Source organism: Pipra filicauda, unplaced genomic scaffold (genome assembly GCF_003945595.2).
Source record: "Pipra filicauda isolate LSUMZ 115617 unplaced genomic scaffold, ASM394559v2 scaffold30_size5312502_pilon, whole genome shotgun sequence".
In the NCBI taxonomy this organism is placed as follows: Eukaryota; Metazoa; Chordata; class Aves; order Passeriformes; family Pipridae; genus Pipra; species Pipra filicauda.
Window position 1 is genome coordinate 576,285 of NW_024104432.1, and position 288,358 is coordinate 864,642.

General features: G+C 39.9%; 3 protein-coding genes and 3 long non-coding RNA genes across 16 annotated transcripts; 1 reads left to right on the plus strand and 5 right to left on the minus strand.

Moving 5' to 3' along the window:
• Positions 1-33,877: 33,877 nt before the first annotated feature.
• Positions 33,878-35,875, minus strand: LOC120323664. The gene is made up of 2 exons (XR_005564340.1): positions 35,672-35,875; positions 33,878-35,339 (listed from the first exon to the last, which is right to left on the minus strand). It is a non-coding gene; the product is annotated as an uncharacterized LOC120323664 (long non-coding RNA).
• An 11,382-nt stretch (positions 35,876-47,257) lies between these two features.
• Positions 47,258-51,640, minus strand: LOC120323666. Its single transcript, XR_005564341.1, has 3 exons — positions 51,510-51,640; positions 48,552-48,624; positions 47,258-47,544 (listed from the first exon to the last, which is right to left on the minus strand). It is a non-coding gene; the product is annotated as an uncharacterized LOC120323666 (long non-coding RNA).
• An 11,934-nt stretch (positions 51,641-63,574) lies between these two features.
• Positions 63,575-141,444, plus strand: SCLT1 (sodium channel and clathrin linker 1). 4 transcript variants are annotated; one of them, XM_039383460.1, is made up of 20 exons: positions 63,575-63,737; positions 108,020-108,081; positions 108,987-109,056; positions 110,131-110,186; positions 110,554-110,686; positions 111,457-111,579; positions 114,301-114,366; positions 116,449-116,519; positions 120,316-120,406; positions 120,578-120,669; positions 121,305-121,482; positions 125,300-125,398; positions 125,905-125,976; positions 126,639-126,713; positions 127,241-127,386; positions 127,776-127,968; positions 129,860-130,056; positions 137,969-138,047; positions 139,136-139,231; positions 141,193-141,444. In XM_039383460.1, exons 2-20 carry the CDS (start codon positions 108,062-108,064, stop codon positions 141,253-141,255), a joined length of 1,920 nt encoding a protein of 639 aa, XP_039239394.1. In that variant the 5' UTR covers positions 63,575-63,737; positions 108,020-108,061; the 3' UTR covers positions 141,256-141,444. The 4 variants fall into 4 exon arrangements, with proteins under 4 accessions (XP_039239394.1, XP_027571814.1, XP_027571816.1 ...); XM_027716012.2 differs by lacking the exon at positions 63,575-63,737 and adding an exon at positions 104,717-104,994; XM_027716013.2 differs by lacking the exons at positions 63,575-63,737; positions 139,136-139,231 and adding an exon at positions 104,715-104,994.
• On the minus strand, positions 93,555-103,088 carry CUNH4orf33 (chromosome unknown C4orf33 homolog). Its single transcript, XM_027716017.2, is given in 6 exon segments — positions 93,555-98,555; positions 100,178-100,380; positions 100,488-100,539; positions 100,730-100,772; positions 100,775-100,789; positions 102,833-103,088. Coding segments are annotated over 6 exon segments (564 nt in total). The 5' UTR covers positions 103,014-103,088; the 3' UTR covers positions 93,555-98,485.
• A 2,752-nt stretch (positions 141,445-144,196) lies between the features above and the next one.
• Positions 144,197-223,489, minus strand: JADE1 (jade family PHD finger 1). 6 transcript variants are annotated; one of them, XM_039383458.1, is made up of 12 exons: positions 193,201-193,255; positions 190,037-190,143; positions 184,705-184,782; positions 168,773-168,855; positions 165,199-165,356; positions 161,951-162,138; positions 155,260-155,471; positions 154,058-154,225; positions 153,373-153,489; positions 150,313-150,837; positions 148,620-148,737; positions 144,197-147,734 (listed from the first exon to the last, which is right to left on the minus strand). In XM_039383458.1, the coding sequence occupies exons 2-12, from the start codon at positions 190,110-190,112 to the stop codon at positions 146,845-146,847; spliced, it is 2,613 nt and encodes an 870-aa protein (XP_039239392.1). In that variant the 5' UTR covers positions 190,113-190,143; positions 193,201-193,255; the 3' UTR covers positions 144,197-146,844. The 6 variants fall into 6 exon arrangements, with proteins under 6 accessions (XP_039239392.1, XP_027571804.1, XP_027571811.1 ...); XM_027716003.2 differs by lacking the exon at positions 193,201-193,255 and adding an exon at positions 191,515-191,571; XM_027716010.2 differs by lacking the exons at positions 190,037-190,143; positions 193,201-193,255 and adding an exon at positions 223,475-223,489.
• Positions 223,490-261,468: 37,979 nt separating this feature from the next.
• On the minus strand, positions 261,469-284,707 carry LOC113985322. 3 transcript variants are annotated; one of them, XR_005564339.1, is made up of 4 exons: positions 283,983-284,707; positions 276,733-276,853; positions 271,608-274,211; positions 261,469-261,583 (listed from the first exon to the last, which is right to left on the minus strand). It is a non-coding gene; the product is annotated as an uncharacterized LOC113985322 (long non-coding RNA). The 3 variants fall into 3 exon arrangements; XR_005564337.1 differs by having other exon boundaries at positions 276,733-284,707; XR_005564338.1 differs by lacking the exon at positions 261,469-261,583 and adding an exon at positions 266,292-266,786 and having other exon boundaries at positions 276,733-284,707.
• Between the last annotated feature and the right edge of the window lie 3,651 nt (positions 284,708-288,358).

Below are 288,358 nucleotides of genomic sequence, written 5' to 3' on the forward strand. Positions count from 1 at the left end.
ATGTCTCACATCACTCACAGGCTTATCAAGGCATGACTGACTAAGCTCACCCCTCCTACCGACACCATTAGAGATCTACACAAGACAAGTTCAGGTTCATCTGACCAAAAAAAGATAACAGAAATCGATTTCAGAACCACAAACAATTAAAGGCCCTGCACTATGAGAATGGGGTGCTCCAGGATGCCATCTGTGAGCAGCACGGAGCCCAGAGCATCATTCAGAAGGCAGTGGATCCAGCTGAAAATCAACTCTGTTTCCAAGCAATTTAAGTACAGGTCATCCTCAAGCAACCAACTTGAAAGTCATGGTAGGCACCTAATCAAGACAGAAAGTGCTTCCCTGGTGTCAGCTCAGATGGAAAAGGGAACTTGCATATCATCACCCCAAATATATTTCTGCACAATAGCAACCCTAAAGTAATACACAAATAGAACAACATGGATTTGTGGAGGTCAATAAAGCTAAGACGATCCCAGCTTGGGGGCAAGAAACTAGAATGCTTTATTGGACTTACAAGTTCATATTTAAAGGGTTTAGGGTCTACCTATTCAACAGGGAGTTGTAACTCTTACAATTATTACAATTAGGGGGTTTCAGGGGATGATGTAAGGGGAAAACCCAGGTTAACAAATTTGGGGTCTTAACACATACATCATAGGAGAAAACCCACTTTCTCTTGCGGGAATTACAGGGGGAAAAACATTCACATTTCTTGAGACAGGATTATGTAGGGAGGAGCAGATACAATTGGACGTGATAACATTACGGAAAAAACCTCTTCTGATCCCGCTGGAGAAGGCAGGAAAATTCCACAGAGATGAGATCAATGAAGAGGGTTTTTCTCAGCTTCTGTAGCCCACGGCTTCTGTTTAAACCCAGCAGGTTCTTTTTTCTGATATCCAAATTTTGGAATCCATCATGGATCCAAAAATTTTGCCCTGTAGGATTTCTGAGAGGACTTTGACTAGACTAGGAGAAAACCCCACCCATAAAATTATGTTTACTGTATGAAATAAAACTAGTTCGAGATACTTCATTCATCTTCCAGATACTGAAAAGGATATTGAAAACAACTTTGTGGAAGAAATAAAAGAAAACCAATTGCAGTGAAGGAGCATTTACACATGAATCATTAACACATTAAAGACGCACTGAGGTCCGGAAATGTCTGAATCACAAATTAAACACTTCTGAAACTGTGGTAATACTATTCAATGTACTGTAACAGTCAAAAAAGTAATACATTGTTGTTTTACATAAGAAAGGGAGTAGGATAAGCTGAAAAATTGCATAAAGTCATTATAGAAATCAAATTTATACTCAAGTGGTATGTTGTATTCACTTCAAGATTCTTCATTCCAAAAGGAACAGATGATAGCTGATTAATTCAGAGACAGGCATTAGATGTGATTAGAAGTGCTCAGTCTCCATACCAGAGCACTGGGCAAGGAATATATTCTGAAAGAAATATAATAAACTAACTGATAATATAATTCATTAATAATTCCTACTGATCTTTTCTTGAAAAAAGAGGCCTACTCAGGCAAGTTTAAAAAAAAAATTCAAAACTTCTATTTATCTTCCCTTGTGCTGGTTTAAAGGTAAACCAGCAGGGGAAATGAACTCAACTCAAAAGAGAGATTATAAGTCAGAATAACAATTTAATAAAATAATACAATAAGTACGATTATACAGACAAACAATTGGTTTTAACCCACAAAACCGAAATGTATAACCCAGCACCCTGGAACATGAACAGAGTGGTGTTCTTTGGGCCCCCTGAGTCCAGGGAAAAACCTGTTGGTGAGAGTGCTGTTGCAGTGTGGTCAAGAGTGGTGACTGCAATACGGTCGAGAGTGGTGGTCTGCAGTCTGGTTGAGTGGTGGTCTCAGTCCTTCTCTGGATCTCACGAGTGGTTAAAAAACTCCCAAGACTCCAAGATTATACATATCCTCCGGTTCAGGCAGGAATACCCAGTACCTCCCTCAGGGCAGGGAGTTCCACATAGAGTGTGAGGACAGGAGCATCCTCCTATCTCGCAGGCCTCTTAGCACCCAGTTTATAGCCTGAGGAGTCAGGCATGTTCTGGGCAGATGGTGTAAACGGTCTATTGATAACAGTTTCTGGGAAGTGGCATGGAAGGCTATAGAATACAGTTTTGGGTTACACCCATACAGTGATGAACTGGTCCCAGCTGTTCTAACTAGGATTAAGTGATTATAGATTTACCATCAGTATTAACTTTACTAGGGTGGAAGTAGGATATTTTCTTACAAGAGAGCATTTTGTTTACCACACAATTTTAGTTTTACAATGGGCACTGAATGTAAAACAGATTATTTTATTTAGCATTCATACCATAAACATACTAAGCATATATTTCTTTTCCCCCATCTTCATTTCCCTTCAGTTTGATTTTCTTTTTTTTTTCTTTTCCTGGATGGTTCATTTTTCCCCTAGTTTGCATACGAACTCAATCTTCCTTTTCAACTGGGAGTTATCTCTACTTCCCCGAGAGGACAGAGTGCTCAATCTGTAACGAACTTTATATGAACTACATAGAATAAAACCATACAATATGGAGCCACAGGCTTTAAAACAGAAATATACCTCTGTAAATTATTTGAGGTCAAAAGTAACAAAGGTATCTCAAGTCTTAACAGCTGTGAAATGAGACTGAATAATCTTTTGCTAAGAAAACAAATAATTTGACAGCAGAAACAGGTTCAGAGTGTGCTGATCTCAGTGAGAATCCTTCTGGAAGTTACATGGGTTGGCTATTTGCTCCTGCCTGCCTGTTTTTCCACCAAGCTACTCTGGTACCTGGTAACAAGCACAGCAAAACAAAAGCCATGGAACTAGGCTCAGAGCAGTGTTTTCATGCCCAGTGTTATAACCTGACCCTCCTAGTCTAAATTGACCTCCCCAGCCTAAAAGTGGAACCAGTAAACATGAAGCATGTACTGCCAGAATTGCATACCAGACATTGGCTGCACAAAACAACAGTGTACCTGGACACCTTGTTTCCCAATTTGACTTTTAAATACCCTGGATACCTCACATTATGTCTTTGACACACTGAAAAACAGCAAGATCTAACCAATTTGTATGGAATATTGATTAAAACCTAAGGACATGCCTAAAGGGTTACAGTCATGATTACTAAATAAACACCAAACCCAAAGACAACATACAAGCCAACCTAGAACAAACTAACTCAGACGTATTTTCTGAGCTTTCCACTTGCGAGGCTCAAGTCTATAGCTATCACCTTGATCATTTGTGTTTACAGATTTTTTTTCTATAATGCATTCATTTTTCTTCCACTTCATTAGCATGATTCCTGATAAGAAAGTTTTAATGACTATCAATTACTGTTTTCCATCTATTTAATATGCACAAGCTGACTGTATGTATGCTTATTTTCATAACTGAAATGCCAGATGGTAGTAAGCATAAATAACACTACAGTTACAAATCAAATGTTTTATCTCATCATAAGAGGTAACGTGAGTTTAAGAAAACCTAATGTCTATAAATGCATGCCAATTGGCATTCATTATCTTACAAATTCTTTAATTTTGTATTAATCGAGTCTTGTATCAGGATCTTCATTATCATGCTGGAAGTAATACAGGTCTGACAAGCCTATAATTATCCTGACCATTGAATTTACCCTGTTAAATACAGCACAGTATTATCTTATTTGCAATCCTCTACAACCTATCTAATATCCACCTAAAAATCAAAATTCTATTAATTTTTTCATATTTTATATTTATTTAACTGGTAAGTAGTACAATTCAAGTTTTAAGTAATTTTATTTATTTTAATACATAGCGATAGTAAGTTTAAAACCCTATATATATCTTAATTCTTTCTTTAGTGAAATATTGTCCCCCCCATTTTGATATTTGCTAGTTGAATTTTCTCTTTATTATTTTCAGTATACTCACATAATGTATAAGTAACTTCTTTGTTCACTTATTTTCAAATAAACACCACAAAATATTTTCCTTTCAAATTTTCACAGAATTTTTTTTTGCATTTCTTTTCAGCAAGAGGTAAAGGTCTTTCATTAGCCAGATCAGACCAAGAACTGTTTAAAATTTTTGTTGAAATTCTAATGAAAACCTGTGAATGTGTATTCTAATTGCTTTGAATGTTAGTGTTAACAAATAATTGTACTTCATTCTTAAGCAGAAAAACAGAAAAAAGTTTAAGAAATACTCAGGCATTATCCTAGGTACAGTCGTAAAGCACAATTTTTGTCTAGTTTCATTTTGACTGATTCCTAACTGAGCTTATCAGGATAGTAATCTAAAACATCAGCAGGAATTTTTTAAGAGATCTTTCTACCTTTGCAATCAGTTACAAATAACAAAGAACTAGATGATCTTTAAGATCCCTTCCAACTCAGGCCATTCTATGAATCTTTATGAGAAAAGAGTAAGGCAGTAAAAAACTTAAATCTAAAATTAAAAAAAAATTAATTTTAATGTCAAATGCATCAAATTGACGAACCTGAAACTGAAGGCTAGTATATATTTGAACACACAGCTTCCTATGTACCTAGTATAGACAATTCCATGCATTGCAGGCTAAGCCCAAGATCTCTGTTTTGTGGCATTTGGTCTCACTTTCACTACTTTTTATTTAATATGACAGAAAGGCAGTTCACATTTCCTCCGATTTTGCTATATCCTCTTTATGAATCAACTTAGAGACAGACTATTGTCTAGCAATAACTCTCCATTGCAAAACACTGTTTATAAAATATTTTTGGCAGAATCTCATTTCTAAATTTTATGACATAGAAACCAGAAGCAACATTAAAATTTCTAGGTCTAGAAGGGACATCCTAATGCCATCATCACAGAGAACAAAAAGTGCCATACACAAAGATAAGTCAATCGGAGATCCAAATTTTTAACCAACCAGGATAATTTTGATATGAAGTACACAACAGCTAGAATTTAGAGTTGTCTCTATGTCTTGGTTCAGGTAAGCATTTAAGCAAGTGCTTACACCAGCCTTGTTTCTGAAAAGTTGTATTTCAGCATCTTTATAAGTTGTACAGACTTTGAAGCAGAACACCCTACCACACACACATCATTGCCCAGTCACCTACCAAAACAAATTTTAATTTCAGCACACAGGCTAATACTTTCAATAAGACTAGACACATGCACATACCCAAGCAATCAGCAGGTACTTGTGTCTTGACCTACCAGCTGTGCAGGTTTTGACAGGGGCATTTTCCTTTCATGTAATAGTTGGATGAGCAGAAGTGACAGTTGAGAAGAGCAGTTCATGAGTCAGGTCAAGGACCAGCTCTTCAGTGCTTAAGCCACTAAGGGATTTCCTCCCCTTGCAAAGTGTTTTTCACTGCCATTCAGCTACTGTCACCATTGTGCAAGCACTCACTTTCTATTTTACTGCTGCATTTAACTGAAATGAGATCAACCTTTACCTTCAATTTTACTTTTTTTTACCCTCAACTCATCTAGACCACCGGGAAAAGTTTTGTTCTGCAACATCAAAGCTGATATTAACCATTGTATTTTCCTTCAGTATCCCGAACTCACTTCTTCCTGGATTTTAACTTAACATTTGCATTAAAAACTTCTGACAACTTGCTATTAGTTAATATTAAAATTCTCATAGTATTTCTCCAAGTTACACCCCTGATTTATATGAGTGTAGCTCCACAAAACAACAGAGCACTGAAAGTGACAAAAGCTGGACACCAAGTCCTAAATCTGCAGCCTTCCTGTCCAGTTCACTGCAACCTGCAGCCTTTTATTTCTGTAAGCAGCAATGACTACTGGAGGCATTCAGTCCCATGTCATTTCAAGACTATTTATATTCCAGGTCTTCTGGCCTGCTGCATTTGCTGAAGCAAAACTGAAATGATGTAAAAAAACCCCAGCATCACAGGTGTCACAATTGTGTGAAAGAAAACTCAAACATATTGGGTGTGACATATGTATAGATATAGATACTTTTTTTCTTTTTTAAAAGTACCAAGAAAAGGAGAGTTTAAAGCTCTGACATAAGGATTAAGGTCCAGATTGAAGCGGTCAAAGTGTTTGTTGTGGAAGGATTTCTTACAAAACTATAGTCTGAGTATGAAGACATGGATATTACTGGCCTTAACTATTCACTTCTGTAAGTTGGTTTTTTGCAGTATACAGAAAACACAGTCAGTTTGTACATGCAAGAGTGAAGTGACAACCTTCAACACCATTCCATGCAGAGTTACTGTCAAGTTCAGCAGCACAGAAGGACAATACATAGTTTCAGTCTTTGTACATTTGATTGTCCTTTACCAATTTCTTTACATGAATCGTAAATATCGTCCACCTTCCCTATTATATGTCTTTCATTTTTCCCCTTTTTTTGAAACAAAAGAGCAAGCACACTTCTTACACTGAATTAGAATGAAAATGGCATTGAAAATATCCATCTTGCTCACAAGATCCTGGTACTACAAATATTTTTCATATGATTACAGTGGCTTTATTAAGAGTTTTCAGTAAACATTCATACCAATAGGACCAGAGAAATGCAAATCACAAAGTTTCTTGAAACCATACATTTTTGTCTTTGAATTAGTTAGCAAAAGATTTACAGGAATAAACCTTTTATGGATTATTCTCCACAGAAACTGCTTTGAACATACGGTATTTGATCTGACCAACAAATCAGTGGTGTGACTTAAAACCTCAGCTTGCAAGAAGCGTGAGTGAATTTTCAACTGAAACAGCTGTTTACTGGCTGTATCTGAAACTCAAAAAAGTGCAATTATTTTTGTATAAAAATATTCTATTAGATACAGTTTTTTAAGAATGAGCCTCTGGCAGGACAGGGAGATAAATATTCTGTTATTGCCTACAATAGGAACTCAGACAAAGAAAGGAAACAATAACGCATTTGGAAACTTTCTTCCTCCACCTTCAATGCAGATCAGGTTAGGGAGGTGTCAGAGACTGAAATTGTTAATGATTTATGCATTCTAGGAGACTTTTGCAGGCTTTTGACTTGCATGATACCTCTGATAAGCAGTCGGGCCCCTCCCTCCCTCCAGTGCTGAAGGTGTGAAGTCCTGAAAAGGCAAGAGCTGAGCTTGCAGGCTTTTGACTATTGATGCATCTGATGGGCAATCAAGACCCTCCCTCCCTCCAGTGCTGGAGGTGTGAAGTCCTGAAAAGACAAGAACTGACCTTGCAGGCTTTTGACTATTGATACATCTGATGAGCAATCAGGACCCGCCCTCCCTCTGCTAAACTTGAAAGGCGGGAGCCAGGCCAGACACAGCAGCTCTCTTGCGCAGGGCCCAGGGAGAGGTTGGAGGCTCGAGGCATGGCCCGTGACACTGACCATGGATATGATAATTCATAACTTCTTGGAGTGTGGGGGCTTCCCTCCTTCACCCCCAGCAGATCAAGACCACCACTTCAAGTGACAGACATGGAAGCTGCAGCTATCAAGTTTCATCGCTGGACCCCGTGGGCGGTGACTACGGACATCTGTCCACTCTCAGCTTTTCTTTCCCTTACTCTCCCTTGCTCTTATCCTGCCTTTCTCTCCCCTATGCATTTTTCTCCTCCCCAGAAAGGTTATGACAGCACCCAAAAATGTTAGCTTACCTATTGATTATGACAGCACCCAAAAATGTTAGCTTACCTATTGATTATGACAGCACCCAAAAATGTTAGCTTACCTATTGATTATGACAGCACCCAAAAATGTTAACTTACCTATTGATTCAAAATTGTTAAAATAAATCTTATCAATACATGTTTTCATACACCGATTATTTAGTGTCGTTTCGCTTTAATCCACCCCAAAGGAATTTTTGATAAAACCTGGGTTACCCCCCCCCTCTTTTCCTGGGGCGGGTCGTAACATTTTTTTTGGCGTCACGGACAGGATCCTTTGGATATAGTGGAGTAATCGGTGTAGTCTAAAACTGGTACCGAGGGCGAGTCAAATGGTGACTGTCCCCTCGCAGTAAAATTATAGTAAGAATTTTTCTCCTCTCGGTGTGACCCGGGCACATCAGACCTGTTGAAAGGTTTCCTGGTGTGGCCTGGACCTGTTGAAAGGTTCTCTGGTACCTGGACCTGTTGAAAGGTTTTCCAGGAGAGAGTCAAACCAGCCCTCAGAGGGTTAAGGGGGAGAAAGATATTAACCTAAGCTGGGTTAATGACTGAGGCAAAGGGGATGATGACAGCCCGGGTTGAGTTATATGGGGATTATTCCCTCCTAATAGCTATCCTTGGTTTAGAACTGGTTTTTTTGGGTGCTGTCTTAGGCATATTCCTTAGAGCAGTGCAAAGGCAAAAATCAGCTATTCAAAAATCTGTAAGTGAAGTGATAAAATCTTTCCAAGAGTCAATGAGAACTTTGCAGGACCAGCTAGGAAAAGAGGCTATTCAAAAATCTACCGGTGAGGTGATAAGGTCTCTTCAAGAGACAATGAAGGCATTACAGGAGCAATTAGAAAAAGAACGCCTGCAGTTAACTGCTGAACGTCAGGCACTGGAGAAAGAGAGAGAGATTAACTCATTGCTTAGGTCAGCCCTTGAAGATGAGGAGGAACAAAATGAAAGGCTTAAAAAAATACTGGAAATGAAAAATTGTGAATTGCGAGGCATTAATTCAAAATACCCTAAACCGGTAGATGCTAAGAAATCCCTGTACCCCTCTGGGGAATTAGAAGAGTTGAAGCAAAGTTACCCGGAGGAGGGGGTAATACATATGCGTCCCCTCATTAAAACTGAAACCACTGGCCAGGGGGCAGATCAGCAAACTACCACACGAACTACCCCGTACACGGGGGAAGCACTGGCCAAAATTCAGGAAAAATACAGCCGTAAGGCCAGTGAATCAGAGACTGAATATGTGTGGAGGGTTTCCCTTACTGGGGGAGATCGGATTTTGTTGAGTGAAGATGAGGCCAGAGGATTTTGGGGCCCAGGGGTCTTCCTGACCACAAATGATAACCGAGCTCCGTGGTCCCTGACCCAAAGAGCTGCCTACTGGGCAGGCGGGTTAGACCCTATCGAAAGGGGAGATCCTTACACGATTAAAACACCCACAATTGGCCACATTGTTAAAAGTGTACAAAAAACCGCATGTCTCCAGTTAATGCATACAAAATTATTAGACCCACAACGAAATTCCCCAATGGAACTCGAGGCAGATCCACAGAGATTTCCAGTTTTAATTCGAGGCCTGCCTGATGCACTAAAAGTTTATGCTAAACAATTACAGGAGCACATAAAGGCAACCCCCAGACCTAGAAGAAGGGGTGCTCCATCAGGATTAACCTGGTTGGAAATAGCCCAAGAATTAATAGCTACTGGTCAGCAGCTGGGGCTCTCTGGTACGAGTGGCCAGAGAACACACTGCAGGAGGGCAGAGAAAGTCCAAAAACCTGCCTCGCCAGGTATTTGTCAACAAAATGTGTCATCTAACGGGAGAAAGAGATACAGTCTGTGGAGAGAAGGTGTTGCAAAAGGAATTCCTCGAGAAGTGATGGATAAATTACCCACTGCTAATTTAGAATACTTGATAAAGCAGTGGGATAAGATCAAAGACCACAAGGCACCCCCTAAGGGCAGCCCCTCTAAGGAGTCCAACACTGTGATCCCCTCAGCCTCTCCAGAAACTGGACTAACCAGTTTGACCAGTTCTGAGTCAAGGAACTGGACTTACTGCTCTCCAGTAAATAAGCCAAAAAATAGCCAGTGGGTTTATGAGAGAAAGCTTACAGAAAACAACCAGGGAGATTTGGTAATCACTTTTCCTCTCGGCCCTTTTAAATCTTTGGTTACATTCGTGGTAGACACGGGTGCACAAGTCTCAACACTCCAAACTGAAGCTGCTATTCAGTGTGGCATTAAACCAGACAAAAAAAAGATATGGGTAACTGATGCTTTTGGCAAATCCCAACCCCAGTACACTGCTCGAGTGAAATGCTGGTTACCCGGAGATGAGAGAGCCACAGAAACTATCATGATTGTGGGGCCATTACCAGCTAACATCCTGGGGTTAGATCTCCTAAAGGGGAAGGCCTGGACAGACGCCAGAGGGAGAGAATGGATGTTTGGTCTCCCATCCCCCTCTGTCCGTCTGTTGCAAATTGCTCCAAGTCTGCCTCCTTCTAAAATAACGAATGTAAACCCCCACCCACTCCCTTTAGGAACACGTGAAAACATTACCCAAGAAACTGCAGAACTGCAGGAGCAAGGAGTAGCTGTCCCTATACACTCACCATGGACAGTATGGTCTGTCCATAAACCGAATGGGCAGTGGCAGCTGCCAGTGAGTTACCTCGATGCTGACACTGGCTCACAAATAGCTGCTGTACATAACAAAGCTGAACTGATTGCCCAGATTGCTGATGTCACCACAGGGGACCAGACTCAGACAAGTACTATCACCTACTTAGAAAGTCTGAGACTTCAGATTCCCACAGAAAAGGTAACAGTGTGTTTTCCCCCTGACACCTTGGCCACCCCAGAGCAAATAAAGATGCTGAGAAGTAAAAAAGAACTCCAGCATGCTCTGAGTTTATTTGTTTTTTGGAGAAAACATGTTCCAAACTTCTCTATTATTACTGCCCCCACAACTGCTTCTATTATCAGCTTACAAGTATCCCATGAGAAAACGAAATAGCAACAGGACTGAAGACTGTTCTTTGACATGTATTTATGTTTTTATCTTAATAACTTTGTAATATGCATGCCTGTATGTATTTTTGTCTCAGTAAGTCTGCAATATGTAAAACTTTGCCACAAACATTGTGTTTGTGTCCCCTCTACTCCCAGAATTGCTTGTGTTATCAGTTTATTAATAATTGTTGTCTTATTTGGGTTTTGTTTTTTTTTATCACGAACAATTCACTGATAAGATTGTGTAAGACGAGCCATTTTATGTACTGCTAGTTTAGTTTTGCCAAGTTTGTTTTGTTATTTTGTTGGGGGGCAGGTTAGCTTGGGAGAAGCTTTTTGAATGTGTTCTTTTATATGAGCAACTTACTGGTAAAATAGTATAAGATGTACTGTTAATTTGATTTTTGTCAAGTTCATTTTGTCCTTTTAAATATCCCTCTCGATTGGGAAACTCAACCAAATATAACCTGGGAGTTAGTACAAGTATTTATGCATATTTAGAGTCATATAAATATGCATTATATACATTAGCCTTCTGCCTTGAAAGGCATTGAATTTCATATTTGGTTAAATTTAACAAAACGGAACTAAATTTAGGCCTAAAAGAAAACATAAGAAAGCCTTTTACCAGCTCCCAAGTAACTCAGTGTTTTTGTTTTTTTTTTTTTTTTGATGTATAATTTCAAATATTTGTATGTATGTTTGTAACCTCATTAATGTTAAGAAATTTGATTGTAACCATTGAGATCCTATTACATCCCCTATGACTACTCACGGGGTGGAGAGAGTAACTAATGCAAATTAGCTTACTATGTTATTATAAAATTAGTTTGTTTTTTTTGAAGGGGGGGAGAATTGCAGTGCATTGGGGCAATCTCTTCCTTTCCTTCACTCTTCTGTCTCCCTGTCCACTATACGAAAAGCACCGCCCACAAAGAAGATTCACAGAGAAGGACAAAAGAAGAGAAATTATTGAATGCATAAATCACGGGGTGGTGTCAGAGACTGAAATTGTTAATGATTTATGCATTCTAGGAGACTTTTGCAGGCTTTTGACTTGCATGATACCTCTGATAAGCAGTCGGGCCCCTCCCTCCCTCCAGTGCTGAAGGTGTGAAGTCCTGAAAAGGCAAGAGCTGAGCTTGCAGGCTTTTGACTATTGATGCATCTGATGGGCAATCAAGACCCTCCCTCCCTCCAGTGCTGGAGGTGTGAAGTCCTGAAAAGACAGGAACTGACCTTGCAGGCTTTTGACTATTGATACATCTGATGAGCAATCAGGACCCGCCCTCCCTCTGCTAAACTTGAAAGGCGGGAGCCAGGCCAGACACAGCAGCTCTCTTGCGCAGGGCCCAGGGAGAGGTTGGAGGCTCGAGGCATGGCCCGTGACACTGACCATGGATATGATAATTCATAACTTCTTGGAGTGTGGGGGCTTCCCTCCTTCACCCCCAGCAGATCTAGACCACCACTTCAAGTGACAGACATGGAAGCTGCAACTATCAAGTTTCATCGCTGGACCCCGTGGGCGGTGACTATGGACATCTGTCCACTCTCAGCTTTTCTTTCCCTTACTCTCCCTTGCTCTTATCCTGCCTTTCTCTCCCCTATGCATTTTTCTCCTCCCCAGAAAGGTTATGACAGCACCCAAAAATGTTAGCTTACCTATTGATTATGACAGCACCCAAAAATGTTAGCTTACCTATTGATTATGACAGTACCCAAAAATGTTAGCTTACCTATTGATTATGACAGCACCCAAAAATGTTAGCTTACCTATTGATTATGACAGCACCCAAAAATGTTAACTTACCTATTGATTCAAAATTGTTAAAATAAATCTTATCAATACATGTTTTCATACACCGATTATTTAGTGTTGTTTCGCTTTAATCCACCCCAAAGGAATTTTTGATAAAACCTGGGTTACCCCCCCCCCCTCTTTTCCTGGGGCGGGTCGTAACAGGAGGTTGATGATTTTACTCCAAGTAGAAAAAGGTGCTCCATAATTAGGCTGATTTCAAGGTCAACAACCTTTTCTCTGCAGATTGCACTTGGAGGGTTGCCACAGATCTAGTGATTTGCCAAGGTCTCAAAAGGAAAAAAGAATCCTCGTCTGAACCATGTAACTGCACCAGATCTCTCCAGGGTTACTTCAGTGGCCAGGTTGCCAGGCCAGCTTTTTCTACCAAATCAATAAAGCCAGTCACATAATCCATAGAGGGAAAACGTTTACTGAAAGAGAGTGCTGAAGAGGCAGACGTGCAGCTCCTTTATTCAAGGTGGTAAGGATCAGGGCCTCAGCACAGACCAGTTCCAGGAGCAATCTGGTAGGGCTCTGACAGATTGGCTCAAGTACAACTCTAACAAATATTTTACACTCATGCAGACTGTACTTGCTATAATGTCTCCACTGAAATTCAGATCTTTCCTCAGCTGAATGCTGTTGGAATACCTTGTCCAAGGAGCAACTCCAAAGAGTTGCTCAAATTCAGACCTCTAAAAAACATTTATAATAAACTAAAAATTGAAATGTGGAAATCAGAAAAGACTCATGTTCAGTCCTACTGAAGAATTAACCACTTCTGAAATTTGCTACTAAGTCATTCAGGCACAGAATTAAAAAATTCCCACACTTAATATTGATCCGCATGGTTCACAAGTGACCTGTCATTTACAGCCACTATGAATCAATAACTTTTATCCTTTCACTCCTTGTCCTTAAGGGTGTTACAGTTTTTGCTCATATAAAATATCAAAACAAATAGTGATTTAGTTCAAATACTTTTTCAAACTTTATAGGCTCTCTTTTCTCTTTCTTTGTGTCCCTTCTGTCCTTTTTGTTCTTCATACATATAAAATCAACATCAATAATTTCTCTATGATACAGATAAATCATCTCTTGTTTCCTTCCTTAATATACCCCTTCTCTATATATAAAAACGCTCATTTTTATTTACATATATAACATGTGTACATATATATGGATGGACTTTAAAACATTATTTTAAAGTTATATATAATAGTTAACATTAATGTATATTCTTAGGTCCATTTAAAAAATTCTATACCTATATTATAGTCCATCCATACATTTAGAATCTAGTTTAAGGTATTAAAATTGCTGTTCAGTACCTGGTGCTCTGAAATTTCAAAAGTTCCATAACTGTTGCCATCCCCCAAAAGCATATTTGTTTCATTCAGTACTTCACTTTATTTAAGGATTATGTGCAACTTTAAACATGTCGGTTTTCTGCATTAGCAATTAGTGTATGTATTAAAGCATTTTAATTTAAAAAAACACACACACACGCACACAAAAAAAACCCACAACATTATGTGCCTGCATCAGCTGATTTTGTTCTCAGAATGACAAATTACATAGTTCAAAATCCACACTGAGTCAGAGAATATATTTTGATGTACTCCAGTAGTCTCTTTTTGTATCCTTGTATGCTGAACTTCTTCAGCATTACTCTGTCGGGCACATGGTTACGTGTGTTTAAAGTGTAGGTGAACCTGCAAATTAATAACATCCTAGTTCATTATGATTCAATAGACACAAGTGGGGTGCAATATGCTGATGGAGAGTAGTGGCTCCCAGAAAGCATGATCACGATTTACATGCAGGCACAGGCTCAGCAAACACCGAAGGGCCTAAGAACTACCTTTCACAACACAGTGCAAAAACAAATTGGAAGTACCAAAACAAAACAGAAAGTAGAGTTCCACCTGGATCAAGAGTGTCAAAAGCACCAGCCTTAGTCACCAAATTCTCCTCCCAAAAGAAACAACCTGGAACAGACATGAATATCTCTAATTACTCAGACTGTTTAATGTTATAGTACGTAAGACAGCTGAAAACCACCTTTGCTTTCAAATTTATCCCCCATCCACATTTCCACACACAAACTGTGAAACAAAACTAATGTTTCTAAGACAAAGTTTAACAGGCACAGTACATTAATTACAACTTAGATTAGACTTAAAAAAGTCCAACTCTTACAAACAGCCCAAGATCTAATTGCAAAGTGAAGGTCTAAAACCAAAACTGGGTCCTTCATCTAAAGTACCAAGGGGAAAAAATAATTAAAAAAATCAATTCACACAAAGTAATTACGGAAGCATAGGTACAAGTGTTTCACACCACATGAAAACCTTTTTAAATGAGAATAAAAATATAAGGTGTGAAAATATAAGGTGTGAAAATGATTTAAAAATATTTCCAGAAAATCTAATTGACTTTAGTATTTACTCTTTCTTTACTAAAAATATTGGTTTTGTTAGTTCAAGTGATTATTTTGAAGCAAATGGCAAAAAGATATCAGCTTTTAGAGTAAGAAGGAACCTCTCCTACTCTTTCTTACCCTTCAAGATAAGAAAAAGAGGAAATCTTTCAGCTGTTTGTAGATCTTCAAGGATTTTACATGCTTAAACCTTTACCAAGCATATCCATAAGAAAGGTGATGCCATAATACAAAATAAGAATGCTGTAGTGGCATTTTTGTAGCATTGGTTTTATATCATATCAGTTATCAAAAAATACAATATGGACAGAAACTTGTCCTCAAGCAAAGCATCCTTTTCTCCAATTAAAACTATACTAATAGGGTACATCCAGTCTCCTAGCCCTTGAAGGACTCTGGTATCACACAGCTGGTGTAAGCTGGGCTTACAGCAGGTGCAGATATAACACACCACAACCCAAGAACCTTGTGCATCTAACAAAACAATTGAAATTTTATCAAATCTTGCATCTATTTAGTATACAATGCTAAAGTGACTAGTTTGCTAATGATAAATCCAAGTGTCAAAGCATAGTAGGTTCTGGAATTTATTAAGATCCCTGTATACCATTATTTGTAAGTCATTTTGTTCTCTACTGTTCAGGTTAAGATTCACTGAATCCTATTTGCAGAATAAAGTTTTCATGTAAGAGATTTATATTTAAATTTATCAGCTATTGGGATTTACCACTTAAAAATAAAGAAATTTGGCAAAGCTTACCCGTTTTGACTATAAAAATGATCATCATCATCATCATCATGGCCAGTCTTCACGAACGAAGATTTGGGAAAGGTCATTACCCTTCGAACCTGTGCAGTGGATTTTTTAGGTGAGACAAAGTGTGCGCTGAACTGAGCCCACCCTTTAATCCTGAGGTTCATCTGCCGAGGTCGAGTGAGCTTGGACGGTGGTAGCCAGGTCCTCAGGACGTAGGTTTGTTTAGAGTGACCTTCTCTTAGATGGATGGTCTTACAGGGCTGACGAGCTCCATCTGCCCAGGGAAGTCCCCTGACCGGGAATCGAACCCGGGCCACGGTGGTGAGAGTGCCGCATCCTAACCACTAGACCACCAGGTGGGGCCCATAAAAATGATATGTACTAGCTATTACCATAATATAAACTATACTTGGGATCATACTTTTGAAGTAGTTAAAAAAAAACAAATCATTTTGTTCTTCCTGTCAGAAATCCAAGCTATCCACTGAAGGCCAAGAATCCATACAAATCAAACTAATTCACAAAGGATTGACCTTAGGCAACAAAGTGTAATTAATTAATGCATTGCTGAGTTAGTACTCATTGGTGACAATTATTCATTCCTAAAGTAATTAACACTATCTCTTCTATGAGTTAAATATCAGGAAAAAAACACACTTTGGGATTATAAAATGATAGCCCTCATCTTTCTAGGGTTCTTCCGGGTTTGCGAATTTTCTGTTTATTTAATCTTAATTGATGCCCATCCTTTCTTCAGACTCTGTGGAGACCCTGCAAGGGATAGGTAGTACCTGCTTTCCAAAGCTATGCAATTTTCTGGTTATTCAAATATACCCAGTCTGTAAGAAACACAATTTTAATTTTTTACACAGGAAGTGACATTAACATCACAGTCTGTAAAGAGAACCAGTGGGAGGTCTGCTGCTACTAAAAATAAATCAGTAACAACAGTAACCAGTATTTCTACAGTTCTCAAGGACAAAAAAAAGATAGAGAAACTAAGCTTTTCAAAATTATTTACATTAAACTTGACCAATCAGTGCTCCAGGCAGCTTTGCAAAATGAAGCCTAAAAATTCTTCTTATATTAATCTTTCTTTAAAATTCTAGCCAGAGGAAAAAATTCAAGGATACCTTTTCTGTGGAACAATGCCATCATTTTTCATCCAGGCAGATATGCAGAGTGACATAGGATACTGAAAATCTCTTTAAAAGATATGGGATAAAATCCTGGACTCCTTGACATTTCTAACTGTCTCAGTTTAATGAGACTGAAGTATTTGCTAAGGTGGATGAGTTATGAGGAAGACCAAGCTCCTCCCTCTAAGCAATTGTAAATCTGAAATTAAGAGGCGTTAGTTGAGGAAATATGGAGAAAGAAAAGATAACAGCCCTTTATTAAAGGATATAGGCATATAGGCAGAACAACAAAAGAACACAAGAAACCCTAAACAACAATCCTGTACCCAAGGTTCCCTCCAAAAACAGTTCAGTACTTTTTTGCCTTGTGGTGCAATTTTAGCCATGACCAGCAGGGGGCACTGTTGGATCACAGGAGGAGCAGAGCCTGCAGTTGCTGGGTGTCAACCAGCAGGGGGGGCTTTAGGATCTCTGGCAGTCACCGCGTGGGGGCCCCAGTGCACAGGAGAAGCCGAAATGGAGATTCCCCCCCCCCAACGAGAAGGGGAAGGGAAAAAGGGGAAAAAGGACTTCCTATGGACTCATGCTGTCAGCGGCTGGTTCTGGCTGGGATTCGCCCCCCCTTTGTCGATGGGTACAAGCTGCTGCCAACACGGGAACGGAGGAGGGAAGGAGTGGCCTCTTCCCTCAAAGGTTCCTCTGCAAATGGCCCTGGCTTTCTGTGATGAAATCTGAGCAGATCTGGGCCGTGGGCAGAACAGGGCGCCGGAGAATGGAGGCACACCAGGGCCAAAGATAGCCAGATGACCCAGGTGAAAACAAAATGAATTTTGGAGCCCCTCCACACACACAGACCTTCCCAAGGAGAAAGAAAAAAAAAAACCTCATCACTCCCCCATCCCAGTCTTCTGAGGGCCATTAGCTTGGAATGTGGGTCTGCTGGCTAGTTCTTTTATGTGTGTGAATCCCCCTCCCTCCTTCAACACCTTTTCTTTCACTGTGGTGCAGGGGAAAAAAAAAAATTCAAGCTGGGTTTTTTAGAACAAGTAAACCTATGACACTAACAAAATTTGCATGACCATTCACTGGACCAAGTTGCATCAGTGGTCCTTATTTCCAAACACTGTGATTACAAACTCTCAGTTTGCAAGGAAGTCTCTTAAAATATCAGTATGTCATTTTTGCAGCTATTTTTACAGGTATTCTTTTTAAGACTCATTTTCTACAGCACAGATTATTACTATTATTATTTTTCCCTACAAATGAAATATTCAAGACTAATGTTTTTTTACTGCGCACACATCTAATGTTAAAGGCTGACATACCTGGTAATTATAAAGTTTGATCAGGTGAATACAAAATCAGTGGTATATAGTACTGTAAAAATTATAGTGGTGATTATAATGATAAAAATGTACTGAGCAGAACTTCAGTCAAAGTCCTAAAGCAAATGAGGAGTGCACTCAGTGCAGGCAAGACACAAGGTAGATGTGCATAGGGAACAATTCTCAAAAAAAAAAAAAAGATAAGTGGTTTGTCAAAAGAGGATGAAAAAGAGAAACTGAGAGCTTAATTATTGCCTCATAGAAACAGGCTACTCATGCAAGATAAGTAGATGTAAGATGGATGATAAGAAAGATTTAAGTCTTAAATGTTAGATACACAGCTGAGCCTCAGAGACTATTAGTTATAAGTGGATGTGCCAAGCTGGCCAGAGATGAGTCTGAAGTACAGTGTGATAAAGTTGGCAGACCTGTGCACTGCTTGCTTTGTAAAGAATGATCTATAGGCAATACTACAATCTGCCAGGCAACGTTGGAGAACATAAGAAAATTTCATAACATTTTTACACTTATTATTCTTCAGAATCAGACACTATAAAACTGGATAGAATTATAACAGAATATTTCACTGCAAAAAAAAGACAGGATTCTGTTAGGTGGGAATTGAGAAAATCTGGGTCACAGTGTACATAGCACTGGATGGCCAGAAAGTTAAGAAATGTGAATTTGGGCAAGTTATAAGGCTTCGGAAAGTGTTATTTTGTACATGGTACAGCATGATCTGAGTTAATGTCCTTTTTTGAGTTAAATGCCCTGAAGAATGCAGCCACTCTTGGCACACTCCAGCAGCTGCAGGATCGCATAAGGGTTTCCATGTATTTGGTATCCTCTGGACCACAAGGTCTCTTTGGGATGTCTTTTCTTATGAAGAAAACAGCAGAACAGAGGAATCGGTGAGATTTAGGAGACAGATGCCTGGTAACCACCAAGCCGCTCTATCACTCCCATTCCCAGACAGACAGGGGAGAGAGAATAAGATGGAAAATGACTCATAGGCTAAGGCAGTTTGCTAAAGTAAAAGTTAAAGTTTGTATGCATACCAGCAAAGAGGAAAATAATAAGGTTTATTCTCTACTTCCCATTAGTAAGTGATGTCCAGCCCCTTGCTGGGAAGCAAGACTTCAGTACACATAGGGGTTGCTCAGAAGGCAAATTTTGTGAGTAAAGAATGCCCCCCCTTTCTCCTCCTTTCCTTAGTTTTTATATTTGAACAGACATCATAAGTAGAAAATATGCCTTTGGTTACCTTGGGTCAACTGGCCTACTTGTGTCCCCTCCCAGGATTTTGCCCTTGGTGCATGTGGGATAGGGAAGAATGTTGAGAGACAGTGCTGATGCTGTGTCAGCCCTGCTCAGCAGCAGCCAAAACACTGATGTGTTATCAACAGCTTTTTAGCTCACAATCCAAAGCATAGCACTTTGAGAGCTGCTACAGGGAAATGAACTCCATCTCAGCCAGACTCAATACAGAGACAATAACCACATGAATGTGTGAATGTAATGGAATAAAATACAACAAATTGAAGTTAATAAATTAAATAAGCCAAATACTAACGTAGCAAAGGGACTAAAGCTCAAAGCACCTGGCAGTAGACACAGGAAACAGGGACCAGTCTATCCACAAGACTAAGTCAGTAGTCATAAAGGGAGATGGGATGGGACTCCAATATCTAAATAATGAAAAAATTAACAAACTTCAATTTGGAGGACATGGGCACAGCATGTGAGACGTATAATAATATTTTTTTTATTACTAGAAATGTACATGGTATTGAGTACAGTCAAAATAAAAAAGAATGCTTAAATGACTGAGCACTTAAATTTAAACAGTAAATACTGCTGCACACATACACAAATATTCCTGTGAAATACATTATTGCTGAAATCAACAGCTCTATTTTGAATAAAGACTTTGGGAGAAAAAAAATTCAAGCCAAACAGATAAACACGTATGACCATTAACAACACACTTTCAGCCCTACTCAGCATTTAGACAGCAATTAAAACAGCTTAAATTTTCACTCAAATCATTGCAGAGAATGCTGGAAGCTGCTAGTTGAAAATAATAATACAAATTCTTTCCCCTTTTCACACTTCTCTAGCAGTGTGGCACTCATGAGGTTGCCATTTGCTCCATTAGGATTCATTATTATGTACACAGAGCTTCCCACGTGACGATACTGCTATTTGCCACCTCAAAGTAAGATAATAGCATTTTCAAAATGCAATTGGAACTTTCAGGTGAAAGCTCAAGCTGTGTTTGGATAATATGAAGTTAACTCTCTACTGTGTTTCGCAGGCAGGCACACTAAAGCTAATAAATTCATCTCATGTCTTCAGATTATTAACACACCTAATGGCAATGTCAAGATGTTAGTTTAAAGAATTTCAAATATGAAACAGTTCAATAATCTGGTTTACGACAGCTGACTGACAGAGCTAATTAACTGCCAGGAGAAGATTCTCTATAAATGAAGCAACTTCTGCCTGATTGTATTTCCAATAGTGACAAAATATTCATTTTGTCTTTCTCTCTTCTCCCTCATATTCTCTCCCTTCTAGCCTTCTCCATCCCATCTAATCTCTGATAAAAGTGTTCTTGACAGTATTTATATATTGCTCTTCCTGTGATTTGATGGTTTCTTTTTCTGTGTCCTTTGTATCTTCCTGTTGGACATTTCTATTCCTCTCCTCCAGACCTTTTGGTTAAAAGCTATTTTTTCAGGCACTCTACATAGAGCACTTCCATATCCCACATTGCAAGGGAGTTTTATGTTTGAGTATCTACAAGCTCTCCTCAGCTGTTTCACCACATCCACCTGCTTCAGGTATACTTCTCATATACAGACTTTCCACCATGCATCATTTCCAAATAGAAAAGAACCTGTTTACATCCAGTTCTAGTTGCACAGAAGGAAAACAGTATTTCTGGGGGTTTTCTCTCCACCCCCACTTGACTCACAGAATGCTACAATTTAGGGCAAATTTTTATGCAGAGGAAGGTGACACTGATAGCTTGAGTTATTGGTAGCCTTTATTGTAAGCAGGCACTACCAAAGCACAGTATGTTGTTCTGCCAACACATCTCAGTCTTGGCCTGAAAGACATCATGGTCTCTCCTTAGGGAGAAGAACCTATTTATTATACCTGATAACATACTAGGTTTATGAAAAGAACATACAACAGAGATAAAAAAATTACCTGTTACATAATATCCATTACAAATTAAGGGCACTGACAGTACTGAATTAGAAAATACCTAAATTCAAAACAGCTGCAACAAAAGGAAGAGTTGTTTTATGAAGTTGAACAATATAAGACTTTTATTCCCATGAGAACCCAGCTCTGAATGTAAGTATTGCTGCATTACAGGCAAAATAGCAGCAGAACTGGAAATACTTATTTTTAGGCTTTTGTAAATGATTCCATCGATGCAGACCAGCATCAGGAGATTAATTTTATCTGGAATTTTTCTTCTGTCATCCCAAGTTCATAAAAAAACTATAGATATTCTTCCTAGGAAGTAATGGATTCTCCAGATTTTTTCTGACACCAACAGAACAGACTGAAAAAAAATAGCACATCTCATGGTAAATATCAAACCACTGAGATATTAGATTTGCAAAAAAATGCAGAAACATTTGCAGAATTTCTAGTTTCAGGTCTGTTTTTTTGTCTGACGCTGCTCAATTCTCTCCAAATGAGGGACACCCATTGAAGAGACATCTGTCCTGCCTCATTTGCACCTTTTCTTTTGCTGAGACCGTATTCAGAAAAGGGTCAGGTTTTCAAACAGAATGATCCCTTCAGCAAATGAGTGGCATTATGCCCATGTTCCAGAACATCATCACAGAAAAGAGGTGGGATAAAAGTACTGGAGTATTCCTGAGTCTCTATTCACATAATTTCTCTTCAAGAGGAATAATTTTCTTGATGTTATCACATCTCCACTCTTAGCTTTATTGTGGAACACATATTCACTATCTTCAAAATGTCTACAGTTCCCACCATTAAAAATAGAAGAGGGACAAATATTGGTTATTTATAGGAGGTCAAATGTGACGGGGAAACTCACTTGTACTGTTGCGAAATTGAGAACTGAGTTACTACCATTGTCCTTCCCCAGTCTAACCTCTCCAAAAGTCAGACATATTCATATTCGAAGCCCTACTGAGACTCAACTTTTAAAATCATTAAATATATCAATTTAGAAACAAATATTTTGCCCAGTTTCAGTCAGAAAAAAGACTGGAATTGCTTTTTTCCTTTCTGTTGTTACATGGATGTGAAGAAAATTTTTAACAGACCATCTGAGAATTAGATTTTGGGGAAATAAGAGCACATGAACATGTGTTTATATGTTAGTAAAGGATAATTGGTAAATAATCCTTATTAAGGAGTACGTCACACTGAAAGTCCATCCATAGAGGAGTCATGCTTCCCCATCCCTCTTTAAAACAAGCTGACCGTGCTTTGCCTTTAAAGAACTATTCCAACTAATTAGGGAATTTCAGTAATCTATTTTTAATATGTACTATCTTTTGCTCTTTTCAGTGCAGCCTTAAGACAGACTTTTATCTTTACTGCTGTGCACAGATCATCTGAAAATATATGTTCTCTACTACATGACAACTCATAATGAGCCTTAATGAATCTTGGGAACGGCTGTTAAAAACTCCAATTGAATAGGTTTGCCCAAGCAGTATTAGCTTAGGATGTTTTTCTTTTACAGTACTATTATCAGCTTACCATACATATGATGAGAAAAATCAAAAAACGAAACACTAAAGCTGCTTATTTCTTTTTTCTTAGACACTTTATTTTAATCAGAGTTTTAATAAGTACTTTACAAACCATCATCTCTTAAGCCTTTCACCTTTTTAATTATATTCCTGCTCTGAACCTCGACAAAAGCAAATGTTATTCTGCAAATTTTGTTCCAAATTTGTGTCCTTACCAAGAGCATAAGAAACAGAGTTTAAACTCCATTTTTAATTATACTATAGATAAATGAGCTGCAAATTATTAGAAATTACAATGAGCTCTCACAATTTTACATGTTATCTAAGCTAGAAGTCAAAAGATTATATATTTTTGGTGGGATAAAGGACTTAAAGAACTGTGAAGCTTAAACATGCTTGAAACAAAAAAATTCCATTACTTGATGCTGTTTGTCTTACCTTATTGACATTTAAATGTTTAGACACAAAGCTATACAGGACACTCAAAGATTTTGGACTGCTTCTTTTTCATTACAAGGTGTCAAAGACTGGATTTATATCTTGCTGATTGATGGGTCAAATCAACGATTTTGGGGGTGGGGAGAGGGCTAGGCTTAGGCCTGCAGGCAAGATGGCCACCAGGATCAGCAGATATATGGCATGGAAGGCCATGCAAAGTACCTGTCAATCAATAAGGTCTACCTGGTAGCCCAGCACACCCCCTGGTGGTAACTGTATTTTTCTCTCCTCTCTTTCTCTCTCTATTCTTTCTGATCTTAATATCTTTTCCTTTGCTCTGTTCTTCTTCTTGTGGGTAACTGGTATTTCACTTAAGTCGTATGGGGTTTGCGTTTGCTGGGTGCAACAAAGGTTCCCTACTCTACAGCAATGCCTTTGGAGGGGTGTATAGAGCAGAGCTCAGAATGCTGCTTGGAGGGAAGCATGGAAGGCATTTTTTTCCTAGTAGCCTGTTGTAAAGCTTTTTTGAAGTTGCATTGTGCTCCTGTAAAACCTTTCTGCCAAAACGCCTATTTTCTCACCAAATTAAATGAACTCTTAGAGAAATGTGTAGCTTTTTCTCCAGACATGAACTCAAGGTATGAAAGAATCAACAGCTTTGAAAGAGTTCATGTGGGTGAAATCTCATGGTCTTAAATTAAAGTAATTAAAGTAAATTTACACCCAGTAAAGCTTGGAGCTTCTGGACCGGATTGTAACACAAGGAAGTGTAGGTTGTCCTGAAGCTTTTTTATTTTTAAACACAATATGCCAGTCTTTCAATCAGAACGCATGGGAGCAGTTCACTTTCATGTGTCAACTCCAAAGCACTACTGCATGAAACATGAGATTTTTCTTCCTCCAGTGTCCTTGTTCTGGTTGTGTTTCACTAGCACCTACAGGCCTAATTCCCACTCTACTAAGCATAGAACAAAGAGATAGTACAGATCAAAAGTACATAGTTTAAGTCTAGAGCCAATGGGTGGATTAGAACCCAGATGAGAGGAGATAGGAAAAGAAGGAAATAAATGATTGCATTGAACCCAATAAGCAGAATCCACAGAACACATGATGAACTTTACTTCTTCTCCCTCCCTAAATCAACATTTTCAAATGAAAGCTTAAAAAAAACAGCCCTTGTTGCCATTGCCAACATTTTGAATGATTTATATCAACCTAATAGAGCCAAAACCTAGCCATAGGCATTAGGCTTCAGCCTTTTAGTTAATCTTTCTGAGCATAGAATGTTTAATTAAGAAATTTTCAGTTGTTCTGTAGGAAAACCCCCAGAGATAGGTGATTCTTAATAGATCTGTAAGCACTGAGCAACAGCAAGTCCGTCGGTATCCTGGTCCAGTGAAGTTTAACTATCAACTGCAATGGCACCAGATTTTATTCTTCTCTTCACTAATTTCAAACTCCAGTACAATTTAATGATTTGCACAAAGATTCTGAACTGTTTGGTTGTGGGAAAGAGCATTATTTGGTGAGCTTTTAAAAGTTCCAGTCTTGTGATTCATTACACTATTGATGCCAGTGTTTCATTTTCATGATTTTTTGCTTGGGAGGACATTACACAGTTACCACAACACCACTGACAAATAACAAATATGTAACTGGAAAAAATGGATCTGTACAACTTAGACCTGAAGTTGGCAGCTTATACACTGGCTCCTTTTCCAAACCGTGACCACTCTAGCAACACTGCTATTCTAAGCTCTCTGCAAACAAATAAAATAATACACTACATCTAATAACTCTTAAACAGAAAAATAAACACAAAGACCTTGATTCTTAGCTATAAGGACCTTATCTGAAGTAGCAGCAATGAAAGACTGTAAAGCATCCTAGTGAGAATCTGATGCAACACAGTTTGGGATTTGCAAGTTTCAGTAAGGTACAGTGTTATGCACCAGAGTCTTCTGCACAAAAGAGAAATCTAAAGCTACCTGAACTCCTTTATTTTCAGAAAAGAACAGTAAAAATAAGAGTGAGGATTTTGAGGCAACCACTTTCTCCAAAGGGGTCCTCATAGGTCACATTATCTGCACTTTTTTAGTGAATTCACTCACAAGAGTCAAAGAATAAAAAGGGAGGACAATGTCAATGCTGTATTTTTCAGAAATACTAAAAATAAAATTAGCAAATATTGTAAGTAGCAATGGAAACTGTACATGAGAAAAAGAGCACAGTGACAGTGAAATTTCAGAACAGCAGATAAAAGGCACATATTCCAGAATCACTCACAAAGAGACCTTTCCATGCATGAGAAATGCCTATGAAAATTACCCTGCATAATTTGGAGAGGATAAAAATCTTTACAAACTATAACAGGATAAGAACATAAACCAGACCTTCAAAAATGGAGTTTAAATTCCAGAAGCTGTTTCAGGAGGAGAAAAAAAAAAAGACAAAAATCTTCCCAGTTTCACCTACTAGTATACCTTGTCTCAAAGCAAAAAAGGTTTCCTCAGGTCTATCAGGCCATTTATCTAAGATGATACTTGGTACCTACAAGCATTATTCCCAAAATAGTTTTTCAGTCACTCTAAAGAAAATTCACCCTTTTGCATTGTGAGGGGGAAAAAAAGCAACAGAAACCTACTGGTTCACAGCCTATTTTGAACAACTGCTCTCTTTTTCCTTGATGTATGTAGGAAAGTTTGGATATCCTGATATACACATCAGTTATTGGGAAGGGAGGGAAAGGTGGGGGAAGGCTGAAAAACACAAGAGAGCAAAGAAGGAATTTTTCTGCCACACTGGATATAACTTAGCTGAAGGGGAGGTAAGGACCATCTTCAACAGTTCAGGGACAAGTCCATAACAAGACTGCAGAAATTGTATTCTGGCAGATTCCCAGGCAAACTGGCCATTCAGTGGAGAATCAGGCTTCTGTCTCAACAGGAAATGCCTTCTTAAAAAAGATGGTAAATCAGTATCCCTCTTCTCTTTCCCTGTGAACTTACTTATTTTAGAAGAGAATGGTAAAGGGATCTCAGCACGGCACATTTAGGACAGTGCAAATAGCTTCCCAGAGCCACCTTTTACACATACGGATTACACAATGACAACATAGAGTAGGCACGGTAATAAAATTGCACCTGTGTTGCACCCCATTCTTGGAATCTTGCCTGTGTGTAAGTGCCTAGTCAAGGTGCTGTTTAAGAAATCAAAGCTATAAGCATTTGTAGATTTTTTCCCCCAAAACATACATCTTGTCAAATTCTCTTGCAAGAGGTTTACATTCTCAGATATTTCAAACATAAAATGCCATGATATGTGTAGTCAAACAGGGAGAATGGAAGTCTCTACTTCTAGTAGGTAAGTCTCCCTGATGAAGTTACTAGGTAAAACTCCAAGGGACACACATTCCATTTTTATTCCTCTGACTCTGAGTAGTCGAGCTCAACCTTTGAAGTAAACAAAATATGATTTACTTTAGCAAAGGAAGGTGGAAGTTGACTTTGGGAAAAAACCACCAATATTAAAAATTAGTGGCAGGCATAGTCATTCACCAATAGAGAGTCCTTTTCTCTTGCCAATAGCGTTATGAAAGCAGATTTTTTTTGACTGGTCTTTTAAGGGAAGCAAAAGTAAGATGCTATCCCAACTATCAATGAGTTCAGAACCCAGTAGCAAAATCTGTCTGAAACACAAAAAGAGGGTAATTATTCTTCCCATTCAAAACTGTTTTACAAGTGAACTGTTCCATAAACTCACAGCTTGCACAGAGAAAATATCACAAATTTAAGCTTTGCACCTCTGTTCTAGATCTGTAAAAGACAGAATTTTGAAAGACAACCTGTAACTGAGGTAACATCCTACCCCAGAAATTCCACTGGCATTAGGCCATTATTTCCCAGAGGAAAGGGCTTGTCTCACTCTTTTATCCAGGCTTTTGTCAATAATTTTAAACTGTGCATTTAAGCAGGTATTCAAGGGAAAAACTGATATTATTTTCACAGAAAAAGAACTTAGTTTTCTAGTTCTGGATTGCAAAGGAAGTGACAATAACTCACTAGTAAGTCAAACCTTAGATTTATAAAAAAGAAAAGTATAAGAGCAAGAAAGCAAATTCATTGCTTAAGTGGTAATATAAAAGTAATAATGTAATTCATCAGTACCACACCTGATCCAATCCATAAACACATTTGCAACTCATGTCAGATTGTGTTGGGCAAGAGTTAATTGTTGGGCAAGAGTTACTTGTCATTAAAAATCTCATGATCACTGCCAAATGAGAATAGGCTGAAAGTACCAATTATCTGGTCTGGCATGCAAAAGTCTCCTTCAGCCCCCAAAATAAGACAGTCTTGCTTGAAAAACTGTGCACCTTGAGCTACTAAGCAAAGTAATAATGTGGTTGTCTGCAGGGGGCGCTGTTGGGCTCTGGCGGTCACCGTGCAGGAAGGGGGTCTGGGGGGTGGTCTTGGACCACGGGAGAAGCCAAAAAGAAAACAGAAACCTTTCCCCAATGGAAGAAGGGCAGAAGGAAAAGCAGTCCACCCCCACAGGACTCACTGTTGTTCTCAGATGATGGTGTTTCAAGGCTCCTCCCTTCTCTCCCAGTAAGCACATAACTCTCCAATGAAAACCCAGTAGGTCCTGGCTGGAGTCACAAGGCAGCGTGCGATCCAATCAAGGCCGGTGGTCAGGCCTCACCAGGATGAAAACCCAGGTCTTTTCTCCAAAAATGCCCAGAAACAGACCCTGTCTCCGTTCCAGAGAGAGAACTCCTCAGTCTGATCTCTCACCTCGGAGAAGAGCCAGCCACCCCCTCCCAAAACTCCTCCCCTCTCCTCCCAAAACTCCTCCCCTCTCCTCCCAGCCTCTGATGAGCCATCCCTTAGGAATGCGGTCTGGCCAGCTAGATTCTTTTGTAAGGCTAATTGACCCCCTTCCCCCCACTCACTCCGTTTTCTTACAGTGGAGCAGGGGAAGAAAAAATCCCCTATGGGATTTATAACCTATAACAAGATGCAAGTAAATACAAATAGTAGTACTTAAGTACAATAGTAGTACTTCAGGATAAAAACATATTTGCAAAATATTTCTTTCAAAGTAAGATATAAATACATAAACAAGCTGACATTCATTGAATTTTTTAATCTTGCCAAATCCCAGTATTCATATTCACCTATATTTATTCCCCTTTCAGAATCACTGACTTCATGGGTTTCCCACACCCACAATTAAAAGTAATTGGGTTATTTGTAGCTATTAATGTCATTTACTACTTCCAGCAGCTCTCTATTAGTACTGATACAAATTCAGAATGAAAAAAATATAACAAGAGATACAGATTCATATATTCTGAAGGATCAACTTTAGGAAAGGAAATTGAATGGCAAATCTCATTGCTGGCTTCAGTTATCTATTGGAAGGATATGAAGAAGATGAAAGTAGGCTTTCTTGAAGGTATGCAGTGAAAGGAAAAGGGATAATGGGAAAAGATGCAACAAGGAAAATTCTGATCAGGACATTATAAAAAGAATGTCTAGTAGAAGAGTAATGAAAAACTGGAGCAGGTTGCCCAGAGAAGCTGTGAGAGCCTTACAGATATTCAAAGCCCAACAGGACAAGGCCCTGATAAACCTCATCTTGGTTGACCTTGGGGGTATGACAGGGGGCAAATGTGTGTGTGTTTTAAAGCAGATAACCTCCAGAGGCTCCTTTAAACATAAATCATTGAGATTCCAATTTTAATTTTAAAGAAAGAATTCTTTCATATTAGGTAAGCCCAGTACCCCTGCTTTCCAGAATTTCTCTTAGCTTTCCAACAGGTATCAACACATAAGCAAACATTTTAACCTTTTGTAATGTGTTCAAATCTGCTGTAGGATTGCACAATTTCAGGATTAAGAAATAAATCTGAAAATACACAAGTAAAAGTTTTATTGTTTTACATACACACCTTGAAAATAAAGTTTCCTTTCTGTCAGGGAGGTCTGTTTTTTTACACAAATTAAAAGATAAGTCTATTTTTGGTATTGTCATTAGGAAATCCTGACAAGTAGAACAGTCTGGTGTGTTCAAAGGATTCCTCTAAAGGTGTGAGCTCTTTTCAGTTTTGGGGGGTTTTTTAGTGGGCTGGGTAAGTTTTGTGGGCTTTTTTTTTTCTTGTTTGAGTTGTTGGCTTTGGGGATTTAAGTAATTTTGAAAACTGCTGCTACCATATTCCTGGGCTGACATCAATCTTACTTCTTATTATCATCCAAAACACTGTATGGAAAAATCTCCCCTTACAGAATAAATTGTGTAAACATGGATATGGTAATTTTTCTCTCTTAAATCAGAAGATATTAATGAAATGGTTAAAGCTATCATCTTATGCGTTCCTTTCATTAAAGTATTGAGGGCAATTACCAGAAAAAAAATTAAACTAACATCTTTTACAAAATATAGCTTCATATTTTCAAGTCACATAAATACTAAAGTCACAAATAGCTATAAATAAGGGAAAGTTAATTAGAAGTCTATTAAACACTTCCTTCTATTACTCCTCAGGCTTCAGTGCGCTATGTATAAGCATCTGTATCTTCCTATAAATGCTTAGGTGCGACGCAAAATTGCAATGGCTTCTCAGACCTCTGCAGTGCCATTAAACACCATTACCTCATTATTTTTTCTTTATTTTTTTGGTTCTGTTTGCATAAGACAAGGATCACCACAAGAGAAAGAATTTAGTTCAGTAGAGACAGCACAAGGCAGCAGAACATTTGCAGAGTGACAGGCAGTTACATTTCCTTACCCATCATCACAGTGGGATACTAGATTTTTTAGTTATCATTACTCATTTATTGATGAAACTGTAACCAATTTCAAAACAATAAAAGCAAACAAACAAAAAATAAAATGTCTCTTAAACCTTGTCTATCTGCAACAGGGTTTTGGTGGCTTTGATGAAAATAATAGCAATGCCTTAAATTACAGTTGTTCAAAGAACAGGTTATTTAAAGCTACTAAGACAGTTATATTGTCATTTAATATAAAACAATTGATAATTACTTAATGATACTGGGAATTAGTATCATTATAATATATAATACAGTAGCATTATATAATATATAATATAATAGTATAAAATATAATACAGTAGCTGTAAAAACACTTAATCCTTCCCATTTTATATTATGGCACTACTTTTAAATTAAATTTATTTACATAAAACTGCTAACAGTCACATAGTAGCTAAAGCCTTTTAACACCATTCTATTAATTACCTCTCAACTTGACAAGGAACCGTAAAACATAGGCCATGTGTTATTGCTTTCCAAACATATCCCTCTCTATCTTTTCCCACACAGAACATAGTTTAATTTTAGGTATGGTACCAGAGGCTGAGACATCGCCTAAAACTAAAGGGATATTGATAGAACACAATTGGAACACTATTGGGATGCCCAGGATTTCCTCAAATAAAAAACTGGGCTTTAAACCTCCAACACAGTTAGCAAATATTCCCTAGGGGGAGAATAAAAAAAAAAAAAACAAAAAATTGGCAACTGAACCTGATTCTATGTCACTCATTAACTGTGCTACAGTCGTCACATGCCCCCAGACCCTAACTATGCTCTCTATGCAAATAACTCAGATTTACCTTAAAATAATGAGCCAACCTAAATCTGAGTGCACTTCCAAGGAATCAAAGTTATGCCATTGCTAAATATGACCCACTGTACACCACTGGTTTAAAAAAGGCTATTTTATGTGCTATACCTGCTGATTTGGTGCAGACACTTTGCCAAGCAACCAAGTTGGCAAAAACTGACATGCACTTTAATCACAATTTCAATTAAATTACGTTCTTCATCGAAACATGCCCACAACAAACAATAAATTGACAGTAGCCTCACAAATTCAAGGTACAGCTACTCAGACAGAGCCATTGCCAAATAAGCAACCTAATGAGAATAAAAGAATATGGCCTAATAACGAGCCTTTTCCTTGAATGGAGGCGTGCTGCCATATGCAGAGATAAGATACAAAATGTAGCTTTTCTGAGCGGACCTTTTCTTCCAACCATAACATGGAGAAAATTTAGTCAAAAATTTCCAACTAATTCTCTTTGCTGTGATGTCTTAAGTCACACTTAAGCAACACTGATGGGGGTAAGAAGATCAGCAGGAATCAAAATAGTGATAAATATAAAGAGCAGATACTTTGGGCCTGCATCACTAAAGGATACTAAAAATTATTTGCTTCATTATATCACTGGATTAGCAGAGATCAACAGAATTGCACAAGTACTTAAAGTTAAGCATCTATTGAGCTGCTTTGTGATTCTAGGTGTTAAACACAGTCCGACATTATTTTAAATTTAACTTCTGTTTCTATCATATTAGTGACACCAGTCAGAATGGATATACTAAGCACCAAAAATAAAATATTTGCCCTTCACTACTTTTCCAACTTCTACAAACTTTGCAATAAGCGAAAACTTTTCACTTACCTTTCGCCTGTTAACCAACAGATACAAGGTCTCTGAAGTGTGATTACAACTTAATTTCTCTGGCTAGCACACACCTGATAAGAAAATATCTCCTCAAAGAAATCCTATTTATGAGACATAGGATCGTATCTTTGAGCAACACAGAATATCCATTTTTTTAAAGAGAAAGTCTTGCAGATGGACACTTTATTTTGTCAGGTCTCATTTCTCAAGCTACAATTGCTGGATACCCTTCTATTCCTCAAGTGCTTTAGACTCCATGAGATCAAATTCCCAAATAATGATGCAGAGTAATGTTTTAAGTTCTAGTAGCAGTAACGGGACAAGGGCAAGGCATTCCCCACTGTACTGCTGTGAAAGCATGCTTCAATAGGTTGCTATATGTTGTTATTATAGATCTCTTAATAAATATCATCAGCAGAAATACCAAAGTGAAGGGTTATTTGATTTAAAATTCTATTTCAGGTCGTTTATTTTATTTGCTGTTATTGGTTTTTATCTGTAACAGCGTCAGACAAAATAGTCATTTATGTGATTTAGACACCTAGCCATCTCATTTTCACACTATATGCTCAAAAAAAAGACAAAGAATTACATGCAGTACTGACAATTTATATTCAGAAGAGCCCCTGTGTGACATCTCAATCTATTGAGATATATGATACAGTTACCACTGTAGGCCACTTCAGAATTCTCCTACTTTCTTTCATAACACCACGTGGGGAGGGAGATGCTTTGGCTCCTTTTTAAGTTCTTGCACCTCCTCACTTTAAAGATCTTTGTTGAGTCAAAATATCTGTCAATCTGCAGATTTCGTTCTCATCTACTTCCAACATATTGATTTCAGCAGAAACTGATTTTAGCAGAAACAAAAATCAAATGTTTTTAATTTTTTTAAACTACCTTATACGTCAACAGAGATGCCTAAGTAGCAGCAAAACTAGACACATTCAAGCTACTATCATACATAAAATTCTCTACATGGTTATGTTTCCTTTATGCTAAATAAATCGGCATCACTCTTTTCCAAAAGGGTCTTACCACATTAGACTAGACCCTTCTTCTTCATAAGCCAATGAAAACCCAAAAGTGACCTAGAGAAACAGACCCGTTAACTAGATTTGCAGTAACCTGTTGAATTTTCCTAATATTAACAATTGCCTATGAAAACTCTTACATACTCATGCATTTTCTAAAAATTTTGTTCCTTCTAACACTCACAACCACCCACTCAGCATCAGGACAACAACTTAATTACATGGCATCCACTCAGATATTATCTTCATTATAATCTTCATATACATCCTTCATTATGTCCTACTCAGTTTACATCCTCTTAGCACACTCAGATCTGAAGTAGAAGACCTAAACATACAGGTTTTAAAGTGAAAAAATAAAGTAGTGTAGAAAAGTGAGTTTTATAAAAGGACCACAAATCAATATATTAATCTCTCTCAAGCAAACACTGTGAAGATATGAAGTTTCATAAACAGATACAAATGAACAGTCAGCAGAACGGTAAGGGGAAGCAAGTAACTGGGAAAAAAACTATTTGTTTTTAACTTCCTTTCAGGGTCTGTTAATAAGCTGGAAATGTAAAAAGAAGTGAAATTTTAATTTAAAAATAATGTATTTATTCTGAGTAAAGTTTGACAGCAAAAAACATCCTGACGGACCACCACATTGCTAGACCAGCACATTTTCCCATTCATATGAATTAGTTTCTGACTATCACCAGAAATGCTTTAACTTCTTATTTAATTTTTTATGGTACCTTCCATAGCAAGACATGTATGTTAACCCAGCTCTGGATAATGACTTTGCTAGTAGGAGTTTCGAAAACACTATTGAGCAGTATTAAACATTCCTAGATGAAACAAATATTTCATAGAAGACAATATGGGCATGTTTAACAACCATAGTGTCAGTATTCGAAACTTGGCTGATTTTTAACATTACTGTAGAAATACAGCAGTGTGCTGAGGGCCTCACTATTTTTTAAGGAGTCAAATAGTCAAGAGTTGTCAGATTGCAAAAAAAAAAGTAATTTTATTCAGCAGGTGTATATGCTGTCAACAACTACTTTCACACAACATAGTAAACCAATGGCAGGCATAATTTTTGGCTTTGTTATTAACAGATTACTGCAGGGCATATAAGAACAGGAACACATTCTTCTATGACAGCTGGAAAGAAAAGCATGAGCACAAAAAAAAAAAGCACAGATGGGTAATACACTTGCTGGTATTGCAAAGTCACCATGATGTAAAATAGATACTCAAAATTTGGTTTCTAAATTGCAGAGAGAAAATAAAATATTAGCAGGTTTCCCATGTGGACTTCTGAGAGATCAATATGTACAGTACAATTTTCTATCAGCACAACTGTTCATCTTTTCAATCTGCCATTAAGTAGTATTAAATCATATACATAATTTACAATTCAGTAGATATCTACAGCAATATAAGACCAGGACAATGTATTGTAATGCCAAGAATCCATGAACAACTACCAACACTTCTTCATTTACTCTTTGCATGCTCTGGAATTCAGAAAGTCTTAAAGGTTTTTATCTAATGATCACAATCTTTGATCTCCAGAATATACTTATGAAATGCGTAGAAATGAGATTCATAAGGATCCTTACACTCTTAAAAGCAAAAAAAGTATAATTTAGTGATTATACTGCATATTTAAAAAGAAAAGGCACTGCTTAAATTTCAACAAAATAGATTGATCAAAGTAATCATCATCCATATTCAGAACAGCATGAAAGATGTTCCTGAAGATAAAAGAAGGTTCCATGAATGTATTTGCAGCCTGACATGCATATTCATTTCAGCTTATTGCACCATTAGTTATTCTTTTATAATATCTACTAAGATCATTTGTCACTCATTTAGGTCTCAAGTCTTCTGAAAGTGACAGATTTTTTCTCCTCTATTTCTAACTACTATAAGAGGTACTTAAAAAAAAGGCAACATTAGTTGTTTAAGATATTTTATGCATACAACACAAAACAAAAAGGTTTCTTCACTGTGTGACTTGGCAAATCTGGGTTCATGTTTCAAATATTTCCCACTTTTGGCTGAAAGACCTTGTTTTCAATCAAGACATCATTAACTGTCGACATCATTACCTCTTAACATCATAGTTTGAACCTAGTCTTTCCAAAACATCATAAACCAACACAAAACAGGTATCTTCAAGTAGTTGCACACATATATCTGAGTTCTCAGGATCAGCTCACTCCTTGGTATAAAATATGGAAAGCATTAAGGCTTCCTGTGAGATATTTTGAGTGATTAAATAACATCCTTGCCCAAAGGCCTCATCCAGACACAAAAGTCTCCAATGGCCACAATAAGAGTCGTGACTGGCTCCTCATTACACTTAAAGTCTTCACAGGTAAATGGGTCTTTCCTGGAATCCAGAAGAGTCAGAGGGTCTGCACACGTTTAAGCATGTTAGAAGCTCAGTGGCACAGAGCACTGTGAGAGAATACAGAGAAACACCAGAAAGTTGAAGTTCCAGTAAGATCAAAGACAAACTTCTTGAGTCTGTATGAAATAAACCCAAGTTTATTTTATATATGCTTGTGCTGGTTTAAAAGTAAACCAGCAGGAGAAATAAAGCCAACTCAAGAGAGATTACAAGTCAGAGTTACAATGTACCAAAAAGATTACAATAAATGCAATGATAGAGAGGCAACTGGTTTTTACCCCCAAACCCAGCACCCTCAGACAAGAACAGAATGGTGTTCATTCGTTCTGTGCTGAGCACCATGTGGCCCCTCTGGGTGCAAAGTAAAAAGAAAGGAAACCTGTTTGTCCAGATGATGGTCGCAGTGCTGTTGAAGTGACGATTGCAGTCTTGTCAAGAGTGGCAGCCCCAGTCCTGTTGAAGTTCTGGTCATCCTCTGGATCCCACGAGTGGCACTAGAAGTCCCAAAACTTCAAGATTATATATGCTTAGGTTCAGGTAAGAATGCTGCCATAGGTTTACTTGTTCTAAAAATCCAAGCAGGAATTTTTCTTTCCCGCCTCACTGTAAAAGAAAGATGTTGAAGGAGGGAGGAGAAGAGGTGATTCACACACACAAAAGAACTGGTCAACAGCCCACATTCTAGGTTGATTGCCTCTCTCTAAGGTGGTGGGGGCGGTGGGGGTGGTAATGAGGTTTTTTCCCTCCTCTCCTTGGAAACGGGACACTTCACTTTTGCCTTAACTTAGGCAAGATGTGTGTTGAAAAGGTCGGGGGCCATTTTGCTCTCAACCTGGTCATCTCGTTGTTTTCTGGCCTTGGCTTGCCTGCGCCCTGCCCTACCCTCAGCCCGGACCTGCTCAGACTTCATCGGAAAGGTTTGACCCACCTGCAGAGGAACTTTCTGGGGAGGGGGTTGCCCTTTTCCCTCCTCCGCTCCCGTGTTTTGGCAGTGGTTTGTGCCCATTGACAAAGAGGGGGGAATCCCAGCCACAGCCAACTGCAGACAGCGTGAGTTTTTCTTGGGAAGAACCCATCCTTCTTTCCCCTTTTCCCCTTCCTCTTCTTGGTGTGTGTGGGGGAAATCTCCATTGTCAGCTTTCTCCCGCAAACCAGGGCCTCACGTGGCAACCGCCAGAGCCCAACAGTGCCCCCTGTTGACCAACACCAAGCAACCGCAGGCTCTGCTCCTCCAGTGATCCAACAGCGCCCCCTGTCAATCGTGTTTAGAATTGCGCCAAAGGACAGGAAGTATCAACCTGTTCCCTTTTTGAAGGGGACTCTTGGATACAGGATTATTGCTTAGTTGCTTTTGTGTTCTTTTGTTGTTCTGCCTATACACATATGTCCTTTAATAAAGGGCCGTTATTTTTTCTTTTTCCATATTTCCTCGATTGGAGCCTCTTAATTTCAGATTTACAATTGCTGAGAGAGAGGAGTTTGGTCTACCTCACAACTCATTCTCCTTAGCAAAACACTTCAGTCTCATTAAACAGAGACAAATGCCCAGTACCTCCCCCAGGATACGGAGTTCCACAATGGGTTATTTAACTCTGTGAGTCATGGGATATTTCTGGAATATCTGATGGTCTAGGTCATTGCAGCTGCCTCTTATGCCAGTCCATTACGGCCCATTAGAAGAGGTGCTCCTTCAGTTTGGGTATGAATGTGCCTCACCAGAGAGGAGTTATCACGGCTGAGTCCTTGATGCCCGACCCCCACCCCCAAATTGGACCAGCAAACCTCCATGAACTCTCAAGTTCCTCCTCTCCTCTCCCTCGAGGTCGCAGCCCCCGCTGCCGCCAGGCAGCACAGCGCAGCCGACTACCGGACCACAGGAGTAAGTATTCCATAATATGCTCTAGAAAAATTAAAACTCACCCAGAGCTGCCATATTTTATCTGAAAGAAACTTTTTTGGGAAATTTTCTAAGATTTAAACTTGATGTGAAAACAAAAAAACACTCCCCCCTGCTTCGCAGGGTTTCTTTAATACCCAGCTGGTAGCCTGAGGTGTGCCCTAGGCAGATACTGCAAAGGATCCACTTATTAACAGTCCGTCAGAAATGATATAGAGGGTGTAGAATACACAGTTTTGGTTATACCCACATAGTGATAAACTGGTCCCAGCCCCTGTAACTAGGACAATATGATTACCTCTAAGATCTTCCCCCTTTTCATATATATTAATTTTTTTCCTTTTCAGGAATTACAGTACCCAGGCACATATCCCTTTTTCTGCTGCCGCTGTCAATAAACTTTACATCTTAGTCCCTAAATGCAGCACAGCTCTAAGCATACCCCACACTCATTTTAGGCAGACAATGCAATCAGTGAAGTATTACAGCACTGCTAACCAATGTTCCAGAGGAGTCATTCAGGATGCTGCCGAACAAGACTATCATCTTCGGGATCAGTCTCAGGTGACTAATGTCCTGAACTGCCTGCATGCAGGGTTGGGTCTGTGGCTACCAGTGTACCTTATCACCTGCCGTTTTGTCCCTCACTTGTTGCTACAGGGCTTTACAAATGTGGATATATCCTTCGAGCCTGCACAACGGATTTTTTAGGTGAGACGCAGCATGTGCAGAACTGGACCCACCCTTTAATCCTAAAGTTCATCTGCCAGGGCCTACCAAGCTTGGACGGTGACAGCGAGTTCCTAAGGACATAAGTTTAATTAGAGTATCCTTCTCTTAGATGGATAACCTTACAGGGCTAAGTGAGCTCCACCTGCCCAGTTTTAGAATTAGAGTTGTCCTTCTCCTAGGATGACTGCCGGAAGGCTAGTGAGCCCATCCTGCCCACGGACACATTTTATCTGATGCCTCAGTTTTGACCTGTCTGGCATGGGAGACCCTGCCGAAGGCATATACCTCCAGCAGCACAGCTCACAACCTTCACTTCTCCCCCACTAAAATGATTAGGACAAGCTTTTCATGCCCTACTTTTCCCCCAACCACCTACATTCAAACCCACGGATATTCCCAGGGACATTCCCTTGCCCTAAGCACCCTTTCAGGACACTATAATTCCAAAACAAACTGTTCCTGGGCGGTAGCCACAAGCGAGCCAAGTTCAGCACATTCTGCCTTCATTGCAACAGTGCCAGAACAGAGAGCAATCCCAAATGCACCCCCGGGTGGGGTGGGCACACAGATAAGGGGTCCCCGCACCCACATGGGGCTTGGGTACCTCCCACGGCCCCAGCCCAGCCTAAACCCCTCAACCCCCCAGAAGAACCCACTACCCACCCTGACCTTATCCTCCCCCCCATGTTACCACAGATCCTCCCTCGCACTGCCCACCCACGGCCCTCCAAACAGGACTGCCCCACCCACCCTCCCACCAGTCCGGGGACACCATGGCCTGCCCGACCCCCTCCCCCAAATTGGACTGGCAAACCTCCATGCACTCCCAAGTTCCTCCTCTCCCTCGAGGTCGCAACCCCCACTGCCGCCAGGCAGCACAGTCCAGCCAACTGACGGACTACAGGAGTAAGTATTCCATAATATGCTCTAGAAAAATTAAAGCTCACCTGCAGCTGCCATATTTTATCTGAAAGAAACTTTTTTGGGAAATTTTCTAAGATTTAAACTTGAAGCTTATCTATATGGTTCATTCAGTATTCATTGTGAATGATGCCCATTGACTACAGTGTGATTTTAATAAAACTCAATGAAGTAAAATAAATAGATGAACTTCTGATCAAAATCCTAATATTAATATTACTGTAGTTTTAACTACACAACCCTAATACTACATTAAAATTTTATGGCAATTTTCTTTGCCTTTTCCCCCTTAGGGCAAGCAGCACTGCACATTTCAGAGTCAGAGGCCTCACAGTAAGTCTAACAAACCTTCAAATAAAGATATTGTCATTTTTAAAAAATTCCTTAAGGGTTTATACAGCCCAGTCAACATATATAGGAGAACCCAAGATGGCTGTACCCTTACTCTTCTAAGTAAATACCATCTCATGAGAATGAAGCCAGTTCTCTTGACCAGTTTATAAGTATGCAATTCCCAGAGACCTGATAAACTCAGATTATTTAATTGCACCCAACCTTAGTACAGACTCTTTTGTTACAATAAGCAGACATGCTGCAACACATTTTGCTGTCATGCTTAGGACCATCTCCAAATAAAGCCATTAAAATAATCCATTCCGAAAACAGTGATTTGAAAGAGTTTGAAGAAAGCTACATTCATTCTGAAATTTTGCATTTTCTCTTTACCAACACTTTATAAGATCTTAAAGAAGGTCCCTAGAACCCTATTAAACAGAGAACAACAGATTTAATCCATTATATATTGTACAGACTTCTTTTGCAGACATAAAAGCTAAAAATGAAGGGACTTCTACCTAGCTCACAGAGAGCTTCTTCCTATAGAGTGACTCCTGAAGTCACCCTGGAGCCCTCATAGAAAAAAACTCTAATTAAGGGCCTAAAAACATGGTTAGGTATCTAGTGTGAGGTATCTGCTTTGAAAAATATCATGCCTCTAAGAGTTTGGTTTGGAAATCTCCTCAGAAATATTAGCTTTAAATCTGTGTCCTGGTTCCAGCCAGGACAGGGTTAATTTTTGCAGTAGTCAGGAGGGGGCATGGCCAGGACCCAGTGGTTATTCTATACCACCTCACATCATTCTGAGGTGAAGGGAGTGGTCAGCTATTGTCATTTTCTGCAGGTGAGCAAAAACCTGTGAATCATTCATATCTTTTCTTGTACCCTCTGTCATTAGTATTGTTGCTGTTACTGTTCGTTTCTTATCTCGTTGTTTTTTTCAGTAAATTGTTCTTATCTCAATCCATGATCTTTACCTTCTGTGCCTCCAATTCTCCTCTCCATCTCACTGTAGGAGGACGGGGAGGGGAGAGTGATCCGGTGTTGTTTGGAGTGTTTCGGTGGGAACACTAAAGTGGGGAATACCATTCCTAAAACATGACAATGTGTCCTTAAAAAACACAACCTCTGTTTCAGTGGGAAAGAGATCACTAAGAAGGATCATTATTAATCATTCTCTCCCATGAGACACTGCCGACATCACTAATGCTATTCATTTGCTCACGAATTTCATATTCATTACAGAAATTTTAGATTTTTATTCAATATACAACAGGAGGCGGGACCTCCAATGCAATAGAAACCCCTCCCTCCCAGACTTATTGTAAATTTTGAAAACATGAGACTTTCGAGAAAGGTGTAGAAACTAAATAACAGTTTACTAAAAAACAAAGAAAAAACAGAACAAACAATAACCAAACAGTAACAGAGAAAATGTCATCCAAAAATCACTCTTTGACTTCTGTGCCGCCAAGCAGCAATGCAGTCTTGACACAGTCACGTGGTCACAATGGAATTGGAGCAGAACTGCCACTGTGCCGGATGGGCAACACATGGAGAAGTTCACAAAGGGTAGCTCTCCCCCCAAGGTCCCCTAATGTGGTTGCAGCAGTAGCAGTAGGTCAGAGCTGCAGGGAGCCGCACGTGGCTAGCAGCCCAAATGGCGGGGAGCTGCAGCAGTAAAAGGTCCATATGGGCAGCAGGCCTCACCAACTCTAGACACTACGGTGTGGGCGGTTGTGCGGGAGGCGTGGGGAGCCGGCAGGTCAGAGCGGTGAGTAGCAGTTGGGGTCTGGCCACAAAAACACTGGGGCTCTGGAGAGAGACAGTGGTGCTTCAGCTGGCACTGTGCAGCAGTGAGGCAGCAGCAGTTGAAAAAATGGCAAGAGCAGTCAGGGACTTTCTGGGTTCTGTGGCAGGGCAAGAGATATGGTGGCGGCTGCGGTCCCAAGACAAAGAGGGCATTTACCTAGCAGGGAGGGATCAAGGTGGCAAGAAGCCCAAAGGTCCACAAGCAGAGAGTGGGGGTAGGGGGAGCATGAGATTGGTCTGCAAGCTAGAGAGACCAAGTGCAAAACTGCTGACTCTTTTATTCTTCCCGTTTCTCGTGGGGCAGAGATTTCACCTCCAGTTCTCATGCTCCAATCACCCCTGCCTCCCCACCTGCCCCCCTGCTCTGGGGGTGCAAGCACCCCAGTGTATGGTGCAGTGCAACACAACCTCCCCAACCCTATCCCCGGCAGCTGCCCAGGCTTGTATGGGAAAAGTAAACAAGAGAATCTAACCCACAACACAAGCTTATGATTGTCTTTTTGTTCAAAATTGGTTTTAAGTCACTCAGAAAAACAGAACTTCGGTAAATTACTATTTCTGGATTCTATATGTAGTGAAACCTGTAGAAGAAGTTAAGTCAAACCTACTAAAGCATTTCAGGCATCTGATTCCTATTGAGTCAATGAGAGTTAAAAGCCTGTATGATGCAGTGCATAGGAACCTAAGCACATCTCAAGTACACATTTTTTAGAACTCAATAAATAGAAATTTGCCATTTTAGAAGATTAAACAGACTTCACTAGAATAAATCATGTCTGAGACCTTGATGCAACAGAAAATGCCTGAATTTTTTTTATGGCAGTGCAGACCTACTTTTGGGTGTTACAGAAAAAAAGAAAGCAAGACTGATGCATCTTATTTAATATCTTACACTGTGCTTTTTGACTGAAGATTTTGTATCTCAAGACATGGCATAAATGTGTAAAACACACCTCTTAGACTAATATCCAAAAGCATAGTCTTAAAATCTTAAAAGATCACCTTCACCATTTAACAAAAATTTAAAGTCGTAATATTATCTGCACTCTGAAAATTGTTTCAATGATATTTAAGATTACTGCAAATGAAAATTTGAAGGGTGTAAGAATTATGCAGCATTGTGGAGAATACATGAAGATGAAAATTTTTGCAGCACAGGGTAGCATTTTCAAAAGAAAGTTGTATTTAACACACTCGAGTCTGAAATATTGAAATAACATGAGATACTCTCTTTTCATATTATTTCATGACATCAGACCTAACCACTTCCCTTGACTTGATGAATCTTATAGAATTACTGTCAAGCCATATTTGGCTGAGATATCTGTTTATATGAAGCTGATTTGTACTTTTGCTGCTAAGTAAAAAGATAAATACATCTGCTCTCTTTCATCTCAACTTTTTATTAAAGCCTGCAAGATGAAGCTTGTGGAATATTGTTTTTAATCTTTCTTTGGCTCTTCCATTTTCAGATATCAAAAAAAGGTTTTTCAAGCACAGCTTACTAAAGCTTCTCTCCACTGAGGTTATAAAACATCATATGCAAGACGGTCACATGTTCAAATGCTCATCAGTTTCCTGCTTCAAACAAAGGTTGCGGTGCGAGAAATGTCATAACTGTATTGAGTTACTTCAACTTCATTCCAAAGACCTGTCTCAGTCTAAAGAGACTAGACTGTTTGCTAAAAAGGATGAGTTGTGAGGTAGACCAAACTCCTCTCTCTCTGCAATTGTACTATCAAATTAAGGGGCTTTACTCGAGGAAAATGTGGAAAAACAGAAGAAATAACAACCCTTTATTATTAAAAGAAAAGAAGTATATGAATGTTGGCAAAAAACCAGTAACACAAAACAAAATGACAACAGCAACAACAACCACAACAACAAGTCTAGAAGAATGCTTCTCTGTCCTTTAGCACAGTCCTAATTGCGGTCTGCAGGGGGCGCTGTTGGGCTGCTGAATTTGCAGGGCCTGCAGTACCCAGTCGTGGTCGGCGGGGGGCGCTGTTGGACCGCTGGAAGCTGTAGGACCTGCAGTACCCGGTCGTGGTCGGCAGGGGGCGCTGTGGGCTCCGGCAGTCACCGGCGGGAAGAGGGGGACCAGAGAGGGCGGTCCCGGACCGCGCGGGGAAGCCGAGAAGGAGATGGGGGGGTCCCCGCCTCCGTGGGGGGCGAAAGAAAGGCAGGTAGCACACTCCCATGGGAACTCACAGCCGTCTCAAGTGGCGAGGACTCACTGCAGTGTCAGGTGGCAGCGTCTCAAAACTCCTCCTCCTCTCCCGCGGGCAAGCAAAACTCTCCGATGAAACACAGCAGCTCCGGCGGGCGGGACAGCCAGGTAGGTCGGAACCAGCAGGATGAGAGGTCAAGCTCCCCAGGATTAACAGCCAAAAGAAAACTAGACCTCCAGTCCCCCTCCCCAACAAAATGCCTATCTGCCCTCAGAGAGCCAGCCACGCACACACTGCCTCTCACCTTCCCGACCAGAGCCCAGCCTCCCCGCCTCCCCCTTTTCTTTCTCCAAATGGGCCATTAACCCAGACTGGCTACATCTTTTGTAATGCTAATAACCTCCCTTCCCCCCTCCTCCCCCCCCCCCCACTCCGGGGCAGGGGAAAGAAAAATTCCCCTGATTTTCTAATCTTTAACAAGACCCTAATACTTAGAGCCAAAGAAGAAAGGCACTTCCTTACACCTCAGTATTTTGAGTGTGTTTAATATTTGAGGACCTGGCTTCCTCTGTTGACATACTATTTAAATTCTAGACCAACAAAATCTTCAGATTAAGGTTAAAAACATTCCATGGTAAGTGGTACCTGTGTTGTTTTCGTAGAGGACAAAGCCACTCACAGAAAAATGAAACAGGGTTCCAATAAGATATCTAAAGCCATCCTCATCTCCAGCAGCTCATGACTTCTTAAAAAATAGCTTCAAAATAAGGACCAAAATAAAACTAAACTGGAAGTGTTCATCTGATTAGATGACAAGATCCTTACAAGCACAGAAGCAGGCACATGGAAGCTGCTCAAAAGCAAACAGTAGTTACTCAGCTCTGATAACTGCATGGTTGTCCGTCTTACAAAAGACTTCCTAACATTCATGTATCACAAAACAACATCATTGCTCATGCATGCTTCATCTTCCCACATCAATCATCTAGTTCCATCTAACTAGACATTCCACCTTCACTGTTCACAAGTAAGATACTAGCAATAACATAGTGACAGATTTTTTTGTAAAATTTGGGTTCTCATCACAGTTACTTATAATAACATCTGACAATAGGCTGCAGTTTATAGTTTACATTTTATTCAGAGAAATACCCCTGAATTGATAGGGGTTGATGTGGCAATTCCTTCACCCAATATCCTTAGTGTATTTCTTTTCCTGTTTATCACTCAAAATATTCAGCAGGAGTACAAGGCCACCTGCAGAGAGGGAAACCGGGCCAGTTCCCATCTCCCTTCTATAAAAATCAAGCAGCAGCACTTTTTAAAATGAAAGGTGGGGCTACAGAGAGAATTTCTTGTGATGACCTTAAAAAACTACAGAAACATCTTTCAGAGAGAATCCAGGGATCATGCATTTGCCAACTGATCTAAAGGTGTTCTTATTTTCAAAGCTTCCAGCTTCAGCTGTGGGATATACACCACTTGGGAGTGGAATGGGAGATAAGACACGCTTCAAGTATTTCACAAGGCAGCAACCAGACTGTATACATGGTGGGATGCTAAGCTATTGCTTCAGTGTTCTTCGTAAACTGACTTGCAGACTGTAGTGGTTTGGACCTTGTTTTCCCCAGAGGCTAAGAGAAGTGGTAGACCCCAAGGGGTGGAAACCCCTGGAAGTTTTGAAGTTCTGCCCAATGGGCGCTCCTGCAGAAATGTAAACATACCACAACCAGACCGGAAAAGAAGAGTTGTAGTTTTTGTTGTTGTGGGAGAGGTGGCCACGTTGTAGAGCCATGAGGTAGGGGCTCTGAGCCCCTTGGGGCCTCTGGCCCCCTCCCAGCCTCTGGCTGGGGGGCTGCAGGGACCTGGAACAGCATAAAGCTGGGCTAGGTGCCTGTAGTATGCCGGGAGATGTTTTCTCCATGGGCACAGAGCAGCAGCCGGGACTGACCAGAGAAACGGTGGCAGAGAGCCAGAGATAAGGACCTGAACTGGAGGAGCAGCAGAAACAACATGCAACACCGCAGAGGAGACTCCTGGAAGGAGAGCCGAGGAAAGGAGAGCCAGCAGCCTGAGAGCTACAGAGTTCTTGGGGGTAAGACTGTACCACACTCCCCCAAAACTCCCTTGAGACCCCTCTTGGAGAAGAGGGACATGGACTCCTATTTTAGAGAGCAGTTTTGGACATGCAGCACCGGAGAGAGAGAGAAGCTGAGAAGCTCAGAGTGTCCCGGAGCTGGATCGGGACGGCCAGATGGAATGAGGGGGGAGTTGACCTTGGCTCTCCCCCCCTTGCACTGCTGCCACGGTGGCAGCCTGAGAGACAGGGCACAGAGGCCCTGCAAGAGATACCAGACCGTCACGAAGACACCCCTGTGTCTTCGTGATATGACGTGGTGAAACGACCTTGTCTGGGGTTACGAAGCCCACGGAAGACCCCTCAGTTGTGAGGCGATGGGGCCGAGAGAGGCTTGGATACCTCCCTCGTGGATGCTGGCAGAAAAGCCAGCCACAGCTGCTGCATGCATGAGAAGAAACCTGCTGCCTTAGAAGATGCTGCTGTTCAGAGACTGGAAGGGATCTGTCCTTCTTTCCCTCCTGGACTTTTATTTGGAGGGGAGAAGAGATCTGATCCATTGTAAATACATATGTCATGGTAGAGATAGTTTGTGATTATATGTATAATGTGATATGGTATTTATTTGTACAGTCATTGTAATATATTCCCTTTTCCCCACTTTGAGTCTGGGGTGTTTTGTCTGGAAAAACCCATCTCACATTAGGTTGAGATGTGGGAGGGGGAATGGAGCTAGGGAATTGGATTTTGGGACTATCTCAAACCATGACACAGACAAATAAAAGCCTCTACTTAAAATGTAGGTGTTGAGCTTCATAATTCTTAAAGACTCGTATCTCTGACTATTTTCAAACCTTCTCTCCTATCATGAACAATTTCCTCTGAGATTTTTGGAATTTGTAAGAACAATAGGACTGTCACTGGATGGATAAGTTCATATCACTAGTCTAGAAACTGCTGGTCTATCAGTTAAGGAAGTAACTTTTTCCTTGTAAAGTCCTGGGTCAAGCCACACTCTGCCCAGGCATTTTACTTATATTTAAGACTCCAAGAGTTCGCCCATCAAACTTTTGCAAAGCCTTTTAGTTCTTTAAAACCTTGAGGTCACATAAAGAGAAAATGTCAACACATTTTCCCAAGAGACTTCTTTTAATTTAGTGAGAAAATAGGCATTTTGGCAAAAGGTTCACAGGGGTAACATACAACCAAGGCAGAAGTAGTTCACTAAAGTACCCAACACACATGCCAGCTTAGTGAAATACAAACCATCAGTTTTAAGTTACCCACAAGAGATTAAGGAAAGAGTAAAGAAAGAAAGAGGAATTAGGAGAAGATACGGGAATAAAGAGAGAGAGAAGAGAGAAGGAGTAAAGAAAGAGATTAAAATAAGAAAAATTCTTACTGCTCAGAATCCTTCACATGGTGATGGCCAGAGAAGAGAAAGAGAAGCTCTGTGCCCCTATATTTATGTGCTCTGGCCACCATGGCCACCCCTCCCAGGCAGGACATCTGGCTCAGTGACCACTCAGTGACCTTCAGGCCAGAGTGAGGGGTCGTGTAGCCAATCAGGGGCTCCAGAGGGCATGGTATGGGTGGGCTACCAGGTGGACCTTTTTGATTGATAGCTAGTTGGTGTGGGCCCCAACGTGGCCGTGTGAGTTCTGTACTGCCATGAGGCTGCAGGAGGTGTGAGTTCTCACCTGGCCCCTCCACCAACACACACACAAGTTGGTGGATTTTGACCCAATAAATAATCCAATGAGATTTGAATCCAGTCTCTCACGTTCCTCCAGCATGAAAAGATGATTGAAAATTTCTTATATATCAGAAGAAAAAAAAAAGGAAATATGTTGTCCCACTCCTTTTGTCAGAACTTTCACAGAGCAAAGTCTTGAAACAAAAAAAAATTCTATGTAATTCTTTAGGATGATAACACAGATACATCATGATCAAATAGCACTTATAATTAAAAAAAAAAGGTAACTAAAAGAGAGTATTGGCTCTTCTCTTGACCTCTACTAAACTGAGCAGGGTCTCAGCTGGATACAGGACCCCCAAGATCCTTGCTCCCATTATTCCCCATTCTGTATTTCCAATAATATCTAAAATAATAAATTCTTGGCAAGGATCACTGGAAATACAGATTATGATGCTCAGAGAGACCATGGTGAATAGACTGCTGTTCAGCTGTGAACCTAGAACTGTACCACAACACACATACTTATCCATGGGCTGCAAGAGCACTGTTAACCACTTTTTGGTCTTCCGGATAAGTGAAAGTTATATCTGCCATTCCAATTTCTTTCCTAAAACAAAACAGAAAATCTGATGCTGTCTTATGCAATATACAGTTGGGGTTTTTCACTTACTAGTTCAACAGATTGGTCTTTGCATGTGATGCCTCCATTTGATCCTTCCCTTTTCTGTGTGCCATGGTTCACATGGAAGCTAAATTAAGAACCGCATTTACATGTATTCATTCCTTCCTTTGCCAGGTGACATATTTATTGGCCATGCTAGTGATGTCACAGATTATTTTTGTATTTCAGTCACCTAGAGTGGCATTTGGAAAGGACATTTTCTACTTACAGTCAATAGCTTCTCTAGCTGCCCTAATATTATTTCTTATTTTAAAATATTATTTAGAATATAAAAGCAATTTATTGTAGGTGGAAGATATACCTGCCAATTCCCAATGGAGAGGGGAAGAATACGAAGTGTCCTCTACCTTAAGTAGTTCCTGTTCGTGATACACCAGTACTAATCAGCACATGTCTTTCAAAGGCACCAGAGCCTTCTCAAGCAAAAAACTGGTTTTCCTTTTTATAAGTTGAAACAGAAAGTGTGATTTATTCCAATGAAAACATTAACCCATATTTCTAATGCTGGATTTCTCAAAGGCTTACTTTCATGATAACTGAAGCAGAATATCCTGTTGCCGAATTAAGGTGGTAAAAAGGTAAGTTAACTTGTCTTATTTTTAATGCAAGCTTTCCAGAAACCTTAACAGAATCTGAACAGGTGAACAGAGCAGTGAAACAGATTAAAAGATTGGAAATTTGTCCTTTCTTCTTTGAGCTGAAGTTAAAATAAATAATAAGTTGTGTACTTGATTTTGATGGGTTGTGATTAAGTAAGAATAGTGATATTAATTATTCTATAGTAGATTATCAAAATTTGTAATCAGCAAATTTTTCCAAACCACACGGTTCTCCCCTCTTTGTCCTGTTACCTCCAAACCTACTGCAACTCATTTTAACTATTTTCTCCATTGTAGCTGGCTGCAAGGAAGTCTCATGAATTTATGTAGTACCTCTGGTCATGTACTGTTCATGCTCATGTTCCCCAGCCATGCACAGGGTGTGCATCAGATGATAACAGTAAAGCTGGAAGAGGAGAAGTCCAAAAATAAGTTACACAGCTTCAAAAGGTTGACATAAGCAACAGCCAAATGGCCAAATCCCTGAAGAGGTTGGTCTGAGCAACGTTTTGACAGTGACATTATAATATCGAATCTGTATACTAAATCACCTAATAATAAATACAGTAATTTCTGAAAATATGTCCTTCTTTACTTACATAGTTTAGTTATTTAAGAAACTAAAATAAGTCCTTTGATTAATTTGAGTCCTCTTTGATATCGATATACTAGAATCCAATTCCAAATGTCTTCTCTATGGTTTGTTTCCTTCTCAATGTCTATATACTATCACTTTATGTACACTCCAGACATTTACTCAAACTTGCTCGCAAAAAGTGCTTTTGTGTGGATTTAGTATCAGCAAAAAGATTCTGAAAAAGCATTTTATTTGGGAACTATTGTAAACCAGAGATAAAATATTGCATGATTTGTTAAAGCAACAACCCCTAAAACCAAAAAATATTTTGACCAGCTTCTCTTCACAACTAATTCCCTCTTCTTTGCCCTGACATTATACAGTCATTAAAGCAGGTAAAACTTCCAGCTAGCACAATTAGTGGGTCGTTCACATTTTAAAAGGATGTTGTGAAACATAGTCAATTCCAAGCAAACATTACATAAAATAGAAGTTCATACATTGGGCAATACTGAACTTCATTTGATACGCTACTCCTGCAAAGAATATATTGACAAATATGTCCACAAATACTATGTTAACAAAGAGCCTGTAGCTTCATATTTCCAAAATATTTTCTTCTATTAGGAAGATTTTTTAATCCTCCAAAGAGGTTACTAAGGTAACAAAGAAACACATGAAAACAACAAAACAACCCAATAAAAAAATAAATAGTAAAGAAATAAAAAATAAATAATAAGAATAAAAAATAAAATAATAAAAAAATAAAAAGTAAAGAAATAGCTGCCTCCACAGAGCTGCGTTTGAACCACAAAGTTTTAGTTTCAAATTTCAGTATTACTGCAATTGACACATAAACTAATAGACCTCTAAATGACAAATTTCCAGGACATATTTTTTTGGTTCAGTATGATTTTTAATATGATTAATCTTGAAATATTGACTTCACTGGGAAATTTAGTGGTGTTTCAGTCTGCTATTAACAAATAAGTTAAATGACATAATGCTGCTCACATCCAACTGACCAATAAAGATAATAATGGTTTTTGTTCAAAATTTATCATCTCCTCAGGGATAAACCTGCTCTTGTATAACATTTTAAGGAGGATGAAAAGAACTTATCCATTCTCCATACTCGTTTCTTGCAACTTTATTAATTCTAAATACATCTAAATATCAAAATATATCCTACTCCACACTGGACTTCCAACATTGCAAATATTGTGCATAAAAAGAAGAAAGATCTAGGAAGAACAGACAAATGGGCAGGTGGAAAATTAAGAGAAAATTGTTATAAAAAGGCTTAGTCAATCCCTTCCCCAATTTTTAGGTAGTTCTACTTTACTCATGGCAATCTACCAAAACTTGGTTTGACCAAAACTCATTTTACATCAGTTTGGTCTGTTGCCCAGCAAAGACTTAATAAACCTTATCAGATTGAAGAATCAAAGGGACTACCACCTTAGTCATCCCTTGTATTCTCAGTCATGCCACTTATCAACTCAGTGCATTACCACTGTCAAACTAGATCAAACTAGTGCTATGATCAGCAGCTTTGCACTTGATCCAGTTTGACTCTGTCATAGTATTGAAATTGGAAGGTCCAGCATCATTTCTGCTTCACCAATATAAAAAGAATTTGTTGTTTCTACGCCAATATGATTCTATTCTTCCAACTCCTACCTGGACACAGAAGTGTAAGCAAAATAATTAATTGTTCCACAATTTTTTTCTGAGTAATACAGAAACAATTATTAACAGAAAACCTTAAATAATTCTCTCTTCCAAAATGTCATCCTTATTTTCAAGAATCAAATGCTTCCTTATTTTGGGGTATTCACACAAACCCAGCTGATTTTGCACAAACTCAACCCATTGAAAAGATGAGGATTATCCTCACCAAGATGAGGATTAACTCACTTGTGTTACTAGTAAGGAGTAAGGATTTGTTCTGACACATCACTTTATCAAAAGAATTTTCCATGCTGTCATTGCCCTAAAGATCCTTTTCACGGTTTCAGTAACAGTGGCATCTGCAGAGGAGAGCTCCAACCACTTGAAACTCATTAAAACATACTTGAGATTGACAATGAGTTGAAAACATCTGTCAGACTTGGCCAAGATTTCAATCAAGTGTGATGTTGCCATGTTACTCTGCTACATAGACTTAATGAATGACTTGGCTGCTGTTAATGCAAGGAAAGTTGGGTTCTAATTACTGGCCTGATTTTTTTTCCTGTATCTGAAATATAGTTTCACTTAAAGTTCCATACTGTACGTGCATTAAAATTAATTTGCTGAATCTAGAAGCTGAAGTGATACACCCTTGTTTTTTAACGTACTGTATTAAGCATCAGCCTAATATGTACAACATGGTGTATATACAAATAGTCTCCAATAGAAAATAAATCATCTGCATTTCCCAAACAGTCTAAGAAGACTAAGCAAGTAACTAACTGATAGTTTCAGTCCCTTTTTTTTTTTTTTAATTAACCTCAACAAGTCCTTAACAACTCAGCAAAATGCTTCAAAGAAACCAGTGTCATTTTTTAAAAATAATGTTCAGGAAAACCTCTGAGTTATACAAGTGTTTTTTTTTCAAAGAAGGTAAAAAAGCATATACCTAACTGAAGATATGCCAAAGTAACAAACCAAAGGGCTGAATTGCTATTTCAGATGAAATGAGAAGGAAGTAGCATACAGTGAATTCTTACCTTCAGAAAGACAATGTTTTCTTTCAGATGTAATTCAAGGCAGTCCAATGTGGAACTCGGGACTGATGGATTGATTTCTCTTTGCTTTTTTTAAATATCCATTTCATTCAAAGATGTTACAGGGATTTCCTTAACTCTCCCTTCTTGGGAACAGTCCCATCAACAGGATACTTTAGAAAAACAAACATTTTTTCACGAAGTATAGCCCTCAACAAAATCATCACCTTGAACTAGCTATTATGATATAATTTAGATTATAAAAACTGTTATGTGTGATGTTATATAGCAAATTTGTAGATGTAGGAGGACCATGTAAATGAAATGATAAAATTTATATGAAGCCGCATAATTTTCTTTTTACCATTCTGATAAGTGAAAAGTATTCTGATACATGCAAAGCATTCTGGCAGCTTTTTGCTGAAGGAATTCTTTTATGAAAATTTACATCCAATAAGATTTCTGTTATTTGGCCAGATTTTCAGCTGCTTTTCGTTTATATGTAAAATAAAAAAGCATCTTACTAATTTTTCTGAGAAGCTTATGCTTCCACTAAATGCACACTAAAGCTGTGGTTGTAGTTGTAGTTTTTCTGAAACTACTTTCTGAAACTACTTCAGTTCTCTGAAATGATGTTTTTTACCTAAAAAAACAACAAAGATTTTATAACGTATTATTTTAGGTACAGATTATTACCAATTTGAATAAAGATTATTGAGAATTATATAATGAAAATCTCAAGTTTTGCCTGATGTGAAATTTCATATATTCACAGAAAATCTCTTTTCCTTTGCTTGCAGGAGAAAAAAAATGGTAATCTTTGGGTTATTACCTGTGGCCAAATCAAGACATAATTTTCTCTAACTGAAATCATATATAAATGCAAAAAAACCCCAAGTATTTTTCCAAAAAATGGAATACATAGTGCTCTGTTTTGTTTTGGTTTATAGTATGAAGACCTTCTGCATGCATGGTTTGGTCCGTCAGAGGCTGGCAGACTGCCTATTTGCAGCTGTATTCTTATTTTTTAAAATACAATTTTTTATGCAGTCAGCAAGTGCCTTTTCTACCAATTTTTCAGTTTAGAGGAGCACCTCTACTTACAATAAGATTTTAAAACTTGAAAAAATATAATGCAATCTCATATTCTTTACCTGCATATTGAACATTTTAAATAATTTTTTGAAATTCACAGTATTTTTACAGAATTATTTTTTTTGTTTGGCTTAATGACCATAATAGATGCAGCCCTGACTGTATCAGGACGAAGTTGGGATGGTATTTTTTGGTCTGTGTTTGGCCCTAGCCACCTGCAGTTAGTTTATGTTTTCTCCTGCCAAGTCTTCTGATAAAGCAGTGAACTTGGCCTTGGAGGGAGAGCTTCTGTGTAAACTGTTTTAATTGGTCTGTTGTGATTGGTCAATTGCTCGTCAGGGGCAGTTGGAGGACAAAGTGAGGAGGAAGGTGATGGAGTAAACCCACAGCCTCAATTGAAAGGACCCCCCAAAATCACTGCGCCTGCGTGGGGGACTTTCCAAAGTGCTCACGCAGGCGCAGGAGGGGTGCACTTACATAACCAAGGGAGTGAGATTCAGAGCCCTGACGGGGCGGTGCTGGCCACACCTCTCCAGGGCAGGTGCTCTCAGAAAACTTTATAAAAAGCAGAGACGCTTCTTGGGGGTTGCCGGCTCTTCACGGTGGACCAAGTTGCTTTCAGCGGGGATGCCTGCTTGAAGTGGGAGCCTGCCACCCCCCATGAACCCGCAGCTGCTGCAGAGAGACCTCATTATTGGTTAGGATGGGTAAGACTTGTTAATAGGTGACAGCTGGGTGAGTATAGGGGCGGGGGGGAGCCTTCTTCCTAGGGTCTTTTATGCACTTTTTCCTCCGCCCCAATCCTTTTCCCCTCAGGCGCCTGTGTTTTTCCTTTTCCTTTGTTTGCCACCTTTTTCCTAATAAATAGCTATTTTTGCCAACTAGCAACGGTGTTTGGTTTATTCACGTTCCAGAATCTCTCGAACCTGGGTTTTTCCCTTGGCTTAGTCCCTTCCCTGTTACATATTTGACAATGCAAGGGACTTTGCTCCAGAAATTTGCCTTCTTTATCTTTGTAATCTAAAGCTAAATGAAACACTTCAGTTTCTTGGGCAGGAGGAAGGGACGACAGTCAACAGCCGAGCTCAGACTACAGTAACATGGTATGTCTAACCTAAGGGCCACCCATACTTTAGTCTCTCACTCTGTGAGCAAACTAAGGAATCAGAGGATTACACACAGAGTACAGTGAAATCCAGTTCAGGTAAAGATGACAAAAATCTAATCTTCATAAAACTATAACAACGTTCTTTGAGGCTTTTTACTCCCTAGGATTTAATAATATCTATTGACAGCTTAGTCATTAAAGCCCTTGGTGGTGTACCACACACTTTAACAGGCATCCTAAGAATATGTGTGTTTCTGCCAATCCATAAATGCAAATTTATTTTAGACAAGGCATGAATAAACTACTCAATGCAACTAGCCATATGTTAGTATTTTTTATAGATCTGCTATATCTACATTAATTTCTCTCCCCGCTCAGGAGACAAGAAAATTAAGAGAGACAAGTCAATGTAGATCTCAAGATTACAGTCAGGAAACATATCTTTATTTTAAAAAAATTCTCTAGAAGCCCCTATAAACCTCATGGTCTAACCTCAAGCCCCTATAAACCTCATCTCATGGTCTCTAAAACATATTATTGATGTTCACTTCTCAAAAATTGCCACTTGAAACTATGGGTTAGGTTGCAATTTCAACCTGTTCTCCTGTTTTTCTCAGATAAAGAGAAGCAAACTATGTGATATAGAACAGAAATTCTTGCATCTCCAGTCTCTAAACTAAGAGAGACTATCGATGTTATGCTTCTCTTACAGTAAGCATTCACTCTTCTTGAACTAGTTTCTGTAATTTGCTTATCTGTATATAGTAGCAACATAATACATACCAAAGCATACAGCTGCAATAAGCATAAATATATTATAAAATAGTAAAATTAAATAAAAGCAAATACTTCTTCCCAGGTAGCTAAAGGCAAAAAAATTTGCCTCTGCTCAAAGACAACTTCAGGGAAGAAAACTCATTGTTGGCTTAGCCATGTTAGAAGAACAATGTCCTTGTGCTAGCAGAATTCGGAATTCACACTATCTTCCTAATCTTCTCACGCCATGCCTTGACTTTTATTGACAAAATGTTCAGATACTAGAAACTACACCATCTTATACTACCTAGCAGTGACACCTTTGGAAAAAATAAGCAATCCTGCCCTTTGAATATTAAAAAAATAATCACCATTATGTACAGGTTTTAGAAAAGAAAATATGCAGGGTCCTTTCAAAAAAAAAAAAAAGTAGAAAAAGTCCAATAAGTAGCAATATATATTATATTTCAATAATATGAGTAATACACATTACTATATTATCTCAAAAAATGAGATAAGATTCCAAAATTATGTGTATACAGGATGAAGCTCTCCTAAATGCACACAGACCTCCTAGTCTAATGAGTATCAAGTTTTAAATAATAAAATGAATCAAATGTCTTACATCTGTTCTAGAATGAATTTTATTAATTAAAAAGAAAACCTCGTGAAACAGTGTTACCTTAAGAGACCGCAGAGAAAAAAACTCCAGACCAATTTAGTGCAGGAGATAAGATAAAGGAAGTAGGTTCTTTAATCTCAGACCTGAGGCCCAAGGGATAAAATTGAAGGTATTACCCCAACCAATCCCAGCTCTATCCACTCCGCAGATCCTCCTCCAGCACACCCCTCTGGAAATTGAGGCAGGGGTCTCTGGGAACCCCTCTTTCTCATCTTCCTCTTCCTCGAAGCACGCAGAGACCTTGGAGCTCCTCCAAAGTTCTGGGTTTTAAAGGATGCTTTGACTATGATGTATCTTTTTGTTCAAACCAGGGTGCAAATGTTCTTAAACAGAAAGAAGACCTACCTTGAGGGAAGTCTCAACAAGCTAAGGAATTTAGAAAGTTAGATATGAAAGGGGGTAATAGGGTTGGGTAAATGTGTAGACTACTGTGCTGAAGGGTGGCATATTATACAGCCTCATTAAAATCTGCATTCACTACACAACTACTTCTAAAATCTACAAAAGTTAAAAAAAACCAAAAATCTCTGAGGCATCACAGTATACTTAAAATCATCCTTTGTAATTTTTTGATCTCAAAAATAAGAAGTTTTTCTTTAGGAAACAGAAGTCTTTCTGCATGGCCTCTTTGTTCTTCAACACCTCTTACTGCTGCTGTGTAACTAGCACCTTTAGTCTCACACAGAAGTAAATTTAGCATCCCACTGGTGTTCCTAGGAATAAAAGAAACAGCACAGTAAGAGCTAGTGAATCACTTTCAAGGCAACAACAAATCCATTTTCATGTCTTTGAAGTTTGCCAATGTCAAGTCAAGCCTCCCTGAAGACAATCCTTCTTAAATGAGAGATGTAAAAAAAGAGTTTGCATGCAATTTAAATCCTGCGAACTGGCAATCTTCTCACAAAAATTACAATTCCATTCTCATGCATCAGTATTTCTGATTTATCGTCATTTTTCTGTTACATGAATTGATCTTTAATTTCCAAGACAGAAAAAAAGACTGAGCATTTTTTGCAAGGGTTACTGATTTGCCATTTAGTCACCACATGCAGTCAAGCTTACACTGCTAGAAGTTTAAGAGGACCAAATCATGGTCCTCTTTTCCAAATTCTTAACAGACCTCATAGACTCATCGAGAAAAGTTGGTCTTTTCTCATCATCCCCACTAAAACAATAAAAAATTGGCTTATGAGCTCTTTGCCATTTTTTTGGTGCTGAACACCAGTCCAAATGTGTTACCATGCAGCAATGACTGAAGACGTATGTCTAAAATCATCTCCCACAAGAGACACTGAATTTTTATTTAAATTTATAAGGTTGTGTGCATGTACAGGCCAGATCTTCAGTTGGTTACATCAATACATCCCCTTTCTCTTTAGGGAAACAGTGATCAAGAATAAGAAACTTGTCTTTAAGTTACTGAAACAGTGCTCACAGGCATATACCAAGCTTAAAATGAAATGAGGAAATGTCACAATTCAAAAGAAGATGACACCTGTCCATGTGCTCTGAAACAGAAATGTTCTATTTAAAAAAATGCTAGAATTTGGATCCGTTCGATGAGTACTCCTTTAAAATTAGCCCTATTCATTAAAATGTCTCTTGGCACTTTTTTTTTTGCTTCTTTTCTTTTTTCTCTTTTTTCTTTTTTTTTTTTTTTTTTGGTGGCAGAAAATCAGAACTTCTTTTCCATTTTAAAAAAATACTTCCAAAATAGTCCAGAAAGGCAGAATTTTCAAATTTATTGTATCTTTGTTTTCAGTTCTCAGAATGTTTCATTTCCCTTTCTCACTGTTAACCTTATTGAACTGATTTAAATCTGATTGATTTTATTCCTCACTTTTTTAAGGTCTCAGCTTTTTTCTTTTCTTTTTTTTTTTTAATTTCTCTTCCCTCTTTTGCTTCAGGATTCTGAGATTTTTCAGTCTCCAGAAGCCATGGAAAAGTCTAAAATTTGCTAGAAAATATTGAGGGTGTTCTGTGGTTTGCAGTGTGTGCCATGTCTGAGAAGGAGCAAAGAAAGCACACAGGGAACCATTTTGTATGACCTCCAGTCAGCCACGAAACCCTGTATGCCCCTATTTTTTGGGTATTAAGCACATGGTCATAGATGCCAAGTTGATTTCTAATACAAAATGCGTAAGTAACAGGTAATTTCAATTTGAGTGTTTCCTTTTTTAATTTTATTTTTTAATTCAAAATGGCACATTTCGGTGACACATTTTGATTTAGATGAAAGCACACTTTGCAGGAAAAAGCCTCCATAGTGACCATTTTTAAGCAAGTCTGCTGTGGAGAAATTAAAAAAAGAATTCTTTATTATTTAAAAACAATCTTCATTTTAGATTAAAATATCAACTTGCTTCATAACATGCAGAGTTTTTCATGAGAAATACTTCTGAAAGGAAAATTTTCAGAACATAACATGCCCCCTCATTGTCCCATGCTGCTCTGTAGGGGTAGAAAATGTAAAGGAGAGATGTGGCAGGACAGGCATTGTTTTAATGTTTGTCTTTGTTTCTCACTACTCTTATCTATTAAATTGGTAATAATTTAGTCTTTCTCAAGTTGTCTCTTTTTCCTGCAACAGTAGCTGCTAAGTGGTCTTTAGCTTGACCTCTGAGTTTTCTTATCCTATTTGTTTTTAATTCCTGTCCTGCAGGGGAGGAGGAGTGAGAGAGATGTTGGGTGGGTCTTTGCCCTCCAAGGTTAGTTGACCCCACTGCATTGCACTAGATCTTCTACAGAGGACTGGGAAATCACAACCACACTGAAAATTTTCAAAAATCCTAACAATGGCTCTGATTCTGCAGTTCTTTGTATACAGGAAAAGACAAAGATCTATGCAGGTCTGCAAGCAGGTACATTGAAATCAACAAGCAGATACTTCTGTATACAGAAGACCTGCCTTAAAACAACTGGAGAATCAGGACCATGGATACCTCAAAATAACCTGTAGCCAATATAAGGCATATGAACCAAAACAAGAAAATCTCTTCACAGTTAGCCTACAACCACTCTATGGTCATCAAAATACTAGAGAAAAAACTTGTTGCCAATATAGTCAAGGGCTCTCTTAATTTCATGTACTGTGACTCCAACAATTTATTCATTTCTCATTTTATTTCTCTAAAGTAGCTTCATTTAAAAGCAGGGAAACCACATTTCATGCTCTTCAGTTTCATTAAAGATATACAAATCCCTTACCAAAAGAAGACTACTCTAATTAAACCATTATGGTAGAAGGAAATATTGAAATGATGAATCTGAAAGGACTCTGGCACACTCCATATTCTCTTGCACATTATTCCTTATGATATAAAAAACAGAAGAAAAGAGCTCCTTCTTTAAAAAAAATGTTTAGAATCACATGATGAAATATGAAACAACCTAGAGTAACACAGATGGACTATCTCGCAGATTTTCTAAAGTTTGTCCATTGATCACTTCTTCAACATAATATTGTGTGGGAACATAATATTACACCCTCAGGAAACTGTATCTGCTTGACAAATATTTTTAAATTCCTCACTTGAAACTCCTTGCATAGGAAATGTGATATAAATACTGCATGAATTACATAAGAGAAATCCAGCATCATTCAATATGTGCTGCTTCATCAGCACTTAAATTAAGCATTGCTGAAAAGAAAATAATAAATTAAAACCTGAGTATTACTACTTCCCTCAGGAACTGCAAAATAAGACTTTTTGAATTATATTTTTGCAAGTGCAACAAGAATAGCAATGACTGTTTTGAGTTTGACACTAGGAATGGAATGAGGCAGGATTTTACTTCACTTTTGAAGCACATGAAACTTAGGACTATGTTAAAAAGAAGGTTCACAGTGAACTCATTTTCATGATTAATTAATTAACTGCTCCAAAGTCCAATAATATTTTGGGGTTCTCTTGGTTACAGAACAAATACATACTTCAAGAGTTGGTATCCACATGTGTAAAGAAGCATTTCTGGGTCTGGCTTTAACCAAAGAAACAGCTTATATTTATTCAAATCGTACTTCATACTGGATAAGGATATTCAGTGCCCCTTTAGCATTCACATTCAGTACAGATAACCACAGTCTGTTGGCTGCTGCATCAGATGAGTGTGACAAAATATTTCAGCTAAATTCCCCATCAGACTTTCTTCCCTTCTCATTTTCAGGCTGGTCTGCAAAAAAAACTTGAAAAGAAAAATTAAAAAAAAGTCTCTCCTCTCTTTCTTTTAGATCTGTCCAAGGAAAGAAGACTACTATAAGCTTTCTATCAGGAAGCCTCCTCCACCAACACACCAGTCACCTTCAATTCCTGATGTTCTCTACCTCCTTCCTCAAAGCTGTACTGCCTCAGATTCCTGTAACTTCCAGAAGAACCAAGTAAGCTTCCAGAAGAACCACTCTTCGGGGTCTTTCTACGTGAAAAGGAAAGACTGGGAATGCATAGTTATCCCAGTCCTGACAAAGCCTGTGTTGCCAATGTCATTATCATGTTTCCATGGGGTTTCTAACACTATAGGACTTCTGTCTAGCTCCATGATAATAGAACAATGGCCTTGAGACAGGTGATTAGATTTCTTTATCCTCGTGCCATTTTTTTTCATTCCAGGAAGAAATACCCTCACAGATATTTTCGATTACTTTCTTAGCTACACAAACAATGAGCAAAAGAGATATTAATTCTGAGTGCTTTTTTGATTCCTATTGACCTTGTCACAGTAGTCCAATGTCTAACAAAATCCCCAGAAAATAATTTCCAGTAATCCATTGGAATCCATTTCCAATAATCCTATTTATAATAGGCAAGAGGCCCAAGAGAGCAGATTCCAAGGAAGTCAAGAAACCAAAATGTTGTTTCTTTCATAGCCTGAAGGTAAATGAAAGATATATCTTCCAACCAGAAGAGCAGATGAATTAGTGAGCCTTGTCAATTTCAAAATAACCCCTCTATCAAAATAATAGTAATTAAATATTAATTCTCTCATTTTAAATATGCTTTCCTTACAATCCACTGGAAATACTGAAATACTAGAAATATTCTGTAAACACATGTTCATGGCTCTGGTCTACTATCACCAGGGATCAAAGCAGCAGAGAGTACAAATACGTTACTGACTGACTCTTTAAAGACTTTAATTTTTCTCATAAATCTTTTCTCCAGCTACCTGATTATTGGTATTTCAGAGTAAAATGCATGGTTTCTGAAAGTTTCTGATTGATCTGAGTGGCTCACAAGTAGGATCATGAACAGTCTTAAATGACAATGATCACAGGCCACCCTGGAGCTGCCGAAAAGCTGTCAGTTTTTATGCATCTGTTCAGGTAGATTGTCTGAAATGAATCATGGCATCAGCTCATAAGGAAAGGTTTCATGTTTTAATATTTGCTAAATCTATACAGCAAATCCAAATAAATAAGAGCTTGTAGTTTGTCTATTTTTCACTTTTTTCCTCCATGAATAACAATGGATTGCACATTCTATATACTGGAGGGAGAGTGGGTTCCCTAAAACATTACACACTGGGAAACTGTGGTCTAACGTACCTTGCCAATTTTGCCTGAAGCTATTTCCATAAAAAACAGAGAAAAGGAGGTATCATTGATTTCAACAGATGCTAGCTCAGATGGAAAGACATTATACACAAACAAAGCTTTAGGGACTAGTTTTGATCACCCAGGGTTTTTTTATTCTTGCTCATCTCTGCATTTCCTGATTTTGCTGAAATAAAGAACAGCTGGTCTCACAAGTTTACCAACTTAAAGCTGTAAAGACAAAACTTGAATCCAAATTTCTTTTTTCTTTAATAGCATAGTATAGATCCTATCTCATTCAATGGAGAACAAAAGTAATTCCAAAAAAGGGAGAGAGGGGAATCAGTCTCACAATTCTGCTAGCTGTGGAAAGGCATATCTCCCTGCATCTGTCTACAGACACACTCTGTTGGAATTTCGTGCTCCCCAATATTTGACCAACAGAACAGATGCTATGGTAAAATGGTTCACATCCCAAGGACCACTCCCCAGAATTGCTCTCAGCAGAGCTGGCTTTTTTTCCTGGGCAAAAAGATAAATGTGACTTCTTCACTATGCGTCCCTTGCACTGTGTTATGATACATTTGCAGATCAGTTGTAGGCACAGTACTTGTGGGTATTCCACAGTAACTTTGCAGGCACAGTGAACCTGTCTAGTTTTTCTGGGCATTCCAAACAAAGATCCTGATTCCTTGTTTTCTTTGCATGACAAGTAGATATGACTAGAGAAACATGAAATCAGAGTAAGATGTCAGCTAGGCATGACTCCACACCAACATATAGCTTACATGTGCTATAAAACCCTGCCCAGAAAGCTGGTCAATTGTTTTGGTACTGAAGACAAATCACAAAAATATACATGCTATAGTAGCTACCTCTCTACTTTCCAACTGCATGAGTCAGTCCAGGGAAAGAACTGCACCCACATGACTACCATGTTTACAAGTGAAATTCTCTCTTTGGACTGGACTGTGCAAGGTAAATGTACCTGCAACCTCTCTACTCTCTAGCTAGGTTAAGCATCACCACACTAAGAGTCACTGCCGTAACAAAAATTTACATATATCATTAAAGTGGGATACCCTCTGTAGCTATGGGAACAGGAGCTCCACATTTGATCCTTGCTCCCTTTGTAAACTCAAGGAAACAAATTAGGCACTGTGCCTTGGTACCTGCTGCTCAAGAGCAGGGCTGCTGCACTTTTAAAGATTGTTGGCTGCACGTAGGTAAGGGCAGAAAATTAGTGCACTACACACACAAACTCATGGCTAGAGAGAGGTCTGTCTCTATGCCACAGCAGCAAACAAGGGAGCACAACTTCTAGGTCTGGTGCTTTCTACTTCCTTTCCCTGCTGTCTCAGTGAAATGAGACTGGGATGACAGCTATAATATAAATCACTACTTAAATGCAAGTGCCACACACAACTAGTTTGCAGTATAGTTTCCCACACACTAAGGGTCCATTCAAAATCCCAGATAATAATTTACCTTTGCTCATTATGTGCTTTGCCTGGTTCTTGTGCTCTTGTAAAACCTCCCTGAGTAGGTAGGCATGAAATAATCTCTTGCTGCCTGTAGCACTGTCTTTTTTTTCTTTTCATGTGACTGCAAACAGAAACTCTTTATTCAAAAAAGGAAAGGTTATTAAACTCACCAGAGTTATTTTAAAAACGATAGAAATGAACTGTGACTGCAATCTTGAGTGTTAGTCTTGTCTGGAAAGCTATTTGGCACAAAAAAGCAAGTGGAAAGCACAGATTCAAGTCAAGTCTGACCATTTCCATGTGTAATCACCATTAAATGACAAAGAGAGTAATCTGCAACTTCACTTTGTCATGAACAGTCCTTTAATTTGGGGTTATTATTATTTTCTTAAAGGTTCCTTCCAGCTATATGCCCTCTTGACATAAATCTCCTTTTATAAACAAGGCACAGATCTCAAAAGGATTTAGATGTTTGTGGTTTACACTGGTGAGTTGCCTCACTGATGTTAGAGTGACTCACATGAGTAACATGAAGGCCAATAAATCTAAGCAGCACTGAAGCCCTGTCCTATTAAATCTTTAAATCCATAGTTGTTGATCTGTAAAAGAGCAGTACATGAGAAGTCAGCAGCTGGGAAGACAATCAAGCAATATTACAGACCTCCAAAGGCCAACATTAAAATTACCTGTTTGTTTTAAACAGGATGAATAATGGCAATAGTGGCACTTGCTCTCCACATTTTCCATGCCCTTGTTTGTTTAATGGTTGGACTGCCCAGCTACAATATTTCTTTTACCATAGAGCTTATTAAGTGAACTCCAAACCTGAAGTATTAAAGCAAGTCTCTATGCTAACATTTGTCTGGTGCATAAATTGCCACAACAGCCTTGCAACTACTCTGATGGAGGTCTTAGCACCAGTCACACTTGACTGAAAATAAACCAGATAAGCTCTATTAAGCTATCTTATTGGTAACCATCAAGAAATGAAATTAATTACTATTTCCTTTCTTTTCCCAGTGATCTGCAATCCCTAGATGAACACTGTGTAAACCAGAAAGATTTTTGTGGCCATCTTCTGCTAATTGAACTTTAGCTCTCCCCATTTCATTTGCCCTAAGTGTTAATTGTCTTTGAAAAAGCAGTATCTTACCCTTTTAGAAAATAAAGTCTGATTTGTGTCTGCCAACATCTCACAGTATCAAAGCCCTGTTAAATCATACTGCAGTATAGCTGAAAATGAGTCTCCAGGAGAAATGGAAAGAGGGTGGGGGAAGGAAGCAGATCCATCAGTGAAAGAACTCCACTGCCATCTAGAGAGAATCTGCACTGGCTAATTTTCCAAAAGGCAGGATCAAATTGCTAGTTAAAATATTTCCGTTCTGATGATGTTTGGGGGGAAGGCAGGTTCACTCCACTCAGATTCATTGCATTTCTACGTTTCTACATTTTCTAAATCAACTTTCCAGTATTCTGCACTACAAATAACACAACCAGGAATACAATCTACCACGAATTCTATGGAAATCATGGGAGATAATTTTAAAGACTCGCTTATAGGCTCGCCTACAATGAGGTATGGTATCTGCACAGTTTTGTTTCAGAGTAGCTCTTTTGAAGAGGTGGGTGATGTATCTTTGCAGAAGGGTGCTTCAGTCACAAACAATTTACATTTTGACAGACATGTTATACTCGTAGAAGCTGCCTTTATGATTGCTTTTCAGAAAGAAAGAATATGCTATTTCAGGCTATGATTTTTTTTCTCTCTTTCAAACATATAGAACTGTCTTTTCTGCATGTTTTATGTACAGAGAGCAGGAGGCACCCACAGAACATGTTACTAGTAAGACTCTACTTTAATCTGAACAATTTAATTTCCTCTGCCTCTTACCAAAGAACCACAACTCCATGCAGTGTATGAGATGGGTCAGTTGATATGAAAACAGGAGAGGTGTTCCTCACCACCAGCACCAAAATCCGATTACAATCTCAAAACAGCTGATTCATGGATACATGCCAAAGTGCATTGGGAAGAAAAGAAATTAATTTGTGCCTTAAGGTACAGTCACTCCCAGTGAATTGTGTTCCTCTTGGTCTCCATCACTGTTATTTACTTGCTAAGTAAAGAGCAGTGTTGGACTTGTAAGAGATAGGAACTCACAGATTCCCCTGTCTATTACTCTTTGAAAATTTTGAAATCCAGATCCGTTTGAGGACTGCTAGTATGAATCTACCTGCAACCATTAAAATATAGCCTGAATGTTTTTCATATTACACTGTAGTTTGTGTTTACTTCCTTTGTGAAATTCTGTTGGACTGAAATATCTTCAGATCCACAAAATTAGTAAATTAGTTTGTGGTTATTTCCACAGTGAGGTACTCATTTTGGCAACAGTGGTGAATTAATAGAGCACAGAAAATTATGATGGTGGTTGTACTCTAGTTTAAAAATATGTAAAACATTCTGCATTATGCAATTATGAAAAGCAGTATCTTAATCATTTATAATTTTATCTCCTGACTAAGAATGGGACCTCAAGGAAATTATACCCAGAAAAAAAAATTCTTCATTTTCACTGAAATCAGAAATATTTGACTTCACAATGCCCTACACTCCTTGACATTTATCCTAACTGGATGATAAATGAGATCATTTTGAGCATTCATTTTAAATAAGCATGTGTGTCTACTCAAAGGAAAAGCAACAGCCTACAGAATCTGTTACGGACACCATAAGGTTTACTAAGCTAAGAGACGGTTTCAGTGAGATGACCATATGTCTTTTCATTTCTACTAGTGCTGACACTGATGATTTCTGGATGGAGGAATATAGCAGTTTTGAATGATGGGTTTATGAGGAGAGAAAATCCACCTCTTTGATGGAATATTAGGAAACAGAGAATAAACAATACTGATGAAGATATTTCAGTTGAAATGTGTTGCAAAATGCAGGAGGCATTGCTTCCATTCCTTACAGCCAAGAGACTTTGCGGAGGAAAAACCTGAATGCATCTTTAAACACCAATTTGTCCTTTCTGCTGACAAACACAATTAAGTGCACAATTCAGAGATAGAACAATATGCATAAGAATATTTACTGTGAAAGGACAAACATTTATACAAGGCTAGAATGGGCTTTTTGCTGTTATCCTGCTTCTTACCTTTGCAGAGACCTTGAAGACAGTCCTAAAATAATGACACAGAAGAAAAGCTCACCTTATAATAATGCATTAAAACCGAATCGGGTAAATACCAAAAACCAGACAGCTGTAAGCAGAGAACTGCTTCTGTTGAAGTAGAAGAACAGACTTTCTTCTTCTTCTTTTATTAAAGGTAAATAAATTCAGCCCATAGTGCTTGCAATAGGTAGACCAGCCCATCATCCACTATGTTTTACAAGAGAAGTTGTTTTAGACATTTTTACCCATGGACAGTCCCAATAATATCAGACAAAAGTACATCAATTAGAAATAGATGGGAAGAGAACATTCATATTGTGGAAATGAAAGGATAGCATCCCTTCTGTGTCTAGAATTTATTGTCGAGTCAAAGGCACTGCAGAAATTCTGTTTGATTTGTACTTGCCACTGGATATAGCAGGATAGGCTTCATGAAGATATGAACCTCAGCTTTTTTTGAAGGGTCACTTAAAAATTATTATTTTTCAAAGGATATAAATAAAGCTCCTCTAAAGTCATTTACTTATGGTGTGACTCTAGACAGTCAATTCACATCTTGATGCTTCCCTCCCCTTGCTTCTGCAGTTTGTCTTGTTTACAGAAACTCTTTTTTTCTAAGGTTAGACTATTCCTCACCATTACTTTTTTTTGTAAAATGACTGGTACAGTGAGACCAATCGCCTTTTCTAAAGGTAACTGTCCTGTCAGGGTCCAGTCCTTGTTCAAAACAAAATTCCCTGGTATATATTCATTCATGTTGGAGGTTTTTGTTAATTTTAGCAAAAAGAAAGGCACATACTTAGATCTACCTCCTTCTTTCACAAGCTCTTTCTTCATAGATTCATTGACTAAGGAATCTCATCCCAGATGGAGGTGCACATGTAGGTTTCTCATTAAATACCATGTAAAACATGGCATAGCTGGCATTACTGCAATGTTTTATTTTATGAATTTGTAAGAACGTTTATTTTTATACTGATGGTAAATATTTTGGAGAAAAGGGTGGGTCTACTTTGGAGAAAGGAAAACCACCTTTTGGATGTTTTTTGTCTAGTTTCTTCAGTGATCAATGCAAGGAGTTACCACAGTCTGTTATTCATTGGAAGTCAAAGTTGCTGGTTTTGCACAAATATAAGGGATTGCCTTCTTGGTATAGTGTATCTTGAGCTTGATCATGACAAAAGGTCATCATGCATGCATTTAACCATGACATTTAATATTAAAATCACAAAATCATTTTCAAGGTTCACAAATATCATCATAACTTTTCACCAACTAAAAAACTGTCCTGTCATATAGTGAAGTACCTTGTAACACAGAGACAAGAATGAACAAAGAGGCAGCAGATAAGATTGCTCTCCTTTTCTTTACAAGTAACCTCTAGGGATAGTCTCTCTGAATTTGTTTGCTTTCTAGAGAGCTTACACAACTTTTTGATCAGCCTGTTGGAGATCTTACTGGAAGAAATATTTGACTTCTAATGAAGAATACCACAAATTACTGTTGCGTGTTCAATTTAGCACTTGAGATATAGTAGATGAGGTGCTTAAGTGCATAAAAACCAGCAACATATGAGAACCAGACTACTTATTGACTAGAAGCAGATCCAAATGGAAGGAGCCGACGTGTGAAACACCGTAATATTAGTATTGATTTTGTTCACCTTATAAAACTGAAGGAAGGAAAATACAATAAAGTGATGAAATGTGCTAATCACACAAAAAGGGTGAATCAACAAATACACAATAGGGAAGCAATAAAATTCACATGGATTTGGCTAGACTAAAATCATGGGCAGGTAAATGGATTTATGCAATTCAGTTCAGAAAAGAAATAAGATAATGAATCTACTGATAAAATAACAAGAAAAGAGGACTCTACCTTCAACGGACAGAGATTTGCTTTTTACCATTTCAATGCAGAAAAAGTTATTTAATAAATTCTGGTTTCTCTAAAAAACTCCCTTCCTACCTAGCCTTTTTCTTTTCAGCAGTTGGTGCTTTATAGTAAGAGACACTAACCAAAACAGAGAACTTACTATGTGAATTTCTTCAATTTTTTACCCATTGACTCCTTTTTATATTAAAAAAGGACAAGAAACAATGTTTAAGTACATAAAAATTAAAGGAGATTATTCTGATACCAGGCTAGATTAGGTATTATGAAAGTGACATTCATAATACGTATATCACTGTGATTAAAAAAAGGAAACAGAGTTGGGAAAGTAGGATGTGAAGAAGACAAACAAAGAGATATATATTGGCTAATACCAAATACTTATATAGGAAATCTGAGAAACAGGGTATACATTCGGAAAGCAGTGAAGAATATTAACCACATCACTCTTACTGGCTGTAAACATATTGTTAAAAGGAAAAAAAAGGAAAAATAAAATCCAATCCCTGATCTGACACAGGATATACTAAGAAATACAAAATCTCAGAGCCGTCAAAATTATCCCAGCAACTTTTGTACTATTGAGAGCTAGCTCCCAAGCTCTGGTAAAATCACTTTGGCCCCAAAACTTCTGTGCCATCCCAATAATAGTAAGAAGCTGTTATTGTTAAATATTTTACTCGTTGGTAGTACAGATATAGCTGTGACCAAACTGATTTCTGCTTAACTTTCCACTGTAGGAAGTCTGCCTCCCTGGTTTCCCCTCTTCCATCCAGTTTAGAAATGTTACAAACGAAAAAGGCCTCCCAGAATTCACTGAGTCAATTCAAGAGAGTCAATATTTCTATGGCCAACACACCAGTTCTTTACTTCACACAAACAGCTACAGCACAGAGTATCCAGAGAACATAACAACTACCTGAACCTGTTTCCTCTCTCATACAAACCCCTCTCACTGGAAAAGTCATCATGCAAGATCAGATCCTGAAAGCTCAACAATGCAATTAAACTGACTTTTAATAAATAATAAATTACTAATAACAAATAAAAACTTCACTAATATTTCAAACCGGGAAATATTTGGAGAAGAAAGAGCTAATGAAGTCTTAGTTCTGCTCTGCAGTTATTTTGGGGAAAGAATAGCACTTTGTCCTCCAGTGACTTCTAGGTAAAATACACAATTTGCATGCAAAGACAGGCTCTGTTTTTACTTCCAACAATGAGAAGTTTATCTGGACCAAAGATACTCTATGAAGTCTTTCCATTTAATATCTAAATATTAGCAGTAATTTTTGTTGTCTTGTTACAAGCCATTACAATCAAACTGATCCTGGAGCCCATGATGCTCTTTTAAGTTCTTCAGTATCACTTGACCGATAGAGCCAGTAAAACTTGGCTAAAAATGCTTCTCCTTTGTTTCAAAAAACCATGAGGGATAAATGTAGGCGTCACATACACACAGAGAGTACTGTAATTTTTTTTATATTTTGTTGTTAATAAGACTATTGCTAGAGGCTGAATACCAATTGCCTGAAATCAAAGGAAAATAAAAGGCATTCCTCATAGCTGTTAATTTGACAGCTGGTCAATTCCTCAAATCTGATAAAGAATTCTTGGACCAAGACAGCTTTTAGAATTGTAAAAAAGTACATTTCTCTAGGAGGCAAAACAACAGCAGGGCTTCGAGGAGGGAATTTGATCTTTATTTAATAGACTGGTAGCTACAAGAGAGAACTCCAGCGCATTTGCAAATGTACCTGGAGCTAATGAGTGTATATGCAGCGCAGAAGGGTTACAGATCTTCACAAAAGACTCTGACCTAAAGCTAACACTCAATTTAGAATAAAATTATAGGGGAAAAAAATTGTGGAAATAGTTCATAACAATTTTAATTGACATTTCCATGGCAACAAGCCCATTAGTATTGTGGGTGATTACCTGTTTTTTACTAACTCTTCATGTTATATTTGTGCATTACGTGAACTCTCCAGTCCTGATATGCTAGAACAATCTAATGACTAATTCTGCAGTAGTACTTGTAGTTGCACAAGCAGTACTCTTTTCTTCAGGGGAATTATACCATTAAAGACAATTTACCAGTGAGAATATATTGCACAATACCTCAATTCTGAGACAAATTATGCCCATATTTATGCACTCTGAAGTCCAACTGGTTTCCCCACCACTAATTAGAGGGTTTGACTATTATATAATTCGGGGGCAGTATTTTTTCAGATAAGACTGATGTCACAGCAAGAGTGAAGGAACAGTATAACATAGTACCTTTACACATATTCTCACTCACTCCAACTTTTTATAACAGTATTTTACTAGTGTTGTTAAACCTACTCTCTAAGCATCATCCTGTACCTTTTTCTAAGCCTGTGTTAAGATTTTTTTTAACTCACAAAGTGTGAACAAGTTTGAGCTGGCATCCCACCAAGTCTCCAAATGCTCAGTGAAAGCCCCTCCCCTCCCTCCCTCTTTGGGCAAAGTGAGGAAAGGAAAAAAAATTATAGAAACTGAGAGAAACCGAAATCAAATGGATTGTATAAAAAATATATATATTTACAATTATATATATACATTCTGATTATATTATAGACAATAGGGAGCCCCCGAGGGGGAAAAAGGGGAAAGGGAGAGGGAAACTAGGATAAAAAGAGCTAAAATCAAATATATTCTAAATATACACCTTCAATAGAGACCTAGCAAATAAATACAAAAAAACACGAATTAAATACTTCCCTGAATGGGAGTATTAACTCCCCACACCTCCCGAATAGAATGGAGATAACGGCAGATCGGAGCAGACAGGCTCTGGCCTATACAAGCAAAACTGTCTGCCAGAGGGAGCTGTCATCTTCAGCAACAGGAAGAGCAAAGAGAGCGAACTCTCTTATCTGCGCCTTTTTATATGTTGTGTTAAGACAGAAGTTTTCTATCAGCCTGCACCTCAGGAAGTCTTCCATCATCCCCATATCACCATTGGCAAATCAGAGCTCATGTCAGTCCAGCAGTTTAGCCACCATCGTCTCCTCAGATGGTAAGATTGACATAGAGGTAGTCAACAGGTTAGCAAAGGTGTACAGAGCTTTCGGAAGACTCCGTAAAAGAAGAAAAGTACGAAGATCAGTGCTTACAGAGCCATTGTGCTGTCTACTCTCTTATACGGGTCTGAATCATGAGTAATTTACTGCTACCACCTGCAACCCCTAGAACACTTCCATCATTGCTGTCTCCATACAATCCTAAATATCCACTGGTCATATTATGTAACTAATACATCTGTTCTGGAATAAGCATCAGTTACGAATATTGAGACCGTGTTGCTGAGAACACAGCTGCATTGGGCAGGGGATATCTCCAGGGTAGAGGACTACTGCATCCTCAAGATCGTGTTCTTTGGTGAACTTGCCACTGGTTGCCACAAGAGAGGATCTCCAACAGGAGACACAAGGACTCCCTGAAGCAACATCTCAGCCTTGGCCAAATTGATCTCCATCACTGGTCTACCCTGGCCTCTAATCAGGAGGTCTGGAGACACAATACATAACGCTGCTGGTTCCTTTTAGAACGCATGCAGGATCATCATCGAAGAGAAAAGTCAACGCAGAAAGAATCGCATCCTGCTGATACCATCCAAGGATTCTTTCTGCTATGCCTTTTGCAACCAATCTTTTTTCTCACATTGACCTCTTTAGCCACCAGCGCGCCTGTAGCAAATGTGGGTAGAGCCCTTCCCAAATATTCGATCGCAAAGCCTAGCCGTGATGACACAAAAAAGTTTCATATCAGGGAAATCAATAGTGCATACACTTTCTTCTACTGTTCCCTAGTGTCTTCCCTTAAATATAATACACTTTTTGGCTAAAATTAGGCTGCCCAGTTTTTCCATTTACACACTAAAAAATCTAGTCAGCGTTTTTTCTCTACTATTGTAACAGAAACTCATCTGCTCAACAAAAATTATTACTTACTTTTTTCCTGTGCTTTCAAGAGACTGCTCTGCGTTTTTCAGTAGGTCTATATTATCTAGTAAAGATGGCTTACTAACTAAATTTAATGGCACTGTTTTGCAGCTTTGTTTAATTCATTTAATTAAATATAATCACTTTTTCACTATTATCTTACATTACTTAGGAAGAAGAAAAGAATAGCAACTCCTCTCCTCCTATTCAGTGGTTTTGCTTTTATTATATCTTGTTACTTATTGCATTTCCATAAGAAACATTTTTAACTACTGTAGGCTGATCTGAAGGGAGTGGGCAGGGGACAAATTGTGGTTTCTTTGCATTCAGATTTCCAAAGGCACCAATCAGAACACTTGCTGCAATTCACTTCGATTCAACTCTACATATCACTTGCACACACATACTCTTCAAAGGCATGACTCATTACTGCCATTTTTGGCAAGAGTTATGCAAGAAAACAGAGAAGTAAAGAAAAGATAAGAGCTCTCTAACTCTCTTTCCTCAGCTGTGAACATCTGCCCCCAGACCAGCTTGTTACTAGCAACCTTCATAGGAGCTACTTTGGAGGACTTAAATGAGACTTTGGAAGTGATGGTACCTCCAGGTGTGCCTCAAGAGTGATTTTTCTCCCTATATTTCCATCAGGTCATATTCTGTCCTCTAAATCTTTGTTTTTGTGAAAAAATTTCTTATAGGCATTCTGCCTGCTCAGCAGGAGGTTAAAAGGAAAGTACATATTCCATATATCATGTAAGGTAGAGTCTAAGTACAAGAGTTTGAAAAGCACTACATGCTACAGACTATTTCATCAAGAAATTAATGTAGTCCTACAACATATCTTGAAAACGATGTTTTATTCGGTAGGGAAATTAAAACACTGAGACAAAGAAACCTCTGAAAACTATATGCTAAATATCTGGTAAGATCCTACACATCCAACATATCAATTTTGAGGGAATAAAGCTGCTTTTGTCCACAAAATTTTATGAACTCGTTAACCTTGCAGTTAATTTTTATAGGTCTTCATCTCTGCCTTTCCATATCCTCTGCTTTCTAAATTTAAATAAATAAATGTAAACTGGCTTTAGTTTAGTAGTTTAAAACAATCCAAGAAAGTATATACAAAACCAAACATTCTGTTTTCTCTATCTGTGTGCCACGGCACTGTAAGATGTTCAGACCTGAAGAGAAAACATGTTCCATATGCTAGGAGAGATCCTGAGCTGCAGAGGTCTGTTTCCTGCTAAGGTGAAGACTCCCTGAATAACCAAACAGAAGACAGATCCCTTTCCAGTACCCTGCTTTTCTAGTCTGGAACCTGGTAACACCAACTTTTACCTTTCAACATATTAAGAAAGATAGTTCATTTTTTTTTAAACCCATGACTAAATCCATAAAAATAAAATGAAAAGTTACAGACATTTAAACCATCACTACACTAAAATTAAAACCATTGCATATAAATTATATGGTTTAATTACAAAAAAATTAGAAACTTTTTGGATTGTCATATTTTGGTATAGTTTCATTTCAACTTCAATGTCTTCTGACACATCATTTTTAGAATGACTCCAGAGAGTCTATCAAACTGAATTTACCCTGTGAAATCTACTGCTCCTCAGAAACCAATAAAAGCTCTTTCTGGATATATGTGGTATAAGAAAAGGTACTGAAATTAACTAAAAATTTATATCCAGTCTGAGGACATCTGCATTACATATGTGCACTATTTCCTGATGTTGCAAAACTTCAGAGAACAGCTTCTGTGGTTTGGGACCCATAAGTATAAAATCAGTTTTGTATGACCTTGCATGTTAAATGTTCTTAGTGTGGCACTCTAAAAAGGAAGCCAAAACCAAATTATTGACATGCAGTACAGAGAACTGAATCTTTTCATCCTTCTATTGAATTATGATCAAAGCTGTTCACACGGGAAGAATTTGCATTTTTTAAAACTACACACCAACATTTATCTCTAAAAGTGTATAGACCCCTATCTCACTGATTGACTCTAACAAAACTATCAACAGATGAAAAAGTAACAATAATAATTTGGTGGCAATATATTAAAAGTTAAAATTTTCTCAGAAGGAAAGGAATCTGAATTACTTTTGACTAATGCTTCATAAAGGTATAACACCTTTTCCTCAATATATTTTTAAGAAATGGGAGACAACAATAATTTGGCTGGTTTTGACAGCTTTAACTTACTTGTAATTGGCACAGCCATCTGCCAGTTTGTACACTATAAAGTTTTACAAAACTATCTAATGTGAATCTTGTGTTAAAAAATCTTTTCTGCACAAAAGTTATAAGTTAAAAGTATGAAAAGAGACTAAAGAAAATTCTACAGGAATTACAGCCTATCCCAGAAAGGCTATATACTAATAGAGATGCAGAGTATTATAATGTGCAAAAAGCTTTTACACTGGTGGTAGAAAAGGAAAGTAGAAAAGGGGAAGGACGGACTGCAGGAGGTCTCTGAAGGAAAGAAACGGGAACGGCTCGACAAAGAAAAAACCGGTGAATGTTCGGAGGGAACAATTTATGGAGCAGAGGGAGGGAGGGACGGAAGGCTAGTTCGGAAATTGAGCTCTGTGAAGAACCTGTCAGGCAGGACGTCAGCCTCGAGGGACCTGCACGGCAACTCCAGCCGCGGTTCCCCTGTCCCCGGGAGCCAGCTTTGGGCACAGAGCAGAACCGCGGCCAGCGCCGCCAGTCCCGCTCTTCACCAGCGCCGAATGAGCCGATCCGTGCCTCTCTCGCTGCCTCCGATAGTACGGTCTCTGCTCCGACCGGGTCGCCTCCTCTCCAGCTCCTCTCCCTCCTCTCTCTTCGTCTCCGTCCACTGCACTCCTCATCCAACTCAGCCCTGGTACTGTGCCGGGCGCCGACGCCTCTCGGGCTCTCGTCGGTTGCGGGCTGAATGCGGAGGGCCGGCGAGAGCGGCGGCAGAGGGGGGGCGGTCCACCGAAGGGCTCGCCTCACGGAGGCTACATTACCATGAACTCCAAAGCTGTTGGGAATTGATCAAATTGACTCAACCCTAAATTGACTCAACCCTAAAATGTACTAAGAACAATTTTTTCTCTTCTAGATATTCCTTTGAGGCTGAGAAGCTTGTCAACTATGAAAGGTACTTTCTTGAGTTGTCTGGAAACCTTGAATCTCACTTCTGCCCTCCGGAGACAGAAGAGTTTGGTAGTACTACCCCATTCTCTGCTCTACTAGTGAAGCATCTCCCACCTACTTTGGACTTCCTGGCGATGCAGCCTCCTGAGGAGAGCACTTCTGTGTCCCTCCTCCTGCTCCTCTTACTCAGAGGACCAGGGAACAGCCTGTCACATCTGAACTGGATGTGCTGGAACAATCACATCTGCAGCAGTGTCAAAAAGGCCCCTTGATTCCAGGGGAATCTGCAGTGTTCAGTGTTCCAGGTGTAACGTGAAGACTCATGTTGTCACAATGGCACTAAAATGAGAGAGGATCTCCTTTCTAAACGACTTAGTACATTGCAAGTTTTATCTCAGATAAAAATGATATCCTAATTCTTTCAAGACTTCTTTTTAGGGGAGAGAATATAGATAACACATGGAAATTAAGAGAGTGTATCTTATGCCCATCTTCAAGAAATTAGCTTACATGTCTCAGAATACTTCTTTAATAAGAGATTGTTCTGTTAAGAAGAAAGTCAATTAAATATTATTTAAGAAAATAAGAAGTTCTAAAACACATATGATAGCTCGTCCTAGAACATTTAATTTAGGATTTAGAGGTCAGATAGATCCAGCAGAGATGCTACGAGGCCTTCTTAGCGAGAGGACAGCTCTCCTAACATGACTGCGCCCCCGAAGAAATGGATGCTCGATGGCAGTCTTGCTCCAAGTATAAAACCCAGGATGCTCTATGACCTCAAAATCATAACCTAATTCTCGACTGCTTATGAAGTGGGACGGGGTCTTTCAAGGCTCACTCTATTTATATTCTGAAATTTATACTAGATCTTTGATCCATGATTGGCAGAGTACCCCATATATCCCCAGGTCACATATTAAGGAAATATTAGATCCAATGGTTTCTTGTCGTTATATTTAATTCTTTTTTCCCCTTTAATTCCATTAAACTCCAAAGATAGGGTTTGTTTAATACCTTGAGTCTCAACTCTGAGTGTCCCTCAACATACTGCAGATATGCTGGTTCCAGCACATCCAGTTTAGATGTGACAAGTTGTTCCCTGGTGCCCTAAGCAAGAGGAGCAGGAGGAGGTACGCAGAAGAGATCTCCTCACGGAGGCTGCATCTCCATGAAGTGGAAAGCAGGTGGGAGATGCCATGCCACATCCAAGCTTTCTCTGAGGAATGTACTTCTCCTATGCACTGCCTCGCCGTAGCACTGTTGTCACAGGCCAGCTTATCTTTTCTCCAGCAGAAGTGCATCTGCTGCCAGCAGGGATGCTCACAGGGAGAGACCAGGGGAGGATAACCCAGGGTGCTGAGCCCAGAGGGATATTGTACCTCTCGTGCCCCTCAAAAATTGTCAAAAGCATGTGCCCTGGAGGACAATGCAGGTGTCTCCTCATGCCAGGAAAAGAGAAATATATCAGTTTTGGCTTTCTGGTGCAGTTGGGGTGTCAGCCTGGAGGTTCCATGGGGAGCAAAAGCTCTCTGTACTGGTATCTTTTATATGGGAATCTTTGGATGCAATTTTTGGAGTCAGGCTGCAGTTGGGAATAGATCTTAAAAAAGGAAAAACAACAACTCTTATCCTGTGGAAAGAAAGTTTTCAAGATTTGGCTTTGATTTGCAGTTGATTTGTCAGTCTGAGAACTCGATGGAGAGCAAGAGCTTTCTATATTGGCACCTTTCCTGTGTGACGAATCTTTGTATGCAATTTTGGGGTCGAGCTCTCAGTTCGGAGGCAGGGCTGAAAAAAGGAAACAACAGCCCTTATCCACATGAAAGAAAGACTGGAAGATTTGGCTTTTTGGTGGAGTTGGTTTTTCAACCTAGGGAGGGGAAGAAGAGCTTTCTCTGCTGGCATCTTTGGTTTGATAGAAATCTTTTTTTGTACACAATTTTGGGAGTGGGTCTGCCAGTTGTAGGCAGGGCTTAAAAGAGGTAATAACAGCCCTTATCCCCAGGAAAGAAATTCGGCAATTATTTGCTTTGTGGTGCAGTTGATTTGTCAGCCTGGAGACTCCATGGGGAGCAAGAGCTTTCTGTGCTGGCATTTTTGTGTGGGAGTAATCTTTGCTTATATGCAGTTTTGGGAGTCTGGCTGGCAATTTGGATGCAGGTCTTAAAAGAGGAAATTACAGTCTTTTTCTGCAAGAAAGAAAGCCAGAAAATTTTGGCTTTGTGGTGCACTTGATTTGTCTATCTGGTGCGTCCGAGGGGAGCAAGACTTTCCATACTGGCATCTTTGGTGTGGGAGGAATATTTGTTTTCATGAAATTTTAGAAGTCAGGATGTAATTTGGAGGCAGGTCTGAAAACAACAACCCTTTTCCGCAGTAAAGAAAGTCTGTAAGCTTTGGCTTTTTGGTGCAGTTTGTTTTTTAGCCAGGAGACTCCATGCAAGAGATTTATGTGCTGGCATATTTTGAGTTGAAGGAATCTTTGTATGCAATTTGGGAGTCTGTCTGGTAGTTAGGAGGCAGACCTAAAAACAGGAATAAACAGCCCTTATCACCAGGAGAAAAACCAGAAAACTTTGGCTTCATGGTGCAGTTGGTCTGTCAGCCTGGAGACTCCCTGGGAAGCTAGAGCTTTCTCTTGGCATCTTTGCTTTGGGAGGAGTATTTTTCGTACAGAATTTCCTGTGTCACGTTGGCCCTTGGGAGGCAGGTCTGAAAGCAGAAAATGACGACCCTAAGAAAACCTAGAAACTTAGCATTTCTGGTACAATTGGTTTGTCAGCATAGTGTGTCCGTGAGCAGCAAGATATTTCTGAGCTGGCAACTTTGGTATGGGAGGAATCTTTTTTGTATGAAATTTTGGGACTCTGTCTGAGAGGGGGAGGTGGGTCTGAAAACAGCAAATGATTGCCCTCATCCACAGGAAAGAAAAGCAGCAAGCTTTGGTTTTGTGGTGCAACTTGTGTGTCATTCTGGACACTCCATGTGCATAAAGAGCTTTCTGTGCTGGCATCTTTGCTGTGGGAGGAATCTTTTATGCAATTTAGGGAGTCTGTCTCTCTGTTGGAAGGTAGGGCTGAAAACCCGAAATGAGGGCCTTTACTGCAAGGAAAGAAAACCAGCAAGCTTTGACTTTGTGGTCCAGATGGAGACTCCATCTGGAACCAAGAGCTTTCTCTGCAGGCATCTTTGCTATGGGAGGAATCTTTGTTTATATGCAATTTTGGGGGTCTGGCTGTGAGTTGGGAGGCAGGTCTGAAAACAGGAAAAAAGAGCCCTTATCGCCAGGAAAGAAAGTATTGTCTTTGAGTTGCAGTTGGTTTGTCAGTCTGGATGCTCAATGGGGAGTAGGAGTTTTGTGTGCTGGTTCCTTTGTTTTGGGAGGAATCTTTGTTTATATGCCCTTTTGTGAATCGGTCTGGCAGTGGGGAAGCAAGTCTGAAAATAGGAAATGACAGTCATTATCACCAGGAAAAAAGCCAGCAAACTTTAGCTTACAAACCAGCCTGTGGTTTGTAAGCCTGTTGCATCAATTAACAGCAAGAGCAACAGCATCCTTGGAGTGGGAGGAATCTTCGTCCGGATGCAATTTTCAGAGTTGGGCTGACAATTTCGATGCAGCTCTGAAAGGAGGAAATGAAAGCCCTTATCTCTAGGAAAGAAAACCTGGAGGCTCTGGTTTTGTGGTGCATTTGGTTTGTCATCCTGGATACTCCACTGGGAGCAAGAACTTTCTGTGCTGATATCTCTGGTCTGGAAGAAGTTTTTAATGCCATTTTGGGAGTCGGGCCAGCATTTGGGAGGCAGCTCTGAAAACAGGAATAACAGCCCTTATAGACAGGAAAGAAAACCTGGAAAATTTGGCTTTGTGGTGCAGATGGTTTGTCAGCCTGTGGCGTCCATGAAGAACAAGAGCTTTCCATGCTGGCATCTTTGGGGTGGGACGAATCTTCATCCGTTTCCAATTTTGGGAGTCGGACTGGCAATTTGGAGGCAGGTCTGAAAATAAGAAAGGACAGCCCTTATCACCAGCAAAGAAAGCCTGTAAGCTTTGGCTTTTTGTTGCAGTTAGTTTGTCAGCCTGGAAAATCCATGGTGAAAAAGAGCATTCTGTGCTGGGATCTTTGCTGTTGGAGGAGTCTTTTTATGCAACTTTGGGAGTCGGTCTTGCAGTTAGGAGGCAGGTCTTAAAAGAGGAAATGACAACCCTTATCCCCAGGAAAAAAGGCATCAATCTTCTGCTTTGTGGTGAAGTTGGTTTGTCAATCTGGGGAGTCCATAAGCAGCAAGTTTTCTGTGCTATCAACATTGGTGTGGGAGGAATCTTTTTTATATACAATTTTGGAAGCCAGGCTGGCAGTTGGGACGTAGGTCTGAAAGCAGGAAATGAGAGCGCTTAACGCCAAGCTTTGACGCTTTGGCTTTTTTGTGTAGTTTGTTTGTCAACCTTGGGCGTGCAGGAACAGCAAGATCTTTCTGTGCTGGCATCTTTGGTGTGGGAGGAATCTTTGTTTTATGCAATTTGGTTGGTGGACACGTCTAAAAACAGGAAATGACAGTTCTTATCCCCAGTAAAGAAAGCCAGAAATCTTTGACTTTACTGTGCAGTTGGTTTGCCAGCCTGGGGAGTCCATGATCAGCAAGAGCTTTCTGTGCTATCACCTTTCATGTGGGAGGAATCTCTCTATGCATCTTTGGGAGTCGTGATGGCAGTTGGGAGGCAGGGATGAAAACAGGAAAAAATAGCCCTTATCACCAGGAAAGAAAGCCAGAAAGCTTTTACTTTATGGTGCAATTTTTTTTTCCGCCTGGAGACTCCATGGGGAGCAAGACCTTTCTGCACAGGTGTCTTTGGAGTGGGAGGAATCTTCGTCCATATGCAATTTTGGGTAGCAGGCTGTCAGTCTGGAGGCAGGTCTGAAAACAGGAAACAATAGCAGTTTTCCCCTGAAAAGAAAGCCTGGAAGCTTGGTTTTTTGATCAGTTGTTGTGCCAGCCTGGAGACCCCATGGGGAGCAGGAGCTTTCTCTGATGGAATCTTCGGTGTGGGAGGAATAATTGTTTATATGCAATTTTGGGAGTCTGGCCAGCAGGCATATATGAAAAAAGGAAACAATAGAAGTTATCCCCAGGAAAGAAAGCCTGGAATCTTGGGTTTGTGGTGCAGTTGGTTTGCCAAGCTGTGGTGTCCATGAACAGCAAGTGTTTTCTGTGCTGTCATCTTTCATGTGGGAGGAATCTTTGTTTATATGCAATTATGGGAGTTGGGCTGTGAGTTGGGCGACAGGTCTGAAAAGAGGAAATGAAAGCCCTTATCACAGGAAAGAAAGCCTGGAAGCTTTAGCTTTTGTTGCAATTGGGTCAGCCTGGACACTCCATGGGCAGCAAGAGCTTTTTAGACTGGTCTATTCTGCCTGGGAGGAATCTTGGTTGATGTTGATTTTTGTCCGGGAGGAATGGCAGTTTGAGTGCAGAGCTGAGAAAAAGAAACAATCACCCTTATTGCCAGGAAAGAAAGCCTGGAAGTGTTGAGTTTGTGTTGCAGTTGGTGGGCCAGCCTGGGCACTCCATAGGCAGCAAGAGCTTTACGTTTTGGCAGCTTTGATTTGGGAGGAATCTTCATCAGTTGGTCATTTTGGGTGTGAGGCTGGCACTTTCAGCTCAGGTCTGAAAAAAAGAAACAACAACCCTTCTGCCCAGTAAAGGAAGTCAGGAAGCTTTGTCTTTCTTGTTCAATTGGTGATTCAACCTGGGCACTCCATGGGTAGCAAGAACTTGGCAGACTGGCCTATTCTCTCTAGCAGGAATCTTGGTTGGTATGGAATTTTGTCCAGGAGGAATGGCAGTTTGAGGGCAGGGCTGAAAACAAGAACACTTGTCTTCAGGAAAGAAAGACTGGAAGCTTTGGTTTTTTGGGGCAGTTGGTGGGCCAGCCTGGGCACTCCATGGGCAGCTTGTAGACTGGCATATCCTGTCTGGGAGGAATCTTGGTTGGTGTGGAATTTTGTCCAGGAAGAATGGCAGTTTGAGTGCAGGGCTGAGAAAAGGAAACAATCGCCCTTATGGGAAGGAAAGAAAACCTGGAATTGTTGAGTTTTTGTTGTAGTTGGTGGGCCAGCCTTGGCACTCCATGGGCTGCAAGAGCTTTCTCTCGTGGCACCTTTGATTTGGGAGGAATCTTCGTCCGTTGGCAATTTCAGGTGTGAGTCTGGCACTTTCAGCTCTGGGCTGAAAACAGGAAACAGCAGCCCTTCTGCCCAGGAAAGGAAGCTTTGTCTTTCAGGTGCAATTGGTGGTTCAGTCTGGGCACTCCGTGGACAGCAAGAGCTTTCGTTCGTAGTACCTTTGCTGTGAGAGGAATCTTTGTGCTTATGCAATTTTGGGTGTCGGACTGGTAGTTTCATGGCAGGGTTGAAAACAGGAAACAAGAGCCCTTATCCCCAGGAAAGAAAGCCTGGAAACTTTGGCATTGTAGGGCAGTTGTTTGGTCAACCTTGGCACTCCATGGGCAGCAAGAGATTTCTGTCGCTGTACTTTTGGTGTGGGAGGAATCATTGTCAATATGCAAGTTTAGGAGTTGGGCTGGCAGTTTCATTGCAGGGATGATAACAGGTTCCCTTTTACTGGGATAACTACTCTTTCCTTTTTTCACTTCTGCTCTCAAACTGCTAGCCTAACTCCCAAAACTTCATGCGGATGAAAATTCCTCCCAGACCATAGTTGCCACGACAGAAAGCTTTTGCGCCCTTGGAGTGCCCAGCCTGAAGTCACCCCACCACTGAGCACTGCTGTTCCAGATATATTGGAGCTCCAGTATGAGCTGGAGTCCAAGACAGTGAAGTGGTATGCCACTATTGACATCTCAAACTCATTCTTCTCCATTCCCTTAGTAGCAGAATGTAGGCCACAGTTCGCTTTCACCTGGAGGGGCGTGCAGTACACTTGGAACCGACTGCCCCAGGGGTGGAAACAAAGTCCGACCATCTACCATGGACTGATCCAGGCTACATTAGAAAAGGGTAAGGCTCCAGAAAACCTGCAATACATTGATGACATCATCATATGGGGGGACACAGCAGAGGAGGTTTCCAAGAAAGGAAAGGAAATCATTCAGATCCTCCTGGGAGCTGGTTTCGCCTTAAAGAAGAGTAAGGTCAAGGGACCTGCCCAAGAAATCCAGATCCAGGGGGTGAAATGGCACGATGGTAGTCATCAGATCCCGAGAGAAATCATCGATAGGACCACAGCCATGTCCCCACAGACCAGCAAGAAGGAAACACAAGGTTTTCTGGGTACCATAGGTTTCTGGAGGATGCATATCCCGGAGTACAGTCAAATCGTAAGCCCTCTCTATCTGGTTACCCGAAAAAAGAATGATTTCCAGTGGGGCCCTGAACAGCAACAGGTATTCAAACAGATTAAACGAGAGACTGCACATGCTCTAGCCCTTGGGCCAGTCAGGATGGGGACAGATGTGAAAAATGTGCTCTATTTCTAGCAGTTTATGAAGGAGTACAAGCTGCCTCCGAGGTGATTGGCACAGAAGAACAACTGCTCTTGGCACCTCAACTACCAGTGCTGAACTGGATGTTTAAGGGAAAGGGGCCCACCACCCATCATTCCACTGATACTACATGGAGTAAGTGGATCACTCAGTTCACACAGCATGCCCGTATTGGAAATCTGAATTGCCCTGGGATCCTAGAAGGCATCACAAATTGGTCAAAAGGTGAGAGTTTTGGTCTAGCAAATGAGGAAGAAGAGCAGGCGGTACAGGCTGAGGAACCCTCAGAATTCGATAAACTACAGAAAGAAGAAGTACGCTACGCCCTCTTCACTGAGGGTTCCTGTCACCTTGTAGGAATGAAGCGCAAATGGAAAGCAGTTGTTTGGAACCCCCCCATCAAGTTTCAGAAGCTATTGAAGGGGAAGGAGAATAGAGCCAATTCGCAGAGCTCAAAGTTGTCCAGCTGGCATTGGACATTGCTGAATGGGAGAAGTGGCCAAAGCTTTACATCTACACTGACTCGTGGATGGCAGCCAATGCTCTGTGGGGATGGTTGTACAGACGGAAGAAGGTCAATTGGAAACGTGAGGAAAACCCATCCGTGGCAAGACATCGTACCCGAACAGAGAAGCTCACTGTGAGGGTCCACCACGTAAATGCCCATGTGCGCAAAAGCCGAGCCAATGAGGAGCATCGCAACAATGAACAGGCAGACTGAGCCGCACGAGTCAAGGTGTCACAGGTGGACAGTATTCATGTAGACTTGTTGCTGTTGTTTTTTCTTGTAACTGTTTTTAACAACATACATATATCTTTTAATAAAGGGTTGTTATTTCTTCTGGGTTTTTTCCGCATTTTCCTCGACTAAAGCCCCCTTAATTTGATATTACATTTGCAGAGAGAGGAGTTTGACCTACATCCTAACTCATCCTATTTAGCAAACATTCCAGTCTCATCAGACATCCATCCATTCATCCATTCACCAGCCAAGCTATTTTCCTCCTTCCGTTCTCGTCTTATTAACTCAGATTTTCCTTCAAAGCATGCCTCCTATTCTTGTCAACAACCAACCACTCTTTGTGAGATAGTCTGGCCAAAATTTATTCTCAGCACATATCCCCAGAAACAATGTCATCCTCTCCCCCTGCACGGCAATTTCCTCTGGAGAAAACTAATTCTTCTCGGCAGTGGCTGCAGGCAGAGCCCGGGTGTAGCAGGAACCGTTGGTTGAGACCAACAAGGGCACTGAAATAACCATCAACAACTCACACCCCAATATCCAGTTAAATGAATTGATCTACTGGTATGATTATCTGTCAGGCCGAGGGCCCGAACTCCTCGTGAGCATTCACAAAGGCTCCGAAGATCCACTGGACAAGGTGGGTGTTAGAGGTTATAAATTTGAGAAAGGAATTTTTCTTTCCCTGCTTCCCTGTAAGAGAAACAAATAGGGAAGGGGGAAGGGAGGTAATTAGCTTTAAAAAGGGTGAGCATAAACCTCGGCTCTCTCGTCCTCGCTCTCTACCTGCGTCGCCTGGTGACTAAGTTCTGACTTTTCATCAATGCAACCTTCTTGTTCCTCCCAGGAAACACTTAACTACCTTTTCAGACTCCTGAGTGGAAATACCAACGAAGAAAGGAAAATCCTTGCAAAGTATCTTCTTGTGTTTGCTGTCTTGCATGTGTTCACTCCAGACGATCTTACTTCGCTAAAGTAAGGAGGAGAGAAAGAAGAGACACCTCACACCCTTTCTCTGTCTCTGCTCTTCCTTTCAGCCTCTCCTCCTTTCCCTCTGTCTTCTCATCGCACTATTGCCACAACAGGACATCTCGACTCTGACCCCAGATCCACATTTCTCCCTTTCTAAAGAAAAGCAGAAGATCCTTTTATAGCTGCACCAGGCATTATCAAGCTCTCATCTCGCTAACTGCAACAGTGCCTCCCATTCTGCCTCCAGGCTCCCTCTGGCATGATTTCCTGTTTTCCTCATGCTGGCAACATATTCAGGGTTCCCTATTTGCACTGTGTGTTCTCGAGGAGTGAGGAACTTGGGGAGTGAAGGACCCTCAGATTTTACGGAGGTGGCAGTGATGGGAAAGACAAATGAACATTTTGACTGGATACCCCTCAAACTGCTGGAGAAGTGCTGGTTCCAGTACACAAAATTCCGTTGTGACAGGCCTGGTCCTCTGAGCAGGAGGAGCAGGAGGAGGGACAAAGCACAGTTCTCCTCATGGACACTGTATCTCCATGTTTCCAAAGCAGGTGGGAGATGCCATTCCACTTCCGAGTTTTCCCTGGCGAAAGTGCTTCTCACCGTTGCACTGGTGCCACAGCCACCGACAAAAGCCCAGCAGACGAAGTGCTTCTGCTACCAGCAATCCCTGCTCCCAGTGTCACGCGTACTGAGCCCGGAGGCATATTCTGCCTCTCGTTCCCCTCGACTATTCTCAAAACTGCGTGCCCTGGGGGACAATTGAGGAATCCCCACGTGCCAGCAAAGGAGGGATGTGAAGGAAGAGATGATGACGGGGAAGGAGCTCATGGTCTGTCAATGTTGAGCTCCTCAATACCACCCCGCTCATCGACTACCCAGCCCGGCCCCGCCACCTTCTCTGTGCAGAACCCCGACAGCCGGTTCTCTGCCGCCACTCTCACCTGCCCTCCGCATCCAACCCGCACCGGGTGGAAGCCCGAGCGGTGGTGCAGAGGCGGTGTTGGCGGAGGAGGGCAGGGGAGGGAGAGCAAGCAGAGGAGGTTGCTCATTCGGAGCAGAGAGCTGGGGTTGGTGGGGACCGGGAGACGGTGGGCGGTGGATCGGCCGATGCGGCGCTGGCGCGAGGCAGGGCTGGTGGCTTTGGCCGCGGTTCTGCTCCATGCGTGGTGCTGGAGGCCGGTGAACGTGGGGGTCGGGGCTGGGACTGGGGCTTCTGTGGTCATGCAGGTTCCTCGAGGCTGCCGTCCTGCCTGGTTTCTTCACAGATCTCTGCCCACGAAAAATCCTCCTATCCGTTCCTCCCTCTACTCCGTAAAGCATTCTTTGGAACACTCATCGCTCTTTTCTGTGTTGAACAGTCCCCGTTTCCTTGCTTTACTCTCTTCATATATCTCATGTAGTCCGTCCTTCCCCTTTCCTACTTTTCTTTCTCTCTGGCTTTGCTTTTTCCCGCAGCCTTCCATTCTTCAGTGACTCCACCAATCCACCTCTCGTTCCCGCATTCATCTCTCCACCAAATACTTATGAGAGGAGTCTTCATCCATATGCAATTTTTGGTGTCAGGCTGGCAGTTTGAGAGCAGAATTGAAAAAATCAAAAACAGTTATCCCCAGGAAAGGAAGCCAGCCTAGACACACCACTGGCAGCAAGAGCTTTCTGTCCTGGCACCTTTGATTTGGGAGGAATCTTCGTCCATAAGCAATATTGGGAATCAGGCTGGCACTTTCAGTGCAAGGCTGAAAACAGGAAACAACAGCCCTTCTTCCCAAGAAAGGAAACCGGGAAGTTTTGGTTTTCTGGTGCAATTGATGGGTCAGCCTGGACACTCTGCGGGCAGCAAGAGCTTTCTGTCGTGGCACCTTTGGTGTGGGAGGAATCTTTTTTCATATGTGGTTTTGGGAGTCGGGTTGGCAGTTTGAGTGCAGGGCTGAAAACAGGAAACAACAGTCCTTAACCCTGGGAAAGAAAGCCTGGAAGTTTTTTTTTGTGGGCCAGTCTGGGCACTCCATGGGCTGCAAGAGCTTTCTGTCATGACACCTTTGATTTGGGAGGAATCTTCATCGGTTGGCAATTTTGAGTGTCAAACTGGCAGTTTCAGCTTAGGGCTGAAAACAGGAAACAACAGCCCTTCTGCCCAGGAAAGGAAGCCGGGAAGCTTTGGCTTTCTTGTGCAATTCGTGGTATTTCCATGGTAGCTACATAACTGTAATACCAGCCTTAAACATTAAAGGTAAGAATTTTGCTGGAACTCTGTTTAGGGGATCCATGTGGCCACGTTCTCTTAGATATTGGTCAGTTTCCTATAAATCTATCACATGTAGTTTTGAAACCTCAGCCATCCCTAGGTATGTCTGGTGCAGGTACAAAAGAGAAATGCTTCTGTCTTCAGCAGCATTGAATTTTTTACTTTTACTCTAATACAACCCTGCATGTGCACAGTCCATTGGTACTGCTGTAATCATTCAATTGAGAGGCCTGTCAATAGGTAAAATGGACTGGATTAGTTCAACTTGACTGTTGGGATTTTATTTTTCCCCATCTTGCTGACAATTGCTTATTAGTGTGCAGAGCTTTGGAAAAGCCAGGACATGATCTCTCCACTCTTTCCCTCATCATGTGGATCAGTATTTTGGTGGGTAGTTGAGGTCTTTACCCATCCTCCATTGACATCCTAGCTTTGTGAAGTTCCAATTCTCGGGTTTTTGCAAGTTCTGTCTCCCAGACCAAAGGTGTTGTAAAGCCCATCGTCTCACTTTAATTAATGCTGATAGGATTTGTGTTGAAGGAATCAACATCAGCAGGGGGAAGAAGGTGTCTTAATCAAATTAAAGTCATTTACTCTCACATGCATATATAACCACTTCTCTGCACCATGAAATATGTTAATGGATGCATAGTCTGTCAGCTCTAGGTCATCAAATTAAATCAGGCCCAAGCTGGTAAAGATCAACAGTCTTTATTCTCTGTTGGTTGTACAGGACATGGTGTGGAACAAAATTATCAAGTCCATCCCTCTGTCTACTGAGTGTGATGCAGGTCACCAAGTTAAGGGCATCAGGTTATTTTACTTTCTGCACATGTCTTAATTTAGATGAAAAGCTTAAATCTGATCCCAAAACAAATGAGATCTCTTGAAGGATGATTTCTTTCATAGACTTTGAAGCAGCTGCAAGAAATGGGTGCAATCTGAGTAACCCTATGAATTGTATCCAGAGGGTGGCTAAGTCCTCATATTAGAGGGTGGGGATGTTGAAAATATTTCATGTTTTTCTCTCAAAAACACTGAGGCACTTGATATGGATGATTGTGCCGTTCTTAAAACCCTGCTCTGCTTCTTTTGTCCAGTTCTATGGTTTTTGGTTTTTTCTTCATTAGTATTAAGATACTTATCCTTAAAAAAAACATTAATCAAGATTAATTAAAAAGTTTACTTTGTTGTAGGCATGTGTTCAATTAAAAGTAATTTATCGTGTCTTGCTAGAAAATGAGGAAATTCCAACCAATTATTAGACATTTCATAAGTTCCTACCCATATTGTACTCCCCTTAAACTGTCTTTACATGCAGAAAAGTAAATTGAAGGAAAAAATATCCCAAATCTTTGTCATTTCAAAGACTGGTCTTCCATGTCAGTTGTGATGTGCTGCTGTTATTCAAGAGGCAGATTACGCAATCATCTTAATATAATGTGAATAAGATGAATGCAGAAATCTCACATGCTGCTGGGGCATATTTCACAAAGCAAAGCATTTTTTGTTACTATTAAGTAGGTTATGAGTCAATAGAGTACCTGAAGAGAAGGTGCTGTATATTGTTGTTCTCAGAAAATTTGGTGTAATTGCCTTTATTATTAAAATGGATGGCTTCCTCTATACCTGAATGCTCACTTTTTCTTTACCTTTCTCATTCCCAGTAGTAAATGCAATCTGATTTATAGTTGTATACAGATACTGCAGAATTACACTGTCATGCAGGATATATTTACTGTGAAAGGGTGTAAATGATAATAAAGGAGGAGGGAATTTGTCCTGTCGTTTTTGTTTTGTTCTCGGGGTTTTTTTGACCTGTATTTCTTTCTAGATATATACAGTGTAATATGCCGTCTCACGGGTACACAGTATCGTCAAGTTGAGTGTGCCACCCTGGCTTTGTTAAAAAGTTTGGAAAGTAAGACATCAGTGCACTTAAAACACGTTCAAGAGCAGTGTGTGTTTTGTAGGTGTATGGCAGTGGCTGAAGCCCAAGTTCTCTGCAGATATCAGCCAGAGAAGGTGTGATATTCATTAAATCTATCTCCAGAATGATGCAAGTCAGGCAGACAGCTGCCTGCTTCATGTCTGTTTTGTTCAGAGATACTCCCATTCTCTATTTTAAGTTAGTTGAAAATGGATGTTAAAAGACATGGTGGACTCTAGTATTCTGTCCATTTTCCTAAGGTATGTTTCTTTTAACATCAGCAAAATTCCTAGAAATACAACCTGTCAGTGTGACTTGTTATTTTTGTTATAAAACTGCTCTTTTTGTCCTCTCTAGTAAATTTTAAATTAATTCAATTAATTATCTGGGAAATTTTGAGTATGCTTTCAGTAAATTTGTCATAGTGGGTTTTGTACATGTATATATATTTATATTTTGTCCTACATATTTAACCTATTAAAATTTGCCTCAAAACAAGTGATGAAAATCTTCTCTTTTGGAAGGGAAACTGTTTACATTCAGACTTATTCTATGAGACCTAAGAAAGAACATCCCATTGTGATCTCTAATTACTGCCTATAGCAATTTTCCCCCCTACTATTTTGCTTTTAAAAGAGCTGTTTCAAAATTTCTTTCTTCTCTTCAGTTTTTCTCTGCTTATTCCTTTCCTAATCTTCCCCAGCAGCCATTCCTGTTGTGCTAGGGAGGAAATGAAATCATGATGTGGTATTTCAGCTGCTGCAGTGATGAAATTTTAACTCGTTAGTTGTTAAAGTTTACATTTGATGTCTAGATTGCTTGTGTGAAGCTGTTATGTTCCTATAGTATTGTGCTGGTTTAACCAACAGGGGAAATGAACTCAACTCAAAGGAGAGATTATAAATCAGAATAACAATTTACTACAATAATACAGTAAGTACAGTAATACAAACAAAAAATTGGTCTTAACCCACAAAACCCAAATGTATTACCCAGTACCCTGGGGCATGAACAAAGTGGTGTTCCTTGGGCCCCGCTTGAGTCCAAAGTAAAGGGAGAGGGGATGAACCTGCTGGTGGGAGAGTTGTTGCAGTCTGGTCAAAAGTGGTGATTGCAGTGAGATGCTTGGGGAAGAGCTGTTGCAGTCTGGTCAAAAGTGGTGATTGCAGTCCAGTTGAGGGTGGTCTAAATCTGGTTGAGAGCGATGAGCTGCAGTCTTTCTCTGGATCCCACAGAGTGGTTAAAAATGTTCCGAGACTCCAAGATTATATACCCTCCAGTTCAGGCAGGATTGTTCAGTACTTCCCTCAGGGCGGGGAGTTCCACAAAGGGTGTGAGGACAAGAGCATCCTCCTATCTCACAGGCCTCTTAACACCTAGTTTATAGCCTGAGGAGTCAGGCTCTATGGGCAGAGGGTGCGAATAGTCTATTCACAACAGTTTCTGGGAAACGGCATGGAAGGCTATAGAATACACAGTTTTGGGTTACACCCATACCATGATGAACTGATCTCAGCTGTCCTAACTAGCACAAGTATTTAGAGCATACTTTAGGTAGTTGTTGTGAATATGGAATGGTCACATTTGAGAAAAATTTACTTTTATTCCAAGAGGGCTTCTGATAAGTGATTGGAGGCTAAGAATCCTTATACTTATCTCCCCTCTGTTTCACCTTTTCCAGCACTCTTCATATCAAAGTCTGAGCTTTTATGGTTAGGCAAAACACTTGTATTGAACCAACTACCAATTTTTTAGGATTTAGAATAAATTTCATTTCTGGTTATATCTGGTCACACCCAAAGAAACTTTATCAAATGGCTTTTATTTATTTGCAAAAATTCAGCATACTCAAGGTTTTAATATCAGACTAATGTTTGACTGGCCCAAGTAAAAACAGTGTGCTCGTTTTTACTTCTGGGACGTCTCTCCATGTCCACATTTTTATGGCAGGTGGAACAATCTTCTGGTAAAGACATCCATCTTCAGGACTTTTCTGACAAAATTGTTGGGGGGAAAAATATTTATTGCCCACTGCTGTGTGTGGTTCTGAGACTACAACAACTTTGCAGAATTTTTTCTAGTTTTGCTGAGGGATTACAAGTCTTTCTAAGAAATATTAATGGCTGAGAGCTTTATTTCAGAGAATAGAAGGAATATGGAGCATAACATTCAGAGCCCACAAGAGCACTGGGTTGGGTCACTGAAATCAATAACACTGCACTAGTCCAGTCATGAATCAGCATCAGATTCATCCCTGAGCCACAGTGCATGTGACTGATAGCACTTGCTTTCTCCCTTCCCTTTGTATCTTCCCTCCTTCCTACTATCTGTTCACCTCACATGAAGTAGCTGTAGGACTGACAGTGAGAAATACATCACCGTATATCATCTCTGGGATCTGATCATTAAACACGTTAAGCCATTTGCATAGAACAAGTGCAGGGGATTGAAATTTTCCTTGTAATTTGATTTGATTTTTTTTTGTCTGTCAAATCCCTGTAGTGCTTCCAATCTGTCTAAACTCAAGTGTGTCTCTCGACTTGATATACTTTATTCACAGCTTTGTGCAGCAGTATAACAATATAACTCAGCTACTGGAATGAGTTCAGCAGACAGCCACTAAAGCGTCTGGAGTAATTCTCCTGTTGGACTTGTGAAGCATAGGGAGGGATGATTTTGGGGACCATAGAGTGGCAGCCCATATATCTCCATATGGTCTCCTACCTATATGGAGACTGTAGCTTGACGGTACTTTACATGGTAAAGAAGGAAGCACGCTCTTTGTGAGGTGGTGAAAAAAGAGAATTTATTTCAAATTCGGTGCTGGTTTTTTCCCTTCAACCCACGTGACTTCTTTGACCAATTAAGTTTTCTATGTCGGAGCATGCTCCCTCGGGCACTCTTGCCCTAACACATCCCCTGTACCTTAAACATGCTCCCTACAGAGACTATAGAAAAGATGGAGCCAGGCTTCGCGGCGGTGCCTGGTGGAGACAGGAGAGGCAATGGATTCTACTTGAAACAAGAAGTTCAGAGAGGATATAAGGAGAAACTTTTTCCCCAGGAGGACAAAGAGTTGTTGGAGCAGTTGCCCAGAGCACTTGTGCAGTCTTCAGATCAAAATAAAGAAAGCCCTGAGCCACCTGGTCTGACCCTATGGCTGATCATGGTCTCAGTAGGAGTTTGGACTAGAGATCTCCAATCTGAATTATCCTATAAATCACTTCCTCCTAGAAGAAAATTGAAGCAGATTTATGCACTTAGCCTTGATTAAAAGGTTGAAATCTGGAATTAACTGATAAATGTTAAATAGGAGACAAAGTTTTATTGTTTAAATCACTTTATCTGACAATTCACAGTTGTAACAAGCAACTATAATGATGTTGAAACAAAATAAACTTCTGTAAGCAGTGTCTGCTTGACAGAGTAAGTAATACCTTTCTTGCTCTGTAGTCCCTGCAAATGTTCTCTGTCATTTGACCTTTCCACCAGTGCTTCTGTTTTCACCTCGTGCACCTCTCTCTGTGCCTTTAACACTTAAAGAATGGTACTTGCTTGTTGAACTTAATGCAGTCCAGCAACAATCTCTTCTCTGTGGAGTGCAAGTCACGAAATGTTAAACTAGGGTGGAAAGGATGTAGCACAACAGTAGGTGGCACAACAGCTTGACAGACTTCAAATATCAAAGGCCTTGCTCCTCAAAGATTTTTTCCTTTTTAATTGTTAACAAGATTCAGTTAAAATGATATTAATCAAAAGCAGAGCAGGAATACATTAATCTCAAGTAATCCTCATTACAGTCTCTATAGTGGAGATGAGGAGAGGAATGCTAGCTGAATAATGGTTGCTTTAGACTAAGATTCAGTTATGCATGGAGCTTGTAGATCAAACTCAAAATGGTATATTCTAATTTAATTTTAATGGTAAATCAATGAAGAGTATTAACTCCTTAGAAATTCTACTGGATCTTGTGCCATTAAAAGTTGATAAGGACTATTAACTCTTCAAAGATAAAAAAATGCTGTGTGCAAAAGTGTTAAAAATAAAATAATATTAAAAATAAAATAAGGAAGAAGCCGTTATGTCATAGATAGCTCTGTATTGCTTTCCATGAAAGCAATAACTTGCTCAAACATACCTGGGCACATGGCTTAAAGGCTGACCAATGTATTCATCCTTGGGAGTTTGGACCTTTGCATTTGTATACAAATTCTGGTTTGGATATCTGATATAGAATATGGTTTTGGTTAAACTCTTTAATAACAAAAGACATGTACAGAAGAGAAAGGAAATACCAAAGCCAGTTCACCTGGTACACATCTTTAATGCAATCAGTCAAAAAATATTTAATATTTACAAGCGTTTTTGATGGAATATTTTTTTACCCCTCAATCTGAATTTACCTAAAAACACTGTTTGGAAGAAATGTCTCCATAGCAATGTTTTCTAAAGTGTTTAACAACAGTTGTGCAGTGTTTAATAACAGGAGGGAGCAGCATACTTTTATTTTAATGGCAACCTCATTCAAGCCTGAGGTTTTTAAGTGCTCCCACATAAAAACATGTTAAATAACAGCACCAAAGAAGGCACTAATATTAGCAAGATTACAGGCAGTCTCCCCTTTTGCAGCAGAAATGTGTGCTGTTTTTCTTACTATCTGGTTGATTTTCCTCCCTAGCTTGTTTTGGAATAGTTATTCCTCCTCATTGGTTACTGAGACTGTGTGGTTTTATCACCCAGTCATAATTCACCTAAAAGAGGATTTTATTTTCACAGTGGTTGAAAAGATTCTTAATGGAGAACCTCTTCTTGGGCCAGCACTGAGACCAGCAGGAACATCAATTTCTGCTGCTTCTAAATTTTGTTGCTGTGGGTACATCTTAGGAAACTTCTTTGCATTAGGACAACGTGTAGGATAGACACAGCAGCATTCTGTTGGTGGTAGCTATCAGAGAGAGCTGTGCTTTTGCTGGCTTCACACTAGGACAGTTTTGCTGAAGCCTCACTGATGTTGTCTCATGTTAGGACAGATGATATCTGATATCAGAACTACTCCTTTTAATCTCCCCTCACAGGTGGCAGACATGATTGGGCTCTGCCAGAGAAACACAAGCACATAGGATGTTAAATTCTTTCTGTACCCCTAGTTATCCTTGCTGGTAGTACCTTCCAAAGGCAAGCTGTTGTGCTATGACGTGTGTAGCCATGGTTAGTGGAAACAACTGTGACTGACTGACTGACACTGCTGAAGAAGGAGCTGTCTCTAAACACCTTCAGTTTAAAGGTTTAGGAAGAGGATTGGATCTGTGTCCTGACCATTGCTTCTGTGAAGAAGGGTTTGGGACAATTTGATTATAAGAAACACAACCCAGAATTAAAATATAGACTCTGAAAATCCCCACTGCCCATTTGCCTCAATATTCTTGAATTAGAAATGGTGATGTTCTATTTGCAAATTAACTTCATATGTTTTTTAAAAAAGACTGTCAGATTTGGGTATTGGAGGCAGAACAACTTTTACAACTGTGAACTATTCTGTCATGGTCTTGCCTTGGTGACACTTGTATCCTACAGTAAGACATGATGGGATACTGCATCTCTGGAGAGAGGGCCTGCCCTTCATAGGATGTAGTATTATGCTGGAAAATATGTCTACATTTCAGTTTTCATGTGAGTCAGCCCACTTAAGCATATGTCTCAGTTCAAAGAGACTGCAGTGTTTTGCTAAGGGGGATGAGTTATGAGGTAGACCAAACTCTTCTCTCTCAGCAATTGTAAATCCGAAATTAAGAGGCTCCAATCAAGGAAGTATGGAAAAAGGAAGAAATAACAACCCTTTATTAAAGGATACATTGGCAAAAACAGTTACAGAGCACAAAAACAACTAAGCAATAATCCTGTACCCAAAAGTCCCCTTCAAAAAGGAAGCAGTCTGATACTTCTCTGTCCTCCAGCGCAATTCTAATCACGGTTGGCAGGAGCGCTGTTGGATCTCCGGAGGAGCAGAGTCTGCAGTGCTCTGTGGTGGCCAACAGGGGGTGCTGTTGGATAACTGGAGGAGCAGAGCCTGCAGTGCTCAGTGTTGGTCGGCAGGGGGCGCTGTGGGACAGGGGAAAGGAAAATTTCTGCTTGGATTTTTAGAACAAGTAAACCTATGACAGCATAACTGCAGTGTTTCAGCAGTCCCCATTATGGAAATGAAGAGCTCGCACAAGGTCACTGTATTTTCTTGCTGTACTAAAATTGGAGATTTTTTTTGCCAGGCTTCTACTTTCATCTTGAATGTTCTTTGGAAATTTGGTATCAGGGAATATTTGTCTTCATCTTCTAGGCTACAGAAAGTAGCCTAGACAGGCAGCATTAGAAGGGCATCAGCTGTGTCTTCAACTTTTCCAGCACCTATAAAACTTTGAAACAGATCTTAATTTCTAAGTGGCATAGTATGAAAGTGGAAAATGGTTTCATCACTGCTCTGGGTTTTGCTGATTGCCTGTCAGTGATTTTTGCTGCTGTTTTGATATCTGAATATTAAAGTTGCCATGAGAGAGGCACATGGTGTCTTATCTACTTAGTTGTTCTTGCATGCTGATCTTAGTATTTGTAATGGCAAGGAGCCAAAACTTTCAGATTTCATTTGGTCTTTGCTTTCTACTGCAGCAAACAAGTGGGTGGCTCTGATGAAGTGTCATGTTTTTAAAACTTGAGTGGGCAGCCAAAGAACAAGGTCCTAGGTACGCACATCAGAATAGATGATTTATATCCATATCTATCTATCTATACATGGATAAAATTTAACCTGTTATCTTCTTGGGGTAAATTCAACCAAGGCAACCTGAGGATATGACTTGGAACTGAAAGACACTGCACTGGAGCTGTGTCATTTAGCATTGGCTATTTCTGCAGGCTTCAAGAAAAGCTGTAAGCTTCCTGCCACAGGTAAAAACCAGATATACTGACAAGAGAATATTATACATCTAAACACACAGAGGAGGTTTATACATAACTCTTCTGCAGCAATCCAACAAAAGATTACATGTTCACAGAACAGCTTAGCAAAGCTCTGTTCTAAATTTTAGCTGTGGCCATGCCAGTAAAATGTGCTTTAAAACACTTCGTTAATAGTAGATGATGTCCTTAAATTTTAAGTTAGTCAGTTGTGCTTCACTTAACAGTTGCATCTCATTAAATGATTTCATGGAATCAATCTTGTAAGGAAAGGGAGAGAGAGATCAGTTGAATTTTTGCAGAAGTAATTATCCTCTTTAAAAAGTTGCAAAAAGGAGAGATGGGGTGGATCAAGATCTCTATGCTGCTGTGAATCTGTGGTTCCTTTGAAATAGCTGGATAAGGAATCCAGCTACTTCAGTTTACTCAACTTTTATTGGATTATTCAGTATTTCAGATTGATGTATTTCTTTAGAAAACTGTACCTGGATTGAGGGTAGAAAAGAAGCCAAACAATTGAATGTACAATACTTAGAATTTCCAACAGATGGCACTTTATAGCAAGGAATCTTTATTGTCTACCGGAAAGAGAGCAAAAGCAATTGGATGGCTGTGTGCACTGACATCCTAAAGTCTGCAAGCGAAAAAACGTAATATCCTTAAATCTGAGAGTAGAGTTCTATAAAACTGAAGGAACAAAGAGGGAATCTATAGCCAAACAAAACCACTCAACTAACATTCTATCTCAGATATTAATCACACTGACATGTTCTTCCCAAAAGCGGAATATTCCCATCTTCTTTTCTTCTCACTTACAGCTAAACTGAAAGACAGCAAAGAAAATATGACCATCAGACTGTGGTTATTACTGCATACAAGCTCAGAAGAAAACAGAGAATACTTTCAATAATATGACTTAGAAAGTCCAGTCTTGTGGAAAGCTTCACAGGCATTTTGATATCTAAAGCTACACAGAAGATTTTTAGAACCACTTATGATCTAAATAAACAAGAAAGGCCTGGAAGCATTTCAGCCTCTGAGTTACAACCCAAATTACAACCCAATTTACACTTTTGTCTGTCAATATTATCTAAGTAGAAGGTGCTTACTTACGAGATTCACAAAAGGCAAACTGAGAATGACAACATTTAAAAAAATCTATGGGAGCTAAAAGTTATCTTCAGCTACCTGAACAATAGTTCAACAAAGTCAGTCTTCTTGGATATGCACAGAGAAAGGACAAAATGATGTGACCAGATGTGATGATGACATTTCAACAGGATGCAGGGTGTCCTCTTTCTATTAAAGATCCGAGGAACATGTCTTGGTCTGAATCCTCTCACTGAACTAAGTAGTTTAATTTTAAAGTCACCTATGTTTCAGATGTAGAATCTGCTCAGTGGGCAAGCTTCCCATTTTCTAAGTTAATTTATATAGGACTAAGTCAGCAGCCAAAATTAAGCAGCACTTGCTATGCTAGACAAAATAAAAGGAACATGTAATTTGTAAATCCTGTGAGAGTTTACAGATAAGATATTACCATCTAACAGTATTCACTAGTGTTTAAATTATTCATGCCAACATGTAGAAAATATAGCTACATACATGTACAGTATTTCCAAATCTAAGTGGCATGCAAAAAAATTCTCAGACTTCTTAGCTATATCCTTAAGGTGATGTATGTCAAGGGAGAGTGGAAGGTTTAGACAAACTTATTTAAAAAAAAAAACCCTGCTGCTGATCACGAGGTGCAAAAAGGACTCTCTTGCTTTCTAAAGTCCTTCTCGAAGAAAGGTTGAGGTGTGCCTGAAACCTCTCTTAGCCTTGGACTGTGTCAACAGTTTAAATTTAAGGAATTATAGAGGTGTGATTAAAACAGTTTGTCCTGTAAGTTTTTAATAATGGCAAAATGGATATATTTATATAAAATGAATTATATATTATCACAAATGAACAGACAAGTGAACAGAAGAAAGATCATAATCAGAATTATACACTACACAATATAAAAGCTAAAAATCTCCTATTAGGGTATCATATAACATAAAGTAACAAAGCTGTAACAAAGCAATTATATTAAACCAATTGTATCAAAGCTAACAAAAGAAACAATCATTAAGTAGAGATTGGTAGAGATGAGATAGCACATAGATCTTTTAACCCCTAGGGAGTAACCAGAAGGAGGCATCTGTGCTTCAGGGAGAAGCTCCACACTTCAAGGAAGTGTGTGGAAGAATCTGCCAAATGAAAGGTGGACCGGGTTTTTATAGTTGTGCCAGACTATATAACTATATACTCTGGTAGTCACAGATTACAGGCAAGCAGACTATCTTATCTGTCAAATTCTGCTTCAGAAAAGCAGGATTCGGAATCTGGTGAACCAGGCTGGTTTTAGCATAATTCAATACCAAGACAGCACCTGGCACCAGCAGTTGAACTTGCATGATAGCTTGAGTGATGGTTTGCATTGCATGCATTCTCTGATCAGATTCTAGGCCTTATCAGGGTGGACTATCCTGCTACAACAGGACAAACCATCATTTGTAGGCACTCAAGTCTATCAAAAGATTTTATACTGAACATTATGTGTTCCAGAAACTTTTCCTGAAATTCATAAAACCTTTTCTAAATCTATCCTCTGTACCTAAGTATCACTAGAAACTCCACACTGAATTTGAAGCCGAGATGTCTGTAATACAGATGAAGTTCTCACTTTGGCACCAGGCTAGGGAAAACATCAAGTATAGGAACATAGAGGAAAGGGTAGTGTTATACTTGCAGTGCAAGTACTGGGCCACCAAAATCCATGAAAGCTACATTTCTCTCTGTTCCTGAAGGAGGCATTTTTTCTGCTGATTTTAATCGAAAATTTAGGCGCATAAGAATGTCATTCAGCAGTCAAGAAACAAAAAAGTAGCAGTGAAAATACAGCAGAAATTCAGCAACTACCAGAACCCAAAAGATTTCAAGCCAGGTATTGGCCTTATCAGGCTTTAGAGTTCTCATGAAAACACAGCTGTAATTTTAGCATATTTTTCCACTGTCATTGGTAGCAATAGATTTATCTCTTGCACAGATGAAAAACTCCATACCCAGATGAATTGAAACATGAGCTGTTCATTCATTTAGAATCAACTGAGCCACATACTTTACTGTTGATTTTAAGACTGATTGATGACTTTGGTGTCAAGGAAAGCCTTACTAATCTGATATTAAAAAACTCTGCCCAGAATGGTGTATTTAACAGTAAATCTGAGACAGAGAGAGATAGAAAGAAATAGAAAAAGGGTGGCGAGGGCAAGAAGAGAGTGAGAGAGAGAAAAATAGAAAATATATCATGTAATCGGGCAGCATCCCATAGGTCCCATTTTTCTGGTCTTCTTCATGGTGAGAGGGATACCTTGGGGGTCTTTGATTGTTTATGACCCTTCTCAGCTGCCTCTCATGTGAATGCCCCATGTGTACGTGGTCATCCTGGAGGGGGGGGGGCAGTTTACTCTGTTTTGTGTGGAGAGATTTTGCCATCACACTCCCCAAACCGTTCTCTTCTGCCACCCACTGAGCTCAGCTAGGTCAGATTTCCTGAGCCTTGTTTACTTCTCCTCAGACCTGAGATGATTAGACAATAGTCTTATCTCAAGCTTCCCTTCACAGTCCAAATTCCAGTCAAGAAGCATATTGAGGAAGAGGGGGTGATTTCAGTGGTTGCTGACAGGCAGTTGCTTCCTTGCAGCTTGACAAAAAGGCTTTCTATGATTTTGACAATGTTTAAGACATTAATAACATCTCAGTCCATCACAGCTGCTTCCAGTCTTCTTCTATTACTTCTTTCATGTCTAAATCCTTGAAAAATTCCAGACAATGACTGCAAAGAGAGTAGGAATAAACAAAAAAAGTCATAAGTCTTGTAAACATGTCTTTAACAAAAGACAGTATTCTCAGTATGCTCAATTCATCTTTATTTTATGGTTTTCTTGGACAGGAATGTAACCGGCATTTCATGTGTTCATTTTCCAAAATTTGAATTTATAAATAAAAAACACTACTGTGTTTCTGAAAACCTTGTACTGTAAAGCACGGGGCAAAATCCTCAGCTATGAAGAAGTATCACCCAGCAGAAAGTGAAGTTAACAAAGTGCTCACCTTTTAAACTCCCTCAGCTTATGCTGCCTGGAACCGCTGTCAGAGAAAGAGCAATGACATCTTGCTTTATGACATATCCGCACTCCAGTGGAGCCAAAATTTACAAGTCTTGACCAACTTACAGAGGAAAGGAAGACTGGATGGGATAATGAAGCTAGTAAATATATTTTTTTCATAAGACTAGAAACCTCATTTTCTTTTAAATACTATGAATCATTTCTTGTTAAGAATTTTTTCTTTAGGCTATCATACAGAAACAATAGAAGGAAGGCACCAAAGCCAATTGCTAATAAATACATTAAAAAACCACCAAACAGTAAATAGAACATCTGACACCACATTAATCATTTAAAAAGGTGAATGGAACTCTCGTATTAGGAGGTAATTTGTAAGAGTAAAGACAAACTAAGAATAATGAATAAAGAATAATGAATAAAGACAAACTAAGAATAAGCAAGGAACAGCCTCTTTGCATAAGGTCTGAAAAATACAAGGGTTTTTTTTGAAAGCAATACTGTAAAAAGAATCCCTTCTTGAAATTATTACAGAGAAATAAAAATATCTATTTCTCACAGAACACTGCTAATGTATTTTATTAGCAATAGCTTAGAATTTTTAAAAATAAATAGCTGCAGAACCTAAGTTTTTCTTTAAAAAAGGCAACAAAGAGTAATTTATCTATGATTTACCTTACTTGTCATTGTATGTTGTGTGACAAGGTTGCATAAGAAATATAGTCTGTTCTCTAGAGCTAGTTAATTTATAAAAAATGACCAGAAGTAACAGGTTTTATCAGACCAACCATCTCAGCCACACAGCCAAAGAAAATAAACAAGCCCAAAGCACAATTTAAAAATCAAGATTCTCTAGTTTTTCTAATGATACTGGGTATCCTTTTATTATGCTTTTTGGTTTAGTCTGCCTTTTCAAATTTTTCTACAGTATGGAGCCATCTGTAGAGGTGAAGTTGTTTAGAACAGTAGGGGAGTAGCAAAAGAGATTTACAGGAAATATATCTGGTGAAATTATCACTAAATGGTACTTCAGGAGGTGCTGGAGGCAAGGGAAAAGTAGAACAACCTATCTATGATTTAGCTCAGGAAGGTGATCAAGCAGATGTCAATAGTATTGAATGCATCGTTTTCTATACACCTAGGGGATAACATGGAAATCAAGCACTGATTACAGCTATCTGCCTCAGTGCTTTATACAAAATACAGCACCAATGGATCCAGAGCTAAGCAGTACAATTAAAATACTAGTGCCACTCAGTCCTAAAACTAGATTGGTTTTCTTTAAGTATTCCAACAATAGTGCAACTAAAAGAGTTAATTTTATGTTTACAAATCTGCTTTCTGTCCTTCCTGTAGTTCATGTTGAGGCACAAGATAAAGTGCTTTGTATTTCCTCTCTTCTTTCAAGTCAGGAATTGCAAATCATTGAACTTGTTAGTGCATTTATGGTGGAAAGTAATTACAAGGAATATGAGCTTTACCCTCCCATTTGGTTTTCATTATGGTCACCTCAAACTCTAAAGGAAGTTCTTTCTGTTAAAAGAGAGAAAAAAAAGAGGTAATGTCATCTTTCGATCAGAAAACAGGTACCTAAAAGTAGTTAGTTTTTCTGCACATTGTGAATGTACTTTACTACTTACTTTCCATACTTTTCTTTTGCCAGAAAGCAGCAGTAGTAAGTGCTGCCCGTGGCTGTCAAAAAACCACAATTTTCTTAAAACGATGTCAAGTTATCAGTGCCAAGTTATTACTGCCACAAAGATGTACATTCCCCATATTTAAACAATTTCTGTATCAAGTCTCCCACATACATATATATTACAAGCATTAGAACTAGAAGTGTAAATTAACATTTGTGACTTTTTCAGAGTGCTATACTTACGGACAAAGGTCAACTCCTAAAGAGTGCTCAGTTCTGTCACTTGGAAAAATGCTTCTATAACTAAAAGAAAACCCAAAACCAGGCTGTCAGTATTTTATATTAACTACTTTGTAATGTCCTGAGATCTTCATATCTCATTAAAACCATTGTTTTCATGATTTTCATGCCAGAGTTTGACTTGCTTGTGTACATGCTACTGACAGTTTTCTAACTATTCAAAATGCTGTGCTATAATTCTAACTTCAGGATCTTTTATTTTTCATGCCTCTTATCACAAAATGTGTTATAAAGTACTGTACTAATTTTATTAACTTTACCAGCTCCAGCTTTGAAAACACTCACCTTGATATAGGAGAAAAATAAGGCAAATCTAGTAAGATTAGCTCTTCCTGGAGTAAGAAATGCATAAGCATACAGTTATTTCATCCTGTATGCTTGCTGTGAACAAAGCGGGCCAAGACAGAGTAATCCTACTCAATCATACTCTCAAGCAGGCACTCCAGGTAGAGCACTTAAGTGCATAAGTCTTGTGTTTGCTGGTAGCCCGAGGATTCAGAGCATCAGACACTTACAGCAGAGCACACCCCCCAAAACTATGACTGCTAAATCTCAGAAACAGTGAGAAAACATTTAGCTCTTAAATGGTTTTTCCCTGTAGATGGGTGATATTTTGGACAGAGGATTACTGACCAGGTATACCTGAAAGCCATCTATTACAGAATCGTAGAATATGATGAGTTGGAAAGGATTCACAAGGATTATTCAGTCCAGCTCTTGTCCCTGCACCAGACCGTTCCCAAGAGTCACACCATGTGCCCAAGAGTATTGTCCAAATGCTTCTTGAACTCTGCCAGGCTTGGTGCTGTGACTTCCCTAGAGAGCCTGTTCCAGCACCCAACCACCCTCTGGGTGAAGAACCTTTTTCTAATATCTAATCCAAACCTTCTCTGACACAACTTCAGGCCTCAGTTATTACAGTTGAATCACATTTCAGGAACACAAAGTAGAACTACAGTGGTGTTTCTCACATAAAATTACAATGGTAATTGTAATTATTAGAAACCTTTAGTTAGAATTATGATTAAATATGACTGATATATTTATTTTTACATAAGCCTATTATAATAATATCAAAGAGGTGCTAATACTGTTTCAGTAGAGCTTTAATCAGAATAGCTCAATAATTAGGAAGTAGAGAACTTCTGGAAACATTCAATTCTTGCATTACTCAAAGCAATGAGTAAAAGTGACAGGAAAAGGAAAAAAACCAGCATTACTATAGAATTTTCCCCATTACATTTGGGTACAATTTTGGATTGTATTTTTTGAGCTGCAACTTCTGTGTTTTACACCTTCCTATTCCTCAAAGAAACTTTGGAAAAGCAATTAAAACACTTTACTTCTTAAAGTAGAAGTAGAATCTATCTTTAGGATTTCACTTCTACTTAGTTCCTGCAAAGGAATTTATAGATATATGCCACAAAACTATTTTGATATTCAAATATGTCAATCCTCTGATAGCCCACAAGTTATATCAGTTACCCAAAAACTAAGTTTGAGTGCATATACTATTGACAAGATCAGGAAGAGTCAACCTGAACATCACTGAAGTCAATTCAGCTCAATGAGTGACCCAATACATTCACTTCTTTTCCCAGTTGTCTGAATTGTTGCACTACTACAGACCTACAACTCATGGTTAGCAGTGCCAGTGATGAAAATCAATTCCCTACCTACAAAAAGAGCATCACTCCTGAGTCAATCTGGAGTAGTTTTCATCTGAATATAGCAGGAGGCTTATAGTTACTTGCGGAGCTGTTTAAGGGTAAGGCAATGATTACAACTGCATTCTTTCCCAGTATTCTTTCACAGACTCCTCAGGATATAGCAGAAAGGAAAATTTTTACTTTACATTTTAGGTCTGACCTGTAAAAGTAGTACTGTGACCAAAGAAACTGGATTAGATATCATACAGACACAACTGTTAGATCAGTTTGAAAAAACAACCATTAATGACTGTTAAATAAAGACTAGGCATATTAACTTCAGAGAAACATCAGTGTCCACAGAAATCAGATCTATTTGCAGAACAGTTACATTTACCCTCATAGTCCCACAGCCTATCAAAAGGTTTCCCTGGCTCTCCAAGTGGTGCTTGAGGGTCATTACAGAAGGGACCATGAACTTCCATTAGCAGTCCTGCATTGTCTGGCCTCAGCGGAATCATAACCAGGTTATGGCTCACAGGTAAACCATCCCATGTGTGTTTAATTCTAAATTCCATATACTACATAAATGAGAAAAGAAAGTTCTGTCAAAGAAGATCTCAGATTCCATACTTACCCAGGAAAAAAAGATATGCTTTCGTATAAAGCAAAAAAATAATATTTTTGACATCAAAACTGAAATAGATTAGCTTTGTAAAACCACTAAATAAAAAGTTACATGAAGGCTGCTTCTCATAGGTTTTTATACCTGCAGGGCTACAAATCACTCTGAAGTCTTATCAGGCTTAAGGCTTTTCAATCAAGCATCTAAACCTTCCAAACCCACTAGAAATATTTATCAAGAGAACAGATAAACAAAACAGCCTCCATCTCATGGTCTTAGAAGATTTGGTAACACGAGAAAAATAGATTTAGAAAAACCTTTAACGAATGTTCGAGATACAAGAAAACGAAGCAATTAGCTAAAGCTTTTCTTTGCGGTCATTGCAAACCAGACAAACTAAGGGATTTCACAGAAAACTGCAAGCACATCTTGTTAAACACACTGAATGTTTGCAGAGCAGTCAGAATAGAGGATACTGCAATGAACAGCTGATGTTACTTAGAAATAACTGTAGAAGCCTTAAGAATAGCCTCAATCTATCTAATAAGCAAAAGAACCAGTGGTACTCAGTTTACAACCATTTTATGGCCTGTTACTCCTACCCTTCTCAGTATTATGAGTTCATGCCCATCTCTACAAAAAGTATCCTTGACTTGTTTCCTTACTCATCTCCCAGCCATAGGAGAGAACTGGCAGTGCGTAGCCTGACTGAGAATTATGCACATGCTGTCAAATCCTGTGACTAGAGAGGTGCTGGCTCTGTAGCTAAATTGTAACCACATTCCTTTCAGTTGGAAGCACTAGATTGGGTTACTCAGATACCCATTTTCTTGGGAATCACAGACCTTGGCCACAGCAGCGTTACATCTCAGCAGCAAGGAGACAGGTACTGTCATTGCCTCATGTTTCACCTTACCAAGGGGATTTGCCTCTTCCATCCCAAACTGACGGCAAAAAGGGTAGAAACAAGCAGGAAGGAATAAACACTCTGTTTATTAGTTGCTTCCAGGGGGAAAGTTGGAAACTGAGTCAGAGACAGCAGCTTTTACAGTATTTAAGATTTCATTACTTGAATCACAGAATCAATTAGGTTGGACAACTGTTCCTGGAGGTTTTTAAGGAAATGGATGTGGCACTTAGTGCCATGGTCTAGTTGACATGGTGGTGGTTTGCTCATAGGTTAGACTCGATCTCAGAGATCTTTTCCAACCTAATTGATTCTGGGACTGCCATCCCTAGTGTAGCTTAAGACTGTGCCCTCTCGTCCACTCGCTGACTGCTTGGGAGAAGAGGCCGATCCCCACTTGGCTACAACCTCCAACAGGTGGAGCGGGCTCCACGTCGCTCCCGCTTTCGGTTCCCGCCTCTGCTACTCTAGCCACAAACTAATTTCCCGAAGGGGAGTTTAACGCGTGAGCGCCCACCTTTAACCCACAAACTCCTCAAGCGAAGTTTTAACGAGGGATTTCTTACACCTTCAGACACCCCGCCGCTGTGGCTCCCGAAAAGAAGCCCGCCTTCACATGGAAACCGAAAGCCTCTACCACCACTCTCCCCCACAGCCGTAGAGCCCCGCCCTGTCTGGGCTCCACGTGACCGAGGCCGTCGCTGAGGGCGGAGCGGAGGCGCTGGCGGACGGGAGTTGTCCTGTGTCGTTGTGAGGCTCCGCCGTCGGGTATGGAGGTGGCTGTGGTGGCACTGGGGCTGTTTTCCTCCCGGGGCTGAGGGTAGGGAGCGGAGGGGCAGCTCCACTCTCCGGTCCCGCCCGAGCGCGTCTCTGGGTGAGGGGAGCCGGTCCCCGGCGCCCGCGAGTTGCCGCCTCCACCCATCCAGAACGGCTCTCGCCTTCCCTGCTCGCGAGCGGCTGGAATAAGTGACTTTTCCCCAGGTGTTTGACGAGGGGAACTCTGCGGTGGGAACGCGGGCACAGCCAGGTGAGCGTTGGTGGCAATGAAAATTTATATTCTTCAAGTAACAGCGTGAATAATAGTTAACACTAGTAATTAAAAGCTGCTAATTACGGTAGTAGCCAAAACCACATGCGTTTCTGTGTCAATGCCTCGTTAGTTATGAAACCACGGCATTTCCTATGCTTGGCTTACACCTCAGAGGTAGAAAAAGCTCTCTTGCCGTTTACATACGAAATTTGCTTTACAGACTAAAATCAGTATTTTTAGTTACACCATACAATTTTGATAGTTTTAATATTTCTTAACATGACAATCAGACTACAGCTTAGCAAAATACTGGCAAAAAGAAGTTGCTTCTGCACAGCTTATATTCCTGTAAATAGGAAATGGGTGGATGTGTTGTCCGAAGAACTGTCACTGTCCCTGATTAGTGTCACAGGAAAACTTTATAGGACAGTAGTAAGACAAGGTCACAGTACATGAAGTGCTATAGCTGTGCATTACTCAAACCTTAGAATCTGAATTGGTAGCAAGTTTCTTGTGATGGCTTTAGGTGGCCAAAGATGAAAGACCAGTTCTTGATTCCAAAGACCTCAGTAGCAGAAAAGTTTCTGTTTGAACCAAGAGTCATTCTGGTTCAAAAATCTGTATGTTTATTGAACTTTGCAGGAGTGTTCATTATGCTGTTACGTGAACAAATCGTGGTTTTTCAAACATTTGGAATTTTGCCTTTCCATATGTATTTACTTTTTCTGGCTCTACCTTCTTATTTTATAAATCTTTAGGCTCTAAATACAACTCAGACTAAATGAACTGTGAAGTGGTAAGAATTGCCTTTCCTATCAAAGAATTTTATTCTCTCTTAAAAATAATATTTATACATTTTTATGGGTGCCAAAAGACAAATTTGATGTTGTCCTGTATGCCAGCTGAGCCCAAAGTTGTTTGAGGCCTACTCGGAGTCTGATATATGGATTGATGTTTCTTTTATTTCATGAATGTAAAATAAAAGTTCTAAAACACTGAATGTGTGTAATACACCTAAAGAGAGATTCTCTAAGCTGTACTGTATTTAATGTTTTAGAATAAGTATATGTTGTGTTAAATATGTACCTGTAAAGAAGGTTCTTGGAGTGAAATTCTAGTCTCTGGCACTGATCAGTTTAAAAGCTGGGTTTTACCTGAATGCTTTTTGAAGTATTAGCATCCAAAACTAAAAATAATAGTCCTCCATTATATTACATATTATTGTGACGCACTGGAACTTTTGCCAGAATATATTTAATGATTCAGGGTTGAAGATGAGCTTCTATAAGGGATGTGTAAAATTTGCCCCCTTTTGCACCTATGGTTTCTCATGTTTACATACTTTGGCTGGTAAGGGCAGCAACTTTCCCCTTCCTGTTCCTTACATTCTTTTACTGTTACCTCCTTTCTATTGCCTCTATCTTTTTCCTATACCCCCCTTTAGAAGATTAGAACTAGAAAAAGAGCCATGGGATATATATCAAGAAAAATAGTCAAGAAGTTGTGTAAATCATTCTTCATTCCCCATTCCAGTTACAAAGGAATTTTACAAAATTCTTACAAAATAGAATAAAATATTTCATTTGGAAGAAACCTACAACTATCACCTAGTTGAACTGCCTGACCAGTTCAGGTCTGGCCAAAAGTTAAAGCATGTTCTTTAGTGTAGTGTCCAAATGCCTCTTAAACATTGAGAGTTTTAGGGCCTCAACCTCCTCTCTAGGGAGTTTGTTCCTGTGTTTGGCCACCATCTCAGGAGAGAAGTGCTTCCTAATGTCCAGTCTAAACCTTCCCTGGCACAGCTTTGAACTGCTCCCAGGCACCCTATCACTGGATACCAGAGAGAAGAGCTCAGCACCTCCCTCTGCATTTCCTCTCCTCAGGAAGCAGTGGAAAGCAGTGAGGTTGCTCTTCAGCCTCCTTTCCTTCAAACTAGACAAACCCAGAATCCAGCTAATTGAATCTGATACACAATGCGATTTGTTGCCCTTAGACCTTGCAAATCATGAAGATATGTATGTGTTTGTGTGTTTTCTAGGCAGAAACTTCATTTTTTAGAATTTCTTAAAACAGAAGGAATATGAAAGGAATGGAATTCATTATTATTACAGTCTCTGTAGGCTTTTTCAAATCCTATTTTCTTTTAAACAATTGTGCTAAATAGAAGAATTTTAGAAACATTTTTTTTGCCCTCAAAGCACTATACTGTTAAACATATTTCTGACTGGCAGTCACATTTATGTAATAATGTGTGACATTGTAACCATGATTCTCAAACTTGGTATTTTTTAAATCTGAGGCCAAATCTGGCACTTAGACACTATGAAGCAGATGAGATTTATTTTAAGAGTTATTGCTGAGCAGGTATATGAACTCAGGAATGGAAGTAGTAAGAATTTTTGCAATGAGGTTTTGCAACAAACAACATAGAGCACAGCTCACTTCAACATGGCCTGGCCCTGCTTTGGGTCTGTCACACAACTCAAGTTGCTTATTGTTTTTCCAAGCAGAAACAGCAGAACAAAACTGTCCTAACAGTGAATTATGGTATTTTTGGTGCATTTTCAAAAGTTTTATCCCTGAAAGAACATTTGATTTGTAACTTTTTTATTTTTATAGACTTCTCTTTTCTAATAGATTGGTCTCATGCTGAGGTAACTTTTTGTGCTGGGTACCATAAGCCTGTCTGAAAGTCTGTGCAGAATTTAGGGCATCAGCACATTCCTGGTGCTAAGGTGCATGGAAATGGACTTAGCACTTAGACAAACTTATGATTGTTCTTTTAAGATTGAGGTGGTTCCCCTTCAGATGCAATTATACTTTATATCAGATAACTCCAGGAAAAAAAAATAGTATTTTTACATATTGGGCCAGAATACTAGGGGTTCTAAACGTAAACCTGAAAGTGATTCTGTAAGATATTGTGTACAATTACGGTACAGACAGTTTTGGGTTACATATAAAAGTTTAAAACTACATACAGTTATGTGCAAGTACTAATATGTGAATAATTCCATTACAGAAAAATGCCCTTGGTGGTGATGACCTATTAGGATCCAGGGTGATGGACCAAAGGAACCAAAGGTAACTGATTTCAAGTGATAAGTTGGAGTGCTACAATGGATTTGAATGCTCATAGAAGTGTAAATATCCAGGTAAACTGGGTCTTATGTACAAGTGTTCAAAGGTCTGAGAACTTATGAATGGAGTCTGTAGAGGTGTTACTGTAGCAGTTGTGTTTAGATAGTAGTGTATTTATTCAGGAAATTAAATTACTGACTTTGCTTCCACAATCTTGAACATAAAGGATGAGAGATGAATGAAGGAATTCTCTACTCTGAATCTTAAGATAATAAACAAAAGTTCTGGTAGGATTGCACTGATCCAGGTAACCTAGGTAACTGCTGTCTGTTGAGGTCAGGTGGATGTTTTTAAAAATGTTTATTTGACAGTCTTACACTAACAGTTGCCCATCAGGAAATGGTTTCATAATCACTGTAATTTCATGTTACAAAAATAACCTAGCCTTTCTTGTTAGCTTTTAAGGCATTATTACTCTAGACAAATATAGAATTTTCAGAGAATTACTTTCAATTATGAAAATATTAGGAAGGAAAAAGTATAGAAGTAGAATTACAGTATTTTACATTGTTTTATAGGCTACCTTACTGTTGTATGTGAAAACAGCAATAAAGTCTAGTCTTTTAACATTTGGAATTCTATGTAGGAAATATTAATGTTGTATTAATGGTCATTTATAGTGTCCCATGTTCTAGTTCTGTTATACAGAACTCATGCTGTTAATGATCATAGTTTAAAAGTAGTAATTAAATTTGTTCATTAGATTCTGGGGAATGTCAAGCTTGGAACTCAAGAAAAGTGACTGTTCCGTTCTGGTCTCTAGATTAAGAATTCTTTAAAAATAGTTAATTATCAGAATGTTTCAACATTTACAAAACTTATCCTAAGCATGTTTTTCAACTTTATAGCGTGTCAACTCTAGTCACTGAGTATGATAAACACTTGGAGGAAATGAAAGAACAACTGCAGCTTTATCAGGTATGGACATTCCTAACATTTCAGACTGTGTATTGTTAGCGGTCTTAATATCTAGGCCACTAGTTTTTGTCATGCTCCACAAACCTGCTGGACTGCAGTCTGCCTCAAGCAGATGAATGGAGAGCTTTCTGTGAAAAGATTGGGACATTGTCCAAATTGCAACAGTTTACTGTTTGGAGAAGCAATGTGGTGAAATGAAACATGCACACTTTATTTCTCTAGATGCTCTGATATGGTTGCAGGCATATTTCTAGGTAACATTGAGACAAGGTAGCTGTTTCCCTCTTTCCTTCCAGGTCTGATCTGATGCAGTCCAACTCAGTCCAAGTATGGAATACACCCAGCCTTCTTCATTCTTGTTAATTCTTCAGATTCAAATATTTCTTTAAATGTGTATTATCATGGAGACTGAAGTGAAAGGGAACTGTCCTCCATTCTGTCACAGAAAATGAAACTTTTTAAAGCTTTGTAACATGACTGAAAAATGAAGTGATATGTTTAAAACCTGTGGCATACGGAAAGCAATTTTTTACTTGTGATCTACATGCAGAAATTATACAGTGGTTTTGGTTTAACACACTGAATTTGTTTGATCTGTCCATCATAAAGATTTTGCAAATAAAGTCTTCAAGCTTGGCTGATTTCAGAAGGCAGCAGAAGCAATAAGGTTTTGTTGCACTAGATAACGGAACAGCCAGTTTGAATAATGTTAACTGAAGTTTCTCCTCAGTTTCCTAAACTTTTCTCAAATGCTTATGGCATGAAAGATGAGAGGTATCCACTGTGCCCCTAAAAGAACTTGAGTTAATTAAAAATCAAACTGTAAGACTGATAAGAATTTCAGAAGTTTAAGTTTAATGCCTGAAATAACATCTGAATGCTGAGGTATAACAGGACTTTGCAGCTGTTAAATCTAAGTGGCATCCCTTAAAAAAGAAATTGACTTTAATTTACTGTATTATGCTGAATTAAGTTGTCTATCCTTTACAGTATCACTCAGAAATAAAAGATGAAAGAATTAGCAGAGTTTGTGTAACTTAAATGAATGCTTACTCTTGTATGTGTTGGTGTCAGGTACAAATGGGCGAGATGAGGCTAAAATTGGAAGAAGTCACCAAGGAAAATGAAAGGTAAATAATTGCACTGCCATGTTACTACTGCTCTTTCTCTTGATTTTTGAACATTTAAAAGCCTTTTTTCTAGAACCTTGAAATCTTTGAAATCTTCAACTACTAAGTAGATTCAGGATCTTAATGTTAGAGTCTTAAAATGCTTAATACAGATTACAGCACTAGGTATAGGAGATTTAACCATATCACTAGAAGAACTAGATATGAAACTATTTCAAACTGTCTTTTGTGTTTATAGAATGTAACTTAATAGATTTAAATTTGACTGAGAAGTAATATGTACAGATGGAAGGCACGGTATATTTCAGTTGTTAAAAAAATACCTGTTAAAGAAATACTTTCCTGAACTTAGTTCTTTGAATTTCAGGCTGCATGCAGAGTTGAAAGAGGTTCTTGAGAAGCAACTTGAGGCTTTTCCTTTCATGCATCTGGAAACTGATATTCCTTCAGATGAGGGCGTAGTGAGAAACCTTCAAGAACAACTACGACTGGCAAAGCAAGTGTGTGAGATGAAAGATTTATACTGTTTTATTTCTCTTGTTGTGCCTTCACAGATTAGGGAAAACTGTTTTATTTCTTGATTCAGAATTCATTTTTTCAGAGTTCTTGGAAACTGTTTCGAGGCTCTCTTGACATGGAATTTGAAGGAACTTCTGAAGGAACCTGAAGGAACTTCTTTCCTAGATTCATAGAAGAATTTTTTAATGTTAATTTGTGCCAGTAATTTTATCTAGTTGACTTGATCTGTATGTTGAATTCATGACGAGCAACTTAATGATATATTTTGTTCAATTCACATTTTTTTAGTAGTTTGTCAGTTTAATCAAAACCACTATAATGTCCTATGAGGAGGCCAAGTATATGTGAGATATAGAAAATAATATTTAAATCTGAAAATACAATCAAATTTTGTTCAGCTTATTACAATGATCTATCAATCCGGTTGTGTATGATTAAATTGAAGTTTATTTGATTGCTGAATTTGGTATTTGAATATTATCTATACTGTAGGCCTACCTTAAAACCTGTGAAAGTTTGAGTTCTTCAAAAAAAAAAGCAGAGAACTTGTGATTCACTTGTAAGTGGAATTTGAAATTCTAAGCATGTTTTCCTTCATCTGAATTTGCTCTGTGTATTTAAAATGTGAGCAGAAAAAAGTATAGGTAGTGGCATTTCTTCAAAATAGGAGTTCTCTCTTTTTAGAGAATGATAGATGAAGATAAATATGCTATAATAGAATATTTTTACAAGGTATTGTTCTGTAACTTAGGAAAAAGAACAAGCAGTTGAGCTCTGGCAGACGTTGTTACAGGAACATGATCGACTTCAGCAACAGTACCAGGAACGCCTGACTGAAACGCAGATTCACGTAACTGAAAGGAAAAGGCAGAATGTAATTTTCATTTATATTTTTGTTAATTTTGGTGCGTCTTCCTATACTGTAGAGATTCTGGATCTATGTGTAGTCAAACTGAAGTGAGTAGGTTCTGACAGTACTTTTATGATTTGGTTATTAAAATTATTAGAGATGTGTCTGCCTGAATTAAGGTACAAATGAGACCAGATGCCCAAGTCAGTAGTATGGGTTTTATTTAATGGTAAATGTGAGACAGAGAGATAGAAAGAAATAGGAAAAGGAGTTGGGGGAAGAAAGAAAATGACAGAGATTAAAATAGAAAATGTATCACTGCTCCATGTAAACTGTTGGTGTCTTATCAGTCCGGTTCTTCTGGTCTTCTTGGTGGTGAGGGTCCCACAAAACGTAGAGTCCAGTGGATTAATATATGTTCAGGAGATGCTAGGCACCTCCCCTGGGGGTGGGGGGGAAGCTTTGCAATCTCTTGCGACAGGCTCTGAGTTTGTTGCCTCACTTGGATCACATGCAGTCCTTTAGTGGTGGAAGGCCTCAGAAATGAGTTGCGGGGGCGCTTTGGGGATCTGATAGTTTATGACCTCTTCTCAGCTGCCTCTCACATGAATGTCCCATGTGTACATGATTTTCCCGGGGCAGGGGGTGGGAGTTACTCCTTTGGTTTGATGTGGAGAGATTTAAGAAAGCACCATCACACCCCCAAAACTCTTCTCCTCCACCAGCTCCTGGGCCTTGTTTATTTCTCCTCAGACCTGAGATGATTAGACAGTAGTCTTACCTCAAATCCCCAGTCACAGTCCAAAGTCCAGTCAGGTTTTAGTGGTCTCAAACAGGCAGTTGCTTCTTTGTTTGACAAAAAGTCTTTCTGTGATTTTGACAATGCTTAAGACATTACCGACATTTCAGTCCATCATGAGTACTGTTAACTATTTTCTATAATAGTCATCTAAAGTTGAGTGGTCAGATGCGGTCACTGATTCATCAACTAAATGCACTATTACAATTGGAAAAGTTCTTTATTCCAAAAACATGGGCAGAAACATTGGGGAATGCACTGAGTCTGAGTACATATGTATGTATATGTATACATGCACAAGATATGCATGTGCATATAAATAATTATGTATTTGAACTGCATGGTTGGAAATCTTTAGTAGAGTAAAACATCTGAAAAAGTTTCCAGAGATTTCTGAAGTCTCAAGTGAAAGTCTTTCATCTGTTCTCCTGTGTTTGAATAGTGGGAAAAGTAGTTTCCATTCCCTGTTGCTATTCAGTAAGGAAGCATTTGTAAACAGATGAAAAATGAAGTTGACCAGTATTTGTCTAATGTTAGCTTGTTTCTCTTCTGCTGTGTCTGGGGAAAGCCTTTCAGGAAATCTTAGAAAAGCTCTTCTGCTCTGATGAGCTATATAAAGATGCTCAGTGTGAAGAACTAATAGAAACTTTATGCCTGTATGTACCTTGCTACATGTATTTCTATGTCTGTAAAGAGAAGCTACAAATTTTTAGTATTTCCTTTCTATTTTCAAGTGCACTTGATTTAAGGGCACGGTTACCTCAGAAATATTTTTTTACAGATTTTTTTTTTTTTTCATATTAAGTTCACCTTAGCAATGTGATCTTTTCTGAGAAACAGGATAAATATCCGTATAGCTACTGAGCTCTGTCAAGTTTCATAATTATTTCAAGGAATGAGGACTCTTATCTTTGTGTAGTTCCAGCTTTCTGCTCTTATTTCTTCTATTAAGTTATTTCTTGTGTTGTATTGTTAGTTACTGGTAACCCACATAGTAGATTATAGAGATCCATTGGTAGCTGTTGAAGGGTTTACGGCTGTCAGGTTCCACTTTTCCTTAGTAACTAAATTTTTGGTGGATTTTAATGCCGTTGGAACAAGAGTGAGGTTAATCAGCCTTTTATTCTTAAATGCTATTGGTCACCCAGCAAAAACACTTTTTAGTTAAATAAACTTTTATTTTAGGGTTGCTTTTATAAAATAGCTGTCAGAGGTAAATAGAAATAGTTAAGACCAACTAGAATTAGAACTGACAAAAAGCAAAGAGAGGATATCATAAGGATTGGATACAGTAGGCAAATGAGTTGCAGGAATAGGGTTCTGGCATATACTTGACCTTGAGACTGTTAGATGAATGCAGCACAATTAATAGATATTTCAGCTCAGGGACTTCAGTTCTTTCTATGCTCTGAAGGCACTTCGCATGCTGCAGATGATTTTTCTGTGTTACGCTAGTTTTCCTAGGATGACAGATTTCACATTCAGGGGCTCAGGCTTAATTGAGCCATTTTTTCTATGGACTCAAGACATCCTATATGGCAAAGAGCAAATTAAACACGTCTGTACAAGCATTTTTTTAATTAATGGGTACATGTCTGTTACTGTGCTTAGCAAAAATGCTTGTAGTAGCATCATAGTTTGTGTGGCTCTTTATAGGCACTGTTCATGTGTGCTTTCATATTTTGAGAGTAAGTGCGTTATGAGTTTTGGAAGGAGACAGTTTGTAACTGAGTGACAATTAGATACATTGTTCAGTAGTATATCTAATTTTCTGAATTATGAGGTCAACAGCTAAAAGCAATCTAATTAAAATCTACAAAGGCATACTGAATTTCCTGCTACATGTAGAGTTTTTTTGAAAATATTTTCAGTTGACTGTGAAATTTTCTAATTATTTACTTTTTATTATTATGATGATTATAAGAAGCTTTGAATTCTTGTTTTAGGATCAACTGACTAGCTTTCAGCAGTTGACTCAGCAACTACACAAAGCCAATGAGAAAATAGAGTTGGTAAGTAAAACCTTCTGAACAGTGAGCTAGTCATTTTTTTTTTCCTCAGACTATAAAACAAAAGCAAAAAGGCCTTCGTAAATATCTGGTTGAAAAAGAAATTGTGCCACTGAAATTTACAAACTTTTCCAGGGACTAGACAAAAATCAATTAGTGATGGCTTTATTCCTAAACTCCAAACACCACGTCAGTGTAGTTGAGAGGTTACCAAAGGCATGTCATGGGATAAAGCAGCATGCCCTTTTTTTCAGCTAACAAACTGAAAAATAGAAAGTGAAGAGACAGAGTAATTAATCAGGTTTTTTATTGTGATAAACCAGCTGTGTTTCCTAGATGTGCTCAGGTTGGAGCTGTTTAGTATATTTATGTGTGTTCTAGAAATGAGATTCAGTATTAAGGCAACAGCGTTCACTGCTGATGTTAAAATATTTAGAGTAGTGAAAACTGAAGTAAACTGCAGAAATTTGTAGAAAGATCTCGTGATGTTGATTATCTGATGTAATTTTATCAGACATTTTATCGGTATCATCTCATCTCATGGCTGGGCTTCGCGAACGAAGATTTGGGAAGGCTCTATCCACATTTGCTACAGGCACGCTGGTGGCTTATGAGGCCAATACGAGACAGACATATCCGATTGCAAAAGGCACAGCAGAAAGATTCCTTAGATGGTGTATTCTGCAATACACGGTTCTTTCTGCGTTGCCTTTTTTCCTCGAGGGTGATCCTGCGTGTGTTCTCGAAGGAGACAGCTGCGTTATAGATGGTGTGTCTCCAGGCCTCCCGATTTGATGCCAGAGTAGACCAGTTATGGTGATCAATATGGCCAAGGTTGAGATGTTGTTTCAGGGAGTCCTTGTATCTTTTCTTCGGGGCTCCTCTCATGCGGCAGCCGGTGGCAAGTTCACCGTAAAGCAAGATCTTAGGGAGGCGGTGGTCCTTCATCCTTGAGACGTGCCCTGCCCATCGCAGCTGTGTTCTCATCAACATGGCCTCAAAACTTGTGATAGCTGCTTGCTCTAGAACAGATGTGTTGGTCACATAGTCTGACCAGTGGATGTTTAGGATTGTGCAGAGGCAGCATTGATGGAAGCGTTCTAAGAGACGCAGGTGGTGGCGGTAGATGACCCATGATTCGGAGCCATATAAGAGAGTCGACAACACTATGGCTTTGTAAACACTGATCTTGGTGCTTTTCTTCAAGTGTTTATTACGCCATACTCTTTTGTGGAGTTTTCCAAAAGCACTATATGCCTTTGCTAACCTGTTGTCTATCTCTCCGTCAATCTTACCATCTGAGGAGATGAGGCTCATCGGTGTCATAAAACCAAAGTAATACATGTGGGCAAGAGGGGCTTTCACTTTGGGTATTCCATGATGGTCTTGAAATTAACTTACCATTCAGAACAGGTATTTTAGAAGTAGGAAGTGTTTGAAAACAATTCTTAGGAACAGTCAAAAAAGCAAGAAGAATATTAGCAATTAATAGGAGAGGGGAGGAAAAGGAGAATATTGTGCGTTTTGAACGCTATCTGCTGTTACGGTCATCTTTAATATCTCAATGTAAGGTATATGTAAGCTCTAGAAAAGGCTAGTAGGTAACAAAAATATGAAATTATTCTCAAATGGGAAGACAGTTGAAGGAGAATGACGCCTCCAGCACTCTGGCTTGCATACAAAAGAATGAAGGAGGAGCAATTGCTCATTGTTCCTTGTCCCTAAAACACAGGAATTTTTTGCAGCATTTGTGGTCTGCTGTGGTACTAAGTGTCACAAGGGATTCTAGGCACCTAAACTACATGGAAGTGCAGATGACAGGTCTGAGCTACTACAGTTTTTGTGTCGTGAAGTTGTTCTATTACTAAAATATGGACAAAGAAGGGAAGGAACATCACTCTGCTTTTGCCTTTCTAAAATACTCTACATAAATCTTGGTACTTGAAGACCAGCCATAGTGTTAAATAGACCTTATTGGCTATTTTTATTATATAATATTCTGTAGAAATGTCCTATAAAAATTCTGAATACATAACATTTTCAATACTATAAGGAACATGTTACAAATATTTCCTTATTTTGCAGACCAATCAACAGTTTCTGAGAACTGTGACAGAACAGAATGTGGAACTAGAGCAGCTACGACAAAAACTGAGGTATAAACCAGGCAATTAAAAACATATTAAATATCTTTTCTATAGCTTTTCCTAGCCTGCTGCTCTATCATGGGCCTTGTTTGTACTGCTAATTTCATTCTAATAGTTACAGTGGTTCCAGTTAATGCCTCTGAAGCTCGTTAGACATGTGCGCATCATTAGTGTTACAGTAATGCGTTTCCAGTTAGTGTTGTTTGGTTCAGCTTTTCCCTGAAATGTTCAAGATTTGACCTTTGATTTAAAAGGAACAAAGTGTCAGTATCATAGCACAGTTGACTCTGAAGAGAGGTTTTCATTACAATACAGTTTGCTCAAAATCCAATTACATGGTTGCTCATTACAGTTCTGAAATCTGAACGTTCAAACAAGCTTCAAGTTTTAATGCTTTTAGTAAAATTTACATTAATTTATCAGTAAAGAGCTCTAAACCATACATTCTATGGAAGTTAGAGGTAAGAGTACTGTTAATTACATTCCTGGAGTATATCAAGGAAAATGTGGAACAATATCTGTGACACAGTTTCATGATTATTTGTGTTTACAACCAAAATCTATTCAATGCTAGTTTACTATGTCTGTTCTCTCTTTAAATTAGTGATGTTTGAGGTCAGCATCCAAATTTAATTTCAGTACAGTCGATTTGTGGACTGAGAATAGAAAAAGAAATGGAGTCATTATCCAATGATTTATTTTCTTTTATAGCAGTACCTAAAGCGTTAAATAAGCTTTTTAAAATGAAATTTTCAATTTATAAACTTAAAATGTATAATGTACTTAAACTTTGTTTTAAACATTGTTTATTTTTATGTTTTCTTTGTACAATACCTTTAGGACCAGAATCTAGTTACAAATGCTGATTTACTTCAGTCACTGAAGATGAGTTTTTATGCGGGATTTACTTCTTAGCACCTCTCATTTTTATTATCCAGGATTTTTTCATGGAAAAACTATTTTCCAGAGTAGTATGTTTTGAAGAAGGAAAATGTTGTGATAAGCAATCCAAGATTAATGGGGTATACAGTGTATCTAGTAAAATAATATGTTTCCAAACTCAATCATCACTTGCAATTTGTTTGTGTGTGTCACTGTTTAATTCTTCAAGGGAATGAACGCTATTTTTTTAAATTTCTTTCCTTGCAGAACATACAAATACTGTTTTGATATCTCATTAATCTATAAATCTTTGGTCTTGCATTGATATGCTTAAATTGACTCCTGTAATTAGTGAGGACAAAAGCAATTACCATTCGCTGAACCCATTTTAGACATCTAGTAAATTCTATCAAGATTTAGTTTATTTATGCATTTCTACCACTCAATGGTTTTGATCAAAAACAAACCAGCAAAAAACCAACAACCAAAACCAAACCAACAAAAACTTTAAAATCATTCAGGTTATGGTTGAGCAGTTGAGTGTTTTTGTCAGAATTACTGATAATCATGATTTCCTTTGGTCTCATCTCTGTTTCATTTTTTAAAGGGAGACCCTTTTTAAGTTCGATCCTTGGACTTACCTGAAATTCTTTAATGATACCACTTTGATCAAATAATTTAGAATAGGGCATGACAACCAAAATGGCCAAACTCTTTGATTCACAGTTATGAAAACACACGAGGATTTGTAAGACTGTCTATTCTACTCTCTAGCAGAAAGTAGAAGGGAGAAGTGTATGTTTTTTGCTTATACTACACCTTCAGGAAGAAGGTATATTATAAGGTGACTTACTGAAAGCTGGTGGATTATCTTGCTCTGAACTTCTATTCCTACATGCCCAAATATGTATGTGTATTTTTGATTAGTTGCTGTTTTATAACTAGTGAAATTGTGAGTTAATTTAGCCTTTCATTTAAACATCCACAGGGCTGGATTAGTCATTGTCCTCACTTCAGAATGTTAGGTTTCTGATTTAGTATGTTCCAGGTGGGCAAGACTGCTCAACACATTTGTCTTGAGTGTTTTCGTAACTGTTTAGTTTGTCTGGCGATGATCATGAGCAACCTTTGAAATTGTTACTTCCCAATAGTATTTTCGGTTTGGGTAAAGAGGCTCCCAGATGAACTTCGCGTCTCTAATTACAGGTGCTGATTATGCTATATTCCTCTCAGATCAGCTAAAAGTCCTTGCAACCCTAAAAACAGTACTATGTCTTACTCCCAGAGTTAATGACAGCAGCTCTACCTACCCCTAAAGTAAGTGCTGCAGTGGTTCTCCAAGAAGTCTGGAATATTTTCACTGGTTGCTTCTCTAACATGAAGTTACATAGACATAGGTCACATGGATTATGTAGCATCTAGCACAGACAATTCTAATCCTTTGGGATGTTTTTAATAGATTTACATGATTTATGGTGATTGAGTAGTAAGTCTGGAATGGAAAAAGAGATTTTAAAAAAAACAACTTGTGTATTAGAGAATTAAGGTTTGACTTAGGTTTGTGTGGACTAGACAAAACACACAAACTAAGAAACTTGGCATTACTAGGGCATATATCCGCATTTCAGAATCTTAAAGCTTGTAAACAGAGATAACTTGCCAAGATTATGTTAAATATGCATTGTACAGTAAAGAATAAAAGCTGCATCTTTGAAATCAATTTGTTGCCTGTAAAATTTACACCTCTGCATTTGATCTGAATCTGAATTTGGTCATTAAAATGCATTTTTAATACTTAAGCAGTTCTCATTTTTATGGCCTTTTTATGTTTTTCTTATTTTCCCCTTCTTATGCTGCCTTTAGAGTTTTTATTTTTTTTACAATACCTTTTAAATATTTTGGGGAAGCAATTTAATGACCTCCTGAATTTAACAGTACTTTTTGTAGGAGAAAGATGCATGACTCAGGTGGAGTAAGATCAAAGTTTTGAACCTGCAATGAAGACCTGTGTTTGGGAATAATGTTTTTATTGTAGTTTTTTCTCTTTAAAAAAATTGTACTCAATTTAACTTTCCCAATTAATTAGGCTGAAATAAAGCATTCACTCTAAAATTGCTTGGATTATGTATACTTTGCTTAAGGTTTTCATGTAGGTATAATATGCTTGTCTTTTATGCTGTTAATTCAAAAATTTTATTTCTATAAGAAATTCTTGCTTGAAGTTGATTGTTAAAAGTATTAAGTAGTTTTCTAGCTTCTTTCATGACTATTAATGCTCCAGTTTGTGTTAACTTTATCAACGGTCAGTCACTGGTCTTTAGATTTAGCCTAATATGCAGCCTGAATAATTGGGTTACACTTAAGGTGAAGGGCAAGTCAGAGGAGTAGGAGGATTGCTGATTTCAATAGGCTTTTGTACGAGGATGAAGAACCACTAGTCATCATGAACTTGATTCATTAACTGGTTTATTTTTTTCCTCTTTCAGCTCGTAAAAACTATTCAAATTACAAAGCACATAATTTAAATTCTTTAGAAGTGTTTAATGATTTTTTTTTTTAATTCCTAGTCCTATTACTTTAAAAAGTCAAATCTAATTCTGTAAAAGAGTTCTCTGTTAGGTATCTGTGGTTAATTATACTTAAGCTTTTGAATCACCTAAAGTTTTTGATTGCCTAGTCCTTCCAAATATTTAATCAATGCATACACCTTCCTTTTAAGCTGACTTTGAGAATTCATTTCCACAGGACTTTGGAATTTAGTATTCCTCTCTTACTGTACCACGTAGTAAGAAGGAAAAGGGGGAAACCTCTTCTGCCCTGTAAGAACAGTATTATGAAATCTGACTGCCCTTCACAGCTATTTCAACAAAGTTGTAATGGAGCCATTTTTTTCCTCTATAATAATTGTTTTCTTTATATACAGGCAAGCCAAAATAGATGGGCAGGCAACACATGCTAAGCTTGAGGAAATGACCAAATTGAGAGAGAAGCTTCACAGCCAATTGGAGAAAAAGGTATTCTAGAGAAAGGAATAATTTCTGTTGCAACTGAATGGCCAGTCAGTTTCTGAATGCCGATGTTAAATTATTTGCAAGTTGTTATTTAGTTTGTTTTATGTGAGTATATCTTTATTTTGTTTAGGGAAGCTCAGATCCTGTCATGGATAATACATTTATTCTTTCTAGGAAGAAGACATGATATCTGCTCGGGAAAGAGAAACAGCATCCGACAAACGCTTGCAGCAAATGCAATCTAGTTTAAAACAATTAGAAACCAGGTAAAGATAACTCATTGGGTGTTACTAACAGGATACTTGCAAAAATTATGCCTTGATTCTGCAAAAACAGAGTGGTTGTTTTATGACAAACACGTTAGAAGGTAACAAAGCACTGCTGCTTGCAAAGGCAGCCCGAGTGTTGCTAAAGTGCTCACTGTGGATATTTAGAGCTGTGCTCTTCATTGAACCAGCAGCACTTGTGAACTTCGAGATTTTTTTTGAGGATCACTCTGAGGCTCTCTTGCCCTTTCTCATGCTTACTGGTACAATCATAGGAATTTCTGAGCTGTTGTTTTTTTCTTCTAATAGTCTAGCTGCAACTTTGTTGCCCACATCAAATTATTCCATTTCCTCCACAGAGGAAAACTTTATTTCTTTTGGGGCTCTTCTGTTCTGGTTTAATATAGAATATTTTCAGAGATGTATCCCAGGATAGCAACTTTCTTCTGAGATTAGATATCTGAGTTAACTCCTTTAATTCTGTTTCTTTCTAGGACTTGATTAATATCAAACTCAAAAACAATGCAGTTTGGGTAGCTCATGAATAGATGCTTCCTATTAGTTCAGTCTGAATGGATTAGTGTCTTAATTAGCCATGTTATTGTTAAATGAGTAAAATTACTACTGTCTTGTAGATTACTTGTTACTGTCCAAGATGCTGAACAGCTGAGAACAGAAAGAGCAGTCCTGGAGGAACAAATCAGAGAGCTTCAGGCCAAGGCTGCTAATCTAGAGAGTGAGAAGTATGATGCTGTTGTAAAAGTCCAAGACTGCATACAGCTCTTGGAAGAAGCTAACTTGGAAAAAAGTCAGGTAAGTCATTGGATAAAGATATTTCTTAGAAATTAGAATACTTTCATCACTTACAGTTGTGAAGAGCCTGATTGCATATTCTCACAGGCATATACACATGCACAAGCTGGCTTCTTTTATGTCTGTTGTACTAAAATTAGTAACGCATAGATAGCAAACTGGGATATGACATTACTTAGGCTTGTCATAGAGTATAAATTTCAAACAATATGTTGAGTGCCTGGATAAATGTGATCGAAGTGATAATACTGTACCTGAACATGAATTTTCCAAAATTTTTGACAGTTTCTTATCACATACATACTAACAAATTCTGCTGTCAGACTGAAAAGGAAGATTCTGTTATGAATTTATCACTTAAAAATGGCTAGGAAAGAACAGCTAAACTAAAGGGACTTTTTTGTTCTATGAGGGACATAAGGCACCGAGAGAGAGATCTGTGTTCAGAAAAAGTGACTGAGTAATGAGTGGGTAAAGTCTGCAGTCAGGAAAAATTTGAAAATATGTTTATTAGTCTATTATAAAATGGCAGAAAAAATTCAAACATACCATATTGGCTGCTGAGTTTAGTCTTACCAGTCAAAAACCAATTTAGGAGATAGTATGGATCTCTCTTAAGAACACATTCACACAATCCTCAGTGGTGCTCGATACAATTAATAGGATGTTCATAATGGGAGTTTAAAAAAAAAAGCCTTTAAACATAATGCCCCTTCATGTGCAGTTTAGATCAGCCCATTTCAGACAAGACATAGGAAAACTAGGAAAGTGCAGGAGGAGTCAACAAAGAAATCTAGATATGTGGAAAGGCCTTTAAAGAAATTTTTATATACAATGTGTGATTAAACTGTCATAGGTTGATGTGTATACCAGAAGTATAGATATGAAAACAGTAACATGCACAACAGGGGGATCCACCAAAACTTCCTAAAGTACAGGACCTAATCCAGCAAGTCTTGATAAGCCTGTTGATCAAAAAAAAAATTAGACCCCCTATTTTCACAATTCTTAACTTTCCTAAAGTATCTGCTCTTTGCCCCTTTCGAAAATAGGATATAGGGCTTGGTAAACTCTTGTCTAATATGGGCTCTTTGTGTTTTAATGCTAAGCTTCAGTTCCAGTCAGACTTTTGGAAAATTGTGTTTGGTTCCAAGGCAGAACTTTAATACCCATCCAGAGATTGTAGCCATCAGTAGGTGAAACCCAGTTTAGTTAATGTCTGTGGGAATAAGCGGAGGATCTTAGAACTGATTCTGTTTCGGCTTAACAGTTCAACACTGTTGAGCAGTTAAAAAGATAAACACTTCCTTTTAGCCTGGAGTTGCTCTTCAAACTCAGAGACAAAACAAAGCAGACAATTCTTAATTTAGTGCTCTGGCTAAAACGTCCTGAATTTTTCAAACTGGGAAGTCTATTAATGAACAAGATACAAAAAATGCACATAGCTGTGAACGCTTTGTGTTATAAACTGTTTTCTTCCTGCTCTGTTAGGGGTTGTCTTGGGTTAAAGACAATGTTACTGAGGAGGTGGGACCTTCAATGGGAGGTCCTGCATCCCATCCATTAAAAATAATGGGACTTAAAAGGAAGGAGTATAAACAAAGTAACAAATTTTACTAAAAAAAAGGGCAAAACCAAAATAAAACAACAAACACACAATAATAAAGAATCTCACCCAGAAAATCACTCTGTCCCCTTCCGTGTTGCTGAGCCAGCAAAGCAGTTCCACGTGGCCCCTGCGGCACTGTCACACAGAAAGCAACAACAATGGCAGCAGCAGCGGCCGGGAGAGCTCCAACATGCAACGCTGGTGCTGGAGCGGTCAGGAGCGGAGGGCACAGAGGGCTGGGACCAGTGGGAAGTCCAGAACGACAGGAGGCAGGGGAGCCCCTGTGGGGAAATATCCCTCTCTTTAAATTTAGAAAGACGGCAATAAACTTAGGGAACAAAAACAAAGCAGAATTTATTCAACGCGTTGGGTCTTTCTCGGGGGAAAAGACACCTTCGGTTTAAATTCCATACATTTTATAGTTTCACAAAATCCCCTCCTTTTCAGATAAGTTTTAATGTATTCATTTTTACCTAAAAAGGTTTCTTTTCTCTGAAAAGGGGCTTTCCCTTTATCCCAATTGGCTGCAAGCCATCCCCTGTCAAAGGTGATGGATCTTTCTTTGTTCTTAGCCCAAAGAGAAGAAACTCGTGTACAAAATGGCCCTAAAAGATTTAATTTTTAAGAATTTTCTCATTTCCCTTATCCTGTCAAAAGAGACCCTGATACCCAAGTTCAGGTCTTGGAACTTGGATATCTTACAACTTCACGATACGCCTATTTATAAAAAAACCACCGTATTTTTAATTCTCATACGCCGGTGGGCACAGTGAACCAGCAGAAGCCTATAGCTGTAGCAGGTGGGGGGAGGAGGAGGGCGGCAGCGGCTGCCGTCCCGGCGTGGAGAAGCGGGCTGCAACAGGCCGGCTGGAGACTGCGGCAAAAACTGGTGCGAGTCTGGTGGGGGCAGCCCCTCAGGAGCAAGCGGGACAGCGGTGGACTAGCAGGATACTGGCGTGGGGGAGAGAGATGGTCTGGGTCGGGCAGGCAGCGGCTTCTTGTCAAGTACTGAGCAGGAAACAAACAGGCAGTCCCCATGCCAGCAGTGACTGGGTTTTATCCCCCACAAACTCCCATGCCACTTCACGCGATAACCCCCTCTTCAGCAGGTGTGCCGTGCCTGTGTGGGCAGGCCGCGGTGTTATCAGCGGGTGCCCCCTAATGGTGATATGGGAAAATTACAAGAGAATCTAAAACCGTAGAGAGGTTGAGGTAGAAATTGTAATAATGCTGCTTCTGTTAACATTAAAAAACACAAAAAGCTAAGCTTATAAAAGGACATCAGAAGAATTTTAAGAGTAGTTTGAGCAATAAAGAGCAAAGTTGAATTATATAGGATCAGTAAAGGAGATTATGACCAATGAAATGGCATGTTATTGCCTGAAGTGAGTAACCTTCTACAGGCTTAGCTTATTTCATCCATTAGGGACTTTTTTTATGTCTTTCTCCCTTTGTGCATATACACATTCTCTATGTGTCACCTAGGATTCTTGATAGGTGACATAAAAAATCCTATATTCTGTAATCTTTTCGGACCAGTATCTTGTGTTATACTGTAACATCGGTAACTTTCTTGCATCCCTCAGAGGAAGGGTTCCTTGCTACACTTTTTTCTGTAATTCTCCCAATTTTTTTTATGCTGAAGAGCTGTTTCGTTCACTGCATCCAGCATGAAAGGGTCTGCATACCTGTTCCTTAGTTGCCTATACATTTTTATTCCTTTACTTTTAGTTTTCTCAGAGATGAGTAGTATATGAACCATAAAAAATGCTTAGCTTTATGTAGGAGTGTATGTGTATACAGGTATTCAGTTTCCTAATAGAAACCTTTTACATGCATCATTGTCAGCATGTTTTTATTACAGATACTGGCACGAGATAGAACACTGGAAAGTAGCTTTGCCATTTGCTCTGAGTTCCTGTGCTTGCTTTTGTGTAAATTCCAGGCTCAGCCAAAATCTGCAAGTCCCAATAAAAAAAGGCACCTACTGATACTAACTCTTTGTGTGATTCTGATTTACAAGAATGTGCATTTAGTGCAACATGTTTTCACTGTTCTTGTTTTCTTGTTGAGTCTCAGTGTCAACTGCTCCAAAGTAAAAAGGAGAAAAAGTGTCTTTTGATCAGTGACTATATGTGGTTTCTTCTCTCCATGCTAGGTACTGTGTCGCATTAAAATATCGGTCATATTTGTTATTTTTTTTTCTAGGCACTCTTTGGGGAGAAACAAAAGGAAGAGGAGATCAAAAAAATGAAAGATGAAATGTCTCAACTTGCAGAAGATACTGCTGCAAGAATTAGAAAGGCAGTAAGTTACGATGTTTAGAATGGGAAGATTTTTTGATTTTCCTCAGGGTGAAAAGCCCTTGCTGATGCATGGTCATCATGAGCAGTTTTCTTAAAAATGTTTTGATAATATAAGTGACAAGGCAGCATGCTGATAGTACATACTCTTCAGCTTTGTTGTCTAGACATGTATTCCTCTGAACTAAGTGGTATTCTTAAATCTCTCAAGAACCAAAACTGTTGATGTCTGTGCAGATACTGGTGTAGACAAGGCTGCACTGTGAAGATGTAAAGAATGATACTCGTGGTGTCTTCATGTGTGCTTTTTTTTCTCGACACCCTCAATTAAAGTAGTATTGATAATAATAATTCTTCTAACATTTATGTCATAAGATTTGTCAGTTACTGCAGTCCCAGATATTTTCATGCATGCACCACATATAGGCTATATATGTGTATATCAAAAAGCAAGATGGAAAACTAGTTTGTGGGACTAATTTTTTAGTTTTACTTTGTTTTTACTCACAGGTAAACACTGCAAAGAAGCAATGTAATGTGCAGGTTTCTCGGCTAACAGAAGAAATTTTGGCTCTTCAGATGGTAAGGAGTTGACTGATAAAAACATTTTTGATAGCAAATCATTTGAGACTTCTAGTTATTGCTAATCAAATAAAATACTATATTCCAGTAAAAGAAAGCCTACTAACATGATTAATGAGTAACTGTGTAGGACAATACGATATTACTATAGAGCACAATGCATCCTGTATGTTTCCAGACATCGGTTCACAAACATTTTGTCAATGAGATCTGTGCTCTAGAAAATATTTTCTCTGTGATGGCATTTCTTAAGTATCCCTGTTTCTTTCAGGGATAAGCATAGAAAGCTGAGTTTTGCATATCTATAGATGGGTATGTAGAAATTAAGTATATGAAAACTGATAAAGTATCCTAAGACAAAGTCTGTCCATCACAATCATTGTATTCTTGAATGAACCAGGAACTTATAATAAATTATGCAGGTGACCAAAAGAACTCAGTGCTTAATGTGCCTATTTATGCATTAAATTTATTTTTAAAAGGTTTCATTTTATGTTTCTTAATTTGTACATTGAATGATCCTATAGAGAAAATAACGAACAGGTAAATATAGTCAAATGCATACATAGCAGCAAGAACTGCATTTACAGGTTTGGCTTTGGCACTTCTTGAATTTTTACTTTGAATTATTAGATCTATTTAAAAATTACTTTTAAAAATAGGAATGTGGAGAAAAACAGAGTGAAATTGAACGAGCCATTAGAGAAAAGAGAGCAGTGGAAGAAGAACTTGAAAAGGTAAGGCAATTGTATGTATTTTTACATCACATTTAATATCTCTTTTCAGAAGGAAAAGTTATATTGATTTTTCCCATTTTCATGTGTTTTCCCCCTAATTTTCTTATTTTATTTTTTTAGTAGCTTTTCTTAATTGTAAATTTTCATGTAATTACTTTAAGGTTGGTTGGTTGGTTGTTTTTTTTTTAATCCAGAAAGTGTTTTAAAGCTGCAACACTAAACTGAAAAAGAATGTTCTTTGAAAAGTGTAAAAAAGTAAAAGAGAGAGATTTAGCATAATCTGAAAGAATACTGGTCCAGTTAAACTCAATAGACAGAAAACTAAATAAATGTCAGATCAGATCTTTGAAAACTTTTTTTTTCAAGTAGCAGGAGCAGCACAGATACAATGACAGAAATTCAGTTTTGTTTTAAATCACTGGCAAATAGGATGCAATGAGGAGTAAGTAGCCTCCTTGTCAGTACTACACTGCCAGTCACCAGGGCAAGGTAAAGATGATCTTACATGTACATTTACTCTTCTTCAGATTTCGAGGGAAGACAGAGGGTATGAATCTAACAGTAGGAAACTAGAGCAGCTGTATCAGAAGTACTTACTTGCAGAAGCTGCAAAAGATGACCTTCAGCTAAGTCTACAGACAACACAAAATAAACTGAAACAACTGGAAATTAAGTAAGTGATGTTACAGAAATACAAGAGAAAGCCAGAGAAATTATTTCTGACAATTTAAATTGTTGAATATGTGACAGGGTTTTGTCACATCTTTTTAATCAGTAGCAAACATAGTGTCAAGATACCATAATTCTGAAGCATAATTCTGAAATCTAATATTAGATTGATTTTATCAATTCCATCATCTTGATAAAATTCTTTGCTGACTTTTGCATAGTTCTAGCTGTCAAGCCCATTAAACATGCTGAGCTAATACAAACTTTCAGAAGGAAATGGGGGAACAGCTGTACTGGGTCATACCAAAGATCTGCCCTGGTCTATATCTTTTGTTCTCTAGTTCAGTAGTTGTTCAGTTCTTGAGTTACAACAGGACTTTCCTTCTCTTTCAGCTCTGAGGAAGAGAAATCTCGTTGCCAGGAAGCTATCTGTAAATTGCAAAGCATTCTGGATTCAGAACGAGAAAAGAGTGCCTTTGTCAGTGAACAAAGACTAAAACTTCAGCAAGAGAATGAACAATTGCAAAAAGAAATAGAGGGTTTGAGAAAACTGGCAATAGAGGCTCAACAAAAAGCTAAAATAAAGGTATGCTTTATATGTTATTTTAATTGTAACGCTGCCTCCGCACAATCCTAAACATCCACTGGTCAGACTATGTGACCAACACATCTGTTCTAGAACAAGCAGCAGTCACAAGTATTGAGGCCATGTTGATGAGAACACAGCTGCGATGGGCAGGACACGTCTCCAGGATGAAGGACCACCGCCTCCCTAAGATCTTGCTTTACAGTGAACTTGCCACTGGCTGCCGCAAGAGAGGAGCCCCGAAGAAAAGATACAAGGACTCCCTGAAACAACATCTCAGCCTTGGTCATATTGATCTACTCTGGCCTCAAATCGGGAGGCCTGGAGACACACCATCTATAACGCAGTTGTCTCCTTTGAGAACACACGCAGGATCACCCTCGAGGAAAAAAGGCAACGCAGAAAGAACCGTGTATTGCAGAATATACCACCTAAGGAATCTTTCTGCTGTGCCTTTTGCAATCGGATATGTCTGTCACGTATTGGCCTCATAAGCCACCAGCGTGCCTGTAGCAAATGTGGATAGAGCCTTCCCAAATCTTCGTCCGCGAAGCCTGGCCATGATGATGAAAACTTATATTTGCTTAACAAGGCAGCAGTTCTAAGAGAAAATCATTAAGTGTTTAAATTAAGGTTAGAAGTTTCAATGGTGCTTCCTGGTTGCTGCTTAAAAGTAGTTTTATTGTAGGATTGTGTCCTCAGAATCTGTTGGGTAACTCAGTCTCTGCTAATTAAATTGTATTTCAATGTGTATTAAATTCTCCTTCATAAGAAGACCCCAAGTATTCTTTGTTTTTTATAAGATGAATAGATTAAATAATATTGCAGTTCCAGATCTTCATTTATTTATTGTCTCTAATGTGTTAGAAATATCTCTCTGACTTTGAGCTCAGAGTGTTCCTCTATTTGTGTGTCCACCATGTTGCCAGGGCAGTGTGTAACTAATAAATAATTTAATAGAGTGGTTGTGAAACTTTTGTTCTGTATTTTCTGGACAGAGAACATTCTTCTATAAGAGTAGTTGCAAACCAGGTAATTCGCTGAAAGATGGTTGTTCTTTTTGAACATGTTCCATTAGGTGCACCTGAACAGACTGCATGTAGGATAATGAATCAGTAGTAACCTCAGCAAATTCACGGTACCTTTGGCTTCTGGAGAGAGGGAACAGCTTTGATCCTTGATGTGCTTTCTGAACATATATAGCTGGTACTTTCCTCTCTGCAATGTAAAGATACTGAAAAGGGATGTAAGAATCTGCAGCAGTGAAGACAAACTCAGTAAGCAGTTTTCAAGTTATGAATGGGGACCATCTCAAATCTAGTCTCCACTTTGCACCACAAGATATAAAGGAAGCTGTCAAATTTAACAGGAAGTCTTGTCCAACTCCAGAACCCTTTGCTCAAACATAGCTTAAAACCAAAGGATTAGAGTCTTGTAACAGATAGGCAGTGGTTATAAAGCATATACCAAATCTTTGTCTGTCTCATTTTAGTCAGACAGGCTTCCATTATAGTCACAAATAACATTTACTGCTTGCTCCTATTTCCCTCTGATGTACAAAGGATTTCAGATGCAGTTAAGAAACTCCTAACACATTTTAGCTAGATAAAAATGGAAGAATGTGTTTCTGTGGAGAAAACACAAGGGAGAAGGATAAAGATTGTTTACAAAAAATAAGCATACACAACTCATTATCCTTTATTGTCAATTATACTATTTGCTTAAATCAGCTTTGGGAACATGTATCTCTGAGCATCTAATTACAAGTGTAATTATTGTATGTTATATGCTTTCAACAAATATTTATAAATTTACCTCAAGCATTGTAAAACAAAACAAAAAAAGTAAAGAGTGAGAGATTTGATTGTACCCAATTTGTGGTTTTTTGTAGATAAGCACAATGGAGCATGAGCATGCTGTGAAAGAACATGGGTATGAAGCTCGACTCAAGGAAATGGAAGACACCAGTCACAAGTCCACTGCTGAGCTTCGATGTCTGTTAGTAGCTCAGCAAAAAGCAACCAACCAGTGGAAAGAAGAAACAAAAAATCTTACTGAAACTGCAGAAGCCAGGATCAGAAAGCTGAAGTAAGTGCAGTTTTGTTCCTCTTCTGCAAAGTGTTAGTGTTTTAGCTACTGTGTGGTATAGGGCAGTAGACCTGTCGTGAAAAACCAACTGGACTAGATGATGTGCTTCCAACAAAACAAGGAAGAATGATCTAAACAGAACTTTTTATGCTCTCTGTGAAGTTAGCACTGAAGTAAAAATTTCACATCTTGCTGATAATGTGTGAGTTTTTGTAATGACAAAATAAATGGAATGTATTACTTTTAATTTACTCTTTCAAGATACAGCACACTCAATTTAGAGAATTTTAGCCTTGGATTATGTAAACTTCTATACCTATTTTGAAAAGTCACCATAACATCAGTTGTGGAGTTAGTCTCCAGACTTCTAGAATAAACTGGACAAAAACCTATTGGCATACACATCTAATGTTCTATTCTGAGCAGTTGCTGTCATAATTGAAGATACAAATGGGTTGTGTGATTGTCCTAAGAAAAAACACGATATAAACTTTACTTTATCCTAGTTCATGTGTGTTGCCAAGTAACTGGCTGATACTTGGATTTGCAGCACAGAATACAAGAATATTTTCAGTTTCGCAAGTTTGCCTTATGCTTTATTTCTTTCTAAGCTCTGGAAACTCTGTCAGCTCAAGTAGACTATAAATTAGAGATGAGCCTGATATTTTTATAGAACTGCATAGAAGTTTATGTCTCCAAGATCTCTTCCCCTTCAAAATTGGTTGAAAGTTGGAAGAGATTGACAGACCAGTACACAGTAACTTCTAAACCAGGAAGCTTGATTTCATAAGTCTCACTTCTTTAAAATGTTTAGAGAAGAATATAACTTTGCATGTATCATTATCATTTAGGGTTTTGAGAAGAAAAATTAAGGATATGCCACTCTGTTAACTTTATAAATTTGAAATGACCCTTTAATCACTTAAAGCACAGGATGCAGTCTTGGATGGTTCATATGGCTCAGATTGATTTTAGAAGCTGCTTACTATCATGTTAACAAGAAAGCAAAGCTTTTGCCCTATTAAAATTGGAATGCTACCTTTCATTTCCTTTAGAGTAATCTTGGGATTTTTTTGTGTTTTATTATTATTATAAAGCTTTACATAGTCTCAGCTCAAACCATAATATTTCCAGTATCTCATGCAATTTTTGGAGTCACAGTTTTTTAAGCGTAGCTTGTCATTTCTTGGCTGTCAGAATGCCAATGGTTTGAGTGGAATTAGAATCCAATTTTCTAAACATGAGCAAGGAAAATAAATTCCTGAAGATGTTGCCTACAAAAAATCTACCCTACCATTACTCCAACCTGGTTTTCCATCTTTGTAGAGAAGTATGTGGTCATCTTTACCTTTCCAAAGTAAACTGTTACAGGGGTTTTTTACCTTACCTATTCAGATATAGGCTGGCTTTATTTTCCCTTAAAATATACTGCATTTTGCCAATATCAAAGAACAATTCTTTAAAAAGGAAAAAGTCTCTTTCAGAGGAGACTCAACATCAGTGTTGAGCATGTCTGCAAGGCACTGGGAGCTGTGCCTATTCACTGACAGTTTTAATAGCTTCACTGTATGTAATTAGCTGGCTCTTACTAATACTTTTTTAACATCTTTTGTAAATGCTGCAGTAACTGGAGAAGAAAAGTATTTTGCAATGTTTCATGCTAAGGTAAATTTTAGCTCTTAAACTTGTAGTTTATTTTCTGTAATCAAATTACAAAAACTCACAGTTGAGCCATCTGGATTCATAACTAGATCCTGAATGTAGTTCAGCAAGTTCTAATTAAAAGGGAAAAATTGCAGACTTTCACCCATTAAAGTTGTCTGTGAAACAGCTAACCTTTAATGTTAAGTGTTAAAATGTTGTTACTGCAGACCAAAAAATTTAGACCTCAGTTATCTGCAGCAAAATGCTGACATAGAAAATACAACAGACATGACAGGAAGTCTGCTTTGTGAATTTGGATGTAAAATAGGTAGTAAATTTTGAAAATGTCCCTGTTTATATGACTTCAGTAGATATTTTAGTGCAAGTCTAAAAGCCAAGTTGATTACTTTTTAAGATGATTTTGCATGTTATGCTTTTTCATACTGTATAAGCTAGAAATAGAAGTTTTTATCAGGTATATGCTCTACCTTGCAAGGAAGCTGGCAGTAGGAACAGAAAGGTTGTCATTTAGACTGGCACGAGGAATTTCATATTAAATCTGTGCAGTGATGCACTGATATTATTATGAGAAGTGGCCATAACAGAACCTATATGTATTATCTGGAAATACTAAAATTAGCCTACTTTTCACATTATATACATTAAGAGATACTGAGTTATATAGTGTGGAATGCAGTTGGTATGAAAATTAGCTCCTGACTTACACTCAACACGAAAGTCCTTGCTTGTAATATAAATGAGTACTTAGCATATTTTTTTTAATCTTACCACAATAACAATTTGAGTATTTTGAGTGCAAGTGCAGAACAGCAAATCACTTCTTACTATGGTGTGAACTAAAATCAAGTTGCTGATTTTTTAAAAAGCAGAATGATTTTGCAGCAAATGCACTTACCAGAGAAATTTCAGTAAGAGCACTAAATACAGAACACTAAAACCAGACTGATACTGGTAAGATATTAATTAATCTATTATTATTTAAAGACTCTGTTTGAAAGTCCTCTTGAGGCTAATGAAGGAAATGGTCTCACCAAGTCTCACAGTGGGGTCCAAGAGAACGGGGGATTCATGTAAATATATGAGCAAATGCAGAGGTTGTGTTGGTGGCTTATAGCAGAATTTCAGTTTTTAACAAAAACACAATTTTAACAAAAATCATTACTCTCAAAGCATACTAATGTGTTTTATAACTGAGTGTTTTTCAGGAAGTTTTAAACTTTCTAAGAAAGTCCTATCATTGTATACCGAGGAGGTAGTTTACATTTCACTAGGAGTTTGCTGTTGGTGCAGCTCTCTTAAGCACTGAGTCAGTGTCCCGTTTGTTAGTGTAGGTAGTTCCCGTTCCTTTACCTTAAATTCATGATCTCTTGGTGTTTCTCCACTTCTGTCCTCCTTGTTTTCATTTTCCATGTGAAGGAAACATTGTGGCTTCTTTATTAAGTTCCCAGCAGCTGCTGCTAACTTTTCCACATTGTGCTCCTCATTTGTCATCTTTTAAGTCTGGAAGTGTTCTGTTGGTGAGGTGTAATCCATATGTATGAAGGAGGTATTAAATAAATACTTCTAAGCAATGAAGAAACATCAGTGAATGTTAGGTGATTTTTGATTTTAAAAAAATTAAGAAGGAAAAGTAAAATTTTGCAACCTGTAACAATAGAACAGAGTAATAATTTTGTAAATTAAATGAGAATCTAATAGATCCATGAAAAACCTGTAGATAAAAATGTTGTTAAGTTAACTGATAGTTCCAGGCTTCATTGAAAATTATTCTGTGCTTCCCTGGACGTTTGGATCTCATTCAAGTTAAACATGATAAAGTTGCTGATAAAACTGAATTTGAAATTCAGAATCACTGCTGAAACAGTAGGCAATGCGTTGAACTTGTAGACTAAATTGCACCATTTTCTTCATAAAAATATATTATAGTCTTAATTTATGAGAAGTTTTCTTCCCTCTAAGAATTTTAAGATGCTTTATGCATCTTAAGGAGGATTTATTGGTAATAGACCTCACCTTCACCTTGCAAGGAGGGCAAGGAGCCGGTTTTGCTTCACTATCCTTGTGCCAAAGTCAGTCTTGAAGGTAAATGAGAAGGTCAGTGCTGCTTGCGACATGGATCACTGTTCCATTGTAGATACTTCAAGTTCTAACTACATGTACTGAACATAGACAGCAAATATTTACAATTATAAAGTAGTAGCAAAATAGAGTGATTACAGTTAAAGGTTTTAAAAAAGGTAATCTTTCACATTCTTTATAGGGGTTTAAATGGAAAACGGAAGAAATTTTATAAAACTATCAAACTTATTTCAAAATGTAATTTCATTCATAACATGAAAAGAGCTTTTAAGTCCTGGTGAATAATTTAACTATTGTATGTTCATTAGTTTAGTAACTGATACTTGAGTTTCTGTTTGATTTCTTTTTTATTCTTCTCCCTATATAGCTGGAATGTTGTCCAAGTAATCTAAATAACCAAATTGGGAATGTTGTCTAATTAATCTAAATAACAAATCAGAACTAGATTTAATGTTGAAAATGTTATTTTGATCTTCGATGTCACTTCTACACCAATGTGTGTAGAATTTGATAAGAATTAGAAGTAATCCAAGTTGCTGTTGCTGATCTACAGGGTGTAGAGCTTCCAGTTGTAAAGTTGTAGGCTCTAAGATCAGTTTGAATGTTCCAAAAATTTAAGTTGCCTTTGACAACTGTGGTAAAAAATCTGTAGCAAGTGCTTCCAGCTTTTTACTTTTCTTGTCTTCATTTGAAAGAATTTACTTTTGAAAGAAGTGGGGAATACATGTGCAAGTTTTTACAGGCTCTGTAGTTCTTCAGACTTCAGCTGAGAAGAATAAATGACAGCAGATAGAAAATGGGATCAGCAATAACAAAGGAACATTTAGGAAATCTGTAAATTGGAAGGAAACAAACTTCAGTAACAACAGAACACAGTACAGAATGAGAAGGGATGAGAGAGACAGTTCTAGCAACAGAATGTAGGCAAAACTAGAGTAATTCAATCTGCCAGCATTTGCTCAAAAATAAAGTACCCAGACTGTATGCAGGTTTTAAAAATAAGGGTAGATTATTCATTCATTCTGTAAAGTCTGCCTTGACCGGTCTGTGCTAAAATGAATGCACAAATACAATAGATGGTTAATCCCATCTAATTGGCATATCAGTGTTTTCCATAGATTTTTGTGTCCTAATCCTGAGAATTAAGTAAGAATTGGGGTAAATAGAGAGGGAATTTTGCAGATAACCAGATAAACTCTTACCAGACTCTGCACCAGTGGCCAACACCACAAGCTTATTTTTGTTGAACATGATTCTGTTTGGAGCAGGCATCAGGATAAGATTCACTTGGATAAGCAAAGTGTCATACTGAATCAAATAACTGAATTATCCATAGAATGCACTTCATTGGAGTAGATCTGGAAAACTGCAGACAGAGAAAAAGGTAGGTCTTCTAACTTGAAAACTTGACAGGGCATTGACAGTTTTCTCAGCTCTGCCATGAATATTGCTTTGGCCTGTCAGACGTGGATGTTTGCTTGGTTAAGGTACGGTTTAGCTTGAATTGGGTAGAAAAGGTATGCACAGGTCTGTTCTTCTACGAAACAGTACATGAAACAATTCATAAACATTACCTTAAATGATAAAGATGATAAATGTACTTCCATGTAACATTTGAGGAGCTTTAAAAATCTGAACTCTTTAAATAAAAATGTAATAAAATGTAATAATAATACATAGTATGAATTAGTAAATTAATAATCCTACCCATCTGCCATTATGTCTAGTAGATTCAGCTTTTTGGGGGGAAAAAACCAAAAATACTTGTTGTAGTATAAATCCATTATATTTGAATAACTATACTGAATGGCTTAATTTTTTTAATATTCACTTGAATTATTATTGTCAGTACTTAAAAAAAAGGAATCCTTGCCATATTGTTTTTAAATTGAAATACTTAGCTTAAGTCTTCTGATTGCAGCTATTTTGGGTGTCTGTGTTCGCATTTCTGCCTCTCACACATTTCTGTGTCATAGTTGGGAATCCCTGTAGCCATGTGTGGGGTTTGGAGTTCTCAGTTTTATCTCTTCTGTAATTGAAAAGAATCTGCCTTTGAGCAATGACCTTTTTTGGTGACAGTGTATGAAATGTTGACCATGACTGCCTTCTTTTCCCTCCATCCTGTAGAGTACATGCAGTGAATTGCACAGCATTTGAGATGAAGAAGTTTCCTCCATTTCTAAAACATTATTCTTGGCTGCACTTGTGTAATGTTTGGCAGCTGTAGCTGCTTATTTTAAGTTGTTCATTAAAGAAAAAAATTAGCAGGATGAGAGACAGATGCAGGTACTGGCAGTATACAAAATTCATAATTACTAAGAGTAACTGAATCATATTATAGTATAATTCAACCAAAAAAAACCCAGCTGGCACATGCTATATTTATCTTGAGAGCTTTGCAGAAAGTACTTGCTGCAGCTGGTGGATTTATCACCTGTCTGCCAAAATGCTAAAAGCTCACCTTTTGTTTCCTACTCACTTGTAGACAATGTACAGTGGGGGCTGATTTAATTATTCAGCAGTTGGGGGTTATTGCTCAATTCTAATATTGAGATCTCATAATGTGTATTTGGGGAGGGTTAACACTCAGAATGAATCAACTGTCTGGCTCAATAGGCATCACATTTCCTTATGCTTACAAGGTTAAACTGTTTTCTTTAAATATGTGTTCAGTGTGATCTCATTATAAATATAATTCCTTGACCACAGCTGTATATGAGCATGTAAAACTTTATGGGCTGTGCTGCTAAGCATGCTAATTCCATACTCAAGTGCAAGCATAGGAGACAGACTGTTTTCAGTAGCGAAGAATTTTTAGGTGCCTTAAAATTGGTCTCCTATATTGAAAATGCCTCATCTTGATGCTTGATATTGATCATGGAGGACAAATTGCAATAGTGTTACATATTAACATATTCTCTTGATCCTGCAGTCTTAATCCATCTGTAATTCTTACTTTATATGAAATTGTTCACATGTGGTAACACAGGCAGATATTTAAATCCTGTTAAACAGTTAAAATTATATAGAGATTATACCTATGTACTTTTATTTTTATGAAAGTTAAAAGTTGTTGAGCTGTTTTTGTGATATCTACCTGGGATTGGTGAATGGGGTTGGTGGAGAACAGGGGAGTGGAAACTACTCACCTGGTACAGTGGTGACCTGATGTGACAAGTACATTGCAACCTTGTATTGCAAGTACTGTATATCAAGTTTTCAAACTTCTATGAAATACCAGGTTTAAAAGTTTATGAGTAAATTGTTGAGAACTAAGTGTCATCATTAAAATATCAGAGGCTTTTTAAGATTAAGATCTGAGGCTAAAGTATCTTCTACTTTACCCCCATTCCCTCAAAAAGAATAAATGCTTTAGGTTCCATTACAGTGCCTGTAGTTTCGGTAGAGCATCTAAAGGTGAGGTAGTGGAGTAGAGACTGGTCAAAGGTTAGATCAGTTCAGTTTTGCACCTTCCTCTGGCTAAAATTACCAAAGTTCCATCTTTAGTCATCCCTCTTCTTCTGTGCCTTGTGATGACAGGAGGCAAGGACTGTTTCCTTTAAGCACTAGGTCAAAGATGTCTGTCATAACCCAGATGGTTTTTGTCTTCAATACTATGCAAATTGAGGATCACTAAAACTCATTCAGTATAAAAGTAAAAAGACTGCTTTGAAGTAGGTGGTATTTTCCTTTTCCTCATGAAGTGTCACATTGTTGTCTGTCTCACAAGTATAGAATGATTTATTTTCAGGTACTTCAAAGCACCTTTAAAATGCCCACGCTGAAGTCTGGTAAAGAAACACCAATTAGAATGTTAATCTCAATATTGAATGCACTGTGCAAATGCAGCTTATATTTACTACATACTAGATATCATGCCTCCGAAATAAGATTCAGTAAACAGAAATAAAACCCTGTAAAATGTCAAGTGCTCTTGACAAACTCCTGCTGATTCCAACAAATACATCTCATTCCTCTGCCATTACAGTTTTGAATACACAGCATGAAGAAGTGATGTGTGGTGCTTTTGAAATCAGTGTTTTAAGAGCAACCCTGTAATTAAAATCCACTATAAGCCCCTACAATGCAACGAAGGACCTATGAAATTATGTTCCAATAACTGAAGTACTACTGTGTGCTAATCAGCATCTTTTCTTCTGATTCACAGAAGTGAGCTGTGTCAACAAAAACTTCGTAGCCAGGAGCTCATTTCCCAGCTGGAAATAGCAAATGAGAAGGTAACTGAGGTAAGATAATGACTGATGTGACAGCTACTTTCAGTTACAACCAGATGTGTGTACACTTGGATCTTAAAAAAAACCTGTTTAGGTGAGTTATGTTGCTGGTTTAGAGAAAATTAAGGATATTTGACAGGGATAGTCAGTAATAATTGGAAAACTTCACTGTTTCTGCTGACTGACATGTTCAAACGGCAGGAAGACAAATGAACTTTACTCTCAAATTACCAAAGTTAAAGGAGAGATCATCTTTAAGGTGACTAATTTAGACAATTCAGGAAGTGTTTCTGAACTTACTTATGCCTGTGGATTCATGCAAGCCTCTAAACAGAAGCAGGCATTGACATTGTGGATAATGTGGCATAGACAGAGATACCAAGTTCTCCACATGCTATGTGGACAGTAGAATTTACCTTCTGTGTCCATATATGCATATAGCAAAGGTATTATTCATTAAAGATTAAGGACAGGGTTGTTTTGGAATGTGCATTGTTCAATAATTAAGGTCCACTTTAAAAAAGGACTTTCCTGTCAGCCTCATAAATCCGGGAAAACATCCAGTTCTACCCAGGATAAGTCCTTCTATCTTGTTTTTTGTAGTGCTGTGTTACTTAGAGGAGAAAATTGGGTCTGATGCAAGAATAGATTTCTTTGAGTAAACGCTGGTTAAGAAAGTTTGTGTGGACCCTTTGAAGAGAACAGAGGAGGTCTGTAGCAGGTTTATCAGCCCATTTGTATTATCTAGTATATTCCTTTTCCTTTTGAGTATAGCTAAAACATTTACATGTTTTACCTTACATGACAAGGTTGCGTGAATTAAATTACTTGAATTAAAATGTCAGCTTTTATGCATCTTGCTTCAAGATGGTGAAATGAATAAAACTTCCCCTGCAAATTAGTCTGAGTGGAAAAGTCACGTCATGTCATATCTGAGCTGGAAATTCTCTATAATGTGTCAGCAGTTTGTCTTCAGGCTTACTGTAAAGGGAAAACATTTCCACTTCTGACGTTCCTTTGTGTTAAGCTTTTTTGCTGCAGTATGTGTGGATTCAGTGAAAAGAACTTGGCATTGGTAATGAGATATTCCATTTACATAGGATGAGACATTAAAGATGGAATATCGTGAATACATCGATAGGCTCCAAAGACGACTGAGCCAGGCAGAACAGAGGGCAGCTACAGCATCTCAACAGGTACACAACTCACAGAAAACGTTATCTAAGCACATTGCATACAAAAAGCACAGAAGTACTCACTTTGCATCAATCCTGAGGCAGAGATGATCATTTACGTGCATTATTACTAATATAATTTTAACAACAAACTTGTATTTTGAATGTGTTGCCTTCTGACAGGACGCCTATGTGACAGTGTAGGTTTGTTTATGGAAACCAGTTTGATATGAATTAAACTTTAAAATGTGTTAATGAAGGTGTACGATCATTTCCAGCTTCAGAAATGGCAGCAAGCTAGCAAAGACAAAAGAAACCCTTTCACTAACTGCAGCTCCTGTTTGCACAGAGCGGGTTGTTTATCTGTTGAAGAACACCCCACTGCAGTTACCATCAGCTACGTGTAACAGCTGCAATAACTCCTGCAGTGACAAAAATACTGAAAATTGTGCAGACAGAATAGGAAATGCTTGTTTTTTTCCAGGCCATGGGAAGAGGGAAAAGAGAGATGGTGTATATGTATGTCACTGTTTAATTTTTCCATATTCTTTAAGCTATACAACTCTAAACAAATCCCCTGGATGTTTATACCCTGGGATCACTTATTTTCCAAGGAGGTTAATTACTCAAGTTGGCCTCCTGTTAAGTAAAGATGGTCTTTCTGCCTCCCACGTTTTTTTTACAGTGATTTAGGAAACTGATTTGCAAATTATAACTTGTTAATATGGGTGACCCCGTGTGAGCTGCAGAGAGAAAATATTTTACTGACCTAAATTGTCCAGTTTTAGGACAAATGGCATTTTTTTCTCAACAGGAGAGAATAAGAGGGCATAGCTGCCAAGCCGTCATAACATAAGCTATGGTTCCTGGCTCTAAATGCTCTCTGTCATGACAAGGTCTACTCAGCTGCTGAAGATTTGCTCTGAAAGAGTAATTTATTTATTTATTTAACCTCATGTTTGTTATAGGGATCTGTTCAGCTCTCATACTTCTGGGATGCTGTCTTCCTATAAAAAAAACAAACATGGTCATGTCACATTTCAGGGGAGTAAACTTGTGGCCTCCATGCCCATAGAGAAAGAGGTCCTGCTGTTCCAGCAAAGATTGGTAGTTAGCTGTTCCTCACCAGGCTCCCTCTGAAGGGTAACAGAGAGATTTGATAGATGTTCAGCAGCTGAACTGTTGCCCATATCTTGTTGCCAGAGTTCAGAACTGCCTTGCCGTCTTCAAGCTTGACAGAGGTCAAGCTTGAAGCTTGCTGTCAGCTGTCAGGCCTGGCTGCTCTGTAATGACCTCAGAACTGCTGTGCCAAGCCCCAAGAAAAGACATACCAGCAGTGTCCTACTAAAGTCTGGAGAAAGAGGTCTCCAGGAGTAGTGTTGCAAGAATGTCCACTCTTCTGAATCTGGGTATTTATTCTCGTCCAGGTCTCCAAAGACTGAATGTTTGTGTGTGTGTTCCCTCAGATTCAGAATGGGATTCTCTGTATTCTCAAGTTGTAGGCTGAGGGCTGCTTTCTGACTTAATTGTGTGTTCTCATTATATTATCCAGCTTACTTGTAAAATTAAATCAAATATAGGTTAGAGGTGGACTAGTAGGGAGCCTAGAAATTACACTGTTATTGTGGACAGTTCAATTACTCTAAATTTTAGCTTATTCTCAAATAATAGTAATTCAACAAGAAACATAAAAAATACAGGATAATGGCTGCATAGGTTTAAAACATGTCTATTCTGTAGGTGTTCTTTAAAGTGTACTCCTGATACCTGATCTTTCATCATCTTGAATTCTTTGGGACCTAAAATAAGACAAAAGCAGTAGTCATCTATAGAGCACATTGTAAATTCTCTTGTTTATCCCAAATTTCCATTTATCTGTGCTTGTTCTCTCTCTTTTGTAACACCTTCAGTATAGAAGTTCTACTGTTACTTTGATCCTACAAAGAATTATTAAGAAACTGTTTGCTTGTGTTTCATTACAGCTCAGCCTGATAACTACACAGAATAAAAAAACTGCTTCTCTGAAGGATCTGGAAAATATTTAAACATATGTATTGCTCATTCACCACACTGGAGTTAAGAAGATTGCTGGAGAAACTTCATATTGGAGCAATAAAGTAAAATACACAACAAGGCTTGTAAAACTTAAACATTCTCTGGTTTATTCCGGTAAGAAAGGGAGTGGATGAAGGTCCTGTTTCTGTATGCACAATAAAGACTGGAAGAAGAATGCAGAATGTTGTTGGTAAAGTCCTTTAATATAGCAGATGAAAAAATCTGACACAATGCTGTGGCATATTTGGGTTTTTTGGTCTAAAATGTACCAGCTATGACAAGATTGTGTACAGAGAGTAGGTAACACTTATACTGAAATTCATCTTGGCTTTGGTCATGTACAGTCAATACCTTTAATTTTTCTTTATAGTGCAGTAACTTGGGAACAATTTAAAGATCCTTTATGAGCCGTAGCAAGACTAATTACATAACGAATGCCAAATAGTTGCTTGTTTTGTGGTCAGTGTTTGAGCTGCAAGATGCCTCCGTTGCCTTCCAGTTTTAAGAATTTTGTTCAGTTTGGTCTGGTGCCCCTGGCATACAGGTAGTAACTAAAATGCTGTCATGGCTCCTCAGACAGCTCATTTCTAAGGACTGTAATATTTCTGCAGTTGTATTTTTTCTTCCTAATTACTATTTTGCAATTCCTTTACAATTCCTTGCAACTACTTTACAATTCCTTGCTTTTCTGTTGATCTGCTCCCTTGGTTTGTATGTGTCTGGGAACATCCATTCTCTGACTTCAGTTTGTACAAAGGTGACATCATCCAGCTTTTATGCCTTTTAAAATAGGGGGATTGAATTCTACAGATGCCAGTATGTGGGATTCCTCTTGCCTACATGTTTTTCCTTGATAGTTGAGAAACTTCATATCTATCATTCTAAAATCAGAGCCGAACTCCATTTTCTCTTTCAGCACATATTATAAGCACTTGATAGGTGTTAACTGATTTTGAAATACTCCGATCTTAGCCTTAAGTGACATAATTTCTTGTCCTTCCTCTTGAATGTCAAGAGTATAATTTTGCTTTCTAACTTCTAGTTCCATTGATGGGTAGTGCTTACCCAAAACTGCTGGTTTGGACTAACAAACCTGTATGATCATGGCAGTGGATCTTCACCATATTTGTATTTTAAAAAGGCAGAGCTGGGTTGATCAGCTCAAGACTTTGTGCCACCTCCTGAAACCCTGGCTGTCCAGGTAGAGCCTGCAAGATAGATGCAACTTCAGGAACAATTCCTTCTTACTGCAAGGGGAAGTCACTAGTTCCTACAGTGGTACGTGTCTTTACTAGTGCTTTCTTCATTTGATATAAACCTGTACTCGTTGCAATCTAATTTTGCTAAAATGATATTGAAGATTCTTCAAAGTGACATGGATACACTGTTCAAAAGCTCCAGAATTCTATAGGGGTCAAGTTTCATTAATCAGCCATGTGTATGATACAGAGGGAGGCAAGTACCAAGCACCTTATTTTCATTTCCATAATGCACAGCTGAGATGATGACCAACCACCTGGGAGATTCTGTGTGAGCTATTAATCCCCTTCACTCCTCTAAGACAGGCTCTGGCTGTGAAGTGAAGGCTGGCTGGAAGCATCAGGCAAGTCTGAGTATTTGTTTATTTGTTCTTCAGGGCACAGAAGGGCACCTGTGTGGTTCCTCATTAATTATGGATACATTCTAGCTCTTGTGTGATGGCTGTTTGCCAGAACAGAAATTGCAGTGATGACACAAGCACCTAATAGTGAAGTTAAGGGGCAGGAGAGCAATTACGGCACATGACACAGGAAAGGAAAAGGTTTCCCTTCTGTCTGCCTAATCCTCTGAGCAGCTAAAAACAGACCAAATGCATTTGGCTGAACCACGAGCAGGAATGTGGTCACATGGAGCTCATCCTACTACCACCAACTCCTGTCATTTTCCTTCGGTGTCTAAAGGAGACTGCTTGCATGTTGTTTCCAAGTTGGGCATTCAGAGGAAAGGCAATTGCTAAGGCAATTAAAACTTGAGACTTGCTAGTTAGGTAAGTTTTGCTCCTTTCCTTGATATGCTTCATGGCATGGAGCTTTTCATTTAGCTGTCCTGGTTGTTTTACATTTGTTCTAGCTGCGTATTTCTTGTCCCTCTTCCATTGGAAAGTTTGTTTCTGCAAACTTCCTTTCTCCACCCCCGTCACCAGGTTTTGAGTAGTTTAAAGATTCCTTACTTAGTGTGATAGTACTGACTCCCATTGACTAAAAATGTTTTTGACTGTCTATTTAGGAAACATTTCTAGGTGATCAGATTCTTTGCATTCAACAGGTGAGATTTCATTTTGCATCTTCCCAAGAGTCCTACCCCTTGTGAAACAGGCCAGACAGTGAAAGATCTATCACTGGTGTTTTTCAAGATGCATTGCTAGATGTGAGCCTTTACAGCCTTGTCCTTTTCTTGCTCTGCTCCAAGTCCATTCCGCATTTCTGCATCTTGAGTTTAGAGGAGTCCTCATCTTCTAGAAATCCTACTATAGCAGGGTATCTCCAGGCAATTCAGAATGTGAAATGAACATTCAGCCTAATTATCCTGAAAATCCACAGGTACGAAACCTGGTGTGCCTCTTCCAGTGGAACATGAATGAAGATTATGGACTTTGGAAGGACATCACAGATCAACAAATTTAAACATTTTGAGGTAAGCAACATCTCTTGGAGGATCTAAAGGGAAAAAAAAGTGTTCTGTTGATGGGATGGGCACAGCTGTCAGTAAGAAGTAGTCCCAAAAAAGAAAAATAATTAAAAAATCTTGCAACTGCAGTCTGCATTGTGATATCTGTACTAATCCAAATTAAGTGCTTGTTTTAACCATGAAAGTTGTTGACATCATTGCAGTGAAATGTTTCTGTCAGAACCCAAACAAGAATACTGAGAAGTCTAAAACGCTGCTGGCAAGGATGTTGCAAAAATGTACAGCATTTATTCACATACAGACAAAGGCACAGTTCTACCAAATATTTTAACAAAAAATACAGCTGTCTTCAACTAGGTCTTTAGAAATACTTCAGAAAAGGGAGAAAATAAATACAGGATCGGGCCATGTCATATAAAATAGTCATTTCTACATATACTTTTTATTTCTATCTGTTTCTCTTCATGCACCTTTTTTTAAATTAATTTCAGCTGAAGGGACACCCAAGCTAGGCACATAGTGAAAAATCTTCTGTACAAGTTTTTCAAATATAATGACAATTTTCTTAGATTTCTGAAATTAGGATTTATACACAACACACAGAACCCTTCATTTACATTTGTCTGAGTTTATAACCTAACAAATGGCATTCCAGGCAACTTTACAGACATTCAACTAGCCTACAGCTTGACAGAACACACTGATCACATCAAAGACCTCTTGGTCAGTCTGCACAAGGAAAGGGAACGCTTGAAAACAGAAATCCAGCAAATCCCAATAAAACACAGAGGTGGGTCTGTACTATAACTGCAGTACTTAAAACACCTTCTGCTGAGAGCTAAGTATGGAGACAAAACTAACCTATGGAGATGGTCGTAACCACAGCTGGCTCACAGCCTTTTCAGTTTTCATTCAACTCAACTGGAAACATTACAAAGCTTTTTACCCTAAATGTAAGGGGACAAAACAGGTAAGGCATTAACTCTGCACATTAGCATTCATAATAGTGCAAATTAACAAGATACCTCTGTCCAACTGGCATGAGGTTAAAGGTTTACTCAGAATCCAAATTTAGGTTACTCCATCTATGGCTTGACAATTCTCATGTGATTATGAGCTGCTTGCTTACAGCAGCCTATCTGTCAGTGCCTGTCTAGAGAACATTGCTGGATGTAGAGTAGAACTTACCTGCTTTTACCTCTTGTCTGCTGTTTGTACTTTGAACACATCCCAAGAGTGATTATGTAACCTCAGACACCAGTGCCCTGCCTGACTTTCACCTTTGCAAGTCATGTAATTAGTCTGACAACTTGGGACCAGCAACAGGAATTTAGACGTACATAAAATTCCCCTTCCTCAAAAGGTTAAGACTTCTGAGTTTTAAACAGTAATAGAGATGCATTCTGCTGAAATATTTACTTGATAATGATAACTTGCATAGAAAGGGTGTTAATAAGCCTTTTTTATTTTCTGATTGAATCCTCTGGAAGACTCAGTTATGGCAGAGGAATTCTGTGTTGTCAAGTGTTCCCTGCACAGGAGGCAAGGGTCTGACATTCCGAAGTGAGTGGACACTGTAACAGCAGGCTTGGAGTAGGAAAGGGGAGAAGGAGGTTCTTTACACCTTTCATTGCTGCTAAAACTTTTTCACCAGTACATACCTGTCTTACATCTATGCAGAATTCCAAAATCTACAGGCTCCTAACAGTCCACTGTGCTGTGTGCGCTCTACTTGGTACAAAGTGGTGTCCTCACAACCTGTTAATATTATTGCTGACCAGCTTAATAATTATTGCCATTTGCAATTATTAAAAAAGTACACAATCAGAACATGAGTTCCCTCTTCCATCAAATCTAGTCCAGAATAGAATGAAATAATTTTTCTTCATTTGACTGTAAAGAGCTAATCACAGTTTATTGCCTTTGCATTTTATTCTATTTAAAAATATATATTCATGTCCATTTAAAGCAATCTTTTCAGTGTCATTAGCCTGGCTTTCCCAGTACATACTATTAGTGCATCTGTAGTGGCCTTTGGGAAATTCTCCTGACTAGTGCTTTAGGAAACTTCTGTCTTGAATTGTCATCACAAGCCCAGAGGACAGTGACTGACTAACAGTGAAGGATTATTCCGTGGGGTGCTGGAACCCACAAACCTGCCCCTTGCTCAGAACTGAGCCAGCTGGGAGCATCCTCTGTGCTTGGTCTGAGTCTTTCCAGCCCTGCCCTGTCCCTCCTTCTCTGGTACAACAGCATGTCTACTCCTGGTCATCATTTCCATGTAAACTCTGGAGCATACAGAGGGGTTTGAGCTGCACCTGTGCTCAAACTGAATGCAACAAACACATTCTGCAAAGAGAGGAGAAAGAGCTGCCACCATCCAAGGACAGTGACCATTTGTAATGGGATTTAGCAGTGCAGTGCAGTATGGTCTAACAACCATCTTCCATTCAATACATGAGTTAAATTAAGAGCTTGTGCTTTTCCAGAAGGCAGGGGAAGGAAGTAAAATTTTCAGTGCCTTTTAGCTAAAAGGGATGAATGCAGCCTGATTCCTCCTACCCACCCTAGCCCCTTCTAAAAGATTTCTGTGAGTTATTTTACTGTTCATCCCAAATCCTATTTAAGTAGTGATGACATTTCTCTCTTACTCAGGAAAGTTGCAAATAAAAGAGACTCAAACTTCATTTCGGTGAGAGAAATGGAGGTGAGGGAGTGGGGGGATGGAGCAGAGCAAAAAACAAAAGCTTAAAACAGCTTTAAGTGCATGTAAACATATTTAAAACAACTCAGAAAGAATGGGTTATTGTCAGTCTGTAGCCATGTCTAAGAATGCTCCTCTCGCACCAATGAATAAACATGGAGTTGGCTTGTAGGCAGTGACTCTACTGACACTGTCTCCCTGTGTCCAGTCAGGATGCCAGGATGCTTCTCCTAATAATGTCCGTCCTCCTGCTGATAGTGCTGTTTGGACTGAGCCTCTGCTGCCTGCACTTTTTTTCAACCACTTCAGTCTCCGAGTCGCTCATTTCAGCATCAGGGACATATCCATCATTCTCACTGTCAGGCTTTAACTTCCTTTTTGTCCTATCCTTCGGCGGAACTCTGCCCATGCCCATGTAGGGGTAACTGGAGTTCTGGCAGCAGGACTCCTCCAGGTTTTCACCCTGCTGCTGCCTCTCTCCCTTCTTTGGAATTCGGAATCCACCCCAGTTTTTCACTGGGGTCGTGGGCGTTGTAGGCACTTTAACTACTCTCTGATTAGAGTTTACTTTGATGAGACCCCCGTTGCATTTAGGCACTATATCCCTCCCAGTGCCAGGTTCTGACCTGCCACTGGAGTGGTTCGCAGCCCTTTTGTTTTCTGATTGCCTCTGAGAGAGTTCTGTGGGTCTCAGTGGTTTGTGGTTGTGTTTAGAAGTCTTTTCTTTTAGTTCTGCCTTGGCCACCTCGGACTGTGAGCGACTGTCTCTCCTCTTCCTGTGGTCTGGTATAACTATATCATTTTTCTGCTGTGCTGACACAAACCGTGTTTCTGCAAAGGTCTTGTCAAAATTTAAAAAGCTACCTGAAGCAGCGCTGCCTTCCCTCGGGCTGGGCTGCCTCAGCAGGGATTTGCTGTCATTCCCAGACCTGTCTCTCTTGTGCGATTTTTTCAAGGAGTGGGTTAGAGATGTGCCCATCTGTTTCCTGAAGAATGCAGAATGCCACTTCAGATCCTCGATCTTAGGGGCATTGGGGCCCAAAGATGGACTGTTGAACAACACTGTGTTTTCCACTGAAGAGAATGAGGAAGGCACACCTGAATGCAAACAAATTAAGTTCAAGTCATGCAATTCCATATCTGTGTAAATAGCAGTTTTGAACAGCAGTTCCTCATACCTGACTTCCGTATCAGAAATAGGTATTTAGTTGCCTGTCCTGCACCTTTACACCACAGCTCCATAGGCATGTTATGGTTTCACCACATCCTGCTGGTGTAGCTTGTTTTCCTGTAGCCATGCTGCACCTTATTACACTTGTAGCAAATACAAGTCATAGCATTACTCTATCCACTAAGACAGAGATGCTTCTCAGAGAGGAAGGCAAAAAGCAACCAGCAAGTGGATCTCACTGATTCCATCTAAAATATTGTTTATTAGTTACTGAATAGTTAAGGGATAATCTAGTCACTGCAGTTAATTTTGAAGGTATTAATCTTTCTGAGAAAAGACTGTCAATAAGATTAGGCATAAAAAAGCCACGGCCTTAGAAAAACAGAGTGCTATCTTTTCATGTCTTTAAACTGCCATGGATGCTGCAGAGCAGCACATGCTAATGCAGTGGCACTAATAAACCACAGTGGCACTAACAAACCACAGCCTTGCATGGTGCCATACGGCCCCTGAATGTGAGTCATGGTCTCCCTGTCCTAAGGAATCATTAAAGCATCACACCAGCAAGGAGCAGAAGCAGCAACCCAGGCAGTGCCCCACGGATATGGACAGACACAGCAGTTCCTACAACAATGTGCCCACCCACCATTCCAGCTACACACATTCTCATTCCTTCTCCTGATGCATGGTGAACTCCACCACATTTTAATGAGAACAAATGAGGTCCTGTTTGTCCTTCACAATCAGCTGTCACCCTGTAAGCAAACCTTGTGCCTGTGCTCTCACATGAAGAAGAGAACACTGAAGCATACCTGAAACTCTTTCTTGTTCCAACTGCTTGGCGTAGCTATTAAATATCTGTTCTTGAACTTTGCAAACAGATCTCTTGATTTTTTCCCTCCGTGTCACCATGTAAGTGAGGTTACGCACCTGGAAGGCAGCAAGTCAATGAGTTTTACAGGAATTATGTTTCTATGATGTTGTCTATCTGTGCTTTGAATTAATTCAGTTGAAGTACTATACACCATTTAAACAAGTTAGTAATGTATTTAAATTTAACCACCTTCAACACATTTCTTAGAAAAGAGTCTTAAATACCATTTAACTGACAGAATATTCTATCAGATTTGGAGGGCTGCAGCACAGAACTAACTTCTATGAACACCTAAATCACACACACGAAACTTAAACAAATGTTGGAAATCCTTAAATGTACTCAAATATTAAATATTTCCCAGATGAGGGAATCACCGAATAGTACACATGGATGATTCCAAGGCTTCTCACTCAGTTCAGCTGCATACATCGTGGTGCCCTGTGAACCTTGCAGGCTGATCTCGATAAATGTAAAAAGTGTAACTGTTTTTGTAGAAGTCCCTTTTTTAAAAAATCCAAATTATCTTGGAGGTACAATCAGCGGAAACACAGAGTAGTAAAATACTAAAAATACTACAAAACTCATGTATCTTGTTTTGATATCACATGTAGAAATGGAAAGGATACATACAGAATAATTTAAGATCCAGAGAACATAGTTACAAACTCTTAATTATTTAGCAGATCAAAGAGAGGATGAAAAGAAATCTTGAGCACATGGAGCAGGAACAAAAGATCCCAGGTAACAGCTAAGATCTTATTGAACTAGAGAAGGCCCATAGGCTGGAGTTGAAACTAGAAAATACTCAGAAGAAGAACTGCAGCAATGACAAGAATAAGTCATCAGGATCCTTTACAAAGGATGCAGTAGATGCATAAGCACCTGCTGTCTTGATTTAAAGATTAGACAGTATTCTGGAAGAAAGGCTCTCGTTCACCTACAGGTTACTGAGTAGGACTCAAGCTTGTAGGGATGTGAAAAACTAATTTCAGTACTTTTTCTGTCTCCTCTAACAGCTCTTAAATTCTACTAGTTAACCAGAAAAGGAAGGAATTTGGGTCATTACAGGACCAGATGTACTTAAAACACCAAAATGATCCTACTGAACTGTTCTTTAAACATTCAAAACCTAAATGACTCGAACATAATTTGCCTCCCAAACCTACTACACAGATTGTCCAGGGAAACGTCATCTTACTCTGCTGTGCCAATGAAAACCAGATCTGCTGCAAATCAATAATCTTTTCCTTCTTGTGCACCAGCTGAAAGGAACGTGAAAGGAACATGCCCTTAAAGGCAAAGAAGGCTCCAGCTGAGGGCTGCAGTACAGTCCACAGCCATCAGTGTTAATCAGTAAAAAAGCACTAAAAAAACCATCAGTAACAAATCACAAAAAAAACCAAAAAATCCAACAGTCTACCTGTAGGAGACTGAATACCACAAGCCAAGACCTGCTGGCCCCTGACCCTTGGTGTGCAAAGGGTAACTGCTATGCTCTGGAGAAATTCAGTGTTAATGGTATTTTCTGACAAGGCAGCATGAGGTGCCCTGCTCACACAGGCCATCACCAGGAGAGTAATTTGGCATCTTGGCCAACTCTAGCTGGCACAGGTGATGTTGTGTCTTACCCGCTCCAGGTCCTGACGGAGGTGTGTGAAGAGCTGCAGCCTTCGGAACAGAACATCCTGTTCCCGTTTAGCCAGATTGTCCTCTTCATCCTTCTTTGGGGTAATCAAAGGCTTATTGAAGTTGGCTTTTCTCTTCAGCTTCCAGTACTGGTAAAGAAATTCCACCAGCTCCTCAGGTACCTGCAGCACTTTAGCCACTTCCAAAGACTCAACAAATGTATAGAACTCATCCTCCAGCTGCTGGAGCTTTTGCTTGCGAAGGCTGACTCTGTGGGCCTCCTCCTGGTTTTGATCCATGCTGTGGAAAGGGTCAATGCAGGCAGGAAGAGAGCTGTCCTGAATTCCCTTCTCCTGACCTGGGCTTTTATTTGAAATCTCATCATCAGCTTTCTTGATGGAACTGTGCTTGGGACAGTATGACTTGAATTTCACTTCATCATTCTCTGCCAATATTGTCTTCATCTCCAAGCCACGGTCAAATGCACAGGTGACGTGAAAGGCTGTTCTGCAGTTCTTCACTGAACACTACAGAAATTAGATTAAAGTTAAACAAATAAATATAAAGTTAAGAAGCCACACTGCCTAAAACTATTCAAGGAGCCCGGGCTGCTTTGGAAGAAGAATGCTGTTACCGTGTTCTGCTTCTAAGCTGCACATACTTCCTTATTCCTTTTTAGTTAGGTTTATGATTTAGTGCTTTCAGGTCAGGAAAGGATCAAGTGGCCCAGAGGGACAGGAGTGGTTAACCGCTCACAGCCCCATCATGCTATTCCATAACCAGCAAAGCCACAAAAGGAGGGTTCCTACTGACACCAGAGCCACTCGTCTACGGCAGTGTTACGCAAAGGAAAGTGTTCCCCCTTGGACTGTGCCAGTATGAGGGGGGGGAATATCTTGGTGGCTACAGGCCAGTCTGAGACTTTTAATTAAAAGTCCTTCCTAGCACCTTTTGCTACACAAAAGGCCTCAATTGAGAGGCATTTTTTTTCTGCTGTTATGAGGAGGAGAATAGGAAATTCAATTTTTTGTCATTTTTCTTGCCTCCCAGTGAACCCAGCCATCATGGAGTGATGGGCACTAATTCACCTGATTTGGCACTTCACTTCCATCATATCTATCTTCCTTTTGCAAAATGTTGTCATAGCTACTGCCAGACACCAACTGAAAGGTTTAAAAGTATACACACACATGTGTTTGTATCGATTCACATCTCTGCCTCTGGTGAAGAGGATTTAAAGTGGAAATGAATATTAGTGCTCCTAACTAGGAAAAAAAACTATGCTTAATTCAAGCCATCGACCCTGAACGAGCAACACACTGCACTAGGATGTTTATACAGCAATTTGTAAAGAAGCCAAATCTCTCTCTCGTCTGGGTTTTCCTGCTTAGGTTGATTCAGCAGCCAGATGGCTTATAAAGGTACAGCTTGGTTTAAACTGCACAAGCTTCAAATGAACAGTCTTTAATAAAATCAACATATAAAAGGAATTAAAAAATATCAAAGCACTTTTTGCCCTTTACTCTCCTACTAACAAATAGGGCAGAAGCATCCCAAATGGAACACTGAGCAGTACAGAGGAGTACTTCAGCCATAATTAGCTCTTACTGCCGACCAGGTTTTAATTGGGAGAAGAGGGGAAAACCTGTCTCATCAGAAAGAAATCTGCTGAACCTAGGAGAATATGCAGTCTTGTTTTTTCCCAGCTTATTGCAGCAGCTATCTGCCCAGCCCGACACACAGTTTCTTAGCTTTCCTAATTGTTGGGCACATCTCAGAACCTGGTCTGGAGAACAGAACAAAACAGTTTCAACTATGAAACAGTGGCCAAGAGGAAGGGGACGGCTCTGCAAGGAGGTACTATGACTGCAAATTTATATGCTGTGGACAGATTTATTTTCTCTAGTTAACATTTCGTATTTCAGACATTCCTTACATGGAAGCAGATTCATAGGTTTCACTGGAATTACTGCTGCATTGCTGGTCTACAGCTCTTTCTGGTAACCTCATCGATTGACTTGGAACAGGGGGAAAAGGGAAATGGATATAAACTAATTTCAAAGTAGTGTGGGATTTGAGCAATTTGTGTGCCTTAATGATGGTCGGACCACCATGGATCCTGTAACGTCAGGCTAGACCCCAAAAAGAAAGGGTTCTACTTCAGCCTCCTTATGAGACTATAGTATCAACCTCTGTCTCAGGGAGCTTCCTAAGGATCACTTTGCTGAAGTACTGGAGGTGCTTTGAGGATAAAGAGCATCACCACAGCAACTAAGCTACATCTTACTATCTTCTTCTACACAATCACAACATTGCCCCAAAGGGTCACCTGTCCTTACACTCCCTCATCATTTATTCTCAAATAAAGGAGATCAAAGTTTTGTCCAGTGTCTCAGGAAACTAAATACCCCCTCTTTCAAAAATCTGAGACTTGGAAATGTGTTTTCTCAATCTTTCTAGATTTTAAAATTTACCATTTCTGAGTGATTTTCCACTGTAAAGGATCTGCAGGTGCTTTAATGGCAACAACCCAATGCAACTATGCACATGAAATGACACTGCCCAGTCTGAAATGCTCTGGTGCAGATCAGTTATTTAACAGTGACAATTCAGAGGCTATGGTCAGAAAAGCTGAACCCAAATCCAACTGAAACTGCAGAGAGAACTTAAAAGGTAGGCCATGAGACAAACAGGCACTGACCCAAGAATGTGAGCTGTTGGTATTCAACAGTTTAGAAGTCACTAAATAGGGACAGGAAGATAGGTTTTAGTATTCAAGCTTCATTTTCCCATGTGGTACATCACAGAAATATATTTTTTTCCCTTAACAACATTGAAGCTTTATTTCAGCGTAGTAATAAAAGTATCAGCCTATCAACAAATTAGGAACTCTTATGGGATGACCTGGTTATTATTATTAAAATTTTACTAGAAAGTAAAAGCAAGCTAACACTCCAAAGCCGTTTGTGTGCACTTAAGTCCATAGTAATAACCAGGAATACATTTTGTTATCTACTAAAAACTTACAAAAACCCCACAGTGTATTTGTATGATTAAATTACCTGTATAGAAGCTCCAACTTTTTCATTACAAAGGCTGCACACAAGTGCCCATCTACTACTGGGAATGTGCGAAACTTTTGTGATGGGTTCCATTTTTTCTGGACTTCCAATGCTCACCTAAGAGAAAAAAGGTTAAAAAAACAGTGACTATACACTGTTAACTGGAAAGAGAAACAATTTTATCAAAGAAATCAAATTCACTGTGTGCATATGCAAACTTAGTGTGTTCCAAATTTCTCAGTTTATAAGGAATTAAAATTCTTTTTTTTTTTAAAAAATCAGTTTCTCACTTCATGAACAAACCAGTTTCAAGGTGAAGCCCATGTATTTAAGATTATCATACAAGATGAATACTTTGATTATAAGAACCTGCAGGAATTTTCACTGTCACATCCAAACCTTCCTGATTCACTTCTACAGTTCCATTTACAAAATGAAACCATACCTTGTGTCCTTGTTAAATGAGCTTTGCCAGCAGAAAAGGTCTCATTTTCCAAAGCCTAATTTTGGCTGACAAAGGAAATGTAATTACTTTCTTTACTGATGAAGCATCATCCCAACTGACTCTATATTTAACCAAAATTCTTTATACTGCCTTCCTAAGTCCCGCTAAATCTATACTACACACATTCAAGCAACTCCCAGAATCGCCACAGCCTCAAACCCCCAGAGGATCGGCACATACCTCTGGAATCCACAGAGCACAGCTAACATGCACCCACTTGGTGCCACTCCGGGTTGGCTTCATGGCACCGCCCTTTTTGGGACACAGGAGGCACTTGGGCTGGACACCCAGTGCGCAGGTCCTGCAGAGCCAGCTGCCTTCTGGCACCTTGAGGATCCCATAACATGCCTGCATTCCCACATACAGCACAGGGAAAAAAAAAACAGAAGAAAAAACATTCATTTCTGGTACTTCTTAGCTGTTTACACATAGCCTCTCACGACTCTCAAAATTTTTCTATTCAGAGGGAAAAGTGCAGAAAAGCGATTGAGAACACACTTTTCAGAAGATTGCATCTTTATGGAGACTTCTATCCAAATTACTGTCAGTTTTAGTGCACTGAAGTTTCAGGTTTGATGTGATCAGAAAACCACTACAGGTCTAAAAACATCTGCTTTACTCTGCATACCTCATAGGGTAGCCACTTGTACCTTACAGGTCTTCTAGGCTTGGTTCTTTATCATTAGTACAAATGCATTTAAGTAATGAACATGCAAGAAAATGTGTTTCCTGCTCACCAGACAACAGTTTTCCGAACACAGAATGACAACACAAATTTGTTAAAGCTGGGAAGGAGGGACAGGCTGATAGGAAAGCATCTGCCTCAGTAAGAGGCATCCATGGAAACAGATATGCTAAAACTGTATCTCTTCTTTCATTTAAGAAAACTGCCACAAAAAGGCATCACATAGTGGTGCTTCCTTAGGTTGGCTCAGTAGGTTCTCTATGAAATTATCTGTAATAAATCCTGTGTCCCTACTGACTGCCTTTTTTTCCCTCCCTGCTGAGCCTAAGCTGCTGATCCTAAAGGTGTGTTAGCCCCAGAACTGCACAAGGAGAGGAAAATACAGGAAAAGACGTGACCAGGTGAGAATGTACAACAATGCACAATGTATGTTTTGGGGAGGGCAATTCGTCACCTTACAGCTTCCTCCACACATGCAAAATACCACTTTTAACCTTCTTAGCATAACATTTCTAGAATTACTCCTTCTTATTTACATAATTTCTGAATTCATCCCATTGCTCAATGGCGAACCCTGCAACAACTTAACAGATTGCTGTCTGTCACTAAAAAAAAAACTCTAACCTGTTATCTTCAGTGGTTTGAAAAAGTTTCTGTCACCACCCTACATCCCCCTGCTGTGCTTGGGCTGCCGTACCTGGTGCACACAAATATTGCATTTGTCACAGAACACCATTTCATTGCCATCTTCTCCATCTGGAGACTGACAGACATCACAGACAACATCTTCATCATATTCAATCCCGAGTCCTTCTTCTGTCTCAATAGCATGATTCATGTTGTCGTAGCAGCGCTGTTCAAACTCCTCCATGACCCTTTCCATCGTGTACTCATCCAGCTCAGGCATCCCTGGAAGACAAGAGTTGTTTATTAAAGGAAAGAGTGATAGCCATCGCCACACACAACTCCACTTTCTTTTTTAGTAGCTGAGTAGATACAGCCAACCCCCACATGTACACATTTCATTCCTAGAAAATCATGCCTATTCCAGCATAAATCAGGGAAATTATAAAAAAAAGTCAAAGTTGTTTTCTAACTGTATTAAACTAACAAAAGTGGAGTATCCAAATCTTTCAAAATTCTGACAAAACCTTCCATAAACTGATTTTGGCTTCCTGATTTGGTTCTCATTTTCCTTCTGGGACAGCACCATCTATGGCTTTTGCTCCAATTCTGCCACCCAGATGTTGACTCTTTGGTGAAAGATTTGAAACTGTTTTGAACCGAAAGTGATGGGGCAGGGAGAGGAAAACAATACCAAAATCTGCTATGATACTTGGTGCAAACTTGCAGTTTCTAACATCAGTTGTTGGTTTATCACAAGTTCCAACCCAACAGGGTGCAACCCCAACTAAGGTCTCCATCAGACCCTACTACACCAGTAAATTAACTTGTTTTAAAAAGTGAAAACCACAGCTGAAATAAATGCAACATCAAATCTGGAATTTGCTCTTTTCCAATAGAATCCATCAGAAAATTAATCATGACATAGACCTCATTATGTCATGGTAGTCTATCATTCACTATATTAAATGACTATTATATACCTGGAAAAAATATCTATCACAGACATTGCAAGAAAACTATCAAAAAAGAGCACAGTGCTTCTGGCTTCCATCTCCCACTTGCTGTGACAAGGAGCTGGCTGTAATGCTTCCAAATTGGTACTACACGAATCTTTCCCACAAAATCATGCAACACAAACACCTGTGAAACCAAGCAAGTTCTGCTACTGCAAAGAATCACCTTCATTTTGCAAGGTTGGTTTAGCACAAGAATTTCCATAGACTTAAATCACTACAGTGAAACGTAGGCTTAGGATATCCTGCTTTTGGTCTAACTCCCATACAATGTTTACTGTAACACTGTGGTGGTTTAAGCCCAGCTGGAAATGAAGCACCACACAGCCACTTGCTCAACCCTGCTCTCTTCCCTCCCACAACAGTGCAATGGGAAGGAGAATCAAAGTAAAACTTGCAGGTTGAGATAAGAACAGTTTAATAATTGACAATAAAGTAAAATACAGTAATAATGGCAAATGATAATAATTATAATAAAAAGGGAAAAACAAGTGATGCACAATACAATTGCTCACCACCCACCGACTGATGCCAGACCCCCTTCCCGAATCCAAATCAACCCCCCTTCTGGGTAACTCCCCCTAGTTTATATACTGGGCATAATGTTCTGTGGTGTGGAATACCCCTTTAGTCAGTTTGGGTCACCTGTCTCAGAGGTACTCCCTCACAGTTTCTTTTGCAAACCTCCCTACTGGCAGAGCATGAGACAAGAAAAAAGTCCTCGACTTAGCATAAACGTGATCTAGCAACAACCAAAATGTCAGTGTGTTATCAACACCATCCTCATTCCAAATCCAAACCGCAGCAGAAATTAACTCTATCCTAGCTTAAACCAGGACAGACATATAGGAGACAGCAACTTCACAATGGGTGTTTAGCAAAACCTCCTTTCGGCTCTCTCTGTGAATAACTGAGCCACAAATTCAACAAAACAAAGGTTTTTTTATTAAAAACCTCTCTAGCTCCCCCTAATCAGAAGACAAACACTCCACAAAAGTACTTCCAGCTTTCCTTACTGACAGGTGGCAGAGATCAGTGCATCCCATACTACCCGAACTGAGCAGCTGAAAGGTAGCAAGAGGGAACATCCAAAATCCTGCTGATAAAAAGAGAGTGAATTTTGCCCTGCATGCTAGAACTACTGCACTAGCAAAGCAGATGATGGCAGGTTTTACAGCAGTTTGCAACTGAACTCTAACCTCATAAATGCTATGGCTTTTTAAGCTTTTGGCAGCAACTGAGGTAAGCACTGGGAGTGAGATCGAGGTGTATGAGGTGGTTCCTGAGCTCAGGGACACCTGAGCAGCAGCCCCAATCCTCATCAGTACACAGAAAGCCTCAGCAGCCAGCCTGGAGAGGAGCAGGCAGTACTGAGAGCATCTGAGGGAGATTTAAAGGCAGCAAACAGACTCAGTAGCTAGTAAGGAAGAGTAAAGAGATCCTTTCAGATCCAACCTTATTAGCACACCAGTTTAACCTTCCTCAGTTATGGCACTGACAGGCCATAAAGTTCGATCCCCTGTAGGTGCAGGAGTCACTGAACCAGCCATTTTCGGAAGCCTCCAGCCAGAGGAGGCCTCCAGCAGATGCAGCTCTCCAGGACAAAGGCTGCCAGGAGTGCCTGGCAGAGGAGTGCCTCTCTTTGTGAGACTGGGGCCAACAAACAGTTCATTTGCAGAAGGTGTGCCGTGGTTGAAGAGCTGTGTTGCCAGGTGAAGGAGATACAGGAGGAAGTGAACAGGCTATGTAGGATTCGAGCAAATGAGAAATAGATTGACTGGTTATTTTCAGAGATGCTACAGTTTCAAGACTCTTGGGAGTTGTGATGGACTGAAATGTTATTAATGTCTTAAACATTGTCAAATAACAGAAAGAACTACAAGGAAGCAACTGCCTGTCCAGGACCACTGAAGCCTGATTGGAATTTGGACTGTGAAGGGAGACTTGAGGCAAGACTATTGTCTAATCATCTCAGCTGTGAGGAGAAGTAAACAAGGCCCAGGGGGTGGTAGAGGTAAAGGGTTTTGGGGGTGTGATGGTGAAATCTCTCCACACCGAACCAAAGGAGTAACCCCCTCCTCAACCTCTGGGAAGGCCAGGTACACACAGGACATTCACATGAGAGGCAGCTGAGAAGGGATCATAAACCATCAAAGACCCCCAAAGTGTCCCCCCAACTCATTCCTGAGGCCTTCTACCACCAAAGGACTACACAGGATTCAAGTGAGGCAACAAATCCAGAGCCTGTTGCAAGAGACTGCAAAGCTTCCCCCCGCCCCCAGGGCAGGTGCCTGGGCATCTCCTGAACATATATTTATCCACTGAACTCTATGTTTTAGAGGACCTTCACCACCAAGAAGACCAGAAGGACTGGACTGACGGGATGCCGCAGGGTTCCATGGAATGGTGATTCAGGCAGAGGCATTTCTAATAAGTTTAATAACCGGATCATAACAGGAGTCTTGAACCTCTGTTGTAGTGGAGAGGCAGGTAGACTCAGAACCCTGCAGAGTAATTAGTCAACAGACTGTTAATCAAGGGTCTGTTAAAGATGAAGACTGGAAGCTGGTCACTGCAGGAACAGGAAGTAAGTTCCTCTTCCTTCTCAGAATTTGACAAGGAGGGCTGGAATCTTCTACAACACATATGAGGCCCTGGAACTAGAAGGCCAGACAACTGATGAGGTGGGCAAAGGTCCTTCTTGGGGTAATTGGCCTCCTAAAGCAACACCACCTGCACCCTGCATCAAGACCTCCTCTGTTAAGAGATAAAGAAGGGTAGTTGTAGGAGACTCCATTCTGAGGTGAATGGAGGGCCCAATATGCAGACTGGAGCCAACTCAGAGGGAAATCTGCTGTCGCCCAGGGGCTCGGGTAAGGGACATTACTAGAAAACTCTCCAGTCTTATAAGGCCCTCTGATTACCATCCACTGTGGGTTGTTCAAGATGGCAGCGACAAAATAACAAAGAAAAGTTTCAGGGTGATGAAAAGAGACTTCAGGGCACTGGGACAATTGGTAGAGGAATAAGGAGCACAGGTAGTGATTTCCTCATTCTTCTGGTAACAAGGAGTAATATTGATAGGAATAGGCAGATCCATCAGGTCAATGAGTGGCTCTGAGGTTGGTGTAATGGGAAAAACTTTGGGCTTTTGACCATGGGATGATCTATTCAACATCTGGTCTACTGACACCTGGACAGGATGCACCTATCTCAGAAGGGAAAAAGAGTTCTAGCATAGGAGCTAGCAGGGCTTGTTGACAGAGCTTTGAACTAGCTTGGAAGGGGGAAAGGGACAAAACCAGGCCTGTCAGTGATGAGCGATAGGATGGTGTGCTGAAACTTGAGGAAAGGAGTACTAAAGGGATCCCTCAATCTGCCTCAGCAGGTGTTGGCTACAATGTACCACTCCTGAAATGTTTCTACACTAATGCATACAGCATGAGGAACAAACAAGAGAAGCTCGAAGCTTTGGCCCAGTCCCAGAGATTTGACAGCACTGTCATGACTGAAACCTGGTGGGATGAATCCTGTGACTGGAGTTACAGGCTCTTTAGGAGGAACAGGCAGGGCAGAAGTAAGGGCTTGGCACTGTATGTAATGTAAGGGTTAGAATGTAGAAGGGTTAGAAGGCATGGAGCCCACAGTTGGCAATGGCACAATTGAGAGCCTCTGGGTAAGAATCAAGGGGAAAACAAATAATGCAGATGTCATCATGGGAGTCTGGTACAGACCTCCCAGCCAGGACGATGACACCAACGAATTATTCTCTGAGGTACTAAGGGACACTTCCAACTCAACTGCCCTTGTCCTTATGGGGGACTTCAACTTACCAGAAGTTAACTGGGAGCATAGCACAGCTGATACAACCCAGGACAGAAGATTCCAAAAAAACCTGGATGACAATTTTATGGAACAGGTCCTAAGGGGGCCAACTCAGAAAGACACTCTCCTTGATCTGCTGCTTGTCAACAGAGCAGACCTTGTGAGCAAAGTCGAGATTGGTGGCCACAGCAACCATGGGCAACTGAGTTTAAAATCGGTGTTCACAGGGGGAAAAGTGCCACCAAAACCTCAGCTCTGTACATGAGGAGAGCAGACTTTAGGCTGCTCAGGGAATCAGTAGGTAAGGTCCCTGGGAAAATGATTTTGCATGTGCTCGGGTCCATCAGTGCTGGTCACAATTTAAACATCACTTCCTAAGGGCACCAGAACAGCAATTCCCAAATGTCGGAAGTCAAGCAGGCGAGGCAGAAGGCTGGCTTGGCTGAGCAGGAGTCTTCTCTTGGATAGAAGGCAAAAAAGGAAGATGTATGCCCAGTGGAAGCAAGGTCAAGTGATGTGAAGAATACAGAGATTCTGCTTACCGCTGTAGGGAGAAAACTCATGTGGCCAAAGCTCATGTGGTCAATGTGTCATATGCAGCATGTACTTTAAAAGGTTATGCTAGTGTAGCAGAATGGCTACCACAAGGTTTCTTGCAGAGGTACAAATCTGCTCGAAGAACAGCCCCTCTTGTGCTGCTCATACCCCAGTGTAACACTGTGGGAGCTCTCCTCTGCTTTTGGCAAAAGACAGGCAGACTGGATAGACGGATATCAAACAAGCTTTGAGGAAAGCTAAGGGATCTTGCTGCTGCTGTTTTCCTGAAGACAGCTGGAAAGGTAAGCTAAACTCTGGAATCGTAACTGAAATCCTCTAAGCCCTACACTAAACCTGAGCGGGATTGATGTGAGATCTGCAAAAAAGACCTGGTTAAGAGACTAGGTCCAGACTCAGTCATCTGTTTCTTTTATGTGTGGGTTTAAAAAGGAGAAATAACTGTAAATGGTCACTTTGTGGTTGACCAGTTTTTCAGCCATGACACGTATGGGCTACAGCCAGGTGAAACATGTTTGACTAAACTGCAACCCAAAGCAGGGAACTGCCACAATGCCAAAACAAAAACCAGCAGCGTTCACTAACATGTCTCAACCTCTTCCATCTGGGACAGCATCTTTTCCCTTATCCAAACAATCTGGTGAAAGTTCTGGGCTGACTTACATCCTATTTAGTTCCACTGAAATCCTCTCATGAAGCACACACCTTACCAAAGAAATGTTCCTGTTCTTGCCCCTCTCCCCTGTCCTGTCCCACGCACAACCCACTCTGTAGAAAATGGAACAGCTGTTCCCCTTGTGACAGCTCCTTTTCCTGCTTTGGAACTAGAGTACACAGTGACAGTGAGGTTTGGCACTTTCCTCCAATAAGTCACTCAGGAATTCCTTACTGTCTCATTCCCTGTGCCATTCAGGTGGTGTAGGTTCTCTAAAACTCTTAAGACTCATCATCTTGCCTTCTTCACACTGAACACCACTAGCTAAAAAGATGATATAGATTTGTGCTGAAGATAAAAACAAATAAGCAAGACTACCTGGAAAAACTACCAGAATGGTCTATCTGATGTTCTCTTTGAGAACTTGGATGGCAAAATGGGAACTTTTTCAGAATTCTTTTGTAAAAAGGAAAGCAGCAGAATGAAAAAAAAACAACATAGGGCCAGATTAAGACCAGGTCTAAGCAGATACAACACAGCATATATCTTAGGGCTTAATCACATCAGGTCTGGTTTCCTGTGGCTCATATGATTACTATTTCCTCATACCTCTACCATCTCTTGCTACTGCTGCCCTCCCTAAAATTATTCTTAAGATTGCCAGCTTTAAAAACAAAAAGCAAAAAGAAGGCAACAAAACATTCGTTGCTCACCCATTTCTTTGAATTCTTCATTGGCAAGTTGCAACCATTCTACATCCACATCATTGAGATCATAGCGACACGTACTGTCCGCCAAGGTTCGAATGTCAACATAGCCCAGCTCTGGAGGCTCCGAACCCGAGGAAACAATGTACTTCCTGGGACGTGTAAATGTGACAGCTTTTGTCTCGGACACAATCCTGAAACAGACAGACAAGCAGACATGAGGTGTGCTGGGTTGCTGAGAGGCTTGTTTCTAGAGAGTTCAAAATGCCTCAGTCTAAGTGACTAACAACCATCAGAGCAGCCAGATGGTTAGACATCCCAGCAATCATCTGGTACCACTGAGATCAGAAAACAGTACCATGCACTTCCATAACAGATTGGTGGCATTACAAGAACTGGAGTTGTCTAGAAATCCAATTCATTACCAGCATTCTAAATAAAATTAAATATTAGAGGACAGAGCTGTGCTTACTCTTATCTGAAATTCACACTTGTTCAAAGCTAAAGCAGGAATGCTGTATTTACACACTGATGGCTGCCATACACACAGATGTTAAACTCTGGTTTAAGTCTTTTTTTAAATCAATCTGTTTAACTACAATACTGAGAACAAGAAGATTCAAGAAAAAAAGTAATACTCCAACTGTCTCAGTAGAAGACATTGCACTTTCTCTTAGTTAACAACATGCACTGAAATTCAGTTTGGATGAAACGCCCTTCATGACATAACCCTGGTACCTCCACGAGCGACAGGCCATGGCTGCCAAATGTCTGCCTCCTGCAGTACCAGTGGAGGTGATTTTTTGTTGTGCTAAGGCTACAAAGGAGGAGACTGTACCACTGTGGGGCTGCAACTGTACGCTGGAAACAATCTAAGCTCCACAATAAGCAGGATATTTCCCCCATCTGAGGTCCAGTGTGTTAACTCCTTCTCCTAGCAGAAGACCCTTATCTGCCACTACTGTATTTGCACAAACAGATCTCAGTAAATCCTCTACCTATTTCAGCCTTCTGCACAGCACTAAAACTTCTCTCTCTAGCTTATTTCAGACAATGAACAGAAATGGTAAGCAAGAGCCAAATGATGAATTTAGGGTTTTTGAGGTGCTGTGAAAAAATACAAATATGAATGACCTTGCCAGCCTAACTGCACTCCCTGAACTGTTTCTGGTCACACCACACGGTATTAAAATGTCACAGACTACTGCATCTTCACAGAGAATTTACTTTCAACTGGGCACTGCTCTCCAAATCTTCCATATTGTAAATTCCTTCCTGAGTACCTCTCCATGTGGAAATCATAACCTCTGGGCAGCACCCTACACATGCTGTCTAAATATCATGGTAGTGTCACAGAAGAAACAAGCGCAGCTGTTCTGACCTCAAAACAAACCCCTTTCCTGGCATTATTTCCATGAGAGAAAGAAGTAAAAAAAAAAAAAACACAACCCTTACTACATACTGAAAACCATTTGACTGAATTATCTATCCGACCACACGCTTCCAGTGAATCTCCAAATGGCCTCACTCCTTTCCCCCAATCTGCACCTACCAGTCACTACAAGGCCAAACCTTTTATTTGCTGCTATGTATCTCAGTAGCATCAGTTACCCGTATAGTCTTGGCTTCTGTCTTACACCAAGTATGATTTGTCTATTGCTTATTCAATGTACAGAACACCCCCTTCCCTCCCAAAGTTAGGCACAGAACAGCTCCTGTACTCCAGCACCACCATGGCAGGACTCTCCGAGTCTTGTGATCAGGAGCAAAGAGGACAATAATCAGGCATCAGAGGGCCATTCTGACCAGCAGGTGCTCAGCAGCAGGACTACAGCAACTAGTTCAGCAGCTAAAACAGGAGCAGTGCCTGCTGTGCTGATACCTAGAACTGCAGGTGCCTCCTCTCCCTATCCTTTAACATCTTAAATTTGGAGCAATATATCTGTTGGCCTTTGGCAGAGCAAAGCTCTCTCCCAAGCAAGTACCTGGATCTGATATAGTCACCAAACCAGCTCCCTGACACATACACAGCGGGAATCCCCTGGGAGGTTTCCCTCTATTCAAGTCCACAGGTCTCTCATCCTTCCACAACCTTGGGAGATGCTTGAAAGAGAAATCAGTAGGCAATGTGAATACATGTAACATGAGTGTGCATCTCTGCAGGGACTGGGTGAGGTCAACGTGGAGCAGGGAAATGGTATGTTCCCATGTTCTAAACTGCAGAGCAGAGGGGAAAATGCTGGATTCTCCTTGGAGCTCCAGGTCCAATCCTTCAGAATAAGCAAGTACAGGGTTTACCTGATGAACAGGCAAGTTCCTCATTGTACAGACCTAGTGGGGCCGCATAGAGGTCTGCAGGTTGCTGCACAGAACACAAACAACACTAACAAATATTCCTGTAGCCCCTCTAATCCAAGCTGACAAATGCAAACCTAACAAAAGCAGTGTAGCATCATCACAAATTTCTGTTCTGGTCCCACCAGCACTGGTGGGTCATTTGGTAATGCCTTATGGGCCAGCCTGGACTTCCTCAAAGAGATCTAGTATGATTAAATGGCAAAAATCTGTGTTCTTACATTCTCCAACTCCATCCCAATTAAGCATAAAATAGGCTGCAGCACACTCCCACCCTTACAACTGCACTGTTTAATTTGAAACAGCAAACAGTATCTAAGTGTAGCAAACAAGGTAAGGAAAATAAGGGTTTCTTGGATAAGAGCTAGGATAGCTCGCATTATTTAGTTTCATGCGCATCTGGATGGTTCTTAAAACAGACGAAATGTTGTACAACAATCCATTTCCTAGGTTAGTAAACGAGATAAAAAAACCCAAAAAACCAGGAAAACAAAATAAATGCTGTATTTTCTCTAGCCTTTAAGCTTGGTTTGTCCATATGTACCATGAAAGCAACCTATGGCTTGGAACTAAGAAAAGAGAGCACCACACAAGGGCTCTTCCAGCAACGATGAGTGAGCTGAAGTCTGGGCTTAAAAACAGAAGATATTTTTAAGGTTCTGTCATCACACTCCATGCTAACGTAATGCCAAAATCAGTTCTCTGACATTTGTATTTCAAACAGGCACAACAGGCCTGACTCTTGACTTCTCTGACCATTCAAAAAGCTGAGGCACGTTGCTCTTTCTCTCCAAGAACCAAGACCTTCCTAGCTAGACACTCAGGAAGTCAAGGCAACGTAGGGCATAAGACGCTAGCATAAACGTGTACGTATTTGTTCACATTCCTCCAAACTATACCTGGCTACTGGTTCTGGGATGGTCCCTGGGCTAACTGGCACCTGTACTCCCTTTTCCCACTCCTGCCTCCAGGGATCTGCCAGGACATAGTATTCATCAGGATTCAGCTGGAAGGAGTCGTGTAACTTCATGGCAGTGATCAGGTCCGTTCTGAACACCTGCAAAGAGAGTGACCAAGAGAGAAAAACAGAGACATTGACATTTGATATTTACACTCTACGATTCACAGCTTCAGGGTAACCATGGAGCACAGTATGTAACAAGGTCACTGTACCAACAGTGCACTAACCCAGCCCACTGCAGGACAGGAGTTTGGTTTCATGGCAGGGAAGGGGGTGGCTAAGGGTACGAATCCTGACAGGATAACTTCCAGCTAACTCCACTACAGGTGCACTCCCCCTGCACTGGAGACATAACGCTAAAAGGTGTTACCTACTTTCATCTCCACTTTGGCTGCAATAAAAGCTGCAGGAGCTCTGAGTTGTAAAACAGCAGCATAAGGAAGATCCGTTTTTGTTCTAAAGTTTTTTGGTTTTGTTTTTTTTTTAATTATTGGAGCTCTGACTAATCCTAAAACATTCTAGAAATTCCTTATGGCAGAAATCAAGGCGTGATTCCACCATGACCAGCTGCAAAAGGAAATTCTAAGGAGATGACTCTTTATGTAAGTGTTTAAAAAAATAACCCAAAAGACAAAATAAGACCCAAACTGGAATTCTGGTGGCAGCTCCCCTGTTCAGCACAGGTGCTTGTTATTCTATCAGCTAGAGACAGCTCTGTCATAGCTGTAATTTTACTCTGCCTTGGCGAAGGTATCCAGCTCTAAAACGAGCAGAATGTTCGGCAACTTTTGAGCCAGCAGCTGCAAATAAGCAGCCATGCTGTCTTCAACAAGCCACAGAATGAAATAAAAAGGGATTCACTCCTGCAGCAGGCGTGCTGTGGCACTGCTGGGGCAGCTTCAGCCTGACTGGCCACGACCTGTTGGCGCTGCAGAAAGCAAAGTGTGCTCCTATCACAGGCATCCCAACTACAAGCCTGCACTTGCCGACACCAGCCCCCGCACTCCCCACCCTGCTCCCCACAAAAGGAAAGCCTGTTATAGGGCTCCAACACTGCACTCCTCACCTCCATAACCACTAATTTTTAACTACACAATGCTATGTTCAAAGGAAAGCGTCAAAAAGCAACCAGGTGACAGAAAATAAGCTCCATCAGAACAAGAAGACGGGTAACATCTTAAGAAGAACTTCCTGCAGACTTCTCAGTTTGTGGTGGTCAGAGTCAACATCCACTCAGCCCCATGTTGCAGTTATATAGGAAAAGATGGTTTATCAGTGCAGGGCTCCTAGATTCCCTTATTAGGTTGCTAAGGTGGCAGAGTGACCCACCCTCCCATCCCCAAACCAATGATCACACTGGTTAGCTCAGCTTCAGCCTGCTGTTTCATGTGGCTGAGGAAGAACCAGATGGATACAGAGAGCCAACTAGGCAGGTCTCCTCAAAACAGCCATTTCTGTCACACATCTGAAAACTCCAGGATTTTGGGGAAGTATTTTAAGCAAACAGTGTATCTGATGGCTAATTATACTTCTGAGAAAATTTTCAACTGTGATTCGCCTTATGACACTGCATCATCTTGAAACCTTTCCTCCCTCCCAACACAGACATAACTAGCCCACTTCTGTCTCCGTATGTTTCCATTTCACTCTGGTTTTGTCATAAAAACAGCACAAAATCATGACACTTTTCTTAACATTTGTCTTGACATGTTCAGAAAAACTGCCAGCATTAAAAAGTAAATAATGATATTACCATATGAAGAACAGGGTGAATGTAGGTGATGAAATATAATGAAATGTTTTAAACAATCCAATTACAAGTCCTGTGAGGCTTCGATCAAGAAATGAAAAGTAAGCCATAAAGTAAACAGGCTCACAAAACAAACAAGCACAGCTGGCCAGGGGATTCTGCACTATTGAGTGATTTGAATTAAAGCAATCAAAAGTCAAATGGAAAGAAGACTAAAAATATAAAATGGGATGCAAACCTTGCTCAATCTCAGAGCCAAAATAACTCTGGGTCTTAGATAAATTTGTAACAAAACTCCCTCAGAAGCAAAGCTAATGCAGTACCTGACAGCCAAGAAATTCCTTCCCAGGCCAGTTGCCCTGTGACACCATTCTTTCTGCTCTAACTTCTGATGCAGAGTGCCTGGAGCAAAGCTGAGCTTACAGAAGTGCTGGCTCTCAGAAGCACTGAAGACTTCAAAGCTAAAGGGCCACACTGAAGTCAATGGGAATTTTGCCACCAATTTCAATGAGCCCAGGATTTCGCCCGGAGAGTTTAACAAGTGTCACTTTTCTGCCAGTGTGCTTCTCATCACAATAGTGTGCTGTGGTGAGCAGGGACACTGTACAGGGAAGAAGGAAGAGGGGAAAAGGCTGTGAAACAGAGTCAAAGGGAAGTATAAGAGAATTTAATCCAGCCTTAAGAAACATGAGTGAACAGCACAAAACTGCAAAGATTCTGACAATAGCAGCAAGGTAAGGGAGAGAACAAAACAGAAGCACACAAAAAACAAAAGCAAGACTCATAATTATCTCAGATTATTTCTTGATAGCCTTTCATGAGGTAGTTCTCAAAACCAGATATAAGGGGCTACTTCTAAGGGATGCACAAATGATAACTAAGGGAAACAAGGCTATCTCTAGCAAGAATAAATTCACCAGGGATCTCCACATTCATTAAAAAAAAAAAGTCTTTACTGGCCTACAACCAAAAAGAAGTTGGAAACCACTAGTACTAAGTGTAGTTCACACTGAACAATGAGTAGGATTCTCCTTGTGAACACTCTTCTCTGAGACTTAGGTATACTGTCATTAGGGAGACTAATAAAGCATATTTTCCTCAACATCACTCACTAATGCATTAGAAATACATGTACGGGGCAAGTAAGTCAAATGAGAAATTCCATCTCCCAGAGCTAAGCTTCTACAAAGTCTGCAGTGTAGTATTTGCCTGAAGACAGGGAGATTCAGCAAGAACACTTCCAAAGAACTGGATCACATTTGTGTGTTACTAACAGCTGATCCATCCTGGAAAGTTTAAAGATTTATATCTCCCTTGATAGGATTTCTTCAAAGCATTAAGCGAGACAACTCTCAGGAAGAAGATTCTAGTTTGACAAGCATTTTAACAAAAATCACATACCAAGACCCAATACCAACTTATGAAATAAATGCAACTAATGTAAATCTCCACTGTTCACAAATCAAACTACAAATAAATCCCAATGCCTAAAATAGTACAAGAAGGACTCTGCAGCTATGTTGAATGGGTGTCAGACTACAACAAAATTCACAGATAGAAACTGGTGCTGGCAGTAGCTGTGCCAACAGCTGAACTCTCTAATCTTTGGGGAGGGAGGGGCATGTGCCAGCCAAAATGTAGCAAAAAGAAAAGAAAATGTAAATGGGAAGAAATGGATCCATTACCAGAACACATATGTATACACTGTGTGTATACATACTTTGACAGATGTAACAAAATACAAATCAAATTCCAGAAATACCTCAGAAGGCTTCTGATCTTCATCTCTGGAGCATGAAGTTCTATGATGTTGAGATCTGGAGTGCTGGGACCAGGTAGACAGACCTAAAATACAGAAATAACCATTTACAGGGTTCTATGACAAACCTCCAGGAAAGTCTTTCAAATGTAGCAGACAATAAAAGTTACTCAGTCCTAAGCTTCTGTGATGACTCTCCTGGTTCTGTTTTGTTTCTCATTCCCTAACTGAGGTGTGCATGTACTGGCTGCACTGCACTACCTGCTTTCCACCCAGCATTAGAAGAAAGCCACCTCATAACATCCTTCCCTCCGAGCATCAATAAACAACTTTCTGAGATAGACCAGAAGCTCTGCCAATAGCCTGACTGCAGTCTTTGAAGTCAATGTACTGATGTCCTAGATACCTATATCGGTTTACCAGATTTCTGTCAGCACAAGCCTTTTGAAAATGAAGCAGTACCACGCACACACAGCAGAGCCCACAGAACAAGCTGTTGTCTCTTCTCCTGAGCAAATATCACAGTGTGGTTGTACGATTTTTGTCTGCATAATTATTCACTACGCTCCAAACAGATGATACCTTTTGCCTTGAAACCTTTCGACAGAGTCTCTGTCAGCTTTCAGAAATATTGTAACAGGAGAAAAGGGAAAAGAGGGAGAATCTGCACTCCTATGACAAAGTAGTGCTTTGACACCAGAATATATTATATCTGTGCAAATCATCTAATTTCAACACAGTAAGATTTACAAGTACAGCAGATATTTTTCACTGCCAACTACACAACAGTAATGAAAAAAGCCAGTGAATCCTTCTGGGTTGGAAAGATGAAGGACTTGGAATAGGTTTATCTGATAGGGAAGCTCAAACCTGTATGTTGAGCTCTGAAAGATGCACATAGATTTTGCAAATCTGGGCATTAACTGTAGAAAAAAAATCAAACCAAACTGATGCAAAGGCCTTCCAACACTGCTCATTCCTTCACAGCCTGTGCACATACACAGCAGGAGTAAAAAACAGTATGGCTACAGCCTCTAAGGGCAGCATACAGCCAGCAAAAACCTCTCGGGGATCAGAAATCACTGTTCAAAAAGCACAGGATAAGTTCTCTACTAAAAACAAAAAATAATTTTAAAAGTGAAGTAACTGTCTGAGACTTTAATTGGAAAGATATGACTGAAGTCACCAGAAGAATTCATTATGTTTTAGTTATCCATCTGCCTTCTCTTTTCAGTTAGTAATATACTAAGGAATCTGCTCCAGTAAAAACTCTCTAGAACACAGCAATGAATAACAGATACTACACAGAACATGCATAATGGTCAAAATTTAAGCAAGGTTCACAGCAAACAGCTAAAAATCTTATCTTCTGAGGTAAGAACACAGAAAAGATTAGTTTAAGCAAATGTTAATGTTTTAATGTAAAAGATGGTGAAGTTATTAGCACTCTTCCTAAGCCCCTCTATTTTACAATTACCATTTGCTGTTTCTATGAAGGGAAAAAAAGAAAAAAAAAAGGAAAAAAGTGACTGACTGCCATTTACTGATCTGTGAGGAAAGCCAGACTCCCAAGATCATTTAACTACCACTCTGTTTAAATGTTCTCTTGAAAACTAAATCAAAAACACAAGCAGGAGTATGAACCCTTTGTGAGGATCCTATCCGCCCATACTCAAACTCAACCAAAAGTGAGAAGGGAATAAGTGAAATCCCTCAAAAAGATATACAGCTAAAATGCATGAAAAAACACTCAACATTTTTTCCTGCAATGTAAATATTAACATTTGAACATTCAGACAAACATGATTTCTTCAATGAACAGCCTCACTAGAAGACATAGACCACATACATATCCACACAGATTCAGTTCTCATGGGTTCTGATATTTTCCATTGGCAAGACATTAATAGTTGCCACTGAGGTGTTCAGTGAGTTAAACCACTGCACCAGCAAGTCAGGCATTTGGAAATTTCCAATTTATTTATGGATCGGAGTGGTTTTGTACATATTGGACCTGGGAGAGGGATGGCATACAAGGTAACGAATTAAGAACAAGCTGTACTGGCAAGGAGAAGAGCTGGTGAGTCTGGAGGCTTTAATGCAGTTGTTCCCAAGAAAGGCAAGTATCTGGCAAAATTAGATACAGTGGCAGTATGATATATTTCTGGGTCTTTACCAGTGTCCTTTAATACAGTTCTGATTACAACTTATCTTAAATTGAATTTAAAAAGCATATAGGCTGCCTTTTTTCTTTTTTTTTTTTTAACATGGGTATTAACAGATGGTCTCTCTTGTGTCACAAAGAAGATACAAAGATGAGGAATAAAACAACCCTTGCCATATCTGCCATCTCCATTTCTTTACTATGACATCTTACACATCAGAACAAGTGTCTTACTTCTACGTCCATGTACACAATGGTTTGGGTACTGGATTAATTAACTATTCCATATAACATGAAAGGTCAACTCTTGTCACCAAAACTAAAGGATCTTCATTTTAAGTGACTTTGCTATAAGAAAGGACACTACATAAAATTTCCACGGGTAAGGGACAACTCAGATGCAGCCAGTCTTCCTCATGATTTATTATAATGAGTATTTTTTCCATGCCAACTAACTTCCTACACTGAATAAGGGAACAAATTGTTTCTTACATAGTTCTTTAATAGCCGCTTCCTTGCACATAAAATTGGTGAATGCCCAGTGAAAACACATACTGTTTTCACTAAGTTACTGAAGAGACTGTTGTATTTTTCTGAGCAATGTAGACCAACTGTACATAATATTAGGAGAAAACAGTGGAAGAATTTCTCACAGGACTGAGATTTTACTATGCACTGCAGCCAATAGATGACCTTTGGCAAGGGCTTTACTTCAATAGGGAAAACATTTACTCTGAATAAACAAAGCCCAACTGTAAGCCTTGAATTCATAGATTCAAACTACCACCACTACTTCGACACAAAAGTGTAAGAAATTGAAGAAGACAACCAAATGATAGTAAAATATCCATCCCATAACAGTATTGAATTTAACTACTTCTGAAATCTCAAAAAAGAGTTTCAATTCTGCTTCCATCAAAGCTAATGGAAAAATATCACTGCTTTCACCAATGCCAAGCCCAGGTCACTGAATTTCTCAAACCTGCTCTCATTAACAAGCAATCCGCCCATTCTGAATACAGCAGTGCAGGAGGAAAATGAAGGATGTTATTTGTCTTTTAGCATCCTTTTTCTATTTTCATACCTAAGCCAGGCAAGAGACCTCACTGAAAGCAAAAATTCACAGGTAATTAAAACTCCTTCAGTGATCAGTGATCTGATTTTTACATGTAAATGCATGAAGTAAGAACCATTCCTGGAATATAACAATCTACTGTGGTCAAAACAAATACAGGATTTAAAACATCTCTTCTGTACTATGAAAGCACATGAACTTGAGTTATTTTAGAAAGATTCCAGACATTTCTCAACAAAACTATCCTCTTGCATTAAGTATCCAAAATTACTATATTCATCAATAGTTTTCCGAATACTAGCCTTTGTTCCAAACTAGATTAGGACCACCAAAACTAGAAAAACAACTAAAGATCAAGACAAGAGTTAAACTCACTTTTAGTAAAATAAAATTTAAATTTGAAAAAAGAAAATCATAAGGGAAGCCTGAATCACTGGGATTTGGAAGATATAAAAGTTCCGTAAGATAACATTATATACCTCCATGGGAAGAATGAGTTCCACAGCAGATATAACGAGTTGTTAAGTGAGCTCATACTACCAAAAGCAACGTGAGAAACAGCAAATATGAGAAACACACAACTCCAAACCACAAAGTTAAATAAACACATCCAAAACATGCATCACCATCATTGTTAGACATCAGAGACAAAAGGTATCTTATTGAGTGTTACATGATCACGCAAGTTAAGGATGAACACAAAAGCCTAGTTAACATCACTCCAGAAGATACACCAAGCTCATTTGGATTCTTTTACACTTAGAATCCTTTCAGATGGCCAAGGATTTTGTCACTGAGAACAATGGGAGAGTGATGATACTAATACTATATGTCTCAGTTTTCCCTTTGTATTTATCTACTTAAAGACAAAAAGCAAAAAGAAATCCCAAACCACTTACAACATGTAACTCACAGCAAGGGAAGAGAGTTCTAACACACTACTGGTGCTGCAAAGGCGACTTCTACGATTCAGGTAGGAATCTTTTCTTTTCCCCAAGGCTACTTTACATTTTACACTGTAAATACAGCGTTTTTATAATATAACCACATTCTGATAATAAAAAAAGAAAAGCAATCAAGGAGTGTGCATTCTTTTTCCATATTTATGAAGAACACATGCTTCCCAAAAGGAAAAACATAAGCAATTTTAACTGTATCAATTTATTAAATGATCTGTCAAGAATATGTTTTGATTCCAAAAAAGTCCATGAAAACAGAAAATTGCTCAAGACCAATTCAAGCCTCCAGGTAATTCTACCCCACAACTAATATACTGCTCGGCATGGGGCTGGAGGGCTGGGCCCAGAGAGTGGTGGTGAACGGTGCTGCATCCAGTTGGCGGCCGGTCGCTAGTGGTGTCCCCCAGGGACCAGTGTTGGGCCCAGTTCTGTTTAATATCCTTACTGATGATTTAGATGAGGGGATTGAGTCCACTATTAGCAAATTTGCAGATGACACTAAGATGGGGGGGAGCGTCGATCTGCTGGAAGGCAGGAGAGCTCTGCAGAGGGACGTGGACAGACTGGAAAGTTGTGGTTGATTCCAACGGGCTGAGGTTCAACAAGGCCAAGTGCCGGGTCCTGCACTTTGGCCACAACAACCCCCTGCAACGCTACCGGCTGGGGCACAGAGTGGCTGGAGAGCAGCCAGGTAGAAAGGGACCTGGGAGTTTGGATTGGCAGGAAGCTGAACATGAGCCAGCAGTGTGCCCAGGTGGCCAAGAGGGCCAATGGCATCCTGGCCTGGATCAGGAACAGTGCAGCCAACAGGTGCAGGGAAGTGATTCTTCCCCTGGACTCAGTGCTCGTGAGGTCACAGCTGGAGTAGTGTGTCCAGTTCTGGGCCCCTCAGTTCAGGAAGGATGTGGAGGTGCTGAAGTAGGTCCAGAGAAGAGTGACGAGGCTGGTGAAGGGACTGGAGCACAAGTGCTATGAGGAGAGGCTGAGGGAGCTGGGGTTGTTTAGCCTGGAGAAGAGGAGGTTCAGGGGAGACCTCCTCACTCTCTACAACTCCCTGAAAGGAGGTTGTAGCCAGGTGGGGGTTGGTCTCTTCTCCCAGGTAGCTCTCAGTAAGACAAGAGGGCATGGTCTTAAGCTCTGCCAGGAGAGGTTTAGGTTAGATATTAGTAAGAAATTCTTTACAGAAAGGGTAATGAGGCATTGGAATGGGCTGGCCAGGCAAGTGGTGGATTCTCCATCCCTGGAGGTTTTTCAGATGAGATTGGAGGTGGCACTCAGTGCTATGGTCTAATAACCACAGTGGTAGTGGATCAAGGGTTGGACTTGATGATCTCAAAAGGTCTTTTCCGACCCAGCTCATTCTATGATTCTATGAGCAAAAAAGGCTCAGCTATTGGGTATCATGCACAAGGCTGTTGTAAAGACATCTGTAGGCACCCAGCTGTGTCCCTGGAGAACTACCTGCTGCCACAGCCTCTGAACGCTTTGAAGCCTCAGATCACTGTAAGCACTTCTTGCACCATAAATACACTCCTGCTACCCAGCACAACAGAGCAAAACAGCCCTGACATGGATCTAGGTCTGGCTGTCACTTCTGCTTAACACTGTTGTTTCCAGATGCCTTTGCCATTCCAAGACCAATGAGGTGCTGCTGTCAAAAAGATCAGAGGAGAAAACAGAGATGCTCAGTCTCCCCATTTAATGCCTGGCCCACAACTCCTTACAGCAGGGGCTCTTATGGTAACTTAGACATGTTTCCATGTCTAGACCCAAATTCCAGCACAAAGTAAAAAGAAGCAGACTATTCTATGGGCAGTTTCCATTATGTCAGGTACAGAAAGAGTGGCTGGGCAGAAGTAGTCTTCAGGCCTTATCACAGAGAAAGCAGCATGCAAGCGAACACAACCTGTGATGTCGTTTCATACAGCGAAACTTCCGTTCTCACTTTTCTGTTGTTAGAGGACTTGCTCACCTATCTTTCTTGTCTTTATAGTGTATTATTATACAATAATCTCATTCAAGATCAAAATAGAAGCAGCAACGACCTTTTATCTCTTGTCAACAGCCATGTTACTTAAAATTTAGTGTCATTTGACAACTCCCCAATTGCAGCTGCTGAACAATGCATGGATCCATAATTTCTTCAGTGCTTTACAACAACACAGCACAACTGCTAAGTCTCCGACACACATAATGAACCGTCCTTGCAGCTCCCTACCACAGCAGTTTAATACAAGCTCCCTCCTGTCATTCCTTTCCTCAGTAGCACACGTTTGAGTTTTATCATCTCAAAGAACACACACAAAACCAGGAATAGGCATGTGTCACTCTTCTAACAGTCAAGAATTCCTACACCCCATCTTATTTTTCAGCACAAGACTCAAGTGCCATTCTAGCTGCCCAGCTCAATTCCCATGGTAGTCATGTTTTACCATAACAGTACAGTTTTAACTCAAGTTACTACAGGTTATCAATTTGAGACCTCCCATGTAAGCATTTTTAGATTGATATCATGATGTTGTCAGGCCTTAAAAGTCCAATGGAGCTAGGGGTACTCAATACTAGTGGTCTTATAAGAAAAATATGTCTTTCCAAAAACAAATCGTAGAATATGCCGAGTTGGAAGGGACCCACATCAGGACCACCAAGTCCAACTCCTGGCCCTGAGCAGGACACCCCAAGAATCATGTGCCCAACAGTATGGTCCAAATGCTTCTTGAACTCTGTCAGGCTTAGTGCTGTGACTGCTTCCCTGAAAAGCCTGTTCCAGTGCCCAACCATTCTCTGGGTGAAGAACCTTTTCCTGATATCCAACCTAAAACTCCCCTTACTCAGCTTCATGCCATTCCCTTGAGTCCTGTCACTGGTCACAACAGTGAAGAGATCAGTACCTGCTCCTCCACTTCCTCTCATGAGGAAATTGAAGACCACAATGAGATCTCCCCTCAATCTCCTCCAAGCTGAACAGACAAGTGACCTCAGCTGCTCCTCACAAGGTTTCTCCTCCAGACCCTTCATCATCCTCATGGCCCTCCTTTGGAGGAGCTGTCTAACAGCTTAATATCTTTCTTATGTTGTGGTGCCCAAAACTGCACACAGGACTCAAGGTGAGGCCACCCCACTGCAGAGCAGAGCAGGACAATAACCTCCCTCCACTGGCTGGTGATGCTTTGCCTGATGCCCCCCAGGACAAGGTTGGCCCTCCTGGCTTGCCAGGGCACTGCTGACTAATATTCAGCTTGCCATGGACGAGGACCCCCAAGTCTCCTTCCACAGCACTGCTTTCCAGCACCTTGTTCCCCAGTCTATACATACAAACATACAAACCTGGGGTTGCCCCACCCCAGGTGCAGAATCCAGCACTTCCCCTTGTTAAACTTCAAACAGTTGGTGATTGTCCTCTGACTTTTCGAGGTCTCTCTGCAGGGCCTCTCTGTCCCTCAGGGAGTCCACAGCTCCTTCTAATTTAGTGTCGCTGGCAAACGTACTTAGTATTCCTTCAAGTCCTGTGTCCCAGTCATCAATGAAGATGCTGAAGAGAACTGGGCCTAAGATAGAGCCCTGCAGATCCCACATCAGTCACCAGTCCAATGTTACCCCATTCACTGCAACCCTCTGTGCCCAACCCATGAGCCAATTGCTCACCCACTTTGTAACGTGGTTATCCAGCTGTATGCTGGACATTTTGTCCAAAAGGATGCTGTGAGAGACAGTATCAGAAGCTTTGCTGAAGTCCAAAAAGATTACATCTACTGGTTTTCCTAGAGCAAGTAGGTGGATTACCCAGAAATCAGGTTCGACAAGCAGGACTTACCCCTCATGAAGCCATGCTGGCTGTGACCAATGACTGCGTTGTCCTCCAGGTGTTTTTCAATACCTCCCAGAATAATCTTTTCCATGATTTTACCTGACACTGAAGAGAGACTGATAGGCCTGTAGTTTCTGGAGTCCTTCTTCTCGCCCTCCTTGAAAATCAGGACAATGTTTGCCAGCTTCCAGTCAATTGGGACCTCTCTGGATTCCCAAGACCACTCAAAAATCATTGAGAGAGGTTTGGCGATGACATCAGCAGCTCTTTGAGGATTCTGCGATGGATTGTATCACACTCCATAGATTTGTAGGGATCCAGCTGGAGCAGCAGATCCTGCACAGTTTCAGGGTCAACTAGGAGTTGATCATTCTCACAGTCATGGCCCTCCAGCTCAGGGCACTGAGACCCCCTTGGTCCATCATCCGTGTTGAAGACAGAGGCAAAGAAAGTGTTAAACACCTCTGCCTTGTCTCTGTCCCTGTCTGGGAGGTGACAATCCTCATCCTGTAACAGGCCTATGATATTTCTACACTGCCTATTCCTATTAATATATTTGAAAAAACTCTTATTGTCCCCCACATTTTGACAGCTGCAACTCCAGTTGAGCTTTGACCACACGAATTTTCTTCGTACAGCGGTAAGCAGAACCTCTGTATTCTCCATGTCACTTGACCTTGCTTCCACTGGGCATACACTTTCCTTTTTTGCCTTCTATCCAAGAGAAGACTCCTGCTCGGCCAAGTCAGCCTTCTGCCTCGCCTGATTGACATCTGACATTTGGGAATTGCTGTTCTGGTGCCCTTAGGATGTGATGTCAAAAAGTGACCAGCACTGATGGACCCAACACCTGCAAAAACATTCTCCCAGAGCACTTTACCTACTAGTTACCTGAGCAGCCTAAAGTCTGCTCTCCTCATGTCCAGAGCTGAAGTTTTACTGGCACTTTTCCTCCTGTCAACTTTTTTTCCTGTCAAATGACGGTGATGATTATGTGGAGTCCCTTCCTCAGATGTGATACCCTATCAGTCCAGATAAGCCTTTCAAATCTCTCTTCCAGAGTGCTCAAACAACTTCACCAAAAGCCACCCTGCCCCAATGAGACTAACCTTTAGGTAAGATTTGTCATCACTCTAAATGCCTTTTTCAAAAGCGCAGTAGAGACTGCTAAACTTGCTGCTTTGCCCAAATTCTTAGCACTGTAATGGCATTAAATTTTGTTATTTAATCACCATCCCTCACCTACCAGCCAGTTTAACTGAAAAGCAAAAAATGTTCTTCATTCTTTTTCATAAAACACTGCACAGTATTTCAGTATGTAATCACCGCATTTCAGGCCAGCAGCAGCTACAATTCCACAGTAAATGACACACACACCTAAGGTTACATACTCAGTAACCTTTGTGAAAGCACTCTGGGGTCCATCTCAAACACTACAGGAATCCACTGGGATTCAAAGCCCTTTCTAAATCTAAGATCCCCATCATTCAGTCAGAGCAATGGATATTGGCAAAATTCGTTTAACTTTAAAATAACATTTGTTTAGCAATGACAGAATAAGGGTCTGCCTAAATTACAGAGCTCTACTTCATAATCCATAAGTATTAAATCTTTCATTTCTCAGAACTCTGAACCTCTGTACATCTTACAAGTATTTTTCATCTGCAAGCGTCTTCAGTTCTTCTCTCAGACACTCTTCATGTAGGAGTATGTTAAATTGATAACCTCTTCAAGAAAAAATGAAGAAGCATTGTGGAAGCAAGTAAAGTGTGAAGAAAATCATGCTCTGAATTCCTTGCTCATGGAAAACGGCAAACAAACTTTCTTTGACATCGAGTACCCAGATTTCATCCTATCTCGCTACAGTACAACTGTCCATGAGCTTCAGACATTTCTCAAACACAATCTGTCCAAATGTCCAACCAATTTGTGCAAAAAAGAACAGTTTGAAGCTATAAATGAGAACTAATCAACTGCACAACTTGATCTCACCAGGAAACAAAGCATATGGAATATTCGGCACAAACCACCTTTACAGATTTACAGACCAACCAGGCAAAAAAGTCAGGTCAAACACCGATTAGGAAAGCTTACATGGCTTCAGTATTCAATTGAAGTGAGACCTGGAACCATAAAGAGAAGGTTTAGCAACAGAGGAGCAAGCTGAAATGCAGTGTAACAAAAATTGCTTAAAAACTATCAAAACCCTATCCAGCCACCAGAAAAAAGAGGCATAATTGCCTTGAGATGAATCAATTACTATTTTCTTTAATACAGGCTTTGAAGAAGTTACCATGCACATCACAAGGCTTTTATGATGGGCCTGGCTAATACTAATGTCTATTATAATTGCTGTACTACAGTATCTGCAAAGGGACAGAAACTAAAAAGCTGCAAGGTGACAGAAAAAGGAAAGCTTCCAGGAGCCAACACTCTTAAACAGTTCACCAGGCCCCTCTCAATATCATTCCTTTGTATTAAGCCAAAAGTTCAAGATCTAGAGTGCTGCCTGCATCACATTTTTCATTCAATTTATTTCATGGATAAAATGTTCAAAACTGACCTCTAATTTCAGAAAATAAAATCCCTGAGAAAACACCTAGATATCCAGGGACTAAGTGCAGAACTGTTGGGCACAGCTGGCACTGACACCTCTTGCCCAGTGCTTCAAATATGCTACTTTGGCCTCATGTTGAAATGAGGATTTGGAATTCCGATTTTAAGGGGACACAGCCTAACAATTTTCAGTAGTTAGGTTGAAGGGCATAAAATAAATACTTTTGGGAGCTTAAAGCCTGCACTTAGCTTTTGGGAAAGAATCGAGTCTGAGGGCAAAGAAGTGATGAGAAAAGTAAGGGTGCTGACTTTAAGCTGCAAAGCTTTAAAATACTGCAAATAACACATAACCACCAACAATAAAATAACTTACATAAGTCAGTAAATACATGTATATACTCCAGGACTGCAGTCATGTTGTTAAGCTTTCTTCTCTTCTGTATTTCACCCCTAAATGAAAACCACTCTCTCTTCTTTCATCTCACAAAATGAGAGCACCTTTATTTTCTTCTGAAGAACTATTATATTTTCAGTATAATGTATTTTTAGTGCTTGCGGTATGAGCTCTGTTTTTCTATCACCTTGTGACTGTCAAGGAAACTGTCATAGGTTTACTTGTTCTAAAAATCCAAGCAGGACTTTTTCCTTCCCCTGTCTTTCTGTAAAAGAAAGTTGTTAAATGAGGGAGGGGGAAGGGGTAACTGACCCATACAGAAGAACTAACTGGTAGACCTGCATTCCAAGCTGATGGCCTTTCCTAAAACTGCAGGGAGGGGCGATGTGTTTTTTTTCTTCTCTCCCCCGAAAAGGGACACTTCACTTTTGCCTTAACTTAGGCAAGGTGTGTGTGTTGAAAAGATTCCAGGGCCATTTTGGCTCTCGGCCTGGTCATCCGGTTGTTTTCTGGTCTCAGCTTGCCTGCACCCTGCTCTGCCCTCGGCTCGGACTGGCTCAGACTTCATCAGAAAGGTTTGGCCCACCTGCAGAGGAACTTTTTGGGGAGGGGGTCGCCCTTTTCCCTCCTCCGCTTCCCTGTTTTGGCAGGGTTTGTGCCCATCCAGGAAGAGGGGAAATCCTGGCCACAGCCAGTCACAGACAGCTGATCCAACAGTGCCCCCTGCTGACCATGATTAGAATTGCACCAAAGGACAGGAAGTATCGAACTGTTTCCTTTTTGAAGGAGACTTTTAGGTACAGGATTATTGTATAGTTGCGTTTGTGTTCTTTTGTTGTCCTGCCAATACACATATATCCTTTAATAAAGGGCTGTTTTTTTCTTTCTCCATACTTCCTCGATTGGAGCCTCTTAATTTCAGATTTACAATTGCTGAGAGAGAGGAGTTTGGTCTACCTCATAACTCATCCTCCTTAGCAAAACACTTCTGTCTCATTAAACTGAGACAGAAACTGATTCAGTTCAGTGACCCAATGGAAAACAACACTTTTTTTTAAAGATAAATTCTATTATTAGTAGCATCATTATTATTGTATTACAAATAATCAGGTTCCTGAGTTTAACAGAATAAATAATAGATTTTTTCATACCAAAGTATTTTCCTGGTGGCGCTACTCTACATGCTGGAGTTCACTCCATAAAAGCGCCATGATTTCAGTTACTCGGACCACATTTATCCACTGACACACATGATGAATCTGAGATGTCTGATCAGTCTAGTAAGGCACAGTATGAAAACTCAGCTTCAGAACTGCAGAAAAACAACAGCTGGAGGCCCAATCCTCACCTTGAGAGATAAGGGAGAGCAGTGCTGAGCCCTAACCTCAAAGACTATTGAGTTCAGAATGATGGGAATGCAAAAAGCCCACTGGAGGGTCAAGAGGTACCACTGACTGAAGGGAAGCAGATGTTTGGCAATAGGATTCCAAGTGTTGATTAAAATTTCAACTTTTCAATTAAAAGACGTGTGTCTGAAGCTCCCAGAATAGTCAATTTAATTGTTTTCTGTCTCTGGAAATTCCAAGAAGGAAAAATAGCTAGTGAACTTAAAGCCTTCAATAGTGAGTGCAAAAACTCATAGAATTTTTCTTTTTCTTTTTTTTAGGGAAAAAAACTTGCTTACCCTTCTAACATTACTGCAAGTACAGTGGATTGGAGATACTACTGGCAGAGTAAGAATACAGAAACGAACAGTAAGAGTAATCAGTAATTCTACTAAAGGCAAGAAAAAAACCTGTGAAGGTGAATCTGTAAGAGGAGCCCCTTGACATTCAAACATAGTTGCAAGGAACAACTAGTATCTTCTATAACAGGAAAAGTGGAGAGAAAGGGTCTGAATGTCAGTCGTTCTTCTCAAGGAAGCGTGAATGACAAAAAGCCCTGGAGGTGCTGACACCACATTCAAAGTTATCTGGGCTTCTGATTAATAACCCTTAATCTGTTTGAATGCGTATAAAGTAATAGAATGAATATGCAGGAACCTGTATCTGAATTTGCCAACTAACTTCAAAAGAGGAAAAAAAACATAATCAAGAAAAAAAAGCGTAATGAAAGGGACATGGTATATATTTCAAATAATACTTGAAAATATTTTAAATTTCACTGCCTTTGCCATGCCATTTATTCAACAAAGTTATTTGTAATAAGTAGGCTTTAAAATAGAGACACCCTAGCAGGACACGGGGTTTGCTTTTCTTTTCCGAACTCATTTTCTTAGATCTTGATCTATGGAACAGATTTTGTGGAGAACATATTTCCAAAGTCAACAACTCTATTCTGAATAGTTATATATCAAATGACATTACAAACAAGCGCTATAATCAGCAACAGGTCAGTCAATTGTATCTATTTCAGGACTTCAATTACAAAATTAGCTGCTTCAGATTTTATTTGGTAAAGCCTGTAACATAAGGTACATGAAGGGATCAAAGAATGAAAAAACGCAGCTAAGGGAGTGGAAATAAAGACTATTATCAATATGAAACACTTTATAAAGCTACTAGGGAATAAAAAAAGGGTGAAGCAAAATTCTAATGGAAGACATCATGTTTGCTGCTACTTGCTTATTTTACAAATAAAAACACACCTTTGTTTTTGGGAAGTACGCATTGCCTTTGAGGAAATGCACCAACTTCAATTTTTATAACCCCAAGTAAACTTCTAACCAAGAAAAACAGGTCTATTTTGTTAGAGTTTTTCTTATTCCAAAATTCCCCGACTGCAGGTGGTTCTCCAAAAACAAGCCAAATCCCTCACCTCTAATAGATGTTACTCAATCCTCATTTGGGCTAATTCCTAATCAGCTTGCTAGTTCTTACCTTCTCTAATAATTTGCTTCATTTCAGCAATAGTTTGCCTAAGATTGTTTTAAGAGGAAGATCTGGCCATACCTGAGGAGACTCCCATGCAGCAAAGACACCCCTAGAAATGCATGTGGGTGAAGCATTCATGTACAGAGCCACAGCACAGCACAGGGCTAAGTTCTCAGAGCAAAGCTTTCAAAAGCACCTGGAAAACCACCTCGACCATTTTCTGTTACATTTCAGACTGAAGTTTTACAAAAGACTTCAGATTTGAAGACATGCACCCAGACAGATCATATTAAAACTAGGAAAATCTCTGACAACAGGCTAAGCTGCACTATTGTCAAGTACAATCTTATTTGGGCAAATAAAACACCATAGCACATTTCCCAAACTGCCATTTTGTCTCCCCCCCCTCCTTTTTTCTGCTTAAATGAAAGATTATCAATCACTGGAATCCAAACACAAGAGAAAGATATACCCCTGTATTGGGTTTCTGTGGCCAAGTTTTGGTAGTGGGGGGGCTACAAGGGTGGCTTCTGTGAGAAGCTGCTGGAAGCCTTCCCCATGTCCAGTAGAGCCAGTGTCAGCCAGCTCCAGGATGGGCTTCCTGCCGCTGGCCAAGGCTGAGTCAATCCAGAATGACAGTAACGCTTCTGAGGTAACATATTTAAGGAGAAAAGAAGTTGTTGTGCAGATGAACACTGCAGCCAGAGAAGAGTGGAGTGAGAATATGTGAACAGCTCTGCAGACACCAAGGTCAGTGGAGAAGGAGGGGGAGGAGATGCTCCAGGCGCAGAAGCTGAGGTTCCCCTGCAGCCCATGGTGAAGGCCATGGTGAGACAGCTCTGCCCCTGTAGCCCATGGAGGATCTCAGGAGTGCAGAGATCCACCTGCAGCCTGTGGAGGAGACCCACACCAGAGCAGGTGGGTATCTGAAGCAGGCTGTGACCCTGTGGGAGGTCCATGCTGGAGCAGGCTCCTAGCAGGAACCTGCTGACCCGTGGAGAGGAGTTCGTGTTGGAGCAGGTTTTCCTGGTAGGACTTATGACCCTGTGGGGGACCCACGCTGGAGCAGGCTGTGCCTGAAGTACTGCACCCCGTGGAGTACTTTGCAGCAGTTTGTGCAAAACTGTTGCCTGTGGGATAGACTCATGCCAGAGAGGTTCATGAAGGACCCCACAGGGAGCAGGGAAAGGACTCCTCTCCCTAAGCAACGGGAGAAACAGCAACTGACCGCAACCCTAGTTCCCTGTCTCCCTGTGCCACTAGGGAGGAGGAGGTAGAACTCAGAAGAAGGGAGAGGTGGGGAAAGGCATTTTTGAGATTTATTTTACTTCTCACTCTCCTGCTCTGATCCTGTTAGTAATACATTTAATTAATATCCCTACTTTGAGTCTGTTTTGCCCATGATGGTGATTGGTAAGTGATCTCTCCCAGTCCTTATTTCAACTCATGAACCCTTCGTTATGTCTTGTCTCCTCTGTCCAGTTGCAGAGGGGAGCAAGAGTGAGTTTAGTGGATACCTGGCATCCAGCCAGGGTCAACCCACTACAACCACACAGAGCTCAGTCTTATTTATATCAGTACAGAAACAGTTAAAAAACATAAATACATTCTGTATCCAAATTACTGATTTACTGAATTCAAATTCTTGAAAGTTGTTCCTCAAAGATAATCTTCAAATGAAGTAAGGAACACTTTCATGTTCCATCAATCTTTTCTGCTTAAGCTTGAAGCACTATTCCACTGTATAAGAGAGTATGAGAACACTGAAGCAAATTTAAAATCCTTATGCAAAATTCTATGGACAATGTTAGCAGATGTCTCCATGCTTGTTCCGTCCTTGCAATGATAAATTATGCTACTTGCAAAGACTTTAAAGATGACCACTGACTTCTCCTCTTATCAACTAAAACTATATAATTCAATGGGAGGATCCTGAATCTACTGTCCATCTGTGCTCAGAATAACTGAGTTCAAAACTAGATCCTTACCATACACATTTCTACCAGTTCAACAAATATGCAAAATGCCTCTGGCACATAAAACACTGCATTAAAACATGTTTTCAAACTCATAACTTCCTGCACTCTACAACAAAGGAGCACTTACTGCCATCGTCATCAGAGTCCTCGCTGCTGCTGGGAAGCCGATGTCGTTTCATGATCTCCTTGGAAAACAGCAGGGAGCCTATGAAGCAATGAGACAGCACTTAACCCAAGGTAATAACACACCATCATCAATTGTGTTTCTGATGGAATGTGAGGATTTACACAAAGGAAAACAAACAACTTTAAGCAGCAGCTGAAATATGAACAGTGAATCTCTCAAGGACGCTTAATTAAGTAGTCATTATATGAGCAGGTGAACAACACTGGAGAGTATCAGTGACAACCCCACCAATCCTTTCACCCCACAACAAAAGCTTATTTTGTCCTGAGAGGTCTTACAATCACTGAATATCTACAGTTAATGTGGTAAACTTCCTCTGCCCATTCTGACATTAGATTTGCAACAGAATAACACTTTTACTGCTTGTGTAAATATTTACTTTGGCTATGTTTTTAGAACCATTTTATGCCTGTTTAAAATGCCAGATTTACAATATCTGAGATTAAAGCCATCCACTTATACATAAAAAATTAAACATAGCAGTAGCAAGCCCAGTTTTCCCAGATTAACTAAACATGCATCATCTATGCCCTGGAAAGCACCACCCTCTAAGGTGCGCACACATTTCTACCGTCATTCCTAACACTAAATGTTCTTTGTGAATAAGACTGATTACTCAGAAGTTCTTCCAAACGCTCAGATTTCTACCCATATTGAGTTCAACTGCACACAAGCCAGTGATGTACAGGGAAAAAATTCCCAGTCTTTTTAACTGCTATTCTCAGGGTGCTGGTACTTTTGTGTGTATTTTCTCTGGAAGAAAACCAAATCCAGAAAAATCAAGGAAGCTGTAAATAGCTAGTCAATATTGTAAAAAGCTATTAAAAAGTATAAGTTGAAGAACAGAAAAAACACGACAAGTGCAGAAAGGCATATCCATCATAAGTTAAACTGACAAGGACTCTACATGCACATCAAAACCCCTAAGTCTTTGCTTACCACGTATCAATCGAGATATCAACAAGGTTTGGGCATTCTGCTACGCCTCTGGGGTACAGATTTAGAGATCAGATGCCAAAATATTTTTTTGCTTCTAAGTAGGTGTAGAAAATCTAACCTTCTTATTTTCACATGCATTTGGATTTCCTCAGAACCTCTCAACAAAACTCATTTCATTGACCCTTCAGTATAAGAATTAACTGCTTCAACTTTGTTCACTGACAATATGGCTCATTGTAGGAAACTCAATACTACTTTTATGAAACTATTTTACACACTCTTATAAGACTAATCCTCAAAATAAGGAAACCCAAAAAGCCTAACGAAAGCCTGACACTATTTCCAAAAGAGCACAAAAATATCTGCTCTTCTTAATATAAAAAGAAATTAGTATTTTTGAAGGAATTCATTTTAGCAAATCACAAGCAGCTGAACCTGAGATTCTAGTTTACACTTCCAGTGAATTTGATATAGTTCTAAGAGCCCAAGCATTGCAGGATTGCCTCCTTTTTCATATTATACCTGCAAACAAAGTTAGGGGGAAGTCTCCCCCCCACAGAGTGGCTTTTCAGAGTGGGATTTAATACCTCTGTCTTTGAAACATGTAACAGTTTTCAGCTGCAAACTTTGTTCACTAAAGAGAAACTGAATGGTTCACCTTACCAAGACCTTTTGTCACCATTTCATAGAGTAAAAGTTGACATACAATGTCTGATGCCAGGAAATAAAGAATCATAAATGACAGCCTCTTACAGTGGTAGAAGAATTCTCTCAAAAGGACTGCTTTGAAGCAGGCCAAAACTTTGTGTGTATGGCAGATGGAAAAGCTGCAAGTGAATACACACACAGATCAGTCTGGACCATCAAAATCTTCTGAATACAGATCTCATATAAATGCAGGAGATTCAGAGCCAGTCAATTACTGTATCAGTTCTGATACAGTCAGTTATTAAGACAGAAAGTCAAGATTCAGATCCAAAACAAGCTAAGACAGAACTGAAAAATCAATTAACTGTTATGAGGACAAAACTAGGGGGATAACTATCCATTCTGTAAGGTACTTTTTCTATTAGTTCACTTATTATTAATAGCAATGTAAAAGAAGATACTCACTACCAATGAAAACATCCCATAAACAAAGCAAAGAAGATATGGAACAAAATGAAAAATTGCTCTATCTCAGAAACCTAATTTGTAAATTTCTGGTCCAATTCCTCACTTCCTGGTTCATTCCTATAGAGTCTGAAAAGATGCACCATAAAGCAATATAACAGAGTGTATGTACACTGAGACACACTTGTGAACTTGCGATGAACAAGAAAATTCTAAATTCTGCTCTTCCACATCTTCCTGGGTTAGTGCATTTTGAGTTGATCTTCTCCTAGCCACACTTTCTGCAAATTCAAAAAAATTACGAGAGATGGAGGCTTCTTCTTCCTATCACAGTCTTTAAAAAACAAACTACACATCTCTTTGCTGTTTCAAGGAGAGAGTGGTATTCACACCTCCGAATTCAAGCACTCTCCAGTTTTCAGGAAATAAGCCAGAACAGAACCCACTTTCCTGGAGTACAGAGTACTAGATAAGGTAGCTAATTTTCTTGTCCACTCTAGTCAGGTTTCTGAAATTGGTCATGCTGAAAAGCCTGTGTTCTCAATAGTAACATTAAAAGAAATATGTCATTTGATGAAGCTCCTGTGAGATTGCTTTATGTGTGCATGTGAAAAAAATCAAAACACAGAGATCTCATTTTCCCATCTTTGATCCTAACCTGAGTTTACAGGGAGCTAAATCGCAGATGAAAAAGAATCATTTGGCTTCTTAGAGCAAGACTCAAATCTAATAAATTAGCCACCTAGAATTTTTGTCATTAGAAGTAATAAAACACCATTTTTTCAACTTCTAAAATAATTTTAAACTGCTCTCATCAGATGTTCATATCCATAGTTCAGAACACAGGTTCTAGAGACAGCACTGGAACAGCTAATAAAACCACACAGATTTAAATGCTGCTGCTTTTAAGGGTATCACAGTGTCTCTGCCCCAAAGACTATTGGTTTCTATCAGGTTGTTGTTGAGTCAAAGTCACACAAGAATTGCATTAAAAATATACATAGATTATGGATAGCGACGGTGGGGTGCAGACAGAGGGTGCAGGCTTTTCCTATTTAGGTAGAGACCTCCACTGTGATCACAATGCCTATAAGCAAAGAGAGTTCATGTGCAAGCATAAAAAGGGTAAAACATTTAAGCCCAGCTTTAAGATTCATACCAAGAGTAAGTAAAAACTATGCACCCAGCCTGCAACACTTGGAGGACAGGAAGAGACCATGCAGGTTACTAAGCTCAATTCCCAACTGCATGCAACCACGTAATTGCTATCTAGCCCAGAAGTTTCCACAAAACATTCATTGCACCCACACATGCCACAGGGTAACTTCCCAACCCCCTTCGAAAAAGAAACACTCCTCTAAAACAAGGAAGCAGACAATCAAGCAGTGCCCTTGAATCTTGGATCTTCTATCAAATGTTTCTACAGTTGTTTTTCCCAAATTCTTACACCACTCCCAAAAGGGCATTTGCCCACACACTGTTCAGCTGAAGAGAAAGCCCAACACTAGGAAAGCTACCACAGAGTTCGGCAACCCTAAGGTGACAAAAGCTGCATTAACAAGCCAAACATTCTATGAGTTTTCAGTGAAACCTGTTAAGTCTTAAAAACTCAGATTTAAAAATGCAGGTAAACTTTCAGTTTCATTTCCTTGAAAGATGATTGTTTCTTTGCGTTAAAATCATCCTTTCAGAACCCAAACAGACCAACACATAGCATGCTGATAGTGTTTTCTCCTGAGGACTCTACTATAACATTTACCCATTTACTGGGGAGGGGAAGCCAAAAGACTCAGAGTAATGCCAGCCTTAACCAAACACAGCTTTTGAGAAACAGCCATGACTCTGCTGGCAATGTTACTCCAATTCCAAGGGCAGACAAAGCATGTAAAAGCACTTCATGCAATCACACCACCGGGATAAATGGCATAGAAGGGACTGAGATTGTGACTGTTTTACAGAGACACATCACCAGTGACTTTTTGTCCTTTTGCATCATGCTTGCTCTGGAAGTTATGCTCTGGATTTTACTCATTGATTAGGTACCAACTTTAAACATACAAATGCAACTCTGGACTCCAAAGACACAATTGCTCAGACTGTTTTTAAAGGCAAGATTACGCTGCCTGAAACTGGCTACTGCATTTTGGAGACAGTAGTAGGCCTTTTTCAAAACACTTGTAAAACGCTATGTAAATGAAATGACTAGATGATAATCCAATATAATCAAAGGCCACAAAACAGCACTCGAATTTACATATCTATGTGGAGGTGAGCAACAAGCATCTAAGTCTATACAATTTATTACATACAGGTAGTAACACAGACTTTTCTGACCACTTCCCAATATTTGATGGCAGATGCAGTACAATGGGTTAGACTCAGCACTATGACACAGTACAGTAAATTCATTATATTTAGCAGTATGCATTACCCTGCTAGTCCATTCTTAACTCTGCAAGAGATAAAATTATCAACAAAACCCACAGACCCCACTGGACAGCAATGCCAAGACCCCTCCTTTTTTCTCCACAGTGAAGTCCCAGGAGTTGTACAGATAAGAGTGAAAAACATCCAAGCCCTTTTTCCTAGCTTCCTCAGAGCAGAAATCCAGACACTACCCCATAAAATTGGCATGGCAGAACGCGCACACGTACATTCACGAGCCACACATCACATAGTTAGGAACTATGCACACACCACGCATTTAGGAACACCACATAGTTTTTCACTCAGTTTGACCCCAAGTAGAGTGAAGATCAAAAAGAAAGATGTAAAGTGTGTCAGTCTTTGTTATGCAAATAGCTAAACAGAATGAGATTGTAAAAAATAATTACACATGAAAAAATCTACACCCTCAGGTCAAAGGTTTTACATAGCACAATTCTTACTAATGTATTTTCAAGGGTTGTATAAACCTCCAGGTAAAAAGAGTGTATCATTCAAACTCTGACAGACAATTAACTGTAACCGTGTTAACGGGTGCCACAACAACAAACTGCACTGAACAGCTGCAGAGACAGAATGGGAAGAAAGCAGAATTATGACAGATGTACACCCTGAAGACAAACTGAAAACTGGCTTTTCCTGAAAGTAACCCAGTAACTGCAATGAAATGAAGACCTAATTATCTATAGTAGACAAGAAATCACTTCAAAACACTTATTGTACAAACGGAAGTAAAGTGTGACACAGCTTAACAAAATGGATAGTAGATTAAGACCTTTGGCCTCTATTACTGTACTTCTTTTAAATAGTTTATTTATGACAACATCCTGGTCTTCAGTGGCACCTGACATTGCAAAAAGCTTTCTAGCTTCTATCCCAGACCTGAAACAAAAAAAAAGGAACTGCATCAGAAGTTATACTACTAAAATCCACTTAAAACTTTAAAATTCCTCTTTACCATCCATCAAGCTTTGATAGCAACACTTTATAGTCACAAAGATACATGAAGAGTTCTTAAATTAAGTACTACAGTATTATGGAGCACAAAAACAGTATGGTACAAGGACAAGAGTGTTCTCCAAAAGGAATATTTCTACTGACTTCAGTACACATTCAAAATTTCACAAAGAAAGGGAGAAGCGCAATCTGGACATATCAGCCCAACACTTCTGAGGAATCCTCATGCTCATTTATGCACCTTTGCAAGTCAGGTCATAATGTTACCTCACTACCCAGGCAGTGGCAGCAAATTATTCCCAAACTGTGGTGGTGAAACTGACTACCCAAAATCTTGAGCAAAGACCAAATGGGCTCCATGAATTAATGCAACCCAACCTATACCCACTGCAGTTCATCTCTTCCATCTAGCAAAAGGGGTCAACTTGATCAGCTACAGCTGAAAACAGGAATGTGAAGCAGCAGTACTAACCACACAGAGAAAACATTTGAGGAAAGACTGAAGGTTTTTTTTCCAATAGTCTGTCAATCGGGAATGAAACCAGAGAAGCTGGAAGGGAAATCCGCAGCTGTGAGGGGAAAGGGGAGTCTATTGTTATGATTTTATTTTAAGCATATATATCAAACATAGCTCAAAAGAAGGGATGAAGTGGTATTTGAAGCCAGAGGGAAAATCCTGACACTAAAACGTACAATCCTTGCTGTTTCAAAAATATCCCACTGGGTGTGAGAAACCTGTAGAAACAGAATCATAACAAGCATATTTTGGCCTAACTTTTATGAAGGTTTTAGGTTTGCAAGTGTGGGCAGCTTTTGACTTAGTTAAAAGACAGGGCCTGCTTAAAAAGGAAATTATTCCAAGTGACAGCTAAATCTTCCTCTAAAAATGTGGCTAGTATAAAAGCATCTTCAGCCTTTTACGTTAAAATGTCCACTAAAACGTGTTGCTAAATGCTACCGTAATTTCTAATACTCCCTCACAGCTACCCAAGGAGAGACAATCTATTTTTAACGCCTGCGTACGGCCACTCAGACCAGGTCACACATGCCCGCTTTTACTGGACGACTGACAGGTCTCAGGATCCCCTGGATCTCACCTGTGGGTGAATCTAATAAACCTTCTCAAAATAAAGCAGGCAGCTGAAGAGCAGGAGAGACAGGGAGAAGTTGGCCGGCAGCAGGGACTGCTCACAGGTGCGCGGAGCCGCGCCAGTGGCTGCGGGCTCGCGGCCGCCTCTCCAGGGGGTGGGAAACGAGGTTTCGGGAGTCAATTCAAAAGCGGCGCCTCATGCTCACCCCGCTCGCCGGCTCTAGCTCGGCCGGGTGCCCCTCAGGGCGGCTCTCCTCCTTCTCCTCCTCCTCCTCCTCCTCCTCCTCCTCCTCCCGCAGCGATGCCATCTCAACTGCCACCCCGGCGCGCGGTGATTGTCCGCCCTGCGCCCGCCGAGGGTTCGCGGTAGCACCGCTGGGGCACGGCCGGCGCCCAGGAGAGGAGACGGAGCCGCCTCCTGGCCCGGGTGCCGCCAGGCTACACCTCCCCCACGGGGGTGTTACCCTCCTGGCCAGCGGCCCGGCCTCGGCTTCCATATGAAACGGCCCGGCTCGCCTCCTCCTTATCCTCCTCCCTCCCGGTTCCCGTTCCCGCTCCTCCCTGACTTCGGCCGCACCAATCCGCTCGGCCCCGGCTGCAAATCAAACTTGGTGCCCCCGGCGCCGCTCCCCTTCCCTAAAACCCTGTCACTGACGACAACGGCCACGGCATCTTCCCCGCCCGCCCCCGTCGCTACGCTGCGATGGAGGGGGGGACGCGACGGCGGATCGAGCGGCAGCTCGAAGGAGACTTGAGCTCATTTTCTGTGTCTGTCTCTCCTCCCACTCCCAGACAGTTCTGGAAACTGTGTTATCACCTCTTGTGACAGGAAACCAACCAACAAGCGGTGCAAACAAACAAACACCCTTTGCCTCCACCCTCCCCAAAATCATCAGCATCCCACCGCCTATCAGGAACGAACGGGCGGGCGCGAACTGCAAGGGAGAAGCAAAACAAAACAAAACAGAAAAACAAAACCCCCAAACAAACAAAAACGATCCCAAAATTCTATTCTAAGCAGGCGACTACCCGAACCCAGGGACGGGCAGGATGGCAGCAGCAGCAGGGCGGCTTTGTCTAATTGAAACAAGTGGAATGGTGGCTGGACCCGCACTCACCTCCCCGGGGAGGCCGGGCCGGCCCATTACACCGAGATGCCGCAGCCCGGACCCGTCCCGCTTGCCAGGCACCGAGGAAGAGCCAAATCGCGGCGCTGCCCTGACCGCCGCCCACGCAACTTCGGGTGCGCGCCGCCGCTCCCCGCGCTCCTTCTCCTGTGATATTACGTTCGTGCCCCGACACTGCCGGCAGCGTTTCCGCTCCCGCGCCTACAAGCTCCAGCCCGGCCACGCGGATTAGCCCTGGCGTTCTGTCCCAGGCACGGCCCGAGCGGCGGGAAGGGGCCGGTCCCCTCCGCGCCCTGCCGAAGTTAGCACCGCGCCCCCCCCGCCCCGCTCCCGATTCACCTCCCGGACCCGGGGCGGGAGTCGGGCGCTGCCGGGCCACCGTGCACCTGCCGGCTGCTGCCCCGATGCCGGCCGCCCCGCGCCCCTGCGAGCCCGGGCAGCGCCGCACGCCTTTCCCCGCCTTTTCCCACTCTCAAACACGTGCACTTAGGGCCTCGGGCAAGTTGTTCTCCAGCTGGAGACAACACGCGCCCGCCGCGGGGGGATTGGGGCACGTCTGACAGTCCGGCGGTCCGCGCCTCCAGCAGAGGCCCATCCTGCCCATCGAGTAGGCGGCTAAACCGGCTGCGGCTCTCTCGCTCCGAAAGGCAACTCTTGTCTAATTTCACCGATGAGCAGTTTTTATGCTTTCCAAGCATATTTTCTTCTATAAGCCAAAGCCAAGTGCTCCGGGGGGGAGGGACGGGAAAGATCAGTGTAACTTACAAAGCTGCTTCTGCAGACAAACACCTCCTCCCCCATGTACACGCTCCCCGCCCGCGGCTAAAGGCGACGGGTGGGGTGGACATGTGGGTGACACAGTGACAGACAGTGGCCATGGCTTCCCCCGCCCCCTTCCTACTCATCTGTATCCGAGCAGGACCTGAGCTCTGCCACTGCCATCTGGATACCAAGTTGCTCCAACGCTTCCTACTTTCCGCGGCGGATGATGCCCGGCGCAGCCCCCCGGCGCTGCCCCCCCCCCCCCCCCCGCGGCATAGCCTGCAGCGATGCCCGGGGCGCGGGGCTGGCGGCGCAGAACGGCAGGGCATGGCACAGCAATGCACGGCATAGCATGGCAGGCACGGCACGCCCGCAGATCACTTGGCCGCTGCACCTGGAAAGCTGCGCTGTCCTCATTTTGCCCGCAGCGGAACAAAAAGGCGGCCGCCGCTGCCCGGCACTGGCCCGCCGCGCCGAGCGGCAGCGCAGCCTTCCCTCCCGCCTTCGCTCGCCCCAGCCCCGCACAAGTTGCTTGTGGGATAGCTGAGCCACAACTCGGCCGCCTCCCCTCGCCCCGTACCGAATCGCACGGCTTTTGGCGCCATGTTAATGACGTACTATCTTATTTCCACTAGGCAGCGACCTTCGGCACGAAACTGCTCTCCCGCCGCCTCCGGAGCGACAAAAAACCCCCATCAAATATGGCTGTGCTGGCGGCTCCCCCGGCTGGCGCGGCGGAGGGCTCGGTTACCTGCTGGCGGCGGCGCGGCGGCGAGGGCGGGCGGCGCGGCCGGGCTCCCCCTGCGCGGAGGGCTCGGGGCCGCCGCATGAGTTTGGCGCGGCGTCGGGGAGAGGGCGCGGAGAGCGGCTCCCTCGGCCACACGCGCACACACACACACGCACACAAAATACACGCACAGAGTCCCTCTGACTGACGTTTGTACTTGTTATGGAGGAAGGACTCCGTGAATCAAACTCGTTTCTGGGTCACTGCTGCCACAGGGGGGAGCTGCTTTAATCCCATGCCAAAACTGGAAGGCGAGGGAAGGGGGGGAAATAATAATAATAATAATGCAGCGCCGCGGTGGGGAAGCGGCGGCGGCCCCGGGGGACCCGCCGTTAACTCTTGGCGGTCCCGAGTGCACAGCTCCCGCCGCTCGTCGCCCCCCGAGCTCGGGAGTGCGCAGCCGCCCGACTCCGGCTGCCTCCTCGCTTGTATTCGAGCGGGCTCGGAAATGCAGCTGGGATGCAACGTTGCGCGACTGGCAGCTGGGAAATGATACGTGTCTGCACCCCGATCCCGCCTGCGGCACTGCTGTTCTTACCCTGCAACCATTAACTCTTCTCTCCAAAACATTTAAGCGGATTTCAAAAGCAGGAGTTTTAGTGCTGCACTGGCTCCCTATGTAGAACGCATCAGTCACAATTTGTCAGGCAGAGAAACATGTAAGAGTTAAACGCTGTGGCCACATACATAGCGCATAATTGTCGGGGCAAGAATAAAACCACACGCTCTCTGTTCTCAGCCCCCAGCGTTATCCCTCTGGCTCCTCAACTTTGATACTTTTCAAAGACGAGAAAGAGCCAACACATACTGTGGTTCAGTTCACATCTTTCTAGCAGGAAAGCAAATTATCTTAAATTGGCACCAAATTACATAGTGCATTTGCCATTATCAAAAAAAGCATGCTTGAATGTAGATTTCTTTATTTTTCCACATAAATCACTTTACCTCATGCCGTGCACCTGTGCTCCCTGCGTGAAGAACTCCCATTTGAGCAGAATTCCTGAGCAAATATAGTCTGAGGTAATAAACACCACAGAGAAGATTCAACATAAGCTCAGACACAGAATTAAGGCAATCTGTGCAAAGAAATTCCCATAGTATGCAAATATAAATTAATGCAGCCTCCACAGCAATATTGGTCTGCCAAAGAATCATACCTTAGAGGAATTGGGTCGTTACTCATCCATGCAAACTGAGCCATTTATCCTGCTGTCTCACCCACCCACCCACCTACCCAATAATGAAACATTGCTGTACATCCTAAAAAGTTGTACTTTACTACAAAAACATCCTCCCCCAGAGATATTTTTTCACTGTGAAAATCAGACAGTTGGGGTTTGCTTTACAAAACAGTCTGAAGCACCTTCAGATATTAGAGCCTAAGGCTTTGATTCCCTTGTTTTCCACTACATAAAAATAGGAAAATGCATACTTTCTCTACACTCTCTTGCACTTGCCTTGGCATCCAGACCTGTAAAGATACCTGTTGGCATAGCAGCCTAATTAGAAGCAGTTCCACTGATGCCATTCATATTTGTAAGATCAGGGCCTTAGCTTTTTGTCTTTCTTGGTACAGCCATCAGCTGTGGTCATCCATGTGATACACCACATCACATTACCTGATAATAATCCACTTATTGCCAGAGTTACATTCATACACCTTACCCCTGAGCTTCCAGGGGCATTATTTTTCAATACTGACTGGAGACTTAGTTGTTCTGTATTATCTAAACAACATGTGCCTGCTGCTGTGCTACAATATAAACCCCAGAACAGGATAGGTCAGAGTTTTTCCCCCTAGTGATCTGCAGACCCCTCAGGACCTCATGGACTACTTCTCATAAATTCATAAAAAGTGATTAAGATTAGCAACGCTACTGTCAGTTGTTATTTATTATACACAGGTATATCCAGTACCTCTACTGGATTAAAATTATTACTTTCTTTTAAATAGTTTTAAATAATGTTATTCATTGTAAAAGACTGAAGAATCATAAGAAATGCTATTTGTCCTGCTTTTCCAAATTCTTTCCAAGAAGTTCAGAACAAGCTTCTGAGAACAGCTTAAATGTGCTTTAATTTCTTAGGAGGAATAATAGAAACTTTTCTGTCTCAAGCTCTTTGGATTTGAGGCAATATTTTTGTTTTTCTGTAATTAGTTTTTCTTTGCATATACAGCCAAGTTTAAGCTACACCTTGTATTTGAGAAAACATTTCTCTTGGAAGCCATGCAAAGCCATACATTTAAGAACATAATATGAATGTTTTCAGAATGGCAGACTGTGGTTTTAGAAACTAGAGACTATCTAAATTACTGTAAAAAACTCCCGAAATGGGAGTCTTCCATGCTGTACAAGTAGCTAGCCCAGTCTTTACTGGAAGGTAACACAACTGGAACAAAGATGCTATTTTGTCTCTGAGTACAGTATCTCACGGAGACTCTTCTGGAATAATGCACTATGTTTTAAAAGGAAATATTAAAAAATTGGAGCGCTAGTAGCTGGAAGTATAATTTTGGAAGTCAGTGGAAAACAAAAAGGAAAGGTTACATCCTGCACTACTTCAACATTACGTGTATGAAGTTGTATACCAATATAGCTATGGTCAAACAGGAGAGAACATAATAGAGCATACCAGAGTAAGCTACAGGCACCATTAATATGAAACAGTGCTACTAAAAATGGGTTTACCTATAATCTACATAAAGCAATGAATTGTTCACTGCAGAATCAGCTTTAGCAGCTCAAGACACCGTTACAACTTTAGCCTGAAAATGCCAGCAGCAAGCACCAGGATGGACTGTGTGAGTGATCCTCACTTGCTTTTCTACAAACTCCGTGCCCAGGTTAACCTGCCAGAGCAGGCAGGCTGCCAACAGAGAAATAGAGCTGGATGGTAAAAGCAAGCCACTCAGGGCAAAGAAAGAAATTTTAATTCTGCATTAAACATCTGACCACAGCCTAACTTTAAAGATTAGAAACCAAAGCAGTGGGACACAACTTCACAGTCTTCTGCTATCTGCACTGGCTAAAGGTAGAAGTTTTGGCATCAGCCTTCATCTCTAATAGGTATTTACCCTCTCAGCAAAGCAGGCACTTTTGTTAGAATAAATAATGTCATTAGGCTCCGTGCCTCACTCACTTATCTTTATATCAGTATTAGCACTCATTCCAGGAACACTCAGAGAATATGTATCAGGCTTAGAGTTAGGCTTTGTGCTAACATACAACACTTCTTGTGCCTTCTCCAAGTTGCTTCATCAGATATAGTCACTCATATATTAAATTTTATTTATTTTTTTTTATTTTTTTATTAGTTTTTTAGTGTCTCCCTCTTGAATGTTATTTTTTAGCAGATGCACAAAGCCAAGAAAAGAATATGTGGCTTTTTAGCACTTTTTTCCAGCTTTTTGTGGAAATCTGTTGCTGATAAAATATTACTTCTTTCTTTCTTTCTTCTTCCTTTTTTTTTTTATATTTGATAATACTCCTTTTACAGTTGGAATCTTGTCCACTAATTCTTGCGGTCTCCGCACATGAAGATGTAGCTTACAAAGCTGAGTTTCTCCCCACTGTTAAATTTAGCTCAAGTATCTCTTAAAACTGTTCTTTTGCTCTTTTGGCTCCAGCTTTTTCTCATTTTTTATTTTGAAGATCAGAAAATTGCAGAGAAGAACAGTAAAGATCCAAACCAGCACTGTCAACACTAGCTTGTACTAAATCTTCAAGAGTAAGAATTTCCAGAGAGCTTTCACGTTTCCTCTGAGAGATGTTTTGTAGAGCACAGTGATAAGACAGATGCACAGTTGGGCAGAATCCTGTTGAGGTCCGTTTTGTCTCTAGCTGGTCTACTCACACAAGAAAGGGGAAAAAAAAGATTTTGACTCATGCATATGTAAATCTATACCACTTACAAGTTACATAAGTGCATTATTTTTAACTCCTACAGAAATAAAACTTGCTCACATGGCTTATGTATGGACCATAGAGGAACACAGTTGTCACAGTTTTGTCTAACCCAAATACATCATTTATGCAACATGGCACCTGACCACTTCACAGAATTATGCACAAAACCCCCCACTATTTAGTGCTCTGGCTTTTTTGTCCTTCTCCTTATCTACAACCACCCGAATCTGGTGTGTCTGGATTAGGGAGGTCAAAAAGACTAAGCTCAAGTAGTATGTTATTTCCTTTGCCTCTGAAGCTGAGGTTTACAGCTACTAGAATTGCTTATTTATAAGCCATACACCAAAGATGTGATTTCTCCTGGGCTCACAGTCCTTATTCTTCTGGTTTATAGTTCCTTTGGTTTATTGAAATGTAGTTGTGAGAGATTACTAACTGGGTGTATGAGCCAGTACCCCAGTAATTAGAAGCTGTGCCATTAAGGGGTAAGGATGGAGAGGGATGAAAATGAAACCTTAGAGCTGACCTTTATATTTGACAAGCTATCAAACAGGGCTTGAGACAGACACTAGTGTAGTCTTTTTATGATAAAACTTGAGAAGTAAAGATTATAATATTAATTTTATCTGTGGGTAGGCAGGGGCATTGCAAAGGTTATATCTTTCACAAGTTAAGTCAGCATTAAAACCAAGAATAGAAACCTAAAGTAATGCCTCTCAGTCCAAGGTTTCTAATCATTAAACTATATCCTCTCCTTTGGCCTGGTCTATAGAACATAACACAGTACAAAGTATACCTCCATGACATTTTGCACATAGAGATCTTAAAATATTTTTGCAAATCAGATACAATCATTGCACAGATATGCAACTGCTGACACTGTACATTCATCTGAAAAGGAAGTGGGAACAGGTATGCCCAGTAGGTAAAATTTATTAGATTTCAAAACCTAAAGGTAGAGTTACTGAAATCGTTTCCAAATTACTGTAATTGAAAAGTGGAAACTGACAGGAAATCAGTAGAACAAGAACCTCAAGGGAACAACTGGAAGCAGGCAGTTAATTACCTTGCAGGTCTGCAAGTTAAACTGGATGCAGCTGATGCATCACCTTTAGGGGAAACAACACAGTTTTGTACAAGGATGAGTGAAGTAATCAGCAGCCAAGGTAATGGCCTAAGTGCAGGAAGAATGAATTGTAGAAACCTCAGGCAAGTTAGAGTTTAGCAGCAACAGATCAAATCTCAGCTGAAGTATCTACACGTGCCTATCTGGCAGCTCATCAAGCAATATTACACCCACTAATCTAAATGAACTTCAATATTAAATTGTGTTTGTGAAGGCAGAAATCACATAGTGAAAGAAAGGTGCTGTGACAAGACTTGTGGAAGAGTTCAAAAGAATCTGATTACAGATTTTCTGATTGCAGAGTGCGGGCTGATAGCTGGTTGCTAAAAGTGGAGTAGTGGTACAAGTTTATTGGGGAAGCACAACAAAAATCAATTTCTTTTTTCAGTAACAATCTAGTGCCAAAATAACTTTTAAAAAAATTTGCAACTTCAACTCTGGATCTTTAGGAGTCAGAAATAGATTAAGCTTAAAAAAAAAAAATCAGATGTTGAAATAGCTTTGAGCAGTTTGTGATAACTTTTCTAGAAAGTAACTTCCCACATGGTCCTTTTGGATTCCATTTGGTACTTGACTGAATTGCCCCAGAGTTGATTCTATTTGTGGTCTCTCCTGGGACATCTTCCAAATGCAATGACTCACAGTTCATTGAATTTAAACCTGTTTCCAGACCATGACACTGACGTCTGCCACAAAGTCCAAGAAATCCTACACACTCCACAGCAAAAAGCAAACCTAGGACAATTAGCCATAAGTTACAATGCAGAGGAGATACTCTGTCCTCAATAGGTATAACCCCTTTTCCTCAGTTTCCATGCTTCCTTCCTAGGGGATGTGTCAATCATAATTTCGACAAAGGGCAAATTTTCTCCCTAAATAGACAGAGGTCCACTGATGCAGTTGTCCCAAAACTGACGTCAAATATTAGTAATTTCACTCAATAGTACATAGATGTAAGGCACCAAGGGTGTAAAAAAGCCATCACTACTAAATAAAAGAAATGCTAGTCAAACAGGCAACTGTTGTTTATTTCAGCTATATTACTTTACCCATTTTATGTTTTATAAATTAAATTATTCAGTGTTTAACAAGTAGGAAAAATTATTGAGAAAACTATACTAAATGTCTTTTTCTTGTGGCAATATTGACTGCTGAGCTTTTCTACAAGTTCCACTGTGTAAATAAGCACAAAAACCAGCTTAGGAAGTTTTAATCAACATAAATGTTATAAAAGCTCTCTCCTGTACTTCCATTTCACTGTTGTATATATGCAGAGGTTCAACAGTACCAAATGGGACTCAGAGGCTCAGAATATCCAGCACAAAAGAATGTTTACACAATAGGGGAAGCTGAGCCCTTATCTAACCTCCCTCTATCTCTCACACCCAAAAAAGGCGGGGGGCTATTGGGATAAAAAGGGCAGTTTATCCCATATAATCATGGGCCACACAACATTGCAGCGAATGGGCTGACTGTCCTCTATCTGGCATTAACACATACCCAAATCAACACAGTTCACACTGTTATGCTTCCGCTTTGCTAAGAGTTTATCAAAAATACATACCCAGTAAAGAATCCATCAACATAAAAAAAGCCTCAATACCTTTATCAGGTGGAGAATTATTATTTCTTTTGCAAATAAGACATTGAGACATAATTGTAAAGAGATACAAATAAAAAATGCCCCTGACAAAGCAAAGAGACTCTAATTCATTATTCAGCCCTAACAAATTACAACAGAATAATTCTTCAGTGCTGTTTGAAACATACACAATACAAAAGGTCAGCTACCCTTAACACTGCATTTGCACAGTGGATGTGTCTAACCCCAAATTTCTACTTCATATTCTATGAGAACAGTGACTTACAGGAGGTGGCACAGTTCTTGCACGTGAAGATGTTCAGAGGCAGAACCCCAAACAGCTGCATGGTGAATTTTCAGGGCACATAAAGCAAATGCTCAGGATGTCAACAGCCCTCGAGACATGTCATACCATTTATATCAATAATTCTGAAGTTACTTTTTCTTTTAATGGACAAAGGAGTTTATTGCTTATTTGGAAGTTACAGCTTATTTGCTCAAAGCTGAGACTGCCACAGTTATATTTAACTAAGCACACAGGGAATAATGAAGAAAAGTTGGAAATCAGATCATTACTCTGGCTCCTGTGAACTTTGCTTCACTAAGCAAAAAAAAAACCTGCAGTAAACAAAATAGTCTCTGACCTTCCAGAACAACATCAAAAAAAAAAGTCTGATCTGCTTACGTGGCCAGATTTTGGCACAGGGTAAACACCCATGTTTGCTCCTCAAATTGCGCAAGTCAGAAAAGATTCTCTCTCACTTTCATCCAGGACATGCTTTGAAACCATCACACATTTATGTTTCTTTGACAATCTGAGGCAGGTTACTTTCTTCATGTGGAAGAGCAAGTACTGGGGCAAAGCAAATGTGCCAACTGACTGTAATCCAGTGTCTTTAAGGGAGAAACAGGCACATCCTGCAGTGAACACACAAATCCTTATATAAGTGCCAAACCTGCAGTTCCAGTCTACTCAGCTTCTCAAATATTTAGCCAGCCACAGCAGCATCTCTGCCCTCAACCAAAGCTAAAGGTGAGCCCGCAATGACTTAGATCTCTTCTGGGAAAGGGCCCGACTACTTAAGGGAGCCAGGCAGAGTCTCCAGCCACAGCACAGATGGGAAAAAAGAGTTTACGGAAGATAAGTTCGAGAAAGCCTGATAGAGCGCCAGACCCAGTGCAGCCAGTGCCGTGCCAGAGTACATCGTGTCCTGGCACTCTGGGGTGGTGCTTTGGATCAATAATATGTGCAATAAAGCACATATTGACTAACTGGCTGGACAGGCCCACAGAGGGAGCAAAGGAATTTTTCCTCTCCCAACATGTTGATGTTGGAGCCTAGAGCCACAATTTGCCTCTGCCCTTACAAGTTTTTCTTTTCCAAGAGCTGCTCCTGTGGATTCTTTGGGGTCTGTCTCTTTCAAGAAAATTAAACATCCTTCATGACTGCCTTAGTAAAATGTTGTGGGTATGGTGCGCTCAGCAGTGCCTGACACGTGGCTCAGAAATCCTAGTTATCTTGTTTGCAGGAGTTTGATTTCAGTGAAGGAAATCAGGGACAGCAAAAAAGTCCCAAACCTTGGGCAAGGTAATAAGAGACGAAGATCACTGATTGTGTGAGCCCTGTCAGTTCATGTGAAGGAAATGAATAAGTATTGGAAATACTTTCCCCAGTGAGGGAGTCCCATTGACAGACGAAGATGCTTATCCTTCAGAATGCAATTAACATCACCTGGTTAAATGTTTTAAATCCTTTTAAAAGTTGACAAAGATACACTAATATCGTGAGTTCTGTATTTTTCCCATGAAAAAACAGCAGTCCAGAAAATGAAGCTACAACATACACACAAAATCCTTTGCTACTCCATACACACCTGCATGCTGTGTTTTCACAAGTATCTCAAAGTCTGGAGGTCTCCAAAGCCCAGCTAAGGAATGAAGACACCAATATTTGTCTTACTTTTCAAATTGCTTCCATGTACTTACAGTTTGTAAGCAATCATTGAAATCAAAAGCATGAGTTTGAAAGTCTCTTTTCCCTGGGAATGAGTGTTTATGCCACTAACTTTTGTGGAGCTAGGATTTTTCCCAAGCCTATGTTTTATAATTATAGAGAATTCTATATAGACATTGTCATTCTATCTGTATGATATTTCTTAATAAACTGATGTATCAAACACAACACATCATACCCTGATTGAAAACCACCATCTCAACCTGAACATCCAACAAGTTTAAAAGCTGCATGTCATTTCCAGCATATGTACCAAACAAAATCTTACTTAACAAGGTGTTTGCTTATCCCAACCCCGTTCACACTTCACAGAAGAAAAATGGACACATTCAACACTGTGAAAACTTAGGCCAGGTCTTAGAGCATTAAGCACAAGTGGAAAATGTGCTAGGTTACCAAGACCAGGTTCAAAGGACTTTGATGCCCAAGGCTAAAAATGTAGTTCAGCAAATTCTTGCACATTTGTCTGGTTCTGGCATAGTCTAAACTTAGTTCTTGTCTGCATGGTTATTACATTCCTTGAAGATCTACAGCTCTGATTTTCTTGGTGTGATCTAAACTGCCTCAGTTTGCATAATGAGGTCATGGCTTCAGCATGAGCCCAGCAAAGCCAGATGTGATAGTCAAGGGCTACCTATGGGTTAGATGCTTCCACTTTCTCCTAGCTGAATTTCACAACAGTGTGCTGCAGAGCCAAAGGGACTGCTTGTTCTCATCCCACTTCCTGACTCGTGCTCTCTTGCACAATGTCTCAACTTTGACAAAAGACATGTAGAACGCACATTAAAGCCTAAGTTTTGGGCTAAATAATTTCATATCTTTGTGCTTTGTTCTGACTATACAACTTTTTAAAAACAGGTGGAAAAAACTCTTAATGCTTGACTTTTTTTAAAACAACACATATTTTAGGTCTGAGAATTGCATAAGACTTGCTAGATATGCTACAAACATAGGCCACCAGCTAAAATATCTTAACTTTTTTGGACTTTAAGCTCTATTAATAATACCAGTGTGTTCATCTTCCCTGTTGAGAGATCATTTTGTTTCACATACAGGAACATCTCCTGCATATTTGTCTGCAGCTTCAAAAATAAACAAATAATCCACTTTCTAAGAGATTTGGCAGGTGGAACAAGTTAAAACATGGGACAATTACAGAGACAGTCAAGACTCCAGGCTCCAAATGGCTCATCCACTGAAGTCTGATCTAATTGCCATCTTGACTGGACTTGATCTTAAGGGTCTTTTCCAACCCTAATGACTCTGCAGTTAAGTTCATAAGTTTGTTATGCTGCTTGACTGTGACAACAAACCACATGAATTTCCTCAAGGAAAAAAAAAACACTTTTGCAAAAAACAAGTGAAGTTGCCTTTTTTTTTTTTTTCTTTGCACGAAGGGTACGTCACTTATCTCTTGGGTACAGATGACACCAATAACCGTGTGCCTGGACTCCAGCTAAACTATCAGTTTCCTTTAAATAGTTGGAGGGAAGAAAAACAAAAAGAATGCTGTATAAGGAAGTAGGAAGGATTGATCTTAAGCCTAATTTCAAATGTTTTTTTAGTTTAGCCTCCAAACTTTGTTCTACACATTTTCATATACAAAAAAATTATCAGTTGTGCAGGCAGACTCAGTAGCTGCATGTGTAGCTGCCCAGACTCTACACAATGTGGGCACAACACCTGCTGCACTAAAGCTCTCTGTAGACAAGTAGACAGGTTCCAGCTATTCAGTCCAAGCATTTTAAATGATCTCCACCCTTTAGGAGACCACTTTTTGCCTTTGTTGAAAATACTTATGTTAGGGGACAGAGTCCTGTCCACGTGGATTCAGGTCCTATTCATTACTGGAAATTCACAGCCAAATTCACAGCAGGTAGTACCGAAAGCATTCTAAGATTTCTACAGCAAAATGTAATGACTTCATTTTAATAGGTAAACATGATGAGCTCCACAAATGACTCCTGAGTCATTAGAGATCATTAGTCCCACAGAGAAAGAACCATTGTCCCGCACTATCAAATTTATCACTAATTTACAGAGACTGAATCCACAAATACATTTCTATCACTTTGCAGTTGCTTAATTAATTACATATATTAAGCAAATTAAACTGAAGGATGCAGTGAGTACTCCCAGGGCAACCAAAAGCTATGTTACCAGTAATTTGCTGCTTTTCCATTCAGAAGCCCTCCCAATTTTCTTTTAGTGGCAAAGAGGATCATAAAAGGATGAAAGCTGTGATCTCACTAGTACAGCAGAAATCAAAAGAAACTTCTATCGCATTGAAATTAGTGAAATAACCCCAAGAGAAGAATTTTATAAACATGTACAGGAGTGAACAACTTCCTTAACACGTGTTCAGTCTTGAACCATGTTATCCCTGTTGTGTGCACATACATATTTTGTGTCAAATGGACAACAGAACCTATTGAGCGAAATATCACCACAGTCAGTTTATTTAAAATATATACCCACTTTTGTTAATTTTAAAAAATACTGATTTTTCATGATAATCCAAAATCATCTTATAAAAATAATTTCTGATTATTCTGGAGCTCTATTTAGATTTTGAAAAATACATTATTGGCATTCCTTTTGCTTGTGCTACAAGAGCACAGGACATTTGAGGAGCACAGGACATGTCATCTGTCTTCACACACAGAAAAACCAACCAAATAACCAACACAAAACTAACAAAACCAAGCTAAAACAAAAAAACCCACCAAACAAAAACCAACCAACCAACCCACCCAAACTGAAGAGAACATACATGAAGGAGAATTCCACAGCTATTTTGTGGTAAATGATAAACCACAAAGTGTCCCTTAGTGGATGTACAAAATGTGTGATCCAGAGTTTGGAATGTCCTCATTTCCTAACACTTTTTTTCCTTTTTTTTAAATCTGTGGAAGAACTGCTGACTGCTACATTTCATAGGGAGAGGCAACTTTATTCTTTGCTGCTTTAGGTGCCAGACTTTGGAATGACTAATTCTTCTGTTCTAGTATTAAAGTAGCAGTTCTGAAAAGAAAAAGACATAAAATGTGTCTCCTCATCTTTTTTAACCCCAATTTTGAGATGTAATTTTTAGAATCTTCTTGGAATATTCTCTGAATATTAAATGGGCCCCATGATACAAGGTCAAAGCCCTTCTTGTATTTTATTCATACCAGCCTTTGTACTTTGAATTAAAGATCAAATGAATCAAACAACTTAAATCTGACATAACTAAAAGAAAACCAGAATATTTGAACTCTTTCACTCCATATCCTCCAGACCTTTATAGTGATTTTAGTTTAATGTCCAAATCTATGCCGCGATTACACTAAATCTTTCTTGAATGAACAAAAAGTCCTCTGATAAACAGCTAAGAAAGTAAATGAACTGAAGAAGCAATAACATTTTCAGAAGAAAATTACTTGTTACATATAACAAGTTCCAACCATCTAAGAAAACAATCTGCAGTTTGGTTTCTTACTTCAAAGCAGGAACTGGCTAAAAGTTTTCCTGGAAAATGCACTAGCTTAAACCCAAAATCTGGTGAGCCATCCCTTCCTATAAATAGGTAATTAAAACACAACAGGATTTAACCAATATATTTATAATCTACATGGTCAAAGTAGATAGTACTTTTCACCAGAAATCATAGGCTAGATCTGTCTGCCAGAACACAAACTATATGTTCCCTTAAAGGTTACTCTGTTTCAGTCAACATAAAGTTTCCTCATCAAAATTCTTCTATTCATTGAGGAGAACCTATCTTGAGCCTTTTCTTTCATTTTAATGCTTCTTATTTCCTCTCTTCCTGTTCCTCATGGATATTCTTTATGTTGTTTCCATTCTTGGCAGCTGTTCCTCCCAGCAGCTGCCATGACACTTGGACTCTGTTGACAAGTCAAAAGCATCACACTCGTGGTCCCCTGGGTACTAAATGCAGCACAGTTAGTTAAGCAAAAACACTCCCTTTTTGAAGCAATTTTTGTGCCAGGAACTCTCCTGGTAAGTCTGACCATTCAACATTGATCCCAACTTAACTGAAGGGATATTACAAATCAGTGTAATTAAACAGGAATTCTGACATACTGAGCCACTGCCATCTCATGTGTGTAACTTGAACCCAGGCCCATGGACCTAGGCATAGTAAAGATATCAATACTATTTTGATACCAAGCATTGCTACTTATTGATTTCAATATCCATTGGCATCACTACCCATTGATGACTGTTGATTTCCAAACTTTGATATTGACTGGCATTGATACCTATACACATAGGTATACCTTTCGATATCAATAGGCACCAATACCTGTATTTTTTAATGCCAATTTCCATATCTATCTAAAGGCATTGATACCTACTGATAAGTACAGTTATCAGTACCTCTTGATTTTGAAATCAAATTTCAATATTAGTAGCATCAAAACCTATTTCAATATGACTTTTGACACCAACAGGCGTATAAAGAGTATGGTACCTTTTTAAAGGAATCAATACCTTTTAATATCAATGTCTGTCAAAGCTAATCTCACTATTGGTAAGCATCCATAGCTATCAATTTCAATATTTAGTTTTATATCATTAGGCATAGATACCTACTGATATCAAAAGGTAAGAATTGATACCTATCAATTTCTATACTGATTTTGCAATCAGTAGGCATCAATAGACATTGACAGGCATGAAAATCTCTCAATTTCAAGAGCTACTGATTTCAATAGTGATCTATACCTATTGATTTTGATACTTATTTTGATATCAGTAGGCATCTATACCTATTGATATTGATACTTTCAATAGCAATACTCCATAATATCTATATTTTTTAATACCTACTGAGAGGTAGGTATTGGTAGACTGATTTAGATAAGCATTGATACATATCAATACCTATCAATATTGATACCTTTTGATAGACAGAGAGACTTACTGTTACAGGAGTCATCAGTAAGATATCAATACCAATTGATAGGCATAAACACCTATGAATTTTGAAACCAATTTACTTTTATACCTATCCATATCAATCAATTTAAATAACTGGGCATATTAAGAGGCATCAATTCATATGTATGTTTATATACTGGCCAAAGAGCCATGTGAAGTTTTGGTGTGTAGGTTATAGGTGATATTATTTGGTATGGAGCTTTTATTTATGAAGGCTGACAACACAGCCAGCCATCAAACATCATTTCTCAGTCCCACACACCTCCAAATCCAGCAAAGCAAGACAGACACAATCCCACAGAGCTGCCTAAGAAGCTACAGTGCCAAATGAAAAGGCAGTTGGATTTACTGGCATTGTTTTGCATTTTAAATATTTTGTCAACTCTGGATTTTGCTTATGTGACTACAGAAAACCCGACAGCTACAAAAGCTACTGCTTGCTCCTGTTATCCCAACACAGACCAGCATGTGTGGTGTTGTGCAACCGGCACCTCCCAAAGAGGCAAGTTTTCAAAGTTCACCTCTTGCCTGCTGGAGAAGGCTAGGATGCCCAGACTAACACTTCTTGCTGATGGTAAATGTCATCATGGTATCGCATTACCACAACTAGTTTAAAACAGTCTGACATTTAAAAGATACCAACTTAGAAATCACCTCCCAGCTACACCACTAATGTAGTACTGAGTAGCAAGGAAAACCCACTGCCTAGCAATTCAGATCACCTTCCTTCAGCGCTTTTGGTTTTTCCAAGGGCATTTCCCATGTAAATAGTGACCTTGCCCAAATCCCATTACCTTAAAAACATTAACAGGATCACAACCTTGAGGAGCATGACTGATGGCCAACTCTGAATCAGGGAATTTAGGATGGATATAATATGTCTATATTTTTTATATATATATATATAAAACATATATATATATCACTGTAGCAACACCTCCCACACCAAACCTGAGAATGTGTGCTGGTTTAGAGCTAACCAGCAGGGGAAATGAACTCAACTCAAAGGAGAGATTATAAGTCAGAATAACAATTTACTACAATAATACAGTAAGTACAATCATACAAACAAAAAATTGGTCTTAACCCACAAAACCCAAATGTATAACCCAGTACCCTGGGGCATGAACAAAGTGGTGTTCCTTGGGCCCTGCTTGAGTCCAAAGTAAAGGGAGAGGGGAAGAACCTGCTGGTGGGAGAGCTGTTGCAGTCTGGTCAAAGTGGTGATTGCAGTGAGATGCTGGGGGAAGAGCTGTTGCAGTCTGGTCAAAGTGGTGATTGCAGTGAGATGCTGGGGGAAGAGCTGTTGCAGTCTTTCATCAGAGTGGTTAAAAATGTTCCAAGACTCCAAGATTATATACCCTCCAGTTCAGGCAGGAATGTTCAGTACTTCCCTCAGGGCGGGGAGTTCCACAAAGGGTGTGAGGACAAGAGCATCCTCCTATCTCACAGGCCTCTTAACACCTAGTTTATAGCCTGAGGAGTCAGGCTCTATGGGCAGAGGGTGCGAATAGTCTATTCACAACAGTTTCTGGGAAATGGCATGGAAGGCTATAGAATACACAGTTTTGGGTTACACCCATACCATGATGAACTGATCTCAGCTGTCCTAACTAGGACAGAATGAAAACTAAGAGTGGTTCTAACCCATCAGTAATGTATATCAATATAAATGGGATCCCAACAGCCGTGCAGCTGCGTCATTAAGAAAACAGTCACGACATGAGACAGAGGTTTTCAATAAAAACTGGTGTAGTTTTTACAAATCATACCAGATCCCTTTGTGAGTATTTAGCTACAGAAACAGGGTGATGCACTTTGCAAACAAAATGAGTTAGAGGAAAAACATTAAATGGCTCAAATGACTGAGGGCCAGCCTCTTGGCTTTTAAGTTATTTCTCATCAGGAAATATCTTAGCTTGAAGAGAGTGTTTAGCAGATCTATGAGATTGGTGCTGAAATGCCTCATATCTCCATCATATTTGGTTTAGGAGGGTTGCACTGGATCAGACCGTGGCCTAAAGCCAAAGCATCTTCACAAAACTTCAAAACTTTCTGAAGGGTAGCTATTCTCCAGGGCTTCACAACCTAAACTAAGGGTCTCTCCAAGCTTGAAGAGGTGAGAAAGGACAAGAAGGCACAGGTGAAGGAAAGCTTCATAAGAGCTGGTAAAGCAGCAGCCTTAGCACAGCAGAGGGAAAATTAATAACAGGTAGTCAGCTTGAGTGGGAGGAATAATACCCTCTCAGCAAAAAAACCTTCTCTTTCTCCCTTTTATTGAGACACGAACTTCTGTCCCATTCAGCACCCCCTACACACACTTTGTGTAGCCTGTGCCATAGAGGAAGGAGGTAGAAAATCTCCTGTTTCCCAAGAATAATAGGTGATCACAGCCCAGCAGTAGCCTTTTATCAGCATTTGCTTGAATCTCTGCAGACTCCCATGTGAGGGAACTCGGAAGAATGCTGTGGGCTGCCCTCTCTGGCATTCCTGCCTATATATCCATCCCAAACTGGTAAAACTATGGTACTACATGAATGCAATATCCTGTTTGGAGTGATAACCTGGCAGCACACAATAGCCAGCAACAGCCGTTTCCCTCTTTCCCATCTGAAGAGACTTATAACTGACCCTGTCTGTGAGCTCTCTGCTGAAACTAGGAACCAACAAAGCTCCTGTAACAAGGTGGATGACCCTGTGCTGCACATTATTTCTGCAGAGGGAGTCCCAACTACAGACGGTCACATCCTTGTGGGTCCTGTTGAGGGGCTGATGGGTGGCACAGCAACTCCTGCTTGTTGAGACATGGAGGGGAGAGAGGGATTGCTGCAATCCACCAGCCCCTCAGCCAATAACTGCTTTCTAAGTCAGAAAAATGGTACCTACTCTTGTGTTTGTGGGTCAGGGACAGGCTCCACAAAGTTACTGCCCTGTGAGTGAGCTAATCCCTGGCAGTGTGAGAAAGGGGCTGCATTGTAGGCACTCAGCACAGAAGCCTGGGAGAGGCGTGCTTTTGCAGCGTGCATTAAACACAGTTCCCCAACACTGGGGCTCAGCTAGGTACCCAAGAGCTGGGACTGGGGAGAGAATTCCTGAGGTAGCTGTTCCATGGAGGAATTTTTCCACAGCTTATGGCTCTGAAGGAGGTGTTTTAAATGTATCAGACCAGCAGTGCACAGTGTCGCTGTGGCTCTGAGCCTACCAGAAAGGTCAGGCACCGACTCCCCCCCTCCTAGAGCAAAATACAGAATAAACAGCACACTTTGTGGGGCTGGGATCCAGGGCACTGGCACAAGGGCTCACTGACTCCAGGGATGGCTGGAACAAGGTATTTCGTGGCCTGTCCCTTCTAAGGGAACTGGGATCTTGGAGCAAACATCAGAACAGGCACTCTCGTCTGGATTCTCCTACATGGTGCCTCTGTCATAGAGATGCAGGAGTTCAGCCATGGCACCAGATGGCTGGAACGCTCCCAAGTAAAGATCCGTTCAAGCTCCACATAAAGAGTGCACATCTGCTCTGGTGTTCCCAAGCACGAATACTGTTCCTGACTTTCAAGGACTCTACCTTCACTTTTTTAGCTGGTTGAATTCCTCATTGCTTGCCAATCTCCTCTATCAACAGCCATCATGCCATAAATGACTTCCAGGGAGACAGTAGGATTATTTGATGACACTAAAATCCCAATCCTTGCACAGATCAAATCAGAGCCTTGAGGCCCCAAAGCTGAGGGTTTCTGAATTTTATGAAGTAAGACAGGTAACTATAAACTTGGCAGCAGGTGGTGAAAAAAGTAGAAAAGGCATTATACAAAGTGGAAACAAAGAGAAATAGGAATTCAGCACGGAAAGACAGAAAGATGGACAGTTACAGAAGGAAAAGGATTTCAACTCCAAATAGATACAGATGAATGAGGAAGGATTCCTCAGGCTGCTGTGAGAGCCATCAGCATTTGAGAGCCTCATCTTGACCCTCGTGTCTTCCAAGATAACCTCACAGTGGCAAAACCCAAACTGAGGGATAGAGCCTAACAAACTTCAAAACCAAAGCGTATTCAGACCTGAATTCCAGGCCAGATCCTTCCTGGAGGGATCCAGTTGTTCCTAGATCCCTTTGAGAACTGAATCCATATGCGGTAAATTGGGATAATCAAGGGCTTCATTTCAAATCCATACTCATATTTAAAATCCAGCTGCTAATATAGACACAGCTTTAGTCTCCCCATTACTGTTCTAAACCTTGGCCAGGTATTTTCTCTCTTCTGTTTTTATTTAAAAATAGGTAATTATTTTCTTGTACTTATATCTGGATAACCCAGTATTTGATATTTACAAACATTCTTATCCACCACTAAATGAACTGCACCCCTTGCCTGACTGCAAACATCCCTTCTCCCCATCACCACAGGTCTCCAAATAGTCATTTAATCTCTTAGTTTTAGGATTAAATAGACACAGAATCTTATGTGGAAAATATGGTTTCTATTGAAAAGCAGCTAAAGACTAAAGGATTATGCTCCCTTTGCACTTGTCACTGGATAAATATGGTATCCAATCCATTTAGTTCCCATGCTTTCAGAATAAAAAAAATTGCAGGATCTTGGATCACAGCACTTGAATTGTTTGGGAGAGGTGGGTGGAGCGTGTTAGTTTTTCACTTTGCTCTTAGAGTCAGGGTTGAAGGGATGTATTAGGCAGTGTAAGTAAAGTTGTAAAATCATTGTCTGTGTTATACATATTTTAGATAGTAATTTCACCTTTTGCAGAAAAAAAAAGGCATCTTCAAGTTTCATTTTAAAAAATAAAAATCAGTCACTGTAAATCTTAAAGACTGTGAAGTCTAACCAACATCCTCAGTTTTGTGGTAGGAACGGTCACAATGCAATATCTGATCTACACAGTCACACCACATATGCATCCAAGGCCTCAGGGCTCTGAAAAAAGAGGAAAGAAGGGCCATCCCCAAAGAATTTACCTGCCAAGTACAAATCTTATTGGTTATAGCTCTTGTGCACAGTACACCTGAGAAAACCTTTAATTGCAAAACACTACTGATCTTCTTGTGGATATAGGAGCCTCTGGAAAATGAAAAGAGCAAGTTGCAATTCAGCAGCTGATAAGAACACATAGAAAATAATTCTCTTAATAGAACTGAAAAGCCCACATAATTTCAGTGTCCTTGAGATACTGTAACTACACCCAAGGTCAGTTCCAACTGATGTTGGTCCCACAGGGAATTTCTTTAACTACTGTTCACTAAGCTGTAATCATTTCTACTTTTTATGCCAATAAATAATGGTATTCATCCAATCAACTAAAAGTAGTTGTGGCCTGTCTCATCATCATATTGGGATATACTATAATCTACATAACCAGCACAGTACAGGCCAAAATATGCCAAGTGAATCTTGCCAAATATTTTGTCCATAATTAGACACATGTTCACTCAGATTTGGTAAGTTAATTTTTGATTGAATCTAGTCTAGCTACAATTAGATTCAAACCAGTATTTTCAAAGTTTTGTTGAAAGCCAAGGAGAGATTGACAGTAGTTCTTTTTCCAGTAGCACCCTTTAAATAATACATCTTCTCCATTGATTTGAGTCCCAAGAATCTTGAAGGAAAATAAAAGAATCAATCAAGTTAACCTTTTGGCCCTCCTGCACTCTCAATCTGCTTACCCACTCCTACTTCTAACTCGGGAACTATACATCTCTTAGCAAATACATTGCTTCCAGCACTGCTTGGGACTTTACTACTATTATTATACTTACCCATTCATCTGCATCATGTTCCTAACCTGTTTGTCTATCTTGTTGAAGAACTTCTTTAAAGGGAAAGTTCAGATTTGCAATTGCTACTTAGGAAGACTCTATCTGGCAGAATGCAGGTTTTTCTCAAGATGTGCACTTCTGTTAAGCTCTTTCTGTAAAAATATTTAGGACACCACATAGGAAAAGGTATGGGACCATACATACACACTAAGACAAGCCTGTATCATTTACAAATATCAGAACTTGGCATTTTTTCTTGTGATGAGATTACCACAGGAGCACAACTTAAAGGTAAGGTCTGGCTTATTCTGCAGCCTCCTGAACTTTGGGTGTCAAAGTGCCACATTTTTTGCAATTTTTTTTTCAACAATAGGCTTTGTCAATAACCTTAAAATTAAAACTTTAAAAAAAAAAAGAAGAGATGAGGGAAGAAAAAACCCTACAAGGCACTTGTAGCTTTTGAAACACTGTATCTATTTAATATCAGAGTTGTTTCAAATACTGCATCTTCAGGCACATTATTGCTGTCTTGACTGCCAGAAATTGGTTTCTTTTTTTTATTCACTAGTAGCGACAGTTTCTAGTCTATAGAGAGTCTTTAGTCTTATCACCAAACAAACCAGATAGTCAGCCATGAGCCAATGAGTGCAGTGAACCCTGTCCTTAAATGCCCCTCAGCAACAGCCTGCCTCCCTTGGGATTTCACAGTAGGTGGCTCATCTATCACAGGTAGGCAAAGCCTGAAACCACATTACTGCTGCTGGTAGAACTGGGTTTTCCTCTATGAAAATCCATTTTTTTCTGAAAAGGCAAAACCCAGTACTTGAGAACTTGTCATTTCTAATGAACGTTCTGGAGAAAATATAGACCCTATGTAGAAGGAAAAGGATTGAGAGAACTTGTCATTTCTAATCAATTTTCTGGAGAAAAGATAGACCCTATGCAGAATGAAAAGGATACGTTAATGCAGATGTACTTCAGCATAAAAAATGAGTGATGCAACCAAGGCCTTTTGTCTTAGCTCTCAAGAGGCATCTAAAACTTTATGTTAATATAATGCAATGCAAATACATTTTGTGTATGTGGCATGGGTATAACAACTGTTACTCAAATTTAAAGTAAATGAAAGAGTCCTTAAGCCCAACGGCTTGTAAACTGACCGCTTCTGACATTACTAGGAAGGAAGCATGGAAAAAAATTCTCTATCAAAAGGAACACAAAAAACATGCACATTACCTCAAAACTATTCACCAAAGAAACAAAGCCCCAGAACTGAGACAGAACCCTTGTGTTCCCATTAACCAGACACAAAATGGAGCAGCCTTGTTGTACTGAGTTGACATTTTTTGCCTGAGACTTGCCTGTCCTACCTCGACATGCTCACATGTTGTGGTGCTCACAGCAGTGTAACCTGCAGCCCACAGCATCCTCAAAGCCTAATCTGATAACTCCCAGAGCCCTGAGGAAATCTGTCTCATACTAGAAAAGAGATCATGCCATTTTGAAGCAGATGTATGTTCTTACCATCATTTGCTTGAAAGTTTTCAATCTACTGATATATAACAGAAAATGGAATGCTAGCAGAAGGAAGCAGTGCTTATTTTTTTTCATAATCTTTGCATTAAGGAAGTTAAGCAATACACATGTTGGAATACATACATTTAAACAAAGTAATTTAAGTCTTACATTGCCTTAAAATGAAGCAAAGCTTAGAAAGCAAGAAAACACATACCTGATATACCCTGAGGTTCTCTTTGTAGATCACAGTCTGTTCACTGGATCACAGCCTTCTCTGATAGACAGCAAGACATATCGACCATCATCTGACACCTCAGAGTTTGTGGTGCACTGTTGGGAACTAGGTGAATTACCATCAGACCTTCGTGATGCAGTCATCATCACCTTGTATAAGAAGAAAGGAGTTAAATCAGACTGCTCAAATTACTGTGGTATTACTCTGCTCTCCATTGCTGGCAAAATCCTGGCAAGAATACTCTTGAGCAGACTAATACCAGCTATAGCAGAAGGAATTCTACCTGAAAGCCAATGTGTTTTCAGAGCCAACAGGAGCACCACAGACATGGTATTTGTTCTCAGACAACTGCAAGAGAAGTGTTGGGAACAGAACAAAGGTCTCTATGTAACCTTTGTTGACCTCATCAAGGCTTTCGATACTGTGAGCAGAAAAACTCTATGGCAGATTTTGGAACGTTTTGGTTGTCCCCCCTAGTTCCTTATAATGATCATCTCACTCCATGAGGATCAGCACGGCCAAGTCAGATATGGCGACGCACTTTCTGAGCCCTTTCTAATAACTAATGGTGTGAAACAAGGCTGCGTTCTCGCACCAACTCTATTCACAATCTTTTTCAGTATGATGCTCCAAAGGACCACGGCAAACCTCGATGATCAGGATGGTATCTACATTTGATACCATACTGATGGAAGCTTATTCAACCTAAGGCGACTGAAGGCCCACACAAGACAAGACCTTAAACCATCTTGTCCGGGAGCTGCTTTACGCTGATGACGCTGCCCTTGTTGCCCACACAGAAGCAGCCCTGCAGTGTTTAACATCCTGCTTTGCAGACGCTGCTGAACTCTTTGGGCTGGAAGTCAGCTTAAAGAAGACAGAAGTTCTCTATCAACCCACACCCCAGGATGTCTTCCATCATCCCCATATCACCATTGGCGAATCAGAGCTCAAATCAGTTCAACAGTTTAATTACCTCGGTAGCCTCATCTCCTCAGATGGAAAGATTGATGGAGAGACAGACAACAGGTTAGCAAAGGCATATAGTGCCTTCGGAAAGCTTCATAAAAGAGTTTGGTGAAATAAACACCTGAAAAAAATACAAAGATCAGTGTTTACAGAGCCATCGTGCTGTCTACTCTTTTATATGGATCTGAATCATGGCTCATCTACTGCCACCACCTGCGTCTCCTAGAACGCTTCCATCAATGCTGCCTCCGTACAATCCTAAACATCCACTGGTCAGATTATGTGACTAATACATCTGTTCTAGAACAAGCAGCAGTCACAAGTATTGAGGCCATGTTGATGAGAACACAGCTGCATTGGGTAGGACACATCTCAAGGATGAAGGACCACCACCTCCCTAAGATCTTGCTTTATGGTGAACTTGCCACCGGCTGCCGCAAGAGAGGAGCCCCAAAGAGAAGATACAAGGACTCCCTGAAACAACATCTCAGCCTTGGCCATATTGATCACCATAACTGGTCTACTCTGGCCTCCAATCGGGAGGCCTGGAGACACGCCATCTATAACGCTGCTGCTTCCTTTGAGAACGCACGCAGGATCACTCTCGAGGAGAAAAGACAATGCAGAAAGAATTGTATCTTGCAGAATATACCATCTAAGGAGTCTTTCTGCTGTGCCTTTTGCAACCGGTCATGCCTATCTCGTATTGGCCTTTTTAGCCACCAGCGCGCTTGTAACAAACGTGGGTAGAGCCCTCCCCAAATCTTTGTTCGCGAAGCCTAGCCATGATGATGATGATGATGCTTGAAAGCAATAAAGTAACTTACTCTTGCCTAATCCATCTCAACTCTTAAGGGTAAACAAACACATTGGCTTTAGACATGGTCTTTATTGTTAAGCTACTACTGCCTCTCTCTCTTCTCCTACTTCTCTGAGGATATAAGAACATTGCTTTATTTTCACACTCAAAAATCAGAACAATTCCTTTTCCCCCTTTCCTCTAGGAACAGCAATACAGTAATTTCTTTCAAATTTATTTCCTTGTCTCTTTAATCATTGTGACTTTGTACATAGAAACTTAATAAATTACAACACTGAAAAAATTATGATATTGTATTGAATTTTAAACTTGTATCTACAAGATAGAAAAGAAAGAGTCAATGGATTTCTGCCCCAAACCTGAAAGATGCTAACAGCTACAGCCTAATCAGTGTTTTTCTCTGCCATTAGATTACCAGAGGTCATATCTTGCAGTTCTCAGCTACAGCTTCTCCCTTCCAGATGAACTACTGTGTACAATTCAAAAGCCATTTACAAAGCCAGGTAGTGTCAGCACTCCATTTCTTTCAAATGCATTTTTGATCCTTTTTTTACCTCTTCTGGCCATGGTATTTAAGGAACTTATTTTTGCTGATTAAATTATTAAAGTATTGGGGAAATTTGCCTTAAAATAACTGAGAAAAGCATGCATCTGTAAAAACCAAACCAAACAAAAACTTTGTTCAAGACCATGAGCAGTTGAGCACTAGGGCAGGAATACCACTGAAAGGCAGATGTGCCCGCTCTGCTGTCACCCCAGTTTGGGAACTTACAAGCTAGTTCTAGTTTATTGAGTTTTAGGACACACTAAAAGGCCCATTTGTTCTCTCCAGCTGTGAGATGATCGCGAGGACTCTGGTGAGAGATCATAAAATTGACTCAATTTTCACTTCCAACAGCAGTGATTTGTATGTTAATAATATGAAAACTGAGGGAGAACATTCTCTAGAGAAGCCTGTGTGTAGAACTATTCCCAAAGTGTGTCAGAAACAAAGCCAGACACTTAATTTCTAAACATTGAGTTCGAAAGAAAGAAATTCATGCTGGTGCCTAAATAAATAAGTTCCCTTATTTTCAGAGATGCACAAATCACACACAGATCACGCTTGCCCAGCAGTCATTTGCACAGAACATCACATTTGCTCAACTTTTTGATTTGACCAGGCAAGAAGATAAGACTATACCAACCATTACACTAATTTAGTACATGTGCTCAATTTAAGAGAACCGTAGGTCTGCATTTGCCTACACAACATTTTCCAGTGCTCCAGTCTCTCACAACTGGTGCGCTCCTTCAGCCATAAGAGGTTTTAAATGTGGCAACACCACTTATTTCGGTCAAGTTAGAGATCTTTTCTCCACTGTGAAGTGAACATGGATAAAAGCAACTGTAAGTGGAGGAGGGAGGAAGATGAAGGAAGATGTTCTAGTTAAAAGCATTTCTCTACCTGAATATGAGAATTGATGCATTCAATCAGTTAGAATTCTTTCTAACATTCTAGATGTAAGTGGGCAGGACTCCAGTAGTTTTTGGTGAGAAAGAGAAGTGGAATGGAAAGAATTAATAACAGTGGCATTGCTGAAGGAGCACATGAAAACTAGGTAGGGACACACGGAGCAGAGGGACTTCAGCAGTTGTTACTGGAAGGGAGGAGCTACCAGAGGCATCATGGCAGGCAGTCTAATGCACAACTAGGAACCGCTGGCAAATTAACTCATAAAATCATGGCATTTTCATGAACTAAAAAAAGAATCAAAAATAAGATTTTAAACACAACAGCATTAAGAACCTTTGTGAAGTGAAAGTGCAATGAAAGAAAGTAATATGATGAACAGTGAAATAAATTTTGAATTTGAAAACAAAGATCTTCAGAAGCTAAATCGTATACATTAATTTTTTTTCCACAGTTCTTGGGACTCATTCTTTTAAATATGTTTATTAGCTATTAAATATGTTTATTGTAGTTGGCAAAATCCTGCACATATTATGCTCTAGAGAAAGAGAATGAGAGGTAATTGCCTCAAACTTTCATCCCAGATGAAGGTACAATAAAGACCTTCCCTCAAGGAGATACATCAATGAGAGCCTGGGAGAAAAGGTGTGATAGTACAACAGCAAAGACAGACACTTGTTCTGCCTGAACAAATGGCTATGACAATTTGCAAAGTGAGCTGTACAGACTTATTTTCCACATTTAAATTAAAAATTGTAGTAGAAATTCCTTTTTCAGTTAAATCTGACAATAAATGTATCCAATATAACAATACAGTTCCTCTAATGGTTTTCTGTTTAGATATAAATGCAGATTCTCTCTCCTGGGTCATCACAAAACAGAAAGGAATCGTATCATTGGAGAGGAACATGAGGTAGAGTTTGTGTAGAATTTCCACTTGAGACAAATTCAAGTTGAATCCTTACAAAATACCAACCTCAAAACAGCAGAAGTGCAAAGAGATCATAGTCTCACACATTTGCTACATCAGACTGGAAACACGTGCACTTTTTAGAAATAAACTTTCTATAGGGGGAGGGGGCATTCTGAAATTTCATAGACTCCCCTGATTTCCACAGCACCTGCTCAAAGCTATTAACATGCAGCCTTTTAAAAACAGGTTGAGTTCTTTTATTATTATGTCATTTAAAAGAAAGCTGGCAAAATAATGCATTTAATTAACAAGACTGAATATTTGCAACTGAAATTCAAATGTTTTGGGCATCTGACTCCCTTTAATTATTTTATAAATAGATATTCATATTCTGGTAACAATAGTTTTTCAGTCCCTGAATGTGTGGCTCCTGACCATTTTGAGAGGCTGCAGGGAATGAGAAATAGGGCTAAGGGAGTGATCTACATCAACAAAATAGTACTTATGTGCATAGCAGAACATGTATATATGTGTCTATGCAAGCTCCTTCAACAGAAAAGTAACCTGCAGTAGTACAAGGAAAAAGAACTATGGAATAAACACTAGTCTGTGACAAATCTAGTTGCTAGAGTTCAGAGAAGCCCAAAGACTAATACGAGCAGGAACTGTCTCCACTAAAATCAGCAGTACCTGGTTCTCGTCCATGAGGTCAAAGGGTCTGGCTCAGTTTAATGGAAGCATTGATACCATGCCATGGGCAAAGCCTTTCAGAAGAGGAGGCCACTGCAGGACTAGAGGCTTTATCAGGTGACAAAACCAGAAGAATAGGTTAAAAAAAGAACATGAAAAGGGACTTACTGCTTCCTTATGAACATAGTGAGACACTTGAATAACTGTGTATATAAAACTTGTGAGTTTAAGTGGCTGTATTTGCAAAGCCGATTTGGAATACTGTTTTTCTGAAGTGTAGCTTTACTGTTTGGTCTGTTACAACACTCAAGTCGACGAGTTGCATTCAGTCTTGTAAATGGTTTAACTTGACAGAAATATAACATAAAATAAGTTTTATTCACATTCCTCCCTTCACCTGCTCAACACTGAGCATCTCTCACCTCCAGCTTCCTTTTTGGCTTCAACAAAATGAGTTTATTCTTGGTTATTCCTGTAATCGCTTTTCTTTCACAAAAACTATAGTAGGATTTTATTTAGGTTTTCTTCTTTGTTTTTATATGAATATACCTTTTTACAAAAACAAATGTCTTTTTTTCCCAAGATGTAAAGGGAAGGCTGAGGAAGAACCACGTTTATTCCCAGTCCTAGGCATAGCCCAGCTTTATTTTACAAGATCAAGCAACAGGACATTCAACAGTGGGCAGGGTGAGGGGAAGAGACACACTGAGAGTATGTTGATGAACTTCTTTCAGCATCACAAGGCTTCCTTCTTTTTGCAATTCATTTAAGCTCTTGCTCCAGGTTTTCGAACAAATTCACTGCTGGTAGTCCCTCAAGGAAAAATTTTTGAAAATTATAGCTCACCAAAAAAGCCCTGCTTACAGATAAACATTTACTTCTGTGAGTCAAAGCAGCACCCCCACACACACCCCACCGCCCCACATTTCAGAGTCTGGAGAAGATGAACATCGGAGTCAACATTTTAAAGGCACTTCAAATATACCTCTGGTGACTCAAAAATGTCTCAGTCAACCCTTTTTTTCTTTCTAGAGAACAACATGATGCAGTGATCGTTTATCTGATGTTTCAGATTATTAAGCCTGGATAATAATTCCTTGTTGCTGGCACAGTGAAGTTCTCTCCATCTGCCTCAGGCCCTACATCCCTCCCTCACCCCCAAATCACTCTCTGCTCTTCATTGTCAGAGACTGAAATAGTTAATGGCTTAAACATTGCCAAGATCACAAAGAAGACTTTTGTCAAACTGCAAAGAAACAGCTGCACAACCAGCAAAGCCTACCATCCCTGAATATGCCTACTGTGAAAGGACCTTCAGATAAGTTCGTGCCATTGTCCAACTATCCCAAGTGCTGAAGGGCATGCATACCTGAAGCTACAAACTAGATTGCCAGATACCTACACAGTGGGATAATCCTTTTTATCATGCCAGTGTTCTCCCTTACATGATGGCTTTGCTGTGAAGACCCCTCTGGAGAGCATCGAAGAGTGGTGACATGTCCTGTGACATCATCCATTGTAAAACTCCCTGCCCCAGAGGAAGTACGTTCCCACCTGAGCTCAAAGTGTATAATAACTCATGAAATCTTTTGAGTTTTGTGGGGGGCTTCTCACAGCCCCAACAGATCATGACCATCACTTCAATCAACAGACATGAAAGCTGCAACTACCAAGTTTCATCATTGGATCTAGCGGGTGGTGACTATATATACCTTTCCACTTTTATCCTTTCTTTCTGTTCCTTTCCTTATACATTTCTTTAATATTGCTGTATTACTATAGATGATAATACCCAAAACGGCAACATACCTGCTTACCTTTCAAACAAAACTGTTCTAAAATAAACCCTACATATATATATATATTTACAAACACCAATTATTCAGTGTCGTTTCACTCTAATCCACCCCAAGGGATTTATTATCAAGAACCTGGGTTACCCTCCCCTTCTGGAGTGGGTCGTAACATTCTTATACCAAATAAAGATCTGCAATCAAAGACAAGGGAATTGTCTGCAGCTGAGCTGACAGTGACAAACTTCAGGCTGTACAAAAGATCTCCTTAAAAGCTATGCCAAGCAGTATTACAAGCAAAGCCAGCAGTCTGAACTAGCAGCCCTCTAATTCTCGCTGCCTGCACTATATTCCTTCAGCAAAAAATCCCTTAGGGCAGCAAGAACAGCAGTAAACCTGTCATTAACAGCCACAGTACTATCACATCAGTGACTCTCCTGTATCAGCTACTGTCTTTAGCTCAGCTGTTTGTCTCTTTGGGGAGAACTTGCCTTGGCTGTCAGGAAATAGAATGTGTACATTGATCCTTCATAAGCATATACAAGCAGTCTGGAGCACCAATAAACAAAACAGTCCTATTCTTTGGGAAAATCATGTTGACTTTTAAAAAGAAGCCAAACGATACCTCTGTGAATAGTCCTATATATGAACCAGCATGGTAGAATTTACATGTAAATATATCACGTAGAATAAGTCACTGTCACTCATTTCCTTTCCCTGCACCAACACTGGGAAACAGATTGTTTTTAGCATGTGCGTGCTACAGAACTGTGTTTCCAAAACACATCGCTGAAGTCCTCGAATCACAGCCAAACAATTGGCTAAACCCTTAGAAACCTACTGGCATCGAGAAGCACAAAAAAAATCTTGTTCTTCATGTCTCATCAGCCTCTCTGCCATGTCAACATCTATTGAAAACAACCACCACAAATTGGGGAGCATATCTGTTCAACAACAGTCCAAGGTGCTATCCATTATCTAACAGCATCTGAAGAGAGACAGATTTTATAAAAGTAACTTTTTGGTACAGCCAAAGCACTACAACTGAGTTGTTGAAGTGACAAACTTATGGCATTCTGATGAAGTAATGTGAGTTCAGAGAAACTTGAAGCATTAAGGCAAATATAAATACAACTACCTAGAGATATCACATGGGAGTGAGCAGAGAAGTAACAACAGTATCAGAATGTACTTGGTAGTGCTGTTAAGAGGCAGAAGAAACAAAAAGTATAAACATCTTCAAGTCACAAATCTCCACGGTACTGAAACTGGCAGGAAATTATTTCATAGCATATATTGGAAAGCTTGATCACCAAAGTACACTCAGAAAGCCAAACTAATCTAATAAAATGCTTAAACCACTAAATATTTGTGTAGGTACTCTCATTCTGAATTATGGTGGATTTAATGCTGCTCATCTTGAATTTTTTTTCACAATTAACTACTTGGAAGAGTAGACTTTGCATCAACCGTAAGCCCCATTCTTACAATTATTTACATAGCAAACCCAAGAGGAACAAAGGTGTGACTGAGACAATAGCCCCATGTCCCTGAATAAGAAGCTTTTAAAAAAGAAGAGATACGGACAAAAACATTTTTGTATCCCCCACTAGGCATGCTGGCTTTCATAGCACTGCAAACCAAATTCAAAGCCCCAGTCCTCAAGGGCGATCCAAACCCAGTGCACACAAATAAACAAATGCACTGAAGACAGTGAAGCAAAAGAACTTCCTTCCCAAAAGCAACTCACCGGTGCAGGGGACAGAAAGACACAAGAGCTGGGACCAAAGCCTGTAACAAGTCCGGGGACCCAGAAGCAACAAACTAGGACAGGATTTAAGTACATGCCAAGCAAGGCACTCCACTCCTGCCTGTACAAAAGACGATAGAAGATGATAGCTGTAAATTAACACGCTATATTAATGTATTCAGGTGATTAATGCAGACCCTGTAGTGAATAGACTTTTTTAAAAGGGCTTTATGAGCCCAGTCGTGGTAGCTAGCTGATTTATTTTACATCTCTCAGCAGAGGAGGCTTATGTAATAAAAGAGACCAGCAGTAAACCAGAAAAGGATGAAATTGTTCAGGGCCTTATAAGTGAAATACCAATTTGATACAATGGGAGTCAGGGTACGAAGCTGCAGAAGACACAATTCAGAGATAAACTAAGCTATATAAAAGGTGAGTTTCCATAATTCAAAAACTATACCTTTACAAAACCATGGCTGACAAAACACAGATTTTTGACTATAGAGTAAGCATCAGGATCTCTACAACAAAGCAGTGCCACGAGACACTGGATCTAAGTGTGCAATGATGCACATCTTGACTAGTGTGACAAATTCATAAAAAATTTGTATACCATGTGTAAAAATAAAATACAAGTTATAATCCACAAATAAGGTATATGCTCAACATGGCTCGTCAAGTATTAAATGTTTTTAAAAGGGTCTGAGCTTTGTCTGTTCCTTAAATAAAATCTACTTTTAAATAATTTCTTTAGCTAAGCTTTAGTAGTGCTGAGTTGCACAGAAGACAGAGAAAACCACAGAAAACTCTAGAATGATCTAAGAGAGCTTTCCTGCTAATACCATCCCAAGAAATCATACAAAAATTCTACAAGTCTTCTGAGAAATTTTCTTAATTAGATTTGCTCAGCTTTACTTCACTTTGGTTAAATGGCTGGAAAGGAACCTTGTCCCTTTTACATCCCTGTTCTCCGCTAACACTGTTTGCAGCAACCTCCTCTTTGGTGGTAACACAAACCCAGAACTGCAAGTCTCTATATATACCATAAGATTCCAGCATCTGTTGGGAAATATGAGATTCAACTAAAACACATTTGAAAGTTAGTTTGAAAATCACACATAATTTTTCAACAAGGATTTCAACTCTCATTTTCTTACTACTTTGTATTGCAAACTCCTCCAAATACACTGCATAGTGCCTAGACATCTAACCACCTTATTCCTGAGCCATCTCACCTACATCTGGATTATTTTTTTGCCAAGACAGCCTGAGCTTTTAGAATCCTGCTAAAAACATGCTTGCAAAAAAGACTGCCTCATCCACAACAATTTACACAGAACAATACTACATGTAATTTGTTTGCTTTACACATATTCCAAGACTGAGAGTAAACAGCTGTCAGAATGGGCAGCTTCAAATAAGTGAGTTTGCCAAGTTTCCTTGCCTCCTCCCATAATTATACTTTAAACAAAGAGTTTTGTTTAAATGAAAACCTCTATTTTGAATCCCCTGTGGATAAATTCTCCATTTTTCATCCCATTAAAAAAAAGTAATTCCAATGGAGAGTTTACTCAGGTCTTCCTACTCATGGAAAGTAGTTGATGCATGCCTGAAAAACAATTATATGAGGATCTGTAAGAAAGTCTTGCCCACTTTGTTAGATGGAAGTAAAGAACCAAACCTTGAATTTACAGAAATTCTTCCTTTAAAGACATTAATCAGTCAAAGCTCTGCAGCTGGAATTCCTCAATAACTAAATGAAAATCAGCTTTTTTAATGCAAAGAGTACCGTAAAGATACTATAGGTCAAATACTCAGTTACCTACTGCCAGAAACAGTCAGCTGCTTTTATACTATATTAAAAGGTTTTGAAAGCTGACAAGACTGAGGATTCTACCCAAGTACATTAGAGACATGACTAGCAACCAAGACAAAATGACATGAGGATGAAAGTAGATTATTTTCTTTTAATTGCGAGGCATGAGCCTGTAATCTCTTAGAGCAGGCAATTTCTTTGGTGGGGAAAAAATTCAGAGAATTGCTTGTCATTGCACGCCAAGTTTTGGCCTCTTTTGGTACAACCTGGATCAACTACTAATGCTTTCTTTTATTTATCTGTCAGCAACTCCCCACTCCTTTTACTTTCAGTCTCCTGATTTTCATTTCATTTACATTTGATTTGTAAAAAAAAAATTTAAAAAATACAGTTTATATAGATCTAAGATGTTCACATCTGTAACATCAGGTTAATAGGATTATGCCAACATGCAGAATATGTAGAAGACATGGCAACATAAGAAACACTTTCTGTTACCAAGCAAGAAATATGAAACCTGACATTAGGTTTTTGTGATGTAAAAGCATTTTACAGTATCATTTGGGGACTGTTCATGATGATAAGTAATGACAAACACATCAACTTTGTTTCAAAATGTAAATATTGGATAAAAAAAAACCTAAAAAGCCATCTGCACTTATCCGTAATGCGCAATTCCAGAGGCTCACATATTTACTAATGTGTCTATCAAGGAATTCAGAGTCAGTTTTATGAAAAAAAACAAACTGATAGATCTGGGGAACAAGCAATAGATAGCATATAGACACAGAATAGACATATAGCAGAAACAAAATTAGTAAGGGTTCTCACACACTTGACTGGCCCTGAAGAAAGCCCTCATATACATAATTGTAGTTTTGATTCTCATACACCTTTATTGAATTTTTGTCCAGTCAGGAAATGGAGCAAAACCGCCCAGTTATCCATTTATATGTGGTGGGAACATGTTATATCTTATAAAATTATGTTAATGTTAACCAAAAAGCACGTGGCTTAGGTCTACATAAAGTATTGATCCAGTGCACAACATCTTTAAAATTCCCTTGCTAAGATTTGAAATAGTGAAGAAAATGGTAAGACTATTATTTCCCTCAACTCCTTTGAGGGACAAGTCAAGACAAGTCACTACAAATTATCACTGGAATTCTTACAAAGAAAACTTGTTTCTTGGAGGCACTCGCCACTTAAGAGAAGTTGGGAAAAATTGGGTTTAGAGATGAAAGGAATGAAGAGCTGACAGCCAGGACATGGGACTGGCTAGAAGCAGCAGCACATGCTACTCTCCAGCAATTGTAAAGAGGATTTCACAGGACTGCTCCCTATACATCACATGTTATGAAGAAGGCAGAATGAATATAATCCTATGAATCACTCATGGATGAAATATGCTGGGACTTGTTACCTGTTCAGCTAATTTGAATCACTGCATCCAACTGTTGAAGTAAACTTAGTATACATCCACAGAACAGCATCCATTCCAACAAATCAAGGCAGAACAAAGGGAAAATGGATTTCAAATAAGGTTTTGCACTATCATTTTTTGCTTGTAGTTAGTCTTCAAAAGTGGAAACATTAGCATTGACTGACATAATCAACATCTAGTCAGCTCTTCCTACTGCAAGATAAATTAGGTTGCTTCTCTATTCTCTTTCCACACAAAGATGCACAATTCCCTTTTGTGTGATGGAGAAATTGGAACTGGCTAACATTAGACTCTTACATGACAATTAATTTCAGCATTTTAAAGAATGCCTTCATTGAGTTATTCCTATTACTGATACTGGATTTTCTGTGGCATAATTGTTGTCATTCCAGATGCATTATAAATAAATTAAAAAAAAAAAGTTTTCTATTCTCTCCTTCTTAAAGATCACACTGAAGTAAAATTTCAGTGAAACATTAATGCAAGTCTGGAGGAGATAAGTTTCTAACAAACAGGAAAATTTAGGTGTTAATTATCAGCATGAATTGAAACAAATTTCCTCCTTAGGAGGTTTCTATCCTGATGTTTGAATGTCAAAGGGAAGAACTTGGCTTTCTTTCTCATCTTACGTATTATGATAATTAATTTATATAAATTGAGAGGTGTTATTTCCCTGGATTTCCCTTTCCCTATTGTATGTTTCCTCGCACCAATTTTAATTCAGAGCTACATGCTTTGGGAAACATTTGGAAGGGAAGGTGTGATTTGTCTTAGAGAGTTTTTTCATGATTTGGGACTGATTCAGTAGCATACTTCAGTTACAGTTCTTTGAGTATTTACTAAAAAAGTGGAAAATGCTCAAGAGTGGTATGGAAGAAGCTTTCCAAAGCAACAGGCAAGGAGAAATGCCTATGTCACACTTAGAAAAAGCCATTTTCCTTCACCTTAGGACCTTGTTTTCTCCTGTAATTTTCTTTCTTCTTCTTCTATGTGCTTCATTTTCTACCTTTGTAAATATAGAGATATATGTCTCCATCCTGTATTCTCTCTCACAGAAGAACATGTGCTGATTGAAACACCTAGCAGTAGCTGCACTGAGGCCTTGCCTAGACAGCTGAACCTTATGAAAAGAATGGAAGCACACAATTTGCACACTACAAGCATATCCTGATGTATGTTATAGCTTCCAGTGTATGCAAAGCAGTGTATTTTAAAGGTGATTTACAATAAAAAAAAAAAAAACAGAACCAAGACCTGGAACAACAACAAAAAACTCCCCAAACAAGCCCAAACCAACCTTAATAATTTTGAACTTCTATACATTATAAAGGAAAGAGGAAAAACAGAATTCTTGTGCACTAAAAATAATTATCCCAATACTCATCTTCACTACCTTATAACTCTTTATACCAAGGCTTTCCAAAGAATTTCTGAATCAATAGGTTAATTTCCTCAAAGACAGTGATTTTCATCAAGCATGACATTAGGTAGTTAAGCTGAGGAGGGAGAGTCTCAACACCTCAACAGAGAGAAAGGTTGTAGCTTTTGTTCCAGCCTTACTAGACACCTGAAAATGCCTGCATAGCAGAGGTGTTGAAATCATCCTGTCTGCAAAAAAGGATCAGCTGGATCTCACATCTTCCCAAATACTCAGCTACTCAGGCAAATCTGTAAGAAATAGAAATCTGTAAGAAACCAGTCTATTTGTTCTGCTGCTGGAGGAGGGACTGCTTTCACAATTTTTACAAAGGCAGTTCAATTAGCTCACATAGCTGAGCAGCTGGTCTAATCATCTGATTTAGTTAATCTAAATTCCTTTTATTCCTCATCTTTCACTACTGCAGCCTTTATCTCTGCTTTGAAGACACAAGCAGCATTCATCACATCTGCAAGACAACTGGATATGAACAATTCCTCCTATGGAAAACATTCTCAAAACCATCCATGCATCATAACATAAAAGTTTACGGAAAAAACCTACCGTGTAATTTGAGCACATGACAATTATGATGGAGTGCACAAGATGATATGGATGCCTCTCTTCATACTATCTTCTGCCATGTGTCTCAGGTAGCAAAGTGGCAAAATGAGTGACACTCAGATAGCTGAGTCGCAAAATGTATGCAAAACTCTTATAAGTACTTTCAGTAGTCACAGTCATTATTTCATTACTAATGTTAGTAAAACTAAAAAAAATGTGAAATGATTTTAGAATGGAAATAAAAATCTACAATAGCCAAAGTATCTGCTTTTCAACCAAACTGTACTACTTTTGGCAACCAGAGAAGTTGTCTTCCAAGTGTCTCAGTCTGAAGAGACTGGACTGCTTGCCATTTCACCCCCAGGAACTGGATTTCTCGGGTAGGTCCCTTAACTTTACTCTTCTTTATGGCGAAACCAGCTCCCAGGAGGATCTGGATGATTTTCTTCCCTTTCTTGGAAACCTCCTCTGCTGTGTCCCCCCATATGATGATGTCATCAATGTACTGCAGGTGTTCTGGAGCCTCACCCTTCTCTAATGTGGCCTGGATCAGTCCATGGCAGATGGTGGGGCTGTGTTTCCACCCCTGGGGCAGTCGGTTCCAAGTGTACTGCACACCCCTCCAGGTGAAAGCGAACTGCGGCCTACACTCTGCTGCTAAGGGAATGGAGAAGAATGCGTTTGCGATGTCAATAGTGGCATACCACTTCGCTGTCTTGGACTCCAGCTCATACTGGAGTTCCAACATGTCTGGAACAGCAGCGCTCAGCGGTGGGGTGACTTCATTCAGGCCACGGTAGTCCACAGTCAATCTCCATTCTCCGTTAGACTTACGCACAGGCCAGATGGGACTGTTGAAAGGTGAATGGGTCTTGCTGACCACCCCTTGGCTCTCCAGCTCACGGATCATCTTATGGATGGGGATCACAGAGTCTCGGTTCGTCCGGTACTGCCGGCGATGCACTATTGTAGTGGCGGTTGGCACTTGCTGTTCCTCGACTTTCAGCACCCCTACAGCCGAAGGGCTCTCCGAGAGGCCGGGCAGCGAGTTCAACTGTTTAGCCGCCTCGGTCTCCACAGCAGCTATTCCAAAAGCCCATCTATGTCCCTTGGGACCCTTGAAGTACCCGTTCTTGAGATAGTCAATGCCCAGGATACATGGGGCATCTGGACCAGTCACAATGGGGTGTTTCTGCCAGTCTTTCCCGGTCAAGCTCACTTCAGCTTCCACTATGGTCAACTCTTGAGATCCTCCAGTCACCCCCGAAATGGAAATAGTCTCTGGTCCCACATGTCCCGAGGGCATTAACGTACACTGAGCGCCAGTATCAACCAAAGCCTGATATTTCTGTGGGTCTGACGTGCCAGGCCATCTGATCCACACAGTCCAATAGACACGGTTGTCCCGTGCCTCTACCTGGCTAGAGGCAGGGCCCCCCTAACATTCGTCTCCATCCTGCCAGTCATTGTTTCCCTCTTGCGAATGTCGACGGGAGGTGCCCTCTAGCGAGTCAGATCCCTGCCCGCAGGATACTGGTACGGCACTCACTTTCGCAGACTTCCCCTTTTCTTTCTCTTTCAACTCTTGTACTCGGGCTGCTAGGGCCCGAGTAGGTTTCCTGTCCCACCGGCTCATGTCTTCTCCATGGTCACTTAGGAAGTACCACAACTCAGTTCGTGAAGTCTGTCTGCTCTCTCTAGCTGGGGGGCGTCTGGTTCTCACTGGGGCCGTATGGAGATTGTTTCTCTCAATCCTCTCTTTCAACCCTGTAGTTAATTCCTTGAGTTCATTAACTATTGTCTCTACAGAGGAGATGCGGGCCTGTATCGGTCCTTCGATCATACTGTCGTACAACCGAAGTTTATTTATTACAGACATCACTGGTTCCCGCTTCTCCCCAGCCTCTAATGATGTCAGGTAACCTTTATGTATAGACGGCCCCATACGTGTAAAGCTCCACCACATCTGTGGTGTACACTTAACCTTGTCAGGGTCGTTGGTAGGTTGCCCATCCCCCCCAAACAGTACTTCTAGCAATGCCATCTCTCTCAGCCGTAGGATTCCTTCTTCGATGGTCTTCCAACTCTTGGTGTAATGATCTGCCTGCAAGGAATCTCTGTAAATGAACATCTCTCTCACACCATCCACGAGCCGTGCCCAGAGAGACAGGGGTTTCGATTCCCTCACAAACACCTCCTCAATACCCACATCTTGGGCAATGGATCTCAGGAACCTCGCTTCACCGCCATCAAGGTTTACTGCATCACCTGTAGAGTCCCAAACTCGGATCATCCAGGCCAGAACGGGCTCACTAGGACGACGAGCAACGTCTGCCCGTAAATTCCGGAGGTTATTATACGATAAAGACTCAGTGATGATTTCTGGCTCTGGAGCAGCCGCTTGTGAGGACCCTGCCTCTCCATCATCGTCAACTGGGCGAACTGATTTGGCTTTACATTTCTTCCTGTGGATAGTGGCAACCTCCGTTGGTTTAGTCTGCCCTTAGTTTCTGCCTTATCCTGAGTCGCCTTGGTATTAGGCGTCTTGTCCTTATCTTTTCCTTTCCCCTGGGAATGCTGCACCATACCAAGCAACTTCCTGTAGGCAATGGCTAAGGCCCCACATGCAGCTACCACCTGCTTCTCCATGGATCCATCACAACACCTCTCCCTCACAGCTTTCATTATTTTTATAGGGTTCAGGAGTTGTTCAAGGGTAAGCTTCCATGTCATGGGAGCTGAGCAACTTTCTAGGAATTTACCCATGTCCTCCCATAACCCACGCCATTCGAGGTTTTCCACCCCTGGGTCAGGCTCCTGAACGCCTTCTCGGTAACTCTTGGCCTTGGCTTGGTATATCAGGTATGCTATAGTGGCACAATTTAGGATGAAAAGCCCAACCATTGAAATGTCTCGGATATCTAAAAATGATTTAAACTTCCCAGAGACCATTGTATTGTATCCAAAAGGGAACTGAATAAAGGGTTGGGCGCGTGCATTCCCCTGTGTGTCCCCATAAGAATGGGTACTATTATCCTCAAAACCCCAGAGAAAACAGCTTAGGCTAGAGCAGTAGCGCATCCTTGAGGATATGTTCCGGATGAAAACCACAGGTGCTGAGTTTGCCGTGTCATATATCAAATGCACAATCTCGAAGGTACTTATTGCAATGTAAGTACTAGTATCCGAACTGAAACACGTTGACAGGTGGGACAGGTATCTTGGCATGGTTATATGCCAGAGGAAAGCAACAACCCCTAACATCATGGTGCCTACAAGTTCAAAAAACGCGTGTCAATCACACGAGCGCGTAACTCACACAAAGGGTAGTTATTCTTTTTCCACCTTTCCTCTTTCCAGGCCCCACGTTGGGCACCAAAAATGTCTCAGTCTGAAGAGACTGGACTGCTTGCTAAAGAGGATGAGTTGTGAGGTAGACCAAACTCCTCTCTCTCTGCAATTGTAATGTCAATTTAAGGGGCTTTACTCGAGGAAAATGTGGAAAAAACAGGAGAAATAACAACCCTTTATTAAGAAATATATAAATGTTGGTACAAAAGAGAAAGAAAAAAAAAAAAGAAGAAAAAAAAAAGTAACACAAAACACAACAACACCAGCAACAACAACCACAACAACAAGTCTAAAAGAATACTCCTCTGTCCTTTAACACGGTCCTAATTGCGGTCGGCAGGGGGCGCTGTCGGGCCGCTGAAGCTGTAGGACCTGCAGTACCCGGTCGTGGTCGGCAGGGGGCGCTGTTGGGCCGCTGGAAGGTGCAGGACCTGCAGTACCCGGTCGTGGTCGGCAGGGGCGCTGTGGGCTCCGGCAGTCACCCGCGGGAAAAAAGGGGACCGGAGGGGTGGTCCCGGGCCGCGTGGGGGAAAAGCCGAGGAGATGGGGGGTCCTCGTCTCCGTGGGGACAAAAAGGAAGGCAGGCCGCCCACTCCCACGGGAACTCACCGCTGTCTCGAGTGGCAAGAACTCACTGCAGTCTCAAGCGGTGGTGTCTCCAAAACTCCTCTCCCGCAGGCAAGCAAAACTCTCCGATGAAACACAGCAGCTCCGGCGGGCGGGACAGTCAGGCAGGTCAAAGCCGACAGGACAAGAGGTCGAACTCCCCAGGATCAACAGCCAAAAAGGGAACTAAACCTCCAGTCCCCCTCCCCAACAAACTGCCTGTCTGCACCCAGCGAGACAGCCACACACCACCCCTCTCACCTTCCCGGCCAGGGCTCCCCCTGCTCCGCTTCCCCGCCCAGCCTTTTCTTTCTCCTAAGTGGGCAATCGACCCAGGCTAGCTACATCTTTAGTAATGCTAATAACCTCCCTTCCCCCCGCTCACTGTTTCTTTACCTTGGAGTGGGGCAGGGGGAAGGAAAATTCCCCTGATTTCCTAATCTACAACATTATCCACCCCTAATTTTTCTTCCCCATGCTGCCACACTTCACCAGGTTAAATCTTCGATCCTTATACGTACATGCAGTATTCCAACTGTATACATGTCCACTAATAGGTAGATACACATACAGATACAGGTGCAGGGTTACATACAGATACAAGTATACAGTTACAGCCAACTCACCCCAGAGTAAGGTTTCCCTGAGGTATGCACCGAGTTTCTCCATCTTCCTGCATCACCCACCAGGTGCAGCCGGGCCCTTGGGCAAAAACAATCCCACGAATGGGTTTGTCTTTGCTCGAGGTAGGGTCAACCCAAACCTTTTTCCCTAACACACCCCTCGCGTGAATCACGGGGACCTTATCTCCATCCACGATGTGGAGGGACTCTGACTGGGCAGGACCGGCTCGGTTGATGGAACCTCTGGTGTTAACTAACCATGTAGCCTTTGCTAGATGCTGGTCCCAGTTCTTGTCTGTCCCTCCACCCAACGCCTTCAGGGTGGTTTTCAACAGTCCATTATGTCGTTCAACTTTCCCTGCGGCTGCTGCGTGGTATGGGATGTGGTACACCCACTTGATGCCATGTTCCCCTGCCCAGGTGGCAACTAAGCTGTTTTTGAAATGAGTTCCATTATCTGATTCAATGCGCTCTGGGGTACCATGTCGCCACAGGACTTGCTTTTCAAGGCCCAGGATGGTATTCCGGGTAGTAGCGTGAGGCACCGGATACGTCTCCAGCCATCCAGTGGTGGCTTCCACCATAGTAAGCACATAGCGCTTACCTTGGCGGGTTCGTGGCAGTGTGATGTAATCGACTTGCCAGGCCTCCCCATACCTGTACTTACTCCAACGTCCACCATACCATAGGGGCTTGCGTCTCTTAGCCTGTTTAATGGCAGCGCAGGTCTCACAGTCATGAATAACCTGGGAAATAATGTCCTTGGTTAAGTCCACCCCTCGGTCTCGTGCCCATCTATGGGTGGCATCTCTGCCCTGATGGCATGAGGCATCATGGGCCCACCGTGCTAGGAACAACTCTCCTTTGTGCTGCCAGTCTAAGTCCACCTGTGACACCTTGACTCGTGCAGCTCGGTCTGCTTGTTCATTGTTGCGATGCTCCTCATTGGCTCGGCCTTTGCGCACATGGGCGTCTACGTGGCGGACCCTCACAGTGAGCTTCTCTGTTCGGGTAGCGATGTCTTGCCACGTATCAGCAGCCCAGATGTGTTTTCCCCTGCGTTTCCAATTGGCCTTCTTCCATCTGTCCAACCATCCCCACAGAGCATTGGCTACCATCCATGAGTCAGTGTAGATGTAAAGCTTTGGCCACTTCTCCCGTTCAGCAATGTCCAATGCCAGCTGGACAGCTTTGAGCTCTGCGAATTGACTCGATTCTCCTTCCCCTTCAGTAGCTTCTGAAACTTGTCGGGTGGGACTCCATACAGCTGCTTTCCATTTGCGCTTCGTTCCTACAAGGCGACAGGAACCGTCAGTGAAGAGGGCGTAGCGTTCTTCTTCTTTCGGTAGTTTATCGAATTCTGGAGCTTCTTCAGCCCGTACCGCCTGCTCTTCTGCTTCCTCATCTGCTAGACCAAAACTCTCGCCTTCCGGCCAATTTGTGATGACTTCTAGGATCCCAGGGCGATTCAGATTTCCAATACGGGCACGCTGTGTGAGCAGAGCGATCCACTTACTCCATGTGGCATCAGTGGCATGATGCGTGGTGGGTGCCTTTCCCTTAAACATCCAGTTCAGCACTGGTAGTCGAGGTGCCAAGAGCAGCTGTTCTTCTGTGCCAATCACCTCAGAGGCAGCTTGTACTCCTTCATAAGCCGCTAGGATCTCCTTCTCTGTTGGGGTGTAATTGGCTTCAGATCCTCTGTAGCTTCGGCTCCAGAACCCAAGTGGGCGACCTCGAGTCTCACCAGGCACCTTTTGCCAGAGGCTCCAGGAGAGACCTCTATTCCCAGCTGCAGAATAGAGTACATTTTTCACATCTGTCCCTGTCCTGACTGGCCCAAGGGCTACAGCATGTGCAATCTCTCGTTTAATCTGTTCGAATGCCTGTTGCTGTTCAGGGCCCCACTGGAAATCATTCTTTTTTCGGGTAACTAGATAGAGAGGGCTTACAATTTGACTGTACTCCGGGATATGCATCCTCCAGAAACCTATGGCACCCAGAAAAGCTTGCGTTTCCTTCTTGCTGGTTGGTGGGGCCATGGCTGTGATCTTATCGATGACTTCTGTCGGGATCTGACGACGCCCATCTTGCCATTTCGCCCCCAGGAACTGGATTTCTCGGGTAGGTCCCTTAACTTTACTCTTCTTTATGGCGAAACCAGCTCCCAGGAGGATCTGGATGATTTTCTTCCCTTTCTTGGAAACCTCCTCTGCTGTGTCCCCCCATATGATGATGTCATCAATGTATTGCAGGTGTTCTGGAGCCTCACCCTTCTCTAATGTGGCCTGGATCAGTCCATGGCAGATGGTGGGGCTGTGTTTCCACCCCTGGGGCAGTCGGTTCCAAGTGTACTGCACGCCCCTCCAGGTGAAAGCGAACTGCGGCCTACACTCTGCTGCTAAGGGAATGGAGAAGAATGCGTTTGTGATGTCAATAGTGGCATACCACTTCGCTGTCTTGGACTCCAGCTCATACTGGAGTTCCAACATGTCTGGAACAGCAGCGCTCAGCGGTGGGGTGACTTCATTCAGGCCACGGTAGTCCACAGTCAATCTCCATTCTCCGTTAGACTTACGCACAGGCCAGATGGGACTGTTGAAAGGTGAATGGGTCTTGCTGACCACCCCTTGGCTCTCCAGCTCACGGATCATCTTATGGATGGGGATCACAGAGTCTCGGTTCGTCCGGTACTGCCGGCGATGCACTATTGTAGTGGCGGTTGGCACTTGCTGTTCCTCGACTTTCAGCAACCCTACAGCCGAAGGGCTCTCCGAGAGGCCGGGCAGCGAGTTCAACTGTTTAGCCGCTTCGGTCTCCACAGCAGCTATTCCAAAAGCCCATCTATGTCCCTTGGGGTCCTTGAAGTACCCGTTCTTGAGATAGTCAATGCCCAGGATACATGGGGCATCTGGACCAGTCACAATGGGGTGTTTCTGCCAGTCTTTCCCGGTCAAGCTCACTTCAGCTTCCACTATGGTCAACTCTTGAGATCCTCCAGTCACCCCAGAAATGGAAATAGTCTCTGGTCCCACATGTCCCGAGGGCATTAACGTACACTGAGCGCCAGTATCAACCAAAGCCTGATATTTCTGTGGGTCTGACGTGCCAGGCCATCTGATCCACACAGTCCAATAGACACGGTTGTCCCGTGCCTCTACCTGGCTAGAGGCAGGGCCCCCCTAACATTCGCTCCAGCCAGTCATTGTTTCCCTCTTGCGAATGTCTTTCTCTTTCAACCCTTGTACTCGGGCTGCTAGGGCCCGAGTAGGTTTCCTGTCCCACCGGCTCATGTCTTCTCCATGGTCACTTAGGAAGTACCACAACTCAGTTCGTGAAGTCTGTCTGCTCTCTCTAGCTGGGGGGCGTCTGGTTCTCACTGGGGCCGTATGGAGATTGTTTCTCTCAATCCTCTCTTTCAACCCTGTAGTTAATTCCTTTGAGTTCATTAACTATTGTCTCTACAGAGGAGATGCGGGCCTGTATCGGTCCTTCGATCATACTGTCGTACAACCGAAGTTTATTTATTACAGACATCACTGGTTCCCGCTTCTCCCCAGCCTCTAATGATGTCAGGTAACCTTTATGTATAGACGGCCCCATACGTGTAAAGCTCCACCACATCTGTGGTGTACACTTAACCTTGTCAGGATCGTTGGTAGGTTGCCCATCCCCCCCAAACAGTACTTCTAGCAATGCCATTTCTCTCAGCCGTAGGATTCCTTCTTCGATGGTCTTCCAACTCTTGGTGTAATGATCTGCCTGCAAGGAATCTCTGTAAATGACCCTCTCTCTCACACCATCCACGAGCCGTGCCCAGAGAGACAGGGGTTTCGATTCCCTCACAAACACCTCCTCAATACCCACATCTTGGGCAATGGATCTCAGGAACCTCGCTTCACCGCCATCAAGGTTTACTGCATCACCTGTAGAGTCCCAAACTCGGATCATCCAGGCCAGAACGGGCTCACTAGGACGACGAGCAACGTCTGCCCGTAAATTCCGGAGGTTATTATACGATAAAGACTCAGTGATGATTTCTGGCTCTGGAGCAGCCGCTTGTGAGGACCCTGCCTCTCCATCATCGTCAACTGGGCGAGCTGATTTGGCTTTACATTTCTTCCTGTGGATAGTGGCAACCTCCGTTGGTTTAGTCTGCCCCTTAGTTTCTGCCTTATCCTGAGTCGCCTTGGTATTAGGCGTCTTGTCCTTATCTTTTCCTTTCCCCTGGGAATGCTGCACCATACCAAGCAACTTCCTGTAGGCAATGGCTAAGGCCCCACAAGCTACCACCTGCTTCTCCATGGATCCATCACAACACCTCTCCCTCACAGCTTTCATTATTTTTATAGGGTTCAGGAGTTGTTCAAGGGTAAGCTTCCATGTCATGGGAGCTGAGCAACTTTCTAGGAATTTACCCATGTCCTCCCATAACCCACGCCATTCGAGGTTTTCCACCCCTGGGTCAGGCTCCTGAACGCCTTCTCGGTAACTCTTTGCCTTGGCTTGGTATATCAGGTATGCTATAGTGGCACAATTTAGGATGAAAAGCCCAACCATTGAAATGTCTCGGATATCTAAAAATGATTTAAACTTCCCAGAGACCATTGTATTGTATCCAAAAGGGAACTGAATAAAGGGTTGGGCGCGTGCATTCCCCTGTGTGTCCCCATAAGAATGGGTACTATTATCCTCAAAACCCCAGAGAAAACAGCTTAGGCTAGAGCAGTAGTGCATCCTTGAGGATATGTTCCGGATGAAAACCACAGGTGCTGAGTTTGCCGTGTCATATATCAAATGCACAATCTCGAAGGTACTTATTGCAATGTAAGTACTAGTATCCGAACTGAAACACGTTGACAGGTGGGACAGGTATCTTGGCATGGTTATATGCCAGAGGAAAGCAACAACCCCTAACATCATGGTGCCTACAAGTTCAAAAAACGCGTGTCAATCACACGAGCGTGTAACTCACACAAAGGGTAGTTATTCTTTTTCCACCTTTCCTCTTTCCAGGCCCCACGTTGGGCGCCAAAAATGTCTCAGTCTGAAAAGACTGGACTGCTTGCTAAAGAGGATGAGTTGTGAGGTAGACCAAACTCCTCTCTCTCTGCAATTGTAATGTCAATTTAAGGGGCTTTACTCGAGGAAAATGTGGAAAAAACAGGAGAAATAACAACCCTTTATTAAGAAATATATAAATGTTGGTACAAAAGAGAAAGAAAAAAAAAAAAGAAGAAAAAAAAAGTAACACAAAACACAACAACACCAGCAACAACAACCACAACAACAAGTCTAAAAGAATACTCCTCTGTCCTTTAACACGGTCCTAATTGCGGTCGGCAGGGGGCGCTGTCGGGCCGCTGAAGCTGTAGGACCTGCAGTACCCGGTCGTGGTCGGCAGGGGGCGCTGTTGGGCCGCTGGAAGGTGCAGGACCTGCAGTACCCGGCTGTGGTCGGCAGGGGGCGCTGTTGGGCCGCTGGAAGGTGCAGGACCTGCAGTACCCGGTCGTGGTCGGCAGGGGCGCTGTTGGGCCGCTGAAGCTGTAGGACCTGCAGTACCTGGTCGTGGTCGGCAGGGGGCGCTGTTGGGCCGCTGGAAGGTGCAGGACCTGCAGTACCTGGTCGTGGTCGGCAGGGGCGCTGTGGGCTCCGGCAGTCACCCGCGGGAGAAAGGGGACCGGAGGGGTGGTCCCGGGCCGCGTGGGGGAAGCCGAGGAGATGGGGTGTCCTCGTCTCCGTGGGGACAAAAAGGAAGGCAGGCCGCCCACTCCCACGGGAACTCACCGCTGTCTCGAGTGGCAAGAACTCACTGCAGTCTCAAGTGGTGGTGTCTCCAAAACTCCTCTCCCGCAGGCAAGCAAAACTCTCCGATGAAACACAGCAGCTCCGGCGGGCGGGACAGTCAGGCAGGTCAAAGCCGACAGGACAAGAGGTCGAACTCCCCAGGATTAACAGCCAAAAAGGGAACTAAACCTCCAGTCCCCCTCCCCAACAAACTGCCTGTCTGCACCCAGCGAGACAGCCACACACCACCCCTCTCACCTTCCCGGCCAGGGCTCCCCCTGCTCCGCTTCCCCGCCCAGCCTTTTCTTTCTCCTAAGTGGGCAATCGACCCAGGCTAGCTACATCTTTAGTAATGCTAATAACCTCCCTTCCCCCCGCTCACTGTTTCTTTACCTTGGAGTGGGGCAGGGGGAAGGAAAATTCCCCTGATTTCCTAATCTACAACACAAGTGTCCTGATTCCAACCAGGACAGGGTTCATTTTTCCAGTAGCCAAGAGGGGCATGACCAGGACTCTAGGCAGCCATACCCAGCACTGTAAGTTTTGTCAGTATGTAGAACCAGAGTTACTCTTTGGGTAAATAATTCATGCTAAATCCTGCTTTAAGGGAATTGCATGCAGCCCATTTCCCCCATAACTGAAAGGACAGTTTAGCAAATGAATTATCACATCCTGATGTGCCGTTGTGCAAGAAAATAACAATGAATTTATAATTAGGTGAATAGGTTTTCTCTCACCTCTCTCTGCTCCATATACAAGCAAGACTAAGCCATTTGTGGCGCTTGGTTTGGTTTTAGAACAGCTTTGATGACTCAAGTAATAGATTAGCACCACAGTCTCTTATCCAGCTTTTTTGAGCTAAAAATTGAACTAAGTATTATTAGCAAACAGTGATATGTGAAAACAGTGAGTCTGCTAAGTGTCACTTCTTGTATCAAATACCAGAAAGGTTTTCCTGTGATTTACTACTTAATTACAGCTACAACCATGCTGCATAAGAAGCCCACTCTTGGTGGATTTTCCTTAGATTTATTTATGTACAATTTTGAGCGAGTGTAGCCTAAAATTAGGGTATGGATTAAAGCTGTTCTACCAGATTTGACAAGGAAGAAGCGTTCCTCTATGGTATACTTGAAACATAGAATACTTGTAAGCAAAGTTCAGAAGTAAAATTTATCAAAATTTGTGAAAAGAACACAAAACACTGATGACTGTTCAAGGTCAACTGGTCACTTTTTAATTTTCAAGCACTTAATTTTGCAATGCTGTCTGTGCTAGTAGACATACTAAATAATACCAAAGGTTTTGTGAAGACTTTGGGAAACAAAGTTCCCTCAATAAGCAATGTGAATGCCCTTCTTATGGATTTCTCATGTCTTTCTTACTTTTTTTTAAAAATAACATGCTTAAAAGTGTTTCTCCTCCAATCATGGATATCCACCTGCAACTTCATGTTCCCTTTGGGAAAGCATTTGGGGCATGAGAATTAACAGTGTATAGCTATGAGACATTCTCTCTTGAAATAACAATTGTCATGCTCACAAAAAGTTCAGCACAAATTTTGGTATTTCCAAAGGGAAGAACTGAAAAGACAGACAAGACTCTACACTGGCCATGAACATGTGGGCACTTAATTTCTCTCATAGTTTCAATTAATGGAAGACAGCATTTACGTTGTAAATTGATTAAATTTTTTCTTCTCTTCTTCTGCTTGCTACTATTGCATTTCCTTTTTTGTCAGGCTAAGCAACTGCACATAGCAATCACCACAGAATTAACCCGACTGTATGTAATGAGGAGGAAAATGTAATAAGCATTAATTGAATTGTAGGAAACACTTACTATCTCTACTGATGCTAAAAGTTCTTGGAAAACCTACGGAAGGAAGAAGTGTAAGTGCACCTGTCACAAGCCCTGATACCACCATGGTCTCCTTCTCTCTCAGCCATCCTCCGCAAGGTGTCCTGTGGGGAAAAAAACTTCCTCTCAGGAAAAGAAAAGGAGGTGCATGCGGCTTTGCTCAGTCCCCCCTCCTCCCCAAATCCCCCCATATCAGAAGAAACAGGGGTGGTGGGTGCGGGGGTGGGGAAAATGGGAACCTAGGGAAAAAATTCCAACATCTCTTTTCAAACGTATAACAGTAGTAAGATTTTCATTAAAACATCCAATTATCATCTAGTTTCCTAATCGTTGGGATTTTGACTTTTATTTATAAAAGGAAAGAGAAATTTTGTGATACTCCTGCAGAAGCGCTTATACACAGATAATACGATGAGACACTTCTAGAGTACAGTCCTACTTTAATCTCCTCTCAAAAATAGTTCACAGCCCAAAGTCCTACAGGCATCTTTCTCTCCACTAGCCTAAAGTAAAAGGTAACCCCTGAAATTAAGTGACTAAAGTTACCTGGTGTGACCATCATGATTTACATTTTCAGAAATAATTTTTATGTGAGTCCTATCTCAGAATATCAACATGGGCACAGTCAAGTACTTCAGTATATAGTCACTTGTCTATGTGAACAAAAAATTAGGTCCAGAAGTGAAAATATACTCAATGGCCCCTATTTTATGCTCAAAACTTATGGATGTAAAGGGAAACAAAAAGATTTTTAAAAGAAAAAGAAATTTAACTTTCTAAGGAGCCCAGAACCCTCACAGAACTTTGCTGTTTTGTGGAAAACAAAATACCAGAAAAAAAAAAAAGACTACAGCTTTTTCTGAAATTACTCTACAGTTAGGGCAACACAGCTTGCCACTGTTGGAACTAAACACAAATTAGGCAAAATACATATCTAGTGTGTTGAAGCAACAGCTGGAGTTTGATATTGGCTTGTTTGAATTTCTGCCAGCATCGTAACATTTAGATACATATCTGAAACTTACTTAGACATCAAATCAAATGTGTACCATGCAGATTTTCATGCATAACCTTCTTTTCAGCAATAAAATCTTGCCTGAATAGCCTTAGATTAAAATCTAATTACTTTCTTTCAGCTTAAAAGCAACAAAGCTCTCAGAAAAAGAGGCAAAACCACTTTGCTATTCAACTGAATTTAAATAGCATCCAAAGTATTTACACACTTTAATAGAATCCAAAAGCAAATCTGTACTGTTCCAAAGTAATTATTTCATATTATATTTACTGCATATGACTTGCTGTTCCATAGGAATGGCCACACTGAGCCAGGCTCTCCGTGAAAACAGCAAGTGGCAGATATCTGGATAAAGAGCACAAGAACAGGGCAAGCATGAAGCAATACACCAGCACAGTAATCTGTTTTTCAGGCACTTTCGAAGCCATAGGGGACATCTTTGCCTTCAAAAGGCCCTTGTGAGCTTTCATTTGCTTCATCACTTCTGAACCCAAGTCTACCCAAGCACAACTACCATATGGCAACAGGTTCCCCAGAATCATCTTTCCTTCTTGTGCATTTCTAGCCTGCCACCTCCAATCCTTGTGTTATGAGAAAGTGTGGTTACTTGCTCCTTAGTCTCCTTTTCCACCCAGGATTTTACAGTCTTCTGTCATGTCCTCTTCACAGTCTCATTTTCCCCAGCCTTAAGGAGACCAGGTTAACCAACTGGGGTTTGTGGAGAAGCCATTCCACATCTCTGAGTATCCCTGCCACTTGTCACTGTGCCTTTTGCAATGTGAAATTAGGAAGTGAACATCAGAAGTGCGCTGAGTTTCAGATGGGAGGCACAGAGGTGTTTTAAATAGGCATAAGCCCATTAACTCAGTTTCTCAGTCAAGGCTAGAAACTTGGCAATCTCAGCCTGGAACAGGCTAATTCTAAATGAACTAGCCCAAAGACAGGAAGCAATTCAGCAAATTAGAGCAGCATTTTGCAAGTGCTAATTAACCTAGTTTAAATTTTTTAAGAAGCAGTCTGAGCTAAGTAAAACAAACATGTTTCACACACATTCTTCTGGCCATCTTTTCTCCTAGTTTCCACTCTCCCAGAAAGCTGTCATAAAAGGCTCCCTCCCAGGAGTCGTGCCCTGTTTTAGCTCCACTTGTCTTTCCTCCCCCAGACTACAACACACAGAGAAACAGCTTCTGCAATTCCTCTTCTCCACCTCTCAAGCACCTGGCTTCTGCCCAATACTTCTTTTATAGCAAGGAAAAACCCCACTTAACTCTTTTCTGAGCTTTGAACTTCCAGATTTCTTCCTATTTCTCTCTGACCTACAGTTGTTTTCAAATCTTAAAAATGAAGAATATCATGAGAGATAGAAAATAAAATTGAAGGTGGTAGGAGAGATATTTACATACAAAAGTTATTAAGCAACTATTTTTATGACCCCACAAATCAAAAATAACTGAAAAAAATTCAAGATCTATATCATATGGAGATACTCTGAAGTACATAAATCACTCCCAAGTAGAGTAGAGAAATGGGAATTGTGCCTGAAGCAAGTTAATGAGATCAATACTGCCCATTCCTAGGTTCAGGAACTAGAATTCAGGACTAGAAAAATTATCCTTATCTGTCAGGAGTCAAGAACTTCTAAATAAAGTAGTAGAGGCCATAACATTGCTTCTCGGTTGCACTCCTAACATACAACTTGCTTTATATTGAAAGAAGAACAAATTTCACAGTCAAATTTTCCAGTCAATATTTCATGGCACAAAGAAGGAAGATTACAGTGTAAAGTGCACAAATCTCCATCAGATATATTCTGAAGGTATGACTTCTTCCAGAACAGTAACTGTAAAATGCTAGCAAAAGTATGTCATGGGTTTATAACTTTGTGACCTTAAAACAGAACTTATGAAAGGGCTTCTGAAATGGTCATATCATTTCATTAGTAAGGAAATTATTCAGTTGTCTCTCTTCTTCTCCTCAGTTCTTAAATTCACCTTGCAGTGCCTCCACAGGAAGACGCACACATACACAGTTGAAACAAAAACTAGGCATGTTTTTGAGCTCCTTCACAGCAACTAAATGTACAAAACCAAACCTCAACTCTGTTCATATGTTGGAATTCTCTATTAAAAGCCTTGAAGATCCATTACTGGAGTTGTCTCGCTATTGACTGTGCATCACTTAAACGTGTTTCTCGCTAATGAGAAGTGGGGATATTCCATATTGCAGTTGTAAGCTACACACACTGGGCATGAACAGGATGACCAGAAATCTTTCAGGATTTAATTTACAATGTTGTATGTTGTAAGCCCCTCAGGACAGGAAACTCTCATGTTTAAATATCTATAACACAACATGCATACCTATGACACTGTATAAACAACAGGATCAGATTAAAACCATCTGCAGACACTCTGGTTGATCTATTATCTTGCTGCCTGCTGTCTCTTCATAATTTTTGATGGCAGACAAGCCATTTCATACAACAGGAATGCTAGTGGTGCTATTGCAGCTACATATTAATCTGTAGCAACACGTTAACAAGAGCTCTGATGAACAGAGAAACTAAAAAATAATAATAATCCGTCCTTCAGGAATGACCTCCTGACAGTTTTCTATTTGATTTTTGTTAACTTTTGGCCAAGAAAATACAGGAAACATGGATAACTTGAACAAAATAGCTTTGGAAATGTGGTAGGAGGCAGTAAGGACAACATTTCTTTGATCCTAAGACTGTTGTGATACAACTTTGGCTGCCCAGAACTGTCAACATCTATTCGTCTACTGTAAATTGCTTCTGTGAAAGCAAAAATAATGTACGTCCCCAAAATGGTGATAGTCACAGATGATATAAAGAGATTCACGCACTGTGCAAATACTGAGTTCAGAAATAATGCTAAAAGGGAGGCAGACTGTTATTGATACCAAACAGGGAAGGGAACAACTACCTTTCCAAGAGAGAGGCAAAGAGGAATCCTAAATTTAGAACAAAATTCAGAACCAAAGCCAAGATACTATCACCACCAGAGCCGCATGAACATCTCACAGAAAATCCTTCAACAGTGTTAAACTCAGCTCACTTAGGTATAGAAGAGGGGAAAAAAATCAATTCCCTTCATGTGAATTGTCTCTGTGTTCTTCAAATCACCATCTAAAAACTAAAACTGAAACACTTCTCTTTCTGCCCAGCTATATGCTTTTCTAAATTGATTACAAGCCTTTTCCTGTGACTCCATAGTCCAGTTTCTAGCAGCTGGTCACATGGTAGGTCTGCTGAATTGAATCAGTCTGCTATAACTATATACCCACCTCAGGCTGCTTTCGCCAAAGACAAGCATTAATTAAAAGTCACTCCATCTAATAAGAAACTTCTCTTTTGTAGTGAGGAACTAAGAACAGTTTGAAAGATAGAGGAAAATGTCAGAATTGTGAAACTGTATGACAAATGTTTTCTTCAAAAATGAGATATTGTCTGTTTCACATACAAGTACCTCCTTCCACCTTTCCATGTTATTCTTTCAGATCTATCCATATTTAATATCATCCATTTTCCTCTCTCCTTCTACATTCATGGCCAGTCTTCGTGAATGAAGATTTGGGAAAGGTCATTACCCTTCGAGTCTGCGCAGTGGATTTTTTAGGTGAGACACAGTGTGCGCTGAACTGAGACCACCCTTTAATCCTGAGGTTCATCTGCCGGGGCCGAGCGAGCTTGGACGGTGGCAGCGAGGTCCTCAGGACGTAGGTTTGTTTAGAGTGACCTTCTCTTAGATGGATGGCCTTACAGGGCTGACGAGCTCCATCTGCCCGAGGGAGTTTCCCTGACCGGGAATCGAACCCGGGCCGTGGCGGTGAGAGTACCACATCCTAACCACTAGACCACCAGGGGGCCCCCTGTCTGAAGATAGTACTGTGAGAAAGGCACATCTGTAATGTGCAACAACAAACAAATCGAAATGTAAATATAAAAAATTCCACAAAGGTGTCCCAGATCTTGTGAAGATCAGTACTCTTGGCTCTCAGGCAGTAACAGTGGCTTTTACAATAAAAACTAAATAAAATAAATAATATATGGTTTAATCTTGGCTACTATTTTCCTGAAATGACAAAATGCCAATTATGTAAGTTTTGATGTGGATGATTCAGAGTTCCACATATGGGTGAGAAGCAAAACTGTAAAAGGTAGTTTGAACATGAAAAGTTTACAATAAGTTTATAAAACTATTAGGAGAAAGGAAAAGAAAGCTGCAGGAAGGAAGAGGTGGGGAAAAAAATCACTCTGAAAATCCTAAGGCATATTTAGTGGTGAGGTATTAGGGATTGCTGCCTCTTTTCTCCTAACTTGTCACTTGAATATAACAAAAGAAAGATGCCTAGAAGACATACAATCCAAAGCACCTCTTTTTATAAATGTGGTGTTTGTGCATGGCCTAGTGGCAGTCGTGTGCCATCCTCAGCATGGTCATCCTGTCACCTCGGGTGAGGTGTGCTTCCTATGTGAAGGCTGATATCCCTTCTCGAGAATTAACAAAATCCTGAACTGATTAATATTCTTAGTATTAGAAGCTGCCTCTTTTTTGGGACAAAAAAGGGCTACTGTAATTCATACAGCTTATGATTTTCCAGGAACTCAGGCTCAGAAATGTGTTGGACAACCACAGATATCCGCATTGTTTTGAAAGAATTAATTTGTGTTCTGACTTCCCTTCCTCCATTTCTCATCATGGCCAGACTTTGCGAACGAAGATTTGGGAAGGCTCTATCCACATTTGCTACAGGCACGCTGGTGACTTATGAGGCCAATACGAGACAGACATATCCGATTGCAAAAGGCACAGCAGAAAGAATCCTTAGATGGTGTATTCTGCAATACACGGTTCTTTCTGTGTTGCCTTTTTTCCTCGAGGGTGATCCTGCGTGTGTTCTCAAAGGAGACAGTTGCGTTATAGATGGTGTGTCTCCAGGCCTCCCGATTGGAGGCCAGAGTAGACCAGTTATGGTGATCAATATGGCCAAGGCTGAGATGTTGTTTCAGGGAGTCCTTGTAGCTTCTCTTTGGGGCTCCTCTCTTGCGGCAGCCGGTGGCAAGTTCACCATAAAGCAAGATCTTAGGAAGGCGGTGGTCCTTCATCCTGGAGACATGCCCTGCCCATCGCAGCTGTGTTCTCATCAACATGGCCTCAATACTTGTGACTGCTGCTTGCTCTAGAACAGATGTATTGGTCACATATTCTGACCAGTGGATGTTTAAGATTGTACGGAGGCAGCATTGATGGAAACGTTCGGAACCATACAAGAGAGTATACAGCACTATGGCTCTGTAAACACTGATCTTAGTACTTTTCTTCAAGTGTTTATTATGCCATACTCTTTTGTGGAGTTTTCCAAAAGCACTATATGCCTTTGCTCTCCTTCTACAGTTGTATGCAAAAGTGTGGTATTTCCTATTCAACTTCTACCACTCTTTTTCAAACACTTTGAAGTCTAACAGGAAAAAATTATTCTGGAGCAGAACACTTCTCCCCTTACTCTTCTGGGAAGAGAGAGCTGGGCATATAGGCACATGTATGAAGACGTACATATAGAATCTGCATAGCTTCCAAACATAGAATATGTGAAGTGTTTACGTTGATAATGGTTTTTGTCTTTCATGTCACAAGTCTGGATACCAGAGACTTTTGTTCTGCAAAGACAGGATGATCGGTTCAATCAGGACATTCACTTAGTAAACATTTTTCATAAAAACTGAGATTAGAGTGTGTTTAAACTGTAATCCTGTCTGCTTTTCAACCAGAGGGTGCCAGGCCAGCTTGCTATCAAGGGTTTAGCAGGTGTAAGGCATATCTGTTGCAGCTGGCAGCATTTTATATACTGCTGCGTGACTGCAGGTGTACTTAAATGCTTCTTCCTCAACCTCCTCCTTGTGCCCAAGAAGGGACTGACAAGGAAAGTAAGTTAGAAGCTTAGATAGTATATTGCTTAATCTAAGAGATTTTTATTAAAACACATGAACTGCAACAATAAAGCACCTTAGTGATTAAGGACAGAATCAGGTTACTACTTGCACCAGCAAAAACAAGAGAGACTCTGTCATGTTCCTGCTGCTGTTGCAGAAGCAATTGGAAAAGGAAAGAGCTAATGAAAGCAACTGAGTAGCTTTGAAAACATCAACACTGAAAAGAATCCTAAATTATAATCCCACAGCACAATACAACCTCTCCTGCTACACACAGTACTGCAGCATTTACTAAAATCAGATTGTGCTTTTCAAATTTATTCCACATTGGGAGTTTTATTTATTTGGAAGAATTGCAGACCATTAACTCTGGGCCTACTAGTCTCTTTGGATCCATCCCAGACATGCTGCAGGTTTGTCCATATACCTTTTTTTTTCTTTTTCAAACCCTAGAGAAAAGAAAGCTCACAATTTAAATTCTCAAGAATACCAGAAACAGTTCACAAGGGCAGCTGAGCATAATAAAGCCTTATTTATAAAACACATAAGTTTCTCTTTGGAAGTTATGAATTTAAACAAATTTATTTTGAATTGTCCTTTTTTTAGGGCTTTGAGATTAATTTCAGTGAGGAGCACAAGCATGTGTTCATTCATTCATTCAGACTGACAATATCAGAACCTTCTCTCTTACTTTTCTCTGGCATTTAGGGGCTCTTATTTCATTGTATGAAGTTAAAACCCTTCACAACTTATTTTGAACACACTAGGAAGAAGAGCAGCAGCTGTGAAGTTCTTGGCCAAACTCAGAAACAGTTGCTACCAACTTGGATGGTGGTAGGAACATCACCACCCCACATACACACATACACACACCCCAACAAAGCCATAAAAAATATATAAAAAAACCCTATTGCACAAAATGGAGTCATTTTTTCCAGAACCTGCTTAGGAGAAAAGAGTGAAAGTAAAGGGGGTAGAGGACACAGGAGTATTGAGCATTCATTTCAACATTCTGTTACCCTGAAGAAGAGTGATTTTTTTTTCTAACTAAAATACTAATATAAGTGAAGGCTGAACAAAAACATTAATTGGCCATCAGTCTTTCCCTCTCCTGTAAGAGCAGTTAAAAATTTTCTGGTTTGCTTCTGTGGTGGGTTGACTTTGACTGGATGCCAGATGCCCACCCAGCCGGACAGGGGAGAGAGTCAGATGGAAAACAACTCATGGGTATGGATAAGGCAGTTTATTAAAGCAGAAGCCAAATGAAAGCTTGTGTGCACAAAAGTGAAGTGAAAGATAGCAGGGTTTATTCTCTGCTTCCCATCAGCAGCGATGGCCAGCCACTTCCAGGAAGCAGGGCTTCAGCACACATAACAGTTCCTCAGCAGGCAGCCACTGGAGACAATGAATGCCTGTCTTCCTGCTTCTTGCCTTAGCTTTTATATCTGAGCTGACGTCACATGAAATGGAATATCCCTTTGGTCAGTTTGAGTCAGCTGGCCTACTTGGGTCCCCTCCCAGGATCTAGCCCTCCACTGAGGAAGAAATCTTACAGTGCTGATGCTGTGCTCAACAGCAGCCAAAACACTGGTGTGTTATCAACACCCATCTAGCTACCAGTGCAAAGCACAGCACTGTGAGGGCTACTATGAGGAAATGAACACCATCTCAGCCAGACCCAACACAGTTTTCTATTCTGAAGGAAATCAACTCTGAAAATCCTCTCTTAAATCAAGCTTTTCAGCTAGGACTTCATACCAGTTACCTACAGTTATTTCCCAAGTAAGAGGAGGAGGAAGAAAAATCAGAATTTTGTATCTTCTTTCAAAACTATCTTCCTTATGCTTTCCCTTGTCACGTGGTATCTTTATATGATAAAGAAATGCAGTCAGCTCTCCGATGAGATGGTAATCAAAGAGACTTTATTCAAACTCGGTGCTCTTTTTATCCCTTAAAACCATGTGACCTTGTGACCAATGGGGTTGTCTATTCTGCCGAATGTCCCTTGGGCTTCCCTGCCCTTGGTGCATCCCCTGCACCCCTGGACACACCTCCTACATTCCCTATTACTAATTTAGAAAAATCATCTCAACCAGCTCTTCAAGTAACTCAGACCAGTTAACCACATGCAGTTTTTCATCTATTCATCCATCCAATCACTACTGGAGCTACAGTCACTTAAAACAGTTGAAAAATCTGACTCCCTGTGCCTCTTGCCTTGGAAGTTCTTAATAAAGGAATCCTTTTAATACATGAAGGACTTGAGGAGTGGAGTTACTGCTAAATCAATTCCCTTCTGCTGTGGTGCTTCAGCAAACTAGCTCTGCCCTGCACTGTGTCAGTACTTTCTGTCATCCTGATATTCTTCACGTGACATGTGGTGGGTTGATCCTAGTTGCCGCTTTGTCATTCCCTTCCTCAGCTGGGCAGGGAAGAAAAAAATGTAAGGAAAGGCTCATGGGTTGGGGTACACGCAGGGAGAGATCACTCACCAATTACTGTCATGGGCAAAACAGACTCTATTTGGGAAAATTAGCTTAATCCAATACCCACCAAAATCAGAGTAGAATAATGAGAAATAAAACCAAATGTTCTTCCTCTGTTCCAATTCACTCCTGAATTCTCTACCTCTTCCCCCCAGCAGAACAGGGGATGGAGAAGAGGGCCTGCAGTCAGTTCATCATAGGTTGTTTCTACCACTCCTCCTCCTCAGGGGGAAAACCCCTCACACTCTTCCCTTGTTCCAGTGTGGGGTCCCTCCCATGGGAGACAGTTCTCCACTAACTTCTTCAACATAAGTTCTTCCACAGTTCCTCATGAACTGCTCCAGTGTGGGTCCCTCCCACGGAGTGCAGTCCTTCAGGAATAGGCTGCTCCAAGGATTTGTTTCTGCAGAAGGAGCATAATAAGCTCTTTGAGATACAAATCTGTCTTTATTTTCATGTGATATGTAGCATGAAGCTGTCAATGATAAATCCTAAGAGGGGAAAATGAGTAAATATAGCAATTGATTCCATCTCAGCTTTCCTCTATACTTTTAGCAAAGTGAGAGGAAACCCTTGGATACAGAGTTTGAGGGAGTTTGGATACATTTGAGGGAGACATAACTACTACAAAGTAATGACAAAATAAATAAGAGGAAAAGCTTGATGCCACCCAGTTCCTTCATACTTCACAGTTTGGGGGACTGGAACTGCTCAGTTGCAATTTGGCCATAGAGCAGAGGCCATAGTGCTTGCTGGCTTGTACAAAGAGATAATCATTGGGACCTTTAATGACACACTGCCACATAAAACAACAACACAAACTGAAACATCACACAGACTAACACAGAAGTACTGAAGATAAGCAGCCCAATCTGCTAGTGTGAAAAATAATTGGCAAGATGAAAAAATATTTTCATGTGCTGTACATGTAGGAAGGAGAGGTGAGTACAACTGTCCAGGTTTATAGCTTCCTGTTAGAAATACAGCACCCTGTAATAAGCAGTACTGGAAAATAGTCTGCGATGTGTCACATTGTTTAAATGCTAGTTCAAGTACAAATTCTGACCCTCTAGATCCCAAAACAGTTTTAAGTAAGGAAGATGCTCCAACTTCAGTGAATTCTCTTCCATTGCCATTCAATCACAGGTTCTCAGGATTTCTAAGTATATTTGTTCTCCTCGAATATAGTACCACAAAAATCCAGAGGCATTCTGAAGAATTTTCTTTTGTTCATCCAACTATAACCTCTAAACTAGCCCCTATTCAGCAGTTTAGGCACCCTAAATGTGTTCTGCACATTATCAGGCTAGATACACAATCAGTGACTGATGAGCCCGGTGCAAGCTTTTCACTAACCAAGCTATTTTTTCCTCACCAAAAAAAATTGCCATGTTTTATAACAGGGTCTCAAATTCCTCTGTACAAACTACTATCCTTCAATATCAATTACAGTTTTTTATCTGAGAACCACCATACCCTTCAGCTGCAGTAATGTAGGTTACTCATACCATGTCCTCTGCAGTCACAAATTATAAAGGAAACACTGTGCAGTCTCTTCCACTAAAAAAGGTGTCTGTACCTTACATGACAAACCAGGACTATCTAGTGCACCATCACTAGATTTCTCTGCCTAAATGCTTAGGAATCTCAGCTAGATTCACTGTCATACACTAACTAATTTGTACAACAATAAAGTTGTATTTCTGTCTTTTTAATAATAGGATGCAGATTCAATAATAAACTCAATATTTAAAATAACAGAAAACTGATTACAAAACCACAGAATCACAGAATCAACTAGGTTGGAAAAGACCTCTGAGGCCATCAAGTCCAACCTATGACCCAACACTACCTTGTCAACTAGACCATAGCACTAAGTGCCACATCCAGTCTTTTCTTAAACACCTCCAGGGACAGTGACTCCATCACCTCCCTGGGGAGCCCATTCCAATGCCCAATCACTCTTTCTTGTGAAGAACTTCATAATGATTAATCAACCACTGCCAAAACTACTCAGACCACAATGTCCATGTAGGTCAAGACCTGCTATTTCTTACTTCTCTTTTCAAGTACAAAGACTGGTACTTCTGCTGGGTTCCTTTACCAGACAGTTGGTGGTTGCCTAGAACTGAGACAACCTACATTCACAAAGGGAGGTGCTATTGAGTTCTAGTGTGGACGAGTTTCTACCAGAGATCCATCTGGAAGGAAACAGCTCATTTACTGACCCATTCTGGTCAAGAACAAATGGATTGTTAAAATGGGTGTTATTTTCCTATTGTCACCACTGGGGGGAGAATGGTGGCAGGGGAGATGAAATTTCAGAAGCTGAAGAAGGGATTCCCCAAGAATGAGGGCGGAGGGAGAGTCCCACAACATCTGGTAGGGATAAAAAGCGCTGTCATTTCGCCATTACTCTCTCTCGGCTTGCCTGTGGACTTGGGGGTTGCCTGCTGCTGCAACCCACCCACCTCGGACCACAATCTGCAACGATCCCGGCAGCACTGGTTCCTGCAGTCCCTGCGTTTATGCCCTTGCTTCTCAACCGCTCCAGCTCAGCACCAGCTAAAGTGGTGCCAGTTTTCTCCAGAGCCCAGTGACTCCGTGGCTGGTCCCAAGCTGCTGTAGTCAGAGCCCCTGTGTTTCCAGCCCCTGTGTTCCCAGGCCCCGCAGCAGCCACAGGCCAGTGGGAATTCCCGTTGCGTGAGGTGAGTCCGCCACCACTGCAGCTGTGATGAGGGGACTCAGCTGAGACTCCCTTTGTTGAACTTTTCATGTGCCATTCGCCCAGGCTCCATCGTGGTTTCATCGCTGCCACCGAGAGAGAGCCCGCCAGCGCCGCCTTCTGGACACGGCTGTGACTGCACCGCAGGAAATTCCCAACAGCCGGTTTCAACAGACTCTCTCTGAGTGATATTCTTCCCCTTTACTGTGTGTTTGTAGTTTATTTTTGTCTGGGGTTTTTTTGCCTTTTGGTTTTCAGTAAAACTGTTAATTATGTTTCTACTTCATCTCCTTGTAAGTCGAAAATAATTTTTGAATTCACATTAAATTTGGGAGGTAGGAGTCCCTATTCCATCTAAGGTCCCATTTCCCTGGTAAAAATTGTCTTAAAACTGCTTATGTGCTGTGTTGAAGAAAGTCAGACTTGGCACATTTTTCTAATTAAATGTGCTAAAGCAGCTCAGTTTTTCTAGAAATTCCTAGATTCTCCTTTGCAATAGGGTAATCTAAAAGGCCCTTAACTTTAGCTCTTCAGTCTGAAAGGGTAGCACATACACAAGCAGTGCTGAGTAAATGCTGCTGAAATGTCTATGATTATGTGGAATGCTAAAGAAAATTGGCTTTCTTGACATATACAACGTCATTAAAATCTTCAAAATAACATCTAAAAGCAAGGAAGTCTCATAGATATTTGTGTAATGCATTTCACACATGAAGCATTCGCATTGCCATCTTATACATCTGTCAGTGCAGCCAAGTGACACCAGGATCCAGGATCAGCTAAAAGCTGGCCCATCTGCAACACAGTATGTTGTCTATGCCCAAATTTTGGGCCTACGTTAGAACATTTGCAGGATAACCCTAGAACCCGGACATGCACAATTTTTTTCAATTTGTTATTACTTCTGAACAGGGAGAAGCAATGTGGGCCAAATACATGACATAGTTTATCTAGCACTCATTATAACAAAAATGCTGTGTGCTTTCATCTGACTTTCTTATTAGCAGGTAGATTAAATCACTTTTGAACCGTTTGCTTATTTGTTGAGAACAGCTTTCAAGATGAGGTAATTGAAGGAAACCTATCAATTTAGTATATATTTTCAAGTTAGTAATGTTGACATACTGTTCAAATAAACCTCCAATTTACCATAATCTGTTTTTAGACAAACCCTCCATTTTAACCTCCAAATGGAAGAAAAACTAAGTGACTTCCTCATCTCACTTAATAGACAACATATACTCAAAGATACTACTGTGGGCTTGCTCTGAGAAGCTGTTCCTCCTCTGATTGAGATGCAGGGAGCTCACAGAGTAACACCAATACATAATGAATGGACACATTGCCATAAATCTCATGCCCAGCAGAGGTCACTTCAGAAAAAAAGAGATCACTGATTGGAGAAACACACACACACAAACAAATGCACCCTGGCCACAGTGAAAAAAGAAGCTGGTGTAGCCCATGTAAGCTGGAAGGATCAGAACTGTCACCTCAATCCTAGTTTTTTGGGGGAGGCTGAGGCGTAGTAATGAAGAGACAGAGAGAGGTTGGAAAGAAGAAAGGGATCTCTATCACCACAAAGCACAAGAAGCATCTCTAAAATAGAACTGTTTTAAATCTTTGCAGCACAAATTGTCTGGAATAATTTGAGATGGAAATGCTATGGTAATATCAATGATAATTTTCATTTATTTTATAAATATTTATGTAGCTCAAAATTATTTTTATAACTTACAGAAAGGATGTAATTATCACTTGCTCCTCCAAGTCTCAACTTTTCAATCTACAAAAAAAGGACAATTCATCTGTCAAGGCCATTGTACTTGATGCTGGAAAAGCCACTAATAATACTCACATTCCTTGTATCCCAGATAATGAATTGATTCATCAGACTGTGCCCATAAACAAGCCAACATTCTACTTGTATCTAGAAACAAATCAAATCCCCTTCATTCTATTGTGCTCAGCGCCATGTCCTCATGTCACTAAGGTGGGGGCCATGTACAATCACTTACAACTAGTAATAAAAGAAAAAGTAAGATTCATCACCAGACATAATTAACATTTAGTTGTAGATTTATCAGATCCTACACAGCCATCAAACCTTTCAAGTTCATCCCCACTAAATCAAACAATGAAGTTGTCTTAGTAAAAAAGAAGCAATAAAACTGCATGGTTAGAAACCGGCCATGTGAGAAACCTGAAAGCTACATTCTCTGCTCATTCTGTGCAAATCATCACTCACGAATCCTACCTGGTAGGACACAGCTAACATAGCCCAGAACATGCTGCCAAAGTCACCATTTAGAGCCAACCTTATCAGTTCAGGATCAGTCCTTGTACCTCCAGCTGACAGGCAGCACCCAACTGCACAGATATCCCAAAGCCTGAACACCTGGAACAAGGAAGGGTAAGCAGATCATGACAGAGTCACAGACTGAACAATGTAACATTCACTTACACATTCAGAAGGACAAAAACAACAAAGCAAATAAACAACCCCTCCCACACACACATCACAAACAAAAGCCTGTACACAGATTTTGCAAGTAAGCCTTTAATAGTGAAAAATGAAGCTATCCTTACATCTTGGGATTCCTAGGCAGAAACATACTCAATAGCTCAGTAATTTAGACATTCATATAGGCTCAAAACTTTTCTTGGCCCAAGATCTGAATGCCAAGCCACTGTTCTTCTGTTGCTGCTGTTGGTGTCCATGTCCTAAATATTTATCAAGACACAAAGAACAACAAGTTGACCCCTCAGCATGCATGCCAGAAGAAGAGGAACAATTTAAATGCATTTAACTTGCATTTGAAACACAGACCCGAGACAGAGCCTGAATTTTCTACAGTATTTATACACAATCTCTTGCTCCAATACAGACTTGGAGCTCACTGCAGATCACATTGAAAGGGAAAGTTTAACCTTATGCCAACCCCTGATGCAGCGATAACCAAAGCTGCTGTCTGTATGAACAGTACCTATTCAGATAAATTTCTCAGCCACATAAATTTTGATGTTTCAAGTCCCAGCATATGACAGACATGCAATCCTGAGCTACCTTTGTGTAAAACAGAGGTTCAAAAATGAAGCAGGTGGAATGTTGCACTCCACATTCCTAGGTAAACGTTCCATACAGATTCCTGAAAGGTTACAACCTAAAATGTAGAAATTGGACCACAGAAACAAAAGCTTGATGAAGAGCAGTTCACACACACACACAAAAAGCAAGCAAGCTCATTTGCATATTCCAAAAGGTATTTGCAGTTTTGCAGTTTTTAAAGTCTTGCAATATTTTTATGTCATGTTCCTTTTTTTTCTACCATGTTCTTGGTCCAGCCAGGACAGGGTTAATTTTTTGCAAGATCAGGATTTTTGTGAATTGTTTCTTTTCTTATACTTTTTGTTATTAATACTGTTGCTGTTCCTGTTTGTTTTCTTGTCTCATTGCTGTTTTTAGTAATCTTATCTCAGCCCATGTGATTTGTGCCTGCAAGTGGAGGGCAGGGAGGTTTTTAGTGGGGGTACTAAATTGGAGAATACCATTCCTAAGCCACAACACACGGGCAGGAATATTACAAAATAATTTGAAATGTAAAGTGTTTTACTCTGCCTTATTGCTCGGAAATCCTCACAGATTACACACAATGAGGTGCCTGACCTTAAAAACAAAGTTTGGTATATCAGGGCGAGGAGATTACCTGTAGCATCAGAACATATGCAGAAATTTCTCCAACCAGGATGAGTTACTGAAGAACCAATCCATAAGCTCCAGCTGGTTTGTCACAGACATTTCTTCAGATATACAGAATTATGTACCATTAAGCCACAGCCCATTCTTCAATAAACATAAAACCTTGATAAATGCAAAAGTTATTGACACCAAAAAATGAAACCAAAATGACACCAAAAAAAAGGCAAGTTAGTTTGAAATGAAATTGCCATAAAACACACTAGGTTTTTATAACTCAAAAGACAACCTAAAAGACTTTTTTCAACCATTTGGGAGACATTTTTGTTTTAGCAGAAGAATTTGCAGTCTGCCCCTATAAAAGGGATCAGTCTGTCCCAGTAGATTTTACTCAGCAAAAGGCAAACAAAGTTAGGAGTAAGGCAGAAACTTAGCCAACTTCAGCTGCCACCGTATGCATGTTGAAAAGCTACTTATTCTATTGCTCTAGTTCTGAAGTAGTATTTTAAGGTTTGTAGAGAATAATGTCCTGGGCATTCAGAAGTTTAGCTGCAGATGCTTAATGTCAATATTCTACCCCCAACATAAAGTGAGCAACAGAAAACACACAGTGAGTTGTAGGCAAACAGTAAATCTGACTGCAGAAGCCATGCACCACCTTCATTATCAGAAGGACTGAAAGGTATTTTGGAGTCCTTTTTATTCACAGAGAGGTTCCAGGTCACTCTTATTGCCAGAATCAAATACTCCCAGGATTCAGGAGCTTCCCATTCTAGAGCATACTCTCCTTAGCTGCTGGTCATATACTCAGTCGAGTAAATTTCAGACCACTGTTCAAAACAGTTTTTAAAAAATGGTACAATGTAACTTCAGTGAGTGGAAGAGTAAATAGTGCTGATGTTTCACAAATCATTCTTTCCACTGTTTTCTGTATGTTTGAACATAATCATAATTACTATCTGAAGTTTAGGTAAGTCAATAAATGAGACATTAAGAATGTTTATTGCTATTTATAACAGTATAAATTTTGAAATTAAAAAAAAAAAGTCTTTGAAGATCTGGAGCCCAATGCTTACAACACCATCTTTTATATCTGGTACTTTAAATGGAAATTAAGATAATCTAGAAGAGAAATGGTAGTCAGATCTAGTTTTTTTAAAAGAGTTAGTATAATGTGAAGCAACACATTTTCCAAATGCTGTATGCATCTAAATATCATAAACTTTTAACTGACCATTAGGAAATACTCAGACACATTAAAGTTTGCAATACCGTTTTCAAAGATGATTCACGGCCATTATTAGGAATTATCCATATAGTTAATTCCCACATTTGCCAAAAAAATTTTACATTTTCTTTTTAAAAACTAACAACATCAGGAATCAATTATAAGCTATAGCTCAAGTGAGCTTATTTTTCCTTGTTGCGTGATACCAAAATGGGCCTGATTCTCCCTCCTCATCTGCACAGTTTCCCTTCTACACTGTCTATTAAAGCCAAGCTGCTGGACCAGCCAGCTGCAGGCTCCTCTGACTTAGAGACCTAGCAAAAACTCACTTCCTTTTTGGAATGAGTCCCTCTCACCTCTCTCATTTTAACAGTCCCAATGTAACCACAAGGTTATTCTCCACTCTCAAAACAAGATTTGGCCCTTTGACATTTAAGTCAGGCTAAGTAGTCCATTTGTCTTCAACAAGATTACCCCTTGATTATTTCCTTGGAAGGCAATTGATCAGTCAATACCAATGAATTCATTTAGACAAAGGATCTAGTATCCAAATGCATGTATTTAAAACTGAATGTTACATTTACCCTCAAGTTCTTAAATATTTTTAGTAATGAGTCCACAGAAGTGAATAGTTTATTAGGTGTCAATAGCTTCATTACAAAATATTAATCACCTTTATGGTTTCTTCATAATAGTGCCTGAAGTGAAACTGCTTTGAAATATGGACAGCAGAATTAAAAAAGACTGCTTTCCTACAGCTTTAGCTTTCACACTGGATTCTGCCAGGTCTACAAAAGCACTGAACTGACAGAAGAAATCAGGGCACTTCATACCATTGCTGCCACCTACAGATAATCTGGTAACTGATGAGGGTTGAGCTGACACTCGCTTTCCTAATGAGAACACTGATAGATAGGTGGGAAGGAGAGATGGAATGTATTTTCATGAAGCTCACAGAAATCAAGTAGCTTAAAGATTGATCTCCATTGTCAGCTTCTGTTGAAATTAATGAATGGCATCAAAAGTTGTTAGGGGATAGATGAACACCAAGAGATTACACTCTTACTCTCCTTTCCTAAAGAAACAAGGCTTGTAATGTTTAGTTTATTATCACATACACCTTTATTACCACATATTACCTTTCAAATAGGTTCCACCTGTTTGACTATTATACATCATACTGCATTTCAAATTTTTCAAATTGTATTTACTTTAGGAGAAACTGAGAACCTTGTCACATGAGTCTGACCTAGTAACTCAAGGAACCTCACTGGGCCCTATTCAGCAAAAACAGCCAACTGTTGAATTCCTTACTCTGAGGAGTTGAATTCCCCTCAATAAAAATACTCAAGACATTGCAGACTGACTGTCCTGCAAATACTTGCAGTTTCCCCCTCAGCTCACAGAAACCTCAAAGATTACCACTTGGTTGTCATCCCAGTGGAAATCTTATTCCAGGCTGGCAAACTGACTTTTTCAGATGCCTCAATTTCAAACACCATTAAAAAAAAAAAAAACAACCAACAAAAAAAAACCAAAAAAAAAACCCAAACCACTAAATAATAAAGAAAACTACAAGTTGTGTGAAAGTGCTACGTAGTATGAAAGCAGCACATGCCTAATTAACCAAAGTAAATGAACCAGACTCTCACTATAGCTGGGCACTGCTGCAGAAACAATGGTAGAAGTCAGGCAGTGGTGACACATGATTTCACAGACCCTTCTCAAGTGTTGAACATAGTTCTTCAAGAGAGTAAAAAATCCTTTTCTAGAGTTTCTGGTCTTAATCTCCTCTCTTTAGAATCTCCTTTCTTTATTGAACACATCAGTAAGTGTTTCTTTCTAATCTAAGCCCAGATTCCTCTGGTTTGTTATACTTGGAAACATTACATTCCTGTATCAGGGATATTATCCCATTTCTGAAGACCATCCACATCCACTTAGTACAGTTTTAAATTACTAAACACAAGAATCAAGTATCAACTATGCAAAACTTCCTTTTTCATTTAATTTAGAACTCTTAGTTGTACTATTCCCTTATACCTTTATACTTGATTTCCTCCTTTTAAACATATTCATGGTATTCCTCTGAGTCAGGCAGCTTTCAGTAAAGCAGTGGTTTCCAGTGTCCCCAGGCATTACTTGGAGCCCGACTATCCCATGCCCTGAAGCACAAGGCCAATGAATCTCAGAAAGCCTTTTCACCAAGTTTCCCCTCCATTATTCTGAAGGGTGTGACCAGACCCATTTTAGGACATTTCTGAGGACTGCTTGGGAAGCCTGACATTTACTAAGCTCCTGGTACACTGAGATTTCAATTAGTTTATTTCCCTTTCTTCAGCAGACAGCAGCTAATCTTCCTCTAAACTTCACTGAGCCCTGTCCTGAAAGAGGTCCTTCATGTCTTTGCCATTAAAGGAAAACTCAGCAGACTAGGATTCCAATTTTGTCCTGCTACTGATTTACTGTAGTCATTTGTTAGTGATGTATTTAATGAGGTCAGCATAATTCAGCATAATGTACTCCTAAATATATTAGTATTGATTTCCTCCTCTTCAATAGCAAAGTAACGTTGGACAGACTGCCAAAATATTAATTTGTTTTCTCTGCATTTTTCTCTTCCTAAGCTTGATTCCAACAGAAAGAGTTCGAAAATTTCATCTATCGTCTCCAAAAATGTATTTTGCATCTAGGTGTCTTACTGTTTCTGCTTCCTGGTATCTTTTCCTTCACACTGAGAAACCTGGCTTTGAGCTCCTGATAGCTATTTGCTTCAGCACTAAACTCTCTATTCAGCACTTGCCTTTCCTTTCAGGTGTTGCCAGTGAAGAATCTACTTCTCCTCAGTGACAGGCCAAATCAGTCCTCATCCAACTGACTGCAAAGACATTTTAAGCTCAGAACTGCTTTCGTCAAATACTCACAGAAGTGTTTTTCCCAGGAAACCTTATCACTAATGTCACAGTTTTTGGCTAAAACATGTCAGCTAGCATCTGTTCACAAGCCTGCAAAAAACACACTCCCTATTTTATACAGATGGCATTATATTCTTTTTATCAGCCTTGGTATAAGATAACACATTTTCATCCAGTTTGAAGTAGGTAAAGTGACCAATGTATTTCCACATCTCCCAGACACAACAGCAGCTAACCAGGAAGAATCTTCCTTTCAAAACATCATGATCCACGTGTGTCCCTTACAAGCCAGCTTAACGTTTGCTAAGTTTTCCATAAGGCTACATTAAACAGTACAAAAAAGGAAAAACAAATGAAAACTCCAAACAAGAAACCAATCCACAAGTACATCTTTTCTCTTTCCTCCCACAGGAGAACTCCAAAATGGAAAAGGATCATTTGGAAACAGCAATACTAGCATGCAGAATTTTATTTAAATATAATCACAACCATTATTTATTTGTGAGTACCAAAGATAAAATTCTAAGAATTCAGGAAACCCAGAGGATACCACACCAACAGTAATTTCAGTTTTGATGCTCTCCACGCATGTAATGTTTTCTGTACCATTTGGTGTGTTAACCTAAAACATAAATTAGAAATACACAGTCAGTGCAACCCAGTCAGCCATCTGAAACATCCCTTTTATTTTCTCAAGTATGCATCACTAATTGCATGTTAAATTTTATATTTTTAACATAAGCTAGGAATTTTCTCTCCTAGTTTACTAATTCTAGTGTATTTAATTAGCTGCATTGATAGACATTTCCTTCCAAAGGATCTGTTCTTAGTGAGAGTGGAATAAGCTTCCAAAGCTCTGTGATAAATTGTTCTGAAAGCACACTCTGCTTTTCCCAAATGTCTATCACTTACCTCTTCCCAGCCTCTTTTAACTGCCCTCTCCTTCCATCTTGTAGCTTACTCTTAAATATTTCTAAATTGATCTTGTAGTAAAAAAGCACAGTCTAATATTTCACAGGTGCACTTGTGCTCTTGAGGGTAAATATATCACCCTGTCATCACCATGGTCAGCACATTCCTCACAATCACATTATCAGCTGCTTGTGTTGTTTCTGTCCTTATGGGGTGGTTGGAAACACACAGAACTTCCATGTGAAAGACTTCCAGGTGCAAGGTTATAGCTTTGCATCTGTTTTTCTTCTCATGAGAGGGATTTTTTTCCCTCCAATCTTTATAGGACTTCCATGTGGCCTTATTATGTTATCACTAGCACATGAAATATACACAGCCTTTAAAAGAAGAGTAAATACTATGCAGAGTGAGCAACCCTGAATTACAAGATTAGGGCGATTTTGCCAGGGTTTCATTAGTAGAAACACTTTAAATAAATTAGTCCAGTCCTACACTTCACTACAATTATGCTATCCAGCATTCTCAGCTATCCTTCATTGTCTTTTAACTTTCAGTTATGTATCTCCAAACCTTCTTTTAACTAAAACTCAAGAGCTATCTTTCTCACAGAACTTCAGGCTAAAAGGCAATCATCACTTAGACAACTTGATATGTGAATTGCCAAATAATTTCTAACACCACTGCCAATTCTCCATTTAATTTTAAGAAAAAAAACCCCTCCCTCTAGGACTTTAGTGGCAGTTGGGTCCACATCTGGACTTTGCACGCTTATAAAAGATGGGAAACAAAAGATATATTCATTACTGACTTTAAGGAAGGTGCATCTGCATTCAAAAGTGTATTGCCTCACAGACATCAGACTGAAAGTCTGGAAACGCTGGAAACACTGTAATGCTCTCATGGAAGACATGACCTTGAAAGCAGTGATGCGTATTTTCCATAGCTACAATGCTGGGTATGACAGGGTTTTTGCTTCGGCTACCAAATTGGTGAGGACTTTCACATTATTTTTTCTGACAATATATAAACTTTATCATCTCACCATGCCCATGGACACCATGCCCAAAAAGACACCCTTTGGTCCCCTCATCTACAGTCCTTCTACATCTGAATCCAGGTTCCCTGGAAGTTGAGAAGAGTCTGAATCAGCCCAAAGCACACTACCAGCAGCAGATTCTAGATGATATATTCTAGATTACAACTGAATAAGGGAGAATATTACTGCAAGTACCGATGTAACGCAGTTAAATCTGTTTATACATTAAGGGTAGTTGTCACAGAAGGTTACAACTGAAATCTTGAAGCTTTCAAAAGAGAAAAAAAATTATTCTAAATTAAGAGAAAAATATTTACATAACTCTTTCATTTTCAAGCCCTATGCAATTCACTTGTTGCAAATGGAAGGGATTTTTGTTTCATCTGAACTTACTTTTAAAGGGTTCCTTCCCATCAACTTCATTAGCACCTCAACAGCATTAACTGCAGGTTTCCATGGCTAAACAGATAAATGGAAATTTCATGACAAATCATAAGGTTTTGTCAGTGAGCTTTTATAGAACACCACAGACTGTCCCTTTACTTGTCCCACCTATAACACAGTTTGTTTAATGCAATTCTCTTCATTCTTCACCACGTGAGGTAGGCAAGTACAGTGCATTGGCCTTCTTTAACCTCTTCAAGTACCTTCATTCTCTAGAATTCATTCACATATTGAAGTTGAAAGGTGAAGATTCTGAAATTATCTCATAAGCAGACCAGAACTTCTACTACATATCAGAAAAAAATATCAAGCTCTTTTTAAAAAGTCAGCGTATATTTTAAACTCTCTCCAGTGAATATAGTAAAGATCCCTAAAATTCATTTGTAGGTAGAAGTCCTCGCACCTCGTCACTCAACTAAACTGCACATGCAGGTTTAGAAGCTGTTACATTAGAACACATGACTCAGAATTAAATTATGCCATAACTGGAGTCCAGGAGATTTACGCTCTGCCAGATTGCATACAATACTCTTGTTACAGCTAAACTACAAGTCAAGATCCAACGAATATATTCTTATAAAATGGCTTGAAACTCTATAACATTAACCCTGCTTTGGATTTCAGACTCTGCTAGTGCTCCCTGACAAATAGCTTGCTCTTACAATATCAATTTTGCTGCTTGTAGAGTAGACTATATAGTGATATTTTCACTACAATTTAGAGGAAAACTTGTAGGAACAGAAAAGAGATGCTCGGAGAGACCTATTTTCTCTCAGGGCTAATACAGTTTGACCAATACTCAGTATGACTGAAGAAGCTATTTTTACTTATGAAAAATAGTAGGATAAAATAGCCACCAACATAAAAAACAATTTTCTTAAAGTTATATGCTTTGAGTTTTAACTACAAAGGAATTTCGAAGATTCCTCAATATTAGAGTCATTTGAATAAAAGAATTAAAAGGGACTACATTTTTAAAATAAATATTTTTTAATAATAAAATCTTCTAATTCAGTTGAAAATTAAGAAAAATGTAAAATAAAAGTATTATAAATTTAGGAAGAATATGTTCCATGTATACGAGCAATATTAGCATAAAATAGTTGAACATTTATATGCAAAATCGAAACTAACTTCAACAAGGGACTTCTGAACAGCTTTAAAAAGCATGTGTAACTAGCACTAAAATCCTTCTATCTTTTGTGGATACAAGCCATTAAAGAACAACTTCTTGTCATATGCTTACAAACACATCTTTTGGAAAACAATTTTATTCATTTTGCCTACATTTCACCATCACTGTAACAATACTGAGATCTAAAAGAAGCACAGTAACAGGTAGGTATAAATACTACTCTAGTTCTCCTTTTGAAAGAGGCCAATCACGTAACACGTTGCTTTCATGTAACAAGTTACTTTCATACATAAAATAATTTACCACCATCTGAATTAAAAAAGACCTCACATGGCACTGTTTTGCATTGAACCATCTTACACTGATTTTTTAACTTGTTCAGGGAAGACTCTTACCTCTGTAATTCATCCTTTAGAGGTCCCATTGAGTAGCTCAGGGATTCTGAAAAAACAACTAAGACCAAGCCTCTCCTCTACAAAACATTAAACAAACCCAGCCACTACACTAATCATAGAGGGAGGAAAGGAAGGAGTGTGAGTTGAGCGGCCTCTGAAGCCAACCAGTAACACAAGGCACAGCAGGAGCTGGGCCATTAGGGTTTAGATCTTTCCCAGCTGTGTTGAGCTGGGAGTATTCTCTGAGAAAGGCTGTAGATTTAGGGAAAAGTCTAGGGTAGGTTAGAAGTAGCTTCTAAATAAAGCATCCTGAAATGAGGTTCAGTGTGGCTGAGAGCAGGTTGTGGTTTAGTGAACAGGCTCCTGGGATTAATTAAATTGGAAGGGGACAAATTCTCTGAAGGGTAGGACAGGGCCTCTGCAGGCAGCTATTCTCCCTGATAGAAGTTTTGATCTGGGTTATGAGCTTTTGGGACCCTGAAAATTCAGGAAATCAAAATATCCATTGTAAACTTTGAGCTAGTCCTCATGGAGAGCATGGTCTGGAAGTACTCAAGCTCTTTCTGGGTTAAATAAAGGGTTTGAGGCCATAACATGATGCTGTACTTGCATCTCTACTTGCACTATGATCTTTTTATGAAAACTCTTCTGTTATCAGGGTCTCCTACTCCATTATCTGTTGCCCCCGATAACAGAAACAAACATGCCTAGTTAATTCTGTGAGGGCTCACAGCTCATTTCTCATTCCAGTGAGCTTAATAAAACTTGCTGAATAAACTATATACAAAGTTGAGAAAAAGTAATATTTACATTTATTTCAATCCAGTTTGACCATAATTTTTTAATGTTAATTTCTGTAAAGTTTACTTGGATGGGTAAAGCTAACTATTCACTCAATTATACACTTTAAAATTTATTTTATTATAGATACCACTATATTTGCTAACACCAATCACATACGTCATATACACCAGGGACAGAAGTTGGTTAGAGACTGGAACATTCCCAAATACCTAAGAAGGGTCATTCTAGATCCCTAGCAAGGTACTTTAGTAGACAATGGGAAAACTTTTGTTGCTGTTAATAATGAAGTAACTACATTGTGACTAACAAACTAAAATACCTTCAGGGTTGTAAGTTTGTTAACTGTAACCTTTTGTAATGGAAGTTCTTATAATCTTGGAAGAAATACAAACAAGATGTCATTTCTATGGATCAGGTTCTTGCCCTATCATGTGAAAATCAGAAAATGTTTGTTACTGCAAAAATCAGATGATGTTAGCAAAATTATTTCATACTATGCTTGTCATTGTCAGTAAACAGCATTTCTATCAATAATTTAAATTAATCATAAACTAGTATAAATTCATAATCTCATGGGTATGTAGCCCATTACAGTTTAGTGAATAACAGATAATTTACACAAGCTTCTAAAACTACATTCTTGACATAGGTAAGCTGTACAAATCATAGCAGGATCTCTATGACAGTGAGAAAAGCAAAATGAAAGCTCCTTCATGTTGCACTGAAAAGAAATACCAAAAGATTTTTTGGGGTACTACAAAACCTAGTAATGATTCAGACCTCTAAATATACAATATCCCTTAATGGCACACAATAGCAGCAATCAATCTCTGATGCTATGGCCCAGTAGTTAAAGCTAAGACCTTAAAGAAATCACAAAGCTTCTTCATCCACGACACAATGCAAAGGGCAAAATAACAGTTTATTTTCTGTGGCCATTTTTTTTTTCTGCTGAGAGGAAAATTAATGCTTCAAGGAAAAACAGAAGGGAAACTGCTTCCTGGGGAAAATAAGCATTCTTCTTTCATCTTTAGACTACATTTTATAGTTGCAAGAAAATAAAATCTTAATCCTGTAGGAGTTCATCTGGTTTTGGTACCTGCAAAATATTTGAATTACAGTGTTCTTATTTGGGATTTTAAACTCATTCCATTATGTGGGATATTAAGAAATAAAATTTCTCATGGCTTTAAATTGGAGATTCATATATTCATACAGAGCCATACTACTCTGTATTACATTGATTATTATTTAGTACCAGGTTTTCATATGCAAATCCAAAGTCAGGTGAATCCCTCCCCATACCTTTCACATGACAAGCTTTTACAAAGTAAAATAGTATTGCATGCTACCTGTAAATCTAAATTATAAATCTAAGCCTACCCTGTGCTTAAGCACTTCAGCCAAAAGAAAATATGGCCTTTGGCATATCTGCATTTCAGAATCTGTATTTCTTAACTGGAAATACTTGACTATCTCCCAAGTTCATATGCTTAGTTGTACCATTCTGGTCTAATGCAAGAAAACAGGTTAGTCACCAAGAAAAGAATCTCAGTGTAGAACATCCAATTCTGAAAGTTATGATTGACAGAAAAAGACTCTCACAACCAAAAGGAACAGAAAACGAGCTGCTACATCTTTTAAGAAAATCTATTTCTACTAAAATTTTACACATTACTGAAGAGATTACTGGGAAGGATTCATTGTTGGTCTTCTAGAAGCAGAGAAAATTTTTTCTCCTGCTTCTTTTTTTTTAAACTATAAAATTTCTTATCTACCAGTTACAAGAGAAAGTTATTCCATGGGCTCAGGATATTTAGCTTAGATTGTAAGTAACTTCAATATAATCTTAAACAGTTACCCGAGAGGCAGAACTCACAAAAGTTAGAAAGTTTTTTGCTCTAATCAGTGGGAATGGACATTTATCTTCTAAATCATATGTCTTTCACATGGATTACAAAACAAGTAGCAGATTCCTCCTTCTTGGCATAATTCAGGAAGTTTGGGTTCTGCTGTTAGAATCATACAAAATGTAATTTAATGCTGAAAACCACCAACATGTCTAAAATGCTGCTTATTTCAGGCAGTCTATTAAAGATGTTGACAGCTATTACCTGACAGTGAAAATAACAGACCTACAATTAACTAAGCATTCCAGAATTCAGACTGTTAAGGAAAAATTGAAGACATTTGAATAGAAAAAGCTTTTCCTGAATCTTTAAAAAATCCCATCTAATGTACCAAACAGTAAGGTGTCTGAAACACCAAGCTGGATAGATCTTCACTTTTTGATGCCCCACACTAAACAGGATGATATACATGCTAATTCTATTTAAGTTTGTGCAAACATATGAGAGGAGGACTATTGTTTTGTGAGCAAATGTAACTCCAGCAATGCAGCATTCCAAGTATCTGACCAGAATATATTGACACTGGATGTGACTAACCACACAGTAATGCTCCAGGGGTGAGGGGAGAAAACTGGGGGAAAGCATACACAAAACCATCCGTGATTCTCTCACAAACTGTTTGTCAGAGACAGCAAGACCTCCACACAAGAAAGGAGTTCTAAATTCATTGCTCTTTTATGGGTGCTCTGAGATCAGAGCCTCAGTATGTGGAGACCTGCTCTAGAGATCAGGACCCTCAGTAGTGGACTCTATATGTCCAATCATACCAAAGATGTGGGGGTTTTGTGGGTGTGGTAAGAAAACTAACTCTCTTTTAAGCTGTTTTATCACACTGCTGTTCATATCTATTTCCAGCCATTGCAGAACTCTCAGCTTCCTTCTTTCAGGATTTCTGCTTCATCCTTCCCATACCTATAGCCCCTCTGAGAAACTCATGCTGTGCTATGCAAAGGCTATTTAAGCAATCTTTATTGACATAAAGTACCTTGGACCAAAAGAAATTTTTGATGGGCACAGGCAGGAGACGGTCATGTTGAAACAGCCAGAGGCTGGGGTTTTTTAACAAGGATTTTAAAAGCATTATAGACATGCAAAATCATATTGCAATCATCCCACGTAACTCATAAACTGGGGGATACCCAAGACATCTGCCTTTGCACAATGCAGAAGGGCTCGCAACAGGCGTGATCTCTGCAACCTCAGAGAGCAGAGACTTGACCACAGACTGCAAGTCACCAATAAAAGGAAGTAGAAGGCATCATGATCATAATTCAGTCAGCCTCCAGTTGAAGAATGAGAAGGAGGAGAAATCTACTACCTCCTTACTACATGATAGAGTACGCCTCAGAGAAGTGTAGACACTTCTACAGATGTACCAAGGAACAGTCTCTTTGATACAGAGATTTCCTTTTCAAGGGAGTGCAGCTCTTCACTGCCTCCTGTGAAATATTATTAGAAGAAATGTCCAGGATGGATCATAAAACTTTTCACAAAAGAAAAATCATAAGGTGAAAGCACAGAGCTTCCTCATTTGACAAGTATTTGTTGGTAACAGAAACAACACCAACCACTGTGTGGTAAAACTAGCTGTAATGAAGAAGTATATGAAATTGTATCCCTTAGAAATTGATATCTGGCATTTTTATTGAAATAAGCCATGTCACCTGTAAATTTGCAATTACATATACTAGTGGCAAAATTATGTCAGACCTGTAAAAGAGAAAACCCTTAACGTTTGGAATAAGTCATGTTTTATTCTCATGACTTACAAGTCATACATACAGGCAAGCAGATACATTGTTCTGGATCCCTTTCCCCACCCACGACGTGGGGGAGCCCAGTTCTAGTTCCATCTCCATCTGAAGAACCATTCCGAGGTCTTGAGGGAGGGGGAAAGGGGACTCCAGAGACAGGGTTTTTCAGGCCCCGAGCCTGGAGGGGAGAGGTGCCCTCCCCTCCCCCCAGCACCCACGTGGCTCCATGGCAGGCACAGAGACAGCACACCGGGCGTGGAGAGGAGGCAAGAGAGAGTTTATTGTTGGGAATGTTACTTTTATAGGGTTAGGGAGAATCACAGGTTAACCAATTAGAAGTCTCAAGGGGTTTACAGGAACACCCAATCACAGGAAGGGGTTAACAAGGTCCAATGGGAAGCACCTCAGGACACCTTCCCAGGACATTCCTGCATGGGAGATAACAGTTGTCATGGGGGGTGTTGGGAAGAAGAAACACGTGTTTACAAAGAGACCACAAAGAGCCATCCTAAGACATGTTCAAACAAGTTTCTCATCAGACTTAGTGCTACACATTGTATCTGGGAGTATATCTGTAGTGTTTTTGAAAGTTAGGATGAACTTTAATGGTGAGATTTCCATAGGAATACACAATGCCAAATCTCTATTCCCTCAAAAGTCCTGAAGTACATGTTCAAAATCAAATACGAGATTTGTACAGTGGAATAAAAAAAACCCCAAACCTAACCCCTAACCCTAATCCTAATCCCTATCCCTACCCCTACCCCCAACTCTAATCCCTAATCCTGCCCCTACCCTTACCCCTAATCCTAAACCCAACAATATTATTGCAGTTTTATTCAGACTCACAACAGTGTTGATGTATGTGACTGCAATCTTTAGATACTGCTATCCTGGACAGAGTTTTTAATTATGCCCTTATTTAAAATAGGTGTCACAAATAATAATGACCAATAACCCCGCTCTCAACCACAAGAGTGGAAACCAATATCCTCAGAAATTGACAACTTTCAGTATGATACAAAAAGCCAGCAACATCCATTCATTCCAACAGATATTTAACACATAGGATTGTTTTTCTGTTGTGAAAAAGACCCACATCTTTCATTCTTCTGAAGTCAACAGGAATTTTGAATAAAAATACCCAGGCTGAAACTTTTCAGATTGCATTTGCTACTTCCCTATATGAATTACTGAATTTCACTTAACTTCCTATTCACATGTAAGATTTACATACAACTCTTGTTCTAGGGAGAAGAGGAAAAATGCCAATTCTGAAAATTTCCAAAGGTCCTACTCTCTGTAAATAGGAATTGAAGGAGAACAGACACTACTTTGCTCTGTCAGGCAACAGGAGACTAAACTAGCATTTTTACCTTACCAATTTAAATCATGAAGTACTTAAAGTGACCACTCACCTCTCAGGGGTTATAATTTTTTTTAGGAGTACCTGTTGCAACAGGACACGGGGTAATAATTTTACACTAAAAGAGGATAGATTCAGACTAGATATAAGGAAGAAATTTCTCATGATAAGGATGGTGATACAGTGGCACAGATTTCACAGGGAGGTGGTGGATGCCTCACTCCTGGAAACATTCAAGATCAGGCTGAACAGGGCTTTGAGCAACCTGATCTGGTTGAAGATGTCCCTACTGTTGGACTAGATGACCTTTAAAAGTCCCTTCCAAACCAAATCATTCTATGATAACACTTTTGTGGGAAAATGGGGACACTGGGGATTTTCAGACAGCTAAGAAGCAGACTCGGGTTCTTTCAGTAACCGCTCTTTCTCCTCCATTTCCTTGTGATCTTACATCCCTGCAGCCAGGAAAAGAATGTTTATATGAGGATTCCCCAAGATACAGGATGTATTTTTAGTTTGGTGACAAAATTTTTGCAAAGTTGTTCTTCTTTCTCAGAAGCCAGACATTACTTTGACTGCTGCATGGGACTCTTATGGTTATATTTTCAAAGCTATGCTTGTGTTGGAAACACAAATCCCATTACTGTTACAGGATTAGTGCACATAACTTTCCAAATGCTGCCTTAAAAATGAAGCCAAGGAATATTAGTTGTGTGTGCTTTCTGGAATTAATGTAGGCTGTGATTATTGGGCAGTCTTTACAACAGCATTGTTATATATGCATTTTTTGATGTACTATCTCTAGACACTCATTCAGACCTGTCTGTATTTCTTTAGTAGCTGGATATTTATTAAAAAAAAGGAATGATAAGACATCAGTTTCAACGTACCTCTAACTCTCCAGATGAACACAATTTGTCTTGACTTTGTTAACACTATTTCTTGGTGCCTTTTTAATGTCTCAGGAATAAAGAAAAAAAAGTTAACAAAATTATTAACATAATCTTTGTTTTCCTTAGTTCCACTAGAAGCTTCAAACCTGTGTTGCAGTGATGGAATTGACATGGTGCTGACATTACCAATTCCCCAGTTTCTTGAATCTGATTAAACTTTTTCTGCTGTTCTGAACTAAAACAGGTTTTGTATCTTATTACATTGTACAATTGCCTCAGGTGAGAACTAGTTTTTTCCTTCTATTACTATGCAGCATCTATTGCAATCACAGTGTTAATTTTTCACACTGTTAAATGCTTAAAATGTCCCAATGCTTGTATCATGAACTTTCAAACGAGAATGGACCTTTTAACCATTGTTTTAACCACTAAAATTATTAATAATCATCTTGACACGGAAAGAGATGAAAGGAAAAGAATGTGTCTTATAATAGAGAGAACATTTAGTTTCTGTATGTGGACTATGAGGTATGGCATGTGTTGTCTCTCCAGCACTATGAAATCTCAAGCAGTTCCAGACGTGCCCGTTGACATATCAACAGGCACAGTTTGAGAAAGCCTAGAAATTGGTACCACATAAGCAGGCATATTCAGGTTTCTAATTTTTGGCTTTAAGTGCCTCATTTTACATTCAGCATACTACAGGTTTATATACTTATCCGATTTGGTTTTTATTCCTGACATTGCTATTTTTTTGTTCTGTTTATACAATAAAGTAGGAAGTTGGATGCTGTTGGTTTCCTGTGTATCAGCATGGTGAGAAGGCCTCTTCAGGAGAGTAATTCATTCATTCATTCAGTAATTCAGTAATTCAGTGAATCCTTCCTCTGAATTGTCCTCTGGGTGGTAGAAATCTCTTTCTCCTAACAAATTTTGAGGATTCTAGGAAGGCTAATCAACCAACACAGGCACTTGCCATGGAGTGCCTTGAATCAGGCTGTGTGAAAAGCACCCAAATTACAAAATAACACCACCCTTGCATGGGTAAACCGGCAATATCTGTTTTTTATAAAAGTAGGTAAATTATGGTAGTTGTCTTCTCTGCTATTGTCATGCTCACATCTAATATAGAGCTGACATGCAGTCAATATAAAAAAACATTTATCCCACAAGACACATTTCAACTATTTCCAGACTGAATCTATCACTGACTTTAGCTTTCATCTTCCTCTTTTGTCAAAATTTTCTAGGCTTTAAATATAATCCAACTAGAAAGAACAGAGATTATTTCTTCAGTAAGTAACAATAATTTCTCTTGTGACGGTGTGGTATAAATACAGACAGCATCCAAGTCTTACAGCCACTCATGTAATAAAGTTCTTTTTCAGTGTGATTAAACATCAAAGAGTTTTTAAAGAACCCATTTATAAAATTTGAATTTCAAATCTTTATTTCACTGCCAAAAAATCTTATTTTGTGTTCAGACAACTGAACCATAAATCCTCCCAATCCTTAAACTGCACTGGCCAAAGTACTATCATTCATTAGATAAGGATAGTGACTACCTCATTTAAAATGAATCCTAGTAGATGACAGGCAGTGGAGGAAATATATTCTAGTGTGATATGAGCCAAAAATACAGTTAACTAAAGGAAAGAGCATTGAGGGGTGGTAAAACAGGGAAAATGCCTGCATGATGATGTTTGTGAAGGAGGCCATTCAGAGCTTCTACACACACAATATTTCTTACATAGTCTTGGCTACAGTCCAAGACTATATACCCACACACACATATATATGTATAAAAAATGCACAGTCCATCCTGGTATATAATTTAAAACATGTATTATAAATACTTACGTATATTAATCCAATAGTTGTGGGCTACTTACTATCAAAGGCCACTGTTATATGTAACAGGGAACAATATTATTTTACTGTATTGTTTAAATAGATTTGGTCTTGTAGAAAACTGATGGTGTAAATCAGGATCTTATGTCTCATTTGGCAAATAGTAGACATTTCAAATGGTTTTAATCCTCTGAGGACAAAGTAATTCTGTTCTGATTTTTACAAGTTATACACATGCCTATTGCACACAATATAAAAAAGAAATCAATGCAAATGTTCACATGAATAGATTTTAGGCATATCCATAAAGTTGGAAGAACTATGGCCTTAGTATTTACATGGATAGAAGTAGTTTACAACAAAGTGAAGAAGAATGGTCTGTAATGACTAGACATGTTCTCCACAGAACATGGAATAAAAAGCAAGGACTTTAAATAGAACAAATGCTTCAAAGTGATACCAAAGTATAAATAATAACCTTCGGGGTTTACTTTCTCTATATTTGCAGTTGACAATATGTTTCTGTAGAGAAAAAAGTGAAGTCTTCAGACTTTTTTAAAATAAAAGCTTGAAGGTTGGGGGTTTTTCATTAAAAAAAAATAAGCCAATCTTAATATAAAGCAGTACAGGATTGAAAATGGGAAAATGAGAGCTACGTCTACCACACTAACCTAAAGTGACTTGAGTGGTATGATATGTTCTTCCAGGGTATGGCTAAAGCAGGAATGAACAGCTTAGTTCACATTCAGTCTGGAAACAAGAAAAATGCTTTCAGCTACATTTTGGTCTTGTCCAGAACAGTTCTGCTGGCATTCAGTAAGCATCCACAATTACAAGATCTGGGGTACGTCCCGTCAGTTGTTCACATTCAATTCAGCCCAGAGCACAGCAATAAGGTCAACAGAAGTTTAGAATTTATTACAAAGAAAAGATTGCTGCTGTGGGACCTCTCTGGCATCAAGCCTCAGAGAGCCAAGAGCAGCCCTCCGTAACTGCTTGTCTACACAATCTCCATTGTTCTCTCAGGTTTCACAGCTGCAGAGGTTGCTTTCTGTTCCAGAAAGTAAGAGCTCTCCTCCTGCTCTCCTCCCTGCAAAGTTGCAGAGCAGATCCACAACAGGAAGGATTTTGCTCTTCTCATTTTGGGGAGGGAGGGATGCTGATCTTGCAGGCTCTTCACTGCTTATATCACCCTGCCTGAACCAATTAACTTGGCCTTAATAGCCCAGTGGGTCTCAGGTGGCTGGGGCTTGACAAGGCATTTCCTCTCTGTGTGCTAGTCTGGATAAAAGTTACTTGAAGGACACACCTCCTAAATTGTGTAACCTTTTTATATTTAATCAAAAAACAACCTTTGCCTTATATATTAGAATCTGAAGATAAGCCAAGAACATATGAATTGAATATTTTAAAGTCCTTTTTAACTGATTAACTGTGTTTCTCAGAGACATTCTTGCTAGTTCCAAAGAGGAGCCTTCACCTAACAGTTTAATAGAGGGAGCTTAGGGTAAACATTTTTCCCAAACTTTTTAGTAAATTGATCCCTTTCTACACTGGAATTCCCCTACGTCCCCTAGCAGGAATCACCCGCAATTCCCAACTGATGACAGTCTGAAAGGCAGGATATTTGGCATAAGGAAACTAGAATTTGAACAAATCTCTAGAGTTTAAAAAGGGATCTATCCATGCTATAAAGTTGGAGCTGTAGAGCTGGACTCCAGCAGTTCCTGGCAGAAAGCAGAGGAGACAGGGAAGGCGGAAAGGACAATGGAGAGAGAACAGGTGTTTCAGAAAAAAAAACTAACCCCCGCTTCATCTGCTCTGTTCCTGATGTAGTAGAGCATTCAAAGCAATGTAGAGGCATCTAATTACTTAATTACCATTGCATATGTTTATCCTTGAGTGTCTTAATGGTCTTTTCAGGCAACATGGATATGAAATTGGGCTGTGACCACTCCAGAAAGCTCAGACATAAAACATGTGAAGACTGGGCCCAAAACTTGAAGTTAAATCATGAGTAATTCTAAATAACAAAGGCATTAAAAAACCCCTACTAAAATAAAAGAGATCTAAGGGGTTAATATAGTCCTTCCATGTAATTACTATTGGGTATTACTATTTGTGCATAATTGTTCATATTTAATGCAGTTAAAAATTATTAATTTACCCACAAAACAGCTATGTAAACTAGGTACCAGAGAAACCTAGAAAAAAACTTGATTTACTTCACAAATTTGGCAGTCTAAGAAAGACAATATGTCCTTGGTTTGTTTCTGATGAAGTGATTTCACAGTATTTCCAAATGAACCTATTCTACTCCAATGGGAAGTGAAACAATGTTTGTTTAAAATGATTTAAAATCACAGACTTTCATTGGAAATCTAATCTGCCAGGTTTCTGAATTCCCACTTTGACTGTGCACAGACCCTACTTCGTCAGTCTGGCAAGCTTTTAATTACTTCCCATAATAACGCATCACTAATCAGCAACTACTAAAACAACACTCAGTCTGAATCTAACCTTTTACAACAAAGTAATAATATATTATCCAGATTAAGAACTACTTTGTTTTCCTAGGTAGATCATAATCTCCTTCACTGCTTCGTTTAATTTTTTTTCTGACATGACTGGAAACTATTTGGTTAAAGGAAATGTATCTGCCTTGATTAGATTAGGATTTGGCAGCAAACTCTGCAATAATATAGTCTGCCATATCAGATGACAACAGGGCTTAAAACTTTTCACATTCCTTTAGTTTGTAGCAGAGCTCTGCACAAATTCTCACATCTGAACTTTTAAAATGCCTCATTTTTGCTTTCTGCCTGATGCTGAATGAGTACAAAGAACACTGGCATTTTATTTTGCTGAAAAAACTCAAGTTGCTTCTAGAGTAGAAAAACATTAACTTGGCTTACTTCCAGCATGGATGTGTGTGTTGCAATAAAATTCACTTTCTTGAGAGAAGGTACCCAGAGTCCCCATAAAACACAGGAAATTCAGGTGTACAAACCAGTAAACTTAACAGACAAAGCTACCAGTAAAAGATGACCAAAAAAAAGGAGAGGATCTAATATATGTCCCCCCAGAGACAATTAGGGGCTTATTCAGGATTCTCAGCTACTGGCTCTCCTCTAGAACTGCTGTCCCATCAGCCTCTCCTCATAAAAAATAAGACAGAGGATTTCACAGTGTTTCCCAATTTGCAATACTTGGTAACTTAATAGTTAAAGCATTTATTAAGATTAATAAATAAGATTAAGAAAGTACTTACCTCCCCTTTGGCCTCCAGATCTTATTCCAGCAGGAAATCACACCTTAATGTAACTGATCCTGCCAAATACTTCATTGTTTTCCATTAACAGTGAAAGTGGCAGGCATGTTCCACCACAGATCTTCCCAAATGTGTTGCAATGAAAGAGAAAAAAAAGAGGTGTGTTCATCTACACTTTTAAGTATCTTCTGTTGTTATAATTAGTATCCTTTATTTTTAGATGCTACACATGTAAGAATTTGGTCTACTCTGAAGTTTTTAGGAGTTTCTTTTTGTATGCTTATTCCTGTATTCCTGCAGTCAAAAAACTTAATTATTTCACCAAGATCTATATTTTAAAATATCGTCCAAATATATATGATGAAATACTATACACAGATAAATTTCTGGGCATTATTACTCTGTACAGTACAGTGCATTTCTCTGAAATGTGCCTAATTCCAAAAATATTATTAACATAGTGTTTTTTAAAAGCAACCTAGTGGGGGGGGAAGCCCAAGTGTAGAAAGATTTTACTAGAGATGAGTCAAAGTGTTTAAGGGTTCTCTTCTTATCAGGCTGGACCCAGTGACAGGACTGTGTCCAATGCCATGTGGGACTGCCAATTTTAAGCACAGTATGACAATGCAGCCATGTGTTCAGTCAAGTTTTTGCATTAATCTGGAAAGCAATATCAAATCAGTATTTTGTAGGCTTTTTTCCTTTTTCAAACTAACATTTCCTGGATATAACTGATTTATTGTTCCATTCTGTGAGTTATCATTCAAGATTTCCAAGGGGAAAGGAATGATATTTTTGCCTTCAGGATTGCTGTAAGAAAACACCTGCATTTAGAATAAGAAATTTTATTAAACTGTGAGAACTTTTATAGAACTATTGTCTAGGGTACAAGTGGAAATATTAAAAGTTATATCCCATCTGAGGCTGAAATGTTTCTCTTTTGCACACATGGAATATGTTCAATATAATTCTCAATGCCTGTAGACTTCCTAAAAGCCTGAGATAAATTTAGTGTCAGAAGAAGGAATTGTGTAGTCACATAGAAGTAATTACTTTCAGTACTAATCCACATTTTAGCCTGAAATCTAGTGAGTATTTTTGTTGCCACCACAGAGAATCTGACATAAACAAAACATCTCAAATTATCCCACAACCTCTAGTTTATTCCATGTACACCTGGAAATCACAGCTGAGCCACAGTGCCTCTGATTTTTTCCAGGGCACTATATTTTAGTAACAGTATTACAAAATATTTTGTAATTTCTCGGAACTTTACAAAGGCTAGAGAAGGATGGTGGTACTGGATAACCACGTCCTCATAATGGTAGTTATCCTTATTTAATTTTTCAGATTTGAGGTAGAAACATGTTATGGGATTTTGATAGATTATTGTATTATTTAAAATAAATATTCTCTGCTAAGACACACCTTGCATTTTAGCAATGCCACAAAGGTAATTCAGCCTAGAGGTCTTCACTCTTTCATAGACTGACTGGCTTTTGATCCAGACAGACACTGAGGTTTTGGTCTAGACCTTTAACCTCTGAAACAAATTATGCTGTTTACAAGCCTAAAGCTCCTTCAGACTAACTATAGGAAATATGCAACATCCTTCAAAATGATCACAACTGAATTATTAGGATTACTATGCTGCACAATGTGAAAAATAGATATTTCTAGAGAAACAAGGTTATTATTTGCTGTGACTGAATTTAAGCCTGAAAGCTTTGACCCATACAGAGGACATGCTGTTATTTTGCCTTTTTCATTCAGACCACAACTCTTCCTTCTCTGGGTCAGAAGCAAATACAGTTGGGCATTGCCACACTGATTCTGCCTACAGGTTTCAGAGTAATCTGCACTTTGCAAAATCTGGCAGTTTGCAAAATATATCATTTTTTATTACTGAAGCCTATGGATAATTTTTCAGGAACAAAGTTCAGTTTCTTTTTTTCTGAATATCATTGACTGAGATTATTCCTTCTTGGTTACCACCGATCATATGAAAATCTTAGATTCTTAGTCTTTAGAATTATTTTGTGTTGCACTGCCATGAAAATAGATAATCCTGTTATTCTTTATTACATAATATGTATTCATTATCTTCCTAACCTGCCTGCTTAAATCTGTACTGTACTAACATGTTTTCTGGTTTTATACTTCAATTTCTACACCAACAGTATTTTAAAGTCCAAGATTGTTCTTTTTAATATCCACTTGCAACGACATTACAGCCAGTAAATGAAATGGATTATATTGAATAGGTTCAGAATTCCCATTTTAGCTACATCCATGGGACAGAATTTTAAGCATCTATCTGTGGCCATGACAGAACAGGACATCCTGTAAATGTTTATGGTTATCATTTAAGTGTCTAAGTTTGATTTCTCCATTAAATTGGCTTTCTCTTCTCTTTATAAAGGAGCCCTGCTTCACAGGGAATAGAAAAACAGCAAAACAAAGCAGGACACTAAATTCATCTCAGGGTTCTGCTGACATCAGAAACCACTCAATCTTTGCTCAAGAGACTCTTCATGTATTTATAACCCTGTAATTTACAGTTTCCTTCCATTTACTCTCTACATGGGTGACCTACCGAATGAATGCACAACAGCCAATATGGATCCCTTGTATGCTGACAAGGAGCTGCCTATGCTAGCACAGACACTCCAGTCAGGTTTGAGAATGTCCTGGACAAAAACATTTATCATGTAGCAAAAACTAGAGGAGCTGCCTGCTAAATACTACCCATAAAAACAAAACTATTGAAAAGTGAGGCTGACAAGATACAAGTAACTTGAGAGTCACCTCAGAGATGAGAAGAACATTTGGTTTGTGCACAAACAGTGCTGGTTTTCTTTATTAATTTATTTCTCTCACATAAAAATAGAATAATTTTCTAATCTTATTCATAAGAGTTCAGTATTATTCATGTTGACTAAAAGTTTGTTATTAAATGGGCTTGACAGAACAGTTTCTCTTAACACCTCTTCAGAGGTAAACTGGGGCTTATAACAGGAATAAATTAAATGCCACTGGACTGTTTTTGTAATTTGTTAGGAATAAGACTTTTCTAGATTGTTCACTATCTTAAAACACTGCTTAGTTAAAATAATGCCACTCCTCTCCATTGCAATCAGCCCTTCTGCTTCAAAGCTAGCTTAGTTCCTTGTGTTTCTAGCTGTATCCAGGTGCTCTTTGAAAGGCACAAAGTTACCCACAAAAAAGACTCGTAAAGCATTATGATAAGGTGCATCCGGGTGCCAGAATTCAGGTTCTGAAAATCCTGTCCCAAGAAAGGAGCTACAGAGCAATTTTTCAAAAAAAAATTTTATATTTTTTTAAGTTGTAGTTTTTGTGGTGTGAAGAATGAAGTAGCATTCACTATAAGTGGGAATTGGGATGACTGAGTCTACACCACTCTTGATGTGTGCCCTGAATCAAGTCATTGCTCTCTGCCACACTTCCTTCAACTGTAAAATGAGCGTATTATGGTACCGTCCTCAGAGCAGGGATGCAAAAATAACCAGTTATGTAAACATGCAAAACATTTTGTGATCCTAAACTACACACTTCTAAAATGAGAAGGGTGACATGACTGGCAGTCTTTGCTATATGGATTTTTTTTACTACAGTAAAATTAAGAAACTGTATAGAAAATACAAGAACTGAAAATCATCTGTTGTTTAATCTTTCACCAAACAGTTGTCAGTTATCAATTTCTGAAGGCAGGATTATGGGAGAATAAACAGTTCTTAGGACTGGGTGGGTACCCAAAAGTCTTCCAGTTTTGTCAAAAGATTAATTCAAGGGAAGACTAGGACCATACAGGACTAAACACACCACTTGGTACTGCCTCCAAACTGCAATAATTAAGAACCAGTTTATGACTCATCTGTGCTATGCTGTCTCTTCAGTCTGTGCTTTGCTCATAAACAGATGGACTGTAAATATTCTTGAAACAAATTTTTCAAAACTAACTTCTAACCTCATAACAAAAGATTCAGCTCTGTGAAAATATAATTGAAACAGATCTCTGGGAATATAGAACATAACATCATAAACCCTGACTAGACTTCTTAAAAATTATTTTAGAATTTGAAAGACACTACTAAATGACATAGTGGTTTTGCAATATGGTTTTTGCATAACAGTTTTGCAATGACATTTGAAAATCCTTACTAAATTGGGCTCTATTGTGCACAGCAGAAGATACAAAAGATTAGGAGTGGTCAGTTTAGAAAAGATGAAAGAAAATCTGGTCAAAGAAATATAAATGGCATATTTTATATTTATTCATAAGGGAAGAACAAATCGACAATCATAATTATGACAGACTAACATATGCCTAGAATGTTTGTGCTGACCTGTAAATTCAATTCTGTGACCACTATTTTGTCTGAAAAGCTTCTAAATTTGTTTGTTCTTTCCTTTTGCATTTTTCCACTTTGAATTAAATACACATCAAATGGCAATTCTAATAATTTGGTTATGTTCACCCTAGAAAAAGAGGGTGCCTGCAACCCCACCAGGTTGCAGAAAACTGCTTTGTCTTGTTTGCAGTTGTTGGGAAAGGGCAGAGTTGAGGTAGGCAATGGATCTCATAACTTCTGGAACTGCTAGAGACGTTTGAAAGAGAAACTAGAACAGGGCAGATTTTTTCCATACTGATGTGTCTGTAACAACCTATCAGCTGAGTACAGGATTGAGGATGTTCTGCAAAACCTGCTAATGGGCTTTGTAAATATTGTGAACTCTGATAGGAAGTGTTTGGTATGCAGGTATTCATTAATCTTGTTTTGTTTAGCTAAAAAACTTAGCTGATTTGGAAATAATTTTCTAAATTTGTAAATTCCACAGTTTTATTTGTAATCTCCTCATTGAGGGTGTTTATTGATCTGTCACATCACAGGACATGATAAAATGCAGGGCCATGCATTAACAGAAGAATGCTGCAGTATTAATATTGCTCAGACAAAAAGCATGGAAGCTGGTAGGGTTAAAAAGTGGGCTCTACTATGGCCTCAAGAAAGGTACACCACCTTTAGAGTTCTTTTCCTATCTCCAGTAAAGAGTTCAGAACAAATCAGAAATACATTACATTTATTCCTTCTCATGAAGAATAATAATTCACTAGAGGAAAATAGTTTCCTATATATTTAATGGAACAAACAAAACCAAAATAATTTACTTGATGCCTCTGGAAAGATTTGTAGCTATTGTAATGTACTAAGAAGCGGAGTCTTTTTGGTTCTGGTAAATGATATAGTCATAACTGACACATGAATAATGAAATCCTAACACTGGCAAATGCAAGTAAAATAAAATAACCAAGTGATCCTCTGGTTGTACTCAGAAGGAAGGAGAGGACAAAGGCAGTGTTATAACAACAGCTTTTGCAGACTGATCAAGTACACAGTAGGGAAACCTATGTTGTGCTCCAACTAAAATATGCTGAGACTCACAGCTTACAGAGAAAGGAAAGCTAGGAGTTCATTCAGTGGTTCTATATCACCCAGCTCTATACCCTTACAGAGGAAAGTGAATTCATAAGATACCAGCCAACTTCGTAAAGTGAGAACCATGCAAAAAACTGCTAGACTGGGTTCCAGAGATGAGTTGAATGTTTTCTGCACTCATTTTCCAAAGCCATCTCATTTTAACTTAAAGTTCCATGAAGGTTCTATGTTTTCAGGTCTGGGGAGTACTTAGGCTAACAAAGAAGGTATATATTTATTGTGGCCCTAGTTAAAAACAAACAAAGAAAAGAAAACCAAACCTGAAAGGAGAGTTTCTGTAGCAGATCGAGTTGCATTATATCCACAACACATTGACATTATCTATTTTATAATAATCATTGCAGCAAGAAGGAATTGTAATATTCTAATTCAAAACTCTATTACTAAAACCAGATATCTTGTTGGAGAGAAACTGCTAGAGTTTACAACCATAGCAACCTCAGTAGTGGCAATTCTAGACCAAAAATAATGAAGATTTGAAATGTATAAAACACTGGAAAGAATTATAAAGGCAACTGTTGTACCACAGCAGGCAATAGGTACTACGTGGTTGTTTTAACAAGCACAAAGTACCTGCCATGACAGTATCTTACACACACTTCTGCAACTTTCTAGGGTAAAATTTATTTATAAAGATAGAAAAATAAAGCTCTTAATTTTTTTAAAAGCACTAGATTTAGGCTGGTGTTACAAAAGTCATTCTCTCTTTATGCCTTTTTATGCCTCCACAACCTACGCACTAACTGAAGCAGGGCTGGACAAATTATAGGCTATCATGTAATTGTAAGCTATATCATAATGTATTCACTCTAGAAGGCAAAATTAAAGATACATTTACTTTCATGGGAAGAAAAAAGGTAGTAATGATGGTGAACATTTTAGAAGCCCTTATTTGCCAAGAACAGAGAATTAAAAGGCTTTTAGCAAATGGGCTTTTTCTAACTGGTAAAAGTATTCCACCAATATTCTCCACAGTTACAACTTCAGCACTGGTAGCAATAATGGAAATGATGTTAGAATTAGGGCTCAAGGCACTAAGGCTCTAATTGCTGTCATCATCAAGGGGAAATGCTACATAGATTCTCAAACAATCAGCTGGCCTGATTTAGTCTGATGATCCATCAAGATTCAGTACTGAACTTAAGCAGGATTTTCTGGAAATAGTCTGTATATAAATTCTTAATGTGACTTCTGGTACACACTGTTCAGATCTTGTCCTCTTTCAGTTTTTTAATGACTTTTTGTAGTATCTCATGCCATTTAACAAAAACACATACTTAATAATTAGAAGATGTAACTTCACAGAGGTTTGCTTTACTATGAACACACACATGAGATCTAAAAGGATGATTCACAAGAGCTAGCCTAGCATTCACAATGACCTCAGTTGTCTCAGGTTCAGAATGAAAATAAGCTAAAACTTTTCACTCAGAAGTTTTCTGTTCCTCACTCTAGGAGGTAATTAATTTAAATACAAATAAATAATCATCAACTTTTATCTTGTCCCTGTTGCTGGAACAACAAATCAATTCCCAGTATTACTCAAAGGGTACTTTAGAGATATAGATCTACTTATCAGCAAAGGCTGGGAGTATTCCAGTTGTACATTTCAGTTCACGTTTTTTTCCAGTAATAACATTAACTACACTACTTAATAAGCTAAACTGTACAAAATTGGAATTTACCCTCAAAAATATGCAATTCCTATATGCAGCCACTGGATGGACTTACAGAGCCAGTGCAACTTTCTGATTGTAGACAAGATGCACAATTAGGTGAGCAACTGGGAAGAAATTTTCCTTCTGGGCAGTAGGAGAAGCTTTCTGTAAAAAAAGGTTTGAGCCTAAAAAGCAAGGTACAAGAAGGGATTTTAGCTTCTCTTAAATCGAGTCCTTATTTTTCAATACAATTAGTTTAAGAACAACTAGATTGCTGAAATGAACCAGAGTGATAAGAAAATTAGTTTGTAGAACACACAGATCAGTTCCAAATGTGATTATTTGGTATTAGGGTTTTAGGGTAAAAGCACTAAAAATTGTACTGAAAAGAAGCTAGGGGGTTTTTGATAGCTCATTTGCAAACAGAAGCAGATCACAGTTATTTAAAGTTCTGCTTATTTAAACTTATGCTACTTTAAAATGACCATATTCTTTAAGAATAAGTTAAAACAGTATTTGTTTAAGCTCCCTTACCTTTTTATAGAATAGGAACCTACTCCTCTGCATAGTAAGTGTAAAACAAGCCCTGCATTAAACAAGAGTATGATCATCCGTGAATATAAAAATTTATTACAGCTGGCTGCTGCAATCACTTCTGAGTATTTTGTGTGGATTATATTTAACTATATTACAATTTATTTAATGCACTTCTTTAGACCAGTTACTATTTCACTGTATCATGGCTGGGCTTCGCAAACGAAGATTTGGGGAAGGCTCTACCCACATTTGTTACAAGTGCGCTGGTGGCTAAAAAGGCCAATACGAGATAGGCACATCTGGTGAAGAATCCTTAGGGTTCTCCTTCAAGAAGAACAAGGACTGGTTTGATGAAAACAATCAAGAGATCCAGGAATTGTTGAGGAAGAAGAGAACTGCTCACCAAGCACATCACACTGTATACAAAAGTGATAAAATACATATGTGATTCACTGTGTTTTGATGTTGTATAGATAATAGTGGTAGGTATCAGTTGTAGCAGGAAAAGTCAGTAAATTTATCTCAAAGAAAGTAAATAGGCTTGCTGTGGGGAGAACCAGGTGAAGTTGGGGAATGAAAGTATAGATGTATAAGCCTAGGAGAATGAAGAGCTGTCGCATGGATTTCCCCATACCTGCTGTTCTCAATCAGTGACAGTGATAGGCATGGTCCCTTCGCTCCCCCTCTGCAGGTACACTCAGTTACAGAATCTAAATGTGGGTCATGTGATTTTGTCACTGTGTCAGTCTGCCCTCACAATTTAGAATGGCACCAAACCTAGCTATAGTTGAGGCTACTCTGCATGCCTGGATTTCTTTTGTCTTTGTAGTGTGAAGGTCATATGCAGAGTCTGTGTAGAGTGAATGTCCTCTGACTCTTTATGTAATTGCATGGGATAGTCTTACTGGGTACCTATTATAGCCAGGATGAAGGAGAAACAGTGAGAAAAAAGCTTGTGAGCAGGGAAGGAAGGCTGTGTCAAGTTCAGTGCTGCCGTCTATTGATTTCAGTCCTCTTCTGAAACAAATCATGAGACTACAAGACATTTCTCAGCTAACAACCCCTTTCCCAGCCTAATTCACTTCTGAACTATGTGTAACAGTAACTCTGTGGATAAAAACAACACCTGCAGAAAAATCATTCTGGATCTCACTGATATTTTGCTGCTTTCCACCGTATACTTTACATTTCTGATATTTTTTAGAAAAGCAAACAAAGCCTCTCATAGGGCCCAAAGAAACTAACTGAGTAGCCACATTTAAAGTTATGCATGCATTTTAACACCATTCTAAATCAGGAGCTGATATCCATGAATTAATTGCCTGCAATGATCACACAGATCATAGAACAGGATGGAATGACACCTCACAATAATCATGGTGCCCATCATGGGACACAAAATGCATGCGATGTGTCTCTGGCACACCGGGACTGCTGAATCCCACATGCTGTCCTGACCTCAGATGGGGAAATACCATCTGGCATAGAAGCCCCACAGTTGGCACCGCAGACTGCAGGCTCCAGGCTCCTCTCTCTCCCTCCCCACTTCTCATCCTACCCCTCTGACAATTAAAGAAACAGCAATCTTGCAGGAATGAAGTCAAGCTACAAGAATATTGAATGACTGAGTCAGAGACTAGGAATGAGGCTGGCCAGAGGCCGCTTGACATATACCATTGCCTAAAAGGAAAACTGTGACAAATCAGGTTCTCCTGTACCACTCACTAGACAATGAGATCCCCTTCCTGTTCTTCCCACTACATGCAGCATCATGTCACAGGTGTGCACTTCCCTGCTAAAATCCTCCCAGAAAACACCATACCTCAGGCAAGAATGCTTCCCCCTGCAAAGCCCCTGAGTACAACTTGCTATTCTTGGCTTGTTCTGACCTCCTTTAATTTCCTGACGTTGTTCTGGATCTAGGTGTTGGTCACACCAGACCAGCCAAGCAGCAATCTTCTCATACCAGTGCTGATTTAGAAAGCCTTTGCTAAGCTCCGACACTGGGAATCTTTTACCATACTGAGATTAAGTCACAGACTTCCTTCCAGGGTAGGTGGCACCAGGAGCTGCCAGCTCCAAGCCAGGACACTAAACTGGGTGGGGCAGCACCCTAATATTACATAGGGCAACATAGACAGAGCCAATGGAATTACTAGTACCAATAGTCTAATCATCTATAAAAGCAAATCAAGTGAATCATCTCCATATAATGATGGACTGCCTCACATGAATTAGATTTTTAAAGTGCTTCTAAATTACATGTTACAATTCAAGTTGCTTAGAGACATAAGCTCTGTTTGGGAGTGGTCCTCCTTCAGACCATTTTCATATTCTAGATGAACTACTGAATACCAAACTGTTTATTCCTACAAATAGAATATTTGTCTATAGTTTTAAAACCAAATAATTGCAGAATAACACCATTATTCTGCTGCTGTGACAAATTTTTCAAACTAGATAGGAAATATGAAGTAAATATGTATACCTATAATGTTGGTTTTAAATAGAGCACTGCCAAGCAATTAGATCCACAAATGACAAAGCTGATGCAAAGCTCTGAATCTTTTTACTCACAGATTGTTTGGTAAATTGCTTTATTTGCATTGGATGCACCACTAAAATCATTCAAACTGGTAACCAATCTGTTCCTGTTACTGTACACCTGAAAGCATTACAGCAAATCTGTCTTATTACAGCCAAATGACAAATACCAGGAAAACTGTTGCCAAGACTGCCTGATTTGTCTGTGTTGAGGCCTGTGGATCCCACCTGCTCTGTGCAATGCCACTGTGTATATTATGTTGCAGCACAGGCTAAGCACAGCTTGGAACACTGACAGGCAACATATGACATCCAATATGAATTCCCCTCACTTAATTAACATAATGTATGTTCTTTGACACACAATAAATTATATTTTTAAAATTTAGAAATTTAGCTTTGATTTCTTTTTGGCCATTCATGTGTGCCATTCTGAAGAAGTAACAAGATTATAGTACTCACAGTGCTCAACCGTGACATTTGAAATGTCTAAACCTCACGCCAAATTATTTTCTGCATATCCAAAGTGCTTACATATCCTCATGCTCATGGTGTTTCTTATCTCCTGACATTTCAGTGTTCATTTCAGATTAGCTTTTTAAAGGCATAAAGACTACAAGGACATGTTTATGTGTGTTCTGTAACATATTTCTATTCAGTTCAGAGTTTTATTTCTGATACCATACACATAGCCTTTGCTCACTGAAAGCAAACAGCCATGCAAATGTGAAGGAAGAAGAAATTTGAAAGGAAAAATAGTAATTTGCAACTCTTGAACAGATGAAAACATTGATAAACCATCTATCTTGGGGAACACCTGCTTTTATTTATGCATAATCAAATTCCAAAGCCAAAAGTTGGTAACAACAGATCTCTCTCCCCACTAGCAAATGTGTATCCAGAGGTGACCAATGAAGTTCACAGGCACATGCAATGAAGCAGGTCATGATCCAGGGTAACCCTACCTTTATTTTACTGGTCTCAGTGCTTTAAGACTCCTTGCCCCGTGTCCCAGCTATCCATGCCTGACTTTGATCCACAATGCTTTACAATGAGGTATGTCTTTTTATGAATTGGTTCTTTATTTAAACCTATGAAAATGAGATGTGAAAGTGTGTTGCAAGTGTGCTTTCCCCTCAGAAATGTGAGTCTCACAGCGCTTGCTAATGTGCAGATTGCATGCTGTAAATCCACCATCATTAGCCGTCCAATCCAATCCCAAAGAGGGAATGGATTCCTTAAAAAGGAGTGAGCAGGACAATGCAGGGTATTAATTTTATGTACCAATATGCATTGGTATTTACCAATATGCATTCTAACTTCATGCACCAGTATGCATTTCCTTATCTGTGATTCAGAGCCTCTGGA

What these genes read in the sequence shown, in the direction of transcription:
- SCLT1 (XM_039383460.1), top strand. Translation starts at nt 108,062, where the DNA reads ATGGACCAAAGGAACCAAAG. An exon ending in AACAACTGCAGCTTTATCAG is followed by an intron (nt 109,057 to 110,130) that starts GTATGGACATTC and finishes TGTTGGTGTCAG; the next exon opens with GTACAAATGGGCGAGATGAG. An exon ending in CAGCTACGACAAAAACTGAG is followed by an intron (nt 116,520 to 120,315) that starts GTATAAACCAGG and finishes CTTTATATACAG; the next exon opens with GCAAGCCAAAATAGATGGGC.
- JADE1 (XM_027716001.2), bottom strand. Translation starts at nt 190,169, where the DNA reads ATGCAGTTCCTTTTTTTTTGTTTCAGGTCTGGGATAGAAGCTAGAAAG. An exon ending in GGACTCTGATGACGATGGCA is followed by an intron (nt 168,856 to 184,704) that starts GTAAGTGCTCCT and finishes TCTGTATTTTAG; the next exon opens with GTCTGTCTACCTGGTCCCAG. An exon ending in AAGTTGGAGCTTCTATACAG is followed by an intron (nt 150,838 to 153,372) that starts GTAATTTAATCA and finishes TAATTTCTGTAG; the next exon opens with TGTTCAGTGAAGAACTGCAG.